We start from the raw sequence: 263,739 nt of genomic DNA on the forward strand, positions 1-263,739 counted from the left end.
AGGAAGTGCTAAACACAAATAGGTGTCTCACCCCTATACAGAGCCCAGGCACCACGTAGGCCTCCATCTACTTAGGCTCATAAACCCACAATCTCTTCCTGAAGACAGGGACCCAAACACGTCCTGTCATAGAGCTGAGCAGGTTCCATGTTCTCTTATAAAATGCAGTTGCTAGAGAAGATGATGGTGCTGCCCACTTTTATATAATGGCGCATGCTTAGAGCACTTAGCCATGAAATGGGATTTCTGGGTTCAGTGGCTTTCTCAGCTTTCAGGTATATGTTACTCCCAGAAAACTGTTCTAAGCCTCAGGCTTTAGACAAGTTTGGGTAGAGAGTTACTTGCAGATAAAACAAACACTGCAAAATTCACTGCTAAAATAGTTATTTACCACCATCACTTTATTGCATTTTTAATTTATATGACTTCAGTGTCTGAATTCTTAATCATCTTTCATACATTTATTTTCAAAAGCCCCACTGAGGTAGGGAAATAGTACAGTCCCCACAATACACCGCAGATCTCTTAAATAAGGAGCTGCAATAGAGCTTAAACTGAATAAAATTTTGGGGAACCCACAGCAAAAGACTAACTGCTAGAACATCCTTCTGCTCCTGCAAGTTCTTGGGAACAGCCCACCTTTTTCCCAGTTGACACTAACATTTAATAATGCTTGGGCTTTGCAGAAGGGTGATTTGGGTCAAAAAAATCTCTGCTGGCAGAGTCCATCTGCAGAGCTCGTCTGGGGAAAGACTTTGCCAGCCGGGGCCCCGGATGCGAAGCCTAACGCTGCACACCCGCGTGGACGGACGCCAGCATTCCCTGAAGTTCCAGCTGCTGCTTGAGCCTCCGCGAGCGGCTGGGCATCTCACATGACGTGCTTGTGCTGCCTTTCTCCTACACATTTGCACTTATGAAGCTCCACCTACTCGGTTTGATTCACCAGGATGAGGTGGCGTTATTTACACGGGTAAGTTCCATTAACTCTTTTGATTCACACTGAACAGAGGAGGCAGACTGTAAGCGTTAAAATAACAGAGTGAATTAGCAAATAGTTCTTCAGCACCTCTGTGTTTATTCATTTATGGTATCAATAATGTGGATTATTAATACCAGAACACTCAAGCACTATTCAGCCATCCTGTTCTTTTTTAACCAGTTAATTCTGACAACTTGAACAGTACAATAGAAGGCACACTACAGCTTTTCTTGACTCTGTCCCCTGCAGAGAATTAAGCAGTAACTGCAGACACACAAAAATCTACACAAAATAAAAGTTAACATGAATTACGCAAACAGAAAAAAAAAGGTGCTTTCCTTTGGGAAACCTGAACCTACTATATTTGTATTCATATCAATATAATAAAAATAAGTATTTTCAAAAGAGATTATTAAATCAGCTTGGTAAGGTATCTATTTTGTACTGTAAAAAACTCTGTAAAACTAATATTTTGTGGGGAAAAGTATGCTTTCCGTTATTACAGAAATAGAAAGGAAGAAGAGAAATTGTTAATTTCCCTGAATTCAGCAAATAGATGATTACTTCTGTTTCTTTTATTTAAATAGTTTTCTTCTTCAGTCGAGATAGCTATGGATTCATTGTTGAATTTTTAAGAAGAAATGGTTTGCAAGACCTGCTATATGAGTGAAACAACACTGTACTTTAATTGTTTATGTATATTGAGTTTAAATATGTATTATATTTATCATTTAAAATAATTCAATACTGTGGAACATTTTTTTTTTTTTGCTGGAAATGTGCCATTTTATTTAATTACTGCAAGCATATGCCTTTTTCAAGGTGTGGTAAAGCTATACAAATTCAGCCAAACATGAATTCAGGTTTCCCAGTTCTATCTTAGTAGAGATCATTTTTGCCATATATATATAGTTTGCCATAAATATTTCTGTTACTGAGTTTCTTTTGATCACTCTATGCCATAGATTCTGTTTCTTGCAGGACCATTAATTCATGAAAATGTAGGACTGATGGACCTCCTCAGTCACCAGGACCCCCTATTATCACAGGCAACCATATAAACTAATCTTTTGCATTAAGTGTTTACAACTTCCATTGCGCAGCATTATTACTTATAATAGTACCTAGGGTTACATTCTCTCTGTTTACTGCCCTTGTGTTTCTGCAGTAAAGAGCAGAATTGTATGCTGGAGTGAAAAACATTTAGATTCTATTACCTGTCCTTCGCTACTACTTGTTAAGCAAGTACTACCTTACAAATGAATTGCAGGGTCAGGGTCATGCTTATTTAAGGCACGTACCAGACATGCGTTACTCTGCCAAAGGACTGCAGTCAACCTGCCACAAAAGACCCCTGAATAGGCAAGACAAGCTTTGAAGATCTCACAATACATTGGTGCATCCAATAAGCTAATTTGCTACAATTCCAGTTCAAAATGTGCCTCTCCTTTATAAAACCTGTAAGTTGTTCAGTGGTGCTTTCTTTTTCGTTCTCTCTTTGGACTGTCCTAGGCCACGTATTTTTTGGCTTGTGCAGTGAAATGAAATTTGAACCCTTTTGCAGGTTGGAAAGGCAATTCCAGCGCAACATTGGCAATTCTGCAAACACTGGTGGAGTGACTGATGCAGATGAATGAGCAAACAACCACGTGCACCAGATTCTGCCGCTCTCACCTGTAACAATAGCCAAATCTACACATCATCCTATAGAAGATAATGGAACCGTTAAAAGACTTAAGATGGGACTAAAGGAAAATCACTGCAGATAAAGAAAAGGATTCACAATAGTGTCCTCACTTTCCTCACTTCACAGTGCAGTGCTGACTCAATTATTCTTTTTTTTAAACCAAGTATTAAGGAGCCTGACCACCTCACTGATAGTTATTCCTGAGTAGTAACGTTAGCATAAATTGAATGATGTTCCAGTCAGAGCTTCATCTTGCTCGAAGTGTTTACTAATCTATAGATTATGATTGGCTGTATGTAAATAGTAAAAAAAATTTTATTGTTTCACTGACATTGGTGTAAGTATTTCTTGACTTAGGTAAATTATGCAGATTACCCAAAGTACTGTTTTATGAGTCACATACCAGAGTGTATTTTACATTACATTTTAGAAGTGCCTTCACGATTAACAAAAAAAAAAGGGGGGGGTGGTGAGGGAGGTCTTGCTGTCTCACTTCCCGGTTTTTTTGTGTATACATATATTATTGTAGATATATGCCCTGCATTCTATAGCTGAAGTGTTATACTAGTCATGGTTGTGTCATTTTAAAAAATCATTTCCAGTTTTGCATCTGTTTCAAAGTCTGAAAAGCATAGTAGCAAAAGCTAAACAGGATTATCTAAGAGCATGTTCACAAAATGATTCAGTTGTGTCCTAGTAGAAATTTCTGATAGTAACTGATTCTACCAGAAAAAAGCATCACAAAAGGACTGAGGCTGGAAGCTAGGCTGAAACTAAGGCACATACTTGTCATGAAAAAGAATAATTAACCTAAGTGTGTAGTAGAGCATCCATCGCTCCAACAGGTATCTTTTTAAGCAGTAGGCAATAGCTTAAATAGAATATGTAAACTTGATACAAAAATTGGGCAGGCAGGATTCCTTAGTGTTATGTGGAAAGTCAAGATGATCATCTTACTTTTATGAAATCCTGCCCATATTTCAGTTAATGCAAGTTTTTTCATAGGCATGTATGGGACAAGGATTTGGCACATATAGTCAACCATACAGAAAAGAGTATAAAGAATCCTTTATACTCTAAAGAATTGATGCTTTATATTACTCCAAAGTCTAGAATACTATCTTTTTATGTTTCCAGCATTTTATGCGTTAACAGTCTAAGTATAAACTTCATATTGGTCCAAGCCTTATTATAGCAAGAGAAATTTGTAAATTCTTGGTATTTTATCAGAATGAGAGTTGGAAGTGGCTATTTTTGAATCATCTGCTTAAAAAAAAAAAAAGTGTAAAAGCTTTTCAGAAAATGGAATGTTGAACTAGCAATAGATTAGTTGGATGAAGCGGAGCTTGGAATGTAAAATTCAATGCAACTGGCCACACCTATGAGAGATTACGCCTTTTTTTGCAAAGTTTTGAGTACTTGCACTTCTTACCAGCTTCAGGAATTGAGCACCACAGGCAGACGAGATACAATACTAATACATTGCTGAAGTTATATGAGAATAACTGTACTAAGTCATAACAAAGGCTCACCTATCCTGGCTTTCTATCCTGTCTCTAACCACAACCTAACGAAAAGCTTAAGAACAGGGCGCACACAGTTATACTTCCCTTAATATGCTCTCCCAAACTCTGGCACTTTGTGCCTTAGCTATTTCCTGAGCCGGTCTTTGCAAGAACTTCACACAGTAAGCAATAAATACAGAATACATAATGTGCAAGGGTTATTAGCACAATTTGAGCATTATCACATTACATGTTATAGTACCCTGTGCAATTTATGTTAGACAGATTTCTCTCTCTTGAGAAAGGGACATGAAGACAAAAGCATAACTTGTACAACATTGTCTGTTCTACACTGAAGGACATTCAGACAGATGTTTTAATCACTTCTAATAACTTGGTTACACATACTGCATGATTATTTTTCAACCATGGGGATATATCATTATTTTAGGTCCTCCCAGCAACCACTCCAAAGATCTAAACTTATATGTATACTTGCACATACACAAACACACAATAATTGTCATACCAAACAGTCCAGCAATTTCTAATTTTAAATATTAAAAATGTGATCTACCTCGATCTGTCAAGCAGCAATATTGTCTCATAAAATAATAATGATTCTTATTTTTTGATTACTGGCATGCCTCCGGCACAGAAGCAGGAAGGTGATTTAGGAAAGACATTCAAACACTTCTCCCCAAAGGCACAATGACCTCAAGGTTCAAAACTAGCTTTCTCCTACCAAAGCTTGAGCTGGTGCTCTCATACATTATTCAAACATCACAGAATTTGAGAGAGAGTGCATTTTAAAATCAAGAATTTCATAGGCACAGAGAAGTGACCCTGGAAGCTAAACAAGAATTGTATTTGTTGCTGAAGCTGTTTCTTAATTAGTTTCTTCCTGACAAACATGGCTAAAAAGGTTCTTGTAAAACAGACTCCAATGGTTTGGCAGTTGATTGATTAACAGTATTTATTGTACATGTCATGAATGGCACTTACACCTTGGAAATCTAGGTACTATAGCATTACATTCTATTAGAAACACTACACAACCATTTCCCTAATATATATTTGCAGCAATTACGACTGCTTTACTTTTTTAATGCTAGCAATTACACTTATGTTTGTTTTCACGTAATTTCTCTTTAGGATAGCCTGAGAGAAATCAACCGCTTATGGGACAGAATTTGTTGTTTTGTTTTAAATAATGTTTCTGTGCATTTCAAAATCTACCATTTCTTTAAAAAAAAAGAGTCTGTGACTTTAAGTCATTTTCTGTAATAGTCTACATGTTAATTGAGACAAGGTTCATGTGGCATAAATATGAATGTTACAAGCAAGTTGCAGTATTTTGAATACCACTTACTTGTTGTTTTCATTAAGATAAAACTCACCGACTTCATTATGACAAGTATTTTTGAGAACGTATTCTCACAAATACTCTGCCTTTCTTTTCTTTTTTTTAATACAACATAGAGGCCACCACAATTACAATAAAATTTCAACTTATTATGATTTGTTTTCCTCCAAAAGCAACACGGTCAACAAAAGAATCAACAGAAAGTAAACACATTGCACAGTTAGTCAAAATGTACAAGCCAACCAGCTGGCTCTACAGGTAGGGGGAAGAATTCAGGCTCATTCAACTAAAGTAAATGGCACTTTTCAGTCAAATTTGGTTTCACTAGGTCTCATTCTGCTTCATCTTTTGCTCTTCTACTTCATCATTTTGTATTTCCCCATCAATTTTGGGAATGATTGCAGTAGAATTTTCTTTTTACTACTGTTTCCTGAAGGAGTGACAATTTGTAACACCTGTTAGCTTCCGCGTCGGAGAATTTCTCTGCAGGTGTTGAGAGGACTGCACTGTAGGTGTCCCTGGCAGTGAAACATGGTAGAAGTTTGGTAACCGAATGTCATATCTAAATCCTTTTTCCACTTGTACCCTGTCATTCAAGGCATATAGTTTTTCAGCAATGTCACTCCCAATTAAAACTGAGAACAGGCGTGAGATGAAACGGTGTTTAGCAAACAGCAAATACAGCTTCTTTCTCCTCCAGGCCACATATCGACAATCTGTCTCTGCTGTAAGTGTTACCTATAAAACAGAAAATTAAAATTAGCTAGATAATGATCAGTGGTATTGCTGCTGCTGCCGTCCTTGCTCAAAAACACCTCTCTCCCTTCCTATTTTTCTTTCTGTCAGCAGTCACTTATGCTGTCTGTCACATATACTCTCTCATCTTTGTATCTACCGTAATTAAAGCCATTTAATCCAGCTAGAGAGCTCCGTGAGATCTACTGCATGCAAAAGACAAGTGAGAAGGAAAACTGGGAATGGGCACTAAAGACTATCTTGTCAGCCTCAAGGGCAACTATGAATGTCTACACTGCTGGCAGCAGCCTAAGCCAGGACGCAGGCTAACAGCATGCCCCAAATCTGGCTGTGCACACCTGCTTTGCTCTCTGCAGCTCAGACTGGGAAGGCAGGTCTAAAGAAAGCTGTCTACAAATGTCGTTTCTCCTTGAGACACGAGACATAGGATCCATCACAAGCAGGAGCTAACTTGTCATCCTGACCTCAGTTAAGTGACACCACTGCAAGGGCTCATGGATCACAGGGTGCTAGCCCAGATGGACACCATGTGCCACGCTGCCTCCCTATGCTAACTTGTACCCCAGGCACAAATTTCCCCAGCTGGCTTGCTCTGAATTTTGCCTCCTGCAGGCCTCTTCAGCACACACTCCTACCCACCTCCTGTGAGCGTGGTCTTCTAGGTCTGCATTTTAGCACACTCCAAAAATGCAAGCGTAGTCTAACTGTGAGATTAGCTTTTGGAAGAACCTAACTTGTTGTAACAACAAGAAACCAAACGGAAAGAAGATACAAGCAGCATAACCAGTCCAGTGGGAAAGGGAACTTCCCTCCCCAAAATACTGGCAGGTCAGGTATTTGTATAATTTCACAAACTAAACCCATAAATAAATGAAGTTATTTCTGCACTGATTAATACTTGAACAATTTTCTGTATTATTTAAAAAAAAAAAAAAAACCTCCACTTTTACCTGGAAAATACCCTCTTCTGTGGGCCTCAGTGAATCCCATTCAGGAGAATCCAGAAATTGAAGAGGAAAAATATAATGCAGAAACTCTCCATCAACTGTCACTCTGATCCTACCGAGATAAGACGTGTTAATTTGTTAGTACTATGTGTACAGTAGCAAGGACTGCAACAAGAATGTGTTATTTCTAACATATGAGGAGTCTAAATACAGCTTTGATAGCAAAAAGTAATCATTGGCCAACAGTATTCTAACTATGTAATGTTTTTGCACATAGCTGGATCAGACAAGTTGAATGACAGTACAAAACAATTGTGCAATGGGAAATCAAATCCTACCTGGGGCAGGTAGGATTATCCTATTATCCTACCTGGGGCAGGTCTGTGCAGCCACATGCAAACCTCGTCAAGAAAAGGCTAGCATGCACTGAAGAGCACATAGCATGCACTGGGGTAACGCACAGAACCCCATATGCCTCCTTTGCTGGAAAGGTCCTCGTTCGGCAAATACGCCTTTTAGAGGGGGCAAAGTGGCAGAGGCAGGCAGTGTGGTGTGGGAGTTCCCAATACGTGTGGCATGTATCACATCGGGCTCTCTCAATGTTTAACAGGAGTTGCTTTGCCACAGGACTGTGTCTAGCCAGGGGAACAGCACGGAGGTAGGAGATCCCTGTGGCCTTCTGCAGACGCCCAAGACAATTTTCCTGTATACTTTTGATCATATTTAAGTTTGAAGAGACATGAGCAGGAAATGTACACTTGAATCTCATGACCTAAAAGAAAACAAACAAGTTGTGGGAGCCCCCTTTTTCCATCTGCTCAGGACCGAGATTAATGCTTCTTCCAAGAGCACAGGAAGCAGCCCTATCATGCTCAGAACAACATAGCAGGAACTCCCTGTGCCATTACCGAATGGCTGGGCACGTAGAAGGATGGACACCTCTCCTTCAGTATAGCTGTAGCCAAAGGCAACCTCCAGACTGTACTTTCTAAAGAGCTCCCAAGAACGTGTCAGACTAGGGTGTCTGTAAGGCTAACTACATAAATTTCATATTGGTCATTACAGGTATTCCTAAGTTAGCTGAGTTTCAAGCTGCCTACAAGTTTCTTCTGTCCATGCACCTGTCAAAATGCACCTAGAAAGTCTCTCAGCAAAATAATCAGAGATAGACCCTCGTTGTCATCTCTGGCTATCCAATCTGCCCTTGTGGTGGTGAGACCAAGAGATAATACAAAGGTCCAGGATCATTTCTATGCAGTAAGTAAGCGGGTACTTCCCCTCCAAAAAGCATCAGTAGGGTTGTCTTAAGGCTTGCTAGAAGGGTCTCCAGTAAGCAGGGAGCACAGGCACGTGGCTATTTTGCCTCAGGGCCTTACTAAGGGCCACAGTAACTGTAGCGTCAACTATGCAAATTTTAGTAGGGCTTTAGTAGGTCCCTTTGTAATGGAAGGGGGTTGTTGGGCCTCCTCTTTTTTTTTTTTTTTCCTTATTCCCTCCATCCTCCCACCTCTCACAAAGCAGCCACAGTCAAGATACTCTATTAAAACAGGGTACCTCAGGATATTCAGTTTCATAACTACATTTTAGTGCTGTTTCAGATGTCTTTAGCAGAGAAAAAAGAAGAAAGATGCGTTAGTCAGCCAGGCAACAGATAGACTGCAAAACAATGTGAAGACTGAGGCACACATTTACGCTCCCTTTATCTGAGTAAGCTGGAAGTGCTATGATACAATGGTCTAAAAAAGAATGATGATTTAAAAATCCTCTTCTTTAAGCTCTTACAGACTTTGTGTTTAGTGTTGCCATGTTAGTGCTGTCCCCTAGACAAGTGTATTTCGCCTGTTAATATTTATACATTTATGCATTAATATTTAATCTATTGTACTGGAAAATGAACAAACAATACACAAATTAGGCATTTCTTGCTTTCCTTTTCAAGAAAGGAAAAAGAAAGAGATATTTACAGTAAGCAAGTCAGAACAAACTGATACAAACCTGCCTGATACAAGCAAGGACAGTTTATCAATAGGTGTTTTGCCTTGCATAGCGTAACAGTGCTCCTTCTCCAGAGTAACCACTTCTGCATCACAACACAAGACAATCTTCCTATAGACAGTTAAGGAAATTCCTAGAGGCTGAAAAAGAGCACTGTAGAGTTCCTGGAATTCTTTGTCAAAGGACACACTCCGAACTTGGTAGGTAACATAAATGAACTGTACGAAGCATATAGCAAACAGTATAAAGTTCCAGGAGAATATGTCAGCAGCACAGACATCCAGCCAAGCCCAAACAGAAGAGCAGAGAAAGCCCAGTCCAAGCAAACTGAAGACATAAAGTAGCCCGAAGAATCCACTTCCACCCATGAAGCCAACAACAAAGAGAATACTAGCTAGATGGTAGATAGATCCCTCTGCCTCTTGCTTCCAAGTGGTGCAGGTAGGATGTGCATATATCAAGCTCTCCCAAAAACTTGCATTTTCTCCCATGGCTGGACTGATTTTTTGATTCATCTGAATCTTTAAATTGTTTTTATTTATGCAATACAGCTAGAAGGGTCCTTTGTTTTTCCATTCTTGCAACCTCTGCTCAACGATTACATAATGCCAGGGTCTCTTTTGGTAGTGAAGTTGCACTTAAGATCTCCAGCACTTAGGAAGCTAATGTTCCCAGAAGGCAATGCCATTTGTCATCAGCTCACGCGTTGTCTTGACTTTGGCTGTGTCATCTGTAGTTTTATCTAATCTGGAGAAGTGAAGAAAATATGTATTACTTATAAAATGATTTTCAGCAGTTAAACTCCAGCAAAGCTTTTATTATCTAAAGCCACAGACTGCATTACAGTTATACAATTTCCCAAGATCAAACCTTTCTATTCATTCAGCTGAAGATCACGTCTTTGCATTTATGAACCCTGCAGGTCCAATTGCCACTAGATCCATGTAAACATCCACACAAAATCCAAAACATGCTGTGACAAGTCTTTCCACAGCTTAACAACTCACTGGAGAGAAAGTAGTCACATCTGTTGGTTTTGAACCTGCCACCTATCAGCCTCATTTAAAGCCCTCCCTCGTTCTTGAGCCAGAAGAGACAATGAACACTTGTCCCTTGTTCACTTCCTCCTCACCTCCACTCAGGATTTCTGTTGATCCACCTTCCTTTTTCCCCTTTGCCTTTCTGTTATCGTTAATGACAACAGCAAAGCTGCTTTGTCCCTGAAGACAACAGAATACATCCCCAAACATCACAGAAAGGGAAACCTAAGCATTATTGGGATGTTCTTTTCTACTCCAACAACAACAAGCAAAAAGCTGTCAAGTATAAGGAAGACTACACAGCTTAAAGGATGCTTTATACAGATTACATTATTAGAACTTGAAGTGAGTAAGTGATCCTGCAAAATACTTCTCAAAAGGCATTTACAGAGCAATTTTACAATATCCAAAGTTCTCCCCATATAATTCCATGCTATGGAGCACATAGTTGTATTGCGTCTAATGGTAAACATGCTATTTTTTCCACATTTCAATATATTCCTAAGAGTTTAAGAAAAAAAATACACAACAACAGAGAAGCATGAGAACAACAATATGAGAACAAGAATAAAAGAAATCAAAAACAGCTTTCTGTGTCTCTCTTTTAAAGTAACAATACACTTTGCAAAGTGAGATTAGAAGCAGTAGAAAATGCAAAGCTAGAGTCTATCAGTAGTGTAATCAGAATTGAAACCCACTGAACTCCTTAGATGTTGATTTATTTTCCTGGTAAAACGGCAGGGAAACTAACAAAAATCTACCATCTAAGTTATTACTTTCTCTAGCATATCAAATGCAGCTACTTTTCCCAAGAGCCACAGAAGTCAATCGTTAAGTACTACTGGTGCACTGAAGCAGCCAGCATCATTCAGCAGGGCTTCAGTGTTGCTTTTACAATGTCATATCTAAAAGATTCACAGAGCAAATGTCCTATTTCCTAGCTTTAATTCCTTTAAGTTTATTCAAAACTCAACACTAATTCCATGATTCAAAACTACTAATGCTAAATAAAGCCATACAATCCCAAAGAACTGAGTGGCAGAGTTTAGAATAAAAGGTTAGGAAGAAACCTTCCCCTCTTTGGGAATGGGGAGAAGAATGTCACTAGCCAGTAAAAATATTACTGCTAAAGAGCAGGGCATCTTTCTGAGGTGAAGATGCTCAATATCCAACTTTAGCGGAAGAACCAGCATTACAAGAACGAGGCACTTTGTAGCTATAAGCTCCGCTGTTTGTCCCTTGACCCAAACACTCTTCTCTACCAATAGAACCATTATAGGAGACTACCTGGAGGTAGGATTTAGCCCTTTGACAACTGGAGTTCAGAAGTAGATCTGCTACAGAGAAGTTACGTAGGCATACCAACAGTATTAGGAATTTTACGTAGTACTTCTATGATCAAAGGGTAAGATTTTTGAACTGAAAGAAAGTATAATTGGTGCAACAGAAACATCTGGTTCCCAGACCTTCTGTTCTGAATCCATTCAGCATTTCCATTGCACTGTCAAAGTCAGCTGCAGAAGTTTGCTTTTTTTAATAGAATCACTGATTTCACTGTCCCAATTTCTGACTATTGTTTATACTTCTACTCTATTGCCAGCATTTTGCTTCAACCAGTTCTCATAAGCGTCCCAGTTTCTACACAAAGTTCAGTGTGTTGAATGAGATCGTGACTGGCACGTTAGCATAGGAAGCTGCATGCATGCCACAGATAAAAACGCTGTGGGTCTACACTATAATGTACTTTCTATGACCAACATTTTTTTCAGCTCATAGAATTGCTGTAAAATGTCTGTTTATGACAAGATGGGTCAAAATAATTTGAGAGGAATGGAACACCATTAGGACACAGATACAGAGTCATTATACACAAAATCAAAGCCATGGAAAAATTATCCTGTATTTATAACTCTTTGTATTTGGAATATATCTTGCAAAATCACTGCATGAAAATTCCCATTTATTTCAGTATTTGTGCACAATGAGAACTTTTACAATAGAGTACTGTACTGCAGTGTCACACAGGCTATAGAGGACATCCCTCCATCAGGACAAGAAGACGGGCAAATAAGGGAGGTGAATGTTAGCATGGAATATAGCTTCATCAACACGACACTCGTCTGAGCTACTTAAGGGGGAGGACTGCGAATGAGAAAAGTGGATTTTAGAGGCTGACACGGGCAAAAATCAAACCCTCTGGAAACACTGATGAAGGCTACCGCTAAATGGAGATGGCTTTTCAGGGCTACAGCGAAGAGCAGGCATGCTTACTGCCAGTGAACTACAGGCAGAAAGAAAGGGTTCACATTTTTATCATGAAAGTATTCTAAGAGTCAGAAACCAAAAAGCATTTGCAATTTTTTTGTTATGAAGTACTAAATAGAGCAGAGAGAACAGTATGCATGGACATGAATATAGTAAAAAATATATATATTTTTTGACAGGTATTTAGTGCTACATAAGGCCTTTCACATTTTTCATATTTTAAACTCTCAGGGGCTTCAAAGCAATCACTGTAATTATGCCATTCAAACACTGCAGGCATAGGGGAGAAAGAAAACAAACAAAAAAGGCCAGCTGTGGTACTAAATGTGAGTCATCCTCCACTGAGATCCCATCTACAAAGTGCCTACAACAACAGTGCATTTCCAAGTTTATAACTACACAGATGGGACACTATCATTGCACTGAGATGCTTTTATTTTCTTAGTCAAATGAACCACGAGAGTTAGCATGCCAATTGATTCTGGTCTCATCTGAAACACCGATTTTGCTAGCCTATCTGTGATGATTAGTTATCCTTATAGTTTCATTTGATGGCGGTGATCAGGCAAGCTTCAACAGAGGATTGCATTTAAAGAAGATATCTTGGATTATAAAAACTTGCAGAACTGCATTTTCCCGGAGTAAATGTCAGAATGCTTTCTACTCCACCACACGCCCGGGGAAAAGAAAGCGTGCCTCACACAAGTCTGTCTCAGACCCCGGCTGCAGAGCGCAGTCCCCATTACTTGACTACCACATTCAGAATAACACAAAACAACATTAACAACTGTAGGCTGCTGGAACCAGAGATATACAGAAAACATCTCCTTCCAACTCTGAGAGAGGACATACCCTGCTGACACAGGCTGAAACGCTGAACCATTTCTGAATGTTTTGCCGTGCCATACACCCCACTGCCTTCAGCAGGAACTAATCAAGCGCTGAGAAAAAAATGTACACACACCACTAGAGAGACAATGTATAGTTGCATGGAATTAATTAAAATAAACAACAGCATTTTTGAAACAACTAAGTTGTCATCAGAAAGTGATAAAATTAACAAGTTTGCTGGAGTTTCAAAGCAGTGAATGGAATAGCTCACGGACACTCTCCAAAATAAATAGCAGCCAGCAATTTAAAACTTCATATAAACAGTATATTAAAATAGCCAAAACTAACAGAATTGTAATTTAAATGCATAACCCTTGGACTTTTCTCCATACACTGCAGCATTCCCACAAAGAATTACCAATTATGTAAATTATCATTTACTTGATAAAATTTATCTTCTACTGCATTTTGGCCATTGACAACTCTATCTCATCTCCGAGAAGCTCTGAGTGTTAGTTACTCTGTGTTTGAATCGGAAGAATAATTTCTGCAAAACACCCTAAAAACCCTAAGGCCAGGAACAGCTCTCCCTTCAGTTTTTTCACTGAAGTCAAAAAGCCAAGCTATTCACATCTCAAACATGCTATCCTTTAGTTATCTTAGACTAAGTATTCAGCCAGAAAGCTCTCAAGACTTTTACGGTGCACGTGTTGACAAGACTTGGAGCCACACGTACTGATCATATAGCCAGCCTAGATAAACTACATTGTTTGCTACAGATTTGGAACCACAAAGGAAGATTTTTCCTTTACAGGATATACACTTTTATGTACAAAATGAGATCATGCTGGATTCAGCAGGATTTGTCTGACTAATTTTAGTTATCTACTATATAGAGGTTAATATCTACAATATAGAGGTTAATATCTACAATATAGAGGTTAATATCTCTATATAAGCTAGTGGCCATAGACTGGCCTGGCAGTCAATGAAGTTTTTCCAGCAACTAAGAGGGGAACCAGACGGCTGGATGTGAATATCTAGCCAAGAAGAATGGCCTTGACATCCAACGGCTTCAAAAGTGGCAGCCCCTAAGGACCCCCACGTAGGCAATGGGCAAGTTACATCTAGTGTCAGTGACCAGTGGTCTGGCCATCAGTTAGCTGTATAAATACAAGCTGCTCCTTAATTTTAACAAGTACTTCCCCTAACTTATCACAACATTTTCTTCAGCAAATCCATTGCAGTATCCCCTTCTTTAATTTCCCAATACACCTCTGGAATCTGCTCTGTGCCCTACTAATGACGCCTATTTCTCTTGGCATTACTCTGGGCTCAAAGCATGCATACAGCAGTGGGACACTAATAGGACAATAACTAACAACATAAGCTCATATCCCAGCTCACCTTATACTTCATATAACTTAATATAGCCTATATAGCCTATCCATACACTTCATATATCCTAGGGAAAATAATAACAGTATTGGAAAACAGCATTTTCCTAGTGAAATGCAATTCTGTTCAATGTAGAGAAGTAACTTCACCATGAACCCATAACGTCTATTATAGGGAACAAAAACAGAAGGAAGGAGGAGGAGGAAAAGGACTACTCAATCCAGGAGATAAAGATAGAAAAATAATCAGTCACTATAAAACTAGACATATTCAGATTATGAAAGTATGCAAGCATACACCGTAAAGGTTATTAATTAATGGAATGGCTTTAAAAAACTTCCTTTGCTGGGAATTTAAGAAGGCAGGATGCTGTCTAACGCCTAATATAAATCTGGACATGGTATCATTCCAAAAGGAATTGATTTACGACAGATATATTTTTTTATTCTACAGGAAGTCACATTAGATGGTCACAATGATGTCTTCTGGACTTTTGTTCTAAGCTACTTAATATAGACAAGATTTATATACCTAGAAAGCTAAGCAGCTGTCCTGCCCAATGCAATCTAGAAGCCTAGCTTAGTACCAGCTAAGTACCAGTGTTTTAGGTAATACAAAACACTGAAGACGGACATGTTTCTGAAATCATTCCTCACACACAGACCTTCCAGCAGGAACATCCAACCACGCAGAGCCAGAATCCCTTCCCAAGACAATGGCAAGGTTTTTTCAAAGAAAAAAGCAGGACGTTTACCAAGGGATGCTTTACCGTGAAGCACACACGCAGCCCTGGGAGCCAAGCCTCAGGCTCCCTGGTCTCCTCCACACCCAAAGCAAAGTGTGGCAGTGCAGCATGGGGCAGATTTGTCTCTTCTCTGCACACCATCATGCCTCCAGTAAGAAGGGCAGGACATGGTCCACCCGCACAAGCCAAAAGTGAGTCATCTGGGGCACCCTCATGGGGCAGGGAACATGGATTTGAACTCCCTTGAGGAAGGGATCTACCTAGCATCTTGCCTCCTGGACCAGCACTACCTATACACACTATATCACTTAAGAGGTAAAGCACCTCAAGCCTTAAGAGAAGCAGTCGAACTGAACCCTTCCAGTCCCTCTGGCACCCGTGTGACTGCCCAGGCTGCAATTACTGAGTTGCACCTGCAACCGAGTTAAGTGATACCTTCACAGAGAGCAATTGCCCTGGGAATGCTCAAAGTTGGGGCACTTTCACGCATGCGTAGCATTTCAGTGCCTTTAGGGCAGCACCAAGGAAGAAGCAGCAGCCGAGTGGGATTTTTTTTCTGGGCCAAAACTCTGTGGTCAGCCAGAATTTTGGCTCCTATGTTCAAAGGTTGTGAATCAAAAATCCCTTTCAGTCAGCTCTTTTATTAGAGATGCCCCAATTCCGTTTTTACATTGAAGTCACTAGCTAATGTAAACGGCCCACCAACAGCACGAGGTTGCTAAGCAGTTGTCCTCATCCCCCGGCAAGGCCCGACTTCTGTCTTCCTGATGCAACCTATGCACAATTGTTTTCAGCAAAGTGGAAAAGCTTTCACAGGAGGCTTTTAATAGAATTTTCAAATCACTGAGCTTGTTTGGATGCAGCTAGGAGGGAGCGAGGTTACTCAAAATTTGCGTACATACCTACTCGTCTTTTTTTTAAAGTGGAAAAAAGTGGGACTAGGGGAGAAAAAAATGCCACAGCAATCCAGAATAGTTTAAGGTTCATTAGAAGCACTGCATATAGGGAAGCTGCTATTATTTAGTCTTTAAATATTTAAAGACTAGCTTACTATACAGAGATTACAGTACTTGAACAATTGCTCATTTATCACTGTAAAATATACAACGCAATCCTCTGTGGTTGCAAAGCCAATATTGAAGATGCTATCTATTTTTTTCCTCTAGACAATATCTGGTATGAAAAAAAAATTACAGGTTTTCTTCCAATTTGAATCAGAGCTGATGAACCAAAAGAATACAGGGTATTCATGCCAAACTAAGAACAATAATTTTTTTTTTTTTTTAAAAAGATCTTTCAGGCCTAGGAGACGAGAATATATAAGGGCAATCAGAAAATTTTAAGATTTTGCTACATTGGATTGCTAACACTTGGGAAAATTAGAGTAAGGCTCTTGTACATTAAACAGCATTGGCCAAATAATAATTCAGTGTTTCTGTTTTATATATTGCATTATATAATAAAAAGGATAAAGTGAAGCACAAGTTCAGTCCTTTCTACAGTTCAACTTCTAGATGAATAACAGAGAAAGCAACTACAGTGCATATTTCACAAGTGTTTTAAGACTATGTTAATGAACTACAGTTGAACCCTGCAGAATTCAGCTTACCTGAGTTTGTATGATGCAGGAGAGCCTCTGGAAGAAACTGTATTCCCGTGTAACTAACCATGTGACATGAACTTCATTTCCCAATGCAGAAATAAACACAGAGGCTTGGGCCGTCACATTACCCCTGGACACAAAACCAGATTACTGTATTACAGAAGACTAGTATCATTAGCAGTGCAACACATAAATGGCATGCTGAGTCATGAAACGCTGCATTCATGTAGCCCAAGAGCTCTAAACATAGCAAAAGGTAGCAGGGATGTGCTAACACGGTTGCCAAAGTGATTTATATTGGCTGGAGGGACTGGGCTATACTTCTAGTTTGTGCGTTACTGAACGTGCGTCATACGGCTTTACGTACAAAAAGGTGCCACACAGAAGCATGCAGCACACACACAGCACTGGCTCAGCATCATTTTCATTAGTCTTCTATCTATAAAAGTCAGAATACTCTTAGCACTGAGACTCTGTGCACCATACAATTAAATATTACAGCTAGACTTTTTGTGTACAGAGGCATGGACAATTACATGTACTGTACTATGACCTAGAGACACTGATCACAGATCTTGTATGCAAAGTAGTGTACACACATTAAAAATGATAAAATACCACCTCATCTCTGAGGAGCCTGCAGACTTAATCAAATGATTAAATGTAGTTTCATCTAACAACCCTTCTCTTGAATCCTTAATAAACTTCTTGTTCTCAACTTTCATAAAAGGTTTCCTTTCAACAAAACTTGCCTTCAAAATTAATTGTATCACCTTTCCTTCTGTTTTAATATCTAGTCTCCTTACAGGCGCTTGCAGCGTACTTGCTATTTTGCAGGCAAGGCACTGTCTAAAAACACCCACTTGAAATGTTACGCTACTTTGTTATCTATTTGGCACCATGCAGAACTGTGGAAAGCCCGAACAGCAACAGTTCTTCAGAGGTGGAAACCCTTTCTTACTCTGCTGTGGTCAGTGAAGACATTTCTCCTTGCATGTATACAATCATATTCCCATTAATCAACAGAATGGCAAGAAGCCCAAGTTCTGGAAGCCAGATTTCATCAATGACATCTTTATAACACTACCAGGTGGCTCTATGATTCAGTATTACAGGAGATCAGCTATATAAAATGTTTGCCCATAAAGTGACTGACAGCTTAAATGCACCCGAAGTTTTACAGAACAGCTGAGGGAAACGTGGTAAAATATTACAGTTGGAAAAATGTATTCTGTGCTGCTCGTAGCTGTTTCTTTGCTAAGAAACAACTGCAAATACAAAAACAAATCTAAATTTCAGGGTTCATCTGCTCCTGTTATTTGTTGAGGGTGAGAGAGAAGAATCCAATAACTGCAGTCAATGAAGCAAACTGCTAGCAAGCGGGAGAATACTCTGGCCCCGAGCGGGTTTTGTGGAAGTACTGCTACTTCCCAAGTTCACAGCTGCATGAGCAGGCTGGAATTGCACCTGAAGAGAGGCCAGAAACGACTCTTTCTTAAGAAATAACCCCCCAACCACATATATATAGCAAAGAGCCTTATTTCGGGCAGGCATCCTGAGGTAGGAAGAGCAAGGCAGTGCGCCGCGCTCCTTTTTATAAAAGATATATTTTACGATTTGGCGGCACAAAGCTCTCCAACTTCTAACATACACCGAACGCATGCACGTCGCCTACAACGCCGTTACTACGCTGTATTTCCAGCGGGAGCTTTCTGGGAGAGGAGCACGCTTCTCCGCGAAAGCAGGGAAGAAACCGCCGGGAGCCCCGTCGGGGCGGCTCCCCCGGGCGCGCTTTATTCCCCAGCAGAGCCCGCACCGGGGGGCCCCGCGGCGCGGCAGCAGCCCCGGCCCCGACGGGCCCCGGCGGCTGACGGGGCGGCGATGGCCGGGCGGGCGGGCGGAGGCAGCGCGGGGTTTCCCCGCCCGCCCCGTCTAGCCGGCCCCGGGGGGCAGGGGCAGCCCCCGTCCCGTCCCGTCCCGCGGCGCCCCTTACCTGTCCCCTTGCCCCCTGCCGGGCGCCCGCGGAAAAGTTTGCCGGCCGCAGGGTGCCGGTGCTGGCGCCGGGGACGGGACGCGCCGCTGGCCGCTCCGCAGCACGACAGCCCCCGGCCCGGCCCGGCGCGGCGCGGCGCGGCGCGGCGCCGCACCACGTCCTGCCCGCACCCGGCGCGGCCACCGAGCCGCCGCTGTGACTAAAATAGGCAGAAGCCGCCGGGAAGCTGCGGGCGGCGCCAGCGCCGGGGCCGGCAGCGAGCGGCCGCAGCGCGCAGGCGCCTCCCGCGGCCCCGGGGGGCTGCCGGGGCGCGGGGCTGGGCCGGGGCGGCGGCGGCGGCGGCGCCCGCGGGTGCGGTGGGTGCGCGGGGTCCCGCCGGCGCCGTCGAGGCGGGCAGCGGGGCCGCCGCGGGCGGCTCCTCGGGGGCTGCAAAGCCAACGAGTTCCTCTGCGAAACTTGAGCGTCCCGAAATGTGCCGTGTTTGATTTCCCAGGTACTTAGCTGTGACTTGCAGAGGGGGAAAAAGAAAAGAAAAAAAAAAAAGCTGTGAGGCGAACAGAAGAAGACATCTTTTTTGTATTGCTCACTTGGGTTGTCTGGAACTACTGGGATGCAAATAAATAAAAAGGAGTTTTCTCCTTTTTCACCTGCTCACCCCAGCAGTGTGTTTCTTTCAAAACGTATTGCGGAGATACATGCCTTCAGGGGTTGTCGTCGATACATGACTAGTGCTTCTATTTATATACAGTCTTCAGTTATTTCATTTCAGAACAAACAAATGCTTCACTGGGAATATAGTTAAAAGTGTTGGTACAATGTCAATACATAACCCTTCTGATGTGCTAGCCGTAAATTTGTTCTGGTGATCCCTTTGTGTCTTGGGGAAATACAATTTATTGATTGAACAAGACAGATTTACAATTACAAGTTACTAATATACAAAAAGCACTGCGTAGCAAACGCAGAGCTCCTGGTATGGCAGACGCTCAATAGCTCAATCCTGGAGTATGAGCCACAGGTATCTTTTAAATAGCAAGCTTGGAGACCCTGCTGTGCCGTCCGGCGGCCAGCCCTGAGGACACCCTGTCGGCTGACACCCCCATCACGCAGCCGAGCGATGCGCTGGCACATCCTTCCTCAGAGGTGAGGGGACTGAGCGATCAGCTGTGCGCTAGATACAAGGATTAGGGCCCTTATTAACAACTTTCGACTTTCCCCCGCAAGCCGTTTCTTTATTTTTTTCAGATTTTTAGCTCCGGATTTACTAGAGGAGAAGACACGTGAACTTTCTGAATAATTGCTTCTCCTAAAACTTGAGAAAACAAATAGCCAGAATGGTATTACCCAAAGCTACCTTGAGTTACATGTACTCAAAACTTCATTATCTGATTGCAGGACTTACCGTTTTTGTGGGAGAGAAGTCTTTTATAATAAATCAATCAAGTCCGTATTAAGGTTTCTTAGAGTTAATTAAACAGTCAAAGGTTTTGCAGTGTCTCTCCAAACACTTAACCCTGCAGACGTGCTTTGCGTGTGATGTTGTGCAACTTCCTTAATTTTAGCAGCATCATTTGAGAGAGTTCTTTACTGGCAAACCTGGGGCAGTGCTGATTCACGTAGTTTCTCTTTTTCTTCTTGGTACTTGTGTGGAGTTGAAGGCACCTGATCGCTTACTCAAATTCATCCCCAATTGCCTTAGGCATAAATCTACCCGTTACGTTTATTTTTCATTGGGCTGATAGCAAGTGGGACAGGGAAATAAATAATAATAATTAAAAAATTCTAAATCCTTTTATTTGATCTACTTATCTGTTGAGATTACATTATTGTAATACATCCATATTAGATCATTTAAAATATATTCCTCACAATCTTTATCATAAAAAAGTAGATTTTGGTGACATATCTGTGAGATACTTTTGGAAGTGTATTTAGCTGCAAACAAAAGTCAAGTCATAATTCTCCACAGAAATATGGTTCACCAAGAAACAGTTGTCCTGTAATAATGCTTATTGTTATTAAATCAACTCTACATCAAATATTCTTTAACCGTTTTAAGACCGAAACTGCAAATGACCTCCTAAATTTGTCCTGGCTGTATTATGAATATGCTACTTTAGTGTTCATTGCAGTTTACAGAAGTATGTACTTGAAAAATAACATAAAAAGGCAAAATGGTCAAAACAAAGTACTGATACACTAGCAAAGTCGTCAATCTGAAATGCTTTTAATAAGCCTTAGAAAAGGCTTAGAGCAAGGAATGATTTAGGCAAGAATTTTTAAGTCAAATGTGATTTGATGAGTCACATTGTGACTCCTCAAAAGGACCTGTTCCTAAAAATGATTGGCATTTATCTTTGAAAATCAGGCTGGGATAAGAGATCCAAGTGAGCAATAATAAAATAGCTAAACTATCACATACTCAGGAGGGACGAACACTGCCGAGCATGCTTCAAATCAGCCACTTGAGGGATCAGACTGCTCGTGATATAATTGAAACCCCTTGTGCTTTTTTACATAAAACATTGCTTTTTTAGAAGGTCAACTAATGCAATAAGTGCAAAACCAAATTATAACCAGTATTATTCTTTACAACACTACGGCATGATATAAAGGTCATACTTAAAGGCAATCTTACAAAAAGAGACTAGGGCAAAACTCAGAAATCCAATGTCAGGCATGAAAAGCTGCTGGAGATGTTTTGGCCCTAGGTCGAGGAGGAGACACGGCTAGGGCAAATGCGCTGCGCAGAAGGTGGAAACGCAACAGGCCAGGCAACCAGCAAAGGCCAGCTATAAAAGAGCGGCGGAAAATAGGTTGGTTCAAGCTGGGCTGAACGGGGCGGCTGTGGCAGAAGCCCCTGGCGCTGGCAGGTGCCTGCGGGGGCTCCAGGCCAGGGGGCTGCGGCTCAGGTATGTGATTTCACCGTCAGCAGCATGGTCCCATCTATTTCTCCAGGTTTTATCCAGTGACTGCTTGAGGAGGGGCTTACAGCATCAGGCAGTTTCCCTCTCCGTTGTCCCTGAAGTAGTTTATTTTTTTACTCTGCGGTAAAGTGATGGTGTTTCTTACATCATGCTGAACTGCAGAAGATAGAAGTTATCAATAACTGTGATTAGGATGGAGACTTGTTTATGTTTTCTTATAGTCTTTTAATGTTTAATAACTCTTTACTGCATTTTTTCCTTCCCTGAGTTGTCCTTAGCCAATACAAATAACTTATGAAGCAGAGGAATATGGTAGCAGGTAGCATGATGAATTCTGTCTTTAAGAGAGAAAAATGGACACATAAATGTGCAATGCACATTTTTCCTGTGGATGTAATACCATACTTTCCAGGTAGTCACAAGAGGACAATATGTAGGAACTCTTAGGCATTTTGGAATGAGAATTAAACTCTTTATACACTTTGAAAAGGCTTGAGTGGATTCTGATAGCAGAAGTCTCCTACAGACCCCCTCCCCCCTTTATTTGTGGGTTATGCTCAAGTAAGAAGAATCAGGATTGCATTTAAGTAGTAAGCTAGCTTTGATTACTACCTTTTACAAGCAAGTCATAAAGCAAGGCATGTCACAATGCAATATAATCCTCTAATTCATATCACAGGCAGCCTGCAGAACCAAACAAAATTAAAATTGGGAACCTTTTTCAAATGTCTTTCAATTAACAGCATTCCCTCTCAGGTACAGATAAAATAGTTCTAATTTAGGCAAGAGTTTCTTTAAACATCAGTCAAATAACATGCTAAATAGTTCCTTTAAGTTTTTATCTTTTTTCTTTTAAAGGCTTTCAGACAATAGAATTGGGATCAAATATCCTCAGCTGCACTTCAGGTAGAAAGTGTTAGATGCTTCTCTGCTCAGGCTGTCGTAAATAAGAGCGCACGGGATCTTGTTCCCTGACTAAGAGACTTCCTACACAGAGGCAGCTGACTGCAGAGAAGGGTGTTCCTTCCTCAGCCTGGCTCTTCCTCACCCAAACTCAGCTCAGACAACAGCACCTAGAAAAGCCTGAGGTAATCCCTAACGCAGGAATTCACTATAACAAAGATATGTGAGTCCAAATTTGTGACTACTGCTCACGGAGATGTTTAAATTCACTCGGTGAGTGTTTTGGCTTTAGGCTTGTGGTGGGATCCCCTCTTCAGTGCCTGCATGTGACCAGACTTGCTCTGCTGCAGGGGCTCCTGCAGCCGTCGTGAGCTCAATCAGTGCACCTGACTGCGGAGGGCCCGGTGGGGACAGTGGGGACATGCAATGCCAGCAACATTCGCACGCACAGAGCTGAGCCCAGCACAAAGTTCAGCTATCGCCAAATCTAGAAGCCAGAGAAGGCTGGTGATTTCTTTGGGCCAAGAAGAAGGGTACAACAAACATGTGGGTTGAGAGCCCACTGCTTGGGGCGCTCACGTAGAGGGGAAAGACCTGCGCTTTCAGTCTTGGTCTCAAGGTTGTTTCCACATTGCACCTCAATATAGCTTAATGTCACGTACAGAAACAATTCAGGGAATTAGCACTAAAGGTGAACTTTCCGCTTCCAGGGACAAGAGCGTCGTAATTACTACGCCACGGAGTCGCTATCTTTCTCAGCTATGCTCCATGGATTATAAGCATCTGCAGGTATTCAAAAGCTGTAAAATATGCCTCACTAAGCGCTCGTATGGCAAAAAGGAGATGTAGTTTGACTTGTTGCAGACCTTCATCGTCTTGGGTGAGTGCTTTAACCACCACAGTGTCACATAAAAGGTCAGTGGGGTGATGTGGCTGAACTGCAGCTCTGTGAGAGCAGGAGATGCATGAGGTTGAAGTGTACATCCCCGCAGAGCTGCAGTTCACAGTCCACCCCTGAAGAAAGGTGTCTGCTCAGGAGTGAGTATCTAAAAAAAATAGAGAGTGTAAATCTAAAAACTCTTCAGAGCATTATGTAACTACAAAATACATCCACTGTGAAAATTAAAAGATTTTGTTATAGTTAGACAAAGTCGATGCTGTCCATCACACACACACGTTTAAAGGCTCTTCAGGCACACAGACGTTCTCTGATTTCAGATTAGTACTCTTTCTTGCTGAAGTTCTGAGTTGTCATCAGCCTCCTACTAAATGTTGTCAGAAAAAGGAAGGAAACCTTTAATTTCCAGCCTAAGCTTTCTTTTCAGATAACTTTGTAGTTACACAGTGTTTTCAATTGTTTTTAGATATACACTCCTTATTTTTAACTTTGTACTCTCACTGCTCATGTTGCTTTTTCACTTTCTTCCAACTCTCTCTTCATCTCTTCCCAGAAGCCTCCTATCTCAATCTTTACCAGTCAAGCTATTTTCACAAGCACTGTCATTAAGAATAGATAAAGGTCTTTTAAATAAATTATCATGCTTGCTTAGAAAGATTCAGATGACCAGTGTACCAGCCAATACAAGAATTTTGATTGGCTGGGGAAGTCCATCTTTTTCTGAAAACAAGTTTGGACTAACTAAGAGCTACACCAGTTTTAGTTAACACTCATACAGTATTATTTAACTCTTGCTTCGCCCACTGTAGCTCTCATTCTCAGTGTTGGGAAGAGGTATCTACAAAAAAGTGTTATATCAATCCCGGTTAGAAACAACAGATATCCTATGTCATTGAGTGTTAGCAGTAAACAGAACCAAGATAAGCTTCTCTAATGGGCAGATTTGCCATAAAAAGCCTTCTGGAAATTAAAACATATGACTCAGAATGTGTCGACAAAAGTACCCTCTCTAAACCAAACTTTTTGTCTTAGAGCATTCAAAGAGAGAAAAATCATACAGCATATGAAATCCCTGCTTGCTCCACATAGGTGCACAGCACTGGCACGGCAGCGTCAGGAATACTGGATTGTGATTCCCACAATCTGTCAATACGCTGCACGCACTGAAGCTCACCTGTACTATGGGGTGTTAGCCAAAATTCGTTGCAAATGCCTGTCCTTAACATATAGTTGCATTAGTTTAGGTCTAGACTTATCTGATGAGACTGTTATCAGTAATACCAAATTGTGGGGCTGACACTCATTATGCAGATCATATTTTGGGTCTGAATAGTGGTTATGAATAAAAAACGGAGTTTATTCTCGTAAATATGATCACTGCTCTTGCATTTTGCTAGATACACGGCTTTGCAAAGAGAGCCACAGATAGCAAGGATGCCGTTATATTTAATTTGAAGGTATAAAAATAGTAAATGGATTCTTTTGAGCGTTCACTTTATTATGTTGCTAATGAATTATAAAATGTATATCATCAAAATAAATATTCTTGAAATTGCTTCCTAATGAATCACTTAGACAATGCGCCTATTCAGTTGTGTCAATGATTAATTATATTCTTGCCTCCTTCCTGGAATACAAATGCTTTTATTAAAGCAATCCAAAGACAGTAAGACAACAGACTCGTTCTTATGGTCATTCATTCAATTGTGGATTGATAGAGTATTCCTTTCAGCATTTTTAGAGGGTGTCTGAACAGCTGCAAGTGGCTATGACATAAATGAAAGTTCATGTCACCTTAAGTGGAATGAGATGGAAGACATTCTATTCGTCCAGTTTTAGTTTATCAGTGCACAGTCATTAAATACTAATATTATCTGGAGGACTGTGATAAATGCAGAGTGTACCACGCCAGCTACATGCATCATCAGATGGGAGCCTTTTTACAACGTTCTGATGCACGGAGGTGAACTACTGCAGAATATTAAACTTTCCATTAGTTCTCAGCTTCAAGCTATGGCTTTAAAAGTGGCCAGCCTCACAGAAAAAAAAATCGCAGTCACTAAATACAATACTTACAAATCGTGCTTTATGATGATCAGTGACTGCCACTGTGAAATAGCCTCAGCAATCTTTGTATAGGTGTCATCGTTTTTGCAAGCCTAAAAGGCAGTTGCTTATTTGCATAATGGCATTCATACCATTGCTGAAAGATTAGGATTGATTTAATGAAAGTGGCTATGAGCAGAGAAAACCCTTTTGCACTGAATTTAAATAAGTAAATCCTGAGCTTAGGTATTCCTTTCTGGCTGCTTAGCACTAGACGCACAGAAAGCGTTGACTGCCATCCTTTTCTTGGCACCAATGGATTTCATATTAGTGGAAATAATTAATGATATTGGTTTATATACTAAATTATTTAAGTGTCAGTAACCAGGTTATTTAATCTAGTAATTCAACATGGGGAAAAAAAAGAACTACAGGATTAGTTTAATATGTTTCATCTTTCATGCTGTGTAGCAACCAATTCACAGTGACAGGAAACAAGGAAGGGTAAAAGATAAGTAGGAATCTGCCACATCTGGCTATCAGATGGCAGACTTCAGGGTGCAGAGTTTAGCTAAAATTTATCAAAGGTAAAGGGAAAACCAAAATAAAATTATTCCATTATGAAGCACAACCAGCTATAAAGGATCCATCCTTTATATACACACTATTAAAAATATTTGATTCAAGTGAAAGTTTAGTAAAAACAAATACACAGAGATATCATGTACATATGCTGTGGCAAAACAAAATGAATAACTTACAGAAGCAGATTTTAAAAATTTGAATAGTTCCTAAATATTTGGGGTGACTAAGAAAAGGCAAAGAGCACCTGAGCCAAAGCTGACTGAATTTGATAGCGATCTTTTTCTTCAAAGTGCAACATTTACATATGGGGGAAATGTCATGTTAAAAAACACAGCAAAAAGAACTGAATTTCTTTCACCTATTGATATGCCTCCTTCTTGTTCAAACCTGCGCAGCTCACTGAATTTAATCTGGGCCTTCTCCAAACCTGTTTCAGAAAAGGAAAGCCGTTCCCTGAGCTCAGGGGAGTTTAGAAGTGACGCTATATGAGGAAAGAGCTGCTGTAAGAGCTTCTTAGCCGCTTTCTGCACAATTTGGTTTTGTCCATACTGCTAAGAAGCCTCCAGCTAAGTGTCCCGTGAGCAGCTTACAGATACCTGAATTTTCTTGTGCTTCACTCATTCATGCAGACACTGGTCAGAAAAAATACACGCAACGAAGAGCTTGTGCCTTGGCTGTGTGCTGCAACATCAGGATGGCTGTTTTTCCCTCCAAAATACTGATCATGGGCTTCCCTAGCACCAAAGAGCATCTGGCTTCTGAAGCTTCCCAAAATGAGCCCTCCTTCATCCTCTTTACCTCCAGTAGCTCTACCAGATCCTGGCCACACATGGTACCAGGAACTACCCAGTAACACAGCCAGCAAAAAAGCAAGAACTGGGTTAATGAGCTCCATTGTGCTTATGAAAACTTATTTCTATACCATGGAAATGAGCATGAGGTGGCAAACGAATAAGAATATGTAAGATTTGCAAGTATCGGTGCTTCATGGTTTGGGGGCTTCTTTTTCCCAGCCAGAGTACATTATACTGTTCTCACCGAATTATTCCATTTCTGATCGTAAGGCACCTTTTCGCCTATACTTTCGTACTATATTACCAGTAAAAGAATATTACCAAACCTGTATAATGAGATGGAAAAATCAATAAAATAAGTGACGAGCGAGTTCAGAATATATATGCTCTCATACAAAACACACACATTCAAGCTTGGATAAAAAATGAATAACAATCTAAATTCAATTTGGAGACTTCAGAAATATCTTATTCTTTCTGGAGACTGTCATCCACTTTAACATGTTCTTTTATCTTTCTCTTCTTTATTAAGGATATTGTCCTTCAATTGAGTTAAATTTCATAGTTGCTTCATGACTTGGAATAAGTATCTCAATTACTCCTTTTATAATCTGTTTTCAGCAAAGTTTGCCTGGACTTTTTCATAGTATTTGAGGATATTTTTTCTTTAGTCTCCTCTGGCGTTATCTTTACGATTTGAGGCATATGTTTTGGCTAAACACGTCTAGCCAAAAGGATGGCATAAACAATTGCAGATAGATAGGGTATAATGCAGGGTATATGGGATTGCTGTCAGAACTTAAGCTGGCCAGAAGTATTTGTGGAAATTACAGCTAAATTGCATTTTAGAAGACTGGAAATTTGGAAAAGTCATCCTGCTCATTAATATAGACTATCTGCCTTAATGCCAGAAGACTATTGCACATAGATATTAGTACACACAAGTAATGAATGAAATGCAACTAAAAATCATACGGCTTTTGCATTAATTACATATGCAGAAAATTATATCTGAGCATGAATAATATGCTCAGATGCAACAATGATGGTCTGAGTATGGAAACTAAAGGGCAGGAAACAGAAAATACCTTGTGCTCAATTTTTTTCTGTTTCTGTGCTAACAAATACCTTTCTGAAGCTAACACGCATTGATAGAAGCGTATTAGAGAGATATCCAAGCTAACCTTTGACTAGCTAATCACAGAGCTCTGAGCATGCTAATTTACTGTGCTAGGATATATCTACGCAACACAGTTGTAGAGTACACGTAGCTCCGGTTAGTCTGAAGCTAAATCAGAGATGTCTGTGCTAGCTCAGTCCTAGAGGCAAGTAGAAATCATGACCAGATGTTTTAGAGAAGTAAGGTGGACTCTACAGGGTTAATATTCTATTTGTGTTTTTTATTTGCACTGGCCACAAAATATTACACAGACAAAACGGAAACAGGATTCAACATATTACATTTTACCGTACAATCTAATGAATAAAGGAACAATACAGAAAAAACCCTAAAAGAATGTTATCTCTGCAGAACACCAAAATATTTCCCAAAGTGCTGATCAGGTCTTATGTTTATCATTAAGAAATGCTGCAGCATTGATTGAGAGTCTGTAATACACAGGCTATCGCAAGATCCAGCTTGAATAGTGTGAAAATCTCACTCTACTACTGCAATTTGCTGGGAAGGCAAGGCAAGGCAAGGCAAGGCAAGGCAAGGCAAGGCAAGGCAAGGCAAGGCAAGGCAAAGACAAAGCAATATGAGAAACATACATTAGATAGTGCCTGGAGTGCTGCCTGTTATTGTATGAGGATTATAAATAGGATATTTCATCATTTAAATCAAGATTTTTGAGATCTCAGCTTGCACTTATGAACCAAGCTCCAGCATTTAAAATGAAGATCAGTAAATTGTTGAAAAGCTTCACAGATAATTTAGATTTGGTCTTCATTCTCATGTGCAGGCCAAGTGAGTAAAATACTGATCTTTACAAGTCAAACTGTTTCTCCGGTGCTTTTTAAAAATAGTCACCATTCTTCAATATTCATCACTTCTATAACTTAGAATTACCCCATCAGCCACTAGAAAAAGATGATGCTATCATTTTATTTTAGACAAAAGGAAATAAACAGAGCTTCAGAAAACTTCAGCAAACACTCGGGCCTGAGTCTGGTGCTGCAGCCTGGGGACCAGCAGAAAGGCAGGTCCTCTGCCCGGCCTGGTAGCCTGCAGCCCCATGTCTGATGAATGGCTGACTCTTCTACTAAGCTCTAAGTTATGCCCCTTTTTATCAGATCAGGTTCAAATGAAGGAGTATTCGGAAATAAGAGGATCTCTGCCACGCTTTGTTAGGTCTCATCCTGAGCTTTTATGATGAGATATTCATTTATGTCCTGACTGATGAATCTTAACATCCTTTCCTACATTAGTGGCAGATAAGCTAGGACAACTGTGAATAGGGTTGCCCAACCTTCGTTTGAATCCTGCTGGTTTCTTGGCCTCAGTGATTTCCTCTGGAAATGAGTTCCAGCTTAAACGTCCTATGAAAAAGGATTTGTTTTATCAATGTTGAATTCCTCACATTCTCACTTCACTGAGGACGTTTTCCTGACGGGAATAACAGAAATCCCTTTTCCTAGGGAATTATCAATACAGCTTTTATAAATGGACATCATCTCCATATATCTACTGGAGTTCTTTGAAAATATCAACAGCAAGTGAATAAAACTTGGATTTCCAAAAGGTCCCTCACCAAAAGCTTTTAAGGAAACAAAGCGGCCACGGGTCAAGAGGGAAGGTGCTTGTGTGGGTAAATAATTTATTAAAAGAAAAGAATTAGAGGCTGGGAGTGAGTGGTAGTTCTTCATGGCGAAGGGATATTACAAGAGGAACACTGCAAGAAAAGCTGTACTGGGACTTGTGCTGTTCAACATAGTTATACATTAAATGGAAGAAGGGTGAGGAATGAAGTTTGCTGACGATATTAAGTTATTCAGTTATTCAGGATAATAAAGATGATTGTGCAGAATTACAGGAGAGACAAGATTGTGTGGGCAATAAAATGGCAGATGAAATTTGATGTAGAAAAATATGAAGGTGGGGGAAAAACAATTCTAATTTCATACATAAAAAGATGGGCTGATTGCTTCCCTTAGCAGCAGAAGCTGTGGGTTATGACAGGTAGTTCCGTGAAAACTATTCATGCTTGCTATCAGTAAGCAGCCTAAGAGGCAAACCAGATGCTAGGGATTTTCAGGAAAGAAATAGAGAGCAAACTAGACATCTTCATCATGCCACTATGTAAGTCCATGATTTGCTCATCCCTGGAATACTGCATGCGGTTCTGGTCTTCTCAAACAGGTGTAGAAAAACTGAAAAAGTTACAGAAGGAGGCAGCAAGGATGATCAAAAGTACAAAACTGGTTCTGTATGAGGAACAATTAGAGGACTAACTAAACAGTCTGAAAAGGAGACAGCTGGTGAGGGGAACTTCACAGAATTTTATGAAAGCATGAAAAGCATGGAAAGAGGGGATAAGGATTAATTGGTCACTATTTCCTCTGGTAGAGGAATGAGGCACCGTCAGGTGAAAGTGGTAGGTGGTGGGCTCAGTAGACATCATGGGAGGTTGTTCCACACCTGTGGTGTCCTTGGGCTATGAACTGCCGCTCACGGGACCTTATGGACACTAAAAGTTTACACGGTCTCAAGAGCATGCTGGACAAGTTCATGGAAAACAACTGTACCAAGGGTCTCTAAGTGCAAGGAAACCATGTCTGACACAGGAGGTCTCTGAGCTGCAAATGGCTGGAAGCTGAGAATGTCCTCAGGAGCGATATCATGCACATTTGCCATGGTCATATGCTCTGCACTAGGAGTACATCTGCTTGTGGTCACAGCTGGAGACAAGGCACTGTCTTGAAGAACTGCTCTGCTCCTATGTTTTAAGAAGCAATTTTAAACAGTTTATAAAAAGCAGAACTTATTTTAGCCAAAAATTAGTAGTTCCTGATCTGCAATGTGGAAACAAAAACCTTCAGTGAATAAAATGACATGCGTTTTTCCCCCCCTTCCTTTACACTGGAGGCCAGCCTTGCACCCTTCAACCCACCATTCGTTCCTGGTCTCTCCTAGCTGAAAACACTCAGTGGAAGTGTTTGTTTATGTAGAAGCCTTGTTTATGACTGATATGTTCTCTGAACCAATCTCCCCACTCTTGACTATAGCATAATGCAGGTATTATTAGCAACGTCAGGCTCTTCAACACGCATGGGACTCCTTTGGCCAAAATCACATTTAAACATGAGACTGATGAGGCTTAGGGCCCATCGAAACTTCCTGCCATTTTTGCCACTACTACCCAGCTCAGCTTCCAGCACTATCTATCCTTGAAAAATGATCAAGTAAAATACAATTGTCAAAAATAACATTAAACATCATGTAAAACTGCACGGGAAAATAAATAACACTGTGATTTGGAGTAAAGCCGTCAAACTTGGTTTGCACTAAAAGGAGCCTAAGGCTGACTTGGTTACCAGCACTTGGTTATCCAAAGTGCTAAGTTGTACTTAACACCACTTTTTAGCTAACATTTTTTAGTCCTGTACATTTCCTTTGCAAAGATATATTTTGGTCTGATCAACTCCATTGCTGTTAATGATGGCAAGAAGTTTTAGAAAGCATCCCCAGGGTATAGACAATGCTATTGAATTGGTTTCCTTCTTTCCTGAGTTTTCTTGTGGAAGGCTACAATATAATCCTTTGTCTTTAGCAGTTAATTTGCATCTGTTCTTGTTTCTCATCCGTTGTTCTTATTCCACATGCCTGGAACTATCATACTTTGTCCTTGACATAATGGGTTTCAGTGCATGTGTGCAAAGTCACAAAGAGAGGATTATTAGCTTCTAAATTATGACAAGCAGGAGCAGATGAACTCTTAAAGCAAAAGATCTTATTTCCCTGAAACAATACTAGTCCTAAAATGAAATCAAATCAGAGAAGAAATGAAAAAATACGGAATATGAGGTATAGACAGAATTGTTTATAATTAGCTTGGATTTCTTTATGTATGGACCAGCTGCTCTTTACGTTCTTTGTTAAATACACCCATCATTCCTCTGTGAAAGAATCCTTTAGAAAACCGGCAAAAAAGCCTTCTTTTCCTTTACCGTCTCATATACCAGCAGAAGAATATGCACTAGAGCAGCAACAGAATAACCATATAAAGGCAGCAGTCTCAAAAAGCAAAACACTGAGGCCTGTGGCTTCTAGGCACCTTGCTACAAGTCAGTGCCCCACTCTCTGTGCAGGCTCTTGCTGGGCTCCCACAGGGACAGTTGCCAAATAGTGGACACAACAACCTTTAAGCATGAGGTGGATACCTTACTGCTTAACTCAGTCAGAATATGCCTGTGCATGTCCCAAAGATGGCATTTGAGAAATTTAGGCACTGAGAAGTCTAGATGCTTGTGATGGCACCCAAGTAAAATTTTTCGGGGTCTTTGTCTACCCATTGGACTAAAGTATCTGCTGAGCCATGGTGGTGACAGCTTGGTGCCAAAATCCCTTTCATAGCTCTCTGTTCGGGGCGCAGAAAAGTAGGAGACTATTAACTAGGCTTAGGAAGAGACCTTTACTTCTGAATCAGCAGAAGATATTGTGTGTGAAAAGCAGATGAATGCAGAAAGCATGTGAGATTGAGAAAAACAACCCGGTATCACATGAGGGCAATATACAATGACTTCACTTTTCAGCTCTTTAAAGTGTTCACAGATGGTTTGTACAGAAAAATGGGCTTATGAAATAGACTCCAAAAGCGAAGACTCAGCCCCTGAACGGATGAACTAAGCTCCTGATCTTCAAAGTAACTCCAAAGCCACCCTAAAGTCCATGCCTACATTGCCAACCAAAGAGCTTTGCACTCCTGAGCTTCAGCTGCTGAGACCTCCCCCTTTAAATGCTTGATGCTTGGCATCAAAGTTCCTTTCATTATCATCTGAGGACAAAAAACATTTGAAATGAACAAAATGCCATTTCATAAAGACTATATTTGTATTTGTAGTTGCTGGACAGTTTCTATATTTGAAGCCAAGGGAGTGAGCAGCATCTAAATTCTATGTTCTTGTGGCAGCAGGGTAGTATTAAAACATATTTAGACACTTGTATTGTATTAAAACTTGTATTGTAAAGTCATGAGTAAGATCTACACGATAGGAATATTTTGTGGCAGACTAGCGACTGAGAACCCACTTTCAAACCCTACTTGGGCAAAAAAGGTAAAAATAATTGAGCTTCTCTTTGGACGGCTAATGCTTGGGCAACTTGAGACTTTCCTTGCCGCAGTCTCTTAGCACTGTCCACGTAACGCACATTCAGGTAATGTGCATGTGTGAGCTGGGGTCAAGCTCTCTTTATGCTCTATGTGGGACTGGGGCTGGAGTCTAGTGCCTGAATAAGGGTGCCTGCGGCCTTCAAGATGCCCCAGGGTATCCTAGGTGGCCTCCAGGTGCCTCTCCAGAGGGTCTCCTGCAGATCCTGCCTCGTGTAAGCCAGCCCTGACCTGAATGGCTTCCTTGGGCACCCTGGGCTCGCAGACAGCATGGGACACCTCCCTTGCACGTAGACATCTAAATATAGGTGTCTTCCCTAGAGCTGGCTCCTGCCCTGAGGGGAGGGTTCAGTTGCATAGACACAGGGATCTAGCACAACCTGAGATGTGTGAGGGTGCTGGGGACTGGGGACGGCTGGGCAGTGCTGGCAGACACCACACGAGGCTTGGGAAACTCGTCTGGAGGCTGCGGAGATGCCCGAGAGCTTGTCAGATGTCACTAGACATCCATATGTGGGCAACTGAGCTGCTCCCCTAATGATGTACCATTGAACTGGTATTTATTAGCAATCGCGGGTTAGCTTGGCTGACACAGGGCGATGTGTGACATAAAAGGTTACTTTTCTAAAAATATTTTTAAAATATATGTTTGTTTTTTTCTGTATGACATAAAGCTGTAAGATGTAAGCATTTCCTAGCTAAGTAATATTTGAACAAGAGGTCCTTAGTAGACTTCACACAGTCTCCATTCTTTGTTATATTTATCTAAAATTCTACTTTTTTTCCTTCATACTTTCACCCTTCTATTTATGAAATAAACACTCTCTGGAAACACTCTGGAGAAAGTCTAAATCATTATGGCTTCCTTGAATTTGTTGAAGTTAGGAAAATTTATATTAGGGAAGGATTTTGTCTTTTCAGCTTCAGCTGTCATAGATCCGTCCTACTGTCTCTGCTGCAATACTCCAGAGGTGCTGAGCTGTATGCTGAAACTTTATTGTGTAGTTTATTTAGAAGGTTAAGAACTATATTTTTATTTCACAGATTTCTGCAGAGAATTTATTAGGTTTTTCTAAAGATTTTGGGGAAATAATAGATTTTATTTTCTCACATAGTGGTATTTTGATTAGTTCTGATGTGAAACGAAAGTCATTGCATGTCTTCCACAGAATACACAGGATATTATATGAAAGAAAGACTTGGAGATATGTAATGTATATGTTGTCTAAGAGTAGCTGCACTGAAGTGGAAAAATATTCTTCATGTAGCAGAGGCACCGCAGTCTTCGAGACATCATTTTTTTGGATGTAAAATACAAGATCACTTTTCCCTTTCAGTATAATGGAATCTTGACAGGAATTATGAAGGACAATTTTTCTTCCAGGTTTTAGCACGTTGCTAAAGAAATGGAATTTTTTGCTTTTGACAGAGCACAATAGTTAATGCATTACTATGCTGGAAGAAAACCATTAACTAAGATTGGACAAATCTACAAAAGACATTGTTAACAGAGCTGACAATAGCAGTTAATCTTAATGTTTTTTTGCTATTGGCAAACAAAAAGATATTTTCCATTTCCCTCGAAAGATGTATCCATGAGTTCATTGTAACACTATAGTAAGTCAACAAGAATGAACTAAAAATGGGATAATATAAACTGAACTATCTAAAAGGCTTAAAAGAAATCTTCCAGTCGGCTCCTGACAACTTTGTTTTGAGTGTGCAAAAGAGTCTCTTCGTGCAAGGCTCCCCTCTCTCCTCCCCTCGCCACACGTGCAACTTCCATCAATGTCCATGGGAAATGTAAGGTCAGGGCAAAGGGAGCCCGTGTCCTCATCCAACTGCTCTTTTTACTCCTGGAATTATTCATGTCTTTCCGCTGTGCTGTCCTCGCGACCTGTAGCCTCGCTATCTAAAAGAAAAGCCGGCCACAGGGGAAAAGCATCACTGACGGGCAGTTTATAAACCCTTTATGAATGCGACAGAGGTCTATCATGTGCTGGGACTCCTGCGTGGCGGGAGGTCAGCAGCTTTTGTGTGACCGCTGCTCGGTAGCTGGGACTCCCTTCTTGTTTGTTTAGGGTTTTCTGGAAAATGAAAAATGAGCAAATGTGGCTGAGACCCACAGTTTCTCACTCCTGTTTGAGACTCCCACCGGAAGATAAGAATTTTACCTGCTACCCTTACCTGGGGCCCTAAGGGGAAAGTAAAATCAAAAACATGCAGAATGGGTAAAACAAGAAAATTTGCTGCTCCTGTGATACAGATCTGTTACACAAAATAGCCGGAGAGAAATCAAAGTCCATTTTTGTGCAGAAGCATTTGAAGAGAACAGTTACAATGGGGAGGAAACTCATGGCCAACTATGAGTTTAGTGATACTAAAATGTTACTACACCCTGCTGGAAATAAAATGGAGAACACACGGCAGCCTCTCCATCCTGCAAAACTGTCACTGCAGTAAAAATGATAAGCAAGAGGTCACTAATTATGAATGGAGGCTGAGAAATAGTCCCCCAAATGCTACTTTGAGATACTGGCAAGAATTCTTCTGTGGGAGGCACTGATTAATGGCATTGTGCTCTAGCTCCTGTTGATGGCTTTTACATTTTTAGCAACAACGTGATAGGAAAAATCAAAGGATCAGAAGCAGATCTGTTCTTTAAGAAAGCTTTACAAAATTAAAGGTGGGAACATACAAAAAAGTCTCTCACAATCTTAGGTATGCTTTAGAAAGGGCTTGTGAGATTATACAGCCTTATGGTAAGGTAGTTTATGAAGGACTGTGGAGGGCACAAATAGGATCAAATTCTCCACTGAAGATTGCATATTTTGGTTGTCCATAGTGATGTGTTCAGGACAAATTCGGTGAACTATTGGCAAAGAACCTCACAAAATGTTGGCAAAGTCAAACCATTTCATTTTCAAACGGATTCTCTTTCAGGATGGATGTGCTTAATTTTTTTCCTGGTCAAATGACGTACTTTCTTCAATTCAAAATGAATTTCAGGAAAAGCATTTGAGTGAAAAAGGCCCACACTGAATACATTATTTTTTGAGTTTGGCCAGCAAACTGAAAACCAGAGTTTTGCACAAGTCTAGCAAGGATGAAAAATTGAAGTTAAAGGCACAGGACAAGACTGGCATCAATGTTAATGTTAGCGTCTATAGTGTAGTCAATTAAGTTAGAAGAGAGGAGAAAAAAGAATGAAAGGAAATCACATTAATTAGATGGCAATTGTCAAACGGGCTTATAATTAAGTGCAAGTAGAGCAAAAGATGTGTAGGTGTTCAAAGGTGTTTCCAGTAATAAGAGCTGACATCAAAAGCTTAGTTCTCTCTTGTTCAGAAAGCAAAAACTCCGGAAACTCCTTCATAGACCCTCCCATAAATCCAAGTGGTAAGGTTGCGGTAATGCATAGGTATTTGCATAGCCCTTTGCATAAAAATGTCTCTGAGCATTTTACCTAACAGAAAAAGTCTGATTCTGTCTTTCAAAACACTGTTTTTCTGAACCTTCCCATGTGCATACCAAGCTATCTCAGATCATCGCAGGTGATGAAGAAATGCAAGGACTGAGCACAGAAGTGCAGATCCTTTGGTTGAAAAATCTCATCAGTGGTGGGATGTAACATTCGAAGCAAAATTTGACCATACTTGTAATCGTATTCCTTTTTAAATGGTAAATGGCTTCAGTCATATTCTGCTATGGCCCTTTTATTCAGCAGAGATCGCAAAGGCTGAAAATAGCTTTAAGAATTAAGCAAACGATTTCTCTCCCTTTTGAAACCTCTTCCTCACTTTTCTCCCACCATCTATCCATGCTGGATAATCCTCACTACTCCTCGTGGTGACTTGAGAGCACTCCCGGTTAGTTCTACTTCGACAGTAAATTGTAGGTAAAACTGGTGAGCCCTGGTTCAGAGGGGACTGCCTTCACCTCTGTGGCAAGGGTTACCTCCAGGGACCTGCGCACCGTTGTCTGCGTTCTGAACTTTCTGCTTCAAAATCTGTGGATGTTCTTCTAAATTTCTGCCATCACAGATGGCGATGTGCATTTTTATTAGCCTGTCTACGTCTAACTATTTTTTAAATCCTGCACTCAACCCCAATAACATCTTGTGGCAGGGAGAGCTGCAGATTAATCATGCATTGCATGGAAGTACTCCCCTTCATCATTTCAAAAATTTTTGCCTCTTTATCTTTGAATGTCTTTTGGATTCTAGAGAAAGCACAGATTTTAGTACCTAATTTACCTTCTTTAGAGTGTTTATTGTTAATGCCCTCCCCTCTTTCACTCTTCTCTGAATGAAAAAATCCTAACTTTTCTGTCTCTCCTAATAGGCAGCTAATAGACTCCTTTTCATATGCACTTTTCCACTTCTGCTCCAACTTCAAAAATACCTTTGCACTAAAACACTCCTATTATTTTTGGGTCTGATCTGAAAGTTCATTGACTAAGTGGAAAACTGGCACTGACTGCTGTATTTTGGGTGAGGACAGCCTTTTGCCAGTCAGTCAGTTTTCAGTTTCCGGTACTAAAAAGCTGGCAGGGGGGATAGTGGTACACTTTTAGTATCCCTAAATTATTCCGTTCTGTTTTATTTTATTTGATTTAAACCTTATTGGCTTTGTTTACTTGAAATGAGGCTAGGGAAATGTAACGCCAGACAAACATATTCTATTTGTCTCCTTAAAGGATGTAATAACGAAAACTATATGAGGTTTATAGGAGGAGAAGACCAAACAGTTTCTGGGGGCTATGCATTTGAAACAATTACTGCTGTAACTAACTGTTGTAAAGTCTAAACCATTGTTTTTTCTAGCAGTTAGACCTCTTCCAGCGTGAAAAGCAAAAGTTACACAAGTGATTTTGTTGGCAGCTTCAAGGAATAAGATAATGAAAGAACATACACAAGAGGTGACAGGAGTCTGTAGGGACAGCTTGCCCAGATGAAATAACGAAGAAAAGAGAAAGGAAAAAGCAACAGAAGCTAAGTCACTGTTAGTTGCAGTTAGGGGAGCTGGTTAAACAGACCAAGGTGAAGGTTCAGAGCAGTGATATGTCTTGGGTGTCTGGTAATGCTGACTGTTAACAAGGGACATGCAATTCTTGCAGAAACACCTGAAGAGAAATTTGTCAGATCCATGACTGTTTCCAGGTCAGAAAGTGTTTCTTTAAAAGACAGTTGCAGCAGATGGAGAAAGTGCAGAGAAAGCAGTGATTGAAACCAGAGGGCAGAACAGGAATTGTCACTCTGGTACCAAACATTCCCAACGGGGGAAATCCAGTCCTGTATGGAAAATCAACACGTTGTCTTCAGTCCCCGTTGTGTTCCCAGAAATAGGGTTTGAGTGAAGCATAGTCCTTTGGGGGGCCATGTGTGCGGGAAGCATATGTCATCCAATGAGAACAACTCCTCTTTGGAAATTGGCTCTAGGGATTTCTGAATTTCTAGTAAGCGATCTGCAACAACGCAGAGAAGAAAATTAAGCAAAGCCCCAAGGAAAGGTCTATGTGTGCAAGCATGTGTGGAAGCCTGGAACAAGTTTGTTTTTGCTATAAGCTTTATAGTAATTCCTGCATGCTAAAGCTCTAGATAATTCAAGGAGTAGGCAAGGTTAAAACAGCAAGAAGGTTGAAGAATGAAAAATGAGCAGGCACAGCGTGATTAGGAAAAATGAGATCACCTTGTGGAGCTTAAAGCAAATAAGGAAAATTAGATATTCCTGCAATGTATAATACAGTGCAGAGAGAATTGGATGGGAGAAGGAGAAAGATGATGAGGCTGCTGTAAGATACAGGGTCAGAGTCAATAAGAGAATTTATGTGCCTGAAACTGCAGTCAGGCTGCCTCAGTTAAGTCTGAAACTGATTCAGAAAACTCTGCAAATTCATCCATTCCTTGAGCGATGTCTCTCATTGCTTCTGGGTATCCAGAAGCCTCTGTCCCACACGTGACCTGACCTGGACTGGGCTGTAAGACCAACAAGATGAACTTCTCCTTTGTCCTGAGTTACAGACCCTATTTATTCAGTGACAAGGTCAGACTCCCACGGGCCTTGTCCGCTGCTGGCCCTGTGTCCAGCCGGCTGGTGTGAGCAGAGGAGCAGAGGAGGTGGTGGCAGACCCTCCTGCTCCAACAGCAGGGCCACGCGGCCCCTGCCGAGAGCCCAGCGTCCTGGGGAGGGGGGGAATTACGGTCCTGACCTCAGTAAAAGTGCCTGCATGAAAATAAAGTGGGGCCTTTTTCTGAAGATCTGTTATGAACATTTCCTGCTTACTTGTCTCCTTCCCAGACTACCAGCTTCCTGAGAAGCTGGCTTCCAGGTAAGTGGCATTTTCCATCAAATTCTGTGCTAGAAATAAGGATGACACGATCCCCCACAGAGCTTGCACAGACTTCCTAGGACATGAACATAGGAACGATTAGCTTTTCTAGACATCTGTTGTCATTCTGAATGGAGGAAAAAATCCACAAATGAGACGAGTACACTATAGAAAAAAAGCTTAAAGGAAGAGAAATGTTGTCATTGTAACGGTAGCCTTCAGGCCTTTGCTGAGGAAAAACAGGTGGCCTTAGAGACTTCAGGCTTCAAATATATTGCCCGAGTTCCCAAGAAGCCCGTTTGCCTCAGCAGCCCAGACCTATGTCAGGAGGAAGCATTGCTCTGGCATTTGTACAGACAGCACAGCCCTCTGTGAGTTGGTGTGTTAGTCACTGCAGGAACCGGACGATGACAGAAGCATTAAACGTACTGGCAGCAGCAAGCGTACTTGCAGGCTTGGCAGATGCGGCTGCAGAGCCGCAAGCCCTTCCCTAAGGAGTCCTCCCCGGGGCCAGAATCGCCACCACGAACCCGCGGGCTCTGCGGTCCCTGCGGCAGGGGCCAGCCTGCCCACGCTTTTTCACATCGCGCGGCGGTTTCGTGTATGAAATGAGCTGATCTCCCTTCATCCACATGGTGTTATAGAGCTGCCAGCTGCAAGTACGGCATGTGTCACGCTTGTGGGGGCGGGAGGGGGCTCTGCATGTGCAAGCCTGTGAGCCCCTCCCAATTTTACCACAGCAGCCGTGCAAAAATGATTACCCCCAGCCTTCTGCCAAAGGGCTGGTGTCAACTGGAAGAATATCACATTAGGGGACGAAAGAGAGGAAGAGAAAATGTTTCTTTGCCGGAGTGAGTGATTTATCACCCGCTGTTTGAATCTGACCAGCCGTCAGGAACACTGAAAGCCAACTTGAGGGAGCAGGCTTTATTTATTTAAAGAGATATAAAACTTCTCATAATGGGCCATATCCAGCAAAGATAGGCACAAGTCAGGAACTGCAAGACGCAACCTTTATCTACCTGGCTAAATAGACATACTTACGCATGGGTAGCCTGAATTGCCTGAAACACAGAGCAAACACTTCAGTTCCTAGCCCCAACTGATGTACTGTGTTATTTGAATTAGGTAAACTGAGTTTGGACAGAAAGGCACCTAAAGGATTTTAAAATCAAATGGAGATGCCCCAGGCTAACTCTGATGTGGGATTTAAGTGCCAGTTCAGTTGAATGTATCAATATCGAATCTGAGGAGCCAGGCTCTCCAAAAGAGATGTCAAAATTCAGTGGGGTGTCTACCAGACCTGTACGAGAATGGGAGGAAAGTAAACCTACAGCTCAAAACAGGATTCAGTAGTAGTTGGCATGTTAAGCCTTAAAACACATGATCTAGCCCTGAAAACACTAAGCACAAGGGGGTCTGAAGTCCGGCAGCACTCAGGGCACGGACACTTCTGGACAGCCTCTGTTACTGCATCAGCAGTTACCTGTAAACATCTAAATTCTGTTAACTGCCCGTATGACTCCATTCAAGTCCCTGCATATGAATTTGTTGTCAGGCCCTGAAGGCACTACGAGACCTTACTGGCCCTCCCCTGAGACCCCTGCCCCGGCCCATGGCCCAGGATCACATTTCGGCTCAGGCCCAGCCCTAGACCCTGCCCGAGTTGGGCTGCAGCTGTGCCATCTGCAGCCCTGCCCTGGCATGGACCTGGCCCTACGCTGTAGGTAACTGGTCTCCTGGCTGGACCCCCTTGGATATGTGTTGTAGCTTGTCTCCAGCCCTGTCTCTGGCCATGTCTCCTCTTGGTCCTGACTGGACTCCCCAGGCCTTGGGCCTCCTTTGCCATATCTGAGTTTGCAGACAGAGCCAGTTACCAACACTCGCCTCTGTCTGCCTTCGTCAGACCCTGCAGGTGAGGGCACGGCTGGCACCGGGGTCACCCTTGGCTTCTGGCTCCCCTTCCCTCAGGAGCAGCCAGTCCTTGCTGCTCCCAACACGTGTAGCCAACAGCCCATCCTTCCCCTGGGAAACCCCAGGAAATGAGTAAGAAGCTCTCGAGCTTGACAGACGTGCTTGGCAATCATAACCTTTTCACAGGGACTGCCATCACATAGAAAAAATTTAGGAGTCATCCTGCTGGTTGATAGCAGGGACGTACCTGCGGTGTCCAACAGCATCTGCCTGTGCTGGGTGTTGCATGTGGTGGTCCCACGATGCCCAGGGATGGCTCGTGGGAGCCCCTCGTGCCCCTTCTCAGCTCCGGGGACTGGGAGCAAGGCTGTGGATCCAGCTCTCTGGGGGAAGGGGTGCTAATGGAGGACCTAAGCCCTCAGGGGAGCCTGCAACAGAGCTGGCATCGGGGCACTGTCCAGGCCCTGGCACACTGCCACATCGCAGAGAAGATCCCTGCTAGCAATGTGGTGGGTGGCCAGAAGGGGAGGCTCAGCTAGAAGCTGCTGCGCCTTTCCAGCAGGCTAGAGACAGCCAACTCTCCTGACCAAAATCTGTCCTCCACTGCAGCTCCATGGCCCTCAGCTGCTAACGGAGGCTGCCCTACAGCATCCTGCGCTGATGTCAACCTTGGATCAAGGCCTGCAGAGCAGGGTTAAGTGGCTGAGTGGTTAAATGAGTCAATCTATCACATCCCTCTTCAGGTCACTTGTACTTTATTCTCAGCTCCTAAAATAACAGCCAAATAGAGAACTTCCACAGTTCAGTGACTACAGCTAAGCACCAGCACAATGGCTGATTCAGGAGCTCGGGATGAGCTACAGCCAACACACTACAAAACCTGCCTCTGAAAGTTAGGGGGTACAGCTCTTCCTTTAGCTCCACAGGTGTGTGCATGCGAAAATAAAGATACATAGTTCTTATTTGGTTATCCACTAAGACATGTAACACTCTTGTATTTGGCCGGTGATTGTTCCCTGTGTTTCTGACAGGTCATGCTGCAATAGGTATCTTCCCCTCATGGCAAGGGGGGCCCAGCCACTCTGATGGACTAAATAGGATTTGACTACCCTCTGCAGTCAATACTCACATGGATATTCCCTTGAAAAGAACTTAATGAGGTAAATCAATGCACTTTGGTATTAAACCCAACTTACCTGAAAGCATGCTTTCCAGCATGCCTCTCCAGGTGATGTGCACCATCACAGTCCTTCCTTCTCTCACCCAGCATTGCTGTCCCCAGTTGGCAGAACAGGCTGCTTAATTCTCACCAAAGGGAACAAGCATCAAAAATAACAAATGCTGTCCAAAAGCTCTAATGAAATGGTCTCAATAGGGTTTCTAATTCATTAGCTGGAAGCAATTTTGTAACTTTGATACCCTTCCCCCTCAATCTACTTCCTCTGGCAAGCGCAAAGGCTTGGGAAGCCTCCACCATACGGGAAGAATGGGCAGCAGGCCCACAGCAGCAAACTGTTTAATGACTGCGTTGTTGTGTGAGTGACTGTCATCTGTGAGAGGAGGATGTTTTCCAGTCTGTCCTTGGCAGCCAAAGCTCTCCATGCTAGTGCTGGAGGATATTCACATTGGGAAAAAAAAAAAAAAAGGAGAGAATTTCAAGAACTTTTTCTTTTTCTTTTAGGAATTCCAAGTGATGGGTGCTATTGCAAAGACCAGATTTGGATCTGCCCTCCCTCGGAGCTCAAAGAGGTCTGGGCAACTCTAATTAGGAAAAGCAGTCTCCTTAATGCCAAAATACAGCAGAAGGTCTGAGGTCTGTTTACATACAGCCAGCAATAAAGGTCTCCCAAGTTCTGCAATTTAGAGGCCCTTATCATTAATGTTTATGGCTTTTTTTTTTTTTTTAACAGTAATGCACTTTTTCCTAAAACGCATCCCTATCCAATGAAATGCAAGATGCAAAGTAAACCATATACAAACTGAAGCTTGGGCCCTTATGAGGGGTCTTTAGTCTATAGTTTTATTCCAGGTGTATACACATGACGAAACCCCATCTTTCTAACTGAGAAGCTTTAAGCTAAAACCTAAAACCAATTTCAGTGCAAACCAGCAAGATGTTAATTATCTGCACAAATGGTTAAATGTGCTTACCAACTTAGCCGAGATGCAGAAATAGATATCTGCACATACCTACATTTCAAGGCATGCTGTACTACAGCAGAACTTCCTTTGAAAATATAACATTACCAGAAAACATCATATTTTTTTGAGAAATTACACTGTTTCATTTGAAATACACAGAAAACACTGAGTATTGCTTATCTGTTCTTGCCACAACTCCAAAGGATTCTGAGCAGTCAAATAACTGAACCCTTTATTCAGTTTCTTCCCCAGGAGGGAAAGAACAGTCCATATCACAGTGCTTGGTCATTTGCTGTCAAAAGGGCATGCTCTTGCTGCACACCAGGAAATAGTCCACGAGCACAAAGCAGCACAGAAAGCAGTTTTTCACCAGCCAAACAATCTCATCAGACCTTCGGAAAAATTGCATTAACTAGTGCTTAACTAATGACTAAATTCCTCTGTTACTTGGGGACAAGTAACCATTGTTCAATGACTGCTAGATGTCAGAGCAAACCATGATTTTTTTAGTGTTGCTACTGTCTTCTGGCACTTTCAGAGTCCCACAAGAGTAAAGGGTATATTGGATAGCATCACTGAAATGCAATATATCCTAATGTTCATCTGCTTGTCTCCTGAGATGTTAGAGGTTATGTACAGGTCTTCACATGGAAAGAAAAGCAGCATGGAAATGATGGTGTTCAGGCCTAAAAGGAATTACCACCTATGAGCCCAGGTGCCTCTGCTGAATTAAGGTATTTCATGCAACTCAACCTACAGCCTGTTCGTAGCTTTACTGCATGCAATCTTGCACTTCTAATATGATCTTGTTTCCTGAAACAAGGAAATTCCACATCCCGTTTCTGGGGGAATGACAGCAAAATAGGATGCTTATTTTAGAATCCATACAACGCACGTTCTTCTAGTATCCTGGAGGGACAAATCAAGAGGAACACTATAAAATGAAGCCACTCTGTTGCTTTTCTTCTGATTTTCCCCCTTATAGTGACGTCAAGATGAAAATTATAAATAATATTTTGGGCTTAAAATTGCACTGTTTAGGTTATAGAAAAATGTCTACCTTAATATTTCAGTTAGCACTATCAAATGTATATGTAACACGTATGTTTGTTAAAATCACATGCAAACCTCACCCTCTTCAAGGGGTTCCGAAAGAACGTCTCCTTCCTTTTTGGGCACAGAAGGCCTGATATGCAGTGAAAATAAGGCACATGTATAAACTGTTGGCTTCCAAACAGCACCTGGCAGGGTAGAAACGTCAGGTTTGCAGCGATGCTGATCCATTGACTCCAGCTCTCATGCTGCATCTGCTGTGGAAGCTAGAAAGCTTTAGCAAAAACCACCATGAATTGACTCTTGCCGCTCAGAGCTTCAGCATTAAACTTACCCTGCTGTGGGCAAGAGAGTGAACAGCAAGTTTATTCCGTTCCTCTGTTACTCCAACTAGAGTAAAATCTAGAATTTCAGTGTATTTCTGTAGATGCCAGTAGCTAGCCTAGCTTCCACTGAGGGACTCCATCAATGGGATTTCTCTTCCATGAATAAACTAAAGACATGAGATCATTCAGAAATGGCTATTCACGGAATAATGTTATGTGAAGACACACCTTTTAACAAGTATCAGGTTGGTTATCTCAAGAGACATGAGAAACAGAAGGACATCCCACCTCCCCTTCCCACATGGGTAAGGAAAAAAAAAGGCCAGAAGAACACGTTTGCTTTCCTTGGCATGCAATAATAGTAAGACAGAAGTAATTCAAAGAACATACGGGGAGACGAAAAAAGTTGCCAAACCTGGCTGTTCAAACAGCACGGATTATCCAAAATCCCAAGGGGTCTGCATGAAGGCGCAATTGCACCGAAGTTGCCTACTAAAGATTTCCAAAGTAGAAGATCTTGGCAGAACAGTGGGTGGCTGTTTACTAGCTTGGCTTCCAAGTCCCTCCCTTGGCTCTCCCTGCTAAATCCTACCCAGCTTGGAAAACCCCCTTCAGAGGAGAGGCTGTCAGGAAGAGTCTATAAGCAGATTCTTCTGCAATCCTGAGGGGCTACCTTAGGCTAAAAATAAAGAAATGACCTGACAACATAGATGTTTGAAAGCTGTTGCTTGCAGTATCAAATCCAAAAGTACTGCAGCTCATGTTTCTGCCTTTCTACAGACAGATGGCAAGGTAGAGTCAAGAAAATATGGGTACAAGGCAAGTCCTGGTTGCCAAGAGCAGGTGGCTCCAAATCTGTCTGGAGTGGCCTTTACTCTTATATAGCCAGAGACCAGCTGCCCTTGTTCCGTCCTTAGATCTTGTGGTTGTATTGCTGGCAGGGTGCAGCACCTATTCAAAGTCAGTATGTTCTTTGGGTAGCCACCAAAATTTACACTAACTCTAATGTGAGGGAATTCAAATATCTCTTTCTGTGAAGAATATGAAGACTCTCTAAAAGATGATGCTTTAAAAATATTTCTGACCTTTTTCACATAAATCAGTTCTGATGCCAATGTATTCTCATTGGAGCGAAGGCAACTAAGACGTATGTTAATTGTGAAGAATATCAGAAGTGAGCAACATGTAGAAATTTATTCTTTTATTTCCACTTAAAAACAGATTTTGGTTCATATAACATAAGCCTCCTATATGACTTTAAAGATTCTTCTGTTTTTGGTCTTGGCACAAAACATTGGCATCAATTTTTGTATGAAACACGATTTTTGAAAAAGTAGTTGTGAGGAGGTTACCTTGTCCTGTATCCACCTAATGAATTCTGCTTCGTGCACTTGAAGCAAAAGGCACAAAATACAGAGCCTCTCCATGAAACAGCAGAGAAAAGCAGTTAACCTTGACATCGGATTAACTGAGATTTCATTATGGCTTTATATAGCAGAAATGGTAGGGTTCCAAGTATATCTAATCCAAACTCTGAAAGTTTAAATCCCGCTATATTACAAGAGCATTACTTGCTCTGAGCTAATTATGGTTTCTACTTGGAGCCATGACACTTCTGTGCTGAAAGGAGCAATTCAGCTAAAAGTACAGCTCTACAGCATCCTTTCTTGGCACCTGAATCCCCTACTTGGCATACCCAAGGAAGATCAAATAAAATGTAAAAATTAAGACCTTGTTATGAAAACAAAATGCCTTTCTCATTGAGATACCAGCACTCTACAAGGGATGCTCTTGAACTCTTCTCCTTTTGGGAGTAGTGTCTCAAAACCAGCTCCACCTTTGCTACTTTGAATTGCCACTCAGGCAGTTTTCAAACTCCTCACATTACTGGTCCTCTGACCTGATTCTGAGTCATTCAGGGAGCTCGGCTCAGCACAAAACTTCAGGAAAAAAGTGGATTATTGTGGACGCCTGAGGAGGCTGTGTCACAGTCTCTGCCATCCAAGGCATGGATACAATTCATGCCTGTTTCACAAAGGTCCAAAGAATGGGTTTTCCACACGCTAACCTGCAAAGCTCCTATTACCGCCCTCTAATGATATTACAGCATTCAATAAAAGGCCAGATGAGGCAACTGTGAGATACTACAAGCAAAGATGGTTTGTGTGCTTTGTTTCTGCCATTGCAGGGCAGCTGTTGAAACTTCCCAGATGTCTCGGAAAGCAGTTCACATCCCTGAACTATGCGGGGGGGAGGGGGAAAACCTGAACCCCATTTGCACAGCCTGGAGGGAAAAAACCTCCCGCTTCTCAACTTACTGGTCTGATCGTCTAATTCAATGCTGTGATAGGCCACATCAGTCCATAAGGTACCTGAAAGAAACTATAATGTGCATGGAATACAAACCCACGCCAGGCCACATCCAGGGTTTAGGTATGGTACTCTCTGATACTTCATAGGAAAGCAGAAATCCTTGTTTTTCCTCCTGAAATCAAATTACAAATTACTAGGGACTGGGAGGAATGATCCTTCCTGGATTGTAGAGGGAATCAGCAGAAGCCTCACAGTGTGAAAGAAACATAATGTAAATCCGGTACAAATAAACAGCAGCCTGCTCCTCTTTAGACACCACTTCCTCCTCTTCCCAGGCTGAGATACTGCTTACTTAAACATAAAACTCTGAGCTCAGAGTTAAAATACAGCCTAAGGGTCTGAGTATGAATGTGACAAGCATGATTCTGGAAAAGTATACTATTAGGTTATCCAACACTGAGAAATGATAGTGTTTTCTGGAGGGGCAACAGGACTACTAATAATTGGTAGAACATCTTTTTGCTTTGCAAAATCAAAAGCTAATTGCAGCACTGCACTGCAGTTCAGGCAGCTTAAAAGCAAATATTCACATCTACTTAATAGCTTTACAGCCTAGATGGGAAAGATATGAAATGGCAGTTCAAATCCTGTGTGTCTGTCAAATCATTATGGAATCTGACTATGTGCTCTTGCTGTTCTGCAGCCAGAAGCAGATTACATGTATGTTCGGGTTTTGGCTTGTTTTAGAACATTCTGTAAAAAGCATGAGGAAAAACCGAATTTAACAATCTGGTCTGTTTTTTTTACCCATGTCTGGTCTGCTGTTGAGAAATAGTTAAAGAGCTAGCAGTAGACAGGCAATAGTTAAGAGTGTCTGTGCAATTTGACAAAGATTACAGTGAGATTCTAAGAATTCTTTAAGTTTTCCAGCCTCCAATTTCTATTCTATGTGGAAATAAATGAAGGAAAATTGGGGACATTTGGAAGCCTCTTTGGAAAGAAAAAACAATTTAGCAACATCATTATTACAGACGGTAATATACTGTCATGAACAACATGAAATATAAGCTTTTCAATAGTGTTTGACTTAATTACCCAGATTACCTGCTCTTCAGTATTTCATGCTTATCACTGAACCTTTTCAATTTACATTCTTAAATAAATTACTGTGTAAATAAAAGTATGCTCAGAGTACGGGGACAGTACTTACATTTAATTACAGATGATCTGGATATGTTTATAGGTGCAAAATACATTAAAATTGCTTACATGAAATAAGCCCAACTAGCACTAAACTCTGGAATCTAACTGTTCACAACAGCACTGACAGTAGCTCAGCTATTTATTTGAACATGCTATTTAAAATGTACTTTGGAACGCAGTAGAAAAGAAATTCAAAGAAACGCTAAAAAGAGGGAAGCACAGAAGATCAAAACTCCATAGCAGATTGGATCAATAAAATATGAAACTGCAGTTCTTAAATGTAAGTACTACACCACGTAGTAGTCTGGTTGGTCTTAAATGGTGTTAAAGCCCTTGTTTTCTAAAAGAGACTGTAACAAGCATTTTGCCTATTCAATCCAATCAAGATTTAGGCATCGCGCTATAAAAGCAAACATATCTGACACTTCTTCTATAACTTTAGCAGTTGGCTTTCCTGCTCCATGCCCAGCCTTCGTGTCAACATGGATGAGAAGCGGATTGGTTTGTTTACGGCTTCGGCCCACAACATATTGCAGAGTAGCAATAAACTTCAGTGAATGTAGAGGGACCACACGATCATCGTGGTCTGCTGTAAGAAGCAGTGTAGAGGGATACTGGATGCCATCTTCTTCTGGTAGCTTGATATTGTGAAGTGGAGAGTACCTGAGAAGAGCACACAAATATTCACATATTTTTTCCTCAAGGCCCAACCAGAAGGGCATCTCATATTGAAATCACTACAGTGGCATTTGATAGCACTCAGAATATCACAATTCTCAGTTGCAAAAATCAGTATTGCACTACTGGCAACTGATGTATAATAGTGGCTACAGTTCTCTGGCTCTCAAACATGAAGCAAGTACATTTCTCTAATTTTGGAGGCATACGCAGACATCTCACAGCAATACCAAAAATATCAGGAATGGATATCAGGTAAACCTACAGCACAAGCTGTGAAGTTCACTGCAGGATCCATCGTGCTGGAAACAGGGAAATGAGACATTTTCCCAGCATATATACATAGCCCAGGTCTGCATGTGCATGGCTTTTTTTTGCATGCAAATTTGGATACAGTCTCTGATGGTAAGCTGCAAGTGGCGTACAGTTTTTAAATTCGGTCCCTCCAATCTTCAGACCCCGTTTGAACATAGATGCACTCCGAGGGAATACCATGTAGGAAACTGAGAGGAGAACTGTAAATTTTCCTGCCTTCAACGGATAACTTTGATTCATATTTCTTGAACAATGGATGACCTAACTTACAAAATCTGTTTTCCCTGCAGGAAAATTTACATCTCTTCACTACTGCAACATAACATAAAAGATGCATCTATAGATCTCAGAACAAATACTTTCTGGCATTAGAAATGAATCTAATAGTAAGTCTTAAAGAATTCTACCTAACAATTTCATATATCACTCAGGCAAAGCAACACCTAGAAAGAATGCTGCATTCCTAAAAGCAAGAGTAGGATATTATTTTTTTCCTATCTCATGACAGGAAATACAGAAGGGAATTTCGCTTTATTTTTTAAATTAACTTCACATTTGGAGGAGTATCCACTAAGTAAATCCAAATTATTTTTATGAAAATGTGACAATATTTGAATGTTTAACCTAACAGATTTCTAACTTCCTTATTTTCATCTAAGGAACAATGAGAATTTGCAGCGCTATGACTGTTTTGAAAAAAGTTAAATAATGGTCAGTACAGGGCACTCTATTTTTAGCATATTTGCAATGACAGGATCTAAACAACATTATACAGTATCTTGCTACATTTGACAAGAAATTGCCAGTTGTTTAACAGGAGGCAAAGCAGCTTAAACAAATTTTCCCATCTGGAAAAAAAGAGATAGTTCAGCCATTACCATAAAAGTTTTTAAAACTGCATACTGAGATTTTGAGAGAGCTACAGTGAGCGTGTGCATAAGCAGGTATAAGGTGACTCCCTTCTACAGAAGCATTTTTCCTACTCACAGAATAAATTTACAGCTGTGCTTCTACTTCTCCACTTGAGAATATCTGAATTCACATATGGGCAGGGAAGTTTCACTGCCCAAAATTATGAAGATCATTTGGATTAATTTTGTAACAGTTAATCTTTTTTGGAAAGCTATTAACAAAAGGTGAATTATAAAATTTGTTAACTGTTCTGTGCATTATATTTATTTACAAAATTGTGTTTTCAACTGAAAGCTTAAGCTGGACAAATGGAGGTCTAGAAACAATCTAATTACAATGGGCTTAACTGATCATCTAGTATTTGGACCTGACATTGATTTTTTTAAAAATAAATGCTTTAGATCAAGTTTGACCTCAGTGTACCTGTAGCACATCTATTTTTTAGTATCTAAATACTAAGTTAGGAAGTTAGAAATCCACTAGGCTAAACCAGTCAAATTGTTTAGTATGTTTGAGGCATTCTCCTGTAATATCAATCTTCATTATTAAAGGAATATAAAAGTAGTAATAGGAGATGAGGTGCTGGAAAAAAATTTGAAATGATGGCACTTATTCTAACACATTCATTATTAGCCTTATCCAATGTGCAGCCCATTTCTGTTCTCACACAGCTCGCTCTCTGTTTTCTTATTTTTTTTAAAGAATATTTCCAGGCCCCTCAGCAAGAAGTTAAGAACTTAATTAACATCCTGTTGTGGTCTACTCCCAATCAATTCACATAAATAAATCCTATCCACATTGTGTAATGCAATTCACAGTGGTGATCGTCTCTCCCCCACCGCAAAAAAATACAATTTGTGTAGTGGTTCACTTGAGAGTATTCTGTTTTGACAGCCTCCCAAAAAAAGGAGTCATAATACAGAAAAGAAAGTTGTTCCTAAGCTGTTAAACAGTAGAACATAAGTCTTTGAAAACATGACCAGCTGACTCAATGGGGTTTTTGCATCTTCCATGCAAAACTGACTTGTAAAGAAATTCTGAACCCTCCCAACCCCGTGTGAGAAAGGATAATGTAATTCTTAGAATAGCTATTTATTATAACTTACAACTATCAAGCAGACTATGCGTTTTAACAACCAAAAAAATAGCGAAAGGCACTTACTTGCAAAGCCATTCAAACTGCTCTTTACAGTCAGAGCAACCGTAGTCAGTAGTCCAAGCATGACCGATCGTGTACTTGTGGAACTTGAGCATATCCATCACTCCCACTTGGGCAATAGCACAACCAAACAGGTCAGGGCGCTGATTAGCACAGGCAGCTTCAACAGGGAAACAACTCGATTAGTATTCATATTGAAAAGCACGAAGCTCAGTAGTGAAAGGTCCACTGCCAGCAAACTCATGCCAGCCCAACGTTCATAAAGCTGCTTCTTATAAACTGTTTTTTACAAAACATGTAAAATTGTCAAATTAAAACAATTCCCATATAATGTCCGAAGCTAAAAACTTGAGCATAAAACGTTTGACATAAAACTAATTGCACTTAAAGACTTGCAACGAATATGAAGTCAAATAGACTTTGAAGCAAAACTGAAAGCAACACACAAACAGATAAAAACTGTAACTCCCAAAGATGGTATTTTCAAAACAGCGTAAGAGTTACTTCCCTGATCACCAGGCACCAAACACACAGCACTTTGCAAGCTGCCTTCCAAACTAGCATACTGGGTTTAAAGGAGATAAGCACTTTTTAAAAGTCTACTGTGTTAAATACGTGAGCTTTTGGGCTAATGAATTAATGTTTCTCAACTGTTTACTTTCTTAACTTCTAATATTAGTATCAAGAAAGAAAAGGGCATTAAGGTGCAATAAATCTCCATTTGAGATGAAAGTTTTCTTCTATAATTACTATGTAAATCCAAATGTTTTTTCAGATCTTTTCTAGTCAAAGAGGTCTGATAAAAAAACTATTACAAAATCAGAGGAATAACCTCTCATTTTAATAAAGCAAATCATAGAATTGTTGTATTTTCTTCTCTTAGTATTTCCATCTGCCTTATCTACTGAAGGGGTAATTGCTTTAAGAGTAATGTTTGCCTCATATTGTAAAAATAACCACGTATGCCCATCTAGCGCAGTGTTCAATTTACAAGGCAGCTACTGGCAGATGCTTTCGGAAAAAGTGTAACAAAGAAAGCAAATACTGAGTGATATTTCCTGCACGTTGCCACATTTGTGCAACTAGTTGTTTAGATTTTCCCTGAGCTGGAGATTATCTCCAGCCATCCTGTTAAACGGCCATCAAAGCACACACCCTCCATAAATGTGCATCTTCCCTTTCTTAATGCTTATTCATCTAGCCTTCATGATATCCTGTGGCAATTAGTTCTTCGATTCCAATTTCTGTTGTTTAATTTAAATCTGTTGCCTTACGATTTTACAAATTCCCCTAGTTGTTGTAGCACGAGAAAAAAAACGAATAATCATTCTTCATTTACCTTTCTCATTCTATCATCAGTTATTAGCAATTCCCCAGATTGGTTAACTCTTTCCCAAGCTGAGACTTGCAGTTTATTTGTTTGTCTTCAAAGGGAAGTTATTTCATGTCTCTGATCCTTCCTGTCATCTTCTCTTTATCTTTTCCTGTTTTACTATAACTTTTTTGAAAGTGGAAACTAGAGCGCCATGAACAATATTCGAGATATCCATGGATTTTAAATAGAGGCTTAAATGTATTATTTGCTTTTAGTGTTTATTACCTTCCTAATCATATTTACTATTCTATCACTGAGCAAGGCAATGAGATTTTCAGATAACTTCCACAATGAATCCCAGAATCCCTTTCTCAATTCAGAGCCCATCGCTACGCATCCACACCTAGGTAAATGCTTTCACAGATTCTCTATTCTTCTGATTCTCCTATCTTTTCACTGTGAAAATGGATAATTTATTCCCACTCTTTGCTTCCTGCTAACCAGGATATAGCCACATGAGCTTCCTTCCAGCTCAGAAAGAACTTTCCTGCGTAGCTTTGTATGAGGGACCTTGTCAAAAAACTTTCAGAAATGCAAGAATAATTCCTCAGCTAGATCACTGTTACAAGTACCATACTCTCCGATTCCTCCAAACAGTTCTAATAGATTTGCAAGTCATAATGTCAGTCTGCAAGATTCTTCCTTACGTGTGCCAGCTATTACTTATTGGTTTCAGTTTGTCTGCCCATCAGAGAAGCCAGATTTACTGATCTGCACTTTGTGGATCACTGTGAACTGTTTTAAAAATTGGCATTGCACTTGTCCCCTTCTGTTCCTCAGATATTCAGGCTTAGTAGTCCGCAATTTCATACTGGAGTGCATTTAGGATCTTGTGTGTGCACCAGCTGGTCCTGGCAACACAGTACTTTTCATCTGATTGATATATTCTAAAACCTCTTCAACTGATGCTTCAGCTTGAGTCAGCTCCTCAGAGCATTCCCCATAAGGAGAGACTCTGGTGTAGGGAACTCCCCAAGCTCCTCAGGAGGGAACATCAATACATATAAACCATTTAGTTCTTCTGCTCTGCCATTATTTGTCTTTAGTGCTCCTTTTACACCTCACTAATCTATAAGACCCACAGACTCTCTGGCCAACTTCCTGCTTCTGATGTGCATAAACAGTTTTTATTGCTAATCTTTATGCTGCTGGCAATTTGCTAATCGATCTTCTGTGGCCTGTTAGTCCCTGTCAGAGTTTATGCTCTGTCCTATTTCTTCACTTGAATGTGCTTCCTGTTTTTTTCGAAGGATGTTTTGTTTTACATCCGGTCACCTGATATACAACTATGCTGATTTTTCCTAGGTCGTTTCTGAGTCATTTTCATAAGGAATATACACATACGGGGTCTTCCATAGCTACCACCTAAAAGCACTTTATCCTTTTAACTGAACCTTTTGATTAGATCCCTCCTTTTCATGTTATTTCCGTTCTTGAACATAAATGTTACTCTGGTAAGGCAAAAAAGCTGAAACAACTATTTTAACATTGAATTTTAGCATTCTTTATTACAGAGTGCATCTTCAAGACTTGAACCATGTGTTGCTCAGGACTATACCAGAATTGCTGTGTCTAGTTCTCTGAACAGTTACTTCAGTAAGAAATTACTTATGGAGACACTTAACAGTTCTCATTGCATCCCCTTAATTAACCACAATAATTAACTATACGCATTAATAAACTGCAACTTGATACGACAATTTCTTCATGAGTTTTACCCTCTACACATATTTTGCATTTTTTTTTTTTTTAAACACAAATTCATTACGAAGATAAGATTTGAAAACCTCAGAACCGTTTGCCTAAGCAAACAGAAGAGGTCAAACTGCATTTGCATGAAGGAGGCTTTCACCTCACAGCTGTGCTGCCCTACTGAGCTTTAGGATCCCACTCTGCAGGACAAGGAAGTCTTGTTTTGCAGTTGAATGAACCAGGAGATCAGAGCTCTGCACTCCTCAGAGTCACCTCCTGTTAATTAGACTAAAAGGAAACAGTATTTTGGAAGAATGACAATACTCTTCCTTGTCAGTGTTTTTTCTTCAATAAGTGTAGAGTAAGAAAATCTGGCACTGGGTCATTACATCTAAAGCATCAGTAACACTCTCTAGTGTGATATGAACAGCTACTCACTCTTGAGAATTTAGTTCTGCTTTGAAGAAAAATTACTTATAAACATTTCCAATATTCACTTAGTTTTACGCAGTCAAGCAAAACCCTTACGTGGCTCATGAAGAATGAGGAAACCCAGCTGGATTGCAGTCAATCTGCAATCGCAATGGAAATTTTCTAACAACAGATTTTTTCACAGCAGTGAGGTCTAGATTCATCTCACCTGTTTTGTACCGGAATGAGCTGCTCTCTGCAGATGCCACTTGCTTTCCCTTACCTAAAGGAGCTCAGCTGACTAGTTCAGGCAGACACACAACTTTTCTGATGATAAGTTGGGCAGGACAAATCCCATCCTGACTGAAACTAAAGCCCAGGTAACCATAAAACACTGTTTTCAGAAGCTACGTAACAACTGCATTGCAGTTGAAAGTTTAACTGAATTTTCAAGTAGATTTTTATGCCCACATAGAACAGACTTGTTCCATGCTTGCACTCACAGTGATATGCAGACCCTTTAACCCTTTATATATTCAACCATTTCTATTTGTGCACTTACTTACAAATAACTCTTGCCATCTCCAACTGAGCAGCATATATGCAGTAAGCCAAAATAAAACTTTACACGTACTCTAAGACGTTAATAATCTTTAATACATTTCTTTTCTTTAAATAAAAATGGAAGAACGGCCAAGCTGGCTCAGAGAAAATATCTGTTTAGCTCCAAATCCTGTTTCCTATACTAGATGCTAGTTCATGTCAAAAAAAAAAAAAAAAAAAAAAAGGCCAGTAGTCAAGAGTAGATAATTACAGTATAAAAAAAAGAGCATCCACAGGGTGAGCCTAGTAAATCTGCTCATTTTTTATAAATCAGTGATTTGTAAACTTTAAATATGCTTTTCTTCCTCTCACTTCATGAGCTTGACTCCGTCACACCGTCACATGCTTTTCATACTGTTTTAAACAAATCCAAACAAACTCAAATATCATTCATTGTATTTCCCTCTTTCAAGACTGAATAAACTCCCTCACCCCACTGTTTCTTCTTCTACCTTCAGAGAGAGGGATTTAGTCAGAGACAAATTTTGTAGCTCTGTAAATGCTGGTTAGACTATGAGACCTTTTTGTGAAAAGTTTTTCTGTTTAAGAAGAGGCTATTATTTTCCAGGAATTTAGGAACAGACCAGCGAATAATATGTGAATATGATGCATCTGTGACAATGCAACAAAGTTCATGGCTGTTTCAAGTAGCTGCACTTACTATTTTGCATTTCTCACCGGACACATTCATGGTTTTATTTGTAATCATGTTTTAACTCTACAAATGAAATTAGCGTCAAATTATTACTTATCCCTGTACAAAGGTCTTAAATGCTGAACTGTCATGTTTTCATTTTCCCTCTATGAATGAGAATGGGTAACTACAGAAAGACTGACTGAGAAGGTCTGATGAAGGACTCCAGAACGTGGGGCTCTGCCTTACACAACAGACCACAGAATGTCTCCTTGTGCTATATAAAAGATTTCTGGTTATTCAATTATTTTTTTAATCTTTAAGAAAGAAAAAGTAAAAACAATTTTTTTAAAAAGCATTCTTAACTATTGTGTGACTAACACAGGGTTAGCTCTAGCACACAAACCAGGACAGTAAACAGTCAGCATTTGCTAGAAACCGCAATATCCCAGTGCAAACAGCAAATACAAACAGCATATACAAGCAGCAAATAAAGTAAAACTGTATAACATTTGGTTTATATTAATGCAATGACATTCTGGCAACTTTTGGAAAGAGGATCTCATACATCCCTTGCCTGGTTACTTTGATAAACTCCAGCACCAAACCTAGGAAACGTACAAGAAGTTCTTACCCACTAAGAGGCCCCCATTTGAGCCTCCATTAATAGTCAGCTTCCTTGGAGATGTGTAGCCCTCTTTGATAAGGTACTTGGCAGCACACTGGAAGTCATCAAAGCAATTTTGTTTGTTGGCCAAGATACCACCTAGTACACAAATAAAACAAATCAGTTGATTCCATAAAATCCATTTGAGACCGTCTCTTCAGACAGACATGTGTGCAGAAATACCTGGGAACAATTCCAGTTTCATGAACATTTTAATAATTGATGCAGCTGAGAACAACAGCAAAATGAGATCCTTTCAACACAAAGAGTCTTAAGATGGTTCTGTCGATAGCTCTAATGCTTTCAGAAAGTCTGAATAATACATACCTATATTGTGGAGTGAGTGCCAGATAACGTTCCTAACCAGTAAAATTTCAGCTAAAAGCTTTGCATTGCAAAATATATACAAAATGACCACAGGCACTCCACTGGAGGCTTGATCTAATGGGACTTAACAGCATTAAATTCGGTGATGGTTTCTTAAGACAAGAAAGCTTCACATTTTCTTCTGTATAAAATAAGTGCTTACAATTTCCTGGCCATAGGATGTGTGGGTGGTAATTTACCTTTTTCTATCATTTGTTTTCAAATTGAATGATATATAGCTGTTGTCAAAAAAGGACTTTAGAGATACATGTTGGTTTTACATTTTATTAACAAACTACTAATGTTGAAACGTTTAAGATGGTGCAATCCTGTTAAACAAAAGTCCAAACACAAGCAGACATAAGAGGAAATAACTCATCATGGAAAGTGTAAGTATAGATGATATAACAGGTAAGATTTCTAGATCTCAAGACAAAAATTCTTTCACAGTAGGATGGGGAAGAGAAAAGATGGTCTTGCCCTAAAATCTTTCTACTATTTGAGCAGAAGATCAATCTAGAGAATTCAGGTGACCAAATCTCACAGTATCACAATCTACCTTCTTTAGAGGCTCGTGTTTGGTAAGAGACTGTAAAAATAGCTTCTCCTCAAAGGTTACATGTTCTACCCCAGACCTCGTATGGTGAGTTCCTTCTCAGGCAATTAAATGCTAGCAAGAAATGGGAATCGGGAAGAAAATCCTGGTGTTCCTGTAGCAAAGCCTGTGGTACAGTTCAGCGTATATGTGTGTGTGCAGACATCTGGGGGAGTAGAACTCAAATCCCTTTCACTTTGTTTAAGAGCTGGGTCTTTACTCCAAGCTGATCGTCTAGGCTCTCACTCCAGGAACCTCCAGGACAATTAACTGCATCTTAAAATGAGAGGCATGAATTATCATCCAGAGGTGTCTCTATTGCCATTGTCCATTCAGTGAACATAAAAACCCAGCTTATACAGAATGCTTCATGTTTAGGTTGCTAAAGTCTCAAACTTTACTTGTACACATCTTCTAGAATTGAGATCAGTAAACTTTTTTTTTTTATTGATACAAATAATTCTCACATTAAAAAAGACTACTGTAAAGAGACATATTGGGAAAATTAAAATATCTTCAAAAGTGTGGCAATAAAAAATAAAAATTGAAGAAGAGAATTGAAGAGAATGGAGAAACTGAAGAGAAAATAAAATTGAAGAGAAATCTTTCTCTTTGCTAAAAGTTTTAGTCTGGGGTAAGGTCAGAATCCTATCTACACAATTAGGTTGCAAATCTAAGTAAACAGACCTCTGTAATTGCTTCTAGAATTAACAAACAACAGATACATATCTAATTATGTAACTGCAATAAAAGACTCAGGTCAAAATTAAACAGGAAATAGGTAGACTAAAGAAGCATTGTCATATTAAGATAAATTTTATTAAAACTTATTACAAACCAACAAGCAAATTAAATTAATGAAGGATGCAAGGATGCTTCGTCCTCAGCAATAATATTCTGTACCCGTGAGCATATGTGGCTTCTATTTATGAAACCATTAGATCTTTAACTCAATTGTGAGGAAATGATCCAGACAAAGGAGTTAGAGCAGATGAAATGGTAATACCAAGCTGTAATGATCTGGGAATCCCATTCTGTTTAATAAAAAGTTATTATGGAGTATTCCCATTGCAAAGTGCTGCATCATAACCACCACTACTCTGGCACATTCACCCTGCTCCAGCAACTTATCCACGAAACTCCAGAAATGTGAGTAAAACATCATCACTTAAATAACGGTGGATGTGTTACTGAGCTGAGTGCGACCCTCTCCAGCTTTTTCCCCTGGTGAAGAGATGTCGAACATCGTCAGCAATAAGGCAAGTCAACAAAGGCAATGAAAGAATCAGAACAAGGACTGGAAGTGGAAAGACTGGAGAGAAATATATCAAAGATGCTAAGCAAAGAGGTGGACAAGATTTTGTGGTGAGTTTCCTTGCAGCATCAATCAGTCTGCTAAAAAAAAAAAAAAAAAAAAAAAGGGAAGATAAAATGCTTGCCTACAGAAAGTTGGACCTCCTAAGATCGTGTGGAGTGGATGACATAGCCTTTTTTTGTAGGATACTATGAGAGTCTAAACAGTCAATGGTGATGACCTGGGGGATCTAGAATTGTGAGGTCAGCTCTCAAAAGCAGAGGACTAGATTTAGGATCTGTAGCCCAAGTACTTAAAGACCTTAACATAGGGCAACGTCTGCATGTAGTTTAGATATCACATTTAAAAGATAAAGCCCTGATGACAAACAGGGAGTTGCAAATATGTGGGGCACAGCTGGATTCTGCCATATGTGCATCTGCAAATAATAAATAAAAGAGGTATGTGAAAACAGCACAGCGCTCCTGTAATATAGAGACATTTTTGGAAAATCACTGAAGATAAATAACCGCATTTTCAAATCCTGAAAGTCCAGGAACTTGATCCTGTTTTGAAAAAATGCAGTAATTTTCTAGGAAAACATTGTATTTGTGCAGAACAGGACTTTTAAAGTAGGCTGCAAAAACTGAAACAATCTAACTCTCAGCTAACACTGGGTGAACTGCAGATTTAATATTATGAGCAAGAAAAAAATGGACTTTCCTACGTGAATTAATACAAGACAAAAGGAGACGCGTGTATGGAAGAGGGAGTGAGAAAACGTCGTCAGCTTCATTGCCTGCAGTTTTGTTCCTGTACTTGGACTGATTTACCTTTGTGCCAAGTCTCTCCATATTCACCACCGCCCCTGATGTTAGCCACCGCTAGAACACCCCCGAGGTGTCGCACAAAAATAAGTCTTGATACACTGAAAAATCAAACAGATAGAGGATTATTTTTGATTTCCAACTGCTTAGACTCTACCATCTTTACAAAAATATTTTGAGGGAAAGATCTATTCCAATATCTACGACAAAATCAGGAATGAAGACCTCCCTTAATGGCAAACCCGAGTAGCCAGGCTTTTTTAATGATGGAACTGAAACCCTCTACAATCTCTGGAGAGGAAACAGCGCTCTTCCACGCTTCTTCCTTTAGTTCTGCACTTCGGAGGCCAGTGGTCCTGCCTAACAAAAGACTCCCAGGACATATTACTGTTCTTTGACCATCTTTGAAGCCTCCAGTGTGGGAAACAAAGCCACGCAGTACAACAGGACTCCTTTCTGTTGCTTTCTGAACTGTTCCTCCTGTCTGTGGTCCTCTGCTTTTTCAGAGAAGGGAAGGTTTAGCCCAAACGAAGAAAGCAAAGAATTAAGACCTAAGATCAGCACTTGATCTTTGTTTATGAGCAGGTGTTTTCAACTTTTGCTGAATGTAATTTTTCTTTGACCTTAATACAACTGTATTTGCAAAGGAAAACTCTCCTTCTGTCACTGGTTTGTGCCAAGTTCTGGTCAATCCCCTTTTCATTTGGTTTCCACTTACATACATTTTTAAATACAAAACAGATCACAAAAGCTTAAATGATAAGTTTTGCCTTCCCTAGTATCTCTAGAACCTAGATGAAAGCTAATGTAATATAGATTTATTTTAAACGTCAGCTCACAAAGGTACCGAAGGTATTATTACCCTTTCAAAAAGGGATTAACGTAATTTAAATTGTATTTAACAATTAAGAAGAAAACTAGATCTCTGATTCATTGAGGCAACAGTGTAACGTAGCAGAAGCTGCAGATGGCAAACCTCACATATGCCGAGGAGAACAGTAAATCATTCAAAATTAAAAAGCTTTCCCCCCCCACCCCCGTCTAGTAGGTAGGTTTAAATTTTTTATCTACTTGAAATCTTTGCTCATGCAAGAAACCACTGCCTGCAGAAATTAATCCTATTCAATCACCAGCGGAAGGGTTGGGCCTTTTTATCTTTAAGTTCCCATACTGATTATCAGAAATGGCTTGAAAGATGCTAGTCTTACAGTGCGTTCATCTGTATGTAGCATCAAAGGAAGAAAATTTTTCATAGCTCCCAAAGCAATCACCTACATACTGTCACATTTTCTTGATAGTACATACTAACGATTAAGGAAACAAAAGAAAAGCGGAAGAATAACTGATAAGAGATTTCTGTATTTTCATAACCCGTCAAAGGAAAAATCTTCTACTTAGGCTGGTTAACAGTAGCCATCAGATAGCTCAGGAGCTTTGCTTCTGTAAAGTCAATTCTGAAGTTTGTCAATGTGAATTGTATTTTTTCTTACATCTCTGAGGTACGCTAATCAGATGCAAGACGGATATTCTAGGTGCACACTGTGCAATGGGTCAGAAAGCATAATTCTGTCAAACTCTAGGAAGGCTAATTTCTACAGCCTAACAGCAGGCTGCCCCAAGAGATTATAGCTTCTTAATTTTTGGTGTATTAGAGCTACAAAACCTCCCAGGATATTCTGCACTACTTTTCACTCTCTCTGTCCCTCACAAAATCAATAGAGAGACTTTTCGGTCCAAACTTCCTTGATCTGCTACTAATCAAAGATAGCAATTATAAGAACTGCAGGTAAGGTATGAATTTATTACCCAAATATATTGGCCAAGGACATTTGAGAAATAAAAACTTCCAAAACAAAGTCCATCCTCTTCTACCATCTGAAAGAAACTGTGTTTACTTGAGGAATCTGCATATTTAACCAGCAAAGCATACATGAGCAACATGAAATCAAACTCTTGAGTTCGTTCTGTCCATGGCCTCCTCTAACAAAGCTGTTACTTTGATGACAATTTTAAGAGAGCCTAAGTGACTTAGAATCTCATAAGATACTTTATTTCAGAAGAGTTCCCAATGCAGTCAAGCACACTAGTTCCCATTTCCCTGAGCAAACACTCTTTCTGCTACACAGACCCTCAGTGGGATTCAGTAACAGTGGATAAACCCCACAGTTTCGTAACAATCATTATACTGCCTGAATTTTAAGTAAGCATACTTAGTTTATCTGTGCTTACTTTCAGCAATGCTACTGGGATTTAGGCAGTTCTGAAAATGACACCCCATCACGTACAGCTAGTAATGTCACTACAAATGGCTATTAATTAAGGGCTAGGCTATGCCAGTTGGGTATGGGCAGCAGCAAAGTGAGGCAGGACCCTAATCAGATCGATGTTTTGAGGTGAATCTGCCAAAAACTTACCGTGAGCTCCCCCAAAGTGTTTTTTAAATCCAAAGGGCCAGGTTTTATCAGAACACAATCTGGACTCATTAACTTTTAAAAAGTGAAAATTCCAAGTGATCAGACAGCAAAAAATGCAAGGTTCATACACAACTCCGCTACTGCCTACTGTGTTCTTCCAGAAGGGTTCTTGCTTCCAGGTTTAATTTCAAGTCAACTTCGTGGCTAAGTCACAGCAAACTGCCCGCTTCCCTCAAATGCCCAGGAAACGCCTTGTTATGTACGGGAAAGTCCAGTTCCCTGCTCCTCCCAAAAGTCTCTACTGCTGCTTTTTCTCATCTGCCCTGTTTTTCCTTCTCTCCTGAGAGCAGGACGAAGAAAAAGAGTAAAGAAAAGGGCAACAGGGTCAGGAAGGAGCCAGTGTGGGGAGGGGAAGATAACTCCTTCCCTGGAGAACTCTTTCCTGACCTTTTCACCCTTTTCTTAAGGAGCATAACGCACAAATCAGGAACAAAGAAAACAGGTGTTGTTTGTCGCATTTTAGAGCAGTATGAGGAGCTGTGCTTCAGGGAGCACAATTTTTCCCCCAAATTACTGATCTGCTGTCAAATATTACAGCTAACGGCTGTAGCTTTCCTCTTGGGAAGAGATGTTGGTTAGCGCATCGGTGGTGGCAAAAAATACTTGAGTCACTGACCTTGGTTGCTTTCTTGGTTCTTGTGGAGCAGGATGCAGCGGTAACAGAGTAACAGACAACAGTGATCTTCCACTCTGCACCAGTGGCTGCTATTTTGCCTGACCTTTCTGTGGGCTTACAGTCTTTCCTGCCCCACATCCTTGCTTAAGGACTTGGTGGAATCTGTCTCTGTAGCAGTAAAATATGATTTCACAGTCTGTTTCACAATCAGCTGTATTTCAGGGTGCATTAGAAATTATTTCTGTGGTACCTACAGAGGCACACACAGAACAATAAAGAGAAACATGTTGGTTCCCGCAGGGTAATTAACAGAATCTGAGGCGTTACTGGTGCATTTTCAGTAGTGTTTCCACAGAAGCCCTGCCAAACCATGGGTGTGAATTCCATCAGTTTTAGCTTGCACTCACTGTGCAGGCTGGATAATTACTGATAGGGCTCTAGTGTGCACTATACTAAAAACACTATCAAATAAGCTATTCGGTCCAGAGGAACACATAAAAAGAGGTATGCTTGCATGCAAAAATAAAGCACTACGGTAACTGCCTTAATGACTCGAGGCTATCATTCACCTTGTAGTTATTTCTGGATTGTCCTAACTGTTGATTTGTTTCTAACACATTCAGGGAAAAAAAGATTTTATTTTCTGTGTTAGCAAATAAATAAAAAGCAACATTAGTTTCTGAATTAAGCAGAAATATGCTTCCCAAGCCAGTGAACCGGCTCATATTAATGGGTACAAAATATGAGCCAGGGAACATTTTACTGACTTGAGGAAATACAGAATCACCGGAAAGGAGAAGTAGAATGCCTTGTGAAAAGTTACAAGAGCTGTAAGTTCAAATAAAAATCAGGACTATTTACCGAGAAAGAGTGTGAGGGCTGGGATTGCTTTTGTTTATTTAAAGATGAGCAGGCTACTGGACTGCTCCGTTGCACTTCAGTAACTATGTCTCAGCTCAGGATCAGGTGAACTGTGTGTCAGGTCCCAGCTTTGACCATCCTGTGGCTCCTTTCCAGCCCTTGTGCCTGTGCGTCTACAGACAATGAAAGAATCGTGGTGTTTGACTGCAGCAGCACTTGGACCTGGGAACTACTTGCGGAGCATTGCAGTGTGTACTCCACAGGGACCCAGTCGAACACCTCCTGAATCTCCGGCCTATTGTAGGTAACAGGGGAGCTGGGAGTTCTGCCTTTCTGGATAACCGCTCTGTTACAATTTCCCTTCCTCGACCTTGCCTGCCTACTTTTGGAATACATTTCCTACCCAAGTATACAAATCTTCGAGTATATTAACCACAAAGATAGATTCCAAGGCTTTGGCTTGGGCAGAAGGGCTGAGAAGGGATATCACAGAGAGAGAACGAGAAGGGAGGTCCAGTCAATCTATGTGTTATTTATGTTGCCAGTGGGACACTGCATTTTGATCTGCAGGTGACTGGTAGTTCTCTGTGTATTTACTTTTAAGGGACTGTTAGAGACTCACGCTCTTATTTTACGACCCGTATTTTACGGTTTCAAGAAACCACTTGCATAGCTTACTGCTTCCTCCTCCCATCTTTCTTTTTGCAGACTATCAGCTGCACTTTCCTGCTGTTTGTATTGGCTCTCATGCTTGTTGGATTCCTGTGAGGGTCAATTTTTGACTTGACAAAATGGCAGGAAGCCACGCTGTCCTTTTTGCTGGGATATTTTTCTGCCATTTTTGTGACTTAAATCAGCATAGCAAAGGTTCCAGCAAGCATTAAGGCCAGTGGAAGGGAAGTGGAAGGAAGGATCATGAGACACCTTTTTCCTCTTTTTGCCAGCAGCCAGCCCTTGTATCCTCCCTGCAGTATGTGAAATTTTATCCTAAATCAATGGATAAATGATACGTACTTTGAAAAAGAAAAAATAGTGTGTTTTATCACAGTTTTCAGCATCGACAATAAACTGTAATAAATCAGTGCTTGAGCCTAATCTAAAAAGGAATTTAAAAACCATTCTGGCTATATAATCGTGTCTCACAAAAACCACAGGAAATTAAAAATGTAGCTTTATAAGGCAGATGAAAACCTTTCAAATAATCATTAGGATGCAGGAAGGGAGGTCCATTATTAGACAAGGTATTTGCTACAGAGGACCGTATACTGTAAACGCTACTTAGAAATATAATCACAGTGCCCTGGAAGAGCAAGTGCTACAAAGGATTTCTTGAAATGTGCTGACTCGAAAGCAAGACTGATAGCGTGCATACTTAATTGACTGGTTTAATAATAGATTATTTTTGTGCTGGTGAGCTGCTCTTCTATACTATTTGAAGAACTCCTCTCCATTCTGTGCTTTGTATTTCTGTCTTCCCATCTTGCCTAGGAGTATTTGCTATATATTAAAGCTCTAAGACAATCAGTGCAACTTTTGGTTAAGTCTATATAAATTCCATTGCTGAGGAAATAAGCCTTTGCTTTTAAGAGATGATCTATTCAATAAAGTTTATGGTTTTTGAGGACTACAAATGCTGTTTTGCACACAGCATTTCCGGTTTACAATACATTGCTTTGTATATACAGAGCCCATATCATACACACTTCAAGACAATCTCATCTTCCCTCTTTACTGATTATATAGGAACACAGTATGATTTTGCTTCTGACTTAATCTCCTCAAAAGTATAGTATTAAAACATAGCTAAATTTTAATTATTCATATAAAAGCAAATATTTAAATTATTTTTAATGTTTAGACATAGGTAATTGTATAACTCAGTAAAAAGCAAACCTCCTATGTTATCAGTTTAGCAGAGGGTTTAAATACCTGTTTAACGTAATAGGGCTATAAGCTTCTCTGCTGAGCTCACTGACAAAGCAGGAAGAGGTTCAGCTGTAATCCAAAGGCTGGGGTGCTCGCTGTGCCTCAGGAGAGCAAGGTTTACATTCCCTTCTCTGACACAGACCTCTTCTGTGACCCCAGGAAAGTCCCTTGAATTCAGAACTAATAAAGCAGATAAAAGATGCCTAAACCCTGATGTACAGTCCTTATGGACCTCATCTTATTTCTAAGAGATCTCAACTGCATTACTCTGCCAGACGCATAGCCTACCCGCTCCTGTCTGTAACAGCAGTTAACACTGGATGTTTCAGAAGAAGGTATTAAGTTACTCTGCTTACCTGTAGCTTGGTGTAATCGAGATGTTGAAGCCTCCATATCCATACAAGAAGGCAGGATGAGAACCATCCAATTTAATTCCTTTCTTGTGAATAATAAACATTGGGATCTTAGTACCATCTTTGCTAGGGTAGAAAACCTAAGACAAGAGAAGTAATCTGAAACATTATTGCTGCAACTCTCTGTTACTGCTGTAAACAAGAATAAGAGGTGATCGCTTCTATGCTATACAACGGGTACAACCGCCTGAGCAGTCTGAGCACTGATTGCTACAGCCTCTCTCTATCATTTTATATTAGGCCAAGCCAGGTTAGAGAACGGACATAATCTGCTCTGTTGCTCGACATCTCTAGAAAAAAAATGTCAAAATGAGACAACAGGAAGGGTAGGACTGTAACATTTTTATACAACATATCCATCAATTCTACATACAAGATTTAAAAAAATGCTACAAAAACAATGCAATACTCTGGAAGAAAAAAAATGGTATTATGAAAACTTAAAAACCCCATGGTCAATCAGACATGAAAGCAACAAAGCCTGAGCAGGGAAGGAGAATGAGCAGAAATAAAACATATTTCTAATCTAAAATGTTAATCTAGAAAAATTTCTAGTTTTTCAACATTCAAAATTTCAGATACTAGAGCGGTAGTCAACAGAGAGGAAATAAAATCATGGTCAGGTCCTGTTTCAGGGAGACCTCACTAAGGGTTACATTGATAAGAGTAGGCAATGTGACTTCCAAACAAGTATATAAAACTCTAAAGGCTTGCTCTTGTACCGCTGAAATCATGGGGAATTCTTTTCGTGCAGTCGATGCAGCAGTCTTTTCACTTGTAAACACATGAATTTAATCAAAACTAGGAGGCCTAAAATATTTTAAAAGTCACAGTATCATACCTTTTGTATTAATACATTTGCATTAATAACCTTTATCTACAGTCACTGCCACACACCAAGTTCAAGTCAAAAGAATGAACTCGGAATAGCTTAAGACACTGTTTATCATTATGCCTAGTGAAAACAGTGAAAAGGAATGGGACTACTGAACACTGGCATACACATCAGCGATTCACAAAAGCAAGACTGTACCCAACAAAAGTGCTTAAGAATTTCAAACAGCGCACAGACAATAAACCAGATGATCAGCAAGCCCAGCTATGCTATTCCAGAAAAGGCATTTACATCTGCTCGTAGAACTGACTCTCTAGTTAGGCCTTAACTTAATCGCTTAAGTTAACCAAAATCTAGGGTGTGTTTACCTTGCAGTGACTGCGGCTGATGCAGATATACCTAAGGCACCTAATACCTCCGTACCATTACCAGCATCACCATGGCAGCAAAGAGGTGAGCTTAAGCAGAACAACTTTTGTGAGGAGCAGGGTAAAGATTTGCTCAGCAGCCTGCCACAAACTCCACGGGATCTTTCAGCGGTGCTAGCCATACCAAGGACGCTGATTAAAAGTTAGTGCAGGTCTGCCAAGCTGCAGTTTCTGCACTGTCTGCACACCCTCTGCCTGTGCCTGACCTCTGCACATAAGCAACAGGCACATCCCAAGGGGGGCAAGTTCAAACCCTTCAATTTTGCCTCCAGGGCAGTCAGCAAAAGCAATTGGCATTTAATTACCTACTTGGGCTTCTGAGCACCCTTTGCTCTCAGAAGGACGGGTCAGGACACAGGAAGGGCATTACAGAAGACCTGGGTGGGCAGCCACAGGCTGCAGGAGTGGGGTAAAACCACTACGGTACGATGGGAGGGCTTGCGCGGGTGCTGGGAAGTGCTGTACAGCAGATGGGGTAAGTACGCCCAAATGCTCCGCAGCGCAGCAGCCCTCCCTGCTCCTTCCCTCGCTGCCCGAGGGCATGGGGAAAGGGCAGGAGGAGCTCATCCACTCAGATTTTGCAAGGGCCCTGTGTGGTGGAAAAGAGCCCTTGATGCGTACCTGCTCTCTGAGGCTGCAGCAGAGGCTGGGCCCAGAGGGTGGGAGTGGAGGACAGGGCTGCCCCGCACAAGGGTGTCTGCCAGCCTCACCTCCTGTGCTCCCTTCTGAGCCACAGCTCGCCTCTCTGTTCATCTTCAACTCTGGCACAGCGTAATTATCATTAAGTGATAAGTCAATAATCAAATATATGTTCAGGTTGACCAACGGGTGAAAAACACCTAAACTGGAATTGCCTAACAGAACTTAATACACTTATCTTCTTGTTTCGATGCACGTATCTAGGTGCACATTCTAATTTAGGATTCAGGGTGTCTTATTTTGACATGCAAACTAAACTTCATGTGGGTGTGAATGCAGTTAACTGCTTGTCCCAAAGTTCTGGCTCACTATTTTTCATTGCTTTGTTTTTAGCATTGTTATTTACAGCTTCTAGTCTAAACAGAACAAAGCAGAAGTAACAGAAGAACAGGATTTTTATCATTTTGTTGCATGTTTACAACCCCTGTGCTTTTAAAGGAAACCGAGACCCATCATGTTTTATAAAGCACACAAGATCAACAGGATCTATTTTTACAACTAATGAACTCCAACAGCAATATGATCCTCTGCAACACATTTATTCTGAGCATTGCCTGCAACATGAAATACAGAAAACCACATGGCATGTTAAAAAAAAAAAAAAAGAACACACTGAATTTTACTTTAATGATAGCCAAGGAAATATTTCAAATAAACCCATAAAGCTTCAGGAGGCTTCATCAGAATGTGCAGGCATATTCCAGATAAAATTCAATATTTCAGTCCCCATCAGATGCAACTCGTAAAACTTCAAAATAAGAGCCTTAAGTAATTTTCGCACAGATGAAATCAGTGTTTCCACCTTTGCCACAACGCACAAAGCGCTCATCAGAACTCTTTACAGCAGAGCATAAAAGATTTTCCTCTTAACCATATAATATATAATGTTATATTATTATATATTTTAAAATACAGAATTATTACATAATACATAATATAATATGCATTGTAATACACAATGATATAACGTATAATTATATACTGTGCTATATATAAGATTGTATATATAATTATAATATAATATAATATAAATATCCAGTTGGTAACTTGGAAAGGGCAAGCTCTAGAGAAGAATTTCCCATGTAGTACTTCATTCAGTTAAACACTCCAAATAACATATCTGAGAGACAAGAAAACTGTTGGGGCTAGCGATGAGAGATTCCACTCTAAAACGTTATCAGTCACCTCCAGCTGTTGCTGGCAATTTACACAAAGTGAGCACCTGGCCCTCCTACGTTTCCATTAAGTTACTGCTGTTGGCCTTGGCCAGTCATTTCCTGATGATTAAAGGATGCCTCCAATTTTTCTGCCTCTTTCTAACCAAGGGGCTTTTTTTTTTTTTTTTTAAACAACTCTGAAAACCGATTTCAGTAGGGCTTCTATCATCATCAGTTACAATTAAATAACCTTCCATTACATGAAAATGCAACAAAGAAAAGGCGCACGTAAAGGTGACGCTGCCATTTGTGATTTAAAAGTTTTCGCTCCTCCTTTCTTTGCTAAAATAATGATTTCCTTCCCTCCAAAATAAAAAAATGGAAGGGGGGGGGGAAACCAATTCATTGAGACATCAAGATATGTGAAGCTATTTAAGCTTCTCCAAATAGACTAATTTCAACAACTGATTCAATCTCACCTTTAAATTAGGCGCTATCTCTGAAGTAAGTCCAATGGTTTATTCATGTAACCAATAAAGGGAAGTGCTTCTATCTGAAAGATTAACGTAACTGAAAAGGGCAAGCCCTAAAGGGAAGAATTTCCCGTGATGGTATTTCAGGCCTAATTTTAGAAGCTGACGGCTTTTACAGGAGTAAATGCTCATAAAAGGGTACTACCGTTTTCTGCTTTATCACAGCTAGAAGTGATTCACTTGTACTAGCCCCATTATATTACTCACTGCTCACACACTTTCAAATAAAGACCCTCAGAGCAACTACAGCCATTAGCACATATAAGAGGGCAAACTAACAAACTGATTCTGGGCGCAGAAGGACTGAGGACAATGCTTCAGACACAATATCATATGCATGATGAAACTCTATATAACTAACACGAGAGGGAGGAGGGAAATGCTAAAAATATTTTCAGTCTCTAGAAATGTGCCAGCACTGCTGCACGGTTATTAGGGTACTCTTACTACATGCAACCCTCTGTGCTATTCCAGGAGCAGTATAGCAGTACTGTTGGAGCACTACAGCAACCCTGAAATGGCTGAAGTGTAATTTCGGCTCACACTACTGTCCCTATCTGTCACATAGCAGAGGGATCTCAGTGCCAAAAAGAATCGGTCTAAATTCAGATGCTGGAAACTGAAGGATAAATTTATAACCTCCCTTCTTTACATGACCCAGGAACGCTGTTTGCACAATTACTCATGACTACAAACTACATTAAGATTAAGCTATATAAGCTATATAAACAACATCTTAGGTATTGTTGTTCTTCACTGCATACATTTTTTTGTATCTTTATTTATATATTTTTTATACAAATCTTGTCAATTCAAAGCAATAACAATATATTACAACCAATTTTCACCTCAAAAAACACTGGAAGTTTACTTCTAAGATAGTTTATAGAGTAAGCTCTACAAGTAAATGCAGTTAATGGCTGAGTGATATGATTTGTAATTTTGCTTAGGGACTCAGCAGAGAATAAATTTCTGTACATTCATTCCTGTGGAGGTCTTTTTTTTTTTCTAACTATTGCTTGCTTTGAAATATGCAGAATTTTTACATGAACCTTCACTTAAGGAACAGGAGAACAATCGGCCAGTGTTGTAGATACAAACCTTAAGTCAAAAAGGCTTTAAGTTCACCCACTTCTGTTCCTGCAATGACGAGAAGTGTCCTCTCCTCCACACGTAGGCAGGAGGGAAGACTTTGAGTATTTTAGCTTTTGAAAAGCTAAAAGGCTTTGAAAAAGAGGCTGAAGATAGAGTTTTTCTTTCACTTGTAAATAGAAATAATACAGCCAGACACTGAGACTGACACATGGAACTAAAAACAAATTTGACTGTCATCCACTATGCACTTCTCCTGTGAGTAAACATGAAATCAGTATATTTTAACAATAAAGGAAGATATACAATCATCATAATAAATAAAGAAATAAAATGAATCTGCTTGAATACTCATATTGCACCATATAGCTAAAAATACTTAAAACTACCGGAACAATCACAGATTTCAATTTTTTTTAAATTCTGTCAGTAATTTGTGAGTATTCAGTTTCATTTTTTCTCCGTTTCAAAATGTTTTGTCTGTTTACACAATGGAGAGATTGAAAGATAAAAGTAACTACAATTATTCAGGGAGAGAGGGAGAGAGTTGGAAGCAGGTATACCCGAAACCACGAATATTTTTACCAAAAAATTCAAAAAACAAAACAAAAAATACCCCCAAAACTCCAAAGCAAAAACCCCACCCCAAGCCTGTACAGATTTAAAATTAATGTTATAAAGGTAAGATTCAACACGGGTTTTAAAATGTCGCTATACAATGCAGAATAAAAAATAATCCTATCTAAACTTATCCAATGTACATTTTAAAGCTGTGAACAATATTTGAATGTCTAGAAACCTTTTAGAGTTTTTCTGACTCTCTCATTAATGGAAAAGGGAATTAAAATCCAATTTAAAAGTGATTAGTTTGGCTTTTCAGAAAGAATTAATTCCTGCAGGTAATATACAAATTTTACACATGAAAAGAAACATTGATTTCTGGAACTTGAAAACACCCTCTAAGTTACAGTAGGACAATTACCTTAGAAAGCCACTCCTGATTCTAAAAATGTCTCTTACAACCTCTCTTTCAAGATCAGTTGCTACATACCAGAGATATCTATTTTTTCCATGGCTTTGTGTGCTTGATCAAAACCAGGTAAGTCACACTTGTCATCAGACTGACACCAGCTGTGCTAAATGCCAAAGAATTTTACCGAGTACAAGAAAAAAGGAACGTAAATCATGACTGAATAATCCTTATTAAAAAATGTGCGTTCATTAATTTAAATCTAATAATACCAAGACGATGCCTTTAAAATGAGTTTTGTCCAGTGTTTTCTACTACATTTCTACTGAGGTAAACCCCTTTTCATTTGAAACAAACACAGGATGTGGCAGTCTTGTGAAATCTAGCAGTTGTTTTCTGCTTCTAGGTAAGAATGTCTCCCGTCTCACAAACCTCCTGTCATTCCACTCAGCAGCCACCACCCGGTTATACGTAGTGCTAAAGAAATACAGTATTATGTTCAGTCTTAGCACACAGGTACGAGTGAAGAAGCACAGCTGTGTTACAGCGGACCAAAGGGAATGTCTGAATACCTTCAATTCTTGTAACTACCGAAAAAAGCATTTAGTAGCCTCTGGAACTAGGTCCTAGAATGAATGCACTGGCAAAAACAAGCCATATTCACTTACGTGAATACGTTTTTTCTTCCTGGAACTACATCTTATGCATCCAGTTCACATAAAACATTTCCCTTGTGAAGATTTTTCATCAGACATGTTATCAACTTTTATGTTTTGAAGTTTGGGGAAGAAAAGCATACGGAATTTGTAGTAAATTATGCCACGTCACTTACATTTTCCCAGTTACGTACCCAATGCTTTGTTAAAGGCTCACAAGTTGAAAAATTCTACATAACTATACTAGAAAGACGACTGAAAAAGTAAACATAAGTCAGCAGTCCCTGGAGAAAGTTTTCATATCTGGATCATGGCATCAGGGTGTTCAAATCTGTAATTAGGTACAGAGATAAATGGTGCCTGAGGCTGAACAATGCTATATAGCAACACCTCCCACTGACAGATCCTAATAGCTGCCACTCAGCACTTCAGAAAGGCAAGCCCCAAAGAGCCTACCTTCACACTGGCAAGTCTGAAAACCTCAGCGTTGGCAGGCAGGGAAAAATTCTCTGCTCAGTTGAGATGTCAAGACAGACATCTCATTGATTCCCACAGGGCCAAGACTCCTCCCCCGCGCTGCCCTGGATGCAGTCTGGCCCCGTTCCATTCAACCCCCATCGCCCCAAACATCACAAAGACACTGATCTGGGGCTAAAGACTATATAAGGCGACTATACAGCATCACAGGAGAAGCTTCTTATCTATTGTGGCAGTAGCACGGACCCAAGCATAAAATGACACCACAAGCCAGTGGCCCAACGGACTGTTCTGGCACCCAGACAAGGGCCAGGTATAAGAGAAGCCCTTGCTAACTACCCATTTTTGTATTCACATATGCACAACGGACCAGAAGTCAAAACAAGCAACAGAGAACTATTACTACTATACAGCAGCTCCATGGGATCTGAGGTTTTCTTTCTTCAGAGGGGAATCCTTATATACGTTCTTTAAGCTTCTTAAATTAGTTTCAAAGCAATCCTGTGCTGGTTGTAAAGCTTGCTTAATACGGAACTGGACAGGGGCCAAAGTAAAAATTTGCACAGGTAAAACCGAGGAAGAACACCCACCACAGACGACTGCAAAAGCATTATGAAAATAATCGTGAAACCTTTTAGAAGAAATTGTTTCACTGCCCACCTACTGGGACGAAAGCAGCCTCACGCTGACAGAGGCAAAGTGCCAGGAGATGGTCTTTTAGAAGAAATCCCTCGTTAGTAAGTTCAGCTGCCTAGCTGCAAATGACTGCTGGGAAGGCTCTCACAGAGCAGTGGAAGGAAAGGGGGGAAAGGTAAGAGAAGGACACAGCCAAAAAGTTCAGAAATCCCGCATGGATGGTAAGGTAAAAATTATTTTTGAATCACACTATTTCCTTCACTAATCAAAAGGCTGCAATCCCTTTACATAAAGCCTTGGTGGTAAAACGGATCCAACCAGTCACCTGCATTTCACTTTCACAACTGGACAGACGTGTTTGCACCTCTCTAAATGTTCATTCTCTGCATCCTTCCTCATGATCTCAGAGCCTCCTTCAGCAGAACAGTTAGCACCTGTCACACAGAGCTATTGCTTTTCTCTCATCGTTTAATCTCAAACTGAGTGCACAGCATGCAGATACATATTGGAGAGATCTAATTTACCTTTTCATGTTGTTACTTCAGGTTAAATATACAGGGTACTCACCCAAAAATAGGTCAAAAGGGGCCCAGGTAGTTAAGGTCTCCCTCGAATTGCCTCTGTGCTTATGTATTCAAGAAATATATTAATATGAAGTAATATAGCATGAGATAACGAAAAGAATGTCTCAATGGAAGTAGCATACCATTATAAATACATAAGTAAGAGCTCGCTAGTGCAATATTCTTCATTAAATTAGGCTTTACTTCACTGAGGAAACTGTTCTGACAGGAGACACTCACTGTAACATCGTGAAGGCATAATAAAACAGAAAACACCAATTTTTACCTTGTTGAAAGTCAATTCAAGTTGTAATGATACTCACTATGAGAATAAAGGCACAGAAGCAACTTACCATGGGGTAAGCAAGGACGAGAACTTACATTATGCAAGCTACTCCACAGTAACTGTTCTTATTCATGGTTTTATGCTGTGGCAGATCCACACATATATTGGACATGCTGAGAAACAGATATATGCACTCACACAGAGTGACCAGCTAATTCGGCTTCGTTGCTTTTGAAACCTAAGCTATCCTGATCAGAACTTGCTTGGTTATCTCAGTATAGCCCCACTGCAATGCTTTAACCTGCCCTGAAATCAAAACGATGACCCACTCCTCTGCTGGTTTTGCTCCCTAATGCAGAGGTTATCTAAATTGTGCAAGGTGTTCAAAATTCACTTGTAAACCTGCATCCAAAAATTCTTTCACAGAACAAATTCAATCATGACACTGATGATTAGCAAACCACCCAGCTTGTGTCAAGGCTCCAGCAGGACCCACAGATTCCACTTACATTGCCAAGAACCTTGATTTACGACTTTCAATAGCTGGACAATTTCAGAAAGGCAGTGTCCTTTCTACACTAGAAATCATACCCTGTTCATACATGTCAGGTTGGCTACCCAGGAACAAAGGCACCATAGATCACTAAACACTTACAAAAATTCTGCACGTGGCTAGTGCAGTATTGAAAAAAAAGGTGATATTCTTCATCTCTACTCTTCGGTTTGAAAAGAAACAGGAATCACCTGCACTGGACAATGTGTGTTTCAAAATCTGATCAAGACTGCTTATCCTGTGAATCTTTATCCTGATGAGCTTACTGAAAAAATAGGTCACTTAAAGGCATGTGAAACATTTTCACTTGAGGCCTCTCACTCAATGGTCATAGTAGTGACAAACAACTTCTGAGATTTGAGCTTGAACTTAAAGCTCCCGACTTGTACCCCTACGTGATTTAAAAAAAAAAAAAGAAAGAAAAAACAATTAAGCAATCAACCAACAAAACCCCTGCAGAATGACAAAGGATAAACTAAAGACCTAAAAAATGGCTGGGGTGCTAGATTAGAAGAAAATAATTCCAAGGATCAGACACTATTGATTTCAACAGTTGTCTCTTCGTGACCACCTCTTGCTGTGGAGATAGTACTTCGGGCTTGTCTATTGTTTTCAGATTTGCGGTGCTCATTAGATGATGAAGAAAAATTGCACAGCGAGTAGCAGGAAGTAGAAAAGAATGATGAGAATGACTTTTTGTGACCCTACTGTAACAATGCTTTGGGGAAAAAAAAATTACATCAAAGCTAGTATAATACAACCAAGCAAAAATGTCCCTTTATGGTCTCATTCCCAGACGGATGACATAACAAGACTTTGAAGTACTTCATAACAGGAACACTAAGAAGTATGCTGATGTGCTCCTGTAATACTGTTGGAACAGAGCTGAGAAAAAAATGAAGAAAAAAGAAGAATGCCATACTTTAGAGCCATAAGATTATGCACAGCTTACAGCAATCATTTCTTCCTTGGGCAATACGTAAACAACACGGTAAAACTCAAAAACTTTTAAATGAATCAAAAAGATGACGAATACTACTAATAACACTCAAGTGTCCAATCATCTAAAAGTCTACCTTCAAATCAACTTCTGTGAGTTCTAAAGGTTTAAGAAACTAATAAGCGGAGGGAAGTGGCAAGGATGTTCCTGCTGGCAAAAGATTTTCTGGATCTGGCCTATTTTCAGTCATTAGCAATGATCAGAGTGCACTATTACTTTTGAAAGCAGTTGATAAACTGGCTGAAAAGCAAGCAATCCTTGTTAGGAAGAATTTATCTATTATTCCCCCCCCAACCATCTGCAAGAACAACAAGCCATTACTAAGGAAATCATCTTTTTCTTGATACTATTCTTCTAAACAGTTGAAAAACTGGCTGTTAGGAATATTAATGTTACTTCTGGTAGGCTTCCCTTGTCCCATAAATTTCCTGTGAGATGTATTAAGGACAGGGCAGAAATAGTTAATATATGGAAAGATGATATTCTATCAGTACCTCTGGGCAGTGCTGATAAAATCAAATCAGCTGCTAAATGAAGATGCAAACTACATTATCCTTAATAAAATTGTCCACTGATGAATTTGTACTGGATCATAGGCAGACAAATCCCCAAAGGAAAAAATCATCTAATTAGTGACTGAACTGTTTCTGGGTAAAAAGTGAACTGCTGCCTTCCTTCCTTTTCTTTGAAACAAACAAAACATTCTTGTAAAACGTGCCAAGATTTTGTCATTAAAAAAAGTTTGCTATTTCTGGTGTTCCTCTATTATTGAGGGCAGGTAAGAGAGAAGTTTCCTGAACAAACCCACTCATATGAGTGTTCCACATACGCAAGCTGACAATTGAATCTCTGGAAGCTTATTGAACCATTTTATATTTAATTTGTCCTATCTTTTGACTAGTGAACGACAACATGAGGGAAAAAAAACTGTCTATATAAAAAGCTATTGAGTAAAAAGCCTTTTAACTCTGCCTTACCTGTTATTAAGCACAAATTTCTGCTGCATTTGGTATAAATGGAGATTACATTGTTGAAAGTCTCTAGAAACAACAACATATTATTAAGAGGTTTGATTATGCCATTTTGGTATCTGCCAAAAAAAAAAAAAAAAAAGATAAAACCCTCTGAGAGGTTCTCCAAAAACCTCTCATTTCTATTTACCAAAAATTGTTTTCTCTCAGTACAAACTGAACCACTTGTATCTATTATATGACCATCTTGCCTAATACAGATCCTTTTTTAAGGTAACCGTGTTCACAAGAAAAGCAAGAGTCACCACTTCACTTAACAACATATGCTATCACTGCTTAAAACGCAAAGCCTGCTCCGAGCCGTAGTCAGGAAGTGACTTTTTACTTTGCAGAGGTACCCGGATTACAAAAGACTTAGTTGCACCAAGTCTGAAGTGAGTCTGCTTAAGATCTCCATAACATTTGAAACTGCTGTGTGCCATTAATATTCACCACTCCAAACTCCACTTGTCTGTTTTCCACTACGATGATGAATGCTAATGAACAAACAAAAAAAATCCTAATCAACCAGGCTGTTTTGACCTTGGTTCAGGTCAGCAAGTAGAAGTTTATTAGGCTGCTGTGATATATATATTAGAAGTTTATTTGCATTTTTCATTGGTTATAAATATTACTAATTATACTTTGTTTTGATTCTTGGATGCAATTAATGCATAGTTACTAGTATTAAACTTCTAAACACAGACTTTACTGCTCTGTCCTGCTTTGAAGCTGTGGTGGGTATGGGCCCTGCTATGGTCTGCGTTTGCACAGCGTTCTGCACACTGCTGAATGTGATGCATGGCTATGACTCCAAAGTGCTGTGACAACACACGTAAGTAAAGAAGCAACTACTTCTGTTTTCCTCTCTGTAGCCTGCTGTACCACCTCAAATCTCTTTGTACCAATTGTACGTCAAGCCTAGTACATGACCACATTAACTAGTTGCTAACTTGCACGTGTTTAGGGGCACAGAGCCTGTAGCTCTGAAATATAAACCTCCCAGTGTATCTTCCTGTCAGATCAAAGGTTTGAATGCTGGCCTACATCAGTGGTGAGTGAGGACTGCAATCATCTAGTGATCTCTTGCCAGCTGTGTGGGTAACACCAGTGAGATGATGAGATGAGGTCCCAGAGAGATGTGTCCTCAATACAGCATTTTCATCCCAATTTAAGATCCTCATGGGTAGGCTCAACAAGGCAAAGTAATGAGTGGACAGGATGGACAGAAAAATTTCCACGCTTACAGAAAAGTGCTCCTGCTCTACTCCTGCTCTGAATACCGTGCGCATGCATGCAAAGTTTGACATTTAGACTCAACAAAGGGACAGGGAGAAGAAAAGTGGTAGTTATCACTTCTTTCTTTCAGCACAGGACTTTCATGTAGTCCTTAGTCTGGTGACATTTTAGGAAGAATTTACATTTTCCAATTTTTATAGCTGCTTTGCCTGAGCAAGAACTCAACAACCACACAGAAGTTACGGAGCAGGGTTTTTTGTGGAAGCATCCTACGTTTGATTTTCTATCACTTACGAAACGTGATGGTTCAATCTGCACTACACAAAATACACAAATCAAACACGGATCAAAAGATAAGTGTTTTATCAGCACTTAGTACTACTAGAGAAATTGGTGAGGGGTGGCTTTTAATTGATGTAAAGTTTCATCAACTGCTACCTGTGTAAAAGACTTTAACTGGCTTGATAAACATTTTTCAGACCACTTGTGAAGACTCAACCCTTAGGATCAGCAAAAAGAGGAGCAGCAAAACACTGTTACTAAAACAGTCAACTCGATTAAAATATATTCCAAATGTAATGCTTCATCAATATGTCACCATGGACTAATCAAAATCTGAACGTTTCTCCTCCTGTAAAACGAAGTTAATAATACTCACTGCCTTTGAGAAATAACACTGATAGGCTTAGACAAAAGGCAGAATAAAAGTTGAGAGAATGTTCCCACTAAGAATCATTATATTTTTACTTATTCTGTGAGTGAGTTAATTAAAATAGTAATGTGTTCATGGTTATTTACTGGAGGTGAGATCAATCACATCAGTGAATATGAAAGATGGAGAAAATAAGGGCAGGGAAATATCTTCAGTGATTTTAGAAAGAGGATAAAAAACTAACATTTTCATTCTAATCTGTCTGTAGCAGCAAAGAATCTACCTACTGAGACTCTTGAAGGTTTAAACACACATGTTCATTTAAAATGTCTGAATGAATGAAATCTTTTATCTTCTCTCCTGAGAGGAAAATCTATTTAAAATTTATTTATTGTAAAAATCAAAATTATTTTGATTCACCAGTAATGATGCAATCATTTAAGACCTATAAGGCTGTAAAACAATCTTTTAAGTTTCCATTACAATTGCACAAGCTCTTGTGGTATAAACTCCTATGTATACAAAAGCATTCTCTACACTGGGATCAGTGGTTACAGCTCTGTTCTAATTCATGTTATTTCAACTTGTGTTTTAAAGAAATTCTAAGAAAGAAATGGAGCACAGAATGCAGCTCGGGATCGAGTATACCAACTAGCATCTCTATTCATTAGAGGAAGGGAAAACAAACCACTGCTAGCTCAGATAAAAGTTACAAGGAGCAGGCATAAGAATATATGGGTTTTAGTTCAACTACTAGCAATCATTTCTCCGGCAGACTTAAAATAAATGAACGTTTTTATACCGTCTTGAGTATGAAGGTTCTACAGACTCTCTGTAGCATTTGAGTAAGTTCTTCAACTCCCTGCATATGTCACAGAAAAAGAAACAATCTATTAAAATACTGGAATAGTGAATCTCTAAGCCTGTACGATGATCCAGTTGAACAGAGAGATTAGCATTTTAAGATTAGTACCAGACATTGTGGGCTCCAGTATTGTGTTAATTCTTCCTAAAAGCTGTTCTCTGCTTCTCCATCCCACACCACATTCCCATTGTTCAGTGTTCTGCTGGACAAAAGCTCCCAACATCCTAAACTGTGCAGCGACCCTCAGTGGTACGTAAGAAGGGGATAAAACAACAGTGACCCCAGACATTTAGACCTTAAAATAGGATTTGAACTGGATCAGTAAAGAAAGCAATGCAACACTCTATCACTTCATCCTCTTACCTGGAATACAGAGATCTGGCTCCTATTCCAGACATTTGGGCAGTATCATGTCTGTCAAAATTACTGCTTTGAATTATTTGAAGTACATTATACAGGGCTGCTTAAAATTAAAAAGGCTAGAGTCAACTGCTACTACTCTGCGTAGGAATAAGGATTTCACAGTACAAGAGCACGTCAGGTTATTGTGGCGAACTCTTCATTTGTTCACAGATGCTCTTCTAGACATACAGTCCTTCATACAACTTCCCCCTTAAAATGGAGCATATTGTGGCTGTAAATATGTATCATTTCCAAAACACAATCTATTGTTTTAAAGAAATAGAGAGTCTTAAAGCTAGAGGACCCCATTAGTACGTAGAATTTTTTCACTGATCCACAATCACAGAATCACAGAATGGTTGAGGTTGGAAGGGACCTCTGGAGATCATCTAGTCCAGCTCCTCGGCTCAGCCAGGGTCTTCTAGAGCATATTTCCCAGGAGCGCATCCAGACGGGTTTTGAATATCTCCAGGGAAGGAGACTCCACTACTTCTCTGCACAACCTGTGCCAGTGCTCTGTCACCCTCACAGGAAAGAAGTTTTTCCTCATGCTCAGTTTGTACCTGTTGCCTCTCATCCTATTGCTGGGCACCACGGAGAAGAGGCTGGCCCCATCCTCTTGACACCCTCTCTTCAGATACTTATACACATTGATCAGATTCCCCCTCAGGCTTCTCTTCTCCAGGCTGAACAGGCCCAGCTCTTGCAGTCTTTCTTTATAGGAGAGGTGCTCCAGTCCCCTCATCATCTTTGTAGCCCTCTGCTGGACTCTCTCCAGTAGAGTCATGTCTCTCTTGTACTGGGGAGCCCAGCACTGCACACAGTACTGCAGGTGAGGCCTCCCCAGGGCTGAGCAGAGGGGCAGGATCACCTCCCTCCACCTGCTGGCAACACTCTCCCTCATGCACCCCAGCATACCATTGGCCTTCTTGGCCACAAGGGCACATTGCTGCCTCATGCTTAACTTGTTGTCCACCACGACTCCCAGGTCCTTCTCGGCAGAGCTACTTTCCAGCAGGTCAACCCCCAGCCTGGACTGCTGCATGGGGTTATTCCTGCCTAAGTGCAGGACTCTGCACTTGCCTTTGTTGAACTTCAGGAGGTTCCTCTCCGCCCACCTCTCCAGCCTGTCCAGGTCCCTCTGAATGGCAGCACAGTCTTCTGGTGTGTCAGCCACTCCTCCCAGTTTAGGATCATCAGCAAATTCGTCCCTTCCTCCAGGTCACTGAGGAATACATTGAACAAGACTGGACCCAGGACTGACCCCTGGGGGACACCACTAGACACAGGCCTCCAACTTGACTCTGCGCCATTCACCACAACCCTCTGAGCTCGGCCATCCAGCCAGTTCTCAAGCCACCTCACCGTCCACTCATCCAACCCACACTTCCTGAGCTTACCTAGGAGGATGTGATGGGAGACAGTGTCAAAAGCCTTGCTGAGGTCCAGAAAGACAACATCCACTGCTCTCCCCTCATCTACCCAGCCAGTCATTCCATCAGAGAAGGCTATCAGGTTGGTTAAGCATGATTTCCCTTTGGTGAATCCATGATGACTAAGAAAATTAGAAAAGGTAATGGCGGACTAAAGTGGTATTTGCAGCAATCGTGTTAGGAGTGTAAGAAGCTAAATTCACACAGGCATAAAGCCAAGAGCGCCACAGTTGTTGATGTGATTTTGTTGATGTCCTCTAGATTACAACTGTCTCTTGGTGCCAAGAACAACATCACTGCCAAAATACTGCCAGTGATCAGATGTGAAGACTTTGGTGTTCTCCCTGGAAGTTGTGATGGAAACTAAAGGCTTGATTTCCCCTGGAAGTGTCTGCCACACTGGCACAAGCACTAGAATTGATACATTTCTTCATATTCGTCCCCCTCTCCCCAGTATATCTTAATTTTCTTCCTCACTGCAATACAACACCACACAGAAATAACAGGAAGAAAACAGAAACAAACATCAACAAGCAACTTGTTTCACCCACGTATTAATTCTAGCCCTCCTATCCTGTGAGATCAACGCAGCAAGAAAGTTCAGCTCTGTAAAACTCAACTCCCTTTTGACTGTTCTGGATTGTCAGGAGGGGGAATACAAGGACGCCAAACAACTTATCTCCCTGAAAAAAAGGAAAGAATTGACTCTGAACAGAATAAATGTAAAAGTATAAGCCTTTCCTCTCTGTTACTGAGAATGTTTTTTTCTTAACAGACATAAATGAGGTACTGAAATTCTCTCCAAACTCCACTAACTTACTCACATAGATTTAGTTAAGGGAAAGAAACAATACATATATCCACACTGCATAAACAGTGATAATGTCCGTTCTTGTTTTGCTAGGCAGGTCTGACTTACTATAACTTTCACAGGACAGCGATTTTCCATGCTGCCCTTCATTTTATTTTAACGAGTGAATTAATTTCATGCTCATTAAATGACACATTAATAGCAATCGCAAGATCCAGGAATAGTGTGGGCAGGTGCTGTGCACAAGTTTCTCCCACAGCTCTGCCAATCAACCTCAAGCTTGACTCATTTTCTCTCAGTGTTCTATTTTCCTGAAACACAGATTAACAATTGTGCCAAACTCTATGATGTAAAAGTTCTGTTAGGGATCAGAATGACTGTAGGCTAATTTGCCCTTATTAATGACTCATAATTTGACACCAGTGCTGTAAGAGGTTGAGGATGGGGGGTGAAAGGCTGAACAATAAAATAATAAATTACTTATGAAAATCACTTCCCCTATAAAAAGAATTTTTGCAAAAGAAAGGGGAGGCAATTCAGGCCAGCAACAAGAAAATGAGCATCTTTTTTAACACTCATCCTTCTTTCATCTCTGCAACTGTATCTAAACCAGCAACTCCTTTTAAATCAAACTAATTTGTGGCATGAATTGCACAGTTCTTTTGCAAGACCTAACCCAAAGTTCATCTGCCAATAGCTACATCTATTTTTGTTCATCTCAAACTATTTTAAAGACAGTACTGGAAGGTATTCAAAGAATGGCAAAAGGAGCCAAACAACATTTTAACTGTTGCAAATTCAACACTTACAATCCTGCATACCAGCACAAAAGTAGGTGAATCCTGAGCCAGGACAGAAGTCTGCTTATCTGTGATTAAGTGCCACTGTGAGGTGTAAATATGGAGAGGCATGTAAGAGCTTAGCTGGCAAGGTTGTAAAGATAAAATTAAGACTTTTTATTTAAAGCAGTAGTTATTTCTGCAGTAAGCAGCTTATGGAAAGCTTTGTTTATAGTTTCTTGCAGAAATATGTTTTTCTGTAAAAAAAAAAAAAAAAGTCACGGATTTAGGCTACTTTCTGATAAAGTCTGCCACTGTAAAGGAAGAAAGTGTGCAGAGGAACAAAATCAAATCTCAGAAAGCATTTTGCAGAGAGAAGTTATTAACACTCTTTAATATACCATTCAGCTGAAGTAGCCAGGATAAATTCTTGACGTGTGGCAAGCATTTTAAACAGACTTGATTTTTCATGAAGGTCACATTGATAGTTTTTTAAGGTAAGGGCATAGGCACAAGCCACTGCACAGTAAGTTAGGCTGTGAACTTGCAGTGTGTCAGGTAGTCAAAGCCAACAACCTACGGGCATGCTCTTACCCCGGTGTAAAGGTCTGGTACTTTGAAACAGCTCACCCTTCAATGGAGAGTGGGTTGGCTTTTTGTTCTTACTTTGGGTTACCAAAGGGTAAGAACACACCCTCAGGTACTACAAAGCAGCTGCTCGGCCATAAATTCACATACTGCAGTAAACGTTATCACCGGTCCATATTTGCGCTGCAAGGAGTCTCCGGAATGCTTTAAAGTGGATCCAAAAGAACAAAAGACAGGCACCGTGGCATTTTCCAATTGTCACTACTTAGGCTCCCCATACACATGACACCTTATACTTCAGTTCAAGTCCTCTCAGTTATGTTCAAAGACTGCTAGAGAATAACAACTCATTAAAGTTTCACATGTGCTATTCAGGCAAGGCTCAGATAATCACTAGGCTTAACGTATATTTCTTCAACTATATGAGAACAAAGGAAGAACCCTGGCAAGGGACGGGGGCTGTGCCTTTCATTAAGGGTATTGATCAGAACAGAGGCAACAAGATTTCTCCTTGCCATCTAGCAATTCTGATGGAAATTAAAATCATGAAATAAATTGCACAGTGTTATTTATCCTCCCATAGTTAGCAGTCTTTGCCTGTCCTCAATCATCTTCTTGTGCTCTTAATGCCGAGTTTCTTTTATGATTGCTTGAATGGTTATCTAAGTTTTGAAACGGCTATGCAAGGCTATCATCTAGGCTGACAGACATGCACAAATTGCTCTGATGAGCTGACATCTCCCTTTCCCTTGCAGGGCAAGATTAGCTTTAGCAGAAGCATCAGCCTTTGTCCCCATGGGACCCCACAAATGGCAGTGAGGACTGGGGCTACTACAAAGCAGTAGGCTGGGTTAACCCAGCAGGCTGGGTTACTACAAAGGTGACGAGGCAGTCCCAGGCCTAGCTTTTACAAATAGCCTCTTTCACAGCTCGATGGAAACTGCTCAATGGACCTAAATGATACGGGAAACGAATTTCCAAGAGGACACCACACAGAGAGAGTATGTGATAAAAGCAATGGGCAAAGACTCTCAGTTTTCAGATGGTCCAAGGGAAAACCGAATGGGTGGCAATCCCAGAGTGCTCTTTGTGAATTTAGGCCACAGGGTAGCTACACAGGTCTCATTTCCCTAAAGCTGGCACGGAGCAGGAGAGAATAAGGGGAAAGCCATAAAACAGTTATATTGATTTCCACTCCACTATAACCTAGTGGTGAAGCTCTGCCAGTGATTCAGGGGAATGGATGTTTCCATGGGCATAGCATAGCGTGCTTCCTCCTTGAAATTATTTGTATTACTATTCTATTTTGCACTAATCTAGCATGTAACAGATTTAAATGTAAAGAAAGATTTTCATTCTCCAGACATTTCTTTCATAAAATATGCGATCTACTAGGAAAATATATTGTTTATAACTTATGGCAACCCCTTCTAATTACAGAGGTAATTCTAACCCCTTTTTAATTACAGGTGTACTTGTGTTCCATTACTATCCCGCTGAACTTGACGGCAGCATTATAATCATTGTATTATGTTCTTTCATAAAAAGAACGCTTTCTCTTTTTCACCCCACTATCCCCTAAAGTTATTCTAGGGAAGTCCCTGCAATAAATTTGAGCGAGGTAGCAACAACACACTGTCTCTGAGAACATTTACAGCAAACTGTGCCCTACATAATTCCTCTTACTGTCTAGAGATGCAGTGATAAACAGATGGGGCTGTTTACAATAGCCTTGTGCACAGAGATAGTACCTTCTTTTTGCTTTTACAGAACCTATGTCCCGTGTATGTGCCAGATGCTAAATTTAAAATAAGAGATTAAGAAAAAACCCAACCCTCCTTTTAAAGACTCCATGCCATGGTGTCACCGTGCCTAATTATCATTTCTGCTACATAATTTCACCTTGTTTCAAGGCTATGCTTACTTAAGTTCCGTTTCTATGCACTAGATCTTGTTTATACCTTTGTCTATAGAAAAAAAAAAATCCTCTGTACCAGGGTATATATTCTAGGGATGCAAAATCCTACATTTAAAATAATCAAACCACCCTCAAATTTGTCTTCTATAAATTGGAGAGACTAAATATGTTTAGTCTCACAATGTGACGGCTGATTTTTCAGATCCCTAATTATTTCAACAAACTTCTATTAACTCTCTTTCAAAGTTCCATACCTTCTTTAACAGACCAGGGCACCGTATCCTATGAGGGGCCTACTAAAGCTTTGTTAAGTGGCAAAATCACTTACTACTTCTTATGTATATTTTGCATAATCCTTTTAGCCACAATATTGGTGATTGTGTCAAACCAGTTGTCTACAAAGATCCTTTTATTCTCCTGGGCTTGTTTCCAATAGAGATTTCTCCATCTCATCCACAGCTTTCACTGTTCTAATAGGACTAATTGCATCTAATTTTATAAGCCTTAAACTTAGGTGTCTAAGTCTTCATTTATAGGTGAGAAACAGACACCTCCTATTTCACCTCTCATACTAGCACAGAGGGGTTTCCAAGCTACTATCTGAGATACCAGTCTGAGCCTTTAGAATAGGAGCACTTACACTAGCATCTCAGTTCCAAACAAAAGTGTGCTTTTGAAGTCAGTCACCTAACCACTCTCGCTTCTCATGCTTTGGCTCACATAGCAGAGATTTCGGAGCGTGTAGGCGGGATTGCTTTTGGATGAGACTTGAAGTACCATATGCACTCCAGGAGTGCACCAAAAGCACTCCACCTGCTAATGGAAATTCAGTCTACAGGACCAAGCTAGAGCTCGTCCAAAGTTAAACTCTCAAAAGCGGACACTGGATCCTCAGCACAAGCTATTTCACGTCACACTGCTGTTAATGTAGATTTGGCTTACGGCCTTCCAGGGATTGTAAAGGGAGCTCTGAATGACCAGCTGACACAAACTACCTGATTGTAGACATGTAAGCGGGATGCATCCTTCCAACACTCAGTTACACTGAATGGCAGATTCTCATAATGGAACCACTTAACCAACAGCTATAACTTAGTAACCTATTCTCCTTGTTACTTTGTTACCTGACAATCTTTGCTGACTCTGAGCACTTTACCAGTAAAGACTTTATCCTCTAGACTCCTGAGAAAGAGGTAGCAAGTGTATTTGACAAGACCTGTTTTTCATGAAACCATGCCACGTAGGAAACATATTTGTGTCTTTTAATTCTTTATTCATGGAGTCTCCAATCAATCATTAGAACTTAGGAAACAATTACATCAGAACATTAACGCAGTGCAAAACTACTATTTATTAGGTACGGCACCAGTGTCCCAGGAACCTTGTCCCTACACTACCCTGTTGTAGACAGGGCACAAACAGAATAGTAGCAGATCAACAGAATGAAGTGGCTTGCGCTGAGGATCCAGTGTCCTGTCCAAAATGGTTTAAACAACTAATATTAAAAGCTCTCAGATATGTACAATCCCTCCCCCATGGGATTTTACATTAGGAATGTTGCTTACACTTGCTCTAATGGAAATCAAAGTGAGGTGCTCTGTGTAATCACACTGATGCAGTAACAAACGTTATATATTACGACAGTTCTTCGAAAGGTAGACCGAACAGGAAATTTTACAGCATGAATGAATATGATTTTTTTTATTCATAGCACTAGATATTTTCCTACTTTTCTTCCAAATGATCATGGTTATTAGGGTGTTTCACAGTTTGATATCTGATGCCAGCTATGGATGTACAGATGCATTTCCTTCTTTCTTCCCAATTTCTTCTCGAGTTCTTAGCAGCAGAGATCCACAGTGCAAATTCATGGCAAAAAATCTGCTATTTTTACTGGGGAGTGGTAGGAGCAGAGTGGGTTTTATTTATTTTTACCGCTTCCCACTGCGGCCCTGGAACAGTGTGGAAGTGCCGGGAAAGAGAGCGGCTACTGCAAATATTCTCTATTTCTCCATTGCCTTTTCAGTCTTGCCCTACTACACAATCGCCTAGTGGAGCCACGGTAAGTTGCTCTGATGGAATAAATACATTACCATATGGAAAAGCAGCAGCTTGATGTTAAACCAGTAAAGGCAAAGAATACAGCATGGGGAAAAATTACAGAACGCAGTCGCAAAGTCTCAAAAGACGACAGAGGATTGAGCCTGCCTGGTTACATGCAGTGGTATCTCCCAATCTCTCTCTTAACAAAACTTGGTAGAATTCCTTCAGAGCTTTACGCTCCCCACTCAGGACCTCAACTCAGGAGCAATTCAAGAAAGTCTCACCCTTAGCCAAGTGCAGTTTTGTTAACCTCTTGTGTAAATGACTATATAAGACAAAGATTCATATTTATTACCTGAATCGTCTGGTAAACTGAAGGATCAAATCCTTTCACGGTCACCTCCCGGAAAACTCTTGGCTCCAGTTCCTCTTTGGTTAGATCACAGTGATATATAATACCTAAAACGGAGAGCAAGTTTGTCAACTTAGTGTACATGCATTATTAAAAGCATACTGGATTAGGCACTGTGATGGAGTACTGAACGGTAAAGAAAATTCAGCAGGTGAAAAACAGTAGCTTCTGGTACATTCTTTCAGTTAATACAGGCTACCTATATGGCTGAACAGCATTTGGTCTTGTATAATTTATTTTACACCCTGACCCTGCAAATCTGAAGGCAACATCATCTGTTCGAGTTACCTCTACTATTTCGAAAGGATTGTGCACGTGAGAAAATTTATGTGTTGAAGTAGATTAAATCTGCTAGGCTTTACAGTTTCTTTTTTTTTTTTTTTCCCAGGCATCGAAAGAGGCAGAACCACAACAAAGGTAGCAATCTAGATACTATGTACTTGGGTAATTGAACAAGATGAATTAATTGTCCAAGCAGAATTTTGCTTTTAGATTGTACTCGTCTTCCCTGTGATTCAATCCTGGTAACACTTGAGTACGAGCCTTAGAGCGTAATACCTTCAGGAAAGAAACTGTGACTCTCACTGTGTTTGCACACTGGTTAAAATACTACAAAATCCTCATATTCACAGATATAGTATAGCTATACATATGCTTTGTAAAATTAACCACAGTGTTAATTATTCTTTGTTTTTCTGCTTGAAAACCAGCTAGTCTCTGTGGAATTTTAAACAATTACTAGGGAAAAGAGTTCTAAAAGTTAAGGCAACAAGTCCTCTACAGGAATTCTCACTGTCATAAAATTAACCAAGGTAGACAGGACTTGATTAAAATACTGCTATATTGTGCATATTTTAGATAATATCAAGAAATCAGAAGTAATTATTACTGAGCTTATGGCTGTAAAAATTATACTAGAAAACTAAATGATGAGGAAATATATCTGATACAAGCGGATTACCTTACTAAATCACCTTTATAGACTGTGGAAAATCAAAGCTACAGAACGGCAAGGGAACACAAGATGAAAATCAACACTCCTAATAATTGATAAAAGCCTTTTCCATAATGGTAAATTAACGGAGGAATAAAAGCAGGACTACCCTACTCTGCTGGGAATTTTTTCCCTTCATTGTATTTGTCACATAAAGTGACTAGCAAGCCTAACACAGGGTGACAGGTACAAACAGGCATTAAAGCAGCGTTTCCCTAAAAGATTAGCACGCAGAAAGTGACGTGAAAGCACAAAGTAAAACACTGCAGGAAGTCTCAGGCAGTGCAGTCATTTTACATATGTATGGCTGCCCAAGCTTTGGTGGACCTTACATACCAAGCAGGCAGAATACCTGCACATTAGGAAACCCCACAATTAAAAACAAGCACAGTCATGGACTGCGTTTGAGGAGTCAAGCAATGTAACATTTCAGTAACTTTAAACTGAACCCCTGGTGCTGCATCTCCTGTTTTGTTATATCTTTTTTAAATCTGTGCGGCACTTAATACCCAGAACCGTAGTAATGTTGGGGCCTGCACCCTTTTGCTGGGTGCTAAATAAATGCAATACTCCAGAGTTCTCACACAGGTGACTGGTAGGAGTGGCCCAGAGGGAATGGCCATATTTCAGGAAATGCCAAAAATAATTTTTGTGTCACCAAAGCCTAAGGTTTTAGAATGAATAAAGCACTCCTTTCACATATATGCTTATGCTTACTATCAGTATTATCACAAGTATTAAGCACTAATATGTTACATCCATTTCTGTTTCTCAAAAAAAAAAACCAACTGATTTAATACAAGTGCAAATTATACTGTACTATGACAGCAACGTAGGGAGATTTAGTCTAACCACGTGTCAGCCCCATAGCTTTTGTCCAGTTATTCTACTGATAGGGCAGAGAGAAGCTTCACATAGCTTAAAAAGTTCCACCTACCTACCTAAAAGTGATCTCTCTGGTCTCGTTTCCTCATTCTTTCCTTGCTCCCATACAGTCTACGTCGTTTTCTTCCCCTCCTCTTTCTTCCTGATTCCAGCCCTTTTGTCCCCTCTTAATGGAGCTACGCCATGGTGAGCTCTCTGTAGATGCTAAGCACACTGAGGGAAAGCAGAAAAAAATCTGCCTGAGCAATCAGCATGCAGCGAGAGCAGCCATGGCGGCTGGCTACAGAGCCAGGAGCTAAAACAGCTGTTGCGGCTCTTCCCCCTCCACGTGTTTAACAGCTGCAGAGACTCTGCTGGCTCAACTGAGATGAACTTATTGGACTGACGTCTTCTGGCCCCGGAGGTGGGATGTGACAAGCAAACTATCTGAACCATCAGGTTGGGGTGAAGTCAGAGGTAGAAGCAAGAGTAAGAGTGCCCTCAAACTCCTCTCCAGTCAGCTGTTGTGATCTGAATGCTGTTTAGAAGTTTGTTCAAAAAAGAACTGGAAACAGAAAATATCTTTTTTCTGGTTATGCAAGAAGTAAAATAATAATGGGAAAATTCTCACACTTCTTATCTGCTAAGTTTGAAACCTAGAATTTCGATAATTTGACACAATCCTTTCAAGTAGAACCACCAGACCTACCAGAACTTGTATACAGAGGTTTTATAATCTGGCTGTGCTTTAACTGAAACTGAGCAGAAACCATCTATTGCATGCTGTGAGAACGTTTTTGATCATCTCATCATTCACAGTCACTGACAGGACTAGAAAAGGCTCAAGATTCTAGGTCGTGTCCCCCTGTCTCCAACTGTGAATCCTGTCCTGTATTAGCTACTCTTGAGACCTATGGCCCCTTGTGCCATAAAGCAAAGGAAAAAAACAAAAAGAGAGACAGAGAGACAGAGAAAGAGAGACAGAGACAGAGAGAGAGACAGACAGACAGAGAGACACAGAGAGAGAGAGAGAGAGAGAGAGAGAACAGCAAAGTAGATGACGTATTTTCTTGACATATACTAACTTGAGAACTGTATAGAAACCCTTTCCCTTCTCAAAATTCTGGAATATTTATTGGTCTGCTAAGCATATTTTATGTAGCTCTTTAGACAAGCTCCAATCTTGCACAATTGTACAAGAAGGATTCTTACAGCAATCTAACAGCAAAAAATATCACTGAAAGCAAGGATGCTGTAACGAGGCTAGACATAAATAAATCACAAAGTTACCACGGTGAGAATGTTGGTGGTTTTTATTAACGTTCTTCAAAATTGTGACAAAAACCATAATAATTCACAATAATTGCAATAATTCAAGCAGTTATTCACAAGTCGAGCAACAATTCACAAGCCTCTCCAGGTTAAAGCTAAGTTTTGTGAATATCTCATCCCCTCATTTGCAGTTTTATACTGTCTTCTGTGTTATTTTTGGACAATCTTCTTCAGCACACTGTTGTTTCAGTGTCTGTCAATGCACAATATACAACATGTTCTCTTCTTTTGGCTCTTCTGAAAATGGAGTGACAAACATGTTGATCATTCAGTATAACCTAAAAGGCTCCTATTAAACACCTAAAAGATACTACAAACATAAGCTATATTTTCTCCACTGGTAGGAGATAATCAGTTTTAGTTGCACAAATCTGAAAACTGTCAAAGTGTCAATACACTTTGCTTTGCCGTCTCTGCAGTAAACACAAACACCCCTTTTTATAGCTTACAGTTCTGATCTACCTTTCTCCCATTTTAATGGATGAGTAGCTTGGTTAAAAAAAAAAAAAAAAAAGCAGGTTTTAACCCAATGTCTCAATCTTAATACTGACATTCATTTTCACAGAGATGTTGAGATGTTTCCTAATTCATTCTCCATCTCAAGTGGCACAGAAAAAGAAGAAAGGAGATGAAAAAACGAAATTCTTGTTCTCTTATGAATTTTTACAAAACAGAGTTTCCATAAAAGATGAAGGCATCTTCTTTTGTTCAGAACACATACATTTTTCTGAAGTAACATTCCTAACTGCTTTAGTGTTTTGATTAGAGGCGAAGTGACATATGCTCTGCTGTCTCAATTAAAGTGTTCCCTAGGTCAAATGAATCATTTGATGTATTACTTCCACATACGAAAACTATTACTAATGCCATAATTAATGCTTGAAATAATTATAAGATATCATACCTCAGAATTTCTATAAGAACATTTAAATTCATTTAAAAATTACAAAGGATGGACTTCAAAATAATTTATCAGTATGACTTTAAAAAAGAAACAAATTAGCATTGCTAGGAAGTTTTGCTGTGTAGTCTACCTGACCATTATTGTTAAGAGTACATTTTAAGTTCGAAGACATCAAAAAGAAGGTCCAGATCGATTCCAAAGTAACTGAGTGCACAGGATTTTAGCCATGTCTCTCCTGCTAACACAGTGAAACTGTTAACATGACACTGGTGGGAACCACAGGGTTAAATTCTCATATAGCATTGAAGATGAGCCCTTTAGAGTTCAAAGTCCCACGCCAAGATAAGCAAAATATCGACCTTTTTTCTTCTATCTTGAGTCATTTCTATCTGACTACAGCAACGGAAGGACTTTTCTTTTGGAAATAAGCGCTCATTAATTGGGCTTCCCTGATAAACGCATACAATTCCTGTTTAATTTAGTAAGAAATTATGTGCATATATAAAGAAATTTACATATAGAAAGACATCAAGAAGCCTTTACAACTGCTGAAATTCTCAATCACACTTTACCTGTCTTCCAACTCAGTTACAAAGGAAGATGCGACTTTTAATACAGCACCTAAGAGCTGTACACTATTTATACTACAGTTTAGGTAACAGAAGTATATCACTGTATAGGTCTTCCGAAAAGAATTCCCTCTCAGGGTTCTTATCACCACGGGACTGCTTGCACTGCTCTGGCGCAGACTTTTCATTGAAAACCCCCTGAGAAAGTTTGCCTGCGCTGGCATTCACATGCCATTTCAAAACTAGAAAATTGAAAGATGACTACAAATTCAGTTTTAGGTCTTTAAACAAAACTTTACTTAATCAAATAAAACCTTCTTCAGGAGAGTAGTGCAACAGTGTGAAAAATAGCTACATTTAGTTCACCACAAACCCAGAATGCAAACATGATGAATTCATATAATGTTCAAATGCTATAAGGTATTGCTAATATCAAAATGCAATATAAAGATGTCTCAGAAAGTCCTGTTTCAGACAAAAAGTTAATTGTGTCTACAAACACTGTCTGCTTATTCCTCCAACTATATCAGTTTATCAGACAAATAATATGTCTCCTACAGACTTTGCATCACAGCATCAGGGAATAATTCTCAAACTAGGACTCTCAAACTCCCAAAGCAGGACAGAAGATGAGCGTGTCAAAATCTGCAAGATACGGAGTGTGCAACAACCTTCCAAGGTCTTTTTATAGAACCCTTTATGTCCCAAGAGGGGTCTCAGTGCCTCATTTTGAAACGAAAAGTGAAGAAAAAACAACAAGATTTATACTGTTTCCCACAGTTCTAAGGGAGGCAGTTACAGCATTTCCATTTTTTGTAGACACAAACTCCTTTTTCTGAACAGGTGGAGGGTTACTTTTTGGTCTGTTCCATATGTAGGTCAGACTTCTCATTACAGTTGCACCAAAATCACACAGCTCAGTTTTCAAGCCTAGTTGTAAGCTCTCCGTCGGCTGACCAAGACCACTTTAGAGAATATGGAACATCTCACTACAGAAATAAAGACCACCTTGATGAAGAAAACTCTCAATACAGGTCAACGGTAATCTTAACCAATGAAGATGGCCTTGAGGATATATTCCTTTCTTGCAATGGACTTCAGTTTTCCTTCCTTCCTTCCTTGTAATCAGAATCTGTATATCAACCTTGGTAAAACAAGACATATATCGCTATGCTATATTGTGCTACCTTGACGAGTGTTCATTTTTAATTAGTTTGCTTTGATCTCTTCAGACCTTCAATTTTCTCTTTCGTTGATAAAGATCATGCGACGCTTACTCTCTGAAAGTGTATACTCCAGCTTACAGTGAGAAATACGCTTGCAGACCGTTTTTGGAATGAGCCCTTTTTAGTTGGCTGTTCATTGCCCTTAGTAAGATACAGCTCAAACAGCCATTTCTAAACCTAGTGGGAACTTTAATAAATTTGCAAGTTTTCCTAGATCCAACTAAAACAATTGGTTAATGTAACTTATATTTTCAAGAAGAAAGAGGAAACTCTGGTTTGGGACAGTGACAGGATTTGAAGTAGCCTTAGAAAAGGCTCACTAGCCGCACCACTCATCTGCTTTTTCAGGTGATGAGCGCTTTCATGGCAGCAATCTTTAACTACATTTAACATACGCATGAGCTACAGGAGAATTTGTAAAGTTCAGTTTTGCTGTGTGAAGCAAGAGCGATGTGAAAACTAGAACTCCATCTCTAGTAAAGCTAGTTTTGAGCAATTTCTGAACGCAGATCTCACTTATTAACATGATGTCAGGCTTTGGGGATCAAGAATTTCTCTGCTGGCATTTTCAAGTGCACAATCATGACTCACCACGTGGGGGGAGCATTTTTATCTGCATCTTAGACATACCTAATGCCTACTTAACAAGAGAAAGCAGATCTCCAAGAAATAGGAACAATATCTATGGGGGGAAAAAAAGCCTTACCTGGAGATAAAAAGGAAGTAAACTGATAGAATATTTCAGTGTCCTTCTTTTGGCCGCTATATCCCACAATACTGCCAACCTCTAATGGAAAAGTCTTGAGATGTGCACCAGTAGCTAGGTCATGAAGTTGCAGGACATTCTTCACATCATGCAGATAGCACAAAACCAGGAAGTTGGACCTCACACAAGCCACCCATTCTGCAGAGAGCGGAAGAGAAAAACAAAGCCACGGGAAATACGGTGAAAAAAAACAAACATAAGAAAACAATCAGATATAAACTGACTCTAAAATTCGTTAAGACCTGTAAGTATGTGCACCAACCCTCCTGAGATCTATCTAACCTAATTCTTACAGCTTGAGAAGACACTTGTCTTCAGAAACAAAAAGTGAATCCAAAAGTAAAGGCTGACATTCTTTGGACATACGGTAATTACATCTCTTGAAGTTGATTTATGCAGATGCAGGCACTAAGAACTGTTTAACTTAGGTGTTTTTTCATTTTGAGCACTTAGGCATCAACACCGTTCTTAAATTTTATCTCATATTTTAATGCTAAAACTGACTAAAACACAGATCTCCGTCAGCCATAGTTACAGAAATGCATGCAAATGAAAACAGTATGATTTAGACACAAGTTAAACTAATAAGAACAGAGAGACAAGTGATCCTGTATTGCACATTAACTGCAGAGCCTAGAGTTTACCTTTCATTCTGTTTCAAGTATTCAGTAAACTATTCTCATAAGCAAGCTCTACTGGGTGGGTATGAATGAGAAAGGGCTGTTCTGAGGCGATACCCTCAACACGCCATTTTCAAAAACATTTATTTAAGAAGTTAATGTTGTTACACAGCAGTCTTGAGACTGTAAGGTAGTAGGGACAGGGCACGACACAGCGAACCCAATCTGGTAAAAGGGAAAAGATGACACTGCAGAAGTAAAATAGTTCCTTTATGCCTGCCCTCTGACAGTCCTGAGCCCCTGCAGAGCTGTGGACCTGTGACGTGCAGTTGTGCAGCAATGAGAACTTGTGTTTCACCGCGTCTTTCACATTCTGAGTAAGTTTGTTCCTCAGAAGAATTGAAGGAAAAACAAAACAAAACAAAAAAACCCAGAAATGTGAACTTCTTCATGGAACAACAGTTTTTTAAACTGTATTTTGTAAAATCTAAACACGTGAAAAAAAAGAAGAAAAAATGTCCAGGTTGGCATTTTCTACAAAAATTCCTGCGAGTCTACTGAATACCCTCCTTCAGTCCCCATCTTTTTATCCTGTGAATAAACTCTCCAAGGGCTTCGATTTTCCCAGAAAATATCAGGTGACATATTCCCCCTTGGTTTACAGATTAGATGACACTTGTGCCATTGGCTTTAGATCCTAAGTAACTACATAACAAATCTACTTTGATTTAATCATCCATGCAGAAGAAGATTAAAAACTCTTCTTCCCTCTTGGGATTTCTGTCATTTAAGAAACTGGTTACCCTACTTTGCAACAGAAGTATTTCAAAGTCTTCTCAGCAAAGTCTTCTCAGGTATTTGCAAATCAAATACAAACAGACAAAACACAAGGTTAAAAGTCAAGAAAAATATCAGGAAGGAGGGAAGGACATGTTTTTTCGTCTGTGAGACTAGCTGGGGTATAGTGATTCTTGTCCTTTTTCAACCGCAAATGTGCTACTTTTCCCCTAAGTCAGACTGGAAAATGGGATTATGGGCACTGGACAATGCCTTCTCTTACCTACCTGAAGCAAAAAACCAAAGAGATGGAATCAAATGAGTAGGAAAAAAATCAGGTAGGACTGACTGGGGCACACTGTAACGCCAAAGCAGTGCTGCGACTTAGGGAGTTTAAAATCCCAATACCAGAGGAAAAAGAACACAGAAAATAACAAAGAAACAAAGCAAAAATGACCACATTTCAGTTTTATACTATTTTACATCGTTTACAATTTAACAGTTCTTTCCAGTTTCCTCAAAGCCTTATAAAAAGCAAATAATCCAAGTTGAAAGCGTTGTACTGCACATAGTCTTATAAAAACCATCTTTGTGCATTCAGTTTCAAGATCAAAAGTTCAAAGATCCATTATGTGCCACCACCATTAAGGATAACAAGCTTTTTCTGAATTGTAGGTCAAAACTTATTACTCTGCAAAGCTTAGCTTCTTTAACCGTCTCTTTTTCCATATACAGTTCAGGTCTGTTATGACCCCCTGGAGCTCAAAGACCTTTGAATCCTAATTGCTCTGTAGCATCTACCTTCCTTTCAGCTTGTTCCTGAAGGACAAGGAAAACATAACACTAGTCTGAAAACCTTTTTCTTCAGGCTTTCCAACTCCCTCACGTACTTCTAGCCTAAGTCTGGGAATTTTCAAACCAAAGCCCTGGAGTACCACACTAATTGAATTTACAGCCATGAAGCCATGACCTGAAATAATAAGATACAGTACAACACAACAGTTATATAGATTAGTAATCGTTATGTAATTTTAGCTCCAGAGTGACTTAAATCTTTTAAGTGAGGCTGGAAAACAAAATAAACTTCCTAAGCTTAATTGTTATATCCAATTACATATTTTGAAATACAGAATCATTCTTCGCTGTACATACAAAGAGAATATGTAGTAGTTTAAAATATTTATTACATTGTTCTTGCACAAATTTGCCGACATTGACATGTAGAACTGGTTTACTAATAAAAAATACGAATAAAAAACAACACTAGAGCAACACACCACTTCTGCCCACAGAACTGTTCTGCAGTAAGAATGAGCTTACCCAAACTCAGTTTGTATTCTCAGTAATATCTGTACCTAAAATCTCCAGTTTTATATTTGAAGTTTCCTAACAACTAAGGTTTCACAAAATGGATCGTAGGTTCTCTCAGAAAAACTTCAAAATTACATATAATCTAGAGTTCTACTCTAGCAAAAATACTGCTCGAGAAATCTTTATTTTAAAAAGAAGTTGTGATGAACCTTAATTCCTCACTGATGACTTGATAAGGCAGTTTAATGCGCACTTTCACTGAAAGTTGAAGTATTACTCTTTTCTTAAAAAAAAAAAGGTTCAACCCTTCAAGTAAGGTTGCTGTCTTATATAAGGATTCTTCCTGCTATTGAAGAACTTGCCTAAGATGCAGCAATAGTAACTCTTTATCACCCCCTTGGTTTACAAATCACTGCTCTCAGCAAGGTGGAGATAACCAATTAGAAGACAATGGGAAATGTTTTTAAAACTGCCTATGAGGAGGTTTAGGAGCACTGCTCACATGGCATATCTGTGTTGCAACTGGTGTTGGTGCTTTGCTAACTGCCTCCAAAACCTACAGTAACGGAGGCTATAAACAAATATGAAAACCAAAATAAAACAAAACATTGAAGACCACCTAAAGGAAGCAGAAGAAAAAAGATACTTTAAGAACCAACAGTTACATACACAGCAAGCTAAAACAATGCTGAAATATAAACCAGAGTTATTTTTTAACTGCAAGCTACAAGCCGAGTTTCTGCTATTCCCACGCTCTGCATTCAGAAGTGGAGATACTGTTGAGTTTGTTGCATTAGCAATTAGCCTCCTTAGGTTTGCTCATGCTTCAAAGAAAGTATCCCACATGTCTCTGTACTTCCAGCGAACTTTTAGACCGTGTGCTTGGAAACTTCATGTCAGCTTGAAGTCACCTAACTTTACATGCCTAGAAGTTAAGCCTAGCATCCTGACTGCAGGCTCTCTTTATAGGCCGTGGGCAGCAACAAACACCTCTAGAACGCAATTCACCCAGTTATTTTGGACACCCTGTTCTAGGATACTGTGACTTGCCCTCTAAGTTGTTTTTCCCCCAGACTCGCATACGATTTTTAAGAAAAAGCTAACCATTTGAGACTTTTCCAATATATATGGTCAATTTATTTCCAGTTAATGTCAATGAACAGATCAGCAATTCCCACTTCTTTTTTTCGTTCTCTCATGCTAAGGTACACTTATATTCATCAACTGCTCATCAGCACACTCATATCTACTTAAAATATACATCTGGCAAGGGATTTATTTTACAAAAATAAACATGTAAAAGTTGCCTATTCCAACCTAATCCTCTTGGCTCAGGCATCAGAGAGTGATGGACACATTGGGAGACACTGGTAGGTGCTGAAAGCAGGTGGGAAGAATTACTCTCCAGTACTGAAGATGACAGCGATCATCTATGTGACTAGGTTAAGTAAACATAATTTTTCAGGAGATAAATTCGGGCTAGAGAAATTATAATTCTTAACAGTACCTAGGAAACTGAGCTCAACTCTCTTCAGGAAAAATGGTCTAGTCCAACTTGTCATAAATTCACCTACTACTTTCCAAAAGCTGTTTTACTTTTTTTTTTTTTTATATAAACAACTTTCAGTACTAGCAATGGCATGCCACTACCTCCATTCCCACAATGTTGCTATTAACCACTTCTGAATAGCTTCAGAAAAAGGTGGTTGTATCTTCACAAAAACGTATCTGTGCCACTAACCTTAATTACATAAGCCAGTTCTGACCTTTTACTTCTGCAGCAGTAGCTACAGCACACCAAGTGTCCAGCCGTACAAAACATGCCCTGACAGGCTCAGGATGAAAGGCTGATGGAGGAAAAAAATATGCCAGGCTAAATAGGAAAGCTATGTAGCCATAATTCTGCAGAAGAAACAGCCAAGTTACTTCCTGTACAATGTGCTTATGTGTCTATTCAACAAAAAAATTAATGTATTTTAATAGAATATCAAAGCCTTCAGCTGAAAGATAGACCTGGAAGGTCATTTGGGGGTTTTCTGGTCATCATAAACAGCAATCATAAACTGTAGTATCTCTGCAGATTAACAGGTACGTACACTGGTCTCAATTAAAATGACCCAGAACCACAACTCAAGGCTAATTACTGGTAGATGTGCAAGTAAAGTACTAGCAATTTACAGAATAAAACATCAGTAATTCTGAAACGTGAGTACAAACTGAAGAGCTCTCACAACTACACATGAAAAGACATGTGCCCTTTCTCTGAGACCCCACCTTCAGTGATAGTGTGCCATGTTTAAGTTAAGGGCAAAACTCCAACTGATTTCAGTAAGTCGAGCATTTTATACCCCACCTTCTCTCATATTATGAGACATAAAAATGAGAGAGACAGAGAGATAGGGAGAGGGAGAGATAGGGAGAGAGATAGGGGGAGGGGGAGAGGGAGAGGGAGGGGGGAGGGGGGCAATGCTCTTCTGAAGCTTTGTTACACTGCTGGAGTATAACAGCAACTTAGTTGCAATAGCCTCTCTCCCCAAAGTCTGAAATATTTATCAACTAGCAGGTTAGAGGTAAGAAGAAGAAATATTGTCTTGCACTTGGATAGCACGTTCTAGCTGAGGGAAAGGAAGCACTTCACACCCACTGAGCTGAGCTTAGGCATGCAGATGTCTGCAAGGCACAGGCTAGCAACCTGTTGCTAGCCCCGCCCTTGCTTTTTTAATGGTCAAAAGAAATTCAAGTTGTTGTTCAAGGTCACGTACCTCATCCATGGTACGCTCAGGAATACTGCGCATCTCTTAGCGCTTCAGCTAGCGCCTCCTTTCTCAAGAGGCCCATTCTATTTTTCTTTTCATTGTCACAACCAGAGGGCTAGATATAACTGCCGCTTCCAAACTGTCCTGCTCCACAGATATCAGGCACTTTGGGGGGCTCCCCCTCTTCCATACTCTGTTGGGAGCATTCTCACACCACACACCTGACACTGGTCATCGCCCTGTGCATCTCAGTCAAGCAGTTCTGGTGATCCAGAAGACATCTCTCAAAATTATTTAACTCTCTAAAGACAGCAGGTTTGTCCTGTGCTTGAGGATTAGGGTCCCAGTGTCCACAATGATCAGGGTACATTTAGGTTTTATAGGTGCCTTTTAACTAATTCAGTATACCTAACTGCAGCTATGCTGCCATTTAAATCACCAGTTCAATGTTAAATATGAATCTCTCCTACAGTTAACTTTCAGGGAGCTTGAAATATAAAAGTAACATCTTACAAACAAACTCTAGAGTGCGGAAAATGACACTCATCATACACCAGAATGTCCTGAAGCCCTTACCTAAACTTCTTCATTTTAAAATAGCTGCCATTTATTTCTTCCCCTTCAGCTTACAGAAGAGTTCTAAATTTATCTCTACTCTGTGTGAAGTCCGTGCTGAGAACTACATCAACCTTAACTTTGTTTAGCATATGAGGGAGCCTGGTTCAAAGTGAGATCAGAAAAGAACAATTCTTTATACCTTCTGTTTTTAAAGATGAGGTGTGCTTACAACCTCACTGTAGGAATATATTTGTTTTTTTTTTTTTTTTTGCTAAATTTCCCAAATTAGTTTATTTCTAAACAGTTTTGAAGATAAAAAGGTAAAAGCCAGTAACAAAAAGTATTTGGAAGACTCTGTGAAACAAAATTACATGCACACTGCCTTCTAGGCACATGTTTTTGTTTAGTTCTCGGTTAGATCACACTAGCTGTGCTATTGAACGCTCCCTGAGAATGCAGTAAGACACTTCATGGAATTTCTCCTTTTGCCATTAATGGACACTAGCAGAGTTTCATAATTATTAATCCTGACTCCTAAATAAAAATCCGTTTATTTATGTGTCTAGTGGCAGCTTTACCAAATTGAATCCAAGATAATATATTGAAAAAAAAGGGCTATGGCTAACAGGCAGATCATGCAAGAGCAGTAGACTTTTGAGCTGAGTATCTCTACATTTCAGTAAAAGGACAAACAAACGTTTGTGACCTAGAGCATCACTGACTACAGTGCTTATAAAGCAATTCCAAACACAGTCAATTACATCTGGACAAGCAGCAATACTCATTTAACCTTAGAATCATTGCAGCCATAGCTTTTGCAGGAGGCATTTCATTATACTGTCATCTCTGGATCACAAAAAGTCAAATTCACTTGACTCCAAGGCTTTCAAGACAATGAATTATTAACTGCCTTCTGCTACAATTATGTCCTTTCAAACCAAAACTTAGAAAGATTAAAACAAGATGACATAATGGCTGGTCTGCCTTCCTTCACTGAGAAAGTCTCCTCTTCAAGAACAAAGGATTCTGACTTCATCAAGGGCAAACCAGGGTGTTATTGTTTCATTCAGAACTACAACCTGCTGAGTGTGATAAAATCCCCTTATCTCGGTGCTGAGAATACAACACCTTAATTTGCGAGTGTCTGCCACAAAAAAGCAACTGAATCATCCAAACTTACTTTACTTCAGCATTGATGCTAGGATGTACTTAGTATTCATCTTACGGAGACACTTTCACTTGCTCGTTTAACTTGATTCTTTAACATACTCATTCCAAAAAGCTAAAGAGAGAAGCGGGTGTGATTGCCTACTCTGGCTTCACATTCCTATACAGTAAAATCTTGATGATACAAAATAGACACTTGAAAGTCCGTCTGATGGTCTGATATGACAGATTATGCTTGACTTCAAGTGTGTAAGAGCCGAGTGTCCGTTGTGTTTATAGACTAAAAGGCCACTGCCCTCAGTAAGCGCATTTATCTGAACTGTTGATTCTCTAACTGCAGTTCTTGTTATGCTTGTACAGTTAAGATTGTCACGTATAATCCATTAAAGGAGCATTTTACGCATTAAAAAGTTTCTTACGTGTGCACAAACATTAACTCACCATGACTTTGCTTTAGAATGAAAACAAAATGAGGCTGAGTTAAATATCGCAGTGTGGTCAAGAGCAGAGGTAGCCTTTTCCTTAAAGAGAAGAAATATATAGCCAGTGCTCAAAGCTCCTTTGGCTGGCTAGACCACATCTCAGGCAAATTCTCACACGGTAAACATATTTCACATCAATAAAGCATACGAGAAAAAAAGTTCACATTTCTGTCCCATTGCATTTGGGCACTCTCCATCTCTAAGTCAATTCTTCAACTCGGTCTCACATTGTATATTGCCGCTCCTAATAACTTAAATATAGCTTCACAGAAAGTCAGCAGATTCGTGCACAATCAGAAATCAAGACTTAGAAGGAATCTGTCACAACTATTATTTATTCTCTGCCTAGGACTGAGAAGGTAATCCATTCAAGATGTAGATGGTTCCTGATTCAAAGAGTTCACAATCTCAAGATAATGATTTGTTTTTCACCAAGCTTTGTTTGCTACTTTTGTGATCACCAAAAGTCTTAATGTCACTACAGTTTTGGGCATGCTCCAGCAATGCCTCGTTCTCCCTCACACATCCGTTATCCAGGACAGGATCTGGTCAGCTGGCTTTGGGGCAGCTGCAAGACCTATCAGGCACCATATTATAACAGCTTTGCTCTCCATTTGTGTCATACTGTGGACAGACCTGGTCTACGTTGTGGCACAGGTGAAGCAGGACACATTGAAAAACGCAGAGAGAAATGTATTCTTAAGAATCTGTTGGTGTTTTGGAAAGTGCGATCTCAAGAGGGATTTGAAATAGTAGCCAAACAGATGTGTCTTAGTGAGGAGAGACACGGAAGTTACTCTATAATATACACATACATATACACATATACAGAACTCCACTCCTAAAGAGAAGCTCTTCACAGGAGAAGTAGCAAACAATGAATGAGGGTATTTGTACAAACAAGGATTAATGAAAAAGAAACGCACAGTCTTTTTGAATAACTATAGTTAGATAAATCACAACTGTATCTTGCACTGGATGGAGGATACAGTACATAAACATATACAAATGATCTGTCAAATACTTGTACAAAAATACCTCAGGGGAGGTTCCTCTGTACTACATGAAATTGTGTCAAGTACAAAGTTCTATCAGAATTTTTCCCCAAAATGACAGTATTTAAAAAAATCCTAAAACTGACCTAAAGAGGAGCCCTAGCGCAGAAAACTTATCACGACACATCTTTTATTTTAGTTAGCTCAAAATCAAGGATTTCTGTTCTGAATGTGCTTTTACACCTCCAGAATTCCATGCTCCTGGACTTTTCTGAGGCTTTTAAGAGCTATCTGTTCCTCTAATCCCAGGAATGATGGACAAACCTGTCTCAACCTCTGATCTCCATGTTTGCAGTGCGCTGCACTACTGCGATGCTTGCTCTTGTCCTTGCTTCTGCTTGTAAAGCCTCACTTGCAGTAATCCCTGAGTGTCTGGCAAACATTCACAACACTGACATGAAGCAGGAAAATACTTTCCCCTCATTTCCTGCAAACACAGAGTTAAAACAAGGACAGATCAAGCAACTTTACCAAGGCCACAGAGGATGAGAGACAGCGCTACAGAAATGGCAGCTGGATTTCTCAAGTCTCGGGCAAGTCTTTTAATCACAAGACATGCAAGTCAAGTCTCAAACAATTAAAACACAGGGAAAAAGAAAGGAGCTCTGTGCAAGACATTCAATAGACTGAAGACTGAATTAATTTAGGGGCCACGGGGAAGAAGAGAAAGCCTTTCACTTCACACATACTCTTACCTAGAACATCTCTTTCATGTTCAGGGACAAGAACTTTCCATTTAGATTCATCTGGGTCGCTGAAGTCGATGTTGATTAACCGGTAATTTGGAGCATGGCGGTTTGTCTTGAAAGTGAACAGGGGTCCTTCATTGGTGACATATTCATATTCAGCATCAAAGTTGTCTATCAGCTTCACCCATTGAAGAATTCCTGTCAAATCAAACACACCGTAACGTGAATTCCTCACCTCCTGAAACAAAACTTTTAACGCTTGAAAGCTAGGTTTTCCTGACAACTGGTGTAGGCTCTTTCTCCAACAACAGTGGTGACTAGAAGAGCTGTAACTATGGGAAAGACCTGAATACATACTTGAGGACTAGAGTTGATGAGGAAATTTCCAGTTGAATAGGCTGCAGTGGAAAAACGCCAATTCATGGACATGGAAATACAATGGTTTTGAGGAATTGCTAATGAAACATAAGCAGGATATTTGCAGAACTAGGCCGAGCTTTCCTCCAGCATTTCTGAGGGGCTGCTGAAAAGCTCAGATGTTTGCTACACAAGCATTTCTGCCACCCCAGCTGTCTCAGAGCCAACAATGCCAAGTGCACAAGGTTCTTGGCAACAGGGCTCCCAAGCCCCCGTTTCTCCTACGGATTTACTGGAATGGGGAGTCACAGCTGAGCCAAAAGACTCCTCGCTACGGCTTTCAAGTTTAATGTTATTTTTTTTAACAATTTATTTTTGTACTTAATGCTTACATATAAGGGAAATTCTTCTGGATTTTTGATTTCTGCAAAAGGCAGTTACATTTTTCTTAAGTGAAATGTCTTCCATCCTCCTTAAAAACCCAGATCTTCCCACAGAAAAATAACCGATGCTATTCTGAATGAGTATTATAAACTTTAATAGCAGGAGTTACCTTGTCAATTCAGAAATAACATTCCCAAAGTGTTACTCCACAGAAGTTTGTCACCACCAAATTAGGACTACAGATAGTTAGCTAAAAAGTTAACTTTTAGATTATACTACCTCTAGTATGAAATTCCAGTTTCCCTAGGAACTTTCTAGAACTGAACTGTCTCAACAACAGAATTGCACTTCTCTCTCAAACACAAATTGGCTCAATTTATTCACTCTATATTACAGTCTTAGTATTAACTGAACGTAGAGTGGGGATGGAAAGATTCTAGAACTTTTTATTCACAATTTACTGTTTTGCAACAGATTTAGAGGCTAGCAGAAAAAGATGCAAGGCTAAATTAGATATGTGATATACCTGTCATATTTACAACTCAACCATCAACCAAACTCACTATGATCAGTATTACATACTAGCTTGCTAAAAACCCGAGATCCTTACTAGTATAAGAAATTACAACTTCTACATCTGAAAATAACAGCCTGCCCTCTGCATCTTCATTAAAACTAAAGGTTAGGTCTCTACTTTAAGCACAAATCAATAAACTGTACATAACCTGCTTATGGGACTTTACAATGCCTGCTTTCATAAAACAACACATCAGGTTATAACATTAAAAACTGAGCAGAATAATGGAAGTAGATCATAGCTGAGCTGTAATTGCTGTAAGTTCCAAAAAGGAGAAAAAAAAAAAAGAAAAATAAAAAGAAAAAATAATTGAGGAAGCAGCGAGATGGCTAAGGTCATTTTAAACCCATTAAATGTAATAAGTTAGTCTAGCCAGACCTAGTACATTCATAAAGCTTGTATCTCTTAATTGCCATTTTGGTTCAAGGAAAAATTTCCTGTCTCTTCATGCCAAGTGACAGATTAGCCAATTAAGTTCTACGTTTGACACTACTGCAGTACAAAATTTCCAGACAACCCCATGAAGTTAGTACCCTGTTTGCGAGAACCAATTTGATGTGGAATCTTGTTTTTCACTGAGGTCCAGAGTTTTGTGCTTTGTTCTAAGCAATTTCGTGCTGAGGACAAATCCTGCTAAGTCTCTCAAGCTGCTCAAAGTTCTCAGCTTTCTGTGTTGCATATTCTCATATTTTAATCTTACAAAAATAGCTGCATTACTGTGGAATTCTATGGTAAAAACTGTTTTGACACCCAATAAAACAAAGAAAAACTAGCCTACAATGAACTCTGATATAGAGCTGTGAAACTGTTTTGAGGTCTCAAAGTCACATGCTCAAGTGTTTTGGTAAATAAAAATTTAATTGCAGTGTAATACCAAATGTAATACCGGCACTGGAACATTTATATTTTAATGCTTGATAGAGTGAAATCATTCTACTAAGGAATAATGAGACTTCATAAAAAGGAATCCATTGAATAAAAAACCTTCCTTACAGTAAATGAGCACAATAGCTGTGCCCACTGTCTGCACAATGACAGCAAAAGCTGGATTCCAGGGAGAAAAAGGACAATAATGTTACAACAGTGATTTACATTTCTGCATTGCCACTCATTCATCCACTCCCAAATGAACAGTCAGTAAACAGTGAGAGGGCTGATATTCTACAGGGATACACTAAGTTGTTATTACAAAAAAAAATCAAGAGCATTCATCATCTTAAAGTGGATATTTTATAGTCCTTAGAAGACAATACCACAGATGATTTACCTCAAAGCTGTTGTCCCATTGAAGTGGTTAATTACTTCAGTATCTAGTCTAAGTCAAGAGCCAGTAACAAGACAACTACAAACAGCTGAAAGGGACAGTAACATTTGTCACTGTAGAGATTATTTGCTGCTGTTTTCCAGTAAGAGAAAGAAACGCTTTGCACTGAGATATATATTATACAAGCAGGATGTGTCTTCAGGCCTCGTTTCAGCTCATCTAGTTGTAGCCTGTGATCAAAAGGGACATTCTAGTGTTGCCTTAGATTCTTCTGTTTTGCTCTCTCCTTTGGGCCAGGACTAACAACCTGGTGACCAGCATAGCCAGTTAACATTGATATGGCTGAGAACTAATCTAGTGTTGGTGGTGTGGGCTAGAGCAGTTATTAGCTTGGTTGAGCTCCCTCAGCCTGTTTATCACCAGGTCACGCTGGTGCCTGCACGAGGAAGGGTGCAGGCTCCCGCAGCTCCTGCAGACTGGCCTAGGCTAGCAGGGAACTGCACCCCTAAGGAGCAGTCTGGCTGTGCAGCCAAGATGATCTAATAGCTCATCGTCACCGAAGAGCATTGCCCTTCTTCCTCCCATTACTCCGCCTGCTGCTTCTCTTCTGCTCACTGAGCTGTTCCAAGGAATTAAATGACTAAAAAAAAATATTGTGCTGCAAAAAAAAGTTTTGTTTGTTTTACTCCCTGAACCAGCTCACTGCTAGGGAATACGAGTGCCAATACACGCACAATGAGGGCAGAAAGCGTGCGAAAGAGCGAGAGCGCGTGCGAAAGAGGGGGTGGAGGGAGAAAACAAACCAAAACAGGTAGTCAATCCAATCTTCTTTAAAAGAAAGGAATGGAGGGGAAGTGCAGAAGAGGATCTTGACAAAAACTTGCAGGTTTAACCAGCAGCCTTCTGAAAATATCTGTCATTGAGAAGTGGCATTTGTAGTCCAGGCTCTGTTAACCTCAACACCAGAACACTGAAAACTCAGATTATAACCCATGTGAGCACACAATAAGAAAGATGTAATACACAAGGAAAAATTATGAGGGCGAGTACTGCTATACTATAGCTATAACTAATCCTTTTCTCTGCCAGGCCTTCCACTAGAGCAACGTACTGAAGAGCTATATACACTTCTGCCTATATACTTTATGCCAGCCAGTTATTCATCATCAAATAATTGCATTACAGTAACAACTCCAGGTAGAGGATTTATAACCTTCATTTGACTGTCAATAAAAAAAAAAAAAATCATACTCATACAGAGCTGACTTCTGCAATGTTCAGGCCAAAAGCAACATACAGTGTACAGACAAAATTTTCAAGTAAAAATTTTTTGACTAATGCAAGATCAAAAGGGAAATTATGTCAGCAAGCAGCACCGATTCAGACCTCAATCCTCTCCTGACCCCTCAGCAAAGTAAAATGTTTCTTGGTCTGCTGAGGGCTCACTGTATGATGAATCAGTTTTGTAGCGGAATGATGACAACTACAGAAGCAGGAAAAACTAATCTGAGCGTGATTATAATCAGCAAACTGTGATTGTAACAGCTAGAATGACCACAACGAGCCTGCTATCCACCCTTTTCAAGTACGATATGAGACAGTGGTTGAGAATCACTGTTTATCAGCTCACGACTGTTCCCAATAATTCCCTTCACACTTCATGTTTCATGGAAAGCCCAAACACGATCCCTTTGTGGCAAACATCATATTGACTGTGCTGCCTGGAGAGACAGGGTATGTCGATCAGCTAACGGTAGGGGTTTTTTTTTTGGTACTCTAGCAGCCAGACATTACCAGGTAAAGGTACAGATGTTAATCTCCATAAAGTTATAAATTTTGTCAGTTATAATTTTTGTATGGCAGATAGTTTCTCTGAAAAAATGGGAGTACTGAGGATGTTCAAGTGAACCAAAACAGTTAGTTCACCATGAAGGAATAAGCAATCTACTACAAAGAGCTACGTGGAATTTGATTAAGGTATAGGGATTAGACTGGTAAGTAAACTTAGTAAGGATCCATAGTGAGGATCCTAATTTTTCAGATCTTAGATTTTAATACAATTTTATTTTTCAGAGACACACTGAAAGACAGGAATATAACATGCTTGTCTCTGAATCATAACTGGGGCCTTAAAAGGATTTGGAAAAAAAAATTACACTCAAGCAGTTATTCTCAGCCTTAACGACTGAGCTCCCACCTAGTTGTAAGTCTGACTTTCTAAATTGAAATAATTCTCATAGCGGTTCATCAGTTATTTGGAATTCAGTTTGCCTTTCATCCAAAAGATCAAAAAAAATTGCTGGATCTTTGTAGTTGGGAAGATTTTTGAACAGAGTGAAAATACAAATCAAAATTAAAATTCCTCTAAATCTAATCTGCCAAGAGAAAAGCCTCAAATACAATGAGGATTAGTTTTGCTATTTCAGGCATATGCTGCAACTTCCAGCATGGGTATATATGTGCAAAACTCTTAACCTCAGAACAAGTGTTTTTTATGTACGTTTTATATTAGTTATGGCACAGCTACTTCCTAACTTTGAACAATCATTTTCAACAATCATTTGGTATTACTCAATGTGGAGACAGAAGAAAGAAAAATGTTGTTTTAGTAAAATACTTTGCTACTGACAGATTAATCAACGCATACATCTATACAACAGCACATCCTAGTAAGACGTAAGAGGACAGTAACTTCAGCCTCAGATTGTCAGTTCCAAAAGTGGGACACTGCAAAAGAACCTCATAAAAACATCACTTCTAACTGATTTACTTTCTTTCATTTTCCATGTTTTCCATGTTTAGAGAGGTATGTGTTTTATTGAAAATTTGGAAATAACTGTTTGTCTCTGTTAGGTCTCAAATCCTGTAAAGATAAAAATCTTGTTTTTAATAAAATCATTATACTATTTCCTTCTTACCTCACTGCTTTTAAAGGTAAATTTTACAGTGTCTTTATCTACTCTTTGAGTTCTGGATTTCTTTTCCTATTTATTGCCAGAAGGAAAATAATACTTAAACACTACAAAATCTACGACTCTGTTAGTGGATTATTTGCCTTTTTAAGTCTTAGGAAAATGGATCAAAATCAGCTGTCCCCTCATCACTTCTGCTTTTTATGCTCCCCCCTGAAGAACAATTTCCAATATTTTTAACAGAAAAATAACATTGTGGCAATAGGTGTTTCTTAAAGATACATCTACATTCTTTATAGATTCCATTCTCCAATATTAACCTATCAACATAGCCTGTAACGCATTTAAAATAGCTTAGAATGTCTACTCCTATACACACACACGTATCTACACAGATATGCAGGCACAAATACACACACATATACACGCATACATGTTAACTTCTGAACACCTTTGCTGCAACAGGAAAACATCTTTTGCCTTTGGAATGGCAATCTCTAATTGAAAATCTGTAGCACTTGCTAGAAGTGCCTGAAAACTCCTTTCCATCTCTGCAAACCTCAGTCACAGGATACATAAAGCCTTTCATTATGGGAAAAAGTAAAGTCTCATGGTGCAATTTAAATTCTATCTATTATTCATCTCTCTGATCTTAGTATTCTCTCATTTATATTTTCTCTTTTCCATCCTTGGATTTACCCTACTCTGTAACAGGCAATCTTCAACTATATCAAGTCACATGGCCATAACTCACTATGGGTATTTAGTGGGTGTATTCTTCCTATACGTCTCTTCGTATCAGAGAGCATATTTTGTATCTCAGACTGATGCTTGCTGGATATTTGGATATAGTAAAGAATCCAGTATTTGGCTACTGTCATCTTTTAGAACACGTTAAAACAACCCGGCCTTGCTTTAATATTGCTACAGTACTCTCAGCTTTTAAATAGCGACAAACAGCATCTTCCCATGTGAAATTTTTACTCAGAGCAGAGCAGACCACGGCTATACGTTGATGGATTGTGCCCACCCTTCCAGTCTGTCTCAGAGACTCTATCCTGAAAGTGTAAAAAGCCATCCAGGAACCTCAATACATAGGAGAGAACTCTGTCAGCAAGACTATTTCAAATTGAAATGGTTTTACCTCAGCTGCAAAATCTAAGCCACCAGATTGATGTTAATCTCTTCTCTCCTACTTCCCCTATCAGCAGCTAGATCAACTGTACATCTTCACTTGATCTGTATTTCCTATCTGCTGGAGCCTTTTCTACTGAAATATTCTGAAATGATCAGGCAGCTGTGGAGTTCTATAGACATTACTCCTTCTCAGAGCTCATCTACGTCTATGCTCCCACTGTAGCTCTCTCCACAAAAATCAACCAATCCAACCACAAAACAGAGGATCTTCCAGGTTTTAAGCTTACTACTTTTCCATGAAATCTTTATATATCTCTACGAATATACATACACACAGAGAAATGTGTGTGTATATAGAAACACACAAAAAAATTATAAAAGTAATAGATATATATACAGATATATATATATACATATATATGCCGGTTCATGTTTGGTGAAAGATACTTACGCCACATATGTCTAAAGGGTAAGCTACCTCCTATTGGAGGAGCATTCAAAAGCATTTTCATGTCACCTAAAAAGTTCACTGTGAAAATCCATAACAGGACTGTAGTTGTGCCAGACTTTATCACCCTCTCCAGCAAAGAGGGCTTTAGGAAAGCAGATAATCTTCAGTACCCTATCTGGCAACTAATCAAAGAAAGCGGCTAAGAAATTAAGCAAGCTGCCACCAATTACATTAAGATAACCAATAGCAAAGTTCCTAAACAACATCCCCCTACATTTATACAATTTCCAATGAATAGTGACTAGAATAAACATCTGAACAGATAATTTAGGGGCCTAGGAGCAACAAAAAGGGAGAGCAAGGGGAAGAAGAAAAGGCAGCAGGTATGATTCTCACTTGACAGTATGCGCTCACTGAACACATGAGGAATTTACGTCCAATTTGCAAATTTTGCAAAACGAAATATAAACCTAAAAATACTAAACTTTAAAAATCTTGTTCTTCAGGAAAATAGTTTTAAACTTTTATAAATTAAATTTTAAAGAGATAAAATAGATTAATAAGATATATTTCTAGCTTCTAGAAACTACCAGTAGACACTATCACAGAGTTCTGATGTTATCCTACTTCTTAATATACCTAATAGACAGTAGATAATCCATTAGTGAATAAATACATTAATAATGGCACAGACCCTGAAAATACTCCAAAATGTCAAGTATCCTTGAAATTGAGGAATGAGATAAGATGTTGAAAACTAGCCATTTATTCCACAACTGTTTTCAAATTCAGTCCAAGATAGATACTCTCATGTCACACATCGTGGTTCCAATCAGAAGAAAGACTCAGAGCCCTAGTGGTATGATCATAACAGGTCCTGGGAAGTGAATAGCAGTGCACAGCCCTGAGTAAAGACTCAGACATCTACTTGCTCATCAGAATCTAATTTCATTTTAAATCATACATCTTAATCCTGCACTGAGCACCAGGCAGTGATGCAAAAAGACTCGTTTCTTTTGTCTCTTCCTTTCTTCTTCAGAGCCACAAGCTTTTAATTAACCATGACATTCTGGTTTCTGAAGGCAAACAAGCTTTTCAAACTATTTTGATTCTTTTTGAAATTAAGATCTCAGTCTCTTGGGACCTGACTCAACTTATGAATGTCTGTAGAGGAAGGAATATTGGAGGGGAGATATTAAGCTGTCCCTTAGATAGAAAGGAACACAACTTCGGTGTGTTTGTAATGAGGCCGCCCTCAGTACCATTCATCACGGGTATGACGGCTACTCACTGATCACGGAAAGTTAACGTATTTGGAATTTTAAAACTAAATAAATGGAAGGAGGCAATATTTATTCTTCTGAGCTAGAAAGTTCAGACATGTCAAGATATATCAAAGACTAGCCCAGAAGAAAGAACTTAAGCACTTTTATGAGCAGAGCTCTCTCCATCACTTTTCAAGGCTTCTGTTTTACTTCCTTTTGGATGATCAGTCAAAAGACAGAAGGAGAAAAATATGCTTTGTTTTGATAGAGTTATAGCTCGTTTCCTCGCACAGGAGGACAGAGCAACAAAAAAATAGGAGCTGAAGGTGATCTCTGTCACACCACACTTTCTCTAATACAACAGAGAAAAGCACAAATACATAACCGAAAGAGTAACTTCATTGTGAACGATAATAAATACAATGTCCCATCAGACATTAGCAACGTGATTAATTTGAACTCTTTGTTCAAATTAATTGTAAGCTATTTAACTTTGTTGCTAATGTTTTCACTCCAGTAACAGAATTACATCAAAAGTAAAACTGTTTGGAATTATGTCATGGATAGGAAACTGCTTTCTTAAAGGAAAGACCTTTTTTTTCTGCTGAGGCTTCAACATATTTCAAGACTCAACTTGCTTTCTTTTTTCTATTTGTGAGAGAACTACGCTACAATGGCCTTGTTTCAATACTGATTTTTGAAATTTTTTAAAAATTTACTTCCATCACATAGAAATACTTTCAAAAAGGAAAAGTCCTCCCCCAACAACGTCCTACTTTCTAGATGTCTAGTGGCGTCTCACTATCCTTTTTCTCTTGTTCTTTTTCTTTACAAAGGTTTTGATCCACTCTTTCAGGCTATGCAGCACCTACTGACTCATCCCTTTGATGTTACTATATATAGCACTGTGTTGCTTTTTTATTTATTTTTTTTTTTTAGAGAGCCTTCTAAACTGCAAGACTAAACCAAAATACAAAAGGCCAGATAAACCTCCTATTTTCAACAGGAAGCTGACAAACATCACCTTTGCTTTTTTACCTGCCCTCAAGCATAATCTATGCTTCCTCCAGGGTGCCTGCAGGGAAAAAAGACTGCCCTTCTAAACAAAAGACCAAAATACAATTTTTTACAGCTGATAACCCTGCTCTTAAATTCTGTCTTGCAGCCTGCCTCTGCCAGTCTAGTATAAAGCACTTCCAGCTGAGATCGATTAGGCAACTAGTGAGCTGTGAACTTCAGTTTTTATCACCTCTTTCCAACCCAGTGGTTCCCACGTATTTTAGACTAGCAGACTAGGTTCTTTTCCTGTGTAAGTGTCCCCCCGCCACCTCACTCTGCTCCCACCAGACACAACTATCACTCTCCAAACAGCCCCAAGTCTCTGCTCCCCAGTACCCAAGCATTAGAGTCCCACTGCCCTCTCTCCTCAAATTCCTCACACCCTCAACTTAACCCTTCGCAAGCCTGGGTTTAGTTGCTATCCAATGCATCCTTCTATCCCTTCAAATCCAACACAGCAGGAACTATCTGTACTTCCTGACTGGCCAGCTTTCTAAACCTGTAGCATTCCAGAAATCACAGCAGCCTTTCCTTTGCTACTCCCGGATCATGTATGCCCAGAGGCCTCCTCCACTCGCCACCCTGCTCACATCCTTTTTTATTCCCTCTGTTCAAGCTTCAGCTCCCCTAGGGAGAAAAGGGTGCAGCTCTGGCTAGACCTCTGCGGCAGTGATTCACAAATCAGCTCGACTGTACCCATCACAAGAGGAGCCTGATTTTTTATTAGGCTTCCTAGGTGCTCCATAACACAAAATAAAGAAAAAAGTCAATATGAAGAACATACTCAACAAGACCAATTGGCCACAGAAGGTTGGTTTAAGTTTTCAGTCAAGGCCGATTAAAGAGCTTTCATCTATTTCTCTTTGCACCACTACAGATTTGTGCTTAAAAAAAAAAAAAACAAAAAACACAACCCTAGAACATACATTCGGAAGAACAGTCAAGGCTGACAAGTGAATTGAAAAGGAACAATCTTATTTCTACTGAAAAGACAAAGTTATTACCAGACAGAAACATGAAGAGGCACGGTAAGGAAACCAACATTGTTTTTCTTTTCTTTTCTTTTTAAAGATGTAATGGAAGGTTTGCTAATATATAAACGCTTGACCACTTTGTACCCAGCTGTTCAGCTAATGAGACATACTTTGAGGTATACTGAGAACATTACTTAAAGTGCTTAATGAGAGCAGTTTTCTTTTTTGGCTGGTTCAACGTACAAGCAAACTCCAGAGTGCTGCAAGCATTCTGGAAGACAAGTTCAATAAAATAGCCACTAAAAAATTGTACCTTATAATGCTCAGCTAGCATGCATTTTTTTTTTCTTTTTAAGAAAACACTGAGCATTAGATCATTTTAAAAGCGTATATAAAAGTCAAGGCTTGCAAAACTCACTTGCAGTATGGCAAGATGAGTAAGGAACCCTAGAGTCTTGAAGGCCCACACTTCAATTTCTGAAAAATTTTTACTGTTGGAAGAAAACAAACAAAAACCCTCCAGCAGGTAGGATAAACAAGGGATAACCCTCTGGACATGAGCCCACAGTGCTGTCCTCCATGACCCAACGTGCATCGGCCACATCTCTGCTACTGAAATTCCATAAAGCAAAATTAAACCATGCTATTCATTTTTGTGACTGACAAATAATGGTGGAAAACTGACAAGAATCTTGACATTTTCATTTTCCCCAATCTTTCTAAAATCCCCCATAAGCAACCAAAGAGGCAAGCATGAAGGGAAAAGCCCATACGCACAGCTGCTTCACGTGGAATACAGCAAGAGTTGTACAGCTCCAACCACTTAAAGAACAGCCCAGCTGTCTTTTCCCAGTGGTGTACAGGACTTCTCACAGGATTGTGAATTATGAACCCAAGCATCTCATCCTGAGGAATGGTTTATTTGCAAAAAATACTTTGGTATGAGATAACATAAAGCTTTTTTTTCCCAAATATGAAACTGCTTAAGTTAGTTGTAAACACGACGTTCCAATTAGTAAACCTGGTCACTCCTAATACAAAGGGTTTTGTGGTAAAAAAAAAAAAAAAAGCAGGAAACTAGTTTTATTTGGTAGGATTCATGGTGTGCATGTGGTAGTAGGTAAATCAAAATTCATGTTAAAAAGAGGTATGTATTTGTCAGAAGTTACTGATGTTACTTATCACCATCATTTCCTGTTCTTAAAAGGAGTATTCCTGGCACAAATAGCTCACAATGACCAAGTTAAAAACCTACCAAATATACTGAATATTTGAAGAGTAAAATGAGTCAGTCTGCATACAATGCGAAGATTGTGAAGGGGGGAGGGGAAACACGAAGGGCATTTTAGCTAACCTGAGAAACTGAACAGATATTCCCTGCAATGTTAGCGGAAGGAAATGAAAACACTGCCATGACTTCCCAGGGAAAACAAACTGACAAAGATTACAGAAGTTCACACTGCAAATTCTATTATGATACTGCTGTTGACAAAATATTACAAGTATTCACTTATAGTAAAGTGCAAAGGGCTAGCTGACACTTAAAATTTCAAATGTAGAAATTAGTCAGATCTGCATGACTTCTAGATTTTTTTTAAAAAGCTAGTCTACTCTCTTTTATGAGATAGCAAAGTGTAATGATTTGATCTCTATTCAAGAGTCAAGAGCATGTCTTACTCAACATGAGGCAAGTTAGCTTCCATTGCTGTATATTCACTGAAATATATCAAAAAAAAATCAATGAATGCAGAAGACACAGCTGCCCTCAGTACAGCAGAACTAATACAATGTCATGCTTGCACAGAGTTGTTAATGATATCATTATTTACTAGGGAAAACGTGGGCCCGCTGCTGAATGGGGCGGGTGCCCTGGTGACAAAGGATACAGAGAAGGCAGAGTTATTGAATGCCTTCTTTGCTTCCGTCTTCACTGCTAAGGCCAGTCCTGAGGAATTCCAGACCTTGGAGAAAAGAGAGGAAGGCTGGAGAAAGGAAGACTCTCCCTTGGTTGAGGAGGATCGGGTTAGAGATCTTTTGTCCAAACTTGACATCCACAAATCCATGGGCCCCGATGGGATGCACCCACGAGTGCTGAGGGAGCTGGCGGATGTTATCGCTAGGCCTCTCTCCATCATCTTTGAAAGGTCCTGGAGATCAGGAGAGGTGCCTGAGGACTGGAAGAAAGCCAATGTCACGCCAGTCTTCAAAAAGGGCAAGAAGGAGGAGCCAGGAAACTACAGGCCTGTCAGCCTCACCTCCATCCCAGGAAAGGTGATGGAACAGCTCATCCTGGAGGTCATCACTAAGCATCTGGAGGACAAGAAGGTGATCAGGAGTAGTCAGCATGGATTCACCAAAGGGAAATCATGCTTGACCAATCTGATAGCCTTCTATGACAGAATGACTGGCTGGGTAGATGAGGGCAGAGCAGTGGATGTTGTCTTTCTGGACCTCAGCAAGGCTTTTGACACTGTCTCCCATCACATCCTCCTAGGTAAGCTCAGGAAGTGTGGGCTAGATGAGTGGACGGTGAGGTGGCTTGAGAACTGGCTGGATGGCCGAGCTCAGAGGGTTGTGGTGAATGGCGCAGAGTCAAGTTGGAGGCCTGTGGCTAGTGGTGTCCCCCAGGGGTCAGTCCTGGGCCCAGTCTTGTTCAATATATTCATCAATGACCTGGAGGAAGGGACAGAGTGCACCCTCAGCAAGTTTGCTGATGATACTAAACTGGGGGGAGTGGCTGACACACCAGAAGACTGTGCTGCCCTTCAGAGGGACCTGGACAGGCTGGAGAGGTGGGCGGAGAGGAACCTCATGAAGTTCAACAAAGGCAAGTGCAAGGTCCTGCACCTAGGCAGGAATAATCCCATGCACCAGTACAGGCTGGGGACTGACCTGTTGGAAAGTAGCTCTGCCGAGAAGGACCTGGGAGTGCTGGTGGACAACAAGTTAAACATGAGCCAGCAGTGTGCCCTTGTGGCCAAGAAGGCCAATGGGATCCTAGGGTGCATTAGGCAGAGTGTTGCCAGCAGGTCGAGGGAGGTGATCCTGCCCCTCTATTCAGCCCTGGTGAGGCCTCACCTGGAGTACTGTGTCCAGTTCTGGGCTCCCCAGTACAAGAGAGACATGGCACTCCTGGAGAGAGTCCAGCGGAGGGCTACCAAGATGATTAGAGGGCTGGAGCATCTCTCCTATGAAGAAAGACTGCAAGAGCTGGGCCTGTTCAGCCTGGAGAAGAGAAGATTGAGAGGGGATCTCATCCACGTGTACAAGTATCTGAAGGGGGAGTGTCAAGAGGATGAGGCCAGCCTCTTCTCACTGGTGCCCAGCAACAGGACAAGAGGCAATGGGCAGAAACTGAACCACAGGAAGTTCCATCTGAACCTGAGAAAAAACTTCTTCACTGTGAGGGTGACAGAGCATTGGAACAGGTTGCCCAGAGGGGTGGTGGAGTCTCCTTCGCTGGAGATATTCAAAACCCGTCTGGATGTGATCCTGGGCAATATGCTCTAGGTGACCCTGTTTGAGCAGGGAGGTTGGACGAGATGATCTCCAGAGGTCCCTTCCAACCTAAACGATTCTGTGATTCTGTGATTCTGTGATTATTCTCTCACTTACAATTTAAAAGGGAGCACACGCAAAGGAAAGCCACAACTCATGCCACACAAGTTTAAGTGTTAACTCAAGATTACGAATGCAATAAAGCGGCAAATATTGGGCAAATACTGTCGATGTTTCATAAAAAGATAACTTGTTAGAAAGTTAAGCCGGAGGATCCTTCTACGTCAAAGTGATTTATTTTGGACTGGCTGCCATTCTTAATGTTGCGTTAAAACACAGAGCAGAGCTGAGAGGTGCCAGCAGATGATTTCCAGAAGTAACATGCTTTCCTAGAATATTCAAAATGTCACTGTTTAGATTTTGATTTGATTAAAATATTTATGCAATTCTCACCGCCCAAAAATGTCTCAAGACAATCTTTATAGCAACAGACTCCTCAGGTAGAAGAGACTGCAGCTCTTTCACAGCTTCTATCAGAGTACTGCTATGATTTGCCACACTGTTTTTCAGGCAGTCATTGCCACAAGCTAAAAGGCTCAGCTGAAGGTAAAGGATAGCATAAGAACAGAATTTCATCCCTAGAGACAATGTCTGCAGTCAGAGAAGAGACAGTATGTGTTCTCCATGCTACGCACAGATCGTAAGGAACAGGTCAGGGAAAAAGAAACACGCTTCTGATCTTCCTCTGCTGTCGTCAACCAGCTTATTTCATGCAAAATGTTTACTTAAGAAATTATAAAATGAGTTCTTCACACTATAATTAATGTTGTGGTGTAAATAAAGCTCTATCTAATAAGGACCTACCAAGTCTAGTAGCTAGCTAACATCCACCGGTTAAAAGGGGAACAAGAAGTCCTTGGTTGAATGTATGAATATACTTTGGTAGATCCAAGTCTATACAGATAGCTTTATCGACTACATTATCTAATTAACTTCTTTGCTCTCTTCAATTTGTTTATTTTTAGTCTCAGGCAAGATGTGTGTACAGGCAGCACTAGTTTCAGAATTTTCCTAAGAAAATGTTTTACTTGCACAATGCAAAAAAACCTGAACAAAATAAACACAATCACAGATAAAAGTTTTGAGGAGTACAGAGGACTGGGAGGGAAAGATAAGCTTGGATCTTCATCACAGCATGCAGCCTGCAATTCCTAGTGTCTCAAAGAAAATCATCCAAATATTTTAAGCAGCTGTCATTTCCAGTCAATAAGCTGAACTTTGAATAGTCATTCATTACTTTAATTCCTCCACCTCCATCAGTTTCTGTTTGCTTGCATAAACAGAAAGATGCAAGCTGTACTGGTTCAGAGCAAAGATTCATCTAGCTCCCACAACGGCCATGGGTAAATACTCAGGGAAGACTAACAAAGCAGCAAGAACAAACACCACTCCCCTTGATGCACTTCTAGACTACGTTTTCAGGTTGAAAATTTCCAGAACCAGATACAGTTTTCTGCATATTTACTAACTCATAACGGATTTTGTTTCCATGAATGTGTGCACCCTCCCTCTGAATCCATATAAACTTTGAGCATCCTCCCTATCTTCTGGTAAGGGGTCCTACAGGTCTACTACCTACTGAATGGAGCAGCAGCTCCTTCTGTTTGTTTTGACCTCGACTCTGCTGACTTCATTTGATACTCCCTCGTTCTTGCAACAGAAGAAAGAACAAATAGTCAACAACCCCATGAACCTTCTGTACGCCAACCATGATTTCACAGAATACCATATCGTCCTCCCTCGGTCATCTCTCTTCATTCCACACCAAAGGGCAACTTGCTTAATCACTCCTCATACAGACACTGCTCCTTACTATTAATCATCCTTGATGCCCTTTTGAGAATTTTTTCTAACTTTGTTGCATCCTTTTGAGAAAGGGGGTACTATATACTATTCAAGATGTTAACAAAATAGGGATTTATATGTTGTCTTCTGTTCTGTTCTCTATTCCCTTCCTAATCATTCCTAAAATTTGATATGCGTTTTTAGCCACTACTGAAATCAAGCTGATGTTTTCATGGATCTATCTATTACCGCTCCAAGATCTTGTTCCAGAGAGGTAATGGTCAGCTCAGAATCATTTGTTTTATAAATGAAGTCAGGACTGTTTGTCCCCTGTACATCACTTCACATTTATCTACACTGACTTCTCCCTGTTGATTTACTGCCCACCGGTAAGCTGTACAGTCCTTCTGAAGTACTTTACAGATATTCTTCCATGCTTTACCTGAAATAACCAGGTATCACTTCCAGTCTCTGTCACCTCACTGCTCACCTGCTCTCCAGGTCATCAACGTTTATGAATATGGTGAACAGTACAGATCTCTTGTTGTCCTACCCTACTGATCTTGGATACCTTCGTTGTCCAACCCTGCTGATTTTCTGCTACTATAAGAGCTGATCACTACTGCCCTCTTTTGTATCCTGTCTTTAGATTGCTTATTTATCCATGCCCAGATCTTGCCCTGACTCTGAGCTAGTTGATGTCCTTAAAAGCCTTTGGAGAGGGACTTTGTTGCAAGCCTTTTAGAAATCTAACAAGCCTGTACAAACTGAATCACTCACATTCAAAAGCCTACCGACCCTTTCAAAGAACTCTAATAGGTCTGTGAGACAAGATCTTCCTTTATAAAACCCAGGCTGACTCCCACCTACATCATGTTTATGTAGGTGTTTACTAATCCTATTCTTATACTTTCTTCCAGTTTATGTCATCCAGATGTCAGACTTAACAAGCTGGTAGTTTCCTTCAATCTCTCCTGCAGCCCTTTAAATTATTTTTTTCTGTTATTTTGCTACCTTTCATTTCTCAGGTACCAAGCCAGTTTTAAGCAGGAGGCTACACAGTACTTCAATAATTCGGCTGTTTTGCCCTTGTATTCCTCTAGAATTCACGGGCAATTTCCTGTAAATTTATCTATTCCCATAGATTTACTACTGTTTCGTCAGTTTTTTCTATAACCTCTTCTGCAGTCTATCAGTGTACTCAACTGTAGCCACTTCAGTTTTAGACAAATCTAAATTTAGGCTTTAGATGAGTCCTCCCTCTTAAGCCCCATTTTCACCCCTACCTCTCACACACACAGTGATTATCCAAAAAGCAAGTAAGCATGTGTGGTTTAATTTTTAATGGTAAGCAATTAGTGGATTACCTGTGAATACTCTACAGGTTAGCTTGTGCAAAGTTGAGTAAAGTCTGCACGGTATCTTCCAGGAACATCACTCTTCCGTTATAGAAACATTAGTCCTAGTAAGGCATCACGGATAATCTACCTGAGACTCAAAAACTTGGTATTCTACAGAAGAAGAAAAGGTTCAAAAGGGTTTATTGGTCAGTAGTTTGGAAACAAACGTGGCCCGCAATGATTTCCCTATTACAAGACCCTCTGCGGCTTAAAGATTATTTATTTATTTTTGTTAAATAAAGGATATTAACATGAATCTGTGTTCACTGTCTCTGAAAACTATTTAAGACTAGCAAGAAGATAGGACAAGTCTAACGACAGCACTTTCAATCTGTAAACCTGAGGTAAGGAAACGGACTGCCCAATTATTAGGATCTTTGTACAATGTGGCCCTTCGACTCCACAGCGCTGTATTTTGAAATGCGTTTAATACAGGAGAGAGAGCGCAGCCTGGGGAGATGGCATTAATACAAACAAGCCATACCTACAAAAAATAGACTGATCCCATTTAAAAGCGATTATGCTGATAACAAATGAAAAATCAGCTCCTTGAAGGCACAAACGATAACCAGAAAGAAAATTTATCTCACCTAGCAGGAACACTTGTAGAAAGCTGGTGATTTTTAAATGTGGATTGAACCACTGAAAAGGTGTTCTAACTTATAAACAAGAACTTGACATAGAAGCTAGTGAGATGTTCAAAATGTCACACTGCATGGTCACACTGGCCATTGTGAACCTCTACAAATCATAAAATACTTATTATAGGAAAGATTTGTCTCACTGCACTGCTTTATTTCTTCTAGCTTTTCCAAAACCCAGGCCACAAAGAAAGGACCTAAAATTCGGAAAGCTAAGTCTACTTCAGCTTCTCCCCAGCACCATGCCACTTCAACTGCTACCACCCAGGACAAAACCCTGGTCAAGCAGGGTGGGAGTTATCCAACCCAATTTTAAGTTCTTAAAATAGGTAAATTTTTACAGTCAGCAGAAAGAAAGAGACGAATATTTTGTCATGTAGGATAAAATGAATTGCTCTCTCAAAGCGCTGCTTTCCATCTCTCCAATGAAGACATACATAGTCCAGACAACTAGCTTAGACTAGATCTTTAACTTTTGAATGGCTACCCCTAGCGTGGGAGTCATCTCGTTTAAATGATTTTCCACCAGTTACAGGGCAGGAGAGTGGTGATGCCAGCATTGCTACAGTGACATAGCGCTTAGAGGACTGCTACAAATGGGTTGATCAGGAGCAAACAGAGAAGGAGACGAGAATACATCCAGCCTGCCTTATCTGCAAAACTACAGGTTACAGGGTACTCTCTAGTCTCTCTTGAAATTGTTCCACTGCATGTTCAATAAGTGATTAAATGAATGTTAATGAGAGCAGAGAGAGAACTGCAATGGCACACAACTGTAAAATCCTGCATTTCACTTACTGCTCCATGGAACATCTAAAGAAGGAACAGTCCTAAAAGGCAGTCTGAATGCAGCCACCTATTCTGCAGGGTAAGAGAGCTGAATAGCGTGGGCACAGGTTGTTAAAAGTCAATTGGCCTTGGTACCAGAGAACAGTCACCAGTACGTTAAATTTACTAGTACAGCAGCAGTCAGAGTGTCTCTTTTGGCTGAAGTAGCATCTGATTTCACGTAAGCAAAAAGCTTCAAAAGAGAAGCAATGCAGCCTGATGTTTACACTATTCATCTGATAGGTGAAAGTTACCACATCAAATCCTTGAAGGTTGCAAAAGAGCCGACAGCAAGACTCTCACTGTCTAGGTGAATGTTTTTCTTACTCAGCTGATGAGGAAAAAACCAAAGGGAACGGGAAAAACACTTACCTCCTTGCGTGTTCTGTGATATCTCAGAGATGTAATTTAACTAGTGAATACAAACACATGCGAGTACCTACATGTGAGTGTCATTTCTACCTTGTCCCTCTCACCTCAGCACTGCCTACTTCCTAATTTCAGTAGCTCAGTATGCAGGTTATCGTGTGTCCTATTCTGTGGTCCCTGTCTCTCATTGCATTTTATAAAGTGGAAATACAGCTCAGCGCTGTGCATTCCATGGGGTAGCAAAAAACCTGAAAGATAAAGATCGAAATATTTCAGTGCTGTAATGTCCAGGTCATGTTATAGATCTATTCAGTATGGGACAAAAATACAGAAATATATTTTAGGTTCCTTATTTGTAATCTTTCTTCACTAACAAGACGACTGAAGGCAACCTCGCGAATGGAAGCACCAGATTCTGTGGAAAATTAGAACTTAATTTAAACAACAAAGATAGCTAAAGTTAGGTGAGGTAAAACCTAAGTCAGGCACCTTGAGACAACTTTCCCTGTTACTCACAGTTAAATCTGAAGCACTTTAATTTAGCATCAACGCCTGCCAGACCCTAAGTCACAAAATCAGATCAGCAAGGCAAAGAAAATCTTAAAAGGGACACAAAATAAATAAAAATCACTGCCTGGGATGAGAGATCAAGGAACAGCTAAGGTATTAGGCTGCTGCTTTGGAAATTAAGGAAATAAATACTAATTCCTAGTATTTATAGACTGTTAGCAGAAAGGGGTGAACTTTGTATTTAACTCTGTTCTAGTTCTTGCAGATTCTCCTGTGACAATCTGGATCTTTTCCTTTCAGCTTTTAACATGGAAAAGCTGCAGATTTATTTATTTACTTGTATCGTCTAGATATTCAATGAAGAATCAGGCTGGGCACATAATTGATCACAAATAGGAAAAAAAAAAGTTCACAATCTAAGGAAGTAATAAAGGTTCTACAGCTTTGTTTTTTCAATTGCATATGCTCATCCAATTGGATATGCTCAAGAAAGGAAATCTTTTTTTGCTATAAAAAACACTCCATGTAAATAAAAGTAAAAATGGAAGACTATACATTTTCTCCATCTGCTGTGGGAAAGAGATATCTGAACTCCTGTAAGCTTGCTATGGGCTATGTTGTGTTCTGCAGCAATTCCCACAGTAGCTGACTCATTCCTGAATTCAGTCATCTTCTGAGTTCTCTCAGGTAGATTTTTGATAAGTGTTCTTCATTTCTACACATGAAACATACTGCTTCATTTTGCTTTCCTGTTTCTTTTTTCTTTTCCCAAGATGATTTTTTTCCCCCCCTCACTTCTCTACTCTATCCTGAAAACGGAAGCAAAATAATTCAACTATATACTGCATTTATTTAAGGGATGATCTTTTTTGACTTTCACAATGAAAAACAACTTCACTCCGAGCAAACAAGTCTCTTGGCAGATAGTTCTCTGTGGAAAAAAAAAAAATATATCAAGCCTCTAACATCTACTAAGTTAGAAACACAAATCCCACAAATGAAATAGCTGAGCTAACCCACCTCCATTCTAACACCCCTCAAAACTGTATATATACTCTGCTACAATAAGAAACTGCAATATAACTTTCTAGACTTTTGACAATGCAATGTAAGTAACTTCAAAGCCATGAAAAGCTGGTAAATACCAGACTTGAAATATTCCGTAAGATTGTAATCCCTTTCTATGTGCCCATCTGTGCACTGAGAAGCACAATACCACTGAGGTACAGCTAACAAAAAACGAAAGAAACAAAACCCCAAAGATGAGTGTAAAAATGAAAAGCTATCATAATGTCTATAAACCAGAGAGAATACCTGAAGTTGTATACATTCATATGAAATCTGGCATCCATCAACCTCCAAGCATATCCAGCATAATGCTCTTTTATTGCACAGAATTTGCCTACTTTCTTCATGAAGTCTTAAAATGAGAGAAAGTTAAAAGTAATTTTAACAACGCAGATCCCTTTCACTTAATATAAGGGCCTCAGGCTAGAAGGCAAAACATTGTTCGTCAATAAGACAAGGGATAGTAACATGTAATGTGCCTACAGGATGACTGGGATTACAAATAAACATGGTCTCAGTGTATCACCCTCATCCTTTTCCAGTGAAGAGGAGCCCTACCTTTTGTCTTGCCCCATCTAGACAAGGGAAGTCAGATCCGCCTACTCATTTTGCAGCCTTTCTGCTACTGCCAAGGTGCTGCTGCTGACGGACATGCTCAGTACACTGACCATGTGAGGCTTCTTCAGCGGTAGCACAGCTTTAGTCCTTAAGTATATATCGACATGCACTTATTATTGTGACCTGCTGCTCAAAGCAGTATTTAAATTCTGATAAATCTCGAAGGAATTTCACCGAATAAAAGACACTGCTATAACAGAATTCTGCTCCTGTCACATTAAAGGATAGATCCAAACAAGCGTCCTTGAGGATACGGATGTCAGAGTTGCACTAACGTTGCCAAGCACGTAGCACAGGAAAATCCAGTTGTGCCCATTCAACTTTGAGGTGCACACCATGTATTAGATCTTTTCTTTCAGCTACCAATTCTGTTGGTATATATTTTTTTCTCATTACAAAACCACACTGTCTCTGGCATATTTGACAGAAATTTAATTCAGTTTCCTTTAACAATCCAGTAACTATTTCAGTCACTATCACCTTAACATGGTGTTTTAAAAAAACACAATGGCCATTTTCTCAGCTTTCAGTCGTGAATTCAAATTACTTACGTGTCTTTTCACAGCAAGCTTCTCCATGATGCAAAGGCATTTTGAAGGAAGCAATCAATGCCTCTCCTGTTTCTAATCTGATGGCTATTTCCTCTCTTCTTTAAAGTCACTAAATTAGAGTTTAGCTGTCAAAGCACTTTGTCCTTAAAATATAGAAGAGGCATCTAAATCAGATATTTTATCTGCTAGATCCTGGGCTACTAGTAATATCCTAACATTTTCTTTCATTTCTCAGTTCCCCTCATTCCCTCTTTGCCAGTCAGTACAATTTCTGAAAAAACTAATACTCATCTATCTAAACAGTCCTGCAACTAATTCTCTGTTTTGAGACCTACTTCCTGAATAGATACACTTTATCCAGATCATTTTCTCCTTCATCTCACCCTTGTTCTTTCTTCACATTCCACAGGAGAAATGTTTCTGGTCTAATTTTCAAGAGTGGTCTTTAGATTTGGTCCAGATTGGTCTTTAGATTTGGTCTTTAGATTTTCGTCCCCTCCCTTTATTCTTAGGGGCACATGAGCCAACAGCCTCATTGCCATGGGAGACCTTTGCAATCTGTACAGAGGCCTAGGCTGGTCCTGAGGGCTACTCATATTTAACACGAACTCAGAGATCCTGAGGAGTCTTTACTTCACACAGCTTCCTTCTGCTTCATAACTACAGCAGGAGCATAAGACCGTAGTAGGGACCTCAGCTAACGGCCTAAACAGCTGAATCCAGCCCATCATCTCCTCTAATATATCCAGGGTCTAGAAGTGATTCTCACATTACTTTGATTTGATCGTTGCCTCTAACACAGAACTCAACAGTGACCGAATTCCTGCAGTGAAGCATAACGTAAGAAAGTACATTAACCACTCATCCACACTTCAGATCTCACTGCAGTCAACAACACAACTTGCTGCAGGATGAGGCTTAACGAACGCAAGAAATCAGAAGAGACTTACAATTTAGCCCAGTAATATACCCACACAACACCTCATTTATCGTCCAGTTCAAGAAAATAGGCATACAAATCTAAACCCAAACACAACTACCCTATTTCAGCAGGTCCTTGAAATCACAGATCACCACAGTAGCAAGCACTCCTTTACCATCAGATTCCACTGCATTTTCCCAGCGATAACTTTCAGATCTTATAGCAACTCAGAGAACACACTTGTCTAGTACGCTATGAATGGAAGCATACTTATGAACATCACCGCTGGGAACAGTGAGACAACAGGCTGTTTAACGAACTCTCTGGAAATCTAGTTGTGGTTATTACTATCCCTTCTCCAGTTCTGAATTCGTAACACACGGTTCAGTTCTGCCATTGCGCCGTCTCACAAATCCCCAGTAACGACAAAGCCTCGGCCAAGCCAGTAACATTCAAGTAAACAAATGCACAAAGTATAAGGTAAAAGTGCCATTCTTACCTATTTTTGAAGTGAGAACTAATATTAAAATATTGAGTTATGCTCTCAAGGAATGTATGGTAGTATATGTAGGAACTGAATCTATACTAGAAGCCCATCAAGTTCAACATAATACTTCATCCACGTGGTTAGTCCTCCTCCTTAAAAGGACAGAAGCTGTTGCAATTTTCCAAAATCTTACCTTCTTTCTTATTATTTGTCATTATTTTGTGTCAGTGAAAGATTTTTTAAAATAAAAGTCATGTTCCTGTACCAGCCTTTAAATTTATGTTTTTGAATAAGATATTTTTGAACTCTTCTGTCCAGATCTTTCTGCATTATTGTCTGTTACCTTAGCTTCCCTAATGATAAAGCAAAATAGATTACCTAAGAAACTCGAAAGTAATCCATTAGACCAAATGGAGTATTCACAAGGTAATGCCATAGATATTTCAATGTATTTAATTGGTGAAAAACGGGAAAAAATCATATCCTAATATAAAAGATTACAAAGCATAATCAGAATTCTCAGTGCAATGAGAAGACACATTTCAATCTCGCGCCACCTATTTATTTATAGTTTACTTAGAAGTTTAAGAAAAAAATAGTTCTCTGAGCACTGGAACTAATGGAGCCTGGTCTACAGATTTGTATAAAGTTGTTGGTTGACATTTTAGCTCCATTTCCATTAAGATTCAACACAAGCAAGACCTCAACTGATCATTCAGTGACCAACATAGATTAGAGCTGTTATGAATACCACAACTGAAGGACAAACTCCCATTGACTTTCATGACTCAGATAATCCCCAGGGCAGAGAACCCTTTACTCGCAGTATCTTAAGACTATTAAGGCAAAATTCCTACTGAAACTTTCCCCACCTCTGGAGCATCCATAACGTTGCTCTTCCGAGGGAATCTTTCAGTTATAACAAGACCAAGTTTATGCCACAGCCTCTCACTTAACAGATTCTCACCTCTCCCCTGCCACCCAACCTCCTAGGCATTCTGTGAGGGTTACACCACAGGGACTCCTCCCTCCCCCACCACATTTGATTGAAACTGGGAGCCAGTGGTTCAAAAAGCATTAGAAAGGCAACTGACAGAAGATGTGGTGTTAAACACCTCTAATTTCCATAGAAAACAGTCTGAAAGTAAGTTCAGGAACAGAAGACATGCATACATATGGATACATTAGGGAAAGCACGGTAATATTCCAGCAGTTATTCTAGCTTATCTCATCCTGTGCTATTGTTGTATCCTGCAAATTAGTCCTAGGACAAAGATCAACACACACTAATGGACACCATCTTGTAAGACTACCTCTCTCCTTCCTCTCTGTTATTCTTGTTTTTTGACCTCCTTAAAGCAACATAAATTTAATTCAGGCCAATTGCAACTGCATTGCTTCTTTCTTCACTTCTGTCCATCATCAGTGTCATCATCTCCTCAGTTCTTGAATAGTTCAGCTGAAAACATGTCACCTAATTACCATGGGTTAGCACGGGTCTATACTGAATGCCTGGTAACTAAAATCACTGGCTGTGGAAGAAAGTGTGGAAGAAAGTGACACAAAATAGGTTGCTGTGTCAAATCAACCTGGCTATACATACATGAGTAAGAGAGCTGGGATGCAGGCCCGAAGCACTAGTCTGTGACTGCCCACACTGTTTAACTGTTAGCTCACTCCCCATCACATTTTTGGTCTGTGCCAATTAGCAGACAATGTGTGGTCACACTTTGGGGACAGTGTCTGCCAAAGTCATTCCCAATAGGCAGCCTGGATGTAGTCATGATGTCTCCAAGGAACGAGAGCTTTGGCACATGGAGATAAGCAGGGAAGATCTGAAGGGCTAGGGATTTCTGGCAGGAGGGTGGTACTGAGAAGAACACAACCATGAACCATGGCCACATTGCTTCTTCCCCTTCTTTGGTTTCAAACTCTGTGTGAGGGCTCTGTTTTGGCAACAGCAAAAGGTAGCAGAAAGTGTGCTGACTGGGACATTCATAGAGGGATGCCAAAATACCTCAGACTTGCTTTCTCCCTTTCAGGAGATACAACATAAAAGATACAGGTTATACACTGAAACAAGATGGGAGCTGCCTTTTATCTGCCGTCAGCTCATTTCTCAACATGTGAGCATTGTAATAATTAATTATGCAACTTGTTTGTAAAACTTTATCTAGAATCTACTTATTAATTGCATTCAGAAATGTTATTAGGATAACGAGAGCCCAGCTGCTCTGGAAATTGGATTCTTGTCAGTCTGAAAATCACTACTGATTAAGGGGCAAACTATGAAAATGTACCACATAATTCTTTGAAGAGATATTTTCTTCAATTCCCTCACTGCTCCCTAAACATCTGGTGTTTTTCTACTTGGATTTTTCACTTCCTATAAAACAAGAATAAAAACACTTTGGGATCGGACAAGTTTTTAGGTCTATTTTAGTTACTGATATTCTGGAAAGGGACGCACTTTCCCACCTACCAGGCCCAAGACATTCTTTCTGCTTTTTCAGAGGCTGAAAGGGTTAATAATAGCATTTACTTTTAGTTTTTAAAGCTCATTTCCTTTGCTTCTGAATCATCAAAAATATATACTGGAAAAAATAAGTAATTACACTAAATTTAAAAAAAAATCAAATTCTCTCAAGTTATTTTTCTTGAATTACGAAACATGGCAACTTATCTCCCAATAGAAAGATAAGTTCCCCTATCTAAGCAATAAACTACTGGTCTATTCCCCCAATGAATCACATTTCATATATATCCCTGCAGCTTTCTGACACACTAAAACCTGTCATTTTAGCATTCAGTACTGAGGGTGTAACCGTGAACATTATGACTTTCTCACAGCCACTCGTTCGCAAGCAGGCCAAATAAGCAGCATTTACCATGGCTGCCACTGTCTCAAAGAAACAGTAACACAACTACAATTAACTCCATAAGGCCCTCAGTACATTAGAGGGAAAAGCAAATCGCTCTTCAGCGCTCACCTTTTGTCTATGAGAACACCTTCTTTTTCAAGAAAACCATCACACAACTCAGAAGTCTGGTAACCTCTTGCCACAGGAAAGGAATTCATTGTTAGCAATCAAAATCAAGAAAGGCACCCCCTTAGTTAACATGACATCTTGAAATAGGTTTTGTGTGTAATAAATCATAAATCAGAATCAGTTCTTTGTATGTCTGTGCAAATCTAAGCCACAGAAAATTCTTTAATCCACAGCTTGACAGGCAGCGTTTCAAATAACGCAGTGGAATGTTTACCCTCGGATAGAAAGTAATTATTTAAAAAGAGAAGAAATTCATGTTTATATAATTATATATATATCATGTTTATATAATTGAAATTGAATTTATATAATCTATAAACAAGATATGCTACAGAGAAGTATTAAAAACAATCTGCTGAAGCATGTCATTCTATAGTAAGGATTTTGCCACAGGCTTCAGAACAATTAGGATCTCATCCATTACCTTTTTCTTAGAAGTTGTTTTCAATTCCTTACAAAGATTTAAGTGATGACTGCCATACAAAACATTGTCACCTGTTACCTTTCAAAAAGGCTTCATTGCCTTTTAGGTTCAATATTCTCTGAATAAGGCTAAAAAAGTCTGAGACTTGAAAAATCTAAACCATAAGCAGAAGAAAATTTGCTAAGAACCAGTGCATTCTTAGACCACCCTGGACTGAAAGAGCAACCAGGGAAGAGAAAATGTGTCTGGAAAATCTAGATTATTTCTCTGTATTGGACACCATCTAGGCCACTGGAAAAACATTAACTATCCTACTTTCCTTTAATTTTTTAAAAAGTAAAAGGAACTATTCTGAGATACTGGAATGGATTTATGAACAAGGAAATCATTGTAAAACATGTACAAAGGCTCAGATTAAACATTCAGTAGTTAGGAAGAAGGAAAAAAATATGCAGTATCTTAGTTATCAACAATTGTATGAAGTATTCTCATTCTAAATAAATACTGTTCCAAAAGACGGAAGGATAATCCCACATATTTAGAAAAGTAAATTTTTAAAATAAGAGTCTTGATTTTTCTTCACACTTGATAACAAGTGGCATTGTTTGCTACTTACATTGTTCCTTGTACCAAACACTGCATTCCATAGATATCATAGGAAGAGGCAGTATTCTTGTAAAATACGGTTTTGTTATGACAGGTGCTTCTGTTACGAGACACTTAGAGAATTACTTATAATCCTAACCCACTTGAACCTACCTTGAGATATTATTGAGCGGTCTGTACAAATTGGCAATTAAATGCAGATCTTAATTCAAGAAACAGACATTAAACTCTGTTTCAGTCATAATCTAGACCTGCTGAGTTGGTTGTCTAAAACGGTTTACATAATGTAATTTGGCATTTCTTTCTCCTAACTTCAAAGGTAAGCTCTTCTACACTTGCTGTCCCAGACTTGAATTGCAATTGCCTCTCTTGTGGTCGAGACTGATAGAGCCAAGAATGAAGCTTGTGCATATTATTGCTTGCTCAATTTTACGGCTCTGGACCATCAAAAGCTGAGGCACCAGTGGTTCAAGATGTTTACACTGGAATGGAGGACCATCTCTAGTAAACATCCCAGATGTTTATTTACTGTTAGGTCTGTGCTTACTAACCTGCAGATTGAAAGACATGGGTAAAGGAAAGTCTTCACACTGAAAATGCATTTGACAACTTTGTGAGATAGATATGGAGAGTTCATAACTTTATAAAATAGAGAATGTGTGCAAACAAACATTACACTAACATGTGCTTTTCTATAAACAAAAGGAAGAGTTCGGAGGGCAAAGAAAACTCCCACCCAGCCTAACAGCAAATAAATGGGAAGGAAATTCAAAGATTCTGGTTCAGAAAAGAAGACTTTAAACCAGTATCCCAAAGTTGGAAAATGCCACTACTAATTTATGTAAAGTACTGCAATATTAATCCATAAAAAGAAACAACATCTCCAAGTTAATATTATTATAATGGAAGTCGCCAGCAACAAAGAACTCTAATGTGGTACTTCCCAGGGTTTTGCAAAGTCTCAGGTAAGGATTTTTAAAGTTATCTAATTATTTACTAGAACGATGTAGGAACATAAGGAAGTCAATGTAAAGAAAAATACAAGTTCAAATTCAGGCCATCTGCTTAGAAAAGCCCAGAGAAGCTTAAACTGTAGGTTTACCTTAGACCAGCCAGTACAAAATAGAAGCTTCATTATCTCATCTATGGTCTTTCAAGGCTCCATGCTAGTATTCTCGTCAAGGCTGTCCAGCGTATCTAAAAATGGGAGGTGAACATGGGAGGAGAGAGCTATACTTTTCATGCATTCTATCTCTAGCTGGAAAACGTCATCTTGAATGACAATATAATTTATTATTTAGGAAAACGCTTCACTGCAGTCTCATCACTGCACTAAACAGTTTTATCTACACCGCTTTATATTTTTAGTAAAGTTGCATGGAAAGCATCCTAATAATTTTTACTAGGCCTGCCATATTCTACATTCAAGAGGACATAAACAGGTACTCAGTTGTCCAAGATAGGTCTAAAGTAATTAGGAAACAATATTTGTAAAAGAGGAAAGCGATATGCCTCCCAATAAAATGAATAAACTCCCTGGAAAGAAGTTTAAAAGCAGTAACTAAACCATTTACTTGGAAACTATCATCACTACCATTTAACTCATCGTATTTCAAACTAGTGTACTAAGATTGGCTGACCAACTAATTAAGGCAAGTCCACACGGCCACGTGGTACAGTAACAGCACTGACAGGGAGAAACAAAATATACATCCCATATTCCAGAGTTGCTATCAGTTCTGATCACCCTCATAAGCTTTAAATATTCTGTTTATGGGCAAAAAAACCCAAGTTTCTTGAGATCCAATATTTAATGAGGAGCTACTACGGTATTTATTCTGTTCCCAAACTTTCAAAAAAAGAACAAAAAAACCCAAAAACACCCACACAGAAGCAACAATATGAATCCAGGAGAACAGAGTTGCTGTGTTCTGCAGAGCGCATAATGAGGAAGAAACTGCCAATATTCTAGAAATTTGAAAACATTGATCAATAAAACAACTAACTCTCCCAGCCATCAACGTGGAAGAAACTTCCATAATCCAATACTCTACAAATGTAAAAACACTGACCAATGAAACAACTAACTCTACCAGCCATCAACAATAACCACAAGCAGCAAAACACCGTGCTTTCTGCCGACCTTACTGAGGCCAGAATACCAAATACAAAAAAGTCAAAAGCTAATCCAACTACAATGCAATGAAGCAAGTAAACATGTGTTTCAAACATGAGTAGATAACTCTACTTTAAGAAAAATGATGCTACAGAGTAAAGTTTTATTATTTAAGGATTTTTGTTGGTTGTTCTCTATATAATACCAGGAAATAAAAGTTATATACAAATCAGGGACCTTTTTAAAAAGGGAGACCATTACTTCAAAGAAGAGACATTGCGTTTTTCTGAAATGTGAAAAAAAAAAAAATTAACATGGAGAGTACCAAATGGTCTAGAAAACAAAATGAAACATATATTGGTGAAGGATGCTTACGTTATCTCATTTTTTCCTTGCGATTTTTAAAGCACACTGAAGAACTAAGAATGGATTTTTCCATCCCCTGATATATAACAAAGGAATCCAAAAGTTAGGAGCGTGCATTTTCACATACTCTCTGCTTTGAACAAAAGAGGTTAAGCAATATACAGATATTACATATAGTATATATTTTATAAATATAGTTCATGCATCTATATTGTATACATACATATATATATGTGTACAAAAATAATTCAAATCTTATGTTGTCTTAAAATGAGATAAAGTTACAAAGCAAGAAAACATGTACCTGATATACCCTGAGACTCTGTTTGTAGGTCACAGTACCACAGCCTGTTCACTGGATCACACCCTTCTCGGATGGACAGCAAGACATATCGACCATCATCCGATACCTGTATAAAAATACAGAAAATTAAGATAACCCGTTCTTTGAAAAAAATTCCAAGTTGAAAAGTTAGTCCCTGTACCCCTGTAAAAAATTAATTGATGCTACAGTTAGTTGAATAAACCGATGCATATGGAATAGCAGAACTCACCAAAAATAGCGACCACTTACATCACTAAATAACGTAAGTATAGTCTGCTGGCATTTCCAGAGATCAAAAATCAAACAGCTCTATGTTTCTCCCTCCTTTAACTGACAAAGGTAAAAAGTTTACAATTACTAAGACAAAAAACATCCCAACTAAGGCGGCGGCGCCTAAATGAGTCAGTGTCAAAAAAAATTCGTAGGATTTTAGAAGCAAATAAACAACATTTCTGTTAAAAGGTTTTTTTGCTCGTTTGTTTTAAAATATCATACTGAAATGAAACCTAAAGAGTCAAAGACAACATCCAGGTGGTTACTCAGATAGGACCAAGATTTGAGAGGAGAGAGGAATTCTTTGCTATACTTCTCATTAATATTTAGCTGGAAGGCTACAAAACCAAAAGGGCACTTGGCATTACAGTTAAACCAGCACTAAAAGTCATGCAGCACAATCATAAATATTTCTTAAACTTAAAATAAACTTTTCTATCCAGTCAGAGCTACAGAATGAAATGTGAAGTACTGAAATACAGTGATTCCTACGTCCTGCTGAAAGGAACGGGGGAAGAACGCGCCAGATTTGCGATACCACAGACGGCCTCGGCTTGTCCTGCAACTCCATAGCACTTCTCAGACAGTCCTCTGCTGTGGTGCAGCTAACTAGCAAATGAAACCGTCAGTGCTTCTGCCTTTCACATAAACATGTGCGTTTACAACTAGTTTAGAGCGCTGACTTGACATTTTCGTAACGCAGAACAGACTCGCTATAAATAGTCAGACTAAAACCTGCTGGCAGGAAAAAAAAATATTTAAAAGTATCTCTCATCTCTCCACAATCAATGTGTTCATATGAAGAACTTTATGTAAATTCATTACGTCAAATGTAAAGCACTGCTTAATCTTGTCATCAACTGAATTGCCAGACTACTACTGAACTACAGTAATCAAAGAGAACACTCTTAAACCAATTAAAAGCTTTATGTAGCTCAAATTAAATTTAATGACGTTCCAAAAAAAGATGAGGTAGCCATATTTGCCGATGTAGGTATCCAGTTTCTTTCTAATCGTTGACTATGATGTCAATGTTCAAACTGAATGCTAAATTTTATGAGGGTTTTTTTTTTTGTTTTAAACTTAGCTTATCTTTTTAAAGACTCAAGGGTGCTACCTGGGTTTTCTGTCCAAAAACTTCTGAATTTCTTGTGAGGATAAAGCAAAACTTTTGAACTTGAGCTTCCAAACTCCTTTATCAAGATATCAATTCCATGCAAAAAATAAATTTAGCCCCCCACAGAATCTGATCGAAATAAATGGGGCCCAGCAGTGGCATGGGAAGGATCAGCCACACAGATCTCATTGAAAAAAATCAGTAATTTGGGATATAAATATTGATTACATGTTTTAAGAGATGCACTAGAACTGCACATGCCCTTTCAGCAGAGGAAAAATCATGCTGCCAAAACTGCTAAAGCTATGTGGGAGATGCATCTATCTTGCTGTAATCTCTGTATTTTTAGTGCACAACCTGCCAGCTGAATAAAACTACAAAAAGTGTTGGTCACTGACTTCTTAAAACAGGCCTTCAGTGCCTCTCACAGAAAAGACAGCTTCATTCAGCTCAACCTTCCAAGATACCTGATTGCCCTTAGATCCCTAACACTGTCCCTGCTTACAGAGCTAATTGTCAGCTCCTGTGTCAGTGTATCACCCGAGAATTGTTCACATCACTAGACTAGCACAGTTCAAGGATTTTATCATTCACCTTCAAAATACGAGTGATCAGGAATCAAACGGTGGATGGTTCTAAGGATGTAACTAGGATTCACCATGGTTAGAAAAGGCCAACCAAAATTTAGATGCTCTTAATGGCAGGATGGTGAAACCCATCAAAATGGCATTTCGCACATGCCACACATGCTTGACTTGCATAGGTGCTTTGCCAATCTATTTTTCAAAAGGAAAAGCAGGACGCTAACCTCTATCTCTGGGCTCACAGATTCAGTTATTCCCAGTACCACATAGACCAGAAGGATTTACCAGATGCTAGAGCTCAGCATTAGATTTTCGATGTCTCATTCCCAAGAATTTCCACGGGCATCTGCTATGAGCCCATCTCTTATAGAGCTGGGAAAAGGCTGGCAGCTTAGTCTCTCAGAGTGTCACTCACTGAACGACAGCCACTTCTTTCACAGCAAACTTTCTCTCAAGTTTGCAAGTGATGGAACTGGTTTACTAGGCATTTTCTTTCACAAAACAGTACAAAATGCCTTAGAAGCCATCTGAGCTGGTGATTTGCTTCATTCCCCCTCATTTGCTTACCATGCCACATTAAATGAAGCTCATAGTGTTTTCATTTTTGCCATTTTTTATAGGATCATACACAGAAAAATCTAAAGGTTGCTGTTAAAATGAACATGAGCTACATCTGTATCAGATTTCCAGATTAAGTTTTTTCTGCCTCTGTATGAATATGTACACATATGGTAAAATTATTTCCAAAATGCTCTCTGCTGTGCACATATAATCACCAGGGAATCCTTCTTTCTACTCAGGCTTCTCAAACACACCCCATTTCCTGGCAAAGCCTTTGAAAGTGCAAGTCTATGAAGGGAAGGTAGGAAGTAACAAGAAGTCAGCAATTTAAAGTTTCCCTCTCCTGGCACAGCTCTTCTGAGCATATTCCAAAATTACCACAGTGAGATGTTTTATTAAGAACGGATGCAGGAGGCTATTTTCTGTCCACACTTTCCTATGACAGTCTCTAACAGAAATTTAAACCTATAGTCATTAAATAGGAATCCTAATCCAGAAGCTTTCCATTTCACATTGAAACACATCCTCAAAAAAGAAAAGAAAAAAAAAAATCAATCTTACTCAGGGATTTTAATTACTTGTTAGATTTACTTTGGTTAATATTCATAACATCAGTTGTGCAAAACACTCATAGTATTAGCTATGCAAAATAAATTTCAGAAGGGAACTTAGAAGACAGTGCCAAATCTCAGTATATGAAAGTTAACTAAAAAAATTAAATAAATGAGTGTTTCCAAGTTGTCTTCTTACAAAGCACTTTATCAGCAACTAATTACACCACTAAAAAAGAGTCCACCTATCTGAAAGTTTACACAGTCACTCAGAAAAAAACACCTAAGATTCCTAGGGAACCAAGAACAACTTTAAGGAAATAGCTGAGATAATTTTAACAGGGCAGGTTGCAAAACTGAGACATCTCACCTACTCCTTCCAAGATGGATTATACCCAGAAACAGAAATCAAAATTAGACAATCATTTTTGAGAGAAGCTTCTTCAGTTTTGTTAGGTTTCAGTTTTAATTAAACTAGTTTCTGCTATATGCTGCTTAAACGACTGTTAATACTTCCAAAAGCACTAAGTTTCCTTCTCTTAGTAGATACACAGCAGCTTGCCCGATATGTTCTTTTCTTCTCCTCATCAACTCATAAAACATATTACCAGTGAGTGCTGTGTTCCAATATAAATTCCAGTTAAACTCAACAGTATGATGCATAAAAGCCTTTCCGTCATGGTCAGAACCCACACAAATCTGTTTTCTGATGTTGTGAATTAATGGTTAACAGAAGACTGTTCACTTTACCCAAGAAACAAAACTTATTTGCAAATTTCTGTTGTTGAAAAGGCACTTCAGAACCCTTGATGACAGCAAATTTGAGCATATCTAATGAGTTTTTCCTTTCACATTCCCAGCTGGACTAGTGAAGAGTTGATAGCAGTTTACGTTTAATTTGAAGCAGGAATTCCCAAAGCATATTGCTGGTGGGATGCCAATTAGGTCTCTCTCTATCACTATTGCTGTTCTTACATCAGTGAGTTCTACAACCCAAAGGAATTTGACAGAAACAGGACACGACAGTTGACTGCAGCATGCGAAAATGTTTAATATTGTATCACAGATTTAGACATCCACAATGTAAAGCTAGTTTGACGAGCCAATTTTGGCAGCTATACCAGCTTATGCAGTCTCCACCTCTAGCTCTTGTGCTATGGTTACCTGTACCCACCTAGGTTCCTTTCCCTACCCATGCCACTACAAACATCAGCTCAATTCTCAGTTCAGTGTGCCACTGCACAAATGTGCGAGCTGACAGACACACTGCGGCACGCAGCTGGAAACAAGAATAACATGGACAGAGATTGCTTAAGGCAGCTTAGATGGGGCTGCTGACAAACGTGTAATCACGGTCTGAATGCTAATGACTTTTCTTTATTGTAAATAGACAAGAGTCAAGGTTTCAAAATGAAAAGAAATACTGTTTCCTCACTATCATTTGGGTTATACTTAGACAGCTACATGTTCTTCATGAGGTCAGCTGCAATCCTCTCCCTTGGCCCACCAAAGTTACAACTGGAAATTTCATACCAGCATCGCACGCAAATCTTAGAATGCTTTCACGGCTCAACATGAGTGAGACAGCTGTAGTATAAGAACTGACAGCGAGGATCAGAAGTAAATTCTCCCGGTTTCCCAAATCCAGGCTCAAAGGGAAACATCTCAAGAGTTTCTGCGAGAGATCTGGAGTGTTAAGTCAGTGCAAATTTCTCTCACTAAAATAATTTCTATCATTTCAAACAGCACACACTGTTAAAAAGTAAGGCAGTTCTACAGCAGATAAACTTCTCAAAATCACAAATAGGTCCAGTCAAAACAGGACAGAAGAAATCCTGTAGCCTTTCAACTGGAGCTGAGCTCCAAATACCTTAAATGCTTTTCAAAGCCTTCAGCAAAGTAATGATTATATTGGCAGAACACAGTAGCAATCTGTAACTCAACACTGATAAAGCAGGCACCATCACAGGGAACTGTGAATGAAACTCAGGAATATTTCAAAGAGTTAATATGGCATAAAACATGTAGTTTTGTTACTGTTGCTCAGCCAAGTGGCAATTTGAAAGGATTAGATCTGTTATTTCTGTAGTAGTCACTGTTACCACGTGTAGACCATAGAAAGAAGTATCAGTATGATAGTACTGCTCACAATTACTATTCTGTTCAGTCTTTCAAGGATCAAATCCTTTTTAGTAAACTTTCTTTGCAAAGAAAGATTTTACTTTTTAGTGGTTGATTTTTTACTTTTTACTAGCAGTTTTGCTTCAATTTTACCTGTTCTCTCCCTTGCCATGAAAAGTAATCTCTGCTTAGAAAAAATGGTAAGCGATGTTAAGATCTACCTGTGATTTGGATAAATTAATAGATATCAAAAGAAGAAAAAGTCTAAACAGTGCACACAAGAAAAATGAATTTTCTGACTAGTCATGTTTTTTTCTTTTACAAAATACTGTTAAGTCATTATGCAAGTCATAAAAGGAGCCCAAATAAGTTGCATTTTCTGCATTTACAACAGCATTAACAATCTGTGAAATCTACCCCCCAAAAAGTTAAATATTTTGTCTACTACCAACACGTTTCAGACCAGGATTTCATATGTAATTAAGAAAAGAATGAACAGGAGAAGACTATAGGGTTTTCAAACTTCCTGGCTTTACACGTTATTCATCAACTAAAGCATCCATGAGAGACATTAAAGTGCTTTACTTCTAAGTAAAGGGGTGTGACAGCACCCCCAGTGAATATTAACACCAGTTCTTTGAATACCACCTGGGTAGTCACCACTGCAAGATTTAGGATAGCAGAGAGCTCCTTATTTTTAGTTCACAAATACAGTCCTTTGAACGCATAATATTATCTCAAGACAATGATACATTTTACTCCTATTTAAGCTAAGCAACTGAAGTTCTACCACCTCTGCCCATTCTACTACTGAGGTGGAAAAACTAATCACTGTGTAATTTGTTTCTGAATAACAAGCTACTAAAATATTAAATAAGTAAGATTCAGTTGTTAGAGAACTTGCCATGACCGGAATTAGATAAACTGTCTTCTCCTGTAACTCCAGGCATTAACACTATTATAATCCACACCACGATCATCATCTGTGGTTATTGTACAACTACTGCTCCTCGTAGACTAGTGTCCTCTGCATATTAAATAAGGTAATTGTCACTGCCATCTGATGCATTTATAATGAAACAGAGCAAACAAATAAATGCTTTCACAGAGAACCAAATGGTCGTATTCGGAACTGGACTCTGAGCACTCAGAACGTAGTCAAGGGAACATCAGGCCCTCCTGAGAAAGCAAGATGGGTGGCAATAAATACGCTATTGTACCCAGCCACCACTGTAAAATGGACTGATGATAGCTGCTACTTCCTGAATTTTACATGCATGCCGCACAATGATTTTTGTATAATAGCACTGAATCTGAACACAATTTGATCCAGAAGAATCTACATGCCAGAGGATATTTTGGATTAATAAAGGAATTACCTACATTAGATTATTTATCAATATTTTAAGCTTCCTGTCAAACAAGTAAAATAAAATCCTGAACAAAATGTAAGCCTTCTACAGAGGGAAAAATTTAAAAAGTCCTGCAGAATTTGCCAGAGCATTTGGTCAGTAAACGATGAGAACAATTACGCTGTCTAAACAGCCTCAAGTGCTCTAACGTCATAGATGTGTGCTCCTGTGCCACAAAGTTCTGTTTGTACGATGACAGAAGCCGAGAACCCCCGCTGCTATCTCCCAGCCTTTCAAATTCCACTTTTATTATTTTTTATCACTCCTACTAAACTTGTTACTACTAAAAATCAAAGCTTCTTCCCTTCCTAGAGGAAGGAACAGGTAGGTAACATGAGGTTTTTTTTTTTTTTTTTTTTTTAAAATGAAAAATACATAATACTATGCTCTGAAATTATCTTTTGACTGGTGCACAAAGTCACGGAAAGTCACAGAGCGCAACTATCGCATTTTATGTTCTAGGAGTCTTTTGAGAAGACCAGAATTAGTGCAAGAACTCCCTCTCACTAAGCAACCTCTTGGACTATCTGTGCAATCCAGTCCGCCAAAGCTGGACTGTAAGGCCAAAAATGATTATTTTGTCTTCTATTTGCATCAAACAGATTCAACCAGCTTGATTTCAGAAGACCTAATTACAGGTGATCACAGGCACGCAGGATTTCAGGATCAGGCCCAAGAGAAACTACTTACTACCTTTTGAAGAGCAGGACTGACATACAGTATGCAGTATATGGCCTGTTTATATGTAAACAAGATGCTGGCATGCTCTCTCCATCCACCCCCAAGACAGACAAATTCTTTGGGCGTTAATTCCATTCCCTGATTTCAGGTGTGTTTTCATTCTTGGATGTCAGATACAATAAATGAGGAAGAGTGTACTGGTATAAAGAGCATTCCTATCCATATCCATCGGCGCCTCTACTAAGCCTGCAGGTGAAGGAGATCTACCAAAATCAGAGAACTGGTATTTTGACCCTAGATCATCATGATTACAACTGTTCCAATTGCAACAAAACACTGAACAGCCTCATTCGGAATAAGAACATAGCCATATGCATGTTTACAGGCATCCCCTTTCATAAATCTAGCACTGAGCAAAACTAGTAGTCTTACGAGGTAACAGCCTACACACTTCACACAAGATTTCTGCTGGGGCTTTCAGCTTGCTTTTCAGCGTGCTGCAAGTTGTCTAAGCCCCACGGCAACAGGAATTTTGCTATGTAAGAGATTACTTTCTACCATAGCCCAGCTTGCAGCCAGAAAGATTGCCTGGGTGGTGGTAAAACTCTCCAGATCCACTGCAAGGGCTAAAAGAAAATACCCACAGTTCTATTCCAAATTCAGCCTTGACAAAGACAGCATATGATTTTACGAAAACAAACAAAAAACACCCCACAGTCCTGTTTTGTTCAGTAGTGAGTCTCACTTGAGCAAACTAAAAACGTTTTTAGTCCTCTGCCTGCATCCTGCTTATTCTTCCCCTGTGGATTCTGTACTTCCACGTTCCAGCAATGAAGACACACTACAGCCAGCACACATCAGGCAAAGCTTACTCCTCTGTAGTCTGAATTTAATTTGCAAGATCACCTCCCCGCTTGCCAACCATTGATGTCAATTGACAGCTGTAAACCTTAACAGTCACTTTTCCTATCAATGCAGGGATTGTACACAGTGCATGTTAGACAACAACATAAAATGATGTACTGTTTGAGCACTGGTGGAATTAGACCGGAAGGAGTTTTATTTCCTTTTTCCTCTCTTCTTTCATTTCTATTTTCTTTCCTGCCAATACAGACTTTTAACACTACCAACTGTGAAAGGCTCTTACATAAAGTTATTAACTTTCAGAGTAACTGCCTGACTGTGAAAGAGATATATGCTATACGAGTCTAGAGAGGAAGCAAGAACATGCCACAGAAACAAAGAGGCTGGAAGCCAAAAGTGCTTCTCTTTCAGAGAGTAGCTACGACATTGCAAAGGTTTTAAGAATCTTCATACCAGACTGCCCTCTACTGGGCTGTTATTCAAATAGGCTCCATCCTTGCTTCTTCCCAACAACCCCCCCATCCTAAAACCTGTGCCAAAAATATATATATATTTTCTAGATTAATGAAGAGATTTGATGGCTTCTTCTTCTAAAATGAGTTAGTTATAAAGTCTGACCGGAAATAAACTGATTTTTTTCCCCTCACAATCAATGCATTCAAGTGAGGAGTTGGAAATACATCCGTTATTTCTATGCCAAGACCGTTTTCAGCATCATAGATTCTGTTTAAATCAAGCATATTAGCGCTGGTGCAGAATGAGTAATGAGGCAAAAAAACAAAACAATCTTGTGTGCTGTCTTGTAAACGTATTAAACTAACAAAGTTTTACTCTACCCTATTTTCTCCTCATCAGTGATCCAGTTTCTTCTCTCCACTGAAAAAACACACCACACCAACTCCCTACACCGCATCAGAGACTATTTATTTTTTGAAGTATAACAGCCTTATTACTTTCACTGTCTCTTAAGGATCTCCTTTTAGGATGCTTTTCACCCGCAAGTAAGACATACCTCTCCTTTATCCCACAGTTGTCAGACCTGCAATTTCTGCCTTAAATCTGAGTGTGGAAGCTCTATCCTTACTGCAAAGGTTTGATATTAGACTACCCATGCAACCAATTGTCTTCAGCAGAGCTTGTATAAAACACATGGGAACCCAACTTTTTCTGCCAGTTTGGCCTGGCAGGGCTCTATGTAATAAAAATGTTTGCTTATTAATGTAACAGGAATACAAGCGAGCAGACTTTTGTAAAACGTTGAGCTGTGCAAAGCTTTATTTTAAAACCAGCGGCAGCATATTAGCACAAAAGAAGAATATTTAGAGCAAAGCCATAAGTCATGTCTTTTGATTTTTTATTAGATCATTTCAATTTTTCCTATTATTCTGTGGTTTTCCACTCTCTCAACTCTGCTTTAAAAATTGACCAGAAAACTTGTTTGAATGGCCTGAAGAGAAGACTTTTGACCCATTCCACAAGGGTGAAACCACATTTTGCAATTGCAGTGCCCTTGTTTTTTTTTTTTTTTTTAAATTGCAGAATACTTGTTTTTTCCTGCCCATTAAAATCCATCTTTCATTAACATCAGGATTCACGAAGCCACTTTTTACACCTGGAGCTCACTGGACAATCCCAGAGTATCAGCTGTTTCAAAATACTTTCACTTAGATAAGCTCACGATTGTTTACCAAAGTGTATCTCTGCCTTATCAATCCATTTTTAAATTAAAGAAACATTTCTTCTTACATACCAATATCCCTCTGGAAGATTATGCCTCCTAGAGGTCAAGAAAACAGTCATAAGAAGCTAAGTAATTAACGTTATTCAACAATAATCCACAGTAGAGAGGTGTTTCTTTACTCACTACCACCCCAAGAAAGTGTTTTCTATTCATGGAGTGTTTCAATCCAGGTGACTTTGGAGCTGGTAGCTGCCCTGCATTATATTATTTTCCTGTTCTGCAGCAGGAGTTATTACTATCAATCACTCTCTTCCCACTCCAAGGATTTTTTGATCATTTAATATAAGGGTTATATATTCTCATTAAAAACTTAAAAATTACCCGACATACTTTGTATCAGAAATAAAAGTCACTTCTCTTTTTGTTTAAGCTCGTCTCAAGACTTTTGTTCAACAACAGTCAGGAGATGCAAGATGGCTGCTCTTCTGTGCCCTGGCTAGGCTAACTCTTTGCTACTCACTACACGCGCTACACTATGAAAACTTTCCCATGGTCCTCACACTCAGTTCTGCATTGCTGATCTTGAAATGCTCCAGCCCTGTTTCTTCAACTTGGATAAGAGAAGGATGTTAGCATCTACCATCTTGTTTGCTAAACAAGACCCTAGCCGATAAGTCAAGAACACCTCTACATCTTTTATAAGGAGATGAGATCACTTTCCAGGTGATTTCATACCATCTGAGACTGCAAACCTTCATTAGAATATACAGCTTTTTAGGGTAGTGAATTAGATCACAATACCCCTCCCCACAATGAAAATGGATTTGCCTTCACAACAGCATGCGTTAGTTTAGCTCACGACACCACAAAACAATAATAATAATATGCATTGCTTGTGTGAATCAGTGGATACATCATCACAACACATCTGTTATCAACAGAAAGAAGCCCATTTATTTATGGAACTGGGGAAAAATAAGGATAATGGGTTACAAATATCATTTCATTACCCATATAACTCAGACTGATTACATTTTAAATAGTTAAAAAAACAAACAAACAAACAAAAAACCCAGAGTCCCATTTGCAAGTTTACACTGATATTGTGTAGATACTGTATTATTGTAGGTATGTATGTAGATGTGTACAATATGTAGATATTGTAGATATGCTCTAGAGGTCCCTGCTTGAGCAGGGAGGTTGGACTAGATGATCTCCAGAGGTCCCTTCCAACCTAAACGATTCTGTGATTCAGCTGGGAAGGAAAGGTGTCTTTAATAAACAGATGAGATAATGTAAAAAGATTCTTTATACTAACCAGATTTATTCACAGAACCTACAGATAAAAAGACAGTTCAGTGCAGTCTCTTTGCTTAGGAGTCTCATTCTCGTTCACTGTCTGATTTTTAATTTGACTGCTCATATTCTTCAATTGAACCTTTGTTTTCTGGTAGCCCACATAAAACAAAACTAATCCTCAATATTTTCATGGGTTGATGTGTTGAGAAACAAGGCTGGGTTGATGATCACATTTTTAAAAAGACATACTCTCAGAGCAAAGTAGTTATTGGAACCGAATACCCTACTTAAGGCAAAAATATTCCACATTCATTACAAGTGTCAGGCCAAAAGAGACCCTGTATAGAAGCAAAAGTGTACTGATTAAACATGGTAGCCAAGAGAGTACATGGTAGCCAAGAGAGTACAAAAAATGACCAACAGGATATTATCATCCTTTGGAAAACCATTCAATCCCTTATTAATAGAAAGATCACTAAATTCCAACAGCACTTAAAACAGTGCAGTTACTTAATGAAATGCTGTTAAATCTAATATGAAGGGTAAAACATACATTAATTACAAACCTCAGGGTCTTTTGAGCAATTCATGGAAGTCAGAACAGAGCACGGTTACCTATCATTAGGGTTCCCTGGAACTTTCCACAATAGACTTGTAGTCTTATTTTTAGCAAATTTTAGTTGATGAATCTTAGTTCAATGGTCAACTCCAACCCTAATAAAAAGTATTCTTTTAACCAAAATATTTTCCACCTCATACCTACTACCAGCTGTTAGACAGAATCTGAAAAACTGAATATACTGATGACAAGCTTCAGGAGAGGTACCATACCTCAGCTCCACCCATCCATTTTGGTTCATCAGGAAATTCAGCACATAAGATATCTTCTGATTGGTCAGTTCCCAGTACATGATAATGCAGCTTTTGATGGAGATTAGTCGAGGTCTCAGTGCCTAGGGAAATGCAGATGTTTACATCAATTAGTTTTCCAAAAAAATCCAACAACATCCAAAATAAACCCTTAGAAATTTCTGTATCCCTTCACATACAAGGGGAGTCATTCAGCAGGCAGAGTTATGAAGAGTTTGAGTCTACAACCATTCTGACTTCTACACGGAGAACTGAGCAAAGCCCTCCAAAATAAAACAAAACTCCAAACCACATGGCAAAACAGTCCAAACAGTCAGCCTTTCCCTTTATTGCAGGCAAGACATTCGTCACACGTGAGGATTTGCCATTTTAGGCTTCGCTTGTCAGAAATATTAAACAAGCGAACAAAAACCCACACCCTTTAATGATGTTTCTGTTTCCATCTCATATGAGGCAATTAAGGGGAAACTTATTGCTAATTAACATTCGTACACACCTTCGTACTTCCATCTGGTAAAATCAAAAAGAGGCATTTTAGAATGCTGCATGAAGGACTTCTTGATTTTTAAAATTTTGTTCTTGCAACACTTTCCAATGCAACACTTCAGCTTCTGAATCACAAGCACGTTTAAAGGTAAATAACACAAACGAGTGTCTAGCTCGCAAGTTTTGCGAAACCACAGTCTGCAAGAGTAAAATATAGGGCCAAAGCCCAGGCTGACTCCAAGGCTTAACAAAGAGCAGAGCTCCACAAAAGAAACTTCTCAGCAGTGCTGCCTTATTAGAGAGCTGCTAGATTGCTTCCCTATTAATGCTCCTCAGTAAATTATTCTCCTTCCTGTGCTACTCCCTAAGTTTTCCTAGCATAAACATTTGGAATTGCTGTGCAGTGAACCACAGATGAATAATCTGGTTGTATAACAAAAACCCTCCTTTGTGCCCCAGATTGTTCTTCATCAGGGCAACTTCCCAAGGCAGTTCACCTACACAAGTTCGTAAGGGGCACAGATACAAGTCAATTGTCACAAAACATCCAATTCCAGTCAACAACACCCTGTGTGAGATCTAGGTAAATCACTGCGGAAAAAAAGAATAGGATCAACAAACTTTTATGAAAAAGACAGGGTAGGACGTGACACTAATCAAATATATGTTCTGGTCATACAGGACAGAAACTAGTATCTAATTGTATAAACTAGTATAGCTACTTACTTCCAAAGGCCCAATAACAGAAACAAAGCACAAACATACACTTAGGCTTCCTCTTGAAGACATAGGGATAACATCAGAAACCTATCTGCAGCATAAAGAATTGAGTCTATGTAATGTCATTTGACTAAAGAATCTTTCTGTGACAAACTGCCCTAGGATTTTATTACATCAATGTATTGAAAAAGGCACTTTGCTTACACAAAGCCATACTTACCATCACTCTTCCCATCTTGTTTTGGATAGCAGTTATAGAACATGCCTTTTCCATCATGAGTCCATGCCATGCAACTGAATTTAACTCTCTCCAATACATCTGGAAGATCCTCAGGACCTTCCACTTTCATAAACTTAATAGTAACCCAGTCAGAACCGCTGGAACTCAGGCCATATGCAAAGTATTCACCGTCTTCACTGAATGCATAACCTAGGAAATCAGAACCAAACAAGATGAAGTAAGAAACCACACAAAGAAGGAGTATTTTCAAAAAAGTGTTTGCTATTTTGCCACATAGTTTTTCAGTATATACTATGCTAGCCAAATCCCAAAGGATAGGTGAAAGTAGGGAAGCAGTTAAAAGAGCCACGTTATTGAACACTGATAGGAGAGGTTTTGTTTTCTAAAAGACAGAGCAAGCAACTGCATCTACTATCATCTGGGATTCACAGCACTTTTCCAGAGTCTCTGCAGATTTCTCAACTAGCTCACACATCCAAGTTTAGGCATGCATATTCAGGAAGTACTGTCAGCAACGCTGCTTATGCTTAATATCTGTATTATGATTCGAGTAACAATTCTTCTACTTTTCTGAGTCTGCGAGGAAGAGGTAGAGGGGGAAAATGCATACAGGTATGGACCACAAAGCAGGATTCTAAGAAAATAAGTAACATTACCAAAGAAGTAGACATGAGTTGAGATGAAGGGAATACATTCTCAAATAAAGCAACTCCCACTCCAGTACAGGAGTCACTGAAAACTAGATCCTGCAAAGCCATAAATACCAAACTAAAAAAAAAAAAAAAAATCCACTACTAAGCAAAAGAATTAAATGCCAGTATTCTCAGCTCTCAGATTTGATTAGTTCTATCCACACTTTAAGGAAAACATGATTCTGAAAAAAATTCAGAAGAGCTTCCATCATAATTGACAAGGATCAAATTCACTCTTTCAAATCAGCTCAAGCATAGTGCATAGTGAAAAGACTGAATTATCATAGGCCTGAATAGACCTGAAAGTAACTACTGGGGGGTGGGGGGGGGAAGGCAAAAAACCCCCTTGCATTTCATAGAAATTGTAGCTTTGAAACCTTAACATATTCATCCACATAAGAATGGCTATTCTGATTCAGAACACGATTCCACCCAACCGTGCTCAACAGTAACAATACGGAGCTGTCTACAAGCGTAAGAACAGTGCAAGTACATGTAATATTTCCCTGAAGTATTCTTACAGCCTCAGAACCTTCCAGCTTTTGAGGCTTCCCATCCCTGAAGCAGATGGCAAATAATCCTCAGTGGTTCTCTCCTCCTTGACCATATCTAGCTTCCCTTTAAAACCCAATTAAGCTTTTTGCATCAACAACGTACACCGAGGTTACACACTGACGTTAAGAGGTTCTTACAGCATGAAAAATCACGTTCTTTTGTTTGTTGTGGACTTCATTCCCACTGCCTTCATTTGACATCCCCTCATTCTTGTACTTAAAAAGACAACGACTATCCATCCTCTATTCACTCTCTGCATGCTACTTCACATCACTTAGGATTTTATAGTCTCTATCATACCCCTGCTAAGCTCTTTTCCAAACGGATGGTTCCTGGTACACTTGGCCGTTCCCGATTGTCGCTCTATACCTTTGATTGTTCCTGTTGCCCTTCTCTGAACTATACCCCAAGCTGAAGGGTCCAGAACTGTATACAGTATTCAGTGCTACTGTAAAAACTCCTGGGTTGCCAACATCATGATGTTTTCTGCTTTGTTCTCTATTTCCTTCTAATCATTTCTGACACTGGATACGCTTTTTTAGCCACTAGTGAGAAACAAGCTGACATTTTCATAGAACCATCTATCGTGACCCTAAGAATCATTCCCAAGCGGTAATGGTCAGCTCAGAATCCTTTCCTCTACGAATTAAGTTAGGATTGTTTGTCTCCCGTGTGTTATTTATTTGCACTGACTTTTACCTGTCGATTTATTGCCCACTCACTTTTGCAGTTCTTCCCAACCACTCTTCAGCCTTTACCGGAATAACTTTGTGTCACCACCAAACTCTGCCACCTCACTACTCAGCCCCTCTTCTATTTCGTTTATGAACATACTGAGCAGCGCAAGTACTAGCGTCGACTCAGACAGAACTCCACTGGTGATTCCCACCTGAGAGCTGATCAGTTATTCCTGTCCCTGCCTTTGAATCAAATATTTAGCAATGCAAGGACAACTCTCCCTCTTGTTCCATGGAAGAAGTTTCTCTGAACGCATTTGGAAAGAGACTTTGTTCTAAACTTTTTCAGAAATTTAGCAAGATTATATGAACCCAATCCTTCATATACACTCTGTAAGGCAGGACTTTCCTCTAAAAACGTCACATTGATTCTTTTAAATCAGATCATACTTAAGGAAGTTGCCACTATTCCTATCCTTTGTCCAGCTTTTACTGTCTGGCCTTGTACAGACATCAAGGACTTTGACGTCCAAGAGTCCCGCTTCCACAGTAAGCTAGCGAGGAGCGGGAAAACGGACAGCTAACATGAAGTAAAGTCTTGGTGAACACAAGTCATTTTGACAAGTTTATGCTATGTTTCTTCATGGTCTCTTACCTCAACTTGCTGGCTTGTATTAAAAATGCAAACTGATTCATATATGTCAGAATTTCAAGTGAACTAGTCAATATCAATACATAAACCCTTTTTCCAAGCTGTGAGCAGCCTCAAAATTAGTCCATGTTTCAGTGGAATCCTGTTCCATCCACAGTTGTGAAAACTGTGAACCACGCGAAAAAAGATCTCAGGAAACTGAACCAAGTTAACTGTGAACACAATGTAGGTTTAGAAGCGTTCTTCACAAATTGACCTACGGTTATCGTGACTATTTTGATGTAAACAAACCACTCGAACCATACTTTTAGAGGTGAAGAGCTGCAAGCCATTTTCAGCTTCTGCTGAAGACCTAAGCTTGTTCAGTAGGAACTTCTTTCTCACCAACCTCGTAAAGCCACAGTGCCATCATCAGAAAGCTTATTTGGATCCAGAAAAACTTTGGCATCAGCATCCAAGGAGTCTTGTACATATAATACTCGCTGATTCTGCAGTCCTGTATTGTAAAAGTGAAAATACCTAAAAGAACAAAGAAGGGCAAAATAAGTAAGAAGATTCTGATCTTCAGTTAGGCAAGCAAGAAAAGCTTGTATGAGATTGTCAAGAAACCAGTAAGAGATGGATAAATACGCAAGGGAAACGCAAGCTCCACAGTAGATTAGGAACCATGGCCTCCACTATGGCTATCAGGGAGTTAATCACCCTCTGAAGGTAATGCCCTCTTTCCCTTAGCACAGAGGAAGTTCAGGCAGTAATTTCGAAGCCTCTGAAGATGAGAGGAGTCTTATCTCAAAGAGATATAGATTGTATAAGGGAGATTGTAGGATGCAACTACAACATCTTCTAAAAATAAAAGCTGAATTTGCCACAATGTTTTTCAAGCAAAGCTCTTAATATTCTATAAGCTCCATGGACCTGTTACAAAGCTCTTGCAGCTTTAGCTTTTCTTTGTTATAAGTCCTACATTCTAAATGTTGTCATTCATATACCTGCCTTCATCTGAATCTGGTGGTAGACAGATGTTCAAAATGAAAGATCTGAAATTTTCATCTGTATTTCCCAAAGTCCATATGACTGTAAGTGTTTTGAGAGAGTTACAAGAATGGAGAATTGCAAAATTCTCTTTTGTGAGGGATACTGTTCATATTAGAAGACATTAGAGACACGAGGCAAAGAAATTAATAATTACATACTGTGTAATGCACAGGTAGTACACTCCTCCTTCATAGGACTTGCTCTGAATTTTATTACACAAGCCTATGGCTTCAAAAAACAAATCAAATGGCAGCTTTACCTGGCGGGGAGGGTGGAAGTTATGGGGTAATGTTCAACTTCCAAACTTAAACAAAGTTCACACATCCACTAAGAACGTCTAATACTTGGATACAAGTACAGGAACCTGGTAAAGCCAGAACGCGAGACTAAACTCACAAAGGTCTGGCTAACAGTCTGAGCTAGTAGTACATTCAAATACTAACTATATGTTCAGGGGGCAACAAAATGGAAAGATTCAAAGGAACAAGGGAAAAAAAGACATGTAATTTTCTGTTTGACCATGCATTTTCTAGCCAGTTTTACCTCTGCAATGCTAGGCAAGAAGCGAGGAAGCAAGAGTCAATTAGTGTGACTGACCTAGCACCTCCCTGGGCACTTTTCCTTTCTGCAGATTCCACAGAAAAGCTCTTCAGACATCGTCCTTTGGCTACGATTCTTCACCAGAAAATTAGAGTAATTCCATTGAAGAACTTACAAATATCATGGGAAGCTTATATGGTTCTTCCAACAGAACAACTTTTCCCCCCTTCGAAAGCGTTACTTTACTTAGTAGAGCCTTCCTGATCTCCTCAAATACCGCAATACAGGGGTTTTTGGTAAAATTTTTAAATCATTGCAGTTCAAGTTCAGTGCATGCCAAGAAATAGGGCTGGTCAGAGAGGAATTCTCAGGAAAATTAGAGACACCTCTTAACACCCAAGTTATATAGTATAAATTAAAGCACATTAAGCTCTTTGAACAGCTGACTGTACTCCAGGAGGAAGATCTTCATCAGATTAAGACCTTTTATCTCTACTGGAGACTATATTCATCACTGCCATGAGCACTACTGAAATGTCAGGTCTTATCAACACTAATGGTACCCACATCCAGACGTGTATGCACTGCACAGGGAAAGGCTCAGAGAATCCAGAGCCATCACTGACCAAGCCTGCTCCATAATCAGATTCAGCATAGCTATGTCTGCCCTAGTATTGCATCTGAACTAGCAAGCTTTGCCTGATTCTCTCAAGAAGGCTTACTACCCTAGATGCAACACTGTCCTACAACAATAGGTAGGGTAGCAATACAAACTACTACCTCTACGTACCTCTACGTATGGATGTGCTGTGCTATGTAAGTGGCAGCTCAAATCAAGACTAGTTTGGGGTCACTCCCTCCCTATGCTTTTCACATATGGTAGAGACTTCCTCTCCACTGGTAACAAGAAACCAGGCTATCCTCACAGAACAGGACAGATAAGAGCAGCAGATCTCTCTCAAAATCAGTAAAGTAGCATTAAGGCACAGGGGATTCCAATCTCCCACTCCTTCCTGTGGATGACAGTGAGAACATGCCTAGCCTATGTGGTTGCTCACTCAACAAGGACATAAATAGACCGAAAACATTGAAAAAGGGCTATCTGTGTTTCCCACGACTAAGAAAGGCTAGTTGTTTTGTCTTTCTCTTTCAACCGCCAGAACAGTCTTTTGACGTTACTAAGTTAACCAGCAGTTTCATCCCTTTACTCCCTCTCTCCCTCAAAGATTATACTAGAGTGTTTCTGAAAGACGTTACACAAAACCAAGTAGGAGCTGCAGTCTCCAGACCTCAGCAACGCCCCAGAAGCACCATCCCTTTATCTGGCCACAGAATTAAAACAGTAATACAAATAGGCTGCGTTGCAATACAGATGGGTGTTTTCTGCATCACCTGCCTTAACTCCTCATTACTTTTTTCCCCCTATCCACTGCAGATATAGCAGTAGTTTTTTCCAAGGGGGAATTCCCACTACTTTTCCCAGACTATGACTAAATAAAAGTCCTAACAGCTGCTCAAAATAAGTCCAACCAAAAAGCAGCATTTTAGTAAATACTTAGAGAAAAAAAATGTACGTGATAGACCTGTGCTGCTTTCAGGATGAGTGCTTTTAACTCTACCGACAGTGACAAACCCTGAAAGCAGCTCCTCCAAGTTTCGCAGCAGCCCTTTTACAAGGTTGTTTGAGGTTAACCAACCTTTGCTACTCTCCTTGTAAAAAAGGAGGACAATCAGGGCACAAGAAGATAATGTGACTGGGAATTAGACCCAGTCAAGCACCTTGTGCTCTGCACCACACAACCTTGTCTTAACATTGGCTTAAACAACTACTTTTTCTACTTTCCAATAATAAGAGTAAATGTAAATATAGTTTATCATAACGAGTGGTTGCTTCAAATTCATCGCTACCTACAAAGACATTCCTCACATACCTTTTTCCTTTCTTGAAGTGGCAACTGTACTTCGGATAGTCGTAGAGCTCTGTCATTCGTTCTTTAAATAGTCCTCTGACAGGACATTGCTCAAGGAAGGGTACTGTGAGCTTGTTCTGAGCCTCCACAAACGCCTGAAAGAAAACAATCCCCCCAAAAACATATGAACTCAAGCTAAAACACATACTTCTTACAGGAAACACTATTTTCTGATGCAGTACATCACAGACATCTTTGCCTTGCCATGTAAGTTATGTAAAGTCACACCAGAAGAGTCTCGAACACTTGCCTTCATTATGCCACAATACCATAATAAGACTCTGATCTGATCTTATACCTTGAATAGTTTCTTTCTAGGGCGTACATTGGGGTAATCAGTGGTCAGGCCAGAGACAAATCAGATTCCTGCCATCCCCCATCAAAAAACCCCCAAAGTTCTTGCTTTCAAAAACTGTCCTTATATTTGCATAAATGGCATATGGAAAGCTAACTTACCTGCTTCACTTACATCATAATAAATACAATGTGCTCCAATACTTCATGGTGAATAAACTAGAAAGTGGATAAAGAACAGAAAGGCAGTCTATTCTGCCCCCACAAAAAACTATCACTTCAGGAGCTGTAAAAGGCTGGAAGATGATACCAAATCTCATATGCACCAACTGTTTATCTTATAAGACAAAGGATTAGTCCCGGGCAGTATTTCTTGCAAAGGCCAGAGTATTGGGCTTTGCCAGTAGAGAAGATGCATGTTTTTTCCCTGTCCGCAGGTCAATTCTCAGGTACAAAAAAAGAATATCTAACCTCTGTGAAGAGAACTTAAAAGGAGTCAGGAATCTTAAAAGCATTCTACCCCAGAGTCAGAAATTCTTAAATAAAATGGCCCAAACCATTACTATTCCAGCTGTTTGTAAGAGCTGTTTGTTTGTATGTTTCCATCCATAGCATGGATGGAAAAACTGTACTATGTTGGTTCTTCACCATCTCTATTTACAGCACAGTGCATTAATATAAAACTACTACCTGAGCATCTTAAGATGACAGGCTGTGAACCACAGCTTTTAAGGAGCAGACATGCAGGCTGTTTTGCTGTCTCTAATACGGTGTAGAAAGGACAGCACACACAGTACAGAGCTGTAGCTCAGAGCCAGCAATGATGAGCTTAGCAATGATGGCTACCGTATCACTCTCAGAACCCCAAAAGGTGTCACAAAAAGGCAGCAAGGCCTCCAGCCTGAAGTCTAGCTCTGATATCTTGCTTACACAAGCTCTTTCCCCAGCTCCGTTTAAAGATGAGGTTGTTCCCGCCTGTCCTGAGTGCATTCCACAACTTGTGTTTCACCCTTCAGCGCTTTACAATTGTTAAAGCAAGCTGCTGCATAAATAAAACAGACTGCCTGACACACATTTGCCGCTTGTTATCAATGTTTACTCATTTATCAATTCTTAGGTAAGGGGAAGAGTAAAATGTAAAACTCTCCTCCAGTAGTGTTTTACAGACATTTCACACAGAGGCAACTACATGAGGGAAAGCAGTGGACAGATGCTCTGTCTCCACCATTTGCCTTGCTGCCTCAGCAGTATATGTATAGCCAAGAGCTGCATTACATGCCAAGCTTTATTTTCAGAGACTTGTTATGCTAAAAGGTGAATGAGAAAATGCATTAATTATAGTCAGTCTCCACTTGAGAGGCATTTGTTCACGTCTGACAAATCATACAGAAACTCATAAGCTTTCAACACCTAAGCACTGAACTAGTAATGCTCCAAGAGCACTTTGCTACGTGCTGAAACATATTAATTTAATAACATGTGTACTGGTTATGTGCAAGACACCATTCAAGGATGATGCAAAAAACCAACCACGTGACTGAAAAGATGCTGAAGGCTAACAATGATAACATCTGGAACGTTACTCAAAATTAGACTCCATGCATCAGTGCAGATCGAGTCTGCAAATAATTCCTTGAGGAAAGAGAAGGAAAGAGGTGAACACCTTGCCAAGGGAAGGCAAATTTTTGATCCATGCTCTTCCTTTGAGAACCACACTGGCATAGACAGCTTTAACATCCAGCACAGCACATCCCAGTGGTAAGTAAAACTGCTCCAGACAGAAAAGGATGCAGCCTTCACCTGGTACCACCGTGACCAATGCGGATGCCCATCAGGTGACAAAAGAACTGATCGAATCTTCCCAAGAATCATAAATAACTGAATTTGTTTTCTCCACATGGAAACACATGAATTTCAAAGAGCAAATACATGAAAATTTAGGCAGCCTATGCTATACAAAGTGCTGTGACATTCTCGGAGGAAAGATGCTTTATAAAAACACATGTAAAACATTGTACAGGAGATAGCAACATTTATTTGGACGGGTAAAAGTGCTTTTCAGTTGCATTTAGTAGACAGAAACTGGCACACGTCTTGGTTTTATCCATCAATAACGTAACCAAAACAGTAACACTGCTGCAAGGGAACTGTACCTTCTCCACTCTTCAGTGTACAGCCACACTTTCGCCATGTCTGCTTTCCTCTTCCTTCAAACGTCTATTGCACAACAGTATCTTTACATATTAACTGCTGCACTCGTAACTGAATCACTAGTAATTTGGCTTTTATGGGAACTTAATGTAATTTCTCTGTTTCCGCCTAGCGTGTGCCAAAGATTACAAGAGTATTCACAAAAGGGAACACCACACTACCCAAAATAGGAGCTAGGACTCGTAGGTTTTGGAGAGTGCCACCGAGAGAGAACTTTTGGAAATGCTTCTGAGCACTTCCAAAGCGCTCACGCTTTTGAGCGTGAGGGTCACGTGAACACTCACGTTCAGTAAGCAATACATAACTGAAATACTGCTCTAGGTAAAGTACAGGAACAGATGTTGCCAGTCGAAACTTTCACAGTAAACTGAAAAAACCTTCACCATCAACCATGGTGAACTACACAGATGACATTCAGGGTACAGGACTAACAGTAGTTCTCCCTTCTACACATCCTCATGAGCCTACAGAGAAAGATTTATATTTTACCTGTAGAAATCAACAGCTGACAAACTACCATGAGCCTTGAACCTGCAGAGAATTTATTAGCAGAAGGACAAAAGGATCAAAGGTAGGCATATGCTTATGTATGTTCCATAAAAATAAACTTTCAAAAAAGGTTATTCTGAAGAGCAAGAGAATTTCTACAGTATTATAGTGAGAATAGAGATGTTACAGTCAAGGCTGAGGTGTTTGGCCACCTCTTGAGCAGGTCATCCGTTACTTAAAAAAAATGTATATCCAAGTTTCATCTAGAAAACAAACCCCATAAAAGCTATTATCCATGTTTTCTTACAATCCATCAGCTCTCTAGATGCTAGTATGCTGTTCTCTCAACAAGATAATTTTCACCCAAGAAGAAAATTGTCAGAGGCACTCACAGAATAAAGTCCAAGAAGGAGTCTTACGATAGAAATTGTTTTTAAAGAACTACCAGTATTTGTTATTAATCTGTAAAGAATTTACGGTTTGTTTAAGAGTTACCCCTAAATATATGTCTTTCCACTGAAAGGTAGTTCAATGCAACTCCTACAACAGGGCACATCTTGCATTAAACATTACGATACAAAACTAAGTAGATTTCTGGCAGCTTGTCTTTTAGTATTTACTTTACCACTGCTTTACTATTTACTGAAGCAAAATTCAAAGCGCAACTGGAAAACTATCAAAACATCTGTGAATGAAACGCAGGTCAATTTTAATTACAAATTCTTTTAATTAAGAGTTTTGGAAGTTTCAATTCTACTTTTAATCCAAACATACCTCTGTTCATAACACCACAACTCAACTTTGCTTCCTACACAATCTCTTTCATGCCTTGCATACCCCTTACGTCTGAAATAAGCTACATGTTTCTGCCTGCGCATTTTTTTAGTGCGTTAAGGTATTGTATATGACTGACATGTAGCAGCAAATGACTCTGCTGTAGACTAAAATAGCTCTTATTTTCTACAAAGGGTAAAACCAAAACAGAAAAGCCCAGCTAAGTCAAACCCAAGACACTAATAAAAGTGCAGTCTTGCACTTGTGGCCTGCGTTTGGCCACAAGACGTTTTACCAATGCGGCACAACACTTCAACTATGCCAGGTAAGCTTCCTCACTCTAAGTGTCTTAATAGTCAAGGTATACCTCCAAACACTGCTAGAGCACAAATCCAGTTTCTACGTTTCCTTTCTCAAAGGTGAAGTAGGAATTCCCTCATACGACCAGGAGCTCAGTTTCTGTTTACGTATCTGGGAAAAGGAATTTCTGTTTGCTTGTAACTGTGTATAACTACTTCCACCAAACACAGAAGAAGAAGAAAAAGCAATATAATAAGCACATAGATCACGAACATGGAAGCAGGTGATCTCGAACAAGAGCTTTTCTACAAGAGACTGAGGGTGCGGCTTGACGACTGGCTTTATCAGCTCCAAGATGCACGCACATTAAAAAACAATCCTGTTCACCCCTCTGCTTCTGGCTACAGATTTCAATAACCTCCTTTTTAAAGCACCTATACACCACACATAGAATAAGATCATCCTAGTGACGTGGCTGAAAAATTTCTAGAGCTATTTGATTTCTTGCCTAACTAAAAGTAGGCAGTACACCACTACAAAAGGAAAGATCCTTGAACCATACTCTCCCTTCTCCTGTGTTAGATCCAACTATCACATGGCCTTGGACTGATCTGGATTAAGCATGTGTTCCAACAGAAAACTAACCTACCAAAGCTTTCACCCCCGTAATCTCATCCTGTGGCCGCAGGATGGCTGGACCCATGCAAGACCCACACAAACATTCAGATCCATGCAAGAAAGGGAGGGATGGTGGAGGAACAACAGAACCACCTGTCTTCATGGAAACCTGCAAAATAGAGTGGATCAGATACTGTACTATCTGCACGCTTATCTCATAACAAAAATGCCCAATTAAGCCAGTTAAAAAAAAAATCCTACTCTTAGGTTCACTTGTCTGTAAGCTGCTAACTTTCTTTTAGAGCCCGCAAAATCATTTGAACTAGCCCCCGGAAAAAAAATGACTATGATTTTTTATAGCTGTTCTAGATAACTTCTTTCAGTCTCAGTCCTACTAACTTGTATAGTAGTCAGGAGGTCAAATTGCCATGCAAATTCCAGAGTTGAAACACAGGCAAGTGAGATCGGTTTTTTTCTCCATGCTTCAAGAAATACTACACTTGAGGTTTTATTGACTCACATCAACACAGAAACAAAGTGAGGCCTACCCTTCTATTTCTTATGATCATATCAATACTTGACATGAACAGTTCTGCTAGGCCTAAAAAAAAGTAGAATTTAACATATTTGGCTCTCTACTCGACTGTACTAAACACTTTCTGATTGTTTGTGTGCAATAAAAATTTGATAACTTCATAAATGAATGAGTAAGTCTAGTCTTCACTCTTACCATAAACCTGAATTTTCAGGATTTACACAGCTACACATACACAGATCAAGCCAGCACGTTGTATAGAGGAGCTGAACTTTGCTCTTTCACCGCAGATGAGCACGAACGTCAGAAGAACGGTTGTTCTAGTTCCGTACTTAACATTAGAAAATTAAAGGTAGCCTATTAATGAAGGAAAAACACAGGGCACTGTGACTTTTCACCAAAACAGATGGAGGTTCGGGATGTTAAGGAGCGCATAAAAAGATAGAGCGACTTGTAGGAAGAATAGTGAAGGACACAGATCTCAAGAACAGTGATTTGAAGGCTTAAGCACCCTACAGAGCACACGCCAGCTTCTCTCTGAAGCATGCACAGTCATTCAATTACCCCATGCCAGTGCCTGGTTATCATTTGATCTAGTAGGTGCAGAATAGCTATTCTGCACAAGTCCTGCAAAACGTATCATGAACTTGAAGATAAAACTATTAAAAAAAGCTAGCAAGAAAAGAAAGCAGCTATCAGCAGCCTCTGCTCCAGAGCACAAGAAAGCGAGGGATAAAGCAGATGAGAGGAACTTAGCACTTCCAGACTGTTTTCTTCTATCTTTTCTAGGAAAGAGGTAGGACAGCAAAATATTTTAATTCCCTTTGTTCAGTAACTGCTGGAACTTATGAAAAAGATCATGAGCTCAACTACTTGCACATACTAAAAAAAAAAACTCTCTTTGCATCTCTCTACTACAGTGTTGCAGAATTCTGCTGAGGCACGTATTCTCTGGAGCGTAGGCAAGTGAGATTTAACAGTATTTTCTTTCCAACAATGTGACACCCTGTGTCTGGGCTGCTGCATTTTTAGAAGGCTGTTAAAATCTCCCATTTCTTATTTTGCCTCCTACACATAAACTAGAACCTCTGAAGAATGGAGGTTCTCTCTTCCTCAGCTACTCTCCCCCAGAATACTCATACTTTCCCAGTATGAGGTTAAACTACTGAACATGAGGACACCAAAGGTCATGTCCTGGCATTTTTTTTTTCCAGTCAACTTCTCCCATGAGATCCTGAAAGACATTTTTATGACTCTCCCATGGGATCCTGAAAATCATTTTTACAGGCATCTGTAAGGCCTCCATACAAGAAAGACATAACCATACCTCCCCACATATATACTCTTCTGAATTTGGAACAAAACAAAGCTATCCTATGTGTACCGTTTCTTAAGGACTCAAAAAATCCAAATACTTTAAACTTATTACGTGTCTAATTTTTCACGTTAACGCCATTGCAGAACATTTCACTAAAAACTGAGTCCAAATGAACCTGTTTAATCCAACAAGTCTTTGTAAACGTCAAAGGATTTGTAAGCAGATAACGCGATCCTGATAGCGCCCATTTTATCTTGCTCTTAACATTCACACTGAATGCCTTCAAACAGCCCATCAAAACATATTATGTAAGCACATATACAAGAAAACCTACAAGGAATCTCACCAATGGAAAGCCACACGGCAGGATATATATATATTTTTTTTAATTAAGATCCTGCTCTTCACCTTTGTTTTGACGCAATCATGCACACTGGACAAAAGCTAGCGTTTTAGATCTGGAATTACAGTTGTCATAAAGTTAATAGCCATCCTAGGAGAAACCTTCCTATCCCTGCGATACCTTCGTTTTGCTTTCCATCACCCTTACAACTCCCTGTGCCACGAATATCGGAGGAACTGGTTCACAGTCATATTTTCTCATTTTTCATGAATCTCTCAGTGCAGCATGAAAGACGAGCTCCAGCAGCCTAGTTATACCAGATGGCTGGCTGCACACACTGCAACATCTGTAATAAATGCCAGTATTACGGCCTAACTTGAGGAAGAAAAAGTAGAGGGGGAAAAAACAAACAAACGAAAAAAACCCCACAGATATTACTCACACCGTATAAAGAAAGTAAGCCAAAGAAAGGCGCCTTCTTCCTACCCTTCCTTACCTATCTTATCAGGGTAATTTCAGATTTATGTACGACAGTAGATACAGTGTTCTGAAATCGGAATGTTTATCTTCAGTGTGATAATACCACCTTGAACATTGGAATCGTCTACGAAAAAATGGGTGCAAGATAAATAGGACCTTACTTTTCCAAATTCTGTGATCTAGGGTACGTTTTCTGAACTCTTCCAGTCTTTCCCCCATGTTAACACAAAGGTACAAAATAACAGCACTGTTCTGTTAGTGCTGCAGGACATCAGATTGTACTACACTACACCTACATTTACAACAGTAAGTTTTGTAAAACTATTGGCACATACTTCAAAAGGGATATTCATGCATCAAACCTATAGAAAAGATCTGTGTCAAAACAACTATTCTCATACAAAAAAAGCTTACCTTTGTCTGTTCACTATCAGGGTCTTCAAGCCAGCAGTATGGGTCACTTATTTTACACCCATGGTAATCCAACACCTGAATTTATAAGAGACATTACATTAAAAAAGATATACACACACAAGCAACATCTATTCACGAGGGAACGGTCCACACCAAAATGAAGGGTACTTGGAATTTCACAGCAGCATTCAGTGCTAAAAAACAAAGAAAGAAAAAAAAAACAGCACCTTGCTCCCAGGTGAGGTAATAATATTACCACTCTTTGGTTGGTGGAACCAAGGCAGCAGAAATATTATCAGGAAAAAAAAAAAAAAAATCACAAAGCCCCAAAGAAGCACAGAACACCAACATAAGTTCTTTCCAAAAGACAGATTAGTAAAGTAATTAAAAAAGCCTCCCTCAAATCCCGATGTTTAAGTGAAATCACAGAACCTGAGTACCGGAAGCACCTAAAATGTATTTTCTGTTTATGCAATGAACTGTCTCTCTGCCTGTAGTCCTCCTACTATTTCTGCTCAGAAGCATGTAAGCAAAGTACACATATAAGTAAGAAACAAATAGAAGACTAACATGTGCAGTTAACTTTACCCACTCCCTTTCTCCAATACACAAATTAAGACTAGAGACCTATCGTTAGCGGTCGCATAGTTCAGCCTTTCACTCAGCTATAAAAGTGAATACTTAAATCTTTCCACCTATGACGACTGCATATGCGTTAGTTTAGAAGTGTGGTTAGCTCTGTAAATAATTCCTGGATTAGAGCCTAACACTCAGTCCTTTGTAGAAAGGGGAACAAGACTCAAATGATTTTGAACAAACTTATACAATAATACTTGTGTACTAAGTTAGGTGCCAGAACCCAATGGGATAAACCGTTTTACAGAGATATAAATATCTAAAAGATGTTTGTTCTTCTGCATTCTGCACAAGCCTCCATTAAGCCTTGGATTTTCCAAAAACATCTACTGATTTCGGAAGCTTTAAATTTTGCCTTCCCGACCTGACACAGCTGGAAGCGGCCTGATTTTCAGCCGCGACACCGCCTCTCTCTAAAGGGCGGACTCCGTCGCCCATGCCGATGCCGCAGGCTGGCCCCTCGCCGGCACCGGCCATTTCCGGAGCACGTTTCGGCAGCCTGCCTTTATCTACACACACCCACAACGTGCCCGCGCGCCCCCAAACAAGCAAACCGTGATTTTAAGAACTCCGCAGCAACCACGAGAGCCCATTCCTCTCAGGTTTACGGCTCACACCGACCTGCCGGTGGGGCCGTGCCACCCCATAGTTTAAAAAAAAAAAAAAATGCTAAACCAAAAAAACCTTTAAACTGAACGCGGAAGGTTTTAATTATTAAAACCGAACAAAGCCCTGAAAGCCGAGAAGTCACTAAATTCCTCTGGGCAGACGCTCCGCCCCCCTTCCCGGTAACGAGGCGGCCGGCGGGACCCCCCAACGGCCGGCCCGGGCCGGGCGGGCCTCGCCGGGCGGCGCCGCGGCCGCCCCAAGCCGGCGGCCGCCCCGCGGCGGGCCGTACTCACGGCGGTCTCGTCGCGGTACACCTCGGGGTACTGGAAGGCCTGCATGGCGGGCAGCAGCGGCGGCAAGGCCGAAGCACGGCAGCTGCGGAGAGAGGAGAAGCGCAGAGGCGGCCGCAGCGCTGTGGCGGCGGCCGGCAGCAGGCGTGCGGCGCTGCCCGGGCGGAGCGCCGCCGCCATACGGCCCGCCCCCTGCCGACGAGCCGCCGCCACTCGGCGCGCCCCGGCCGAGAGAGGGGCGGCCGAGCCGCGCCGCGCCGCGCCGCCACGGCGCCCCCTGCAGGGCGGCCGCCGCCCTGGCGCCGCCGCTCCATGCGCAGGCGCCGCCGGCCCTGGCGCCCGCCGCCGCGTGAGGGCGGGGCGCGCTCGGCGGTTGGGGCGGCCGTTGCTGGCCGCGCCCTCCTCGCCCCGAGCGGCGCACCGTGAGCGGGCGGACGGGGTGTTTTTCTTCTCGCCACCCGGCTAACGGGTTTAGGCTTCCTTATAGTGAAATCTTTGGTTAAAAAAAAAAATAAAATCATGGGTTTCATTCTCTTTTTTTTTTTTTTTTACACTTCGCAGCTCCCCTGCTTCGGCGCTGTGATTTCATCCGTGGGTGTGGGGGAGGATGAGGCCCAACCGGGGAGCTGCCCTTTGTGCCGAGCTGCCTTTTGCAGTTTGGGGTTCAGGGCAGCTCCAGAACGGGTCCACCCAAGTCGCCAGTGCGTTCTCAGCAAAAGCGCTTCTCTAGAAGCTGCCGCATACCCCATGTCACTGTAAAAATGGTGGTCGAGCTGCCGCCCGAGCCAACTGGAGCGACCGCGGCTCCAGACGCGTGGCGGGGCTCCTGGGCCCCTGGGCTGCTTGCCTGGGCTGCTGGAAAGTGCACCCAGTACAGGATAAGTCTGGGCTCATCAGCCAGGTGCTTTACAACTGTCTTTCCTGTGTCAGCAGCCTGCTTCTGACCATTTTTCCTCCCAGGTGGTGACCTAGTTGGCTCTCGTACCACAAAAAGAATGGAGAAGTGCGGAAGACGGGTGGGTTCTTCGGCTAGCAGTGTGGCTAAATTGCTTTTCCTCAAAATGACGGTTGCTTCGAAATTACCACTAGCAGCCCTCACAAAATCATTGTGTTAGTGGGCGGAGGATTTTCTCTGAACTTATCCAAAGTATACTTGTGTGTATGTGTGGCGGGAGTAATGTTTTAAACTCTGTGAATAAGCTGGAGACAATTAGCTTGACACACGAGGTTGAATCACCCAAAGAAGGTTCACAGTTCCTAATAAAGTGACAGGCTGGCATGACAACGATCTGAAATACTGCAGAAACGGAATCGCCTGTTGATAGTTACAGACTCAGAAATGTTGCTTGATTGATTACTTTAATGATAAGAGTTACTGTCTCTTATTTGATGTACTTTGGGGAGGTTGAGGGTGGAGTATGCATAAGGAAACAAGCTTTGTCAATAATGATCACTATTGGTAAGGGTAACTAAGTTCATCAGCTTCATTTACAACCTAAACAACACCTACATGTCTTGGATTCTTCTCCTTGATCCTTCTTTCTTCTCTTGGTCTTTTTTCCTTCTTACCCTGTTTTTTTTACTGTTCTTCTACTTTTATAAGGATGGAGCATAGCTGCCAACTAGCTGCCAACCATAACTTTTGTTCTGGTGCTGAGAACATGTAACCAGCAAGGTAGTGAATGGCAATGCCTTGACATGCCCGATGCTGATAAAAGTTTCCTAGTTGTCTGAGCAACTTGTTCAGATAAATACTGACAGACAAAGACTGCCCTTTCTGTCCGGAGTTTCCAGGACAGAAATATATGCACAGGAACTTGTATCACAGGCAAAATTAGTTCAATACTTCTGCGAAGCATTCAGCTTCCCTGTGTGCTGCCCAAAGAGACTGTATGTGCACAGTAGATCTGAGAGTTTCAGCTGTTCCCAACTACAAATTCACTTCATACAAGCAAAGTCCTTGCATAGCACTTGCATCTGAATCGGAGCTACCATTAGTCTGAAGAAAATGTCTTCTTTTTCAGCCTGAAAATGTAATCCTGGGTGAACGTGAGTATTTTACGTTTACCCAGAATTTCTGGATATTTAGCAGCTTTGTCAGACTGATTGCAGGTAGCTCTGACAGAGCAGCCATACATCCAAATATCCTAGACATTTCCACAATGTGTCCGCAGATTAACTTCATGCTGTAAAAGCAGTCAAGCTGACAAGTACTGAAAATTTTGGACAGATGTACTTTACACACATGAAGAACTCTGGTCTGCCAGGAGAGGTCAGAGTGACTACACACAATTGTGCAGTTGACCTAGAGGAGTGCCCATATTTTTTAGATTTCAGCAACCCTTTCAAATCAGTGCACAATAATTACTGAATGGGCTGGCAAGCATCCAGTAATCACAGTAATCATCCAGTACAATACCTTCCAATTTATCCTAGATACAGAGAAGGTGGGAATATACAACTCAAAACTCAAATGCAGAGTTGTCCTAGCTAAGATCTTTGACTGGGTCTGTATTTTACAAGACATAATTTTCTTTCAAAGGTGAGTGCCAGAAACAAAAAGTGAAATTTCTCTTTAATGTAAATTCCTCTTTTGTTTCTTTGAGGGGGCAGGAGGGGGAGGAGGAAGGATCATGTGTGAGCAATAGCAAACGGAGCAATTCTATGCTGTCTGAACTTTTCTTATCAGAAAAGCAGTTCGTACAGGTTACATGGTGTCTATAACATTATCCAAAACATGTTTTTCTTACAAGCGACTATGCACACCTGCAGTTAGGAAGGGAGTGCAGTATGCAGTCTGTCAGTGGAAATACTTCTTACAAAGGATATATCAATGTTTTCCCTTTGTCAGTATGTTTATTCAACACAAAATTAAACGTGGTTAATATTAGGACTGAATCAAAACTTAAACTTTGGAGCCTAGCTTAATTGATTAGTGCCGTAGCAGCCAGCGAAAATTTGTTAAAGTTTTACTCTTCGTTGGGCCTAAACAGCCCCATCAGAACTTGGAGAGAATATCTGCTGAGTTTTGAGGATAGTTGCTGAATAAGCAAAAAATTCTCTTCCAAACGTTTGAAAAACTCTCAGCAGTCTTTATCATCTTATCACGCCCCTTATTCGTAGGAATTTGATCATTTGAAAAACACACATTGGTCTATGCTGATATTAGTTATACTTCTGCTGATCATCCAGTCATTAGCAAATTTCTTTCAGCTTAGTCAGCACATCCACAGTGACTCACTGCAAGTAGTGTATTGACTCAGTAGGAAGTGACCTCATCATCCTTGTCAGGGAAGATCTGACAAAAAAGCCAACAGCAAATTTTGTTTTTACCTTTCCTTTTCATCCTTTCCCCAATCTCATTCTATCATTATGACTCAACAATGACTTTAAACTTTTCTGCTATAGAAAGAATTCAGGTTAGTACCTTTACTCTTGCTCTCTTAAATGGTTTTTTTTTTTTCATTTTTTTCGTAATTGTAAGACAACAGTCCCGCTGTTCAGACATTTATCAACAGGTGTCAGCAAAGCCTCAGTCTTTCACTAACATCAACTAAATATTAAACACATTTATCTGTGTTAAAGAGTACAAATAACTCAGTTTCAGAGGAATGCGATTCTGGAAGTGTCTGCCTTACTGGATTTCTGTTTTGAAAGCACTTGACTCAAGGGCCTAAGTCCTACTGATTTTCAGTGAGTTGTTGATTACTTATGTTCATCTACTGTACACTTTAATTCTGAAACTTTTAAATCATTTATGGATAATTGAAGGGTTGCATGGTTTTTGAGATGGATTATAAACTACATTACTTAATGTAAAATTTTTTTTATTATAGCAGTTACAGAAGCTACTGCATGATGTAGTTCTGGTCAATGTTTGAAAGTACAATCAAGCAAAGCAATATTTCACTGGGGTAAGCTACACTGCACACTGTGTGACGGGATGGGTGCATTAAAGTAATTGGCATGCTGCGGAATCGTACTGTAGCTTGTCCTGCGGTTGTGTGTTGGTATGTTCACAGTCTTGGTGCTATGAAGTCAGTTAAGCAAAGTAGAAATAGCCACATGGGAAGTTAGCATGAAATGGCAGTTACAAAAAAGTATTTAATCAGGTAGACAAATCTAAACCTTGATTATGGTATAATGAAGCATATCTAAACTGATATATGGGTAGCAACACAGAGATCATCTTAGATCATCACTACATCCAGTTAAAATCTATAGTCTCTTAAACTGAAGAAAATTTTCAGATAGAGGAGAGTTAAGGTATTTTAGTCTCCGTTACATGCAGGCCACCCTTGTGAAGTGAAGAATGATTAAAAATTCTAATTCTGGAAGAGGCTAATGGCCAAATTTTTGAAAATGACCCTTTGTTTTTGTTCTTTTGTTCTTTCTTTCATAATTGTATCAGTTTTTAACTGGTAGCAATTAAAACATTAAAAGAAGGGTTTGCCAAACATTAGAAGTCATACAGGAAAATTGGGGCCCTTGTGTTCTTGGGTAAATACTGAATACTGCATGTCCACTGAATTTGAAGTGATTGGGTGTATTTATAAATTGTCAGGGAGCCCTCCAGAGCTTGCAAGGTTACGCACTGTGTACTAAACCACCAGATCACTGTGTATTCCTGACACTGAATTATACTTCCTTCAGCATTTCTGGAAATTTATCCTATTCTAATACAATTCAACTGGGACTCCATGGCTCATATGTATTTTGCTGTTCATCTGAAGAAAGCTCTTGCAGAAAAGTTAGAAGAGTTTGAAATTCTGTTGCTACACAGTACTTAACAGTGGTGCAGGGATGTGACGTAAAGCCCAACAAGGTCAATAGGAGTCTCTCCACCTACTTTTTATTTCCACCTATTTCATTGATTTTTCAGTCAACCTTTCTCCATCTCCTCCCAACATACGTCAAAAACAAACTGCAAAAAGAAGTTAATTTTTACAAGCTTCATTTTCTGTTTAATGAAATTATATTGATCCTTTTGTGCGAAAAGAGAAAAGTCACATTAATGAAATGGAAAGAGAAGTGTTTATTTCTATATATGTTTGCTTTTGTCTTTCTGAACTCCTCTTTTTTGTTGTTGCATGCTGCAGAGGTATTTTATAATCTATTTCCTGTCTTCAGGAGCTATTAAAAAAAAGCTATCAAGATAACCCTTACAATGAAAAGGATGACAGTTAAAATAGCCCTACAAGGCAGTATCTGAAAATGGAGATAAGTATGAATTGGAAGGTGGCTTTTTATTCTTTTCAGTCCTGAACATGTAAGGATAATCATTTTCTTGCTTTGGATGAAATCTTCTCCCTGTTGAAGTCAAAGGAAGTTTTGTCACTGGTTTCAAGGGGGTAGGAATGTCACCCCTAATCTTGACATCAAGGAAAACAGATGGCAGCTTCCTGTTAACAGCTTATGACTTGTTGGCCGAATTTGAAATACACTGAACATAGGGACACTGATATATTTTTCTCGGGAGGAAAAACAGATTTACCTCCTTTTAAAAGGACTCCGCAACTAGAAATATCTTCTTCTGCAGTCATCATCTCTATCCATGTTGAATACTTTCAAATAGGTGTGTCTGAATGGCTTAAAAACCAGAGCTTTCTATTGTACCTCAGAAAATATTTGGTTTAGGTTATAATGCTGTAGAGACTGTGTATCCCGGTACAAAAAATAAACTTTAGAGTTAGAGCACCCGAAACATGTTTCCAAGCTAGACTTCCACATACCTTTGGGAAGAACCTCTTAATACATGGGGAAAAGAAAGTAAGAAGGAAAACTATATACAGTTCAGTGACCTTTGACTCAGAAATGCAAACTACATTGACGCTAGTTTACCACATACAGTAGTGCTCTAGCCATCCCATATAAAAATTCATTTAAAATACTGTTACTGCACTTCTACAATGGAGACAATAAATAAGAAGTCAGATTTCAGTTCCGGATGTGCCTGTGAAGAAAAGCATGGCAGACACCAAGTAACAATATTATATCTGTAAAGAATCGAAAACTCACTTTTTATCATTCAGGGATAACTCTAGGCTCTCCCCTAACAGACCATGAATTAAATCTAGTCCTGTAGCTGAATAACACATTCCCAGCATTTATATAGCTGAATGTGAAATTTCTGAATTTCTCATATTGCAGAGTCCTTGTAATGTAGACAAGGACCAGAGCTTCACTGTGTCCTCTTCCATATAAGCCCAAAGATGGTCTGTGCCCTATAACGTTTATTATCGAAGTAGAAAACAAGAAACAACAGGTAGCTCTATTCAGGGAAGTAGAGGAAAACAATAATATATTATTGTTTGTTGTGAGTAGTATAACACTTGCAGCACACCAGTAAGCTGTTTTTTGCAGACAATGTGGAAATTGAAGGCTCACAGGGGAATCTGAAGGTGCACAATGGAAGTGTTGCATATGTTTACAGGGGGCTCCTCCCAGGCGGGAAAGGCAGTATAGAAAAAGCACGTTATCAGCAAAGAGTGGAAAAAGTACGCTTTGTCAAAACCAGGGAGAAACGTTTTGAGGGAACAGAAATGCAAAACGATGAAAACTAGGCTGCTAATTTTAGCTGTATGAGTGTGTAAGGAGGGTCATGGCTTTTAAGTTTTATGGATCAAGATTTACACAGAGCCTTGATATGAGAAGCTAATGCAGGGAAAGTTCCAGTCTGAAGGTGCTGGCGAGTTCAAGGTGTAAGCAGCAGACGGGACAATGCTGTTAGCCGCAGTATCTGAGAAAAGCAGCAGCAAAGAGAGCTTAGAAGAAAGATTAAGAGCTCTGATGAGCCATGCTAAGCTTGAGCCGATGGCTAGACATTCAGAGAAGCAGGCTGAGATTTGAGTTTGGACAGAAGGGAGCATAAGGGTGGATTTGAGTCATCAGCGTGAGTAGTTGAGTTTGTGTTTACCGATGAGCTTACCCAGAGAGGGAGTACCCTCTCCAGAGGGAGAGGTGAGGAGGAAGAAGGACAGAGCCCTTTGGAGCGGGAGAAAAATTAGGACATATTATTATTCTATTCTGGCATGTGATTTATTGATAATAAAAAGAGTTAATACCTAGCTGATTTTAAATTCTACTAGCAAAACTATTTAAGACACAGATTCTAATCTAGTGTGGAGCTGGTTCAGAAACCCCTACATGGTTACTTTTGGAGATGAATTTTACGCTTCTCAAGTTACGACAATGTTACTGAAAATGAGTGCCTTTTATATATTTTTTTAATATCCATCTCCTGGTAGAATATGCACCAATACAGGAATTTGAAAGTTCCTATAAACACTAGAACAAGTAGCTAGCAACATTTTTCTTAAATTAGAAATTTTCGTGACATTTTTCCAAACTTTTTTCCCTCTACCTACAGGATTTGAAATTTAGTCAGAAGATGAGGAGAAGGAGAAATTGAGACAAAATTTGTGAAAATAAGTTCCTCTTCTGAATATCTGTATTAGCTGTGCTTCCTTTACTACCGAGCTGCCTTCACTCTAGGTGGAGGAGGCATCATTTTCACTGATTGGAATAGTTTCCTGAGTACAATCGGGAAGCATGGAGCGGGTCAAGGTTTTACTCACTAAATAGCAGAAATATGTATGACAGATCTTTGGTGGAAGAAAACTTGGTGGAAAAAAAAATCACAAACTTTCACCTAATTCATTTAAGGAGAAAGGGTATTTTTACCTCCTGGCAGGAGATCTAGTCCTATTCTAAATCCTGCACATGCCTGAGAATCATCAAAAGGTGAAGGACAAGCAAAGTGTAAGTAGAACGAGGCCTCTGCCCTGTAACCCCATGGTTATAGGGCAAACCTGCTATTCCAAAGCTCTTCTGAAACTACCTGGCTCAGAAGGACCCTTTATGCATGTTGGGAAAATGCTCTTAGTTAGCATTTGTGTTAATTAACAGTGACATGTCCTGTTTCACCTTACCCCATTACTCTCATAAGTAATGATATAGTCAAGTCAGTGTTCAGCAGCCATTTTTAACTTCTACCTTCTGTAGAATTAACAGTCTGTTGCTGCAGGTTATTTGATTCCTTACAAAAATTATTTAATTATCTATGGTTAAATATTCTAGAGGAAATAAAAGTACTTGGAACAGAAACTTAAGGGGGTGAAACGCAACAATTAAAGCCTGGGAGACCATATCTTTTCCTAAAGAGGGGTCTTGCTTGCTTCATAGACTTTCTTTGATCTCTAATTATGTTAGATGTTAATGCTGTAGTAGGCTTTTTTTGATCCTTAATTATGTTAGACGTTACATTGTTGATGTTAGTGCAGTAAATAACCCCTCTCTGAATTCACTAATTAAATCTTTTAGTATTATTCATTCCCTCCTACCAGAACTTGCTTCAGTAATTAAAAATATGATGGTAACTTATTCTGGCCGTGTGACTATTTTGTTTAGATATTTATGTAAATAATTGAATTTTATTACCACCTCACAAAAATTCGTCCTCATCTTTTAATTAGATATGTATGTGAAAAACCAAGAGGTATTTGCAGTCAAGCTGTGTTTATTAGCTTTATTTATGCCCTTACTCTTGTGAACTTCAGGGTATTTACAAAGGTATAAAGGGTAATAGGTGTTACCACACCAAGTAAAACTTGCAAAATATCTCCGTTTGCTTCATGATAAGCATGTTATCTAAATCTTGTAAGCACTAAACAGATCAGAGAAAGAAATGTACCTTTCTCTTGTGTAATGCTACCTGGATTTTCTTTTTGTCTCATGGGAGACTGGCATGTGTCAAGCTGGGCTTGCTGTAAACCGGCTTTCTTAGTCACTTGTGCGTTCACTGCACATAACTGATACAAGAGTATGCATGTGGAAATAGATAGATTTCTGCTCAGCTCTTAAGATTTCTCTTTTACTAAAACTAACTGAAGGTTTATGTCTACGTAAGGTTTTTGCTTGTGCTGGCAGGTCACAATTCAAATTGGCAAGTTTGGCCAAAGACACATCAAGGCATCAGGTAATTCTGAGGAGCAACGGAGTTGCTTCAAGGCTCAATCCCTTGGAAAAAGCTCATGCACATTTAGTAACAGTGCCCCCACACCTACCAATGAAACTGAACTGGCCCTCCAACCTCAGGATAATAAACTTAACAAACAGCCTTGTTTCCTGAAGGGTGCTGAAAATAAACAAAGCTAGGCTCCTTGTTCCCAGAAGTGGAAACGTTGGCAATCCATCTTCTCCAAGGGAAAACAAACAGAAACAGTCCCTTGGTCCCCAAAACAGAAGAAGAAATCTCTCTCTTCTCCTTGCTGGAGCGCACAGAGCTGAAGCTGGGTTTGACTGAGTTAAAATAACCCTTCTTCCTTCCCTGGAGGCTGCCTCACATGCAAGCAAGACACATGCCCTGGGCCAACTGCTGATGTGGGGCAGAGGGTTTCCCTGCTGAGCTGTCTGCTTCTTCCAGCTCACAGTAGCGAGGGGCTGGAGCTCTCCTTATTTACTCCTGCAGCTTCTCCTTTTGGGGAGGATTTGTTCACTACCTGGCGACGGGACTCGGTGATCACAGAGAGTGCTACACCGACTCTGACGTAGGTCATGGAAAAAGAGAATTCTCCCTATCTTCACCATTGCCATCCAAACCCCAGGCCCCATCGCAGGTGGTCCCTGAACAGGAAGATCAGGCTTGGAAAGACAGCGAGGAAGCCATGCAGAAGGCATTCGTTCCCCAGCTCCTTAGGGCTCTGCATTGAAAACTACACAACCAACTGTGACTCTTGGACTGTGCTAGTCCCATGTGTGTGCTCAGGCTTATGGCAGCTCTTCAGCAGTACTGCTGTTGTTCTGTCACTCTGCCAGGCCTTTTCTCATATACATCTGAAGAGGATCTTCACCTTGTGGTGAGCAGAAATGATTGGCGGTGGTCTTCACACCTGGATAAAACCTAGTCTGGGTGAGAACAGCCATTTTGCAATACCTTCAAGAGTTACTGAGTTGCCAGTTTCTGCACATCTCATGATTCCTTATGCTGCACTAGGGTAAACTACTAAAAGAGCCTTTCCCAGTAACTCATAAGGCAGCCACTCATAAGGCAGCCTACCTGTCCCAGCAAAATAGAGAAAATTCTGGAATGGCATTGCTGGGGGACCATCAGCATGTCAGTGGTCTGACCTGCACCTTCACTATAAAGCAGGTGAGTTAGCTGCTAGAGCGAATGCAGAACCAGGTGTCTAACCCTTATGCCTAAACGCTTTTGGCAACACTCAGATTAAGTCCGCAGCAGAGACATCTTGCACTGTTGTTAATGCTCACCTTACAGAATGCCATACTCACCAAAGTGCATGCCCCGAAAGTGTATTTGCCAATACATGCTGCGCTGCCCAATATGGTAAAGAATGCCTGGTCCCATGGACGCAGGTCTCCTCCTCCCTTTTCCTTGCCCTTGCATACCTGCATACTCAGCGCTTCCCTCACCTGCAGAATGGAGATCTTCCTCTAGGTTTGCTTGGCTGCCTTATCATAGTCTCAAGAGTTAGTACTGTGCAAAGTTAAAATCTGTTGAGCACAAGGGTATTTGACCCTGACCACAACCTGCTGTTCCTTTAACAAACAATTAAGACATTCCATGTGTGACTGAATTTGAAAGCAAACCCAAGAATTAATCTGCTTGTTTTAAATAGGGATATAAATAAGAACCAGCCCAGCCATTGCCCAAGAGATAAGCCAAAACTTTGAGGTTCAATAAAAGTTCAGTCACTTCCGTAGTTTCTGAAGCAGGATTTGCCAGGTCTATATTTTGGGAACACAATGTCCCCCTGAAGCTTGGAGTATGTGGCTGGAGAGCTTTCTTATTTCTATTTGAGTAGCAGTTTCCTCTGGATCTGGATCATGCTAAAGGAAAATAGTATATCCAAATTCATTCTTGCCCAGCACAAATGGTAGTTCTGTGGGACTTAGAGTTCTCGTGCGCAGTAGAAACAGGTAAACCAGTTATAAAGGTGTCTGCATAATTCTGCACTACGTGTATCTATCACGTTTTGTGAGCAGAATGCACTAAACGAATCTCAATATTTAAATCAGACTTGGGATAGAGGCTTGGCTGGTATAATACAGCATAGCTTTTAAAAAAAGATATTGACAAAAAACACTGTCAGGTTTTAAAAACAGTGGTGCCTTGCTCAATCAATTTTGTTGACATGGTAAGGATCAGATTTATATAAGAGATCTAGAATTGCCTGGATCCTTGAATAACTTAGGTAAAATAGTAGCAGAGGTACATCCTCTAGACATTCTTATATTTCTATGTTACAATTTTGGATTGTATGATTTAGGAAGTGTTAAAGTAGTTTCAATGCTCTATAGAGGTAAAAATGCTGTAATAAAATGCTGCATGTGGCAGGGGAACTATTAAAACAGTTTTTTAGCATGAAAAGTTTGTGTGTGGCAGAAAAATGGTTGAAAAGGCAGTTTTTCTTCAGGTTAATAGTGTGAAGTTAACAAAATCAGTGATAAAATTATGAGATCATGGAAAGTGATTATATCCACACATTTTTCCAGGTGATATGGAGTGCAGAGAGTTCATTTTTCAGGGTTTGTAGATTGAAGATTACATATTAACCACTAACCTAACTGATAACTCTATGGACAGAGTTCATTTTTTCTATGTAATGTAGCCTCTCTAGTCCAGTGCATAATGTTTTATGAGTGCTTTAAAGTTTATGCACACTATATTTTCTTGCAAATTACTTTCCATGTAGGTTATAGTAAGTAAAAAGAGCTTTTCCCAAAGGATTCAGCAAAATATCTGAGGAATTGCATGTAGATAAAATGAAAACTTACATGAAAGCTGTTTTCAATATAAGTTTTACTGTAGAATCCATAGTGAGTGTGTATTTATATTAGCTCACTAATTTGGAAGAGCACTGCTCTCTGCCTAAGAATTGTGTACTGCTGCCTATTAGTGCAGTGTAAAACTTAAATACTTCAAGGTATTTCAGTACATGACAAGGACCATGATTTCAGAGGGAGTAGGTGCATGAATATCTTTGAGATCTGGACCTTAGTGCCCTCTGCATAAAATTAATAGCAGTAGTAAGGGCAAGGGGATGTCATCATGTTTCTGGCACCTCTCCTTTTTGGAGTCAATATTCTTCGTAGGGTAGCAGAGAAACTGATAATTTAATATTCTATTTTATTAGCTGTTTGGAGCAGAAGAAGGTAACTATATTGTTAGTGTAATTTTTGTACTGATGAGATTTTTGAAAGGAAGGAACCTTTCATGCAACACTTTTAAGAGAAGTTTCATGGCAGTGTCAGCAGTGTGCAATGGAAGTCAGAAGATCCATTTGTTCTGTAATACACAAAAAGTAATATCAGCATGTAATGGTATAATTTTCTTTCAAGTTAAAATCTTTAGCATTTTATCCTATAAGTAAACTAAAATAATGCAGCCATTATAATAAGTTGTTGCTCAAATACAATACTGCAATATCAACATTAGATTCTATTGCCTTGTAAAGCCTTGTAAATGCCATGCTATCCATTAGCAAGTGTATAATTTGATTTCTGCTTTTGTAGCGTTAATGAAGCGTTTATTTCCAATTTCATCATTTTTTATGTCTCTTGGTACACAGACATGCTATGAAGCAGTGTTTCAGACACCATGATGTTGAGGTTTTCTTTTGGCGGTTAAAAAGAGTGACAGATTTTTTTTCGAAGTCAGAATGATTCAAGGCACTTTAATTACTATATTCACATGAAAGATGCTGTACTGATTCTTTTGACTTGCCCATTCTAATTCATTTTCATTACACAGCATAGTATGCTAACCCTGCCTTTCACATCTGTATGCATCTACTGTTTCAAATCTATGGAATGGTTAATATTGAGGTGTTTCAGCAGAGTCAAAGCAAGCAAACCCCCGGAGTCTGATTGCTTCCACCAGAATTTTTGTTTTTCAAGAAATTTCAAATTGACTGTTTTTCCACAATGAAAGCCAAATGTCAGAATGTAAAAATATCTGCTCCAGAAAAAAGTGTTGCTTTATTACTAGGAATGGTAATTTTCTTTTAGAGTAATTTAAAAAATGTGTTTCTTCTCTTTAAGATATAAGAAATATGTTGCCTTTTTATTCAGCTGAGACAACTGATTAGCTAATTGAATCAGAAAAAGGTTTTTTGTATGTTTAAAATAATTTTAGAGACATTATATCTTTCTGTTTTCCTGAAAACTCAAAGAAAGCAGATGAATTCTTGTTTGCTTTCTGCCTGTTTTGAGGACATTCCTAAAGACCAGAAAGTTTAGAGGTCAAAGAGATGATCTAAGCCTTAGGAAGTGAACCCCTAATTATTCCAGACTACAGAAGCACTGGGATCTGGAATCTTCTTTATTCTCTGAAGCAGCATGTTTGCACTGAGCTTTGCTGAGAGATCCCTTTCCTCCGTCAGCTCTTTGCCTGCCTGGCAATTCTATATTTTCCATTCTTGTTCCACAGATAGCGCAAAATCTATTAAATGAAATATAAACACATTATTTTTATCATATTGTTTTAGCACAAATGATACAGGCAGGCCATACAATTTAAAACTGGCAGTAGAAACTGTAATATTCCGCTTCTGAAAATGAAATTATCATCTGAAGCCCTAAGGCACTGGAGAGCTGTTTTCAAAAACCTTCTGGAGTTTGATCCAAAGCCAGGTCAAGCTAATGAGACATTTTCCACTGATTTAAAAAATGCCGTTCCTCAGAGTGCAATACATGTTGCGTGTTACAAAGAAATAGGTGCATTTTATATTCAGACTTTTTAGAGAGTTGTTTTTCTGAATAAGTGGTTTAAGGGCTAGATACAAAGTCCAGTGATCTCAGAAAACTGAACTAAGCTGAAAATCATGTTCTCTAGGTAATAAAATATTTTGCTAAGGTAAAATGAAACTCATAATTTTTCCCATCACTGTCTAATTTCTTCCTTATCCTCCCTTGCCTCACTATTGAATATAAACTGAGTGGTAGCCAGGCTTTCAAATAAAGACCCTTTTACTGAGATATGTTGTTTACCATTAGATTTAAGTATTGAGTAACGGCTAACGTTACAATAGTGCAAAAGCTTTAGTCTCTGCATCCCCTTGGTTTTATTTGGACAAAATATTTTGGGCCCAGATTCTGAGAGATGCTGATTACTATGAGACATTTTGTTATACATGAACCAATTCAAAAGTGAGTATGAGTTACAGATTTCATTCAGTAAAAATAGCAACCGAGCAAGAGGGAGTTCTGGCCAGGAGGTCTACTTGAGTTAAATATGAAATTACTCTGTTTCTGTATTGTTGCACACCTCAGTGAAATGGCTTAGCTTCATTGTAAAGAAAGAGCTGGGTTTCTGTCTTTCACCCATTTTTATTGCAGGTTCCTGTCTTTTCATTTCAGTTTGTATGGCTGCACTGTCTGCTGTGTGCTGGTGTCCCCATGAAACCCTTTGCTTCCTACCTTTGAAAATAGGCAAAACAAACAAGACCCTTTCTCTTCCCATAGACGGGACACATAATATTAATGGTTATCTCCCCGTGATAAGCAAGGCAGTATCATTTTACATGACTTGAAAGGGTCATCCATATCGTCAAGCACAATTAACTTGTCTTACTCTCACAAAACAGGGTAGGGGGAGGTAATGAAGAGGCCATACTTCTTCACATACCTCAGAAAACAGTGCCGGAACAGCAGGCTGGTCAAAGGATGCAAAAAGCTTCGAAGCAGCAAACACAATGTGCTCTTTGATTAAGGACACAGACGCTTGTGCTGCACCTTCTGGATGGGGAACCTTCTGCGGTGCGTGTGTCTCCACTGGAAATTATCAGTTGCATACAAGTTCAAACATGTCTATCCGCAAAATTTAACTTGCTATTTATCCTGCTTTTAAGGAAAGCAAATTGTGTAAAAAAATTTTCTGGGAAAAAGAATAGCCTTTGGTGAAAGTCGTTTTAAGGATTTATCCAGCTTACAATAAAATCTGTGCTGAAATCTTGCAGAACTTTCACTGTTTTTCTATTTTCATTTTGTTTTGCCAGCCTGCCTGGATCAGAAAAATAGCCCCCAGCGCAGATTGAATAGTAACTCTAATTCTCTAAAGGAGGCTTTCGTCCCCTACACATTAACACTTCCTCAGTTCTCAAAACTAACAAGTTTAATCAAGGACACTGTTTTGAGGAGAAGATGTCCAGGAAACACTCGTATTGAGTAGAGAACGATGTTGGTAATTTATCAGGTTAGCATGTCCCCTCCCCTGAGTCAGCGCTGACTCAGGTTCCCAACTGATGTTTAGGGTAGTACTGTGCTCTTGAAGATGCCATCATTTAGACGAAATGGTGTTGACCACTCGGGCTGTGAAGAATTGCATAGCACATGTCACAATGACGCAGCTATTAAATGGATGACGTGACCAAATACCAAACCAAAGTATTACACTGGCCACATACATTCCTCCTGCAATTAAATGAAATATATTTCACTTCCTGTCTTAAATCACTGGGCAGTGTTGCTGCTAACAATGTGCTGTGTTTCAATAGAAGAATGACTGAATGTCAATATTGTATCACTGTATACTTTAGACTTTTTTTTTATAAAACGTTTTAGGACACTTTGGGAGGAAGCATCCTGGTTAATATAAACTTTTTACTATTAATAACACGGCACGTTTGAATGTGCCGTTTTCTTTTTACAACTAATCTAAAAATCTTTACAATGCCGATCAATTTGTGTCTATTCACAGTTTACTCTACATACGTAGGGAGAGGTGGCCAGAAGACAGTTATCTTTTTACTTAGACAAAATTTAAAATAGGAACATAACCAAGAAATATCTATTCTCTTTCATATTTTTACAAAGACAATATAAAAGCTGTAGAATTATTTTCGTCCGTAGAAAAAAAGGTTCTAAAAAGGAACAGAAAGCCTTACTCCTATAATTCTGTCCCTTTAAAATCATTTACCAGTGGTGGAATCATTCCTATGTACATTTTCCCTTTGAAAAGAAAAGGAAATTTGAAAACACTTCAGCATTCCATTTTGATTTCTTTCACAAAGTTTAAAGATAAATGGGCATGTGTGTCTCCTCCCCCTGCAATACTGCAGGAGGCCAGCGGCTGCGCTCTGTGGTCTGCTCTCTGCCTAGCTGTGCCATCACTTGAAATAACAGTTTCTTCTTTCACCTTCTTGCCTCTCGGGACCCCGCGCAGCCTCCTCCCTGCTCCCAGTCCCTCTCTGGCACGCATCCTTCAGCACCACTCTCTTTTCTTTCTCGAGCTTTTCCTGTTGTCATCACAGAGACCTCTGTGTCCTTTATTGTACTATGATGTCCTCTCCTTGCTTTGCTCAAAGACTATCCCTGGCTCCACAGATAATCTAAAGTCTCCTTTAAGGAAAGGATGGAGATTTAATTTAGAAAAAAACAGAAAAGGTTAACAAACGGAAACAGGCTGGTGTCGTCTTTAGGAGGTGGAAGTCCACTGTGCTGTAACTTGGTCAAATGGGTAAATTCAAACATTTGCCTTTAATCAACTAATTTCTCATAATCATACCCTAACTTTGTGAATTTCCTGAACAATCTATTTATGACCTGTTCCCTTGGAACTTGGAAGCGGTTCATTTCACAGAAGCTTCCATATTACTCTGCCAAGAGAACTACCAAAATAGACCTACAGCATTGTTTTTTTTGAGGACTCATGACCCTTCGTTCGTTTGTTTGTTTTAGTGGCATTTTCTGTTTGAAGCCGTTTTATCTTGGTGGCAATGAAAGTTAAAAAGGGTGTTTAAAGTCATAAGAAAGTAGCTGTTTATGCTTGCCATGGAAATTGTTTGGGAAGGACCTGCACGGCTAAAAGGATGAGAGTTCACATGTAACTGCGTCTGCATAGTAAAATAGCAAGTATTAGAAAATATACACTGTACCAATAAGCTTCACTAACCTAGAGGTGAAACTTGGTGTAGAGAAGCAATTTGCTACATGTTTTTAGGCCACAAAGCCCTGCTCAAGTTCCCTTCCAAAACCAGGGGACTGTCCCTGCTGCGAGTGTTCTGCCCCGGGGCTCTGGGGACATGCACAGCTCCTTTTCCCTCATGTTTTCTCACAGGCAGGCCAGCAATGGTTTTCAGGTGCTGGGAGAGTGTTTGCTGCTAGCCAGGCCTCCTTGACACCTAGTCAGATAAGGGCCACTAGCGTGGTGATTGGCAGGTGAGGGGAAGGCAGAATGGCTTTGCTGTTCACAAACAACAGTCCTGTGCAAATTGAAGTGCTGTCCGCACGGAGATACGTGTGTTGGGATAAGAACTTGAGTTCCTTGTCTTGACTGCGAATAAAGCGGGGGGGGGGTGTCATGTACACTGTCACACCACCACACAGAAATGGCTGACGTGTAATAATAACACCTTCTCTCCCTCGCTTTGCTTAACCGCTTTGCTGGATACAGAGGGAAAAATCTGCAGTGTCTGAACTATAGGACTACCCAAAAATGTTTCGCATTTGAAAAAAGCAAGCAGGCAAACAAAAGAAAAGATCTCTAAAGCAAGTAGATGTATCTTGGAGGTAAGGATTATTAACATAATAGAAATATGATGAGTGGTATACAGAATTTTACAGACTTTGTCATTAATTCTTTCAGTGCCTGCCAAATATTTAATCAGGGTTTAAGAGGAGATGCTATTATGATTATTTCAAGTAAAGAAGACAGTAGGACCTATGCAAAACTTGCTAAGGTATTTGGAGTAACGTAGTTGGAAAATGCTTATAGGACTGACATAGATTGCTTCTAAAAAACTTTCATGCACACTTCCACAACACTGCTCATGAATCCAAGAAGGCATGCAAGCATGTACAGACAGATGAATCACCATAAACTCTCAAAAATTTATGCTAAAGCTACATCATACTTCAGGAGCATCTTTATATCTACTGTACTGAAGATACCTAGTCTTAGCTTAGCTTCTTTCTCAGTCCTGAGTACCTGCAGCCTACCTCAGGACTGAACATTTAAGGAGTGCTCTGAACACATATTAAATACCTTTGTAAAAAATACTGTACATATGCAAGTTGCCTTTTCAAACAGCATGGTACCTACTCATCAGCAGCTCATCTGCAGTGCTTGAGTCCTTTAATTTACTCTTGAAGCTCCTAACCCCTTAGGCAAATCTCAGCTCAAGACTTACAGCTGTGGTATATCCTTATTGACTTGTGAAAGAAAGTTCCACCGAGGGATCTCTGAACTGAATTTGGCTGAATTGAACTGAAATTGAACTGAAATCTGTCTCACTCAGACAATGAGTGTTCCTGGTCTTTATCAAATGCACAGTTTGCTGGTCAGCATGGATGACGTCTGACTATACCATAGTCAAATATCATTACATATCAAGCACCGTACTTTTAAGTCTGGAGAAGTTCTGTGCCGTTTACAAGCTCATCTGATTGAAACTAATATTTTAGATCCAGAAAAAACTGCCTTTTCAAATATGGAATTGAAGTTCTCTGGCAAAATTATGAATAATTCTCTGCTTCCACTGAATAGCTGGCATGCATATAGGAATATGCATGCATTTCTGTCCCCCAGAACCTGTGTTTAGCGTTTAAAAATGATGAACAACATATTATTCTCTCCCCTGAGAGAAGTGGTAGGATTTCAGGTCAATGAATTGAAGCGATCTTTTCCTGGAGTGAGTCCTAGTCTTCACATCGCTTCCACCTTTCTTTTACTACCACACTGTTACTCCAGAACAGCCCATTTCTTGTACAAGAACAAATTATGAGTAAAAAGCCACTGACCTGAAATTAAATCAAGACAGGAATTGTGTGAGTGGATAGTGGACAGTATTTTGAAGAGTTTATAGCCATAGCTTTAACAGGTCAATTCTGTCTGTGATCTAGAAAAATTGTTGGGCGATGCAGCAGCCCTTCTGTCATCTCTGGCCAGGGAAGAATTTCCATCTCATCCCAGTAAATGATGATCTGGTTTTGCTTATTTATGTCCCCTTGCTGGGCTACATGAAATGTCATCTACCTGAGCATGGAGCCTTCAACACTGAAGAAATTGCAGAAGGCACATGACACTGCAGTAGCCTACAGGCTACCTGAATGTATTGAACTCCGTTTATGGCTTCTGCAAAGCATGATGTGCATAACCTGATAAACCTCCTAGTGCTTTATAGTGACCATGGTCAGCAATACCTTTGCTCTGCTGTAGTGAAACTACACGTGTAATAGGGATAACAATCTTTGCAGAAGACAGAGAGACTCATGAATGAATGCCTGAGGAGTCTAAGTATTATTACAACTTCCCTTCCAAGAGCCTGGCATATCAGGGCCCATTTCTTGGACCCTGCCTTCCCTACAGTGATCACTTGTAATTAGAGTAGAGATTAGAAAACATTTTTCAACCATTGAAGCAGGGTACTGAAATGGCCTTCCTAAGAGAAATGTGGGAGCCAGAAACAAAACTATTTTTAAGATAACTTTATGGATGGGATTGTATGACAAGATAGTGATGAACGTAGAACTACAGGTTAATGTCTGAGCCATCAGTCCTTGGCTATTTCAGTTCTGGACCTTTTGATCAGCACTGATGCTAAACATGATCTCTTTTGTTGATGAGTTGAGTTGCGTAACATTAATATTGTAGTAACGTAAGGCTTCATGTTCTGGTAGTCACCTGCAGGGACCAAAGATTTTTCCTCTCCTCCTTGGTATTAAACTCTCCTCCCTGGTATTAAACTCGGCTCCTAGATTGTTTTCTTTTCTAAATCATTTCTTCTTGCTTTCCTCTGCAGCATTAAACGTTGTCCACAGACCAAGGATATCAGGCAGGATGGGCTGGCACTCCAATCTACTGTCTTGGGTGCCTAAACCAACACCAGATTTGGCGTCAGGAACACATTTTGCCATCATGTGGTATTGGCCGGGACCACGTATGTTTTGGAGGCAGTGGGAGGCTTCTATACAGAGGGGTAAATGCATCATTTCCTAGGACCATATGAGCAAGTCAAATAACAAACATACACAGGACACTGTCAGTGCTCTTGATTTCTCTTGCTTCCCTCTTGTGGCACTACATAGAGCCACAAGACTCTTCCAGAATCTTTTTTCTGTGGTGGCTGGTGGCTTGTGGTACATAGGGACATGTGGAATACATGTGCTAGGCATCCTTATAGGGTTGCCCAAGATAGCAGGGATCTGTGCTGAGTATCCCAGTCTGTGGGATAGTCTTAGAGTCCTACATGATCATGTGTATATTTTAAAAACGAATGGAAGACAAAAAAGGGCCAGATCTCTGTACCAAAACCAAACATTTCACTGTGTGCCTGCCCTCTTGGGGAAAGGATGAGAAAACAAATTGCATATGATAGACACTAACCATGCTACTTAAAGCACTAATGACAGTTACAAACTTCTGATGATCTATCTGTAGGACCCTACAAAGCACTGTAATAAAATACGACAAAGTAATAAAGGCAAGTAGGGATTTCACTATATAACACCATAAATATTTTTAGAATGCTAAGCATGAATTCCCTTCACATTATGTTAAGAGGGAAACCCAAAGGTAAATAAAATCGTTAATATTCAGAGTGTGTCTATTTAAAATGTGCTATTTACTGAACATTTACACTGGGAACAAGTGTACTTAAAGATGCTTAATGTATAAGTGTTACTGTCTGGTAAAGATCTCTTCACTTAATGTTTGTAGAGTCCTGAGTGGTTTGCAAGTCAATTAAACACTGATGAAACGGAGATAAACACTTCCTATTGAGAAACGTCACATCATTCTTTGAGCTTCATTTCACTGTGTCGTTTAATGCACTGAAAGGCATTCAAGTGACACAGCACTAGCTTTAATATCATAACATAGGCCATATAACATGCTGAGCCACGTGCAGATGGGTAAACAATGTTGTTATTACACAAACTTGCTCAGAGAGCACAGAGAAGCAGCCATGTATTTACTTTTAGGGCAAACTAACGTGCAGCCAGGGTCTTGATAAATGGATTTTCTCTCATGCGTTACTCTGTAACGGGCAGCATGCAAGCATATCCACTTTAACACCCGGTAGCTCTCCCGTCCCTGAAAATTAAAATGTCCGGCAGCCAGCATTGTCAGGATCCTTTTAGGATTAGGTTTCCTCTTGCTTTCTTCAAATGGGAAGGTTGGAAAACTCTGTCACTCCGCTCTACTTAATACATCACTCATGTTGTTCAGGATAACAGATGAAACAGTGGAGAGTCAGGACTGCTTGAAGAATTACATTTCCGTTAATGCTTACATTTTTTAAATGGCTATAAGGGAACAAAATACCGAAATGCTGAAATTTGTACCTATTATCGATTCTCTTTAAGAAGAGCGCAAGAGGCCTTCTTTCCTAAAGTCTATGTAATTACAACGAAGGTAGAAGAATGCCTAGTGAAAAGAGAAACCGTATGTCCTTATTTTAATATAAGGTCTCACAAATTTGGTTTGAGAATACTTGAAAGCTTCCAGGTTTTATTTCATCATTTGGATGCTCTGCTATTGTGGCCAGTATAGTTTGATAACGGCAAAATCTACGTTCAAAGTTAGCTCAGAATGCATTGTTATACTGAGTACTGTGTTTCGGTAAAAGAAAAATACTGGAAAAAATGTTCAGGGAGACAAACATTGAACAAAGAAAAGACGAAGGCTGAATACATTTAGAAGCTATCATCAGACCTAGTCTTGCACTTCAAGTAAATGTTGATGTCATATGATTCATACATTATGATAAATTAATGCAGCACCCTGAAATAGAAAAAAAACAGTCTTCAGTTCTCAGAAAAGTGCATGCATTACTGTTGAATCAGAGCTTGGCAACAGTACCACTGGCACACATGAAAGAAGTGTCCTTTTGTCATCTATGCAGATATTTTTGGAACTGTCTTTGGAAAGTACCGTACAGCTTGGAGCTGCAGCAAATTGAAGAGTGCTAGCTAGCCTCTATAGGCATGAATGAAACTTGCTGCATTTCCTGATCAAAGTAGTGACACAGTCTTTTCCCTGTTCCCACTGCCAGCCTGTGGTGCTAAGCATCCTTCCCTCTGTGACTGAGCCGTGCTTCCAGCACTAGGTGCATTAGGAAGAAGAGAGACGTAGGTTCCTCTTTTCCATCCGTGCTTTTGTTCACAGACGGTACCTTGATTTGACCTTGACTACTTTTATACATTCATGGCCCTTTTTCATGTTACTTTTCAAATAGAAAAGTAGAAAGAAAATTGGAATAAGGAAAATGTGGTTGAAAAGAACTGAAGGCTTCATTTCACTTCTTGGCTTTGGGCAAGAAACAACATGTGAAAAGATAAAAAGAAAAAAATATATATAGAAAACTAAAGACAGAGCTTCCTGCGTGTTTCTTGTCACCCTACTGTATACATGGAAAAGTCATTAAGGTTAAAAGACATGACAGTTCTTTTTGATGATAAAATTGCTTTGTCAACAAAAGGACTGAGTATATAAATATATGCTATATCATCTCCCTCCTTTTCTGTCTATGTATTATATAGTTGCTGGTCTAAGTATAACAAACTCCCCAAATTTACAGCTTGTTTCAGGATTTTTATGTAAAGTTAACTGAAAACAGATTTTACTTGGAAAAAAGAAAACAAAATCCACCACAATGTTTGCAATCAAAATACTTCAGTCTTGAAGTCTGTTCTCCGAACAGAGAATGCTCTTGGTGAACCTTTGCTGCCTGGGGCTCTCTGGCTGCGTGTCCCTGCTCCTGAGGCACTTTGGGCAGATGGGAATAGCCCATCTGCCCTGCTGCAGACCCCTCTCAGGAGAATACAGCATCAGGTACATTCTTATTTCCTCTCCTTTTGGAACTTTGACATGACCTGTTCTGGCTCGGCCTGACTCATCTCCAGCAGGAAGGGTGGAGGTTTTTCTCTCCCAGAAGTACCAATCTCTTGGTGGTTTCAGGGCTCTTCTGGGATCTGGAAATGGTGTAGTCAAGCCCTCTGAGGCTGAGGATACAACCCAGAATTCCCAGTTCCTGGATAGAGGGAGCACTCTATGTGCACTATGCACAAGGTGAGCATGGGTACTTTCTTCTTCTTCCAAACTTTCTCTTGAGAGAAAGACGTTTGAGGCTCTGAAGCCCAGGCTCATGAAGATGCCAGAGTCAAAATGAGAGAAAAATATTCCTGACACCTCTTTTTTTTTAGCATTTGATTAAGATGTCCTGTCACGCCAAGTGCTTGGTGTTGTGAATTCATTCTTAGGTGCTCAACTCTCTCTATGCAGCCTCTCAGGTGCACAGCTACCTCACCCAGCAATGGGGAGTCCTTGCTCACAGCCAGGGGCTCCATAGAGCAGCACTGCGCTGCACAATACCACAAATTCCTCCTGGGACCTTGATCTTAACCCCATTCTTCTTAAGTAATAGGTGCTTAGCACTGATGTGAGCCAGCCACTTAACAGACATGACCACAAGCAGTGGAATGATGTGCTGCATCCTTGTTCTGTAGCGGACGATACATACCATCAAATGCTGGAGGTCAGTAGGAGGTCACCTAAGAGGCTCTGTGGGAAAAAGTCTGAGTATGGATGCATATGGCCACAGCGCTCTTGAGAGAGAATATCAGATCTTCATTAACCAGGACCTGACCTAAAGCCTATAAGAGTTAAAGACAGAAATCCCTGCCCTTCCACCTAAAAAAAAAACTCCATTAGCCTCTGGAAAAAATGAGCTCTTTTCTCCAGCACGGCCCAGCTATTTGAAAGCAACATTAAGCCATACACTGCTAAAACTTTAGAACAGATTGATGTGAAGATTGTTGGGAAATCAGTAAAAGTCTTCAAAAATAGTTTGGGATGGAAACACTAAGCTCTTCCGAAACATGGAGGTGAGAATACATATTAAGGGAAATTATCAGAGAGCTTAGGTCAAACTATTAGCATCCTGAAATAGGCAGCACCTCTCAGGAATTGAGCTTAGAGTTTTTGCTTGGGGGAAAAAAGTATGAACCAAAATCAGAGCAAACTGATACAGTTGTAATCAAAATACCAATACAGTTGTAATCAAAATGCTCCAACAAGCTAGTCCTTGGGCAGCATCCCAAACTGAAACTAGTAAGCACAGACTCATTGTCCACAGCATGTGCGACATGAATGAACAACACATGGCATGAGTTGCCCTTTCATATTTTAAAACCTGTGCAGCTTTACCTTCTAAACTGCTGTTATGGTGGTATCACTGCTTAAAATACATCTTCCCCAGTTCCTTACGTGTGCTACCCTGAGAGTTACTCTTGAGGCTAGTGGAAGGCAGGAAGTTAGGTGCTGTTAAGCTGTTATTTTTTTCCATGTGTATGTAAAGCATTATAGACTAAACTAGCAAGGTCAACAATAGGAGAAATTAAAACAGTTCTAAAAATGAACTAGACAAGAGGAAACAATTACAGGACTGCTATTTGGAGGAAACAAGCACTGGGTGGTTCAATCGCTAACACAATGAAGGAGACAGCCCACGATCGTGCTTCTAAACCCTTCCCGGTTTGGTATTCCCAAACTGTCTAGTGTTGTTTACTTGCCTGGAGCGATGCCACAGACACATCCTGATAGGTTAGGAATGATCCTCAGCAATTTCTATGAGAAAAAGGAAGTGGGCAGAGAGGGCAGAAGCAAGTGACGTCTGCTAGTTTGAGGAGTGAGTACTTGCGTGTTCTTTGGCTGTCTGAGGCAACGCCTTTGGTCAGAAAATAACTCCAGAAGGTATCATGGGCTGAAGTGAGCATCATCAGGTAACCTTCCTGATTTCTCAGGTTTGCCTTTAAGCTGTCCAAGTATGTGGTGGTATTCCTGCTGTCATACCTCCAAACCATAAAAGGAATATTAAACTGTGGAATAAACAAAGAAACAATCTTTTGACAGAGGCACTGACCGGGGAACTCAGAGGACTTGTCCTGGTTTCTGTCCTCTGACACAGACTCACATTGCATCCTTGGACTGGTAACTTAATTTTCCTGTCCAAGTACCAGTGACTAGCATTGCTTCCTTTCTCCCAGTCCTTTGAATGACACATTTCAGCTGCAAGGGGTTTGTAGTAGGGACTGTCTCACACCGGCAGTATGTATTGTATATCGCAGAGCAATACGAGGCTTCGGGCTTCTATGAAGAGGGACTCCTGCATTCATCTGCCTTACTGTTAGCTAATAAATTTATCTATAAAACCACAGATCTGTACAATATTCATCATTCCATTTGTAATGGTGGAAATTAGCCAGGCTCTCTGTTTTCTTATTAAAGGTTAGTGATTCATAAAAAATGAGTTCTTCCCTTGTTAAAGAGCCAGAAATATCAGAAAGGGAAGGCACCAAGAGCCTGAGCAGATATATTGTGCAAATATCCACTAATCGAACAAGACAAAGAAAAGGGGGAGTTCTGCAGTGTCATTTTTCTGCCCTCCCGAAAGTTTCTGGTAAGTGAAGGTTTTTTAACAATTTTTGTTCAAAAAGCTAAATAAAAAATAATGAGGGGCTTTCAAACCTCTGCTCTGGAGCAGTTGTGGAAGGCATCCTGTACAAACACTCTTCTCTGTCAGGTTTTATCAAGTGAGGTGAGAGTGGTTTTTGAATCCAGAAAACAATGCAGACCACAAACAAGTCATCAGCAACTTACCACGTAGTTACTCTTTTTCTTCTGCAAATATTTTAATTGGAGCGGCAAAGGACTGAAAAATCCTGCCTGATAAGCATGCTTTTCTGCTTTAAAAATACAACTAAAAGCATTCTGCTAGCAAGCCTACACAAAAGCTCATTAAAACAAATGCTAGGAATGATGTCTGAAGGTAAGAGAATGTAGAAGGCAGGTGGAGAAAATGAAAGTAGACTATTGTCTCATTAACATTTGTTCTGTTACTGCACCCACTTTGCTGTCATTTCTCATGAGCATCCTACCAGAAAGCTGCAGATTATCTGGTAACTATAGCACAAAAAATGTATCCTGCCACTCCTGCAAAGTGAAGGGAGGTGGTGAAGGCTTGGTGTCAGCCAGATCAAAGGGTTGCAATATGCCAAGGAAAAGTGCAAGCTGCAGGCAAGGCAACAGAGAGAACAGCAAGGCACCTGATCCTCCCTTTTCAGCAAAGCAAAATCCTGTTGTTGATGCAAGAATTCTGCTCCAAGAGTGCCAGAAAAGTGTACGCTCTTTCAAGATTTCATTACGTTACACCAGTAGTTCAACTGTTGAAAAGTGATCTAGTGTGATGCACATGTCCCACAGCGCACACAACACCTGCAGGCCCTTCTTTAATAACTGAGAACTCGATGTACTATTTAAATACAGGTTGGCAACAAGGGTGGTGCAGAGCTACACTATCCCTGGGGCAAGTGGGGAGAATTATGCACGAGAGTTGGAATTTGTCCCAGCGCTCCCGTGGCACGAGGTGGGGGGTGGAGGGCACAGGGACAGCGTCCATGGTTATACCCCTCGCGTAGCCCCGTTGCTCCCACTGCACCTGGCTTTCCAAGCAGGAGAGGCGAAGCAGCAGACGACTGTGCAATGGGTCTGCCATCTCTCCATTCCTGCTCTGCTCCGGCAGGGGCTCTGGGAGGAGAAGAAAGCCATTTTTGCTGCTTCCCGAGGGGTGCTCCCAGGAAAATCTAGGCTGTGGTGGAAGAGGAACAAGAGTCACTGGGAGCCAGCTTTTGGGCTCATTCAAGAGAACGAGTTAGAGCGTTCCCCTTCCAGAATTTGAAACCACATTTCTGCAAGTGCAAATTAAACTTGTTTGTTCATTTAGTTAAACACAAGCTTTTGTTCCTCCCCTGGAAGACAGGGATCTAGAGGAAAGAAATCTTCCACGAAAGAGTCAGTTATGCTTCCCCAAAGCCAGACATCCCTTTTACATGGGAGCAGACTTTGTGGGAGAAATTAGGACACTGTAATGATTGGCAGGCAATTCCCTGCAGCTTTTTCCAGCCAGTACCCTCAGTGATTTTACGTCCCCCACCTATCCTCCTCCTTTTTCTTTCCTCTTCTTTCCCTTGCCACCTGATTTTTCTCTTGTGATCCCTCTCCCTTCCTTGACTTTCCATGTAGCTAATCACCCCCTAATTAAATCCCATCCCAAGAATTAAACTCCGTAAACTCAGTAAATCACTACCTACTCTGCTTTTGTTTTCCCTTGCCCCATCTCTAGCTTGTTTACATACACTAAATAATCTGTTGAGGTGGGGAAAGCCCATTATTCTATGTTTCTACAGTATCTAGCTCTTTGCCCCCTTGTCTCTCCCTCTCTCACCCCCTAACTGGCCCTAAGGCCCTGAGTCTAATATTTAAACATAAATACAATTTCATGTGGCTTTCAAGCACAATAAATCGCATACAATGAAATGCCCTACAAAGGATACCTATAGGCCATGCTTCATTTATTTAACTGTTTTCTTCCGTCCTCGGTGCTCCTGTTTTCATTGTGTCACTGTTTTTGTTTGTCTCCTCTGCCCCATTTTTCATCCAGGACCTCTCTCTGGTTCACCCCACCCTTGCAGCCTCACCTCAGAGGAATGCAAACCAAATAACCATTCAAGGCTGATGAACTTTAAAACCCATGACATTCAAGTGGGTTGGAAATTAGACAAAACAATTTCACCCATCCCTTGTTTAGGGCCCTGACAAACAGCTTGCTGCAGCTCTCGGGTTAATGTGCAGGAGGATGTGCTGCTGCATGTCTCCCTTTCATAAGGGAAATGCTGGAATGTGGCCGTGTATCAAAAAGCCTGTTGTAACAAGGTTGGTTAGAAGGACACCCTGGATCCCTCACATGCATCTCATATATAGTACTTTTCAGCTCACCTCCTTTGATAGTGAGAACATGCAAATGGCAGGATGAGTCTTGTGGATTGCTTAAACAGTATAATTTTTTAGGGTAGTGAATAGACTAGTCAGCAAATCTGCTTGGCCCCAGTTGAAGATCTGTCCCAAAGACTGAATAGAGTTCCGTTTGCTTGAACAAGAAAAGGAGACTGAAATGAGGCCTGCATTTTCTCTTCCTTTTTATAAACCATTCCTTAAGGCTGCCAAAGAAAGGCATGTGCAATCCCTTTATTTTCTTCCAAAAATCACATCCAAGATGGGTCAAAACCATATCTTATTTACGTAAGGAGTGTAACTAAGAGCGGACAAGGAACTGGCAGGCAGGAGATGCAAAGGGGCCCCTGCTTCCCTGCCCAAGGTGGGATACCTCCTCCTGTGGCCCTGCATGGCAGGGCCACGGGTGGCCGCACGGTGCCTTAGTTCCCAGGTGCCTGGGAAGCGGCAGTGGGCCCTGGGGCCGGAGGGGCCGCTGCCCCCTGGCACTGCGAGCCCTGTGTAGGGGAGGGCACAGGGGGCTCAAGCATAGGCAAACCCAGGCATGCCAGCGCTTTGATGCTGCACGCAAAAGCAACAAAAGCCAATTTTGTATTTCATGTTTACTCAGCTTGCTCGCTCTCTCTTTTCACACACGAAAACAAGCTTATAATTAACACAGTAACAAAGCTAGAGTTGAATTTCTTTTGTGGAAAACCATGAATATCAATTCTTGTTTTGGCTCTCACAGGACAGAACTATTCTTTTTACAGGAAGGGACCTTAGATTATTTCTTGAAAATGAGCTAACAAAGTGAAAATGAAATATTTGAAAATACGAGGGGAAAAAAAATGCTTGAATCCAGATTCCATCTGATCTCTAGGGGCATAAATCTAATTTTCCACGCAATTAGTTTCAAATCATGATAAGGGACAGATGCTTTCATTTACTTGGCTGAATTGTGACAACATTCTCTTTTTTTTTTTCCTGCAGCCCTCAAAGCCTGAACTAAAATCTACTAAAGCCAGTGGAAAGACTCCCTCTGTCTTCAAATGGGCTTTGGATCAGGCTCTAATTAGCCTTGGGCAAATCAATAACCTCAAATATTTAAATTGTTGTATGTTGAGTCCCAGAACATGGTTTGTTTTCGTTCTAAATTTACTAGAAAAACTATGAATAGTTTACATCTCTTAATTCAGGAAATTTTACATAAATTAGATGATTGCATAAAAAAACTCCAGCAAGTTAAAATCCTACCCTGGGAATGCTATACCTGTATCCTGTTAAGAAAGAATGGGAAAAGTGTACAGTCTTTCCAAAGACACAATTGAAATGTCAAACGTACCAAAAGGCATTCCCAGAAATTGTCCTCCAGCAGAGCCTAGTAGTCACTAAAAATAATCTGCTATGTGCCTGTCTATACCATATGCCTATCTATATCGTAGCTGCAGGTATATGCAATATATATAAGAGTGTCTACATACACGGAGATGCATATCAAATATAGCTGTAAGCAAATATAATTTTTACTGAAGAAAATAAACTACACTAGCTGAAGGATATTTTTGCTGATATAATTATATCTCCATTAGAGCTTTTCTCACATAACTATGTGCTTTAGGTGATTTTTTCACACTTCATAGCAAAGCCGGCAAGACTTTTAAGAGTTATTAACTTGTGGGCTGGGTAACATTTTAGTTGGCAGGGCGTAAGCAACTTGACTTGCTCTGCACTAATGTGATACAGTAGAATTTAGCTAATGAGCACATTGGAGAAGGCACTTCATTCAGATGCCTAAATCAAAATCCTGAATCCAGAACAGATCCAGTGCCAATCGCAATGCTTTATAAAGACTAAATAATGTGGGAAAGGCACAAACAAGTGCAGACAGTTGCTTTTTCACTCTGTTTATAATTAGAGCAGGCTGTACTCGTGCTCACTCCAAAAGTCAGGTAGCCACATTATTATTGCCACATATTCCTCCAGCAACACGGTTTATTAGCTTGGGCCTGCTGCCATGATAGCACAGCTACATGGCTTTCAGAGTGGACCTGGCTTTTGTCTGGCTAGCTCAGAAAGGGGCCACATAGGATCCTGTCTGCTGTATTGCTGTGGTGGGTGGGAGTCTTAGTCCAAAATTAGACGTGTACAGTGTAGGTGTCTATGTCTGAGTTAGTTCTCTGGACTTCTTTTAGAAGCAGTGAAGAGAAACAGACACATCTGGGGTTCAACTCATCTCATTCAGAGGTGCATGTTTAAAATAGGCCACAGGAATTATGCGTGCAGGTGTCTAAACTTAGGTGAGGTGATTTCCAACCACCTTCATAAGTGGTTGCAGCTTGGGCTTGATAATACACAGAAGTTGCACTGGTTTAAGTAAAAGCAAGATGCTATGGCATGTTAATGAAATGAGTGCAACATGTAGTCATGACCATGACATGAAGTGGACATGTGTGACTATGGAGAGTAAAGCCTAATACTTTCACGGACACTGCTGCAAATTCCTGTTTTGGAGACAGATGGAATCATTTATGTTGTCTAGTAAGGTATTTGTTATATGCCTCTACTCTGCTCATACATTGGAGGCTGCCGGAAGAAAAAAACAGGAAGGTAATGGAAGGCTTTACCGGATAAGAATATCTCAGAACAAACCTGAAAAACAATGAGGGAGATCAAATGGGCTAAGCGGCTTTTAAAAGACACTGTCTGTGAAGCTAAAGAGTGAGGTGGATTTTGAATTTAGAGATGGGACCATCAGACAAGACTTACTGATCTGGGTGGGTCTGCGGAAAGGTGGGATCCACTAGGATACTCGTAGGGAAGATGACTAGACAACCGGTAAAGCTTGCAGATAGTTGTCTTATTTTGAGATAAGGTTTTTGGTTTTCTTTTCTATACTGCCTTTGTTCTAAATAAATATTTAACTCTATCTGGTTGCTGCTGCCATTGTGCTGAGTGGGGAGAGCAGTGCTCTGTCTGCATGCAAGTAAGTACAGGTGATAAACAGGTTAGCAGCGGCTAGGGACCAGTCACCAGACGGTGAAACTCTACACCGCAGTCCAGTGCCAGGTTAGAGACCCCCAAGCGCTCTTCAAGCAATCAAGTCCCTCTGCACAGGGCAGGACAGTACAATGTGGAGCCCAGGACACTTGGAGCTGTTTTGAGCATGGCGCCGTCCCCCAGCTAAGGAGCCTGGCTTCTCGGTGGCGGTGGATCAGCTTAGCCACTGTGCCCCAGGTACAGGCTCCTGCAGGTGGTTCATGGGTCACCAGCTTGGTAGTGACCACACTGGGACTGTATGTACACCTTTGAGCGTCAGAAGGACAGTTTCCCAAATTCACTGGTCTAAGCTTGGTTTACATTTGTTTGCCTTGCATTTAAATGCTAAAAGGGGACAGACTAAACCAGCATAGGCTGACATGTTATTGAACAAGCTGAGGATGTTCAATTGCTCTGAAATTGCAAAAACAAAATATTTTCCTAGTGATGAAGAGGCCTTAGACACCTAGGTCTCCTCCCTCCTTGGAGCTCCACTGCAGTGAAAGATGGCTGTGTCAGCATCCAGTGTGTCTTATTTAATCGGATCATTTGCATGAAAAAGGCCAGCTCAGCCTTAGGTGTTTTTTTAACTGGTACAGGCTATCAGCAGCCATCCAACATCAGACTTTAATCTTCCAAATGAATAAGCTGATTGTTGTGTGTCAGACACTTCTCAGTGAGTTTGAAAGGAAAACATTAAAAAAACCTGTTCGCGCAGCATAGTTCCATATGTCCAATCCAGTAATTAGCACAGCTCTTCTGTGAAACACCCTGTTAGGTAAACATATCTGATCTGCAGCAGTTTTCATCAGTGGTTCACATGAGCTAACCCAGTGCATCTTTAAGGAATAACTTTACTGAAAGAAGGGTTTATTTTATTTTGAAGGAATACTTTTAAGAGGTCTCAGTTGTGCTGAAAAAAAAAATAGGTGAGTTTAGAAGCTGCTAGTAACAGCCTTATAGCTTCTGTTACATACTGGATTTTCACATAAATCTCCATGTTGTAAAGGCACATCTTCTCTCCCTTTACATGGAAAATGGAGTTTTTGTGTTTAATCCTTCACACTCACTGATGACCAGATAATGCTAATATCCAGTACATTTCAAAGATTTTTTTTTCTCTCTGTTTCAAAAGTAAACAGATCTCTGTCATTATAAATATGTAGAGGTCAAGGAAGGATTTTCAAAACCATTTGAATGAGGTGCAATATTCTACACTCTCTCCTGTCCTCTTTGGCTTCCTATATAACCACTACCAGAGTATGTGCATATAAAAGTAATTGAATTCAAATCAACAGCCTGCTTCCATCTGTGATTTATTTCATTCACCTGCTGAAGGACTTTTCAAAATTCCCATAAGATCAGCCTTGCAGTGGAAATTACATGTTATTTTCCTTCTGAAGAGGGATAACACTATTAAACACCACTGGCTTTTCAGACGGAGAGTGCATAGCAAGAAGTACTCTAAGTACTAGATACAACATCTACTCCTCCACCGCTATTTTGTCAGAAAGGATTTTCTCTTCTGAGTGGGAGACATTTTCCCCCTTTCATTGATTCTTCTTCCTAAAGCCCCTTCATATAGATGTTCCTGGACACACTCAAATTTTTCATGCCATAGCTTTAAGTCTTCTAATTGTTGAGCAACTATTCAGCTGAGCAAATGAGTGTCATAGGAATCAGTAAAAATAGGGATACATAGATCAGATCGTACAACTTCATACCCTTTAAGCTGCTATAACTGTCCAAACTGCTCTTCTTCAGTCTGTCATATTCACCTGATCCTTATGCCATACAGGCAATTTCTAGCCTTCAGACATTTGTTCGTCCTGCTTTGAAAGGAACGATTGGCAACATAGTCCCTGGGGCTAGTTGACCCAACTACACACAAATAAGCTAGTGCATACACTTATTTTTGCAGTGGTGGTTGGCAACACATTTCCCCAATGACTTCCCCAAATCCTTCAAAAAAGGTTGCACGTAGTTTGGCATCTCTTGTTTTGGCCAGGTATAATATGTTCTAGCAGATCAAACCAAAATTTCTTTGAGTAACTGCACACCATAAGGTGAGACATAGGTCAGAGGATGACTAATGCCGATATGTCTGCTCCTGGGATGCCAGGGTGTGGGTATAATGCACTCACATCATTCTCAGGGCCACTCAGTATAAAGGCACCTTGCCTTTCCCAAAGGATCTGGCTGCCTACAACACTGGGCCTTTTCAGCAAGGAGCGTGCACCGGCTTGTTTGCCTAAGAGTGATTACTTAGTGCTGTAAGACGTTCTGGGATCAATGGTAGAAATCCATGCTGAGCCTGCTTTGCCTGGCTTGTGCTCTGTCTGCGCTCGTGGTGAGGGGGTACCTGGGGACCCAGATCAGGTTCATATGCCACGCGCAGGCCTCCTCTCCCACCATGCTCTGATTTCCTGAAGGCTCTCACTGGAAGTATTTGCTTTCATCAAAACATTTTGGTGAGCTTGGGCAAAAATTGGGCTTAGACCCTTGCTCAAAAGGCTTTATAAGCACTAAAATCAGAGTAAGGCCAACACAAAGTGTTACCAGTCAACTGTTTCATGACTTTGGCCTTATTTTTTGTAAGTAATGCTGGAGATCATTTGGTCTCTTTTAGACCAAAGGCCAGACTGTGTTCACTGTGGCCAGGAGAAGCTTTGGGGAGTTGTGGTGGATGTACAGTAGCTTTTCTGACCTAAATATACCACAGTAAAATGAAACTGTGTTGTTACACTTGAATCTACTATTTTCAGAACGTAATCTCAGTGGACAATTAGTCACTGCAGAATGAGATAAATGCTTGCCTAGAAACTGCACCTCATGAGATGAGTCAGAAGCAATAAGGTTGTCAGCCTCTGTTCTCTCTCCCAACAGGCAAATCCTTACTCAAATGCTAGTCATCAGAGAAATTACAGAATTATATTAGCTGGTCGTTTGGGTAGAAGTTCTGTAATGGTGTGAAGTAAGAAGGAGGGATATTCCGAAATGCTTTACCCATCCACTCATCCTTAGGATGAGGAACTAAATTCCAGATCTCCAAGAGATATATGCCAAAGTTCACATAATTTTATGTTTATGTTTAACAGTTGTATTCATAAATGAAACTTATGGCACATTTCTTATTACAATGTAGAAGAATGAATGAGGTCATTTTTTTCTCCTTGGAAATTTCTTGGCATAAGTTCTTTAGTACTTTCAAACATAAATTTTGAAATCTCTTTCTAAAAAGCAGAAAGTCAGTGCATATTTGCTTGGCCTGAGATACAGATTTTTAGCCCCTGGCTGCCTAATATGCAGACTGGAAAACAAAAGGACTTCTCGCTTGAGCAAAAGGAATTTTATTTGTTGTGACCCTAGGGGCAAGCTGCTATTGAGTTCATACCCACCATTGGCTATTTTAATCCCTATAGATATTACCCACGTTGTCCTCTTACTGGGTCCTTGTCAGCACCCCAGAAACCAAATTCCCAGAGGGACTATGCTGCTGGATGTATGCCAGCTGCTACCGAGGGCAGTGCCAGCGCTGGCTACCTTCGATCAGGCCGTCCCACCATGGGCACTCTTGAGTGGACCTGTCCTCTCCGTTGCCTGCCTGCTCTGGCGCATCTCTCTCAAGGCGTGAGGTGAGGCCCACCTCAGTGTCTCCATTCTTTCACACACACTACACATTTTTGTAGGCTTTGCAACATCAGCAGGACACTTCACTGACCTTTATGATTTTCAGGCATGTCACGCCGCCACCCTAACAGCCCTCTTTCCCTTTCACACCACCACCACCCCCGAACCCCGCTAGTGACAGGGGATGCCGAGGGCAATCCTACAGCAGGACTCCCCTTACCCCACTGTGGTTCAGTGGTACCACACAGCTACACAGCCTGATCTCCCCTGCACCTTGGTTGTGAAGACACTCTAGTGCTGGGCTCCATGTGTTTTGTGAGCAACCAGCTGCACCAAGCCAGGGAGGAGAGCAGCTGCTCACCGGGGCTGGTGTGCTGCTGCGGCTCCTGCAGCTTGGGCTGCTTGGACACCCGCCCTGTCCCTTAGCCCATCAGCCTTGGCATTTTGGATAGGCAAATGCACTGCCTACCGCCACCACACACAAGCAGACAGGTGGCAAAAAAGCACCAATAGCCGTGGTCTTTCTTTGGATGCAAAATATTGCCCATGAGGCGCAGCTTTCCCTGCAGGTGGTGTCCTGAGGAGCTCGTTGCCAGCTCCCTGTAGGGCCACAGCATGCCAGCCATGCAGGGGCGACACAGCCCACGGCCACACGCATGCACAGGAGAGAGGCCTGGCCAGGAGGCACCTTCCAGGGACTTATTTGGGCACCGATACAGACTGACGGTCTCTTCCGAACCGACACTGCGAGGCAGAGCGGGGACGGTGGGCATTGGCCACCCCCGTGGGGAGGGTGCTGCCAATGGTGCCCAGCTTGAACTCCCTGCTCCTGCCCGGGAGCCACTCAGACATCAGCCCCACCGAGACCTGGCAGTCCTGAGGGGCAGAAGGGACGCTGAGGTTTCCGGAGAGGCGTGTGACGGTGGCAGGGCTGGAGCAGGTGTGAGGCTGGTGTCAGGCAGAGGTGCGCTGTGCAGACACCTGCCTCCCCCTGCATGCGTGGTGGGGCTCGTCTCAGTTCCTCTTAGAAACTCCCAGGAGCAGCATGCTGGGGCACATGCCTGGTGCTCAGAGGGAGGGGAGGGTCTGAAAAGACAGAAATAAGCTCCACAAGGGCCAAAACCTTTGTAGGCAGTTGGTTCAGGCCTATTTTTGGCTCTCTCACTGGCCTCACCTTTCTCCCCACTTCTACTTCTTAAAATAGCAGCCAAAACACTCCCCAAATTGCTGTTACTCATACTTTCATCTAAGCTGCCCTGTCCCAGGGCCTCCAACCTCACCATCACTTGGGCTGTTGCGCTGGCAAGAGAAAGAGAGACGTTTCTTTCTGTGCCTTCCTCGTTTGTAATAAATGCCTCTTGGGAAGCATCTTGAGAGATGTCTTGGGAACTTGTCCTAAGAGAGGAAGAGCCCTGGCCCAGAGAGCAGTTTGGGATTTGTATCCATTCCACTATTGCTTCTTCTATTTGGAACAAATGGCATTCAGAGTATCCTGGGAATAATTTGAAGGATTATTCATTTTATTCAGCAATGTGTCTGAGATGTTCCCAGAGCTGCCTGAGACCATCTGCAAAGTGAGTTCCTTCACAGACCCAGTTCTTAGATGGCCCAGGAGCTCCAACGGGTCAGGTGAGCAGATCAGAAAACACAGGCCGTAGGGAAGGCATGAGGATACTATTTTGTCTGTAGTGTTTTCCTATTCAAAGGGGCATTGCCCAATGCATTTTTACCAGGTCAGTTGGCTAAGTTGCTTGAATTGAAGGCTGGCCTGAAAGCAAAGAGTGAGAGTTAGAGATGGAGTAAATGCTGTTGACACGGCTGGCACATTGCAGCATGGCAGAACAGTTTGCCTTGTAATTGCTTCTTTTCTGAAGCTTTCCTACGAGGGCCCCGGGAGCTGAGGGTAGTTTCCCAGTTTCTGAGTGTTTCTGTGACTCCTGGAGGATTACAAGGCACCACCCATGAATGTCCTCTCCTGCGCTGTTGGGCTGCAAAGCCTGTTCATTGTGCACAGCCCGTGTGAACCTGAGAGAATGCCTGTGTTTTATCCCAGGCAGTATGAACAGTCTTTGCCTCTTGGCTATGTTGCGTACTGACCTGTGTCTCATCTCTGGACTTGGTGACGTGGGAAGGGACAAACTGCAATTCCTCCCTCACAAACATACGCACGATCCCAGTGAGGGTCACCACCACCACTGCTTGGCGATGATTAAAGAGAGTCCCATGCTCACTGTATATGCCCTGCGCCCTGGCTCCAAAATCCTGGAGGGAAGAAAGGGAAGAAGCCTTCTCAGTGCATGCAGGCATCCAGACAGGCCAGCTTTGTGTAGGTGGAGTCTGGCTGCTCTGTCCGCCGCGGGCTGCTAGGTACAAGCACAGACAGCCCTGGGGAAAGGGTGCAGAAGGCTGCTAGCCCGGAGTTCTGCTGTCTGGCCCACTTTTTTCCCTATTCCCCACTTTTGCTAGAAGATATTGGTGGATAACATTGTGAGTCAGGCAGTGCTTATGTGGTTGGCTGCATTTCTCCTGTGGACTATAGGTATTTTGATTGTGTGGTATGGGTTTTTTTCCCCCCTCTGTCCATAATTGAAATGAAAAGTCAGGAGGAAGAACCAGAAAGAAGAGGAAGAGAAGTAATTACAAACTGAAGTAGGCCTCTGTTTGGGAATCTTGGCTGACGTCTATATTTTGCGCAAAATGCTCTGGTAGCTTTAACTGTTAGAGGTAGTCAGAGCACTGCAAGCTCCAACAGAAGAGCAGTTTCTGACCCCACGCTGGGCCATGATGTAGGTGCAGACAGGATATAGCAATGCCATCAGCACGATTTACGTTAGTTACAGGTATTCCTTAGAAATCTCCCAGCTGAGCTGACTTACAACTCAAATACCAAAAGTTAGGCAGGGTTGAACAAAGTTCATTCACCAGAGCCAGGTTCTTGAGAGGACAGAGGAAAATGGGAACTGGTATGGGTAATGGGTATTTTAATAGGCACGTTATTCCAACCCATGTATTGAACTCAGCATACCCAATAAATATTTGCTTTATATTTCAATTATATAGTTGAGGCTTCATTGAAATGGTACAAATCTCTCACCAGCCAATGAACGTCTCAGGGCAGTGTTGGCTTTAGCCTATTTCATGAGGTGGGCCAGCATCGTTTTTGCCTGCTTCTCCATCTGCGTTCCAGCACCCTAATAACATATCTATCTTCTCTCTTGCCAATTTGAACAGGAACTAGTCATTTCCAGGTAGTATTAAATAAACTTTTCGCATTTGCAGATTAGCATTTCAGCTCCCCAGCATCTTGCTGATGGTGGCAGCCATTTACTTTTTGGCCTGTCCCGTGGATGCATTTTGGGTAATTGGAAATAGGCCGAACAGAACATCAGGAAGATACAAGAGGAGAGGGCTGCAGCAAATAAGGCGAAAAATAGCCTGGGCTTGTTTTGTTAGTGACAGTGGAGAATAATAAATTAGTTTTAAAGAGGATACAGAGGTAAGATTGACTGGGTTTAGTTACTACATCTATGGGGAAAGAGAAGAATCTAGGACGACTCCTGGACTATGTCCTTCTGAGATAGGCAAGGGCAACACCACCACAAATAAGTCACTCTACAATTTTTCTTGTTTTTCTTCTTTTCAGTTCACTGGAAAAAAGTAAGCGACAGAAAGGAGAACAGCTGAAAGGAAGAAAAGCCTAAACCAATCCTTTTTAAAATTCAGTCTAAGATGATCAAAAGCTCAGAAATTAACTAGTATATCTTCCTGAAAATTGCCGTGAAAAATCACTTCCATTTTTGGCCAGCTAATATGGACAAAATATGAAACATGATTTTGCAACAATAGGGTCACAAGAAAGGGCCAACACAGTTTTTGGCTGTAGGGCACAGACATACCTCACTGAAATAGTTCCTTTCTCTGCTAACAAAAAGATATACTGCAATTGGATCAAAGTGCACGAAAAATGATGAGTAATTTAAGAGAGAAGATTTACAGATTAGAAGAGAGAAATATTTTTTAAAGGAGGAGAATTTCTAATAAGTGAGGATTTCAGGCAGTGCATATATATACGTCAATAAAGGGATGAAGTAATCAGGAAGAATTACTTACAGTAAGATCCACAACTTCAGGTAGAATTGTCTCCCTAGTCTTCACAAGACTAGGTGAAAGAACATATTTATTCAGATTAGATCTGACCAAACTTCAAATCCTAGGACAACCTTGCATCTTCATAAGATTGAACTTTATGATCAGCCTGATTTATTTCTTTCAAGAAATTTTCTCTCTCAAGGACCTTATTTCGTTTTCGAAACAAGGCAAGGGAAACAGCACTGCAGAACTGACACAGGTTAGAAATAGGGGAAAACAAAGGTGGGAAGTGCTATCAGTATCTTTCCTAAACTGCTGGTGTGGCAGCCTGATCGGTAGCATTAACAGTCCTGACATCTCTGCAGGAATTATTGTGCTTTGTTATGTAAAAACAGAAAATGCTCCATGATCACCTAGGTCCTTTTCACTCATCCACTGCATAGAGGTTAGACTGCAATGAACCACCAGATCTTATCAAAGTGTTGGGAGTAAAAAGAACTGAGTGGGTCTGTGAAGAGCAGAGTGGATGGAGCCTGATCTGCCAGGAACTGTGCCTTGTGGTTGGGCTCTCTGATGTCTAATATGGTATGAGTTCCTGCTTGGACTTATACGCAGCACGGGTGTTCATTCACTGTTTCTGTCTCCCACATGAATTCCCTGAAGTTTCAGGAGGGTGAACTCGTGTTACACTGCTCTCTTGGAACTGGCACAATTAGGCTCTCTTTTCTTTAATCTCTCCTCTGTTTTCTTGCTACCTTTAGACACACACAAACACATCCTTTGAGAACTCTACCTCCATCAAATCTGGTTTTGATTGTTTGCACATAAAAGCTAAGGCCATGAGAGAAGAAGCCCTGTGCTCTACTCATCATCAGTCACTCATTCCCACCTTGTACTCCCTGCTCCCTTTTGTCATCAGAGGCTTTTCTGTGACCAGAGCACGGAGCTGAGCTGTCTGGAAAAAATGAACAAAAAAAGCCTTCTGAGTGGGAGAGATCAAGTACAACTTGGTCCAGATCCCTGAACCAGGTACCTGTGCATGCTTGTGCCAATGTGAGGAAGGGGCAGGGCTGAGGCAGAAAGAGGAGAGCACAGTGGCTTTTTGCAGCAGCAGTGCTGGCTTCTGGGAGCTTGTAGTGGACCTACAATATAAAAAGCATTCCTGGAAAAGTTAAAAGCTAGTCCCTGGAGAAAGCTCACTGACTAATGTCAGGCGTCTCATGCAGACAATACATATTCCCACGTATTCATGGGCAAGCCTGCGTCACCCATTAGGTAATAAGATTGGGCTGGGGTGGGGGGGTTATTCCCTTAATAAAAAACTGACTGACTCCTGCCTGAAGTCAGAACATGACAGGCACAGAGGCCCTTTCCTTATGGACGCAGGGACCCCTTGGCACTGCTTTTTTCTGGGATAAAGGCATCTTCAAATGAGTGGAAATTTAAATAGTTAAAGAGTTACGAAAAGGAGAGTAAGTGCTGAAAAGGAGCCATCTTTATGGGACGCTAGGTTTTTCGCTAACTGCTATTCCCATTCCCCGCTCAGTTCTATACACCGCTTTCTAAGGGCAGGCTGTAAAGTCTGGTGGTTACAGCAAACCAGTGGGAACCAGGAGAGTTTCAGACTGCACTTCCACCTAAACTACTGACTCATTGTGCAACTACCTAAAATCACTTGACCTCTTTGTGCCTCAGCCCACCAAGCTCAAGGTCTGGCAAGACATGGAAGTGAAAAAGAAACAGATGCTGAGTTAAGATTGTCTGAGTCAGTATGTCAGAAGTAGGTAGCTGGTGGTGAACATCTCTTTTTGTGGATTAAAGTTTATTCTATATGATGCTCTGGTCAGAACTGATATGACCATCACAGAGAAACAATAAACACAGTAAAATCCTGGCAAGCTAAGGAAACCCATGGAAAACCATGTATTTAGATGAGTATCATCCATACAGACAGCAGCTGTTTTAGTTCCCATGGCTTCTAGTAAACTGAAATGCTGTTTTATAGCAAATTGCATTGCTTTTAAACATCTCAGTCACACACTGCTTCCTATGGTTTTCCTATTAGGCATCATTTTAACTGATTCTTTGATATCGCCCTGGTAAGGTGAATTCATTCATTTTAACTAATCTGTGTTTTCATGCATTATTTTAAAGCTCTTCCACTCTTCCTCCTTTGCTGTAACAGATGTGTCAAACATGCCTTGACTGATATAGCTTTGTCTGCCTGTCTAGTCAGTGAGGACTGGAAAATTTACATTCACACAAAAACATAGAGTTAATAATGATGAGCTGCTGAAAAAGTTTTGGGCTATATCCAATTCTGTGTTTCTGAAAATGAGACCCACGGCAAAAACTACAGACTCAGAAAAATACAGAATTCAGATTCACTTTTTAACCTTACAAGGGTCTTTGTTTTCATGTCAAAGGAAATTCTGTTCAGTTACGCACATGAAACTTCAACAATTTAAGGATATAATCTTGTAATTCTTTGTCAGGCGAGTCTCCCATTGACTCAGTGATTTCAAAGGCACTGTTGCCTGTGTATGAATGGCAGGATATGGTGCAAATTAATGGTCATGGAGAGCTCTGCTCTGTCCTACCTTCACATTTTTTTCAATTCATTTTATGGGAACATTATGGGAAAAAATCCTGGCTTCAGTTCATTCAACTGGAGCTTTACTACCAACTTCACCGGAGCCAGGGTTCCCCCATTTTGCTTTTCAGTAGATGAACAAGTTGTGGTATCTCTGAGAACCGCATCTCTGGAGTGAGCCTTTAAACAGCATTCAAATATTGCCAGACTGCAGGTGATTAATTTTAAGCTAATACACAAAACTGTGTTTTAGGAGATCATGAATCAAGGGTGCATGACTTAATGGCACTGTGACAAGCGCAGTTTGCAGAAGAGATCTTGCTGTGCGGTGACTCTAGCTTTTGACAAGGAGACTGCCTATGGTGGATGTGATAAGCTGCTTATCCTCACAGCCTCCCTTTTTAATATCAACTGCATTAATAGAAGGCACAGGACAGGATGGATTAATTGAATAGCTTTTCCCCACACCTAAGTCATGTACGAAGTATGATCTATGGCAGAGTTGGGGTCATAAAACTGAGATGTGATATCATTGCCTTGACATTATCTCCCTTGCTACCCTTGAACTCCAGAGACTTAATGGCCTTCAAATAAATGGTATTTAAACAAACCTCTTTTCATATGATCTTGTGGAACCTATTTAATCATTACCAGGAACAAGTGATCATTGCTAAGAACTGGATTTTCCTGGCTGCTCAAGCAATAGTCAGTATGCTCAATTCCCCAAGATCAGAAGTTGGTTTAAAAACTTTTTGAGCACAATTGCTTTTTTTAAGCAATTTGAAAACGATGGTGCAGATCCACCAGTCTCCAGTCAGAGCTTTATTATCAGGAGCATTTTCCAAACTGCTGAGGTTAAATGTGTATCTTCTCATCTCTTTTTTTTTTCTCTCTCTCCCTGTATGTCTGTATGTGTTTATATGTATGTATGTATATATATGTATCTTCTTAATCTTAAATTTCATAATTTCATTGTGCACTGAGGCTAACAAAGGCATAACTTAATCCAGGATTGGGGCCAAATTCAGCAATGGCTAATCATCACGCTTCTTATGCTGGAAATAAGATTCCCCATTCTTTAACCAAATATGCAATTAGTCATAGTGGTTACTGTAAAAACACAGTAAATCTGAGAAGACACATCTGCTTAGAGAGAAAAAAAAAAAACCCAAACAACTGGAAATACTTTCTTTCTGGTGCAATTTCACTAATGTAGCAACAGCAATAGTTCTCTGAGCAGGAGTTTATCTCTTTGAGCGTGTCCGTGGGGTGCAGTGGTGGGTATATGCTCATGCTGTGAATCAGCCCTTTGACAAGTATAACGATAGTTTCCATGTATTCTCATTTTTCCATGGAGTACACTTCAGTCAGCTTCAGTTTTATGTCCTATGCTATCACTCACCTGAACGGGTAGCTGTGGATCTTAAACACGGGCATTTATGCGTGAGATGTGGTAAACTGGGAAGTTAGATGGATCGTTGTAGACAAAAAGAGAAAAAGCTGTTATCTAACGAAATCCAGTGCTCCATATGCTGTCTTGCAGGTGTCCCTTTATGTTCTTGAGCTGAGTACTTAATGGCTCTACTTTTTGCATAAGCACTGACAGATTTTCTTTACCTGTTTATATCGTCATGTCCACCACTCCACACAACTATTTCCTGCCAGTTATTTGCTCCTCATGCCAGTTGGATGAGAGCTTGTCCCTGTTGTCCATCATTGCAAGGTATGAACTTTCCCCTCATACTGAAAATTTCTTCAAAAAGCTGAGCTGTTTTCTGAGACAAGATACTCATCTGCTTTGGTATGTAAGTTCAATGTCACAGATTTTTTAAGGCCAGAGGAATAGCCTCAGTTCAACAGGGCAAAGCAAGCTTTTTCCTCTTTACAAATTACTTTGCCTGAAGACAGAGAGGTTTATTTTAGCAACAGAAAGCCTCAGTCCCAACTGTGCCTTGCTGCAGTTCTGTTCTTCTAACACTAGTTGGGGCTCCTTGCAAACAGAAAAAGCACGTCCTCATCAGTTGCCTTTAGATGGCACTTTCTTCATGGAAAGCTATCTCAGTGACATTACTATACTCAGTAGATCTTTTTTGCTTTTATAGCAGTGAATTATAGACACCGCATCTCAAATTGCTGTAGAAGTATCTAGCACTTCTGGAATGCCTTTCATTTGGGGAGCTCAAAGGCTCTGTACACCTCCACCAAAGAACAAACATAGAGGCTAGCTAATTATTACCATCCCGATTTTACAGGTAAGGAAAACTAAAGTGCAGTTAAATTAAGCAACTTTCTCAAGGGCACGAAATATAACTATTGCAGATTCCAGCGTAGGATCTAGGTCTATTGCATTAATAGAAGGCACCTTCAATTTAAAATTGAAAAATTTCTCATTTAAAAAGGTCCAAAAATCTGTGCTTGATTTTAAGCATGTAATACAATACATTGAGGCATCTTCTAAAATGTGGTGGCTTTATTAATGTATCAGTTGCTTTACATTCAGGGGGATGGCTTTGCCAGCCCTGAAGAGGAAACCTAAAACAGAATAAACTGCAATATCTACGGTCTGGGCAAAGTTTCAGTCTTAGTCCTAAATAGCCCTAAATCCATTCTTAGTAAGATATGAATCATCGTGTTTATAGTCAGAGCTACAGATACAACTCGGCACAGTCTGTAAAAACAATTCTGTATTAAAATGTGAAACTACATTTCCTCCTCAAGTCCTAAAACCTGATACCTGACACTAAAAAATATCACCCGCTTGCCAGTGATGCCAGTCCTGTTCAGACAGGAAAACTTGTCACAAGACTGGTCTCCGTTTTCCCATCTCTAAAAAAATTGCCTTTCATGGTCAAAAGTATTCAAGCTACAGAGGAGATTTTCTTTCATATTAGATTTTTTTCAGGTTTGTTCTGTCCCCTCCTCTGGTACAACTGATAAACAATGTCTTTTATTGCTATAGGCAGCAAGTCCAGCCTAATACAATAGGAGGCAAGGCTTGGCGGGACTGCAGAGTGCAGGTGTTTGGAGTATTGTGGTCATCCAAACCAGATGCTGAGGAGATGGAGCACCTGTTTCCCTTCTTTTCTGCACTGGAGAATACAGCACTACGCAGGCTACAGAACACAGCCTGAAATTAATAGTGTTGTTGCAGTTTTCCCTTGACAGGGTAACAGAGATGTACCATCTACAGCTTTTGCGAGCGCTCCTTGAGTGCTCACGCAGATGTGCTGGATAATTTTTTTTCAGAGCAACAGAAGGGAGTCAGAGATGGATCTGTAACTTTGTTTCTCTCCAGATTATTTTATTCATCACTGGCCATGTCCTGGCATAAAAAGTTGATGATTTTTATTGCCCCGACAGCAATAAAGTTAAACTAAAGTCTCTTGGATTAATGTACATTTTATTTCTGTTTCTACAGGTTCTACAGATATCTCTTTTGGACAGAAAATGCAAACAAAGGACTGTGTTCAGGATAACTGACTTACTGCTACTGCCTTTGCAGACAGTGGAAAGACCTCCATCAATGTAAAAGGAGTCAGGATCCTACCGATTCTGAAAGGTAGTAATAATTTTACATGAAAGGTCCCAAAAGTGCTGGCCCTAAACATGCTCTCCCTCCTCTATCTGATAGTCCCCGTGAGCTGCATGGCTACAGAGTTTACAGGTTCAGGCAAAAGCTGAGCTGGCAACCACCAGGCTCCAGCTCGTCAGTGTAATGAGCCAGGGCCCTCTCTGACCTCAGCACAAGTTCCTGCACCCCCTTCCCTCCTCCTGTTCCCCAAAAGCAACTCTCTCCAGGTAGGGAAGAAGAGCAGACTTTAGGTCTTTTTAGGCTGCTGAGTCCAGATGACCGACAAATCATCCAGAACGGAGTGACCTCTCTTGGCTGGAGAACTGTGTCTGGTGCAGGAGCCATGAAGAAAGCCACGGCCCTCGTCTGTGCTGTGCTGGGGACTGTAGTCATTCTTTAAATGAAGAAACAGAGCTGTTTTTAAACCAATGATGTGGAATGTAAGAATGCTGACAGTTTTATAGTGACTTTTTTTTTTTTTAGTTTAAAAGAATGTGGATGGTTAGCAACATTTTCCAGTTTCTGATAGCACTAGTTACAACATTACTTGCATTGAGAAAAAGTAAATATTTACTTGGAAAAAACTGTCAGAAAAGTAAAATTTGAAAAGCTTTAAGAAATTGTAGTTTAGGCCAAGTCACTTTTAAAAATGGAACTCTGGCTCCTCAGATCTACTGCAAAAAAAAAAACCCAAAACAAAGAAAAAGAACAAAACAGAATCACTTCAGCTTTACCACCATGTGATCACGCTAAGGTCTAACTTCCACAGGGGAAAGATACTCATGATGCTACGGTAATACCACAGTAAAATGAAAACACATTGTTTTCCCTGTGATTTTACCTCCAGATGGCTCAAAGCCAGTAGTTTTCTCCAGGTAAAAGATGCAACCTTTTCTAAACAGTAAAGATGATTGCGCAAATATTGTCTTCTCTGGCTTTTCTCTCTCTCTCATACAGCATACACGCTCACAAACACGCACACACGGAGAAGTAAATACGCAGACAAGGCTGCTACTGGAAACAAGAACAGCTCCAGCTCTTCAGCAGTTAAAGCATGTCTTCCGATGCTTTAACTTCACAAGTATTTGACAGACAGCGTGCAAGACACAGAGGCAACAACTCAGTTGCATCACTTGATGTGTGCCCACTTCAGAGCAGGGCTGAAATTGCTCTTGAGTTCCTCAGTCGTTAGCCAAACCCACCAATAAGGCCCAAATTAATCGGAGTAAACTGGAATCTTTTCCTTGTTTCCTTACAAGGAAATTGTAATTTGCTGTGCTATAGGATTTTTAATGAGGGCTCTTCATCACTACCAGTTGGTATTTATCGAACTCTTTTTCTCGTTTCTCCACCACCAAGGTGCACTTCTTTCTTTCGGCCATTTAAACTTGCACAACAACTTCCACCTATCTGAACTTCGCTTTACAGCTTTGGGTTTTTTCTGACATATTCTTAGTTTAGCTGCAAACTTTGCCTGTATTACTGCATAGATAACCATGCCTGAGCTAACGCTAGCAGTACTCAGTCTCCACTACCTCTGTTCCCATCTTAAACAGACAGTGTTAATGAGCCAGAAACTATGTTCTGAATCAGGAAAAAGAGGATTTTGGCAACTGGTGTCATATTTCTGTAAGGATTCAAAAATAAAATTAGAAAAAGAAAAATGTTACAAAGAAGCTATTTACACTGGAATCCCATTAGACATGATAGAGGGAAATTACCCAAACTGGGAGACAGGCAAAAGAATGGGAAGCTGGAGGACAGATATGCCAGGTAGACTTCAAGGTCTACAAAAGATTGGTTGTCTCTTCTGGAGTTTACACTCTCATTGTCTAATTAGACTAAGAGGGGTAGAATAGAACTAGGGGAGATTAAAATCCACGATAAACAAGGCATCTTTTATTTGATATTATTAGAACTGGTTTCACTTATCTTCAGAAATCTTTCTTTTTGTGCTCCTTAATTTGTCCTTGAAGTCCTGTATCTAATCATTAGTTGAGCAACCAATAATCCTTCCCCAACCCCTCCACCCCTTTTTATGACCAACTTTAATCTTTCAACCCAGTGAAAAACATGTTTCCCCTATCATAACTAGTTTAACAAAAATTCCCTTTCAAGTTTAGATTGCACAGATACAATGGCTTTCCTGCAGCTTCATGCTGGAGAAAGGAATTTACATTAGAAAAAAAAAAGAGATTTATGATAGCATTGTATTTCCATTTGAATATGGAGAGTTAATAACATGCATATGTTTTTTTTTTTATTATTATTATTTTAAGGTTTAAGCTATGCCATAGGCAAAAGGAAACCTGGAAACTGTGGGACTGGCAAGGCTCAATGAATAACCTAATCTGGATTTCATTCACAAACAGCAGCTCACACACAGGGAAAGGGCTGGTGTGTTTCGCCAAATCGGAACTGGAGTAAGTGCCAGGATTTCCTGATTTGTTTACATTTCTGAAAAAACTTTTTTTCCCCTGGACGAGGCTAGAATTAGACTTCCTTTTCCACTTTTGGCCCTTTCCAAACTATTCTTGCTTGACATATTCTCTCCTTTTCCCTGTATTCTCCTTTGTTCCAGTCTCAGCTGGCTCTTTTGTCTTGGAAAACAGAAAAGGCAGTGAAAGATGTCAGTCTATGATAATAATGATAATGTAGCCAGGTTTGCATGACAGCAAAACAATGCCTCAGGCTTTTCCAACACACTTGGATTCACCATTCTTTTTCACAATTATTCTGAGGGGAGAGAGTGTGATCTTTCTGGGGCCATACTAGAACAATGGTGTCATAAGGCAAAAGAGATAAAAAATCAAAATGAAACCAGCTTACCCAGACTCTCCTGATGAGGCCTGTCAGTTAATCAGAAATCGGAGGGAGGCAGTTACAAAAGTAAATCACCTGACTGGGCCCTCCAAGCCTCTGAAAATATTGTTTTCTCTACTAGTCATTTTTCACTTTCACTAACTTTACTGTACTTTACCCATTGTCTGCAACCTTTGTGCAATGCCTGCAGAAACTTGTTTTGGAGACCTTCTGTGTGCCTTTGTTTATAACCCTTTGATCATCCCACAGAAAGAAAAACACTGTAGCTTGGACCTAAGCCATTGTTTTCTTAACATGACAAGAAAGCCAGTCTGCAATCAGCCTTTGACGCGCATGTGTAAAAAGGGCTGGTAGGGGCTTCATAAAGTTATTGGTAGACTAGCAGAGGTAGTTAGCGCTTGAGCATCTTGCTGAGTAACTGTGAAGGTTTAAATCCCCTGACCTAGCCACTCTGTCATTGCAGGTTGGTATCCTGTGCTGTTTTTATTTCTAGTAGCAGAGTTATAGCAAAGCAAAGTTATTCCAGTCAGGATGTCAGCTCCTGTTTGCCTTTGACTATTGCAATCAGACACAGCCCCTTGAGTGCCTTTCACTGTAACTGGACAAGGCAGCTAGGAGGGGCTGGCTGGGCAAGGAGACGCAGTACACAAGCAAGTGTTCACAAGAGGAAAAGGCAGGGGTGCAAGACTGAATTTCTGCATTTCAAACAAACGTTGTCAGCCAGATTTTTAGCTGCCATTGCTTCACTGACACACTGCTGATTTACCCAGCTGATGAATATGCGTCTGTGAGAACAGGAGAACAGGGTGATGAGGCAGATGAAAAGTTACTTGAAAAGGAAAAGGAAGCAAAGAAGAGAAAGATGGCGATAAAAGAGGAAGGGAGTGAGAGACATGATCACGGGACTCAGGAAACATGAGCTGCAATGTAGGGCTGTGGGAAAATGATTAGAAGAGATTGCATGAAACAGGACACCAATTTTGCAATGTCTGCAGCACCTTTTCAAGATCCCACACTGAGATATTATGCAGAATTTTCATGGCTGGATATCTGGAGCAAGTCCAAGCAAAGGGTGTTCAGTCATCTATGTTTACTAGTGCTATGGACTAAGGTTTCCTGTGTGATCGTTGGAATATATGTCTACTTTGGTTATTCTGAATTCTGTTTTTCACCTTTTAAGTATTTGCATGATATTTAATTGCTTACACTGCGTATAAGCAACCATTTTTAGCACAGCGTTTGACATGGGGATATATGGATCAGAAATTGCTGTTCCACTGGTGCGTGATGGAGGGGCATGAGAGAGAGAAGGGGGAAACCTTCAGGAAATGGAATGGATTGACTTGTGGTAAGGGGAGCAAGCTACTCCGAGGGACGGTAGAGGACGGTTTCATACATGATCGCACTAGCCAGCTTCTTTCACTTTAGGAAATCTGCATAAAAACAAGAGCCTGAAAGCTATTTTGCTTACATGACTGATTTAGCTGATTTCAGTAGGGCTACTCATGTGAGTAAGGTGAGCAGGAAGTGGACTGATGTTAGCAGGCAGCCTTCGCTAGAAATTCGCACCTACCATTTCTGCCTCATCAGCTGCCTGAGCCTGCAGTTTCACTATTAGGTTTTGGTGGTACATTTTTAGATTTCCAGTTACAGTTTGCATGACGACAGCCAGTAGTCTACATCTGACCAGTTGCTGCTATTCAACTTGATGAGAACCGTAAAGAAAGTATTCTTCCAGGAGAAAGGATAGAGGAAGGGACAAGCTTATTTCTACCGCTTTCAAAAAATTATGATTCATGGTTTGTGTCAGTCAGAGTTCAATTCTCACTGACAAATGTCAGTAAGAGAGTCTTCCTTTAAGCAAACACTTCTGCTTTTTTGCATTACTGATAGCTAATACAGATGAAACCACAAACCTGAAGAGTACAGACTTCACCAAATGTTAGTCACGCATCATTTGGAATAACTCAGTACTTGATGGTAATTGACGTTTAATTTGGATGTTCGTTTTTCCTTTTCTTGCAGCCCCAAATATATTTTTGTTTTCATTTTTCATAGCACTTCTTATGTAGTATTGATCATTGGACTGTTCGAGCATAACTTAAGTTGAGCCAAGATTTTCTAAAGCAGTAACCCATATGGAAGTTTGTACTAAGGAGCCTGAATAGCTGAACTAAAGCACCCCTTGGCGCCCAATGACTTCTTGTGACATTTGTAAGAGAAGTTACATTCAAGTTATCAAGTTTCATAGGAAAGTTGTTTTCTATGACCCCACATTGTGTCTCCAAGAAAAGAGAAGCTGAATACTACAGATGAAGCCTAATGCAGCTCGTTTTCTCTCTCTGCCCAAGGACACAAGCTGTGCCATTCTGTTGTGGCCCTGTCACTCCAGACCTGAACTTCACAGCACACTGAGAATATCATTAGTCCACACAACATTCTCACACACCAGCATGCCAGGGGATTACCTGCCTCAGACGTGCCTTGTTCTCTGGCAGCAGGACCCCTCTGGAAGCTCGTGAATTCCATCAGGTGTAAAAGCACAGTACGAAAGATACAGTATAAGCTGATTCCAATGATCTCTGTCCTTTGCATGAACGAACTGTTGCCAAAGAGCAAGATTAAATTTATGGTCAGCAGGATGCTGCTGCTAACTCGGGATGTTATTTGTAATTAGATAACCATGGCTATAGTACAGACTGTGGGTTCATGGGACAGTGGTACAATAGGTGGTGAGCAGAGCTGGACATTCCTGGGCAGGGTGGGAGGGAAGGCAATTCTGCGTATTGGCTTGAAATTTTCAGTAGAGAACAGCCAAGAACTGAGACTCTGAATCCAAAAAACCCCTTCAAATTGGAACTAAATCCCTACTTGAAAGCACAAGTTAAATTTTACTGTCCTCAGAGTGCAATATAGGAAACATGCCTGATTCAAAAGAAATCTCAATGTTCCTCACAGAGACAGGGAATTCCCTTTCTGATACAGCTACAAGACATAACAATTTTTTTTAATGAAGAATTTTACTTGAAATGCTACATTTAGCATTTACAACAATTCCTGAACAAGGTCCAAGGCATAGTTCTTCTGTTTCTCTTGACTGAATTCATATTTCTTCGTCGTGAGCATGCAGGGTTTTTGTAAATTGGCAATTATTTTTCCCTGCAAGATTCCTTCCCCCAGACCCTAAGGTTTTTCCCTGTTCTTTTGTGATCTCAGTAAAAACAGAACACACACCTGACAGAGGTGAGATGTGGAAATTCTGCAAATTTCCACTTTTTTTTTTTTTTTAAATGAAGTGACCACGGTGGGGCCTACCAAGTCCGTCTAGCTCAGTTGCCTTTCTCCTTTAAACACTAGTCAGTTGAGGCTGCCTAAGGAAAGCACAGAAGAAACCAGGCAAACTCAAATGACGCTTCCTTGGCAAGGCCACGTAACTGCCAGCAATCAGCAGTTCAGAGAATTTTTGAGCCAGAGGTTGCATCTGGGCTATTGTTTTTAATGTTCATCAATAGACCTATTCTTTGTAAAATTCTGTATTCCTATTTTGAATCCATTTATATCTCTTGGCTTCCACAACATCCTGTGGCAATGAGTTAATTATGCTTTGGGTGAAAAAATTGCTTAGTTCTTTTTGTTTTCAATCACTCTGCCTGATAATTTAATCTAGTGCTCCCTCCTGCATGGCAAAAAATAGTGAATAAATGGTGCCTATTCACCTTTCCTACATCATCCAATAGAGTAGATTTGTTAAATTATTCCTCTCTTTCAAAAGCTGAAGAATTTTAATTCTTTTGCTGGTTCCGTACCTCTTGTCATCTTTGGCAACATTTTGTCTGCATCTGTTCTACCTCTGTTACAGTCTTTTAGAGATGGGGTGACCAGAACTGCTGTGGACTGTGAAAACTGTGGAAATAGTCTTGGAGCATCTATGCACAATAATGTTAAATCACATGTTTTTACCGTGAATTTCATCAAATGCCAGACCTTCTTCTTAAGCTACAGTTGTTGGAACTGACTAGAGAAAAATTTTAAATCTGAAGTGGAACTGTTTATCTGTTTCTAAAGCCTATCACTTTTAGGACCACCTCTGGGCTTCATTTCTGTTCAGTTGCTTTTATTAGGGAGACTGATTCACAGTTTTAGGGGGTTAGCAATACTTTATGCATGCACTTTCCAGCACTGTCTTAGGGTTCTGGCTCCTCTCTCTTTCTCACACTTACGGCAAGATGATACCCAAGTGAAATCAATCATAAACATATCCCATTTTTGGTGTTATGCTGCATTAGTCTCTGAGTGAAGCTCTCGCTTATTTACAATTTTATAGCATGTTTAGTTTTTTGATCTGAGCCGACACAACCCATTCAAAGATAAAAGCATCAATTAATTAAGCAGTTGTTGAGATCAGAAATCTGACACCCATATGGTGTCAAATTAGTGCCTGAAAGCAAACTGCCCAGAGAAGCACATGCATCTGTTGCAAGAGATTAAAATAAAGTACCTATTAATTACTATGAGTTTCTTGATTGACTTTAAAATTATATTGCTGAACTGATTCGCGTTGTGTTATTCATCTTTAATGTCATCACAGACTTACTTCAAAAATATCAGATTCCAAGCAAATACTAAGTACCCTCCAAAAACAAGGAAAGGAAACTGAACAGTGAAGAGATGCCACAAAGCATGTGCTATGTTTTTCCAGTGCTAGGAAATACATAAAACCAGATGTATGCAGAATAGATATAACAATGAGTAATAAAGAGTATCTCACAATCATAGGATGCACGACACAATAATGAATTGTATATTACATGCTTAAAAAACACAATTAAAACTGTCCATTTCTTTCCAGTGGAAGTTCATTGGCAGAATTGTAACATAACAAAAATTCCACTTCAGGTCTTTTATGCTATTTTCCTGTTTTCATGCACTCATGAATAAGAAAAAGTGCAGATGTTAGAAGCACATACACTGTCTCTGTCTGTATCTAAGGAAAGAATTGTTTTAAAATATACAGTTATCCGGTTATCACTGACTTATTTTTAACATCCTAAAGTCAGAACTGCATCTGCTTTGATTACAGTGGATCACAAGTTAGACGTGTCTGTCTTAATCAGGCCTTTTGATGCAGAAGGAAATACTCCTGCTAACTCAGATGGTGCCTTTCTTTCTTCTGAATCAATGACTTAGTATTATTTTTATGAGGATAGATAGTCTACTTCTTTAAACGTGTAACAGGAAACGAGGCAGGATGGGAATGGGGAAAGATTCTACAGCAGAAACTCTACAGTGAGGAGCTAGAGAGTGTGTGCACCCATGCATTCCAGGGAGACCGCTCTTCTTATTTTAATAAATATCCTTGTTCAGGCATTCACAAAAAACGTGACCATCTCTGCAACTGCCTTTCTTCTTACCATCCCTGGAGAATGCTACGCTGCTGCGGCTAATACATTCAAGTGAAATGCAAAGTAAACACTGACTCTTTGTGATCATTAAAGACCTCAGAGAACTGATGTTAATCTAAGTGTGATGCACAAATCCAGCACAAGCAAGGTTCGTAGGTAACTGCATCCCGAAACATTTAGAGGCTTGCAGGTAGTGGGTGATACCTTTACTCCCCCTGGAAGCTCAGGGGGAGTCAACACAAATCCCGGAGCACCAAGGCAAGGTGCTCCTGATGCGAAAGGCTATGTGCTAAGCATGACCACATCCTACACAAACCTCAGCAGCTGGGAGTCTCCATGCAGGTCTGCAGAGTGCCCATGACCCAAATCCTACCCCTGGGGAACAGTGGCAGAGGTGACTGTGGCCAGGGCCGTGTTGGGCAGCTGCAGCTGGGCCACGGCCCTAAGCCAGGAAGCCCTGGGCTGCCGGGACTGCAGAGCACGCATGTTTTGTAGTTGTAATGCAAGTTGGGTGCATAATTCTATATATAAAAACCTTCTCCTGTTTACCTGAGACTCAGTCTACATACTTCTCATCCAAGCTAGCTGCTTTTTACCTGCATGAGATAGATAAATCCTGAGATAAAACGTGCAGAAAAACTTATGTGGAGGTTATCAGCAAGCTGACTAATTTGGAAACTTTATCTCCTCCTCACTCGTCCTTGTGGGGATCTTCCACACATGCAGTATAAGAAAGTTAATAAACAGCTGCCTGTAGTACCCAGCCTCTGGGACAAAACTATAGCTTTCTCTTCATTTTTGTTAGAAAAAACAGGAACTAAGCTACTTAATGTCAATAAGCTTCTCCACTTCTAGCATAGGCAGATCAATAAATCTTCACAAGGGTGATATCAAAGAGTAGGAACAAATCTAAAGAATTCTGTAGGCATTTTGGTCTCCTCCACACAGATAATGATTGATGGCACCTTTGTCTAACAGTCAGGCTCATAGGCTAAATCAACAGATTCAAGGAAATTAATATTTCAGGTGAATAACTACCCTGCCACAAGCTTCCCATTGGCTTTTCTCCAAAAGGGAAACTGAAACAGACAGCAAGATTATCAAGAATATAATTTTAAAGTCGCTTTTTGGGAGGAAATGTTTTGTTCCATCAAAGTTTTCTGGTTTGTCAATGAAAACTAAAATCTTTTCATTCTTTTTTTTTTCAATTTCCTCTTTCTAGTTTTCCTTCTCATTTTATTCTTTAATAAAAGTCATCACTTTTCTTTTATAGGGAAGCAGCCCTAGACTCTCCAAATAAGACAGATATTGTAGGTGTAATATTCAGGAGGGTACCCCAAATGCTTCAACCTCCATTAGCTGCAGGTAACCTTGTCAGAAAAGTACAGTAGCACTATTTTACCTTAGACAAAACATTCCTGTACACTTCCTCCGTCAATTGTTAGGTATTGTCCCGTTTCCTTCCAAAGATGGTGCATTTTTAGGCACATGTGATGCAATTCTGCAAGTTTGGGGGAATGTAACTGATTAAAGTCATTAGACATTCCAAGGTTTTTGGATTAATGAAGTTACAGAAGTGCAAAGCGCTCATATTAGCTTTTTGTACAATTTGTAGAGAGCTTCAGTTATTACAACTGATGAATAAGCCTTACCAAACTTATCAGTTTCACTGGTCTAGTAGAATTCAATATCGTCATGTGCTTCCAGGACTGTGTCAGCTGTGCTGAAAAATGAAAGAAAAAACACAAAAATGATGCACTCATTAAGACATGTGCCAACATCAGGCTTCTCTTAACAAATAAAAAAAAAAGGCATGCAAAAAAAGATTTTATCATTTTCACTCATCAGTGCTTCTCTACTGACACCTGAACTTTACTGTTTCCCAGTTAAAAAATAAACAAAATTACTCTGGTTATAGCACTTCTTGTTATGTGATGCCAATAATAATTATTTTCACGTTGATGTTTAAAGTGAGTTTGATCACTGACAGTTTCACAGAGCACTGAAGCCTACAGGACAGCTGGGGGAAGCTCTCGCAGTTTCGAATGCTCTCAGGTCTCCCTAAATTCACTATTTGGAAGTTGGAGGACCTAGAACAGCTCACAGTTGGGAAGGCACCATGGGGCTTCAAATGCTGGAAACCTCATCTTCTCCTCAGCTTTTAAGTCCTGGTCTGCACTTCTTAAAGTTACTGTACAGAATTTTACCCTAACTCTGCATCCCTGGAGACTGATGTAAATTGTGGTTCACTGTGAGTTGGCTTATTCTGACTGGACCAGGAAAGAAAGTACAGTGTTCACAACACAATGAGAAAACACCAGAAGGTACTGCAGGCTTCAGTGTGTACATTCACAGTTTCTGTATATAGGTGGTATGGTGGAACAATCCAGATTATAGTGTCATTTTGGTAATAAATACTTGTTCTACCAAGATACTTCTGGGTAAAAATATATGATACAAATATCAGTCATCCTAGTCAGCATCTATTAACATCAAATGTCTCGGAAAGAGTTGTGTAGCTACATCCATCTGATTTTATGAACAAAGAAATAGCCCTCTTGCACAGTCTTCTAACATCTTTAACTATCTGTGAAGAGCACAATGGGTTGTCCTCACGCAGGCTGCACAACTAAAATGTCCTACTTACCCCCTTCTGCCAGGTTTTAAGATAACCTTACTTTACAAGGGTCAGCATCTGTACTGCAGTAAAAATAAATTTTGAAAGAGTGCCTGCCTGCAGATTTAGGGGGATAGCACATGTGTGTTACTTTACTAACCTGAATATGTTACATATATTTTTATCTTGACAATATTAGAAATTCCGCTCAAAAAATCTGGCCTGGAGTGACCATGCAGTTTACGACACATATTTGAATACATATTGGTACCCTGCAAATGTATCGATAGCTTGCAGAATAAGACACAAGCTGTTTTTAATGATTGGACAACTGTTTACAGGCACATACATTAGAAGCATAAAAACTGTCAACACAAAGCACCAAAAAGTCACAGAATCACAGCACTAAACCATCTTTGCTTGACTCATTTACTGGGTTCATTGGAGATGAGCAGATTCAGTGAGCCTTAGCCTTAAATCCTCCTCTTTTGGAGTTCACTGAAATTTAGATCAAATTATAAAGGAAAACAGCTAAGTTTAACCTTCACCTTATCACTTTGAGCAGCTACAGGCTTCTATTCTATAGTGTAGCTAACCTGTGCTACAGGCTGCCTGTAGCTACCAACCTTACGGGTTCCTTGCTATGAAGCAGTATGTAAGCAACCGTACACAGAAATAAGAAGCACCCTCAAAAGTCAGAGCAGCACTGTCCTTCTCTTGGCTTAGGGTTTTCATACATATTTTTATTTTTGTTTTTTCCCTCTTTATGTATACTTTTATGTACTTCATAGAGCTCAGCTCCATAGCTAGGACAGGCATCAGATCTCCAGAGCTAGACAGAGCTTTTAGCAGCTTCAGTGAGGGTCTTGTACACAGCTTATTGCAAGCTTGCAGTGAAGAGATATTGATATAAAAATACTGCCTGCATTTAACTGGCATTAACTTTTGCATCTATGCAATGTGCTGAAATCACAAGTGACGTGCACTCTCTTCGATGCTGTGAAATTTTCTGAGGTTTATTTGAACGCAGAACAACTCCTGTTTAAGTAAGTTACTGGAAAGATTTTACAATATATTTAATTAGATCCTGAAAGAGTAGATTGTTCTGGATATGCATGAAATCTTATATCCACACACAAATAAACAGGCTGAATGATGTTTCCCATTTTCACAAGACCATGAGGACTGAGGAAAGCTATGGGAAAAGCCTCTAGCTTTTCTCACCACCCTAAATTATAGATAACAGAGTCCACGAGGCATCCATTTACCTCTCTGAAGAGAGAATACTGAAGATCAAAGCATATTGTGGTAACAATTAGCTTGTTTTGACACTCAGAAATCTTAACAGAGACTAATGCTTTCTTGAATTGATAGATTCAGGCAAGCAAAGAAATTCATCCATTTAGAAAGTTATTTGGCTTTAACACTACCTTTATGAGGTTTCAATCAAAACCAGGCTCTGAAGAGCTGGACCCTGTACAAACACAAAAGAGAAAGTCAATAGTACAAAAAGCAAACAATTTAAATGAAATGAAGGAAAGAACTGTTATTCCCATTTTATAGTATTATCAAGAGCTTAGGGACCCTATGCCTATTGCCCACTGTAGGGCAATTAGTGGAGGTGCCAAAAAAGCTGTTGTCTGATAACCTTGGACTAAGAGCAAACGAATTGCCCAGTCCTGTCTTCACGTAACTTGCCAAAGCAACAGCAACAATTTAGGCTCAGCACTCGTAGCAAATAATCCTAGCAAAGTAGCATCCAATCCAACTTTGGCTCAGAACACAAAACAAAACAATGGAGGAGTGGTTTCAGAGTGAGGACTGAGTCTATGTGAACTCCACTCATTTGTGGGTTTGCATATTTCTTCTTTGTTTGTATTCCAAATTCTGATGTTCAAATAAGTTGGAAAAATTGTGTGTCGATAACTTATGCAGTAGGATGAGACTAGGACACTTAAACTGAGTTTCCTTTAATCATTTTCCATGTTTCTTAATTGGCTTGGTTTCTTTTTTCTGGCTATGTTCTCCAGCACTGATTCACTCATTTCCTGAAGTTTCACTTCACCTTGTCTGGTTTTTCCGTCTGCAGCATGTTGTTATACACATTTGGTGATGAGAATTAGCTTAAAATAATCTGTACCATAATTACTGTCTTCAGACTTGTTTGTGTCTATAGGGAGATGTCCACGACAAAACAAAATAACAACAAAGAGGGAAAACTACCAGGTTCTTCCATATTTGGACAGCCCAGATGTTATTTACAGCACTGTTTATGAAGCTTTTTCTTTGCCTTGCTGGCTTTGATCCACACACGTTGTCAGTTCTGAGCACACACGTCCTGTCACATGGTGACTGTGTGCCCCTGACAAGTAAACATGCAGGAATGCAATTTATAAAGACAGGCTAGAGCAGCAATTAAGGGGAAAAAAAAAACGACAAACAAGACAAAGGAAATTATGCAGGAAGATGAGCTAAATCTGGTCAGAATACAGGATACCAAGGCAACTGCACTGCATGTCATTTATGCTTTAGTCACTAGTAAGTGTCAACATTAGTACGTGATGTCTGTGCTCGTGAAACTTTTATCATTAGTCTGTAAGAGGATTGCTCAGAGGGACTTGTTGCTACAGAATCCCCTGAGTGTGCAATCTTTAAAGGGTGATGCAGTTCATTATCACATTTGGCATTTATTCAGAGTGATGGAGTTCTTCAAGCACAATGTACAAACAGCAGATTGTAAAACCTTCTTTTCCTATAAGGTTGAAAAGGCAGAAGTTTCCAGTACGGATCCATAGAATATGTAGGAAGAGGGAAATAGCTGACATACGTAACATTCTCTTGTCAGAGCAAAGTAATGCCCAAAAAGCATTCAGCAAATGTTTCAGGCAATGAAATTCAGTCACACAAATGTTTGCCTGATAGCAGTGAAAACTTATGTAGCAGGACTCATAGAGCTTGGGAAGAGAGTATGGGCTTTGGCTTATTTCCCCATTTACAAACAAAGAAACCCCAGGCAAATGGTGGGATTTGGCAAATTCAGTCAAAGGGTTTGCAGGCTGAGTAGCTGAGTCTTGGGTCTGTTGTATGAAGAGTTCTCTGCTCTGTCTGTAATAAAGGTGTACTGTTAAAGGCAATAGTATCAGCTAAGGGGAAATTGGGGGAACTATAATTCATAGCCTCATAACTGGCAGTTTATTATTCCTATGTCTAACCACAACAGTATTCTGGTAAACATCTTGCTTTTATCTTTTTCTGTCCAAGACTACAGCTCAGAGGACGCTGGAGAAGGCTTCTTCTCTTCTGGGAACTTACTTAACTCCTTAAGTGCTCTTTTCCTTTCAGCCATCTGCCATCTAATCCTCTTCTTAATCATTGTCCTAACAGTTATTGTCCTTATAGGTCAGACCTCGATTTTTCAATCCTTTTTTTGACAAACCTTCACATAATAAATTGGATAGCGCTTTGAGCTACATCTAATTTCGAAAGACAAAGGGCTGAACTGAGTGAAAGGGGAACTAAGTGTATGGTCTCAAAAAGTTCAGTCAGTTGCCATCTCAGTCTTGAAACAAAGCCTTCCATTTTGTCCAGATCTGCTATGTAAAAACACTCATGCTTTCTGTAATGGCATTCTGGCTTCTCTACATGCAAAATCAGGAGAATAAACCAGCATGTGGTTTATTTGATCACTTTGAAATACTTGTCTGAAGGGTTTATTGTCTTATATTTAGCTCATCCACTGACAATACCTTCCACTAACAATTCTTTACTAACATTTAAGAATGCTATGTCCTGTGTTTGTAATTACTTATGAAAAGGGGCCCAACAACTGTCAAGTAAAGTGTCTGAAAGTAAGGATACATCTGGAGTTCTGGGTTCAGGTCTGGACTCCCCAGTACAAGAGAGTCATGGAGCTCCTAGAGTGAGTCCAGCAAAGGGCCACAAAGATGATTAAGGGACTGGAACATCTGTCGTGCGATGAGAGGTTGAGAGAGCTGCAACTGTTTCACCTAGAAAAGAGAAGGCTCAAGGAGATCTGATCAATGTGTATAAATATCGGATGGGAGGGAGTAAAGAGAAAGAAGATGAAGTCAGACTCTTCCCTGTGGTATCCAGTGAACGAGCAAGGGGCAATGGACATGAACTGAAACATAGGAAATTCCCTTTAAATATAAGAATTTTTTTTTTTACTCTATGGGTGGTTGCACACTGGAACAACGCTGCCTGGAGAGGTTACGGAGTCTCCATCTTTGAAGGCGTTCAACACCTGACTGAACACAGTCCTGAGCAACTCAATCTCGTTGACTCTGCTTTGAGCCAGGGTGCTGGACTAGACTATCTCTAGAAATCCCTTCCAATCACAATTATTCCACGATTCTGTGAAGGATACTGAAAATTAGATAGATGAAGAACAAAAATTCTGAATTCTAAGCTTTGTCAACTCAACCAAAATGTCATTTGCAGGAAAAGTTAGAAACTGCATAGAAGCAAAAAAATGGTAAGGATAAAAGAACTGCAGTCACCTGGAGCCAGTGAGACAGGAAAAGACGAGCTTTGGCTCATTTTCCCTAACACCGAAAGGAATTTGTGGTTGGTTAAAGAGAGTTCTTATTTGTTTGTTGATATCCTTATCTGCATACAAGGTTAAAGAGGGTAGTTAACCCAGCAATGCCAAGTACAACTCAGTCATATTGTAGCAGCAGGTAAAGTTACATCTAACACAAAATTGGCTAGACAGTTGCCATAAAATAGGGCAAAAAATACCCAGGTTTTCTTTCCTAAGACTTCAAGCTTGTCAAGTGCTTGAGGATCCCACAGAAGCAACTGTTACTAATGCTACGAAGAAAGGCTAAAATTAGCAACGTTAAAACAGAGAAACACAATTAAAATCCAAAAGCACGGAGAGGATGACAGGGAGCTGCCATACAATGTGTGACCTGGTGTGTTCAGACACAGTGGAGAGGGGTGCAGGTGGCAAAGTTGCCATGACTTTACTTAGTCCATTGATCTTACTAGTAAAGCAGACATAAAAGGTTTCACTCTCTTCCCAGTTTTCTGCAGAAACCTATTGGTTTGAAAGAACCAAGAATATGAAGAATGGTTTGAAAATGAGAGCAGAATTAACTCACATCCTCTTCAGCTGATTTATAATTGACAGCAAAATGACACGAAGGATGAGATGGGCTTCTCCTCCCCACTAGTAGTTAATGTCTTTGGTCCTAGTCCCTCCCAACAGTGACAGAACTGCATGCCAGTCTAGATCTGGAAGGCTCTGGCAAAGGCAAAATAAAATCTCAAGCCATGGTTGTTTTATCGCCTCAGGCAAGTCGAGAACCAGTTCTGTGGTCCTCACATAGCTGAAAAAAAGGATTCAGAGTCTTAGGGGCCAGCATTCTCTGAAGAAGATTGTGGTATATGGATTTCATGTTGCTGGAGAATGATATCTTAAGACAGGGTTGTAATACATATGATTACTTAATCTCTTTAGTATTCACCTTCCCCACTGCTTTCCATCCCATTGCTTGTCCTCTTTTCCATTTAAGGCAGAAGAAACAGCTACTGAAGACATTGTCAGCAAAGTTTTTTTCATCATTCTTCAGAGAACTGGTTTATTTTATATGTTAATATTCTTATCCGCATACAAAAATGTGCACCATAAATAGTTTTATAAGAGAAAATCAGCCAACTGGAAATCCTTCCTTTATTTTAAAGATAATAGCTCTGTTTGTTTATTGCTTCTGCTGTTGACTTTTTCCAAACAGAACAGCAAATCTGCTCTCAGTTAGAGCAGTGTAACCCTTCTGTGGTCAGGAGGCTTAGGCCAGAGTTCAGAACCTATCCCAGGGTATCTTTCAGTGGCAAATTACACTGCCTATTTTAATGATGCTGCTCGCAATTAAATTTTCTGGATTTGAAGATCAAAGTAACATGGCCTTTCATTGATAGCCTCAAGGCTACATTCAGATGACCTGATTTCCACCTAAGCTGCCATGCTTACTCAGCAGGGAGAGTCTACCACAGCTGAAGGGTAACCCAGAGGAGACAATCAGTAGGAAACTCTGTCCACAAGGGCTCTAGTGGAACTTGTGAGGATCCCTCAGATATAGATATAGGCCAGCTACTACTGTGTGGTCAAGCCTGGTTTTAATTCAGCTGGACAGTCAAGGAGAATAATTTTTTTTCCAGCAAAAGATATTTTAAAAAATCAACTTCCTTAAAACTGATTTCTTTTAGAAATGTCTTACTTTTTCCATATGTTTCTGAACCAGGGTGGAGCAGATGTTCAGAAAGATCAACAACAGCAAGTTTTTTCGCTTAATAATTACATTTGACAACTGTTAATATACAAAATGTAGTGAAACCCGATCAACAACAGCAAGTTTTTTCGCTTAATAATTACATTTGACAACTGTTAATATACAAAATGTAGTGAAACCCTCACTACCAGTTTATGATGGTAAATGACTTTTTCACTGGTTTAGAGGAAATACTCCAAAAATCCATAAAATTAGTTGCAACAGGAAGCACACTAAAAATAACATAATGAGTATGCTCTTAATGCAGTATTCTTCTGCACAGGAAATTAATACCAAAGAACCATGGTATTACCATTAGCCATACTAATGACTTAATTATTGTCTTGGCAGCTATCATGATGATACCAAAGCATCAGGCAAGTTTAATCTTTCCCCTCCGATGGGCTAAGCACTTTTTTAGTTTCCTGGCCAGGTCATTATTTTTCTCATAGGGATTTTTTACTTTTATTTTTTCACAGATTTACAAAAGAGAATTGCCTTCAGGCCTATGCTGTTGTTCTCAAGGTGTCCTATACTGGACTGTAGCATCCTGAATCCTTTTTCCGAAAGTGTTTTTGCGTTGATTCGGATATTCAGAAAGAATGACCTCTCACAGCTAGCTCCTTGGAAACAGGGACCATGCTTGGGAGGTCTCACCACTTTGCTGCACATGGCCTTGCAAATCATCTAAAGAGTATTTCATTGAAAGTACGTGACTTGGCAGATCTTATAACCAAACCTTATAGGTGAGAGTTGAGGTGTACGCTGTGACAGTGAAAGCAGCCATGCGGGGGCACGCAGCAAGGAGACAATGGTGCAGGGGGAGGAAGCTAGAGACTTCTAGCAATGACTCTTTAAAAGGAGCATATCGCTACTTATTATTAGCTAGTCAGTAATACTGTAATTTATATCCCATGTCCCCAAAATACTGGGCTTAGCCAGCAAGAGCAGTATTTTAGTGAAGCAGGTCTTAACACAGGTCTAGTTCTTGTCAGTCTTCCCGTCTGCTACCAGCAGCTCTGGGGCCTCTGTTGTTGTGCTTCATAGGCATCAACGTGACCTAAGCCTGGAGTGTGAAAAGCTCAGATTTCTCCAGAAAAATATTGCTTAGCTGGAGCCATTCATTACAACTTCCCCCTCATTATGTAGCTCACAGGAATGAGATCAAGCAAATACATTCAAAAAGCATGACTGCTCAAATATAAGATCCAGAAGTATATTTAACTAATGTGCAGCCAGAAAGCAATTGTCAAGGGTTTAATGCTATTCAGCATGTTCTTGGTTTTCCTTGTAAAACACCCTCCTTAAACAGTAAAGTGGTTTAAACGGGATTTTTTTCTTCAGCACGTGGACACAAGGAGACAATGCCAGGGGATTACAGAAAATTATTCATACAGATTTTAGGAAGGACATTCATTATTTTCTTCACAACTTATTTAACTTTAAAGCCGATCTTCTAAAATGTCAAAACAAGTGGCTTCATGTACCATCCAAATCCTTTCTTTCCGAGAAAGTGTTGCTCAGAGATGCGTGCATATCAAAAAGTAGAGCGGTTCAGTCAGGATAGGGTCCCTTCTCCAAAGATCAAATGCTTATCCACACCTGAGCCATATAAGCCACACTACTTACGCTTAGGAGCATTACAGCCTTAGGGTCAGAAAACAAATGAAAGTTAACACAGAACCGGCCAAAAGGGGACAGTAAATCAATTATTAATACATCCCTAATACAAAGCTTCAGGCTTTCCTGAAGTCTAGGTTTTCCCTCATTTCCTCTGGGGATTTTTTAACAGCTGGATGAGTCGGATAACTTGGCTTAAGGATGCTTTTCCTGTAATGACTCCTATATTTGCAATCAAAAAGGATTCAAGATCACAAAGTGCATTCCACTGTGTGAAGAACAATGATCTCCCCAGGTATCACGAAATACGATATATTCAATGGGCCACATTCACTGGTATGCTTGGGATGCTTTGTGTCATCTTGGTGATACAAAACAGTCATAAACCTGGACTGTCTATAGAGTGGTATAAAGCAGTCAGAACATGTCTGATCCAGAGTCATCAGCATTATATATCACACACACTGGAAGCCCCAAAAGCGCTATTCTTCCATATAGCTCTCTGGACCTTACTGAAATACTGTCTGATGCCACAACTTTTATCCTTGTAATCGTAGAAATCAGTACAAAATGGAACATCTTCAAGCCAAGTTATTCAACTGATCCAGTCGGTTGTGAAATTCCCCAGAGGAAAGCAGGGAAGATTCAGAACAGTAAAAAAAAAAAAAAAATTCATGCTTTACAAGAGCAGCTGAAGCAGCGTTAGGGACACTTTGCCTGACCAGGGTGGGACAAGGCTGCAGAAGCTGGCACAGAATCAAAGCACAAGATTGTTGCTTCCTGCCTACTGGTTCAGGCAGAAGTCACACAGCCCCTCTGTGACCAAGCAGTCAGGAGGACACACAGCGGCTTTTCTATCAGCGTTAGAGATCTCTGTCGCTCACTGGACTAGGTCAGAAGAGAGCCTCGCAAATGTGTTACCTGTTCCCTGGAGACTCTTGTGGTTCAGGCTGTAATCCACTGTACTACTGTCTGCCAAAGTAATTTCCCTAGATTACGCTAGGTGTTGCGAGAAAGTTCACAAACACAGACCCACGTCTTAAACCCCTAAACCACACCACACGACTTAGTGGAGAAGCACTTTAGCTGCGTCTGTACTAACAAACAGAAGTGGAAATGTTCCCAGGCACTGGAAATTAGAGCTCAGCACTGTTAAATTGCTAGAACAGCCCAGGCATGATGTTGACTCATGCCAAACAGCTCCTAGGTGTAGCCTGAAAGTTAGAAAGGCCAGAGACCGTGGCTGATGGGCAGTTTGCACATGGCTGTCCTGTTTTGGAGGTAAATGGGCGCAGCCCTTGCTGTGCTGGTGGCCTCCCTGGCAGAGAGCATCCTGGTCACACTTAATTTGCTAGTAAAGACTTAGCCGCTGGGACTCCTGGAGCTCTCCTGGATACTGCGCACACAAAAGACAGACCAGGATTCTGGTTTTAAATGTTACTGTGCCTGTGGGAAGGAAATACTTCACTTCAGAGGCATTTCTAGCAGAAGATTTATATAGGGAAGATTAGGTTTACTTGAGGCATATTCTTTTGTAATAATGGCATAAAGCTGCAAAGAACTAAAACAAAATCACATTATTAAGATTAAGCTCAATAGTAAGAAGTCTCTTCTGCTTTTCCAGTCCCTTAGATGCTTTACCAGGAAGGCTAAGTAGTTGCTCCAGCTGACCTCGGGTGAGCTGTAAGCATCTTCTCTTGCTCTGATTGTTAAAGATGACTCCCAAAGCCATCCTGAGCAGTTACTTAAAGTGCTTCTTTTCTACTATGCTGGGGAATGACCTACTTCTTCTTCTCCCTTCCTGTTTACCTGCCCTTGTGATTGGATGCTGAGACACTGCACAGTAACATGGGGAATGAAGTCATTTCCTCTTTTCATCCCTTCAGTCGCTTAAGTCATTTCCTTCCCCCACCCACTCAACATTTCTCAATTAATATTTCTATTGTATAACCTACTTATCACTTTCTTGGCTTCCTTCTGCTTTCTCCTTTTATAGCCAAACGAAGATACCCTGGTAAAATATTACACATAAGATCACAAGAGATATAAATCTAATAAGAATACTGTATATTTAAGAATTATTCTTTCCTGGAGACTAGCATATAAAGATAAAACACGACATAGCAGTGGGTACCTGCATTACTACTACATCCCCCCCATGAACAGTACTGGTTGGAAAGGGGATTGGAGGGAACAGAGCAGGAGAGTAAAGATTATTTCTTTTACTGGTTTAAAGCTGTAGTGGGAAGTTAGCCACCTAGAAGTTTTAAAAAACATATCATGCATGAAATTACCCATGAGGAATAGCATCAACGTTCCAGAACTTCTGCTTTCCTCCATGCCACGCAGGAACCTTGCCACGCGGAAGCCACGACAAATTTCCAAAGCGACCAAATTTCAGAGACAGAAAATTTGGGGTAGAGCAATCCTGGCACCAGTGATCATCCCTGAAAGCACATGGAAAGGGTTTCCTACCTCGTCTGTGCAGTCTCAACAGACTACATGTAAGTTCTCTCCTAGGGAGATCACACAGCGCTGAGGCATCCTACGACTATTACCGTTTGCAATCAGAGACAATTTAAACTGCAGTTCAGATGTATGTGGACCACAGGTGACTGATTTGCTCAGGTACTGTGCATTTCCGAATATGTGTTATCCATCCACGTTTCAATTTTTGGGGCGTTCTGGAAAAATGCATCAAGCCAAGAAGCCACACAGTGTCTGTAGCTACTACAGCAGCTGTAATAAAATTCTATGTTCTGGAACAGCAGTCCAAGATATGCCTGCCAATCAGCTTGCTGCCTGATTGGCTTCATTTGTGAATTTAGGATTCCCATTTGAAACAAAAATACGTAGCTGGAACTAATTCAAACCACAAGGGAATAAAGCAAAGAAATCAAATTAAACTAATAAATCAAGATTACAGCTCTCTCAAAAAGATACGTTATAGTTCAGCCACAGGTTATGAGACTTGATGCAGGAATTACTGAAGGTAATTCTATAGTCTGTATTTGCTACAGACAATATGAGATGAACCCATTAGTGCCTTTTGCCTTAAGTACCTGTGAGTTGCGTGAATATAAGTGGGCGAATGACAACAAGCTCTGTTCTTGCCCCACAGTGACTGCTGGCTGCAGATTACATTTGCTATGCCAGCAGCAAACCAACTGAGGTGTCCTCTGGGAGAGACAGAGACATCCCACATCGCAAAAGCACCTTTGTGAGCCACAGCTAGACTCCATAACCTAGGAATCACTCTCCAAAAGTGTATTTGCATTAGTAATTATAACTGTCTCTTATGGAAAAAGAATTTAATGAAAAATGATCACAGTGGAATACACTCTTTAAATTGCCTGAAAAGAAATGGCATATAGTTCTGTGTGAATATTTGTGCTAAAAAGGTTAGAAAGGATTTTTGTCTTTGGGTTTATAGTGTGATTTCCTCCATTCCCTTTCTAATTCCTTATTTAATGTTGCTGTATTTATCCCTAGCACATAATCCCTGCATTTTCCAGGGGAATGGGTTTGGTAGCTTCAGTAAAACGTTCTGCCCGATGCTCTGTCATTATTACATTTTATAAACAGCAAAAGACCTCAAAAATCTTGATGCTTTTTTTTAATCAATGACAAACAGATATGTAGTGCAAAGAAGAAAATATTCTTCTTCTTTCTGCAACTAGTGTAACTTTTCATAGGAGCATGTATTTTGAGTGTGTTCACAACTTTGTCACCGCCAAAGATAATAGCATTTTTTTTAATTACTCCTGCCAAAGCAGCAGGAGCCAGCATTGTATGATTTTTGAACTCACACACCACATAATCAGCAGACGTTCAAAGCATAATGCATTTTCTGTTCATATATGAATATTTTGCTGAAAAAACAAGCCATGCCCATGTCTCAATCCACAGTAACTGACTGTAATTCAATACAATGATTCAGCAATGGGTATGTGAAGTTGTCAACATTTTAATGCTTTTTTTTCCTGCAAGACTTTTGGCAGTTCAGTCTCAGACACTTTTTGTACAGAGCAAAAGTTTAAGCGAGTTTTTCAAAACAGGTACCAAAATTAAGGCTTTTCGCTTCATACTTAAATATCTGAAGATTTTAACGGGGGTCAACTAAAAGGCTTTTCATTTTAAACACATTTTGTTTTATCTGATGAATTTTTCCAGAACTTTGCATGCAAATGCAGTGTGAAAGAACCTGCAAATGCTACCTCATATTTCTGTCCCAGATGAGCGGCCATTGCTCCTATACCTGCCATCTAATCCTTTCGAGTGGATTCATGGCTCTCTGCAAAGTCCTTCCAGAATTATTTCTAAGCATTTTCCCTGTCCGTACTTGACTCTAGCATCAGGTCCGTATTATTTTGTGAAAAGCGAGCTTCCCGCATGCAGAGGATGGGCACAGACAGATGGATGGCCCGTACTGATTTGACCCCCAGCTATAGCATCCTGTGACTCACCCCAGCCTCCCGCCCTTGGGAGACACTGGAGGGAGGCTCCTCCCGTCACCTTCCTGGAAAACTGGTAGGAGTGAGCCCTGTGCCAGCCTGCTCCCTCGGAGCCGCCAGGTAAGAATTACCTGGCTTCCGGACAAGTGATGAAATGAGCTCAAAATGGAAACCCAGGCTCCCGTGCTGGAGGGTTTCAGGTACACAGCTTTCTGGCACTTACTGCAGCAAGAACAAGCAACATCGTCCCAGGGAACAGCCTTGCCCGGCGCTTCTGCAGCCTCCCTGGACCTGACAGCTTTTAGCAGCCAGCTGGCTAGCTCGCTTTCCAACACTAACCTTTTAGCAGTCTTTCCAGAAAAGAGCAAAAAGGGAGAACTTCAGCGTTTGTCCCAATGCCAGGTTCCCGCTTGCACATCTGGGAATGGTGTTGACTCTTTTCAACCTGCAGCTGGAGTTCGTGCCCAGCTGGTTAACTACCCATCACCTCAGCCCAGGGCTACATATCCCTGGTTTTGAAGCATAGCTAATTTGTTGAATCCCAGATTTTCCAGTGGAAGCAGAGACTCTTGTATGGTCAGTTTAGACTGCCTTTATTTTTAGCATCTTGGCTGTCTCCTTTAGGCCAGGGAGATGGAGACACCTAAACTAAACTCATGGGAGGTACTACAGCCGCACTTTCGAAAAATAAAAATATTTCATTTTGTAATTTTAGGCTAGCCTTTTTTGCCTTTCAGAATGGTAACCGAAATGCAAATGTCCTGAGAGAAGTGTGCCAGGAAATAAAGCCCAGTGTTTGTACATTTGTTTCATTTTTCTTGTGTGTTGTCATTTTCGAAGAGAAAATGCCCATTTTTCGGCCAGATCTTCTGCTGAACTGGGAGACAGAATTAAGAGTTTCTGCACCAACTTTTGGGGAATCACACAACATAGGAATTTTTTTCAGGAAGAATTTTAACTGTTAAGATACCTGGTAGTGTCTAAATATATGCAAGTTATAAGAGAAACAAGGAAGGTCTGAAGCTGCTAAGTAGGTGACTGTGATACTAAAAGAAGAAACACTAAATAGAAAAGAAGCTATTTGTTACTAATAAGCAAAGTAAAACTCAGATGTAGTAACTTCTAGCTTCCTTGTTCCTGATTGTTAAAGTGCCATGCAGGCTTGCAAAGTACAGAGCTTGCAGGATAAAAAGTTATCTTTACACAAACGTACGAAATCCAGGGAGAAATGTTGAATTATAAATGTGTAGCTTGATTCTCCACTCTGATTCCAAATGTAGCCTACTGTAACATCACTTTTTTCAGTGCAGTTATTCCAAACTGGAGCAATGCTGTGATAGTATATACAGATTTTTAACAAGCATTTACGTGTATCAAAACATTTAATACTCTACTGTCTGCTCTTTGAACACAAAAGAAAAAGATTAATGACAGAATTTACTTTTATTTCCTCATAAACTCATTTTATTCCTGGAAAAGAATGTTTTCTTCTCTCTTAAGTAACTCACTGAAATTTTTCATGTGAAAGATGGAATGGAGTAGTTCAGTGCTTGGGAGAACAATGCTGTCAAGAACAATTGCCATCTCCCAAGTCAGTGCTTGAGAAAACAAATCTATTTTTACATTTCCCTACTGTTAGATACCTTAGATTTACTTTAATGCTTCAAATAGGTGAAGAGAAAGCTCGCTATGTGAGTACTACATTTCCTTTCCTGAAGTACGGACCTAGGAAGAGAATAAAAGGGTTATTACATCTGATGAAAAATATAAATTAATAAATATTCACCATGAAAGATCTTCCTTTCCTTTTCAGATTCTTTTTCTTACATTCGTCTGTTTCTGCCTCTAAGCAGATAGGTTACAGATAAATATTTTGATTAAAATTTTGTCAAAAAATTGTAATATGGTAATTGTGGGAGGAAAGATGATCTCGGAAAGACTTGGATGAATTTTCTTCAGTTAGCTAGTTCCCCTCTTCACTCTTCTGGTTAAACTGTTATGGGAAATATTTGATATTTTAGGGATCAGAAGGTTTAATCAGAGCATGAAAGATTGTTTCCATCCAGCTCATGTTCAGTATGAGGAATCTGCATTTGTTTCCTGTGAGCAAGTATGGATTTTCCACTTATAACTACTTGGATCCTGAGCGTAACAGCACAGTGTCAGCAGCTTTGCAAGAGATCACATGTTTTTCCAAGATTTGGTGACGGAAAATCAGGAAAGCAATATTTCATGTCTCTGAAAAGGCGATTTATTCTCAAAAATACTCAGTTATTTAGCCTCATAGCAATTATCCATTCCTAATTTGAGGAACCTTCATCCAGGAGGTAAAACATTGAGCTGTAATGAATCATTTGTTTCTTTTATGAGGATTAAGGACATTACTAAGCAAAGAATAAGTTGCATAATTTTTTAAAACAAAAAGAAGAAAGCGATGAAGGAATGTGGAATATATATTCTTTTGCTGTTTCATTTTGGATTTTCTTTTTTAGAGACTCGTCTCAGGCACTGCCAGGACTACCAGCAGAGCCCGCTATGAGACCACTTAAATTTGGAAGCGGAAGGTGGACATTCACTGCCTGGTTTATAATGTTTCACAGTTTCCTAAATCATTAGAGGTAGAGTCCACAAAGGGCCACCAGCCATTAGGCCTGGCAATCTGCTCAACAGTGCAAGAGGAGGCACAGACTTTTATCCAGCTGATGTCATTCTGAGCAGAGCAGCAATACTCTCAGACAGCACCAGGTCCATTTGAACTAGTCCTGCCTGACTTTTTACAATGACATTTGCCTATGCAGATACTTAATTAAACTTCCCAGCTGGTCTAGGAGAAGAGGTGTCAGACAGGTATAACATATTCAGCACTGAAGGGACAGGGAGTATTTAGGTTGATTATGAAGCAACAACACTACGTGCTGTGGGCTAGAAGGACACAATGCCAGCTCTGGAAATTTCGCAACTGTTGTTTTTTTTCATGACTTTGTAATTGAGGCTTGTGGGGTTAATAAACAGCAACCACCACCACCACCAAAAGTAACAATTATGACAGGACAGAAGGAAAGGACAAGAAGAACATTTTGGACTGCTTAAGATTGCTGTTCTCTAAATATTCCAGCAAGAAAATGAGAGGTCTTTTGTGTCTTTTTCAGTCCAATGGTAGGTCCATAAATAAATCCCAGAGGGGACGCAGTCTGAATGCCAGGATGAAGGTAGAGGCTAAAGCAGGCAGGGGGGAAGGTGGTTTTCTAAACCCTCACAGTTGTATTTTGCATGTCCAAAACCAAAACCACACTTTGTCTGCGTTAGTTGTTACAGCGTTAGGACTGGTGGTGTGGTACATCCCGGGAAGCAACCTGGAGAAGGGCATAAGCAGGGAGAGGCTGGGAGCAGGGAAAGCACAGTGTTACCCTGGGAGCTATTCGGAGCTTCAGGAAAGAGGGAGCATGGCAGAAAAGCCTTCGCTGCTGATAAGCACCACTCAGGGTGCGTTAGTGGTTATGTGGGTTAAAGCTAGGTTAGGAGACCATTAGCTGAAACTTGGGTCTACAGCCATGGGCCCCATCTCTGAGCTACGGATGCACAGTACTGCCTCAAGAGACTGATCTCTGAGGTGGAAGAATATTTTAATTACCTCCATGCAGAGTCCTGGAATGAACCACTTACCTTGAGACTAAGGAAAAACGAGAGAAAGTCTCCCATGCACGCTGCTGGCTGGAGCAGCTGCAGCAAGACACGCTGAGACAAACCCACCCCAGCCAGGCTCCCACATGCACAAGTATTAGCCCAGACTGTGGTTACTTAATATCCCAAATGGGTGGCTAATTATTTCATGAACTAATTCAATGTACTTAGGCACTGCCTATGCAGCCTGGTAAAAATAGGTCTCATGCATTCAAAACCAGGTCAAGCACAAAGCAATGCAGAAGAAATGGTCTGTAGAAGTGTGAATGACACGCGTCACACACCCTCTCCAACAGCCTAAATTTCCTCTCATTTGCCCACAGGTAGCCACTGTCAAAAATCACTGTGAGAAGCAAGGGCACAACGTAGCTAAAACTGGACATCCAAACACTCAAGGCATAAGGAAATTGGATATTGATGTTCAAGGAGCCGAATTTAAACATTGGAAATGTGCGGAATTTAAATAGTATCCCATGCTTCTGATGAATCCCCTTCTAAACGCTGAAACTCCAGCCAGACTAGGTTTTTTGTGTAGGTGAAACACGTCTCACTGCTACACAGAAAGCACAAACTACAGCCAGACGGTAAAAATATTTTTTCCGGTGTCTGAAAGCTAGAATCACAGCCACAGGAGGGATCCATATGCTGAAGATTACTGTGCTGAAGTTAACTGTTGAAATTAAAACAAGTTCTTGGGGCCACTGGAAAGTCGAGTATTCTTTCCCCATGGGAGTAACCTCTTCTTGCTGGCTGGGTTATTCCTTGCTGCCACTGAAAGAAATGGGCAGCAAGGCGCAATCTCAGAGAGGCCCCTCAAAGTAAGAGACAGGAGGGAAACAGAGGCAGATGGATTATTGGAGAGAAGGTAACCGAGACTGTACTTTTCTTAGCATGTCCAATTCACTGCTGCTGAACCACAGAGGGAAACTGAGGATGGCAGCATTATTTTGTTTGTTAAGGTAAGTTGCTGTGTGGGGCTATATATACAAAAATATCATATATTAGAATACTACTACTATAATGCAACTTTAATATGCTGAGTATGTTATGTCTTTCTAATATTTTAATGGAGTGTACAAGTTCCTACAAATTAGCTGTAAGATACTAAGAAAATGCTTTTGTGGTTGCAAATTGAAATTTTTAGAATTTCTGCTTTGCAGGAAATGTGACTTTTTATTCCATCCAAGACCGAAAAAAATCCAATTCTGAAATATCTCTTTGCCACAAATTGTTAGGGATTTCAGTTCAACAGAGAAGCTATGGGAAAGATTCACCACTGTAAGATTTTGCAATTATTTGGAGTTTGAAGCTGTCCAGAATAGCAGGTCACCTGAGAGTCGGGCTATTTCTGTCCTGGATTCAGACACACTTCCCCCGACCTGGTTGTTTTTTATCAGCCTTTGGATTATAGTTTTTCACTTTCCTGGTAATAGATTGTTTTGGGTTCGTCTGGAACAAGGATCCAGCTGACACCATAAGTGTATATCGGAAGCTACAGTTCTGACAGCTGTAAAATGTTATGATGTAGTCAGAAAGATGGAAAAGCAATATATTAGTAGGTGAACACTTGTTTAATGTGTGTACAAATGCATGCTTTAATTTTAGATTATAATTCCCTACTTTTACTGCTATCTGATGAGCATAAAGATGAGTGCTTTTGTTTATTAAGACCACAAGTTTTTATCAAAGCCTCTACATCTTTCCAGAGTAATTTATATTTCTGGTTAATGCTCGCTTCCCTCCTCAGCTGTTCTGATCAGAAGCCAGATAAATATCACTTGCCCGTGGCCTGGATACGACGCTGCAGCTGAGCTAATTGCTCCGGCCGGGTAGTGTGACGCCGGCAGTAAGACCTGCTCGCTCACCGTTGACTCACACGAACGCACCGCTCGCAGCGGCAGCTTGCAGAGGGCTCACGCGCCCTGCCAGCAGTTAATAGCGAGTGTTTTCGCCGATAGCGATCGCCGGTGGAAATCTTGTTTTAGGTCAAAATGAACTGAAAGAGGGAGACGGAGAGCCACTTTACTCTGAAGGCAGAAATGTCCTTTTCGGCATGGATTTGAGAACATGCTATAGTAAACTAGTTAAATCTGCCTTTAGCAACAAACTGTTTTTGACCTGCCAGCTAGCGCTCACACATGAGTGGGAAACCCTTTATTTACCAAGCAATAGCAGAGATGGGGCTGCAGCAGGATATATTTTCCTGGGTAAAAAGGACTGGGGCAAGGGGAGAGAGAACGAGAAGGGGAAGCAAACAGTGTGGCTATGCTTGCCCAAGCACAGGGACACTGTGGGTGAGGGGCTAAAGCTCCCTCCTTCCTTTCTCTCCGAATAAAACTACACTTAACTGTTGGGATTCTTTTCTGGCAATTTCACGTCTTGTACTCCATAGAAGGCAATATTCCCACCATTGTCAGTATTTCCCATTTCGTTATTGGAGTTTGGGATTTTTTTTTTTTTTAAACCACTGGGTGCTTGCTAGCTAGCCATGGGAGTCCCTCTTGCATGAGTCGATTTCCTTAGCACACTCTGTGGAGTCCCTGTGACTCCTCAGTCCCTGAGCAAGGCAAAGGTGTATAGATATGTACACCGTGGGGGAGGAGGAAAAGAACGGAAAAAGTCTCCAGAGCAGCTGTGCAGGATGGCCATCAGGAGGAGACATTTTGTTTCCCGATGCCCATCGAATCCCGCACTCAGGGAGCTGCGTTTCTTGCTGGACTGTGGCCCTGCCTCGCCAGAAAGGATACTCACTGGGCATTGCAAAACCCAGCAGAGGTTATCCGGTCAAGGTGGCTGCGCCTGGAGAAGTCTAAACAAATTTTATATTTCTGGGAATTATCACTCCGTTGGTCAGAATACTAGTCGTGTGGCTACTGGCATACCAGTTCGACAAACAGAAAAAAAAAAGTGTCAGAACTATTTTAATAAAGGATTCCAATGGGATTAAAAAGCATGCTGATGATTTCTTTCATGTGTTAATGCCATTAGCTACCTCAGGCATTAAGCGTGGGGAGTACCAGTAACTGACAGTGCACTGAGTGGGGAATGAATCATTTTTTTTTTTTTTAATAACTTTGTTGTTCGCATGAAATTTGGCCTCAGCAACGTTGTCAGGTTTCAATTAGTGTTGGTAACTCTGGTTCACGAAAAAAAATAACTTGATCCATGATGTGCTACTAGAAATTTGACAAAGAGTGCCTTCCAGTCCCCTTTAAAGTGGTCTGTGTCATGAAGGGCTTAAGAAAAAACAGGCCCATGACAGAGGGACTACTATTGTGTCTTGCTTTTTCATGGAGGATATAAGCAGAGAAAGTTACCTTACGTATCTCCTTAGTAGGCCCATCCTACTGGTAGGCATGTTTAAGCTCAAAATGCTCAAGTTTTGTACAAATGAAGCTTCTGTGTGTCACTCTCTTAAAGATGAACCTGCAAAATAGGCAGATACTTAGTGTATAGCACACCACTGCTGCAGATGTGGACATTCGAAAGCGAAAGGAGCAAATATATGAACAGCTTTGCAGTCAGAGCAAGATTTTCCTTTATGCAGAACTTGATGGGCTGCATAATACTTTTTTATTTTTATTTGGAATCTAGAGCAGGGTCTAGAGCAGAGTCAACAGCTCTGAAGAATGAAGGGGAAAGATCCAAAGGTTATGCCCCCTTCTCTAAAAGTGAGATCTTCAAAACCCTACATAACTGTGACCTCCCCTTGCATATGCATGAACTTCTGTCGGTCTAAGGGTCCAGATCCAGAGCAAGGAAAATTGGTCCTATGAGTGTCCTACCCTGGATGCATGTTTCTCTCCCTTCCCCACCATGAACCAGTCCAGGGAGCCAAGCTGGCTAGAAATTCACTGTTTTCCTTTATAGGGCTAGTCTTTACCTAGTTCAGTTCTGAGAACTGGCTCCCTGCCCAGATGAGCTGGGTAAGAGTAAAACAGCAGGAGCACTGACTAAACTTGGCTTTGCTTCCCGGGAACTAATCCTTCCCCTTAGCCAGAAATGCGCTAGCCATCATGTCCTGAAGGCCTGCATTGCTTAATCTATTTTGCTGAAAATACCTAGAAATATCAGTCGGTTCCATAAAGAGTAAAAAAACATTTCAATAATAGTATGAAAGTGCCTTGAATAAATCCTAGTGGGCAGAGGCCTGTTCCTGGGTACAGACCTAACTACTGAGCCATCTGGTAAACAAAAAAGTAATGCTATTAGTTAGGCATGCAGATCTGACCCTCTTTAATCTTTATAAAGAGTTTGGGAACTTATATCAGAGCTTTAAAGACTGCAGGGTACCATACGCCTAAAAATGAGTGAAACGGATTTAACAGGTCAAATCCAAAGTCTCTAAACTATGTATGAGAGCGAGAAAGACAACAGCGTCACAGATGTGCTCAAGTACAGTAGCCACTGTGCTTAAGTCAGTCAAGCCCAGAGAAACCTTCTCTGGAAGTTGAAGGATATCTTAGTATTACTCCTGGGCTTCTTGCTGAATATGTCAGTGGATATGCCAATTAATTTCAATGCTCACTAAATTTTATCAAGTTACCACCTAAGCAGTCAGGCTATGACCACTAAATAATTCCATGTACGTCTTCCACTGCAGATGTAGACACACAAGCTAGCAACTAAATGGAAACTCTTTTTTTTGCATGTAAAGCCACTGTGAACAACATGCATAGATATATCTTCTACCTTTTTTCTTTTTCTGAACAATAAAATGCAATAACAACTGCTGAAAAAAAGCCATTCCCTATCATAGAATTGTCATCAGAGGTTGTGGTGAAATTTTGATGACCGGCTATGCAAATGCTACGCATCTCTGCAGGAGTTCAGAGCACTTTGTGTAACTGACAGCCACAAATTCACCTTTCCTATGTGCTAAGTCATCATCTTGCCAATGCGTTGTTGACTGAGGTAGGAAGAAGAATGGGAGAGCTACTCAGAAGCATTAACAAGCTCTTAAAATGTATAAGAAGTGGAAGGGGCAAAACGGACCACTGGACCTGTTTGACCTGGTATGACATTGGTTTGCACCTTAAAATTACTGAATTTTGTTCCCACTCCTCCTTACTTCTCACTCATGTCTAGACCAAACACTGCATAAGAGATGCTTTTACCACAGCATCTGGTTGCTTGGGAACTTCACTGGCCATCTTGTTAGCTTTAACTTTTTATGTCTGAAATGTGGTCTCTGGATCAGCTCCTACTGCTCTGAGTTGCTTTGGTCGTCTACATTGTGCTTTCTCTTGACTCATAAAAATCCTGGCTCATAAAGCCAGCTAGTGATGGTTGGACAATGGTATCTACCCATTGCATACATATGTTTAAATCAATTTTCATCTACATTCACATCCAACTTGTGCACAGCATTTGCTTTGTAGTTCTGGCATAATAGCCACAAACCCTCTGATGCATTATGAAATCATATGTTTGTAGCCCTTTCTTTTCCTTAGTGAATGAGAACATAATCAGATCTCTCTCAGTCTCAAAAAACCAATTGCCAGCAAATGTAAAGATGTGAAACACTTAGAAGTCAGGACACATTTCATCTGAAACAAAATCCCATGAGTGGCAGCGTTGGCAGAAGTGGTTTGTGGTTATCTGTTTCACACACATACACAAATTGATATGATTCATTTTAAACGCTCAGTCTTTTTCCTTCTCACATAGAACTACTCCATTTGACTTCAGACTGATGAATGAAGGAACTGACTATTGGAAGGGAAAGGAATGAATGACAGCAATCAGATTAGGGACATCAGATCTTATACCTACTGTTGTAAAGTAACTAATAATCAATAGCCAGTAGAGCAGGAAAGGATGAAAATATCAAATCAGGGTCTCTCTTTCCCTGGTATACTCAATATGTGTCAAGTTCTTTAATTTATTTATAGAAAGGTACTGTTTGAATATTGGTACTTTTCTTTCTGCCTCTATTTGTAGCTATCTCAGTGTGAAGAAGAGCTCAGGACTGTCAGCAAAAGAGGAAGTTGTCTGTTAGCTGTCAGACAACTAAAGACGTGAGAAGGAAGCTAAAGGACAGTTAACGCTGCCAAACAGGGCTTTTCTGCTTAAGAACAAACCTCGACAGGGGATAAACCATCAAAGATCTCTTCTTATTGAGAGAGAAGATCATTGGGAAACCCAGGCAACCAGTTTGGGCAGGGACAGCCTGCCAGCCCACATGCTTAAGAGAAATTCTTAGGAAGGAACTGAGTATGAAAGTTCAGGGATTCATTGACTCCTACAAACTATTCCAGTGTAAGAGGTTAAGAGAATTGCATGTAAGGCCACATGTCTGGGTAAAACATTTCACTTTTAATTAGGTGGGGTGGGGTTCCTCCTTTCTGGTAGATAAGACAATGAATCACTGGGATTTTTGTACTCTCCATTTCTAACCAGTGAAATTTCTAGCAGGATCAACATTTGTAGTGGTTTCAGGCTGCATATTCCCCTTTTGCAAAATCAGCTCTTTTTTGCTGGAGTTCACAAAACACAACAATCTCACCTAAAAGAGGACAGACCCCACTTCTAAGAGCTGCTGGACTTTCTTTACAAGCCACCATTTATCTTGCCGGAATCAAGGGGACAAAGTACATTTTACTGCTGCCAAACTTCTCTCTCTGCTACTTCCCAGAAAATAATAGCATCTGTCACTCAGACTGCATCTATATCGAAAAACAAGAACTCCACAGGCTTGTCTTTGAGTTCTCCAGAAAAATTGCTCAGCTTGGGCTTGGATTTTACCACCAATACCACTGACTTGGGTGAAAAACTGACCTTTGGCATGCAGAATGTCATTGTGGCTGGTATAGCTTTTCCTAATAACATGTTCCAGTGCTCTAAGCAGTATGAACTGCTGTACTTTTTATAATTTTGACAAGATGGCAGAGAAGTGCTTTTGTGTCACATGGATTAAATGAAAACTTTTCAAATTATAGTTTACCAGCCCACACTTGAGGCATGATCCAAGACTGAAGCAAAAGCAAGACTCCTGCAGTAGCTCTGGGTCAGGCCCTTGCTTCTTCTTTTTCCTCTGTTCCCTAGCAACACGTGGAAATAGAGTAAAATCTAAAGAAATAAAATGGAAACAAAAATCAAAAACAAAACAAACCAAAGAAATAAAATAAAATAAAAGCAAAAGAAACAAAATCAATACCAAGAGTATTTCATGAATATCAAACTGTTTATGTTGCAACAGTGAAGCACAAAGTCATTAGTTAAACTTTGTATTTGCATATATTCCTCTACAGCAAACTAGTCTACTATACTGAGGATAATAGGAGTGTGCTTTATTCTAAAAATAAGTATGAAGTGCATGAGGCTAGTAGCTATTTGCAAAATCTAAACACTCGATCCGTACATCATTTCATGTTACTCTGCTTAAAATGGATCCTGTTTCCACTGAAGTCAAAGATCTCATTCCTATTAGCTTTAGGGAGGGTGACTTCAGACTGCTTTCCAGATTTGCTAATCAAATATTTTGTGTCTTAGTGTCTGTATATTGGCTTGGCCCTTTGTAGGCTGTGAATAGACAGCGCAAGATCACAGGAGCCTCTGAGCTCGGGTGGCAGAATCGCACTCTCGTTGCCAAGAGCTTTGCGCTGGGCCATGGATCCACCAGCATGGATGTAAGTACCCTAGCCCAGAGATGATGAGGAAAATGTGCCTCTATCATAAAGGTGAGATGAAGGTTTAAGTCCTAGGAGGATCTCTAAGTCTAAAAAACAGTCTAAAATTTAATATTTTTTGATGGAACCGTGTGTATTTACTGACAGTCCAACTGCAAGAACTACAGTAAAAGCTCAGTGCTAAAACTGATGGTCTCACAGTGGCTGTATAAGGGCTTGTTCATATAACTATCCTGTGACCACTTAAGATTTTGCTGGTAACACTTAGGGATTTTTCCCTCTTGCTACAGACTATGCATGTTGTCTGATGCAGCAGGAATTTACCTGGGAATGCAGGGATGGGGTGAAGTTCACTTACACAGAAGCACTGCAGAAACCACTTCACCACCCCCAGAGAAAGCATCAGTATTGTTTCCTTGTTCAGAAGTACAGGAATTCACATCCTTGTTTTAGCTATAGCAACTTTCAAATTTCAGCCAAAAAGACAGCCTACCTCCCTGCCATCAGCCTTTTTTATTTTATATTCCATAGGTGCACTTTTATCACTGGGGCATTTTAATATAAGAATGAGCACACTTATATTCAAAGCACAGCTGAGGACAGATATCACGAGAAGAAAATGACTCTAGTCAGATCTCAGAGGAACTGGGTTCAGGTCTGGCCTCTGCCCCAAGCTCCTGGAGGTTGCTTAGGATCTTTGTTCCCTTTACCTGTAAAGTGAGAAAGATACTACTTCTTTTCTCTTACATTATTTATTTGCATTGAAAAATCTTGACTTAGGAGCCCGTGCCTCAGCGCTATAAAGCTGTTGGCTCGCTCTTTGGAGCCAGGTAGCTCCTACAACCTCCCTTGACCTCCCCTGTCAGCATTGCTTAGGATTTTGTGCTACCCGATTTCCAGGGCACATAGGGCCCCGCATAAGATTAGTAAGGTAATTGGCATAATCTGTAGTTGCTTCACTCCGGGTTCTTTTCAGTGTTTTTTTCTTTTCTCACAGAGGGTATAACTCCTCCAAGAGAAGCACGAGAACCTGGCTTTCTTGTAACTGTTCTTTCTCCTGTCTATAGATAACTCTCTCGACTGCATCTCCTAATTGAAAAAGGAAACCTTGGCTCAAGCCTAAGAGCAGTCACTCTCTTGCATCAGAACACAGCAGTTGCCTCAAAAGTTATCTTGCTTTATATATGCAGCTGTGCTTGAGCCTGGTAGTTGTTCTAGAAATTCTCTTTCTCTTTATGACTCAGAGGTCATTTGTATGAATTTTACCTGTGATTTCAGATGCCTTTCATTATCAACGCTAAATTCCCTTAATCTGGCTTAGGGCACTTTCCACTGTTCAGATTGAAGCTGTGCCACAGTACAAAAAGGAGCTAATTGGACCAAAGAGGGGCAGAAGGGGAGGCATGATTTTGTAGTCCAGTGACTGTAGTACTCAGGTGCAACAAAGCTGTTTGGTCCCTGTTTTCAGGCTTTTGTAGTTTATCCAGAACCTATAGCTCATCTGGTTGACATAGTCTGAAAAAGCACATCGGTCCCACCTGGCTCCACTTGGGTTAAGTACTGAGGCTGATCTGGAGCTAGAGTGAAAACCTCTTTTCTCTCTTCTTACTGGAAATCCGATGTTGTAGTATAGCCCTTCCTGCCTTGTATGTATAAAACCAGAGCTTCACAACCTGGATGGTTGTATGAGATAATGTATAAGATAATAACTACCTATTGGTCCCTTGTAACTCCTTTCATTAAGGGCTTGCTTACAAAACTCCCTAAAAATACCTATTCATTCTCACAACATGCCTGGGAGGTAGATAAGGATTGTTAGGCACATGAGATATTATTTATTGTGAATCAAGAGATAGTATTCCATTGCTGGTACGCCAAAGATAAATGACTTGTCCAGGCAGAGCCTGGAAGGGAACTTATGGTTGCTCTATACCATGTGTTTCAATGTCTAGGCCAGAGTATTTCTTTGAAACTTATTTAACCTGGCAAAAGCTAAAGCACTTGCTTATACCACTGTGATAAATCTTGGACTCTTGATTTGCTGTGGTGTAAATGAGAGTAGAAGTGGAGCCTGGAGAAGGGCTGATAAGGCTGTCAGTGCTCTCTGAGCTGCCCTCTGTACATGCACATGTGGTTGAGCTCCCGCCCTCCCCGGGGGATGAACACTTCTTCTAGACTGCGTGATGAGTCAAGGCTTCTAGAGCGTGATGAGACTGTAAGCATTGGCTCTGTCACCAAGCAGACAGACAGACATTCAAAGAAACCACAGCACTTTGGTTTCTTTGCCCTTATTTTCTTAATCAAATTCAGGTTGTGTGCACACACACATTTTTCACCCACAACACAAACAAATACTGCTTAACACCTGAGGGTGGCTGGCTCTCAGAAATGCCTATAGAAAGATGACTCATAGAAGGAGTAGCGGGAGGCTCCTATGGCATTTGTTCTAACAAGGGAAAGAGCATTCCCTCTTACTGTAAGTAAGTGATCTAATTACATTACTGTAAATCTCACTCTTACATTTTCAGCTACCTCCGCATCAACTCATAGGCTTCACTTATGTAATTGTGGAAAACTTTCTACCAAACAGAAGATTCTTTCTGAATGCCCCATTGTTTGCAGAAGATTTATATGTGAGTGCAGGCGAAGAAGGGAGACTCCAGAGCAAGTAGCAGAAAACATTTATCTGACTGAAAGTGGTACCTTTTTAAAGGCCATGAGTACTCAAATTTGTGCATTCAATTGCACCATGGGCCTATAACAATCACAAAGAAAATGAGTAATCTAAGAAAGGAACATTGTTTCCTTCTCATTGGGATAAATGTAATTTAGATAAATAGGGTGAGTTTTTTTATGCCTAACATTTCAATTAAACAAAATATTCCTTTTTACTTCCTATCCTCAGCCTTGCCTACTGCTACTGATCTTATAATTAAGCAGTTGATATAGTCCTGGTTGCATTTCATGGATGAATATATTAGTCTCTGCACACAGACCTCAGAAGCCAGCTTTCCTCACGCAGACCCCTCGTTACATGATGAGAGGACACAGGACTAGACGATGATCCAGCTGATGAGCTGGGAGCACTTTTGGAGTAAAAGGTACTGCATGACTGTGTCAGTCATTATTGCTACAGTGACGGTACAAATAATCACCGCTTTGTTCAGAAACAGTGAGAAGAAAGCAGAGCACCACTGTCAAGCCAAGTAATCACTGCTGCTCCATAGAGCCATTGAGCCTGGGAGGTCTCCTGGCAGTAAAACAGGGCATTGATTGATGGATCTGTATGTGCCAGTGCTTTTGAGAGAAGCCAAAAAGGATATCAGAGAGATAGGCAGAAGTATCAAGGACATAGTCAGAGCAAGCACTATGAGCATGTCCTGAGAAAATCTGAGAGAGTGCTTGGGGCAAAAGGCTGACTGGAAAAGAAACCTGACTGGCAGGAGAAGACTCTAGGCACGTCTGCACAGCCAGGTGCCCCCGGCTGGTGTTATTCCACCTGTGCTTCAAGCCAGTCAGACACAAGCCAGCCCAGGCCGAGAACCTGAATTAATCTGAGCCACCCCTTAGAAGATGCTGTTGCGCTCATCTGGCCTGTGTCCAGCCACCTTGGAGCCCATGCAGAGCAGCCTGTCTGCACCTGATTGAAGGTGTGTCTACACAGCCTCTGAGTTTCTTTATTTCTTTCTTTTTTTTCATTTTAATCCCTGGTATGTTTAGAGAAAAGAAAATGCACATTCCTTGTTAATAAGCTAGAACATCTCAAGCTTTTGACCCCACCATCTTCCCCATCTAACTGCAACAGCCCACTGTACTGTGCATTTGATATAAGTGGTTGAGTCAGAAAAGACAACGTTATTAAAAAAACACACAACTTCTAACAGAGCCCACAATTTAATCTGTCATCTAGGAATCCAAACGGCAATAGGTCATCTAAGAATGGGAGGGATGTCTCCAGCCTACTCTTCTAAATCACGAACAAGCAAAGATAGGAAAAAAATTGCAGAAGGTCAACTGAGGATTTAATACCTGAATCCAGGAAATTGGCAGCCAAAGCAACTAAAATGTTTATGGTCCCCTTGCTGCTTTTTAGTATTATGTCTCTATATTTGCAGCTCTGAACAGCGTCCACACTCAGGTACTAGTGAAATTAAGGAGGGTAAAGAGGCGATTTTCTGAGGTAGGCATCAAATGGGGGAGAAACCACTGGATTTGTGCTGATGCCCTGTGATAGGAAGAGGAAATACGAGGCTGTAGTGAGAGTGTGAGCAGGAAGAGGCTGAAGCAACCTGAAAGGGCCAGGAAGTGTGCCAGGAGAAATGTAAAAGCACCCTGGTGCTTTCGATGCCAAAATGTCTTACTGTAGCTCTGAGTAAAGCTTTATTCCTGTAGTTTTTATTGTCTCTATAAATGCCTGATGAAAATAGAGCATTACATTACGCTCTTTATGGAATAAAGTGTAACACAGTTCATACCATAAAGATAATAGATTTTCTTTATCTCTTAAAATATTTGATTATTTCATTCTGTGAATACTTCCAAAATGGCTCAAATACAGAAACTTTCTATATATTGAGGTACTAGGTTTATAAGTGCACACGTATATTCTAATTCATCCATGAAAACATTCATTTCGGTTTTGATCAGTCCTGGGCCCAGTCTTGTTCATCTTATGCATCAGTGACCTGGAGGAAGGGACAGAGTGCACCCTCAGCAAGTTTGCTGATGATACTAAACTGGGAGGAGTGGCTGACACACCAGAAGACTGTGCTGCCATTCAGAGGGACCTGGACAGGCTGGAGAGGTGGGCGGAGAGGAACCTCCTGAAGTTCAACAAAGGCAAGTGCAGAGTCCTGCACTTAGGCAGGAATAACCCCATGCAGCAGTCCAGGCTGGGGGTTGACCTGCTGGAAAGTAGCTCTGCCGAGAAGGACCTGGGAGTCGTGGTGGACAACAAGTTAAGCATGAGGCAGCAATGTGCCCTTGTGGCCAAGAAGGCCAATGGTATGCTGGGGTGCATGAGGGAGAGTGTTGCCAGCAGGTGGAGGGAGGTGATCCTGCCCCTCTGTTCAGCCCTGGGGAGGCCTCACCTGGAGTACTGTGTGCAGTGCTGGGCTCCCCAGTACAAGAGAGACATGACTCTACTGGAGAGAGTCCAGCAGAGGGCTACAAAGATGATGAGGGGACTGGAGCACCTCTCCTATAAAGAAAGACTGCAAGAGCTGGGCCTGTTCAGCCTGGAGAAGAGAAGCCTGAGGGGGAATCTGATCAATGTGTACAAGTATCTGAAGGGAGGGTGTCAAGAGGATGGGGCCAGCCTCTTCTCAGTGGTGCCCAGCGACAGGACAAGAGGCAATGGGCAGAAACTGATGCACAGGAAGCTCTTTCTGAACATGAGAAAAAACTTCTTTCCTGTGAGGGTGACAGAGCATTGGAACAGGTTGCCCAGAGAGGTAGGGGAGTCTCTTTCCCTGGAGATATTCAAAACCCACGTGGACACGATCCTGTGCAATGTGCTCTACAGGACCCTGCTCGAGTAAGGGGGTTGGACTAGATGATCTCCAGAGGTCCCTTCCAACCTTGGTCATTCTGTGATTCTGTGATTCTATGATCTGTTTCCTTATCATTTATTGCATATACATGAAAAAGCTACATAATGTAGACAAAAGAGGATTCTATTTAGGGCCCAATTCTGCCCAAGTTGAGTGGAATTAAAATGTTTTCCTTTTCTGAAACCTTCATTTTCTTTAAGGACTAGCTAGACTTAGGACAATTTAAACTAGCCAAAGATCTAGTGTTACTTCTTTCAAGAGGAATAATATTATTTTGAAAACATGATTTACTGCTCATCTTTTCCAATGTACACATGATAGTTTTGCTCCTAACAGGACTCCTCACCTTTGCATCTGCCTACGACGCAGCCTGGATAGGCCTAAAGAGTGGGTAAGTTTAATGTTTTCTGATTTTCTCTCCTCCCACACCAAAATCCCATTCCTTGGCATCAGATGAATAACTGGAAGTCTCAGCCTGTCTTTAGGAATTAGCTCTCTAGGCCTTAAGGCTTCAGAAACGGCCTTAGAACAAGAAACCAAAACATTCAAAAATCTGAAGGCAGTAAAAAAAGAATCCAATGCTCATCACTTTTGAGGACCTTGAAGTTTTTAAGCCGCTCCTGTAATTTTGGAGACCACCTCCTACAGGCCTGGAAGACACTAGTGAAAGCAAGTAGGAATGGTGACGGAAACGGCCGTACGGGGCGATACCAGCACTGCCTCTCTCGGAGGGCTGAACGGCTACGTTCTGCTCACAAGATACTGGCAATACGTCTCTACTTAGGCAAACTCTTTAGATGCCTGTGAGTCACACTGCTCTCTTATTAACGAAGAAGATATTTTTAGAAATTTACCAGGATCAAACAAATAGTGCTACTCTTTATTTTAAACCCCATAATAGGCTCTAACATCTTTAATCCCCTAGTTTTTCAACACACTTTTAGATGTGCAAATGTATAGTAAATTAATGCACACTTCTGGATTATTTAGTCATTGAACTGAAAGGTACACAGAGTGTAATTGGAAAAGTATAAATATTAGGAGATACCTGCAGGGCATTATTTTAGACCTCGGTACCGATATCAAATTGAGAGTCTAATCCTTTTATTCATTTGTGACAGACCTATGCACTCAGTGTGATTTATCAGGCTTAAAACATGAAGTGATACGAAACAGGAGCACTAAGGAAATACAAGCAAGATGAAATACTTCTCGATCACCTAAAAAAAATTAGACCTGATTTAATTAGGCACATCCTTAATTCTTAGAATGTGCTTATTTCTAATTGAACTGAGTTGAACTTAAAGAGAAGTTTAATTTTCTAGTCGAAGCAGGGCCATATTTAAAAGTATTACTCAAATATATTAAGATCTACTACTCATTTTCTTCATTTCAGAGTTAACAAGCATAAAATCTGGCTTACTGGTTAAAAATCTGTACAAGAATACTACGACAAATCACAATCAGCTGTCACATGCGCCTGTTTTATGTCTTCATTGTTCACTATCTGTGAACATTTATTCAAGCCAAGTGTTGTTTATATGAATTTTGGTTTTCATTTAACCAAGAAAATTGCTAGGATCATATAACCATCTAAGCACTTGTTGCAAAGATTGATGGATAAAATATATCTCCAGTGAATTCAAAACTGAAATATAGCCCTAATTAAAGCTGTGAAAGAAGAAGAAATTTCCATTTCCAAAGGAGTTCTATGAAGCTAATATTGATTTTGTTCTGAATCAGAATGCAAATGAATTATCATGACTGAAAAAAATCCATGTATTGCAATATTTTTCTTTCTGTGATATAAACAAAAATACAGTTTGAAACTAGAAGTAGCTCTGAAAATCACTTCCTCCCCCATAGCTTCCATTCCAGAAATGTTGAAATGGAATATTTTGACCTTCTCACAATACTTCTTCCCAATCTTTTTCCCCAAAACAAAAGATTGTGAAAATCAACATGCCTCAGAGAGCAGTTTTGGTTTGACAAAATGGCATTTTCTGATGGAAAGAAAACATTCCATTGGAAAAATTTTTAATCAGCTCTAGCAAATAACTCTGGATTTCACACTCTGTGCTGAATTCACAACCCTTCACCCGGTGCTGGAACACTTGAGCAGTAAAGAACTAATCAGCACCCTCCCCGCATGGTTTGGAGACTCCAGGGGGGCCTACAGCAATGGATCCGCAGAGGCAGGCTGCTGTATGGGTTCCCATGGTATCTGCTCCCATCAGCCCAATTACAGGATCAGAGGCAGATTTATAAGACTCAGATTTTTTTTTTTTTTCCTGAGGAAATAGCTTCATTTTGTTTTGTTTCTTGCTGTTCTTGGCATGAAATTCATGTTTTATTGGTATGAAATACAAGTCTGTTTTGACACTTGCAGAGACAACGCAGACAGGGAGAAACATCTTTCTAGCTGTAAACCAAAATTTGTACGCCTTGTAAATAGTTTTTTATTGCTCATATAGTATAAAAGAAAAAAGAAAATTTGTTACAAACACAGATAAGTTATCTATGTCTTGCTGTGTACTTTCCTCTGTCTTACAAAACAGAAACGTGGTTCACTGAGAGCCTCTGATTCTTTCTTGTACTTCAGCACATGAAGTATTAAGCAAATCCATGAAATCTGACTACAGCTTCAGTGCATAGCTGTTAGATTTTGTTCCACTATGCTAGGGAAGAAGTTGCTTCTCTTCACGCCTGCTAGCAGTAGAGACAAGATGGTCTCAGTTTCTCTTTGGCCTAAAGTGGCTGAGAACTGCTAGACTAGTAAAAAGAATTTGGAGGTTTGATCTGCACTTTTGGAAAGCCATTGCCCCTACTTTAAGTTACTTTTGATCTACCTTAAGAGCTACAATGTGCAGGGCTGAAGCCAACACATTTTTGTCTTGGAGGAGACACAGAGCTCTTATCTGCATGTTGCTCCCATACTTAATACAGCATAAATGCACTTTCATCTTACAAGGACTTGAGGCTAAAGCAGGCAGGAAATAATGTTTTCTATCTCTCAAAACTTTTCAAGACTTTTTTTCAATAAATCTGTACCTCATTAAGATGAATCAAAAGCCTTTAAAAGCCTTTCTCACGCAGACAGAGAAGACTTAGCACCCAAAACACAGGAGATGTAGAAGCCTCAAGAAATCACATCAAAGGACACAACGGCTACATCTGTACTCGAAAGCAGAGCAGTGCTGGGGTATTCTCCAGCCCTGTGTCCATGCTATTGCACGCTCCCATCCTCCGGAGCAAGAGTCAAGGCACATGGGCTCTGACCCATGCTTACTCCTCAGCCATGCTAGCTGGTGCAGGCTAAAACTATGCCAGGGACCATTCAAGCATTTTAATAGCAAAGATGACTAAGTCCCAGCACCTAAGTCCTTGGCCCTGGCACTGTTTAATTTACTCGGATTGAGTCAGACCAAAGAGCTATTCTAAATTCTCCCACCTAAACACCCTGTCTCCAGGCTATTGGTGCTTCTGCCTTGAATCATATTTTTAAGACTGTTAGCAAAATTGGCTGTTCCAAAGTTATAATAAGACCGGTCTTCATGTCATCCTGAGGGCTCCACATACAACCAACTATTATTATTTAGGACAAAGAGAGCCTGGGATACCTACATAATGGAAAATCTCGTATGGGCAACGTGGGATAGAGTGGAAAAACAGCCAGCAATGTATAATCAGCTCAAGCTAATCAGGTCATTTCCAGCCTTGCTGAACAAAGGTAGGTTGCTGCAATTTAATTTAAGCATCACTGCACTGCATTTACTTGTCTCCTAGATTATGGGAGAGCTTTTTAGCTTGGTATATTGCTGCTCTATATATTTGTGACAGGTAGTCATTAGAGACAACATTAGAACTTTTTCCACGCTTTGACTTCATAAATAGTCATTTAATTGTGAAACTCAAAGGGAGGCTTGCAAAACTTCTCACTTCACTCACATGTCATGGACTTACCTTCCTTCTCACCAAAACAATACAGTAATATTGCATTCTCTTCCTCAAAAATCGTAGTACAGTCTTCTCCTTTCTCCCACGTGTAAGATGCCAAACCCATCTTTACCTCTAACAGAGAAGTACCTCTGTAGATGCCATCTGGTGCTCTTGCGCTTAAAAAGTTCTTGTTCAAATTTGTCCTAATGAAATCCTCTGACGTCTTCCTGAGGCTTTTCTGCTTTCCTGCCAAACTTTAATTGGTACCTGTTCCTGGACATTGTAATACTCTCTCCCACAGCTGTAGTGATTAGCCTCAAGCATCTTTCTGCCTCCCAGCCCTTTCTCTAAGACTTTGACTTACTTTCAGAAACCTGACCGGGATCTTTCTTCCAAGGTTGTGTGACCTGGATAGCTTCCTTGCTGGTGACGATTTCACTTATAAAGGCATCTGTTGCTACATGGCTCTGGCCTCCCTCTGAGGAGGGAGCTCGCTGGGTGCCCAGTGTTCACCTAACTCTTTTTTTCAGCAAAGCCATCCTTCTCTTATCTATGGGAAACAACCCCGGGTGATTTATAAATGATTGTTTATTTGTTCTATGGTCAAATCTGTGTACCGTTACCCAAGTCTTCAGGAGGAATATAGATCCATCATCAGTCATTTTCCCCTCTCCGTTGGCCTGTAGAGAAGAAGATCAGTAATTCAAAGCTTTATCAGCCTGAAAGCTGATGCAGATTGGATTACTCAGCAGTTTACTGCCCTTCCAAAGCACACTCTCCCCCTGTACGTTTTGGGTTGCAGTCTTAAACAAAAACTCCCAGTCTGTGCTAACGAGAACGCGTATACATTTTATGCATCCATATTTTTATATATTTTATTTGCACAAGTCATGAGATTGTTGTCTGATGAGTTTAAAGTCTGAGCATTATCTCTTAGAAGATTGTTTGTGTCTACTCGCGGGTGTGGACCTGAGCCTGCAATCTAAGGTTCAGGCAATGCTAGTAAAAATTGTACTTTGCTGGATGTCAATGATTCACTCTCAAAACATGAAGCATGATAAACTCAGAAGAAAAATAAGTAAAATACCTGTCAAGTGGAAACCCCATTTAAGAAGAAGAGACATCTCAGCGCCAGTTTTAAATATTCACTATCTAGAAGTCAGATAGAGTTATTTCTCAGACACCTTCGTGGATTTAGCACTTTCCCTGATGCAGAAGTCTTAATTGAATGACATTACATTGCCCAGCGTTGCAGTGGAACATTGCACCTCTCTAGAGGCTCCAGTGAGATGTCTTGGTCTCCAGGTGCAAACACAGCTCCAAAAATTACTCCTCCAGCACCGAGATGGGGTGGCACAGCAGCTTAGGAGCGAGCAGCTCCTTGCCGCGGTGGTAGCGCTCGTTGGCATAACTGAGAAGAGCGTTCACTGCTGTCATGACCAAGGACTTGTTTACGATTAAAAACTGGCAGAGGCATAATTAGATTTATCTGCAGTCGATCTAGTTACACTGGTATGAAACTTTGTTTCAGCTACATTCCAAATGGTTAAAACCTCAGTTATTCCAATTTGCCTTAATTGAGACTACAATATAAGTGAGGTTGTAAACTGATTTAGCTTTTACTGGTGCTTCTATTTTGTGGTACACTAGGATAAAAATACTCGTTCTAGTCTCATTGCTTCCTCCCCCTGCCCTTCCCCGCAAAGAATGGTATCTCCTACGTTGCTCATATTTTCAAAATCAAAAAATAACCTTTCTCCCATATGAATATTAGAGATATTTGTGGTCTGTAATTTGGAGATTTTGCCCATGTATGAAGATGCAAAAAAGCACCAAGAAGTTTCTGATAAGTGAAGGCACTAGATCAACAAGATAAGTATTTAAAAAGTCGTAGCGTAGGTGACTGATATAGCTCTTTCAGTGATAAAAGAGATATTATTTCAGTAGCCTGTAAAGCACTAAGAATTATTTGTGTTGAACACTTTATGTACATGATCCAGCTATGCTTCATTTATTGACTTGCATTACTCCTTTGTTCTGCTTTGCAGGAAAGTGTTTCTTAATACATATGATGTACGTGAAGTGCGTGTACGTGGCACAATTACATCAGTCTTCTGAAGAAGTCTTACTAAATACACTCATGAGACAGTATTGGCACTTATGGCCTGCACACATAATATTACTATTGTATTTATTTTGAGAATGCATTGATCAAAAATTAAACTTAATAAATGGCATCCACTGGAGCCTGTTTTTCTTGTTGTTCTTTTAACTTGCCTTAGACATCCATATAATTCACAGCTCTAAAACCCAGCAAAGTGGAATGCAAAGCTGTACAATATGTACAATAAGAGACTGGGACATGAGATAGAGGATTTCCTGAGTTGTTCTTGGTGCATCCTTACTGTTAAGCAATGTCAGTCTTCCTCCAAACCCCTCTCTCTTTCATATACAAACACACACACACATCCTTTTTTTTTTTTTTTTGCAAAAATCACAATAGCAACATGATTTCCATTTAAAAAATTTCCTGCCTTTATACCTGGACAGTTTTTGTTCACCAGAAAAGCTGCTTGTCTGAGAAATACATCTAACTTGGTTGAAGCCTCAAGGGAAAAGTGACACACAAGGTGGACACAAGATTTTTTTGTCGTGTTGTAAATACCTCCTCGTACTTTGAGTAACAAACACACAGGTTGCATGCACTGCTTAGTGACTCAGTTCTGTGTGTCTGAAAGTGAATTATATTTGCTTATCATTCATGCATGATTGTGTTCTTTTTTTGTTGGACAGTTTTTTGCTTCCTGGAAAGTGCTTTTAATTTTTAGTGATCTGCAAGAAGCTGTTCTTTCCCCAGGTGATGCTGACATCACACCACTCCTCCATACGATTGCTCCAGGCACTGTTCTGTGTGTTTTTCCCAAGTGCACCATGAGGGCCCAACCCTCTGTTCCCCAGACACCCAGATTGCAACTGACTCAGTGGATGTTCTGAGTGTTCAGAGTATGCAAGACAGGACCCAGACCAAGAGGTCAGTCTGCATTGAACTTTCTCCCTTATTATCCGGATGTCAGTTCAGCCTAATGTCATAACGAAAGTATATTTTATATTGTACTTTTGTGTTCCCCTCCCTTTCTAGCACTTCAGGGCCTTGGATCTTCTCTCTTTCTCCCCATCCCTTCTCCTCTTCACTCTGTTTTTCTGATTCTGAGTTTTTGCCCTGCTGATTCTCATACCCCCAGGACAATTCTGGAGCTATAGCTAATATCGTACAACTCAGACGCCCTTTTATGATAACTCTTCACTTTCCTCGGTTGTTCTCAAGACTTGCTTACACTGCCACAGAGATAGCTGTGACCAAGCTAGTCAGTCCTGGTGCTATAGACAGTGACATTTCATAGCCATCAGCTTTTTACTGGCTAGCTACATGAGCAAGGCCTTGGTAGTACAGCCCATGCTTAAACCTGTGCCTTTACGCTTTTGGTGCTAATAGCATTACAGCCGACTGTGGAGAGCCAGAGCGCATGCACACACAGCATACACACTTCCCCATCTCTGGGCAGGCAGTGCTATGCGCCGTCTCCTCCTGTGCGGGAGGCCCTGAGCTCTGGGCTGCACTGCAAAGGCTTGTGCAGTGCCCGCTCTATCCAGACTTCAGCCGCACCTGCTCTGTTATTTGGCCCTGTATCTGCGTATTTCAGAGTTTTATTTTGCATTCTTCCTGCACTCACTCCCTAAATCAGTTCCTATTTGTTTTTCTGTCTTCCTTTTTTTCAGTTTGTCTAACTCATGCTTCCATTACCTCCCTCCATTTTTTCACTAGTGACATTTTTTCTTTGTTTCCAGCCAAAATGTGTTTTTTCACTCTCTTCTTGTTTGTTTCTGGGTTTTGTTATTTGTACCATGGTTGCTGCTAGCTCTCCTGCTCCTTGTGATGGATACATCGTGTTGAGTTAGAGATAATTTTAATTTCTAGAATTTTGCAATCTCAGTAGAGAACACAAGCAAAAAGAAGTTGGAAAGAAGGGAAATATTGTTATCTCCATTTTACAGAGGGGAAGCTGTGGCAGGAAAAAATACTTTTAGGCTACACAGAAAGCCTGTGGCTGAACAGGAGGAAATGCCAGGCCTCGCAGATTTCATTCCGTGTCTTGCCCATAACTTCTTACTGATTTCTGCAAGCATTTACACTGTAATACTTGCAGTATAATGATTTGCAGTGTGATAAAGGTAATAAGAATAATGGCAGAGTCCATAAAGAAGCTGATTTCCTACGTCATTATGGGTTTTCAAGCTTAGCATAAAAGTCAATGATTATTTCATGTACATCGGGTTAATAAATAATAACTATTTGAAGAAAAACAGTTTTATTTGGTGTTTTTTCAATGACCAAATCACATCCTATTGTGAAAACCCACTGGATAGCCAACCCTATAAGTTCTGATGTCTGCATTTGACCAATAAATTCATTAAAGGCGTTTGGAACAACCCATTTTTCCTAGTTCAAGCCCTTGCATTTATTAGTGATCCTCATTCTGATAAATTCATAGAATTCATCTTAGTCTGCATTCAGAATCTTTCCATTACTTTAAAGTATTGCTGTTAATAACTACTGATGATTGTCTTCTTGATTATTTAATGTTAAATATTAACTGCAGTATTAATCAATACTTCTAGTGTTTATTCACTTGCAGAAGTAGTCATGTATACCTGGATACATGCCTTTGCAGTAAACCTGGCATTTGTTACCAATGTGTTACTGCTTGCCCCTCACTGTTTTCACCTGCTGTAGGCTGGCCATTTCTCTCTGAATCCATTCCTTGGAGGAGATTTTGCACAAACACATAACAGAAGTTCAGAAAGAGCCCAGAGAGTGCCTGTGGCCCTCCCCACGAATTATGAATAATGCCTAAAGAGATGCCAATATGGAGCTGCAGAAAATCTGGGGATGCTCACCTACCTACATCCCCATGATTATATACGGATGCCTATGCAACAGCACGGAGAGTCAAATGGGCACCAAGGGCATAGTAATACTCATCTGGCAGGCAGAAAGACATCACTGGGACAGGGTAAAACACTTTGGGGCTGCCTACATCACCTTGTGCAGAGCCAAGCTTTTGCCACCTGCAGTACAGTCATGGCCTCTCATAGCGCGTGGCTACCATAGGGCGAGTGTATCTTTGAGCTGAGCCCATTAGTTTGGAAGTGCTCGGAGCAAAGGTGAGTGTTGCACTGTACAGGTACAGCAAGGCATGTCTCACTTCAGCTTTGCTTACATTTCCCTCTTCCCCCGTAGTGTGAGTATCTGCTGCTCCTGAGCATGGACTGAGAGAGTTAATCAAACTATCTATAGATATAGCCACGTAGCACAGCATAAATATGCTTTAAACATATTTACACCAGCAAGGGAATTTGAGGATTAGTGTAATTGCTGTGCTGTTGCCTTGGTAAATGTGATGTGATGAGTTTATGTAATTGACTTTATGCTGCAGCAAGGCACAGAGATGGTAAGCGAAAGCAAAGTATTGCATCTCCGAGGCTGCCCCCACTCATGGAAGAATCTTCTCAGATGTCTCAGAAAGCAACGTTCACGTCCATTCAAAGTGAAAACTAGTAAATGAGTGCACTGACATTAAAAGAAAAACCAAACCCACCAGCTGTACTCTGATAAAGACCGAGAGGTACCAGGGTGAAGATTAGAGATATGCCACATTCTGATCTCGCAAACACTGTTGTAAATATGGAGTAACTCCAGTGAAATCTATGAAGTGGATTGGAAATGGGCCTAGAGGGGCTTATTTACACCACATAAACTTAGGCAATGACTCAAATGCCTAATTTTTGATGTTAGAGACTCCCTCTGCAGTTAGCAGGTACCTCAAAGGGATTTAGAGGTAGCTAGAATATACTTGTGCTCTAAATTGGTCCCTAGAAGGACCAGTGTGTCTCTTCACTAGTGGTAAAGGTGGTCTGGGGAGGCCATGTCACTTTATTGATTAAATTAGGTGTTCAAAATTAGGCAGAGGGAAAATGCCCTGAAGCATCCAGATGCAGAATCCTAGAAAAGAAAACATGATCTTTTCAAGGAAATCTACTGCTAATGGAAAACATATTGGTGTCACTCATATGACCAGATCCCTGAAAGGCTGCAGCCTGCTCCCAGGCCTTGGCTATCATTAAGATAAGCATCTCTTCCAGTACAAAATCTCCAGGTATTAACCCAGTTTCTCTCCTTGCATTCTTGACATGTTCTCACTGAAGCAATAGAGCATGTTTCAGCTAGGAGGGTAATTGCTGCAACCTCACACCTAATATGCTTGGAACATCCTACCTGGCTCGAAATGGATGTCTGTGCTATTTGCCAGTCTCAGGTTATACTAGAATAACAAAGTTCACCTGCACGGGCAGTTTTTTATAATCTCCAACCCAGAGTAGCTTTCTGACTTTACTCTCACAAGCTGAAGCTGAAGTTCAGTGCACATGAAGGACCATGGTCAACAGGGTGAAGCAGCACTCTAGCTCTTTGACTGAGCCCACCCACCATACCACATAGACATGACATCCATTCAGTTTGTAATATTTGGTTACAAACACTTTTAGCCCTTTCAAGGTAAAGTTTAACGGTTAAACTGAAGGTGGCTTACCTAACCAGCTGGCCTCCACCCTGTAATGTCCAAGTCAGGCAATGGCAACTAGCATCTGAGAGATCACAGAATCACAGAATGGCTCAGATTGGAAGGGACCTTTGGCCATTGTCCAGTCCAGCCTGCTCAAGCAGGGTCACCAGAGCAGGCTGCCCAGGACTGGGTCCGGATAGCTTTTCTGAGATGTCAACTTCCTAGCTCAGAATTCAGCTGCAGTGGACCGAGTGGCTGCTGTGACCACTGCAATGTGCTACCACATTTAAGAGAAGCATTTAAGAAAGTTACTCCCTATGAACTCTCAGTTGTTTGTCACTGGTTGAGAGCTGAGAGAGGAACCTTATGGAAACAGTGTAGGGCTGTTTCAGTAAGTGGGCTTAACGCTCACTATCCTACTCAATGTGGCATGTCAGCAGGTCTGCCAGCATGCCTCTGGGTCATGAACACAGTCACTTCCGCTGGTGGACACGCAGGCAAGGGTGCTGGTGTCAGTGCAGGGACAGGCTCAGGAGCAGGACTTGTCACAGGACCTGCTTGCAGTATGCCTGGTTCAAGATAGGGCAATCACAGCCTTCATTTCCCTAAGTGTTACAACTGACCAGAGAGTTAGAACAAGGATTCTTCATAGATTATCCCACTACTGTCAGCTGCTCTGGGCTTTTTTCAGTAGAGAAAAAGAAGTGGGAACTCCTGAAGACCTTAGCACTGGTCACATTTCCAGGCCAACCTGCCATGATATTAGTATATCCACCACAACAGTGAGCAGCCTTTGGTATGCAAAGGAGAGATCTTCCTTGGCATGCTTTCATCACAGTGGCCTCACAGGCAGCCTACCCAGGCTTGCTTGGTTAGTAGCAGGCAGGACGGTGGTGGTTTCATGCTTTTAAACAGATAAAGAGAGTTTTTCTATTACTGTACTGCCTCTTCTGTATTGCCTCTGCAGCTCTCTGCTATGCTTCCTGCAGGTTTCCTGGAAGGTGCCCTATGTTACCCTGACCTTCTGCAGTGACACTTCTTCATCTGGCACACACTCTTTTGTCACTAACTGATGTTTCTTTCCTCAGCCAAGTGTGTGTCTCTGTCAAGTTCAGCAAATTTCTTTTTCAAGCTCAAGAAAAGTCCCTTCCTGAAGCAGCTTCTCAAGCTAGTTGTCTTCTTCAGCCTTATTTGCTTTCTTATTCTCTGCATGTCCAAAGCTGTGGAGATGGCAATTGCTGGAAAACCCACAGTTTGGTAATGCTATAGCAAAACTGCCACTACATGTGAAGGCAATGCATCCAGTGGGTCCTCAGCAGACCCTTTGTAACACTGGGTACCAGCTTCGTGGGCCGAGAACTGTCCGCTTATGATGGCCTCAGGTGTTTGAATCAGCTATGCCAGGGCAGTTGATCATGGGCTAGGAAAAAAAAATCATGTGTTTTTTAGCACTTGACCTGAGCCTCTGGAATTCAGTGACTTAGGGTTAAATTCTTCTGGGCATCCCCCTATGCACAGCAAAATCCGTCACACAAAGCACAGAACCTAGTGAGAATGCGCAGGAGCATGGTGTAACCCCTGCAGCTCTGAGCACATAACGTAGAGGAAAATTTCCCCACATGGAAGTGATGGCTTTAGTATAGTGAAAGTTGGCTGTTTGTTTAAACAAGGCTGAGGCAGCAGAGCTGAACAATCTGCCAGCTCCTCCAGACTCTGCTGCCCAGTGTTCAGCTGTATCTTCTTGGCCTGTGACCTTTGTACCTGGGACCTCCAGCCTGTCTCCCATCCAAGCACCAGGCAGGTCTGAGCTGTTCAACTTGCAAGACTGAGTGAGACTGAATGCAGTCATGTTGGGGCAGATAAAGCTAAAGCAAAAGCATTACAGAGAAAGCATCCTAAGAAACACTAAATCTTCTTCACTAGGCCATCCATTTTCTTAAAGACAATATAGATCTTCTGTAAGGCCTGCTTCTCTTCAGGCTGAAGTCTTAAACATATCTGTTTGGGGGCATGCCATTTCCTTTTCTTCTCCTTTTGGCTGGGCAGTGACTGTTGAATCTTTCAATATTCTGCATTTCCTGGTCATCACATCTTTTGCAGATAAAGTATCCTATCGTAAGAAGTCAAACACTGATCTAGTTCTCTCTTCTCGATTTGAAAGCATTAGGCTTCCTCCAGCTTTTTGTGCTTTGATACTCTGATACATATGACACACAGAGTCAAACTTACGTGCAGTGCAGTAACTATACACACGATGAAACAAATTCTGTTCCCAAGCAGTTAACTCCTGATAGCTGATGGTGGCTGTGCAATGGTGTAATCAGGCATAGAATTTGTTCCAATGTGTTTTTAATACAACTAGACAGACTCAGGCTATTTATTACGGGAGTCATATAAACAAGTCATTCAAACAAAATCCTCCTAATTTTACAGCAGTCTAGACATGTAGCATATTGCAAAGCTGCATCTAAGGACAGTGTCATTAAAGTTTTTATCCTTATTGCCAGTTCAGAGGAGAACTGAGGATAAATGTGGCAATCTGGCACCTAACTTATTATCCCATAGTACCTAAAAAGAGTGTCGGAGTCATCTAAAAAGCCCTTCGCTTATTACATGATAAGAAAGTTTTATTTCATGTTTGCTCTGTTGGGATAACATAGGCTTTACTGTGTTTTGCCAAGTTTGCACACTTTCTGTGGGAACCCTCCTCATTCCATTGAAATGGGATGATAGGAAGCATTTTATTAGAGCTTACTGGAAAAATGTGCCATAAGTGCCAAGGAGTCGGGACTGTTGTCCAGCTGGCTGCAGACAGACAATGCGTAGATTACAAAAAGTTGCAGGATTGCAAGGCTGCATGGAAATTCCCATCTCAGCCAGTGCCTGCTCCCCTTGGACTCATATACCTTCCATGAAACACACGCAAACCTTCACACATTGATCCTAAACAATATTTAGGAAATATACTGTAAGAGTTGCCTGAAGGTCAGCAGCATTGTGAGGAGCTGGGGCTGAGCAGAGCCAGTGGCCTTGCTGGAGGTCCCCGCAGGACTCCTCAGGACACAGAAGCAGCACGATTCCCCCGCTTGCTGTCAGGGCACTTAGCGGGCTGCCATGTGTGCAACAGACAATGGAAATGCCCCATCCTCACAGATATTTTTTATTTTCATTAGGCCTCGCACGTGTCTCCCCTCTTTGAATGTTGGTATGAATCTTGCAAAGCAAAGCTCTGCCAATGGCGCTCTCCGTAGAGTCAATGACATCCGGAATAGAAAATGCCTCCCAAATATTTATGAGATATGTCAGTGATTTCCAGATTACTGCTTTTCCCTGATGTCTAACCTGAAACTTCCTTGCTGCATTTTCAGCTTTTTGTTTATTCATGAAGTTGTTGTAGAAATCAGAGTTTATGAGTAATGCTCTAAATGAGGGAATAGAATGAATTTCAAGTGATTGCAGGTCAAAAGAGAGGAGTCTTGAGGAGAGATTTGGAAAGGTAAGTGGGACTGATGTGTCCTTTTTGGCATAGCAAATGCCGTAGAGGGGAGGCAAGAATTGTTTGTAGGAGCAGGCAACAGAACCTGTGGCCATTGGTGGGTGAGTGGCAGGAGTGAGAGACCTAACGTTAATAGGAGCGGCACATTACATCTGGGTGTGATTGTTATTAGACAAAGCATCAATGGAAAGCCGAAATGGGATAGAGGAGGATATGGCTTCTCAAAACATTGGAAAAAGATTTTGCTTGATAGCGAGCACATAAATATTTTGAATTAAGCTTAGGCTCTACTATAAAGTCCATGAGAGTTTCACCATCAAAGGCTCAAATTTCACTCCTTTTGTTTTACTAGCTGTTTTCTGTCAAAAAATGTTTTGGATCCAGAGTCAGATCTAGATTCCTAGCTTACCTGTCTCTAAATAACTGAGGCAAAACACAGAAGTGGTAATAGTTTGGTCAATAGCACATTCAGATCTATTGTTAAAATCTTTAAGCTAAAAGTATTCCAGTCCTGGAGCCCTGGAGCTTAAGGTTGAGAGAGGAGGCACAAATCTTCACTTTAAGTGTGGACCAGATTTGATTAAAATATATGTGAGGTCAAAAACATTTTGAAGAAAAGTAGCAAGAAAAATTAGCAATGTTTTCCCTAGTCTTTCTTTTTATATCTAGTCATTCCCACTTTTGTACCAATATAATACAAGGATACAATATCAGCTATCGCATGCATTTCAGTTTAAACTTTCAAATTTTATGTTCTCCTCTGTTTTGTCACTTTAATAACAATGATAAATATAAGTCATGATTCAGCAAAGTCCCTAAGCACTTCCCCTTCTGTGAGTCTCTGAGATGCAGTTTTGTGAATGATAAACGTTTCAGGCCATGACTGAACTGGAAAAATTGAGGGATGGGATTTTGGGAGAGGGATGCCAAAGTGGAAAACCTGTAATATTTCATTTTTCTTTGGTCTGAAATGTTTTATCTGAAATAAAGCATTTAGTGTTGGGCTTATTTAGCCCTTTCTGAAAAAAACAAGTTTAATACTGAAATGTAAGTGAGATTTCAAAATGAAACTTTGACCTTTCTGTACTGTCATCCTCCCAGTTTTGTTTTTGAATGCAATTGCATTTTTTCAATAAAACACAAATTAGCCTAGCTGTCGTGTAGATGATCTTATACTACTCATGTGATTAGAAGTTAGGCAATGTTAATG

General features: G+C 40.4%; 2 protein-coding genes and 2 long non-coding RNA genes across 6 annotated transcripts; 1 reads left to right on the forward strand and 3 right to left on the reverse strand.

The window, feature by feature from the left end:
- Positions 1-4,513: 4,513 nt before the first annotated feature.
- Positions 4,514-19,237, reverse strand: POPDC3 (popeye domain cAMP effector 3). 2 transcript variants are annotated; one of them, XM_068937914.1, is made up of 4 exons: positions 19,111-19,237; positions 9,236-9,982; positions 7,244-7,352; positions 4,514-6,275 (listed from the first exon to the last, which is right to left on the reverse strand). In XM_068937914.1, the coding sequence occupies exons 2-4, from the start codon at positions 9,748-9,750 to the stop codon at positions 5,958-5,960; spliced, it is 942 nt and encodes a 313-aa protein (XP_068794015.1). In that variant the 5' UTR covers positions 9,751-9,982; positions 19,111-19,237; the 3' UTR covers positions 4,514-5,957. The 2 variants fall into 2 exon arrangements, with proteins under 2 accessions (XP_068794015.1, XP_068794016.1); XM_068937915.1 differs by lacking the exon at positions 19,111-19,237 and adding an exon at positions 17,124-17,247.
- A 29,628-nt stretch (positions 19,238-48,865) lies between these two features.
- Positions 48,866-163,942, reverse strand: PREP (prolyl endopeptidase). Its single transcript, XM_068937916.1, has 15 exons — positions 163,696-163,942; positions 162,158-162,232; positions 154,343-154,476; positions 151,225-151,355; positions 148,240-148,449; positions 146,775-146,896; positions 134,779-134,884; positions 104,802-104,993; positions 95,321-95,518; positions 88,669-88,772; positions 66,632-66,768; positions 60,405-60,499; positions 57,284-57,415; positions 51,938-52,094; positions 48,866-49,533 (listed from the first exon to the last, which is right to left on the reverse strand). Exons 1-15 carry the CDS (start codon positions 163,870-163,872, stop codon positions 49,239-49,241), a joined length of 2,265 nt encoding a protein of 754 aa, XP_068794017.1. The 5' UTR covers positions 163,873-163,942; the 3' UTR covers positions 48,866-49,238.
- Positions 163,943-167,296: 3,354 nt separating this feature from the next.
- Positions 167,297-209,289, forward strand: LOC104145412 (uncharacterized). 2 transcript variants are annotated; one of them, XR_694321.2, is made up of 3 exons: positions 167,297-167,385; positions 167,529-167,606; positions 208,249-209,289. It is a non-coding gene; the product is annotated as an uncharacterized lncRNA (long non-coding RNA). The 2 variants fall into 2 exon arrangements; XR_694322.2 differs by lacking the exon at positions 208,249-209,289 and adding an exon at positions 178,299-178,628.
- On the reverse strand, positions 200,387-218,143 carry LOC138066726 (uncharacterized). The gene is made up of 3 exons (XR_011140154.1): positions 218,029-218,143; positions 213,693-213,826; positions 200,387-200,410 (listed from the first exon to the last, which is right to left on the reverse strand). It is a non-coding gene; the product is annotated as an uncharacterized lncRNA (long non-coding RNA).
- Positions 218,144-263,739: the final 45,596 nt, after the last annotated feature.

Source organism: Struthio camelus, chromosome 3 (assembly GCF_040807025.1).
Source record: "Struthio camelus isolate bStrCam1 chromosome 3, bStrCam1.hap1, whole genome shotgun sequence".
Taxonomy (NCBI): domain Eukaryota; kingdom Metazoa; phylum Chordata; class Aves; order Struthioniformes; family Struthionidae; genus Struthio; species Struthio camelus.

Excerpts from the sequence above, each read along its gene's own strand:
- PREP (XM_068937916.1), bottom strand. The coding sequence starts at position 163,872 with ATGGCGGCGGCGCTCCGCCCGGGCAGCGCCGCACGCCTGCTGCCGGCC. Across the intron at positions 66,769-88,668 it reads CAGTTTACCAGACGATTCAG|GTTTTCTACCCTAGCAAAGA; the intron begins GTAATAAATATG and ends CTCTTGTCTTAG. Across the intron at positions 49,534-51,937 it reads CAGTTTGAATGGCTTTGCAA|GTACTCTCCACTTCACAATA; the intron begins GTAAGTGCCTTT and ends TGCTCTTCTCAG.
- POPDC3 (XM_068937914.1), bottom strand. The coding sequence starts at position 9,750 with ATGAATCAAAAAATCAGTCCAGCCATGGGAGAAAATGCAAGTTTTTGG. Across the intron at positions 7,353-9,235 it reads TCCTTGCTTGTATCAGGCAG|GATCAGAGTGACAGTTGATG; the intron begins GTTTGTATCAGT and ends TTATCTCGGTAG. Across the intron at positions 6,276-7,243 it reads CAGAAGAGGGTATTTTCCAG|GTAACACTTACAGCAGAGAC; the intron begins GTAAAAGTGGAG and ends TCTGTTTTATAG.